General features: G+C 41.9%; 2 protein-coding genes across 14 annotated transcripts; one reads left to right on the forward strand and one right to left on the reverse strand.

The window, feature by feature from the left end:
* The first annotated feature begins 69700 nt into the window (after nucleotides 1-69700).
* SPATA16 (spermatogenesis associated 16) lies at nucleotides 69701-207124 on the forward strand. 6 transcript variants are annotated; one of them, XM_039486929.1, is made up of 11 exons: nucleotides 69701-69756; nucleotides 90112-90751; nucleotides 111772-111917; nucleotides 121194-121283; nucleotides 144444-144528; nucleotides 164622-164769; nucleotides 169134-169280; nucleotides 171058-171174; nucleotides 180401-180543; nucleotides 183846-183926; nucleotides 206783-207124. In XM_039486929.1, the coding sequence occupies exons 2-11, from the start codon at nucleotides 90137-90139 to the stop codon at nucleotides 206903-206905; spliced, it is 1695 nt and encodes a 564-aa protein (XP_039342863.1). In that variant the 5' UTR covers nucleotides 69701-69756; nucleotides 90112-90136; the 3' UTR covers nucleotides 206906-207124. The 6 variants fall into 6 exon arrangements, with proteins under 6 accessions (XP_039342863.1, XP_039342859.1, XP_039342864.1 ...); XM_039486925.1 differs by having other exon boundaries at nucleotides 171058-171170; nucleotides 180379-180543; XM_039486927.1 differs by lacking the exon at nucleotides 69701-69756 and adding an exon at nucleotides 70678-70770 and having other exon boundaries at nucleotides 171058-171170; nucleotides 180379-180543.
* A 27099-nt stretch (nucleotides 207125-234223) lies between these two features.
* ECT2 (epithelial cell transforming 2) lies at nucleotides 234224-279500 on the reverse strand. 8 transcript variants are annotated; one of them, XM_039489166.1, is made up of 28 exons: nucleotides 279338-279498; nucleotides 275492-275612; nucleotides 274735-274893; nucleotides 273596-273675; nucleotides 273404-273496; nucleotides 272119-272301; nucleotides 270100-270189; nucleotides 268838-268945; nucleotides 267208-267281; nucleotides 266924-267054; nucleotides 265581-265696; nucleotides 265312-265374; nucleotides 264549-264771; nucleotides 263603-264400; nucleotides 262061-262197; nucleotides 261273-261392; nucleotides 255980-256048; nucleotides 254412-254522; nucleotides 252912-253008; nucleotides 251661-251742; nucleotides 250647-250725; nucleotides 250292-250411; nucleotides 244963-245101; nucleotides 243051-243205; nucleotides 240613-240720; nucleotides 239907-240053; nucleotides 236878-237198; nucleotides 234224-235519 (listed from the first exon to the last, which is right to left on the reverse strand). In XM_039489166.1, exons 2-27 carry the CDS (start codon nucleotides 275574-275576, stop codon nucleotides 236902-236904), a joined length of 3864 nt encoding a protein of 1287 aa, XP_039345100.1. In that variant the 5' UTR covers nucleotides 275577-275612; nucleotides 279338-279498; the 3' UTR covers nucleotides 234224-235519; nucleotides 236878-236901. The 8 variants fall into 8 exon arrangements, with proteins under 8 accessions (XP_039345100.1, XP_039345103.1, XP_039345102.1 ...); XM_039489169.1 differs by lacking the exon at nucleotides 236878-237198 and having other exon boundaries at nucleotides 279338-279500; XM_039489168.1 differs by lacking the exon at nucleotides 275492-275612 and having other exon boundaries at nucleotides 279338-279499.
* Nucleotides 279501-283625: the final 4125 nt, after the last annotated feature.

Raw genomic sequence — 283625 nt, forward strand, 5'->3', positions numbered from 1 at the left:
GGACACAGCAGAACGGTCCCATCCCCAGTCTGATAGCCTCTGTGCTGTTGAGGAGGATGAAAGTCTGAGGGAACTTATTGCCAGGGGATTTTGTGAAGGCCAAATGTACAACTGGGTTAAAAAAAATAGATAAATTCATGGAGGATAGGTCCAACAATGGCCATTAGCCAAGATGGTCAGGGATGCAACTCCATGCTCTGGGTGTCCCTAATCTCCAACTGCCAGAAGTGGAGACTGGGTCACTCACTAATTGCTCTTTTCTGTTCATTCCCTCTGAAACATCTGGCAATGGCCACTGTCCGAACACCGAATACTGGCCTAGATGGACCCTTAGTCTGACCCAAATGGCCATTTTTTATGTTCTTATGTAGATGATTGACAATGTTCCTTTTTGGACTTGGAATCTATGAATCTGTTTCCTCTGCATTAGTGCTGTAGATCTCTGGAACACACCTGAGCAGCCAAAACTCCTGGCTGGCAGCCAAAGTAACTGAAAGAGCTAAAAATGGCTGCTGGGAACATCATTTGCATTCTCTGGGTTGCATTTGAGCCAGTGCAGAGGTGGTAAAGCTCCTACTTTGCCTTCATTATGCTTATTTTCCCCATTACTCACCAGCACGCACTTTGATAGAGCCAAAGATTTGCTCACATTTCTCTGCACTATACTGAGTCTCTGCACAGGTGCAGAGAAACCCCTAGAACTTTGACTCACCACATCTCTTCTTTCAACAACTGGTAGTATTGAGTCCTGTTTGTTTGTTTGTTTTTTAATGGTAAATAGAAATGTGGACATTGCAAGCTATTTGCTGATATAAACTGAAAGAAAAGGCATCATAATATGCAAAATGAGCGAATACACCAGTGGAGACATATAGATTATGGGCCACAATGTTTATATATACTGTTACAGGTTGACCATAATTTGTATTTAAGTAATGTATCCTACTTCATGAATATTTCATTAAATAGTTCTGTTGTTAACCTAAAAAGAAGTAAAATTTTCCATTTCTCTTAATTATATCCCTTGCCTATTGTTTGTTTGCGGGAGAGAGGGTCTTTGCAAGAAAACTTGCTTTTTCACCATATTTTTCAGACCCATTCTGTGGAGAAGTGACTACGATTCCACTCAATAAGTCTCTTAAACAGCAGCTTTCATAAGCATTCCGGTTTTTTAAAAATATTTTATAATACCTATTAGATGTTTTCTTTCATTTACTGTTGTAAAATAAAAGTGAGAAAAGGTGGGCTGAGATGCCTTTTCTGATCTTTGTATGTACAGGTAAGCAGACAGAAAATGGTTTTTGCCCAGGAAAGGTCTTGTCAGAGATTATTAACAAGGACAGCAGATGCAATGTAATTTATATGAAAATTTCAGGAAGTCCTTGATAAAGTTCCAGAAGGCAGGTCATACATAAATTAACAAGTCAGGGATTTACGGTAACACTTGGAAGTAGATGAAGAACTAATTTAAAAATCTACATGTGCCTCTACAAGTATATCTAATAAAAGGGCTGGGTGCTCCCTTCTGCTCACAGTAACAAAAGGCAGAAGAAGCAGGCAGGCACTGAATGCGGATTCAGAAACAGAGAGGGGGAGCAGAAGGCAAAGCATCATCATGGAATTTTCCCTTTCCACCTGCAGAAACCCCTCCACATGTCCTGGGCTTGACTTTGCTACCTGTACTCACCCTGGTGAGCACTCACACTAGCAAGTAGTCACCATTGAAACTAGTAGGACAACTCACATGAGTAAGCCTTATCAACATGGGCTGGGTCTCCACTGTGGCTGAGGTTTGCCTCTTATCTATGTGTGAGTAGGCCAAGGAGCAGCTGCAATAACCTACATGAAAGTCTTCTCTCAAATCAGCAGAAATGCTGTGAGGAAAGACAGCTGGAATTAATGCCACTAGAAGCACAAACTATACACCCTGGAAGCAGCATTAAATTTCATTCTGCATTGTCCTTTTCCCCACAAAAGTGGGTGCCAATGGCAGTTTTGGGCGGGGGTTGGTCAATGGTGGTACAGACCTCACGGAGAAGTGAGGCTAGTGTAAGAGGAACCTGAGAAGACAGCATATCTCAAAATCACTGGCAATGTGAAAAAGCATTTAAACAGCTAAATGCTACAGTAGTTAAAAGTATAACTTGTAAACCCATTGGAATTTATAGGGAAGTTATATAGTTTTTGAAGAAGCCCTATTTAGGGACAAATTATGAAGTACATTAAGTATGTTATGTACGAAAATAAACAAATAAAAATAAAAATTAGTTGTAGCCTTCAGTGCAGTTCACTTTAACCAGTTCTTACTTATTTACTTTCCATACCCTATCATGGTAGACTATTTCACAAGCCATTTCAATCTCTCCTTTTTTTCTGTTTGCTGCCAGTGTATTCTTCCTGTCATTTCTTCAGTGATTGCCTTGATGAAAGAGCATGTCTCTTTTTGGTCCATGTTGATAACAGTAAATAAGACAGCACAAAGAAGCAGAGTTGTTCAAAATAATTGTCCATCAGGGTGAAATGCAAGTAAACTGCATAAGGCAGAGCAACAGGTCTTTACTCTGTGGGAGTTCGTTTGGGAAAGGGGGAGACACACAATCCATTTCTCCAGCTAGTGGGGAAGGACTATTCCCTCAGCTGAAGTATTTACTGAATGAAGTTCTATGGCCTGTGTGACACAAGATGTCAGAATAGATGATCATAGTGGTCTCTTCTAGTCAGGGGCGGCTCTAGAAAATAGGCTGCCCCAGGCAGCGCGGTGTGCTGCGCCGCCCTTCCTCGGTCCCGCGGCGGGTCCCCTCTCCCTCCGCTCCGGTTGGCTCGGTTGAGCTCCCAGGCAGGGGGCCGGGCGGACGCGACCTGCAGCGCAGGGCATGACTGTGGCTCTCAGCGGAGCGCGGGCGCGGACCTCCCGCGGCACGGGCGCGGCGGGGGGCGGGTCCGGGGCAGGCCCGGCGTCGGCCGCAGCTCGCGCGGCGGAGGTCCAGCCGAGCCGAGCGCGGCGCGCCCCGCCGCGCAGCGCCCCCTGCCGCCCGTCGGCTCGGCCCGTCGCGGCCCCCCAGACCAGCCCACCCCCCTCTCCCGCCCCTTGCCCAGGCCCAGGCACCACCCCCACCTTGCCGGTGCTGGCCCCCCTTCTAGTCTTAAAACCTATAAATTGATGAACACAAGAATAGCTGTGGAGCTACAGCACAGCCCCTTCAGGGTCAGTGACTCTCCTGGCCCATGTAACACCCACAGACCCCGGTTGTCGGTGGGCGGGACTGAATTTGGGACCTCTGGAGCTAAATGCATGAGCCTTTACTGCATGAGCTAAAAGCCACGTGCCCCTTAACTAAGGCTGTAGCAGACTCATTAATCTCTAAGTGGCCTCAGTGCCACTAGAGGGGACAGAGCATCATACCAGAAGGTGTGTGAATTACATACTTCTCCTAGCTGAGGAAGCACGTCCCAAAGACTTCCCAGTTGAAATCCCGGATGAGCCCCCATTTGTAATACTGACAGACCCCTGTGGGTGGTGGGAAGGCTTGAACCTGGCACCTCAATGCATGAGTTAAAAGCCACCTGGCTTTTAACTAAGACTGTAGCAGACTCATTAATCTCTAAGTGGTCTTGGTGCCACTAGAGTGGACAGAGCATCACACCCAGGAGGTGTGTGGGGTTACACCAGTACCCTATGGCCACTGATTTTCCTCCACCCTTGTAACCTGGGTTCCCTACCACTTCCCTCCTTGATGCACTCTAAGCTCCCTTCCATGCCAGCCTACCCATATTGAGAGTAGAGCTCCATACCCTAGCACTTGGCAACCCCTCCCATGCCTGGCCGCTCTCTTCAAACTCATACACCCAACTTATGGCTATCATGAAGTTTTCACTATTGTGGGGAAGCCCTCTCTGGGTGCTCTTGGGAGTAGTGGACTTCCTATTGTGGTTGCTTCTTTTTTAAAACATGAAATTTAAGACATGGTGGTGCTTGAGCTTATCTGTGCCCATGAACCAAGCAACTGCTAATCAGCTGTTGACTCAAAAGTTCAATAAAAAATTAATGTATAATATGTTTTGCCATGAAATTATTGATATAAATACTGTATGTCAAGCATAGTGGATAAAAAAATACAGGTATAGAACATATTACAAAGATTAAATCATACACCCAAGTGAATAAATGATAAATATTAAGACATGCATATTTTGCTTTTAACCTCTCCAACACACATTTTAAAAATGTTTAAACTTGTGGCATTTTCTCACATCAAAGGCAAACTATCACAATTGTGTGATGAGAGAGCAGGCGGAATAGAGGCAGCTTTTCTACAATTCATAATAGCTCTGGGTAGTACAAAACCAGATTCATTAGAGGATCTCAGAGAAAAAACATATAGAATGAAAGAATGAACCTTTTCTAATAAGCAAGTACCTAAACAGGCAGTTGAATAAAAATATGAACCAGGGGAGTTGTTACATATTCTGAAAAGAAATCCATGACAGTTGCATATATATTTCACAATGATGGACAGAAAAATTGCAAGAAAGGACAAGCCTACAAATCAAGTTAAGTATTATTGAATTAGTTGGTGAGCTTGTGGGAAGAAATTAAAAGAAACTCACACCGCTACCATAACCTAGATAGGCCAACAAAGGATGAAACAGGGAGGAGGAAACCTGCAGTGGTTTGAGTACTGGCCTCTTAAACCCAGGGTTCTAAGTTTAATCCTTGAGGGGGCCATTTAGGGAACTGGGATAACAATGTGTTTGGTCTTGCTTTGAGCAGGGGGTTGAACTAGATGATCTCTTGAGCTCCCTTCTAACCCTGATATTCTATGAAATTTTAATTTGTCTGACTTTTTGCTTAAACCAATAGAACTCAAAATTTTATGATTAATTGCCATCTACAAATCTCAGGTGTGAAATTAAGTCCAATATTCTGGTACCTGAAATTGTGACACTGTCAGCAGCCCAGGTCATAGGTGGTCATGCCTAGTGATTGGCACCTGAATGCAAGAGCCAAGGGGCAAGACAGTCAGTCAGGAATCAGAGCTGAAGGTCAGGACTGAAGTCAGAGTCCAAATGCCAAAGCCAAGTATTGAGGCAGAGGCAGAGCTGAGAGTCAGAGCCAGATTACCAGGCGTTAGGAACAGGCTAGAGCAGGATGGGAACAAGGCTGGGTGCAGGACAGGCTCTGGGTTGGAGCTATGGAGGACCAGAGCAAGAACAGGACTTGGAAAGACAAGCACATGGAAGCAAAGTCCACAAGCATGTACACTGAGCAGCCAGCAAGCCAGCTGCTAGGTTTAAGAACCAGTCTGCTGGCTCCCTCAGCCAATCCCTGCCTGGTTTGTTAGGGTGTCAGGAGTACTGAGTGGGTGCAGCTGAGGGCCTTGCTCCTGACAGACACCCCCCTTGTGCAACAATCAGGCCTGCTGCCGGGGGGAGGGGAGGGCAATTGCCCTGGGGCCTGGGTGATTTAAAAGGCCCTGGGGGCCCCTGGCTGCTGCTGCTGGCAGCACAGCGGGGATAAGGCTCGCTCCATGCCACTCCCAGAAGTGGCCAGCACATCCCTGCGGCCCCTGGGAAGGGTATCTCTATGCGCTGGCCCCGCCCCAAGCGCCAACTCCACAGCTCCCATTGGCCGGGAACTGCAGCCAATGGAGCTGTGTGGGCAGTACCTGTGGGCAGAGGCACACGGGGACTCCCTGAGCCCCACCTAGAAGCAGCAGCCAGAGGAATGTGCCAGTTACTTTCGGGAGCTGCCCAAGGTAAGCTCCGAGCCCCTGACCCCCTCCTGCACCCCAACCCCCTGCCCTGGTCTACAGCCTGCACTGCACACCCAAACTCCCTCCCAGAGCCCACACACCGCACCCCTCCCACACCCAAACTCCCTCCCAGAGCCCGACCCTTCACCCTCTCCTGCACCCAAACTCCCTCCCAGAGCCTGATCCCTGAGCCCCTCCCACTCCCCAACCCCCTGCCCCAGCCTGAGTGAGGGGAGAGTGAGCAATGGAGGGAGAGGGGAAGGAGTGAGCAGGGGCAGGGCCTCAGAGAAGGGGTGGGACAGGGGTGTGGCCTCAGAGAAGGGGAAGGGCAGGGGCGGGGCAAGGGTCTTTGGGTTTGCATGATTAGACAGTTGGCAACCCTGCCGGGCAGGCATGTGGAAGCCCTGGCCATGCCGGAAGAGTGTGCCCAGCAGCGCAGCCAGCAGCTCACTGGGCACCAGCCAGCACAGGCACAGCACCGCCCAAATGTCAGGAGCGTCCACGCAGGTGCAGCCGTGCAGGTGCGGCTTGTGTGTGCATGGGAGCCCATTGACTGTTCTGCCCTGGGGCCTGGAATTGCTGTCAGCAGGCCTGGCACCAATCATCTGACTGGTACAAAATCCCTGTTTTTTATCGCATCAAGGCACTGATAATCAAGAAGAAAGAGTATTTTGCTGGAGCTCATGCTTCATTTAATCTTGGGCTGCTCTAAGGAGGCAATCCCATTCCCAAATATTTAAACACATCAGACCTGATCCTGTGGATTCTGTTCAGACAAAACTCTCCCTAACTTCAGTGTGAAGTCAGGTTTTCAGTGAAAGTTTTGTCTGTTTATGGCTAGATTCTGAATTTGGGCACAGCCCTAAGCAAGGAGTGGTGGATAAATTGCTTCATCTACATATGAACATACATAAGAATGTCCCTACTGAGTCAGACCAAAAGTCCATCTAGCCCAGTATCCAGTCTTCTGACAGTGGCCAGTGCCAGGTGCCCCAGAGGGAATGAACAGAACAAGTAATCATAAAGTGATCCATCCCCTGTCCCTCATTCCCAGCCTCTGGCAAACATTTCTGCCCATCCTGGCTAATCGCCATTGATGGACCTATTCTCCATTAAGTTATCTAGTTCTTTTTTGAACCTTGTTATGGTCTTGGCCTTCACAACATCCTCTGGCAAAGAGTCCCAGAGGTTGACTGTGTGTTGTGTGAAGAACTACCGCCTTTTATTTGTTCTACCTGCTGCCTATAAATTTCATTTGGTGACCCCTAGTTCTTGTGTTATGAGAAGTAGTAAACAACACTTCCTTATCTACTTTCTCTACACCAGTCATGATTTTATAGACCTCAATCATATCTCCCTTTAGCCATCTCTTTTCCAAGCTGAAAAGTCCCAGTCTTATTAATCTCTCCTCATACGCATATCTCAGAAGCAATACTTGGAATTATTGTGCATAAGAGATCCACTTCTGAATCCCACCTTCTCTTTTGCTTCCTCCCTGTTCTGGAAGCAGGACTAGTAATTTACTGCTGACATACATCAGTAGTAAATCACTACATTTCTTGCACAGACTCAGCTATTCTGGCTATAATTAGGGGAGGAGAGCTAAGGTTCCTCCCAAATCCTCTGAGGAGGGAGTAATCAGCAGATAACCAGGCTTATTCTTATACACCTGAAACCAAGGGAGTAAGTTGAAGTAAGAACACAAGGCCCAGGAAGCATGTGTAAGGTAGAGTGGTTCTTACACTCTCTTCTATGGGTGTGTAATCTGAGTCACAATCTAGCCTTTAAGGCCAGAGACCAAGTATGTATGAATGAAGCCTAAAACTTCACCTCTTGTGGGATACATATGAACTGTTACTCCTATTTTACTGATACAGACACAGAGGGATTACCATATGTGCTCTTTAAAAGTCAGTGTCTTCACTTTATAGAAGAATTTATACCTTCAAATGGATCCATATGCAGAGTATTATATTTTAATGTAGGGAGCTTCAGTAATGCTGACTTTTTTGAGCCAGCAACCACACATAAACTTGACCAACATCACACAGGAAGTGGCAAAGACAAGAGTATAACCCAGATCCCTGACCTACTGTACTTTGCCTTGGATATTAGACATGGCATCTCACTCTGACCATACCTCAGTTTAAATTTTCCTCTCTCCTTACCCATTCTGGGCTTAACTTTTTGAAACTTATGTCAGGCAATCACATTTTTCATGCAAAGATGGTTAGATTCAAGAATTCAACTGTTTTACAAAGCACACTTGAGGAAAATTGGGAATGGTATCAATGCTACAGATTTTTGCTTCAGAGAAGATTGAGCCTGAGAATCAAATTATCTTGGCTTTTTGTTCTTGCCCTTTTAGTTGGCTATTTTTGATCAAATGAGAAGGACTTCATCTTTCTGCCTAATGACAGGAACCAACTGAAGATTTCTACCATTTCTTGTGTCTCAGATTTAAAAATATAAATGAAACCAAAATAAAGAGCATAAAGGTAGACATTCAGCCCATGATTCATCAACTCAACACAGAGAACCCTTCCATCCCTAGTAGGAGTGCTTCCATCCCTCTCCAAATTGATTTTATTTTTTAAGCTATGGGGTTGGTTTGTCATCTCTCACCATTTTGACAATAATGGAGTTGCTCCTGATTTATATCAGTGTTCATGACAGGAGAATCAGGTGTTATGTCTGCAAGAGATCAAGCTCCAATTGCATATTTACTTTCTATTTTAGTGAAGACTTGGCTCTGGTACATCCAACAGTTTCAGCCATATGGAGGTACACTCTTCTATTATCAAGGGCGGCACCATTTTACAAACATACTATAGTCAATTTGGGGCCCAATACAGAGCATTGTGAGACATGACAATATGCTGTGGACATGACAATTCATCATTAATACTGCCCATCTGGTATCTAGAGGAAGAACATGACTGAAACCAATCATCTGCTTTTTGATTTAAACTGATTTGAGATTAATTTCTCTATATGAGAATGACTAGCAGTGTCAAAAGGGCCTTGTAGAGGGTAATAAGTATTGCACCTCTAAATAAACTTTGATGCAGGAGCAGAGAAAATGGCTCCAACAATCTTAATGCATTGACAGTGAAATAACGAGAATGAAATCCAGACTGAACATCATTCAGTATGTTGTTTAACTCCAAATATTTAAACAGTTGCTTGTAAACTAATTTATTCATTATTTATTATGGATAGGGTTGGAAGCAGTGAGATGGGTCTATAAGTAATAATCCGAGTGGTGTGTGTGTGTCTCTCTCTCTCATATAGTGGGATAATATTTGCTTTCTTCCACTCAAGTGGAACAGTTCCAAGACACAGTGATAAATTGAGCATATAGGTGATAGGGCCTTGGTATTACAGGAGCAGCCAGTTTTAAAATTTTTGGAGACAGTTCAGTAACACTTCCCATCAGAGTCTGCTGCTGCTATTTCCGCATTTGCATAAGCCAGTCTGTCTCACAAACTGCTGCTTATGTTCCTACAGCTTCCCCATGCCATATTCCTTCAGTCTGTTGCAGGTGTGTCCAGGCGAAAATCCTTCAATCTGTTGATGGTATTCCCTCTAGTGTCTGAGGCAGAGTGCTGCTGCTGCTCCTGCAGTTGCCCAGTCCAAGCTATGGGACATATCTTTTTGCTATTTGTTCTGCATTTGCTCAACAAAGCTCTCTGGGAAAAGGGATTGTCTCTTTTCTATGTTTTAACAACACACAACACCAGGGGGCCCCACTGGTGCCTTTGGGAGTTATAATTAGGGCTCTGTGTTTGTCACAGAGGTTGCAGAAGTCACAGATTCCATGACTTCCTGCGACCTCCGTGACTTTGGCAGCTGCCAGTGTGGCTGACCCCAGGGCCCCTGGCTCCGGGCTTGGTCAGCTGCTCAGGTGGCCCTCAGTACAACCACACCGGCTGCTGCTGGCGAGGCCCTGCAGCTTGGGTGGCCCCGCAACCAGCCGCAATGGTTGCTGCTCTGGCGGCCCCGGGTAGCTGGCCCCAGGGACCGCCTGAGCAGCAGCCAATGCAGCTCACCCTGGGGACTGCCTGAGCAGCAGTCCCGTGGCAGCCAGAGCTGCTGCAGCTCGGCAGCTCCCAGTGGTGGTCCCAGGGCAGCCAGAGCAGTGGTTGGCCCTGGGTTTACCACCCTCCTCTGGCGATGGCCGGAGCAGACACTGGCCCCCCTGGGCTTCTTCTCCAGCGGCAGGCCCCCCGGGGCTCCCCGCCACAGCTGGCACTGTAGGCCCCAGGGCTTCACCCCCACAGAATCTGGTGCCATGATCTCCCCCACCCTCGGCAGTCCCCCCCCACCCCCACGATTCAATCAGGGGTATTTATGGCATAAGTCAAGGACAGGTCACGGGCTATGATGTTTTTTAGTTTTGTGATTGATTTCTTTCCCCTGACCTGTCCATGACTTTTACTAAAAATACCAGTGATTAAATCGTACCCTTAATCACAATATAAATATTGACAACAGAAAATAATCTCCTAATTAAATTATTTTTATTCTCTTTATCTGTGTAGGCACAAAGGATCATGAAGTAGACTCACACCACAGCAAGCTCTCCATAAAGGTTTGATTAAGTAAATGATAAGGGCAATATCCTATTTCTTATTTAGGCAAAACTCTTATTGACTCCCATAAATAACAGGTTTGGGCCCACTGTTACTGATAATAATAATATTGCATTCACAGAGAGACACTATGCAATATCATGGGACAATATGGACTTCCTAGAAAGATAATGTCACTGGCTAAGATAATGTATGAAGGTTCAAAATGCTATACAAGGACAAAGTGGAGAGACTGCTCAGTTTTATATTATCACTGGAGTGATGCATCTTATTACCTCCCCTTCTGCACTGTGATAGATCACGTGATGTAAAAAGCAACATCAAAGGAAGATACAGAGATTATGTGGAGTAGAGGAAAAATTCATGAGCTCAACTTTGCATCTGACATTGTTCTGTGGGATACAGACGATGCTGCTATGAAAAAGACCACTACCAATGTCAAACATGAGCCCACCAAAGCAAGATTAAGAATCATCCAAAAGAAAACAAAAGTCACATTTGTTGAAAGAGGAATCTGCAGTGTTGGTGCATATATGATCAGTAGTGAAGAATAGGCATGGTTAATAAGCTTGTATATCTTGGAAGCACAATTAGTACCAATGGCCAGCTCCATGAAGAGGTGAGAGCAAGAACTGGGAAGACAAGTGTGGCAAATATCTGGAAAAATAAGGAGATTCAGACAAGAACTAGGACAAAATTATACAATGTCATTGTGATATCCACATTGTTATATGCTTCTGAAACTTGCAAATGCTAGAAACCCATAACAGGAAACTTAATGAAGTCCATCAGAGATACTTGTGAAGAATACTTGGTGTTTGCTGATGTGTTACGAAGGACTGGCCAGCAGACTGTTGACACGATTTGAGAAAGAAGACTGAAGTGCTTTGGACTGATATGGATGTCAAACAATTCCTAGACAAGACATTGACTGAATACCACCTGGCAGAAGATGGAAAAGAGGAGGACAACAGATGACACATCAGAAAACCATTGAGAGAGATGTTGCTGTCATGGTAACAAGCTATAACAGAGCAAGAAATGTGGCATTAGATAGCGGTGGAAAGACTAGTTTGCCTCATATTACGAGAGCGAAGCATGACAGCATCTAATAATAATCAATATTACTGATAATTCAGACATGACAATATGGAAAGAGCCTAATTCCTCCTGTGTGTTTGTAAAGCACAATGATGCCACAGTCGTAATTGGCTTAGGATGTTTACCGCAATAAACAAACAAACAGAAAAATAGAAAACAAAATCAGTGCTCAAAGGGCAACATAAAGATCTCTTACTCAGACAAAATTGAAGGGTTAAGCCTTTATTGCTTTGGAATAGTCCATACCCTACTAGAATTCTTACACAGATCCTGTCCTGGACTCACATTAGACAGGTGGCATTTGAACAATTTTGGCTTCATAGTGATGGGGGGGTCATGGGAGACAGAAGACAATCTCTTTCTATATCTGGGGTCAGATGGGTAGAAGATGGCCACTCTATTTCCCTTGCCAGCTCTGGATTCATGGGATCTGATTCTCAACTGGTGTAAACTGCCATAGCTCCAGTGACATCAATGCAGCTACACCGATTTACAACAGGTGAGGATCTGGCCTATTGTGGGTTGAGTATCTTGCTGATACCAAGATACCTGCCAGCTGTACCAGAAGGAGGCTGGCAGGGTCACTCAGCTATGGTTATCTTCTACTATTCCACATATGCCAGACATATGCACATCAGCAACCAGACAGAACTAATTGCCTTTGCCCACTTCAGCTGCATCTAATGCTTGAGCAGAAGACATTTGGGTAGCTACATAGCATGAAAATAATAATTTGAATTCAGACATGAATTTGAAGTATACCTATCTCATAGAGCTGGAAGGGACCTTGAAAAGTCATAGAGTCCAGCCCCCTGCCTTCACTAGCAGGATAAGTACTGATATTGCCCCAGATCCCTAAATGGCCCCCTTAAGGATTGAACTCCTCACAACCCTGGGTTTAGCAGGCCAATGGTCAAACCACTGAGCTATTCATTTAAGATATTTTTTATCTGCATTTATGGGATTCTCTATGCAGAATTATTTTATTCTGTTCCTTGATAGCTATATATTATACACTTAAGCAAAGAATTACAGATGGTCACATATTCCTCCTAACATATTTCCATTTCTGTCTGCATAATATCCTTGACAATTGTGTATATTATAGTTCTGTGTTTCTCGCTCCCTGATAAGCAATTTGGTGAAATCTCGTATCAACTGCTGTATCTTAATGAGGCCAGATGCTACACAACCAATGTAAACATTTTGAAATTTAAAGGGGCTAATACTTAAACAGGGAAGACATAATATATCTTCAGGAATCTTGATAATATTGACCACTTAGATGAAAATAATTAGGTAAATTGGTCAGTAACACCAAGCAAAGATATCTAGACAGAAGCACAGTTGAAAATCCATGGGCCTCAAGTACCACTGGCTTTAATGAAAGAAAAATCAACCCCTATTTTTTCCTTATTGTACTTCCCTTTATTCCAAAATGTGGGTTAGTGTCTAAACATATAATCTAGCAGAGAAAAGCTTGAGCCTTAAACTAAACTATTCCTATCAATTACAAAATCCATAATAGTATCATAAATATTGTTGTAGGTATGAGAGAACTGTACAGTTATATTCATATAAATGGTTATTCATCTTTTTGGTCAAATAATACCTGGTGTTTTCCATCTTCAGAGCACTTAACAAATTTTGCTCCATAATGAACAATAATTATTGTATAGCCCATAAATACTACGGAGACCAAATAGCTCCTCCTCCGCTTTCATTTTATCTATACCTGGTAATATAATCACCAGGCACACTATTGTAGTTGGCTGGTATTCTAGGATTATCAGTCTCATGACCAAGATCATTTGATAAACTTGGCATGCATCCTTCTGGCTTAAATATCTCTCATCTGATGAAAAGGGTGACCCTTCTGAAAGCCATGTCTCTTATGCTACTTTATTCCAGTCTATAACTGTAGTATTTTAGACACCCAGGTCTTAAAACAATAAGTAGTAGCCAAACACATGCTTTCTGCTGGGCAAAAAGAATTGCTTCTCTCAGTTCTGTTCATGTCCTTGTATGTAGCTTAAGTATATATATTGCGTTTGCTGTATGAATAAGCACATCCCAACACAGTATTTAATAAATATTCATTCTCATCTGGATCACCAAGAACAGACACTTTTAATCCTCTGAAGACTAAGTGCACTACATAAGTGGGAAACCATAGCTGATCTTAAAGTATGCAGAATGTTAACCTCTACTAATACTCTGAATGGTTAATCCTCAGAAAAGCAGCAAGTGTTCCTGAACACTGGGAAGGACTTTGATGCAAATGCATATGTAAAAACACTGCTAGTATAATAGCAAATTAATTTATGTTAAGATTGGTTCAGAATGTTAAATACTTTTATTGGCGACAAATGATGTTTTTTTCCATTCTCTCAGGGAATAGTTTACATCTGTTGTCAAGTTGTTGCTGAGATACTGTGTTATCCTCGTGCTCATACTGCGATTTATAAAAAAAGGAAAAATTCTTCATGCATTATCCTGGATTGTCTACCTACTCTCTTGTGCTCTTGCACCTATTGTTTACAACAATCAGCCATGGAAAGGTAATGTTTCCATGATTGTATTTATTTATGGGTAGCAATTGAAATAATTATAATTGCTTAATTTAGTGCTGCATAAGGATTGAGTAACTTCACTAAGTGTAAATTGTATTTATTTATTTAGACAAATAATAGTTTTAAAAACACGACTGCAAAAAGCTGTAGGCACCCTGACAATTAATTAGTATTACAACTATATAACAATGACCACCCAGCAGCATTAAAGAAACATACATGGAAAATAAATAAATTCAGCCCACTAGCACCAACAAAGAGTCATGGAAGGTAACAAATGAACTCAAGTATCAGAGGGGTAGCCATGTTAGTCTGGATCTGTAAAAAGCGACAAAGAGTACTCTGGCCCCTTATAGACTAACAGAACTGTACAGTTCTCTCATACCTAAAGTCTGTTAGTCTATAAGGGGCCACAGGACTCTTTGTCGCTTTTTAAATAAACTCAGACTGCTATTAAGCCAAAGTAACAGAAAAACAACTCTTCACCCCACACTATCTCTGAGAATATCACTCAGACATACCACAAACCCTGTAAAAATGATTTTTGCACCATGCCCAGAAAGTCAAATTCAGACTATTTGCAGGAACTAGGGGGAATTTCACATTTTTACTATACAGATGTGTATCCATTACTGCTTTGATTTAATGTTAAAATCAAAACTTGTATATGTAAGAATCATTAGCTGTATATATGATACACTAATTCTTTTTGGCATATATTTACAGTTCCTCAGAAAAACTAGTCATATATATATTTCTGCACAATCATTTGTAATGCACTTGAAATATATACCTGCTAAAAGTAAGCAGAGAGGTAGTTTGTTTTTTTAGGAATATATTACTACAAAAATTACATCTAGGCATACTATAAAATTAGAAAGAAAGGTGGTAGTTCTGAAAGCAGTGATTTTGCTTGATATTTTGGAATTGCAAGCATCTCACAAACTCACATTGTGGTATTCATTATACTTAGTACATGCTCTTAAATCTTGTTCACAGATTGTTCACACCAAACAATCAATGTCATGACTATCTATAATGCCAGTCAGATGAGCCATTTACCCACTAGAAAATGGCTCAACTGGCACCAAATCCTGCAACAGACATCTGCCTTATGTAAGGATAGCAGGATTTGGCCTCAAATAAGGGTCTAGATTCTGGCACTAAGCTAGGAATTACTCTGTAAACTGCACCACCCGAGGAATAGCTCCAAGAGCTGCTGTGATTCAGAGACACACCTCTTCTGAGACTCAGTTCTTCTCCTGCTTCCTCCTTGCTCCTGGGAGACTGCAATTTAAGGTTGATAGAGGCCTTTGCTACACTAGCTACCAGGTAGGGGGAGTCCATTTCCTGCCCCTACCAAACCACCTTCTTTGGAACAGGAGCAAGTGGATGGGTAGCCCTACATAAGTGCACTCAGACCCAAGGTCCAGATACCTGTACATAGGGATGTAACAGAGGGGTGGTTTGCTCCTTCTTACTCCCTTGCCCAGACATGTAGTCCAACTATTTGGTGGCATTGGCTTCCCATCAAACAGTTGTTACAAACTCCAGAACAAACAAACCATCAATGACAGATACCTAACGAGAGCGATCAGGAAAATATTGGATAGATTAATAGAATCCAAGGCCAGAAGGGACCACTGAGATCATCTAGTGTGACCTCCTGTATAACACAGACCACAGAACTTCTGCAAAATAATTCCTGGAGGATATTTTTAGAAAAAATCCAATCTTGATTTAAAAATTGTCAGCGATGGAGAATCTACCACAACCCTTGGTAAATTGTTCCAATGGTTAATTACTCTCACTGTTAAAAAATTGAGTTCTTTGAGGCTATCATTATAAGGCATTTTTCTAATCCTTTAATCATTCACATGGCTCTTCTCTGAACCCTCTCTAATGTATCAACATCACCAGAACTGGACATAGTATTCCAGAAGCAGTTGCACCAATGCCAAATATGGGGATGCAATAACCTCTATACTCCTACTCAAGATCCCCCTGTTTATTCATCCAAGGATCACATTAGTTCTAATGGCCATAGCATCAGACTGGGAACTCACATTCAGCTGATTATCCACCATGAACGCCAAAACTTTTCAGAGTCACTGCTTCCCAGGATAGCGTCCCCTTTGCTGTAAGTATGGCCTACATTCTTTGTTCCTAGATGCATACATTTAGCTGTGTAAAATACCTATTGATTGTTTGTTTGCATCCAGTTTACCAAGCAATCCATATTGCTCTGTCCTCTTCATTATTTTCCACTCCCCCAATTTTTATGTCATCTGCAAACTTGATCAGTGATGATTTTGTTTTCTTCCAGGTCACTGATAAAAATGTTGAATAGTATAAGACCAAGACCCAGTCCCTGTAGGATGTCACTGGAAACACACCTACTCCATGACAATTCTCTGCTTGCAATTGCATTTTGAGACCTATCAATTGAACAGTTTTTCATCCATTTAATGTATGCCAAGTTCATTTTATATTGTTTTTTTTTAATCAAATGTTGTGTGGTATCAAGTGAAACACCTAACAGAGGTTTAAGTATACAACATCAGCGCTATTACCTCTATCAACTAAACTTGTAATCTTACACACAAAAAAAAAGACATCAGGTTAGTTTGACAGAATCTGTTTTCCAGAAATCCATGTTGATTTGCATTAGTTACATTACCCTTCTTCAATTCTTTATTAACTGAGTCCCATATCAGCTGTTTCATTAACTTGCCCTTGATCAAGGTCAGGCTGACAGGCCTATAATTACCAGGGTCATCCTGTTACCCTTTTAAAAATTGGCACAACATTAGCTTTCTTGTCTTCTGGATCTTCTCCAGTGTGCCAAAATTAATTGAAAATCAATATTAATGATTCAGCAAGTTCCTCAGCCAGCTCTTTTTAAATTCTTGGATGCAAGTTATCTGGTTCTGCTGATTTAAAAAGTCTAACATCAGTAGTTGCTGTTTAACATCCTCCAGAGATACTAGTGGAATGGAAAGAGGGTTACCACCACCAAACATGATTTTTTCCCCAAATAAAAGAAGAATATTTATTGAACACTTCTGCCTTTTTGTGCGTTATTACTGATAATTGTACCATTTCCGTCTAGTAATGGGTCGCTACCATTGTCAAAAAAGAGAAGATGAGAGTAAACCATGATGGAATAAATCATACTTGCAATAAAGGATTTTTAAAAATAACTGTGCATTGTTACAGTTCAGGTTCACAGAACTACCTCATGAAACAAAAAAGATAATCCACATATTTCTATCACTAAAATGGACAAATGTTCATATAATATATCTGGATTGTCTGCATCAGCTCATACAATTTAGATTTTATTTTTATATGCAAAGATCTGTAAAACTTATTAAAATAGGTTAAAGAATATCTGAAATATTCCTGAATTGCCCAATTAATCATTATGATGGATGTGAATTATTTTCTTGTATCACTTCACCAGTTTATTCTCTATAAACTATTACTTTGTCAGGTATTTCAAACATCTCTAAAGTAAGCTCAAACAATTTCCTTTTCAATAAAATGGGAATACTAATTCCATAACAGAAGGTGCCATGATATGGAGAGCTACGCTATCTCTAACTCAGTTCAGCTGAGTAGACATGGGACCAGTACCCTTCAACATATTCATAAATGATCTGGAAAAAGGGGTAAACAGTGAGGTGGAAAAATTTGCAGATGATACAAAATTACTGAAGATAGTTAAGTCCAAAGCAGACTTTGAAGAGTTACAAAGGGACTTCACAAAACTGGGACACTGGGCAACAAAATGGCAGATGAAATTCAGTGTTGATAAATGCAAAGTAATGCATGTTGGAAAACATAATCCCAACTATACATATAAAATGATGGGGTCTAAATGCTCAAGAAAGAGATTGTGGAGTCATTGTGGCTAGTTCTCTGAAAACATCCACTCAGTGTGCAGCAGCGGTCAAAAAAGCTAACAATGTTGGGAATCATTAGGAAAGGGATAGATAATAAGACAGAAAATATCACCTCTATATAAATCCATGTATATAGGTTCTAATGGTTTGCCCACATGGTACACCCACGTCTTGAAAACTGTGTTCAGCTGTGGTCACCCCATCTCAAAAAAGATATATTAGAATTGGAAAAGATTCAGAAAAGGGCAACAAAAATGATTAGGGTATGGAACAGCTTCCATATGAGGAGAGATTAATAAAACTGGGACTTTTCAGGTTGGAAAATAGATGACTAAGGGGGGATATGATAGAAGTCTATAAATCATGACTCTTGTGGAGAAAGCAAATAAGGAAGTGTTATTTACTCCTTCTCATAACACAGGAACTAGGGGTCACCAAATGAAATTAATAGGCAGCAGGTTTAAAACAAAAGGAAGTATTTCTTCACACAGTGCACAGTCAGCCTGTGGAACTCTTTGACATAGGATGTTGTGAAGGCCGAAACTATAACCGGGTTCAAAAAAGAACTAGATAAATTCATGGAGGATAGGTCCATCAATGGCTATTAGCCAGGATGGGCAGGAATGGTGTCCCTAGACTCAGTTTGCCAGAAGCTGGGAATGGGGAACAGGGGATGGATTACTTGATGATTACCTGTTCTGCTCATTTCCTGTGAATCGCCTGGCATTGGCCACTGTCGGAAGACAGGATACTGGGCTAGATGGACCTTTGATCTGACTTAGGATGGCCATTCTTATGTTCTTACATTGAATGGGATCAATCATGCTTAAAATTAGGCATGTGGTTAAGTAATGTCCCGAATTGAGGTTCTACAATGGCAAAATGACAATTGGGCCCAATGTCTTTAATGGGTACACACATACAAATTTTACAGCTACAGGAGAAAAAATTGTTTGTTTGTTTGTTTTTAATTTGAAAAGGCTTCTCTGAATCCAAATTGCTAAGTTTGGTCTTGAAACCAAATTTATCAGAAATTTGATTCAGTTCTAAAATATACTATATAGGACCTGAACCAAAGGCTATTGAAGTCAGTAGAAATAATGTAATTAGCTTCAGTGGCCCTTGTATCAGGTACACAGAGATTCTGGTGTTTTAATAATTAAACTTGCAACAGTTAGTTATATGATAACTCCGTCATTGAACAAACCATTAGAACCTATATACAATCTATAAATGTTACTAAATTCACTGGGCTGACTTTACTTTTACTGCTTTGCATTTGAACAAACATGCAACTTAACATGAAATACGTGCCCCAAAACTGGCAAGTTTAGCAAATTTTTGGTGCGAATCACTCAAGTTAAAGCTGCCCATAGATTGTTTTCCTTCTCATTAATAGTCCAACTTTTACAAGTTTTTACAATATTTAAAATAAGGCAAATAGGTAACATGCTAGTTTACAATCTCCTTTTCCTATTTCCCCCCCCCCAATTTCTTATTAAAATTAATATGCAGTAAATCCAAGCCGAAGAGACCAAACATCACAGGTGTTCTTTCATACCGTACAGATTTTTATTGCTCAAATAATTTTTGTTTCTCTATAATGGAAAAAATAGAATATAAATACTGGTGCAATTTACATTTCACTTTCATTGCTTCATTAAACATAACTGCAACTGTGTGAAATGTGAACTAAATAATATGCCATACAAAAGAAGATATTTAATGTAGAGAAATTAATCTGCACTTGTCTTCCATTTGTCTGCCCAGACTGCACATATTCTGATCAGTCTGACCCCTGGGTAACAGTTCTGCAGAAAAAACTCCTTCATTTATTGTAACAATATTAACCATTATGAATTCATTTGGCTTAATGTGAATTTAATATGTACATTTCCATATGAATTCAATGATACTCTAAGATTTATTATTACCCACTTATTGTAAAAATTATTCTATTCCTATATAACCGAGATCATAACAAAAAAGACATTTATATTTTAAAGCTTCACATTTTTTATACCATTTAATTAAGGTGGTGACAATACTTTCTTAATAACCCATTGTTGTCAGAGGTTTAATAGTCAGGCATACACTTGGGGGTGAAAACTGGCATGAAATCCCTAATATGGGACCAAATTTCTTTGATAATTAAAAATAAACTAATTCAGATTTGTATTTGTGGTAGTCCAGCTGCATATTTATACTGCTCCTACAGCCACAGTCAGTATCTGAGTGCCTCCCAAATGTGTATGGGTTTATTCTCTCAATACCCCTGTGAAGTAAGGTAGACCTGAGGCACAAAGACATTGAAAGAGATCAGGCTCAACCCAGACGAGTCAGAAGGAGTTTCTCATAATACATGCTTCCTTCTCTTGTCTCCCCTTCCTCTTTGTGGGGGGTGGGAGGGTATGTTACTTCACCCTGTCTAGGCCAGGTCTGCAGTACAGAATTAGGTCAACGTAAGGCAGCTTACATTGACCTAACTCTGTAAGTGTCTACACTACAGTGCTGCTCCTGCTGATGTAAGTCTCCCACTACACCAACTTAATAACTCCACCTCCACAAGAGGCGTAGCACTTAGATCGACGTAGATAGGGTGACACAGTGTCTGTGTAGATACCGCATTACTTACATCCCCTGTCAGCACCACGCTGAGCTCTCAGTGCCAGGCAGCCAGGCTCCTAGCTGGGAGCTCCACACTGAGCTAAGAATCCAGGCTCTCAACCTGCCTCCCCCCGCACTCCACTGTCCCCCTTAAGTTGGTACAAGCACTTCTGGTGAGGATGCGCACCACCGGCGGAAGGAGGATAATGTTCTGCTCCTATTGAATTAAACTGAAAGTCTGCCTAAAGAAAATATCTCATGTTTTGTCTCATTGTATATATACCTAGCAACAAGCCTTCCACTACTTCTCATTGGCACCTATTGTACAGCATAATAGTAGATCTCACAGATAGGATGCTCTTCGTGATATGCAGCCTAAATTTCCCTTTCTCAACTTCATCACATGCCTTTCTTCTGCGCTAAATAATTTCTGTCCCTTTTTCGTGTCTGATATTTATAGACCTATGTCTCTCTGCCCTCCCAGCAAAGGCTTTGCAGAGATCTTTCTGGTGAGAGCCTCCAGTCCCCCCAGTGGTTCTCTTCTATGAATTCTCACTTGCTTACCAGTATCTTTGTGAACTTAAAACCCAATTCTCTTCTCACCCAAATTTTACACCATTGGAGCCCCATTGATTTCAATGGAGTTATTACTGATTTGCCCCATGTAAGTCAGAGGAGAATTAGACCTTTGGTAGGTCCTGGTATTTCCCTTTTTCTTATGACTCTGATCACCGCTGTAGGTTTCTGTATTTAATTCTTGAATAAGGTTGTGCTTCCAGTCACAGTCAGCACTAAACATTGTGCTCAAAGCTTCAGGACACCATAAAATCTCCTTGAACTCTGTGAAGCCATTAGAGACTGCTTCCCTCCTCCTTTCCCCAGCACCATGCCTCAGGCACTTAGCAAAAATTAGCTCCGGCCCTGATCTTAAAGGTGATCGGCAAAGGACTTGCTGAAAATTAAAAACTTGCTTGAGATCCCAAAGGGACATAAAAGTACACAGCTGTTTTTAAATGGAATTAGCACTGTATTATAATAAAATTGTCAATTACTCCATTCCTGCGCTTGTGGCAGCGAGGGTAGGGAGGATGCGAAGCAGACTTTAAGTCTCCTGTGTTCTCCCCACATTCTGGAACGGGCAGGGGCCTGCCAAATCCCCAGTAAAATTTACAGTAGCTTCAAGGCTGCTCTAATTTACACTCTGCTTTCCATACCCCTACAAGCACTGGAGTAGTTTTGAGGAGGCAGACATTTCCCTGCAGCAGCACAAGGCCACCACCTGTCAGTACAGCCCCCAGAAGGTTCCAACCTAAGTACCTTTCTTTGTACCCACTTAAAAACAAGTAAAAAACCCAGCACTTACTTTGTCCTCATCCGCTCTCTCTTCTGATATGGCTGTAACTGACTGGCTCCCATCCTGCACTGAAGCAGCCTGCAGACTATCTGTGCTTAGATTCCACCATCCTGCTAGACTCCCTAATCTCCCTGCTTTCTCCCCTGCCCGCACCGACTTCTCTCTGTGTGACATCTTCCTAACTCCCTTATTTCACACAAACTCCTCCAATGTATCCTCACTCTCCCCCAAGCAACCTCTCTCCTTCTCCCAAATCACAGACTCTAGCCTACAGGAACCTCCACCCCCATAAACCCCCACAATCTCTGCTCTGCAGGAACCACTCTACTATCCCCCAGTCTCTACCCTGCAGAAATCCCCTCTTCATTCTCTGTTCTCCCTTTCCCCAAGCTCTCCTCATTCTCTCTCCATCTCACTCCCAAGCTCCTGTCTCCGATCCAAACTGCTTCTCTCTCCAGTTTCATTTCCCACCCAACTCCTCCTGCCCAGCAGATCACTAAAGCTAGCAGGGGAGCCCAGGCAAGGAAGGAGCTGAGAAATCTGCAGGCTGGAGCCACAGTTGTGAGCTCTTGTTTGCCCAGCAGGAGGCTGCAGTTGCAGCTTCTTGCTGTAAACTGGAGGCAGGCACACAAGCTGTACAGAGGAAAGAGTGCTGAGCCCTGTTGCACAAAGGAGATTCACTCTCCTCCCTCCCCTTCAAAGCCTGCCAAAAGTTGGGAAGGGGCAATATCCCCCCATCCCCCTCTTATAATTACACCCACAGCCCTTGGAAGCAGAGAAAAGTCACAAAGCAGCAGGCTCTGGCCACATCTCTTCCTGCCCTGGGGTCACACTGGGTAAGTCTGAACTGCAGTTAAACACACACGGCTGGCCCAGGTCAGCAGACTCAGTCTCACAGGGCTGGGGAGGCAGGGCTGTAATATTGTAGTGTAGAGATTCGGACTGGAGCCTGGTCATCTAAACAGCAATTTTACAGTCCCACAGTCCCGTGAGCCCAGGTCAGCTGCCACAGGCCAGCTGCGGGTGTTTAATTGTAGTGTAGGAGTAACCCTTGACAGGCCTCTACTCCAGAGGCTGGGAGCAGGGCCAGCATAGAGCTGTTATTTCAGCACTACGCTGGCTTAGAAGGCCCCCTGTGAAGGAGTATTTCCAGAGGACCATTTTTGCCCCAAGTGGTGTGATGGTGCCTTAGCGTAACTGAGAATTGGGCCTTGAGCTGCAGACTTCCGGTTTTCTCTGCTACAGTGAGTGCCATCACAAGCATAGGCGTGTCTCAGTCAGTCTAAATCCTAACTCCTTCCCTCACAAGTTCCTCAAGATTTTCCCTTTTGAACTGATTTTTCTGCTGCTTGCCCTCAGGAACTGTTCAAACACAACCAGGGCTCCTGGGGTCCTCCTCCCATCACATCATTCCTTTGTTCCCCTTTCCCAAGTACAGTAACTCCTCAGTTATGCATCCAATGAAGTGGGTATTCACCCACGAAAGCTCATGCTCCAATAAGTTTGTTAGTCTATAAGGTGCCGCAGGACTCTTTGCTGCTTCCTCAGTTAAAGTCGTCCCGGTGAACATTGTTTCGTTGTTACGTTGCTGATCAATTACGGAACAAGCTCGTTTAAAGTTGTGCAATGCTCCCTTTTAACGTCGTTTGGCAGCCGTCTGCTTTGTCCACTGCTTGCAGGAAGAGCAGCCCATTGCAGCTAGCTGGTGGGACCTTGGAACCAGGGTGGACCGGCAGCCCCCCATCAGCTCCCTGCTCCCCTAAGTTCCCTGTGCAGCAGCTGCCCAGCAAGCTATGAATTGCCGGCAGTTCAGCTGTCCCTCTCCCCACTGCCCTGTGCTGCTCCTGCCCTCTGCCTTGGAGCTGCTCCCCGAGACTCTTGCTTGCTGTGCGGGGGGGAGGGAAGGAAAAGGGAGGCTGTCAGGGTGTCCCCCTCTGCCCTGCTTCTGCACCCCACTTATCCCATCTTCCATAGATTAGGGGGCACAAATGACAGGGCTCAGGATGAAGCTTGCTAGTAGCAGCTGCGGTCTCAGCAAGCTGATCTAATTAACAAGGCAGTGTACTTAAGAGTAGGGTCAGCGTACTTAAAGGGGAAATGTGCATCTCTCTGTGTCACACATGGTGTGTGTCTCTGTCTCTGTCTGCGATGCTGTCTCCCCTCCCTCCATTCCTGCTGCCTTGTAGAGTGTGAGAGTTAACCCTTGAGGGCTCAGCCAATTGCTAGTTTGTCATTTAGCAGTAAGGCATTCCCTGGGAAATATCCCACCCTCTGACTGCTCCACCTCAACCAATCTTCACAATCATCACTGTGTACCAGTATTAAATCGTTTGTTTAAAACTTAGACTCTGTGTGTGTGTGTGTGTGTATATATATATATATATATATGTATGTATATATGTATGTATATATAGTCTTTTGTCTGGTGAAAAAAATTCCCCGGAACCTAACCCCCTCATTTACATTAATTCTTATGGGAAAATTGGATTTGCTTAACATTGTTTCGCTTAAAGTTGCATTTTTCAGGAACATAACTACAACGTTAAGTGAGGAGTTACTGTATTATTAAAACTGAGTGACTCTTTTCAAATCTTAATCCAACTTAATGGTTTATAACATAACAGGCCTGATTCTCCACAACCTTGCAACCTGTGTAGGTATTTACACCTGTACAAGGTGGGTGTGAAGTCAGCATGGTAGCGTGTTACACCCCAAGCTAACTGCTGCAATTTTTGGAACCTTAGCTGCCTTACAATAAATAAACACAAACCAACTCTGTTTATTTATTTGCCTGTATTTATTATATAAAAATAATGGATTCCTCAATTTAATGGGTAAATGCTTGGGATGAGATTGGTGGGGAGGGACATGGGGTTGGGGACAGTTACAACATTATAAAGCTCATCCATCATATAGCATCACGGGAACTGAGAGGAGGTGTTTGCACTTTGGCTGCCATGGGCTTTGTAGGCCCTGCAGCAACTAGGAATGAGCATGGAAACCATCCCAGTCATAACTCTTTCTGCTCTCAATACATCCCAGTGGAGCTAGTGAACAGAAGCAGCAAACAGGAGTTTTTGCAAGAGTTCTCCAGGTGAAAGAGGAGCAACGACGTCACCCTTGTGGTGAGTTTATTGTCTGTTAGTTTGTTTGTTGTTGTATGCTTCTTTGCTTGCCATGTGCCTGCTTGGTTGAAGTTTATAGTTAGGGTGACCATAAGTTCCATTTTGGTCAGGACAGTCCCTTTTTAAAACCCTGACCCAGACATCCTGATGTTTTTTGGCAAAATTAGGCATTTGTCCCATTTGCTCTTGCCAACTGATGGTCAATTGGCAAGAGCTAACGGGACAAATGCACAGTTTTGCCTAAAGAGGGGGGTACAACCCCTAGTGAGGCATGGAGAAACGGGGTGTGAGTGGCAATGCCAGCCCCACATGGGAGGGAAGGCTCAGAAGAGCAGCTCAGGCTGGGCTGGCCCTGCATGGGTGGGCAGCAAGGGGGCTGGGGTCAGCCCCACGTGCAGGAGGAGGGAGACCTTGGGCTGGCCTCACGTGGGCAGGAGGCAAGGAGGGATCAGGATGGCTCTGAGTGTGGGTGGAGTGGGGCCTTGGGGTGGCCCCAGGGAGTGTCTCATTTTCCCTTTGGGAAAATCTGGTCACCCTATTTATAGTGAAGTCGGTTTGGGGGGCTGTGTGCTGAGCCTGGCCTAGGCAAACCTGAGGGCACATCTACACTGCAATTAGACACCCACAGCTGGGCTAGCTGACTCAGGCTTCCGGGGCTCAGGATAAGGGCTGCTTAACTGTGATGTAGATGTTTGGGCTCAGGCTGCAGGCCGAGCCCTAGGACCGTCTCACCTTGCAGGGTCCTAGAGCCTGGGCTCCAGCCTGAGCCCGAACATCTACACTGCAATTAAACCTTCCGGGGCGCAGCTGGTGCCAGGACAGCTGCGCCGCTGACTGGGAGCCGCCCAAGGTAAACCTGTGCCCAATCACCAAGCCCCAAACCCCTGCCCCGGCTCGGAGCCCCCCCAAACCCAGACCCCCCTCCTGCACCCCAAACCCATCATCCCCAGCCCCACCTCTTAGCCCACACTCCCAGTCCAGAGCCTGTACCCCCTCCTGCACACCAACACCCTGCCACAGCCCGGAGCCCCCTCCTGCACTCTGAACCCCTCATTTCTGGCCCCAACCTGGAGCCCACACACCCAGTTAGAGCTCTCCCCCCTCCAGCACCCCAGTCCCCTGCCCCAGCCCAGTGGAAGTGAGTGAGGTGGGGACGAGCAAGCCATCGAGGGAGGGGGAATGTAGTGATTGGGGGCGGGGCCTCGGGGAAGGGATGGGGCTAGGGTGTTCAGTTTTGTGTGATTAGAAAGTTGGCAACCCTATTTGTGTCCTAGAAAAATTAACCAACACAGCTCAAATTTCAAATATTAAATAGTGACAAAGAACTACTCACAAAGGACTAGATATTGTATTCATCACATTACCCAGTACATTCATTCCTCAAAGCATCCTAGTGACTTCATTGGCTGCTGCTTGTGGAGTAGAATCCTATTCATCATGAACAAGGGGAATACAATCTGACACAAACAACCTGCAGAACAAGCATTATTCTTCGCAATTGTTCAGCAGATAATTTTGAAAAGCAAATACATTTGAGAGATTACTAAACTGCTCTCCAACTAGTCGCAAACAGAAAGTTATTGTCACTATATAGTGCCTGAAAAGCACTTAACAAGACACATAAAAAGTCCATGCACAAAAGAGTTTACAGTCTAAAGTTCCAGCCTGCAATCAGATCCACTAGCAAGAACCCACCAAGGTCAATTGGGCTCCACCTAGGTACAGGGGTCTCCCTGTGTGGATCTAATAGCATTATTAGACCCCATGTCAATGAGACTCTGCCTGGGAATTGGGGCTAAGAAAAATAGATTAATCAAATAGACTACTCATTGAGTATTATTTACCCCGCTCTACGATGAAGTTGTATCCATCTAAATGAGATTACATTATAGACTTTTGTTTATGAATGTTCTTTAACTCTAGTTGAGTTTATATAATGTATTTTTCATATTAGTGGGAAACGGGTCATCCCTTCTTTAATAGTTAATCCGCTGGGTTGAGTGTGGAAGTAAATTTTATACTTTTGCTGCCTGTACTTTTTACCTGGAGCAGAGAACGTTTTATGTATTGGCTTATGCAGGAAAAGTTAATTATTCAGGGAAAGGGAATAGAAACTTTGGGCCAGATCTTCAGTGGATATACGTTAAATCAATGGAACTATTCCAGTTTATCCCCCTGCAGATCTAGCCCTCTTTCTTTCAAATGAAAGAGTGGAATCTATTAAAAGATCATGATAGTACATAACCTCCATCTATTCTGAAAACTTCAATTTTCCCCTGAAATCGACTTGCTCATATTGTGAGACGTCATTATAAAAATGAAGCCTCCAGTGGAATCACAGGTACATTTTTCAGTGAGCTTAAAAGGTGTTTCTAAAGCTGGTGGGTGTCACTTTGCAGAGAACTTTAGCACATTTAAGACACACTTAAATTAGCCTCCCACATCTAAGCTACAAGGTTCCCTAGGTAACCTTGGGGCAGAAGTTCCTCATTTCAGGGTGTTCATTTCCCTGAGATACTATAACAAAGACAATTGCCTCAAGAAATTGCTTTGTGTTCAGATAGCACCCTCTCTTTGTATTATACTCTCACAACTTCAGTTATATTAATGCATTCTTCCTCAAAGTACAAGGGATTGCTACAGATTTCAAGTCGTTCTACAAGACAATAGAGAGTTAAAAGAGCATAGATAGCCAAAAAAATATAATCAAAGCCTTTAGCATACTAAGGAGGAGAGAGCAGGGCAGGCAGATAAAAATCAATGATAAACCCCAGGACACTAGGAGAGCAATTAAAAATAAACAAACAGCAGTTAAAAATAGAATTCAAGCAAAATGTTTTCCTCCAAGGGTTATAAACTTGTGGAGCACCCTACCATGAGCAGCAATAGAAGAGCAAATTCCTTTCTTGTTTTAAGGAAAGTGAGATCTATTCTTTTGCTGGAAAGTAAGCTAACCAGCCAAATGAAGCAGATTAAACACAGCAAACGGGCTGATTTCCATTTTAGGGATTTGTAAGCACTAGACAACTGTTAAGGAAGGAGAATTTGGGAGATTTGGTTGCTGCATGCCCTGGATGTTGCAAAACATGTTAATTCTTACACTGCCTGATTTATTGCAATTAGCTTTTGGCATCACTGAAAACCCTGGTGAGCAGTTTGCTCACTTCTTTTGGCTAACACAGGTTGAAGTGCCTTCTGATTAATTGGCAGTCCCTTCTAAACAAGGGATAACCTAGGCACTTCATCAAGTCACATCTCTTTAACGGATGGTGGAAATTTGTCTTTAATTTTGTCACTTCCCATCCCTGGAAAAATGCAGTGAACACACATGGGTGATTCAAGGATTAATGGGACTGTGGTGGGGTGTGTACATCACACAGGCTCTGAACAGGTTGATGTGGGCCTGAGAGGCCACTTATGTTACCTGGATGCAGCTGGAGTGAGAGGCAGCCTTAATTGATTGTGAATCCCAGCTGGGACTGGAGAAGGCTAGTTAGTATAAAGAGAGGAAGTTTGCTGCAGAAGGAGTTTGAAGGGAAAGAGTTTATGGTCATGGGATTGGGAGAGGAGCTAGAGGGGGGTAATGAGATAGATCTAGGGGTAGAAATAAGCCATAGGATCCTAGTCCTGAAAGAAGGGTCAACCTAGAGAAGTCATGGGGAATGAGATAGGCAGAGAAGGGGCTCTGGGGAATAACAGCAAGGTATGGGACTGCATAGACCTTGCTTGCTGATTATAGGCTCCCTGGGCTGTAACCTGCTATGGTTGACTAGCCTGGGTTTTCCTACCAGTCACTGGTAATGATGGGAGCCTGGAGTTGAGGCCAAAGACCCACCCATGAGGATATTAGTCAGACTTTCTGTTACTCCAGAAGGAGATAACTAAATTGTGACCTGGCTAGAGGGCGGAGTTCCAGGAAGAGTAACCACCAAAGTGACTGTTTTGAAGGGGTGCCGGGGTGACAAGATAGTTGCTAAGCCATGCCTTGCTACATGGAGGTGCTCCAATGATGTTATGACTTCTTACTTGAGGAACTGCATATAATTGTGTGCAAAAGCCGGCATCATACTACACATACAGAAGGGGACAGATTTAGGATTAGCACCTGGTTAATCACCATTAAGCTACTTGGCACTATCTAGGTTTATGCCAACATTGTCTCAGTTAACCAACAGTTATTATCATTCCCTCTCATTAGGCTAAATCAGCTTCCTGGGAGATGTTCCAGTTATCCAGCTGGCCTAATATAATGTGTCCCAGTGAGCTAGAATCCACTGTAATTATGTTTGCTAGGCGTATAGCATCTCTTATCTCAAAGCACTTTCTGCATTTTATTCATTGAGCACTGTGGTACTTCACTAGGCTCTGAAGTGAAGGGTCAGCAGCAACCAACTGGAGCAGAAGATGCTGACAGGGCAAGGGGATGTTTTGTCCAACAACACCACTGCAAACCTCTGCTTTTACGAACTGTGTGATGAGCTCTTCAATACCCATGAGTTTTCAGTCTATTTAAAAAAAAATGCTTGGCCTATGCAGTTTATGATGTTTGAGAATGGGGGTCTGAGCCAAACATGCCTGTATTGAACTGGTTTAGATTGCTAAATGATCTCCTCCAACCTCACAGCCACTACATAAGTGAAGTACAACGTCTTACAAAGATCAGTGAAGATGACAGAAGTGGCTCTGAAGCTAAAATCCAGGATATCCTATGTACATTCCTCTAGACTAAAGGACCATTTTCAGAGGGGTTTTTGGTTTTTTTTGTTTTTTTTTTAACCGGACCCTCTGTTTCCTTAGACATATGCCCATGGATCCTAGTGAGGTCGGAGTCATTCAGGGGATGAGAATAAAGGAGCACATCCCCTGGCTAGCTTAGCTATGCACACAGGCTCAGTGTGACTTTCCATAGCTGCACATTTTATTGAAGTCAGTATGTTCTGGGTCAGGTCCTCAGTTGAGAGAACCCCAGTTCAAAAGGTACTCTGCATATACAGAGTGTTTTCGTCAATGTCTTATGGCTGATCCAATATTCCGCAGGAGATATTTTTGAAAGATTTGATAAGGGCTAGTTCCATGTCAAATGTAAAGTTTCTGCCACAACATATTTTGCCTGTAGAGTTGACCCAAGAAGTTGCATTGTTTTTAACATAATGGAAATTATGTATTTTATTCACTCTCCTTGTATTCTCAAAGGTCAGAACTTTTATGGCCTAAACTTTCCCAAACAAAATTGCCTTAAGACAAGAGATCCAGTCTGGAAAACTTCAGCCTGAAAGGTGAACATTTCAGAAAGATCCAAGCAACTGAAAAATTAGGGGTTAAAAATAAAAACTAAAATGCAGCCTTAGCTACAACGCCATGCCTTACCTTACTATATGGTCCTAGGATTCTGCAGTGCTTGGGACCATACTTTCACTATTCAGGATATATTGAGTTTACTGTTGAGTCTTTCACCTTAACACCCTGAGTTTTTTTGGCCAGCCCCTAACATGGATCAGGATTTAAAATCTCTCTTATCTTTCTATAAAGGACCAAACCAGATGTCCACATTAGAAGAACTGTAGGATGCAGCTATCTGACTCGTCATCCATCAGTCCTTTCCATTTCAGTGGCATAGGTAATTCTTAGCCATTGTTTTAACAATAGAATACTTTAGGTGCTTATAATTGGCACTAATGTTCTCAATGTCCTCTAAAGTCAAAAAGGGATTTTTGATTGTTAAATGAGAATTGTTTAGTTCCAATCTAAACAAAAAACAAAAAAACAGTGATCAAGCAAGAATTGTTAGACTGGACAAATGTAGCTTGGCATAAGATTTCTCAAAGAATAAAATACAATGACCCATACTATTGAGAGCAGGTCCTTGAACTCTATGGGTAGAATTTTCAAAAGCAATCAATGCACAGATTGGCCTAACTCTGTTCACACTGAAGTCAATCCTATATTTTGAAATTGTGTAAATTCAGTGGATTCTCATTCTATTTGAAGGGCATTTTATTATGCTGGAACACAGAGGAAGTAAAAGGTTGAAATTTCTACCCCAATAGTATTAGTTCACCACATATTAGGCATATTTTTAAAAAGGGGAAGAAAACTAAGGATTCTTATTAGAGCTGGTTGAAAAGAGGTAATTATATTTAACCAAAAAGTTGGAAAAACAACAAACATTTTCATTTTGCTCAGTTTTTTTCCACAATATATTTCACTTTCAAGCAAATTTAGCAATGTTTTTTTCAACATTTTGAAAATTAATTTTAGGGGAGGGCAGCAGGAAAAGTACTCTTTTTACTCCCCTTTCCCTCCCCTTTCTCTAGTAGAAAAAAGTTAAAATGTGAGAGAGTGGCATATTTCCAACCAAAAAAAAAGATGAGAAATTGTACATAAACTTTTCATTTTTAACATGTCGAAAGATAACAATTTTTGATTTAAAGCAAAGTATTTGTGAAAAAGATTTTTGTTAAAACTGCCTTCTTGACAGAATTGTTTTGGTTAAAATATTTCCAATATCAAATTATAATACTCCAGAGGTCCCCTTCTTCTCCATAACTTTTGATGGTGTTTCTGTTTATATATAATTTGTATGGCAATTGGAAACCTCTCCCAGGATTTTCTTTATTCTTATACCATTAGCAAAGTTCCTATCTAAAAGGGAATAATGACCTGTGGCTGTTTATACAGCACAAGACTCCCTCTGTTAGGAGTTGTGAACGTGACCCCTGGAGATCAATAGAACTAGTGCCTGGAAGCTAGATCTGTGCTGTTGCTTGTTTTAAAAATCATTGATAAAACTTTAGCATTTGCAAACTTTTTTTCTCAAGTAATAACTAATTTAGTGCTCTACGAGCTGTAGTGACTTGAGGCCAGATCCTGCATTAAGTGCAGTCAATGGCAAAACTCATTGATTTAAGAAATGGTCCCTGACAGGGGTGGCTCTAGACATTTTGCCGCCCCAAGCAGGGCGGCACGCCGCGGGGGGCGCTCTGCCGGTCGCTAGTCCCGTGGCTCCGGTGGACCTCCCGTAGGCATGCCTGTGGAGGGTCCGCTGGTCCCGTGCAGGGGGGCCGCTTTCATTCCAACAACCCAATTCCCCCGCGCGCCTGCGGCCCCCCACCGGCCCCCAAGCCAGTGCCTGCCAGTACCGCTGGGCAGGGGGTTCCCCAGGGGGGGGGGGGGGGGCCTGGGGCCTGGGAGCTCTCTCAGGCCCTTCCCCTCAGGCCCCTTACCACGCTGGCCTGGAGCCCCTGCTGGAGCCAAGGGGGGGGCTCCTGCTGCTTGCCCTGCCCCCCGCCCCCTCCCTTCCCCCCCCCCGCCCCCCCCCCCCCTCTGTGTCTCCCATCCGGGGCCGGTGGTGGTAGCAGGGGAGGCCCAAGAAAAAAATAACCCCAGAATCCTGGGGTAACAGGGGGGGTGGCTGGCGCTCTCTGCTGCTGCCTCCCAGCCCCCCCCCCTGCCGCCGCTCCTGCCTCCTGCCGGCCCCCTAGGAGGCTAGGGGGCAGGGGAGCCTGGCCCCCAGGCTGCCCCCCTTTGGGCCTGCCTGCTGCCCTGGCCTGCTGCTGGGGAGGAGGGAGGAGGGAGGAGGGAGGACCCCTGGGGTGGCCTGTTGCTGCTGCACCCCCCACCCCTGCCTGCCTGCAGCCCCTGCCCCCCTGCCCAGCCCAGCCCGCCCCCCCCCCCGCCCCCTGCCCCCTGCCAGCCCCTCCAGCCCCTGCCCTCAGCCAGTCCCCCTCCTCTCCTCCCCACCTGCTGCCAACCCCTTGCCCCCCCCCCCCCACCCCACCTCCCCCCAGCCCAGCCCACCCCACCCCCCCCCCCTCCCAGCCCTCTCCAGCCCCTCACTCCTGCTGCTGCTGCCTAGCCCCTGCAGCAGTCCCCCTGCCCCCAGCCCTCCTGCCCAGTTCCCCCCTCACAACTGCTTGCCCTGCAGCAACCCCACACACAGGGGCCCCACCCTGAGCACACCTAGGGTGACCAGACAGCAAGGGTACAAAAGGGTGGAACCTAAAAAAAGGAAACAGGTGGGGATCCCAGGGAATCTAAAAAATCCCAAATCGGAATCTACATCTGTAAATCTGGATCTCTGTCACACCCTACCCCAGGGGGGAGGCACTGTGGCACACCACCACTTCAGGGAAATCAGCTTCAGCTCTTTTTTAAACATTTGCTGGTCCGTGGATTCACCGGCCGGGACCAGCGGACCCTCCGCAGGCACGCCTGTGGGATGTCCACCGGAGCCGCAGGACCAGTAGAACCTCCGCAGGGACGCCTGCGGAAGGTCCACCGGAGCTGCCTGCTGCCCTCCCAGCGACCGGCAGAGCGCCCCCCGCAGCATGCCGCCCCAAGCACGCACTTGGCGTGCTGGGGTCTGGAGCCACCCCTGGTCCCTGAGTACTAATGTTAGCCAGATGTTGTTCTTCAGTTTCAAACGCAGTTCTTAACCAGCCAGCATTATCCTTTTCTAAAAAATAACCAGCTACTGTATGAAGTTGCAATTCTGTTATAAAGAAATTGGAATTAGAAAACAAAGCAATATATATATTCCAGTTTTGGAAGTGCAAAGGTATTAGAATATAGATATTCAGGTCTGCCTGTAAAGGCCTATACTTTAAGAACTTAGGGGTATTTTTATCACTTAGCTAGTTATAGAGGTATAAAACAAAGAATCAAAATCATAAGTCCACCTGTGTATGGGCCTTCTATCACTAGGATAGCATGAGGCCTCGTTTTTAGTCTAAGGCCGTTGGCTAAGCAGCGGGGACAGCCATAAGCTGGGAAGCGTAGGGTCACATCCTCACATCCCAAACCAGTCACACTGAAATAAGGTGGCATTCGGCTGTTAGGAAGACTGTCCAGTCCTGATAGTGCCCATCACCGCCAGATAAAGAAACTTGATCTTAAGATGGTTAAAGGAAACTTACTTTGATAGCATCCTGTCCAAGAAATCACTTGTCAATGGTTGTGAAACCCTCATTTCTGTATTGTTTCATATTTATGGCCCCCACTTTTCTATTGTCAATCTGTCTGGTTCTCTAATTGTTTCTGTCTGCTGTTTAATAAATTTTGCTAGGTGTAAGTTAATTAGGGTAGTGGGATATAATTGGTTAGAGAATTATGCTACAATACGTTAGGATTGGTTAGTTAAATTTCAGTAAAATGATTGGTTAAGATGTAGCTGAGAATATTACTATATAAACTGGGGTCAAACAGGAAGTGGAAGGGAAATTGGAATCGTGCTTGCTAAGGGTAGGGGACGGGAACAGGGACACAGGCGAGGCTCTGCGGCATCAGAGCTGGGAAGGGGAACACGGGGTAAATGCTCTGCTGCATCAAAGCTGGAACCGGAACACTGGGGAACAGACTCTATCGGCACACAGAGATAAGCTCGACTGGTGTGAAAGGCTTCAGAATATGCTTGCTTGGAAACTAACCCCAATAAACATCGCATTGTCTGCACTTCGGACTTCTGGTCTTTTGCTGCTTGCTGTCTGCATGACAAGAACCAGGGAAGTAGGAGGGTGAAGGGAAAGCCCTCTAATGCCTACAGTACAGAAAGACATAAGAGTTGTATACCTTCATGCTTCAGGACTTAAGCCAATTCCTAAGTACTATGGATTAGAAGTAAATTTTCCCTGGGACCAAGTTATCCTATAGTTGGGGGAGGGATAGCTCAGTGGTTTGAGTATTGGCCTGCTAAACCCAGGGTTGTGAGTTCAATCCTTGAGGGGGCTACTTAGGGATTGGGGGCAAAAATCAGTACTTAGTCCTGTTAGTGAAGGCAGGGGGCTGGACTCAATGACTTTTCAAGGTCCCTTCCAGTTCTAGGAGATAGGTATATATCCAATTTTTTTTTTAAACCTACTGCAGAATTTCTCACACTTCTTTTGAAACATAAATACTGGCTAGTACTGGAGACAGGAAAATAGTGATCTTATCCAATATGGCAACTCCAGTGTCATCAGAATAATATGTGGCAAAGTTACATCAATCTCGGTGGAATGTTTTTTGAGCTACAAGAACTTACAAAAGAAATTACTTTGTACAATTTGTTTCATACTTATTAAAACAGGATCTAAATTGAGTAAAACTAAATGAATAAAAAGATAGCTTATTCTCACAAAGGGGAAACTTTTCTCATGGAGCTGGAAGAATTGGCTGCTCAAATTCATTAGCAGGAAAGGGAGCTATGCACTTAATTCTTGCATCACACCAATCTGCACATTTTACCCCTGGATGTTTAGGTTATCAGGAAGTGTTCAAACAGAGCTTGAGGGAAATATCAGCATTGCCTACATCTATAAGTGTGCAGCGGATAGTGTCAAAGAAGTTATTTGAATCAACATCACGGAACCAAAAAAGCCTGATTTTAAATCTTAGTATAATATTTTATGTAATCTTTATAACACACTTGTCAAAGTATGTAGAAACACATGTGGGAATTTGGCAACATAAAAAAACTCGAGTAACATTGGGCTATATTAAATTATGCATAGTACAAGAGCAACTGACAGATGGTATTGTAGAGTGTGCTCAGACTGGTATCTATACAATGATCATTAAAATAAATTTGTCTCGATAAATGAGGTTATTCGCAGGTCTGACGCACCTAACTGAAATAAACGTTTATTTTAGGGTTACGTGCAACATGCACAAGTTATTTTAGAGGCTGCATCTGTCAGAATGGGAGTGATGTTCTGCAGAAATAAAGACACTAGTAAAGGGAACTCACAGTAGCATGTAGAGCAGGAAGATATGCGTGTGAAGAGGGAGCGGCTTCAGCACTGCACACAAAGAAACTGTCTCGACAGTGGGGGGGAATGGAAGAGATGAGTAGATAGGTAAACAATATTAGAAATCATTGAAAAATGATTTCAGGAAGTTAAAAGGTCAGATCTGGGGAGCAAATAAATGGCTAAAAAGGAAGCAGCTATGTAGTGTGACAACTAGCTAGCAGGGGAATAATAGTCCCTTGCTATCTGTATCTCCCTTCTGCCCTCATGACTCTGCCCCCTCATTCTAAAGAACATTGGAAAACTGTAAAACTTCTGGGGCATAGGAAGATTGGAACTGCTATAACAGAACAAACCAGTGTCCATCCACTCTGCTATCCACATAGACACTTGCCAGAGGCTTTAAAAAAAAAAGGTGAAATATACCCTGAAATGTGTAATTACCCCTTGGGAAAATGTCTTCTAACCCTGAAGAGTTAGAGGTTGGCTTAAGCCCTGAAGTATGAGGTTTTAGATAGCCTTTCCAAAACTCTTCTTTATCTGTTTAGCATTTACTGCTATAACTGGACCTTTGATTTTGGAGAGAGTCAACTCTCTCTTCGCTTAGCTGTTGAGCTTGAAACTGTACCAACCAGAGCCAAATCCATGGTGGTGTAGGATGGCATCACTAAATCTAGTCTAAATAAAATAAAAGGCTACTGAGCAGAAGCTGGAGCTGCTTGTTTCTTCATGCAGCCACCTCAGTGAGCTTCACATTGTCCCTGCCAGGTCTAGCTCAGGCAGGCAGCTTCTTCAATTTCACATGAAGTTCCTATTTCACCTGCTATGTCTTACTTGTGTCCCATGGCTGCATCCATGACATCTCGAAGCCTGAGTGAGACCTATGTAGGACAGTGTGAAGCTCTGCTGGGATGAGGTGGACAGAACTTCCCTCTTTTGCTTCCCGCACAGCCTACCCCTGTGGATGTGCAAGTGGAAAGGTGGATCTCTTCTTGCAGTCAGTCCACAGGTCTGGATTGGAGAGTGCTGGCATCTTTAAGTAAAAAAAAGCAGGGGGAACCCACTTTATAGTCCAAAGGAATACAGTGAGTGATATTAATGCTCCCATACCAACGATCAGAAAACACCAGAAATACCTCAGACCCAACTACATAAGACACTGCATTTACCAGGGCAGGGAACGCTGAAATTTTACTTACTTTATGGTACTGGATGCTCAAAATTCCATCTGTCCTGCAGAAGATTTCCTGCCCTGCAGGGTGAATTTAACTGAATAGTACTGAGTTCCTGTAAAATAAAGAACAGGAAATGCCATACTTGGTCAGACCAATGGTCCATCTAGTCCACTATCTTTTTTTCAAACAATGGTTAATAAAAACTACTTTGGAGAAAGAAATCCTGAAGCAGGCATCTATACCCTCTTAGAAAATTTCCTTTTAAATCCCAAATGATTATAGCCTGCCTTATGCTCTGAAGTTGTCTTGAAGATTTAGATCCTTTCCAAAGCACTTTATAAAAACATATTTTCTATTATAAGTCTGGATAGTCTTGTTTTCCTATAAATGTTCAATCCTCTTTTAATCCTGCCAAAGCTTTGGTTTCAAAGCTATCTTGTGGCAATGAGTTCCATAGGCTAATTTGGATGTGGTTTGAAAGGTATTTTAATCAGTTTTTAATTTACCACATTTCATTTTCTTGACTGTTCCCATATTCTTGTATTTTGTGTGTGTGAACAGAAATTTCCACTCTATCTTCTCTATGCCATACATTATTTTGTATATTTTTATCATATGTCCCCTTATTCAGCCTCTTCCTGATGTAAAAAAACTTCAGTACTGCAACAGGTTTGTAGTTAACATACGTTACCAATTATTGCCAGGTGAAAGAACACACTGAAGTAATAATCTCAACCTCTGTGTGTGTGCCCCTTTTATGGGTGCTCTTTTATAGCTTTAAACATTTGGCTATAAGGTAAGCATCCAAAATTTCCAAAGCATGTTCCTCTTACAGCCCATCTCCATTTGGGTTTTCATAGCCCATGTACCTTCCAGAGTCTCAAAGAATAACGAAGGATGGGAACTCTTTTCTACTGTAGTTTACACCAGTCTTGTACTTTTTTTGCTCCTGCAAAGGAGCCTTTACTATTTGAAACAGGAAATCAAGTAAGATGGTTCCATCAGCTAAATGAAGTATCTCATTCTGTCCCCTGGCTATATTTTAATTGTTAGCTATTTTATAACAATAATTTCAATGACCCAAAGGAGAGAGGTCTCCATGGTTTCACAGTCAAAGACAAAACTGCAAAATCTAGGACCAGATCCACCTCCGACTCCAATCTCTTTGCACAACTAAACCGTTGAATCAGTTTCCAGCTTACCAGCTCCTCCAATTCTAAAATAGAGGTTCTCCATTGGATTGGCATCGCAGCATCTGCCATGGGCCATTTACAATGGATATCCTCTTAGTGTGACAACCAAGTTCAGGATTTATTAGAGCTGTATCCTTCCCATACTGTTGTACAGCTGTAAACATGGACACTACACCATGCAGACTGGACAAAGCTGGAGGCTTTCCACACAAAATATCAATATCATATACTGGGTATAAAGTAGAATGACTTCATGTGTAATGCAGATGTTTATGGACATTCAGGTCTACAGACTACAGGGGCCATTGTCCGCAAGCAGTTCTTTACACTTTTCGGACATGTCGCAAGGATGCCACAACACATTCCAGCGAACGCTGTTCTCTGGGTGGCTTGTAACATCTGGGATAAAATTCCAGCAACTGAGGGGTGAAGGCGGCCCAGAGGCAGACCCCCTATTACATGGGTTCATCAAGTCTGTTCTGATGTTGGACTCTCAGGCCAGGAAGCCTTTGTGGTTGCGCAGGAACGGACCAAATGGTGAACGATCACTACGGCCGACTGTCTGGGTGAGCACTGAAGAAGAAGAGGAAAAAGGAGAGAGCTTTAAAAAAGACCTTTAGCCTGGTTGATTTGGAGAGGGTATTTGAGTTCCGCCTGTTATGAAGATCGGAGCGAGAGGAAGAGAAGATGGCAAAATATCTGAAATCAAAGCTCAGAGAAGGTATAATGTACATTGGTATCAGGGTAATAATCCCATCTGCACCAGTGAAAACCAATTAAGTGCTAAACTCCTGCCTCCCTCTTGGCTGCCCTCTCACATACATATTTAAAATTTCTTGTTGCACTTGTACATATTGTTGCTGGACCATTCTAATTTATAGTCTAATACTTTTTTAGGTCTTCTGCTGATGCTACTCATTAATATGATATCACCTTTCTCCATCAGCCAAATTAAATTAAAAATCTCCAACAGAGGCTCCCATAGAAATCAATATCTTTGTGCCCTACTGAATTTCTTTTTACAAATTTAAGTAGGGGATTAAGTACAGGATTAATAATGTTGTTAAGATATGAACCATAAAAAGCATGTGTGATGTAGGAAGGATGTAAATGTGATACCCTTTAAATGGAAAGGGGAAATGCCAGTGTACCCCTCCCACACAATAATTCTAGCGACTGATGTGTATTTGTGCAGTCCATTGGTCTCTGGTCACTATGAATCAGTGCCAGCAACAGTGCTTAGCCTACCAGCCATACATCCAGGCTCTTCTCTGTCCCAAGTAAAGCAGTTAGTCTGTGCACATATATAGAGCTATTCATATAAAAACCATAACAATAGCAGTTAACATGAATCTGAGCATTTCATTTTGTCTTTAGAAGCTCCTCAACTACATTATCCCAATTCTGTACAACAAAATAAATAGTGCAAAAAACAAAAATCTAGTAAATGTATCTTCAGACAAGATGATTTCTCCTGATTTAAAGACTCGTACAGCATGTAATGCATTTATTTGCATGAAGAGGGCATTATGCCAGTCAACATCTGTTCTCTCTAGAGTTGGTAATTCTGCCTTCCATAACAAGTAATCAATTCTCCTGAAAACACACAACTATCTCTTTGCTATAGATCCTACATCCTGTCCAACTTCTGTGTGCAAGTTTAGTGAATTACTTCTATAGTTAAAATCTTATTTGGGCAGTGAGGTGCCATTCAAATCTCATTTTTTCCCTCCCGAGATGTGAATGTCATTCCAAGAACTTTGGGCTCACATGTTTGATTACAAAATGTTTAAGGGTCAGATCCTCAGCTGAAATAAATTGGCATAGCTCATTTGAAATCAGCAGATCTATGCTAATTTACACAAGCTCAGGATCAGGCCTTAAGTCTTGGGAGGCATTTAAAACAGATGTGGTTAAAGCATGCAAGTGAACTTAAAGTCATATGTACTTTATAATGATGGATTGAACTACATCAGCTTACAATAAAAAACAAGCTATTTTCCCCACTGGAATACAGAGACATACAGATAATGGTTAAAAATGGATTTTTTTTTCAATTTAAAATGGCTGCAGGAAGAAGGCGCTAGATTTTTAAAGGTATCTAGGCCTCTAAAGATACAGATAGGTGCATAGTGGGATTTTCAGAAGAGTCTTGGTCCTTGAATCCCATTGATTTCAGTGGGAGTTAGGTGTTTATTGCCACAGCTGCTGAGAGGGAAGAAGGGGTGTCTACTGGGAGTCCTTGACTCTTCTATTCTAAGGGTATGTCTGCACTGAAATCAAAACCACCCATGGCTGACTGGAACTGTGGGGCTGTAAAATTGTGGTATAGACATTTGGGCTCCAGCCCAAGCTCTGGGACCCCTTTGAGGGGGTGGAGGGAGTGAATGGTCCCAAATGTCTACACCACAGTTTTACAGCCCCATAGCCCAAGCCCTGAAAACCCATGTCAGGTGATTCAGGCCACTCATGGGTGTTTTTAAATGCAAAGTAGTTATACCCTAATAGATCTCTCTCCCCCAGGGTTCCTTTCCTCTTTGGGGACCAGGGGACAGTACCTTGACTATGCATAAAAAGTTACTTTGAAATGTCTAAAAATGGAGAAAACTGCATTGGGTAGTTCAACATTTTCTATGGAAGGTACCTCTGTTTGTATTTACATCAATACAGATTCTCAAGAGCACTGCGATGTGCCATCCCCCATTTCTGCAAATTATTCATGCAAATAATCTTTGACTGGTTGTGGGCCTGCTTGGGGACATGAACTGTTTTTAGATGCATTTCTTCTCTTGTCAGATTCCTCTTCTCCTTGCTGTATCTGGTGACCACAGGATGATACAGTGCTGCATCATCACGTGATATCAAGTTCTGTCTCAACAGCCACCAAAATGTATGGGTTTCCCTCTCCTGACTTGATCTAATTTAGCCACTGGAAGAAAATAAAACAGCAATGATTCCAGCAAGAGGGATGATGCTAGAGTTGATCCCAAAAGCAGAATGCATTAGTAACCTGATTATTTCCCCATCTGCTAAGAGGTTTATGCCAATACAGAGGAAGAAGCTAAGACAAATAACAACGGTCCGTTTTACAGTTCTTGTTTTGATGGACTTGCTTCTGATAAACAACAATGTTGGGTAAAATTTTCAAAAGCACCTCAGTCATTTGAGAGGCTAAAATTCATTGACTTTAATGCCACTAAGTTATGTAATGCCTTCCCCTCTGTGCATTTTTACACCAGAAGAGAACATTAAGACTGAAGAGATTTGCTGATTAGCTGCCATCTAGAGACCCAAGGAAGCACTGAACCTTTGTTGTGATGTCATGTCATATTTTTGTACCATAGTCAATAGCTCTGCCCTTAAATAAGTCAGAGAGGCTAAGGCAGTAATTGGACTTCACTGGAAATATCCTGGAATCATAGAAATGTAGGGCTGGGAGAGGTTTCAAGAGATGATCAAGGCCAGCCCCTAGTGCTAAAGCAGGACTAAGGCTATCTAAGTGTTTGTCTATGTTCTTAAGTACCTCCAATGATGGGGGGTCCCCAACCTCCCGTGGAGTCCTATTCCAGAGCTTACCTATCCCTATAGTTAGATATTAGGTAAAATTTTCTAACTCAAATACCCCTTGCTGCAAAATAAGCCACTTACTACTAGTTCTACTAAATGTCTTTAGCAGCCCTTAGTCTTCAGGTATGTTATCAGGTCCCCCCACAGTCGTCTTTTCTCAAGACAAAACATGCTCATTTTTTTTAACCTTTCCTCACAGATCAGGTTTTCTAAACCTTTACTCATTTCTGTTGCTCTCATCTGGACTCTCTCCAATTTGTCCACATCTTTCCTAAAGTGTGGTGCCCAGAACTGGACACAGTACTCCAGCTGAGGCCTCACCAGTACCAACAAGAGTGGGACAATTACCATTGTGTTTTACATACCACCCTCCTGTTAACAGACCCCAGAATGATATTCTCCTTTTTTGCATTTGCATCACACTGTTGATTCTCATCCAGTTTGAGATCCACTATGATCCCCAGATCCTTTTCTGCAGTATTACCACCTAGCTAATTATTCCCAGTTTTGTAGCTGTGCATTTGATTTTTTCCCCCTTCCTAAGTAAAGTAATTTGCACAGTTTCTATAAAGAACTATATCGCAATGAGAAATTTCTCCAAGGTCTAACTGCCTATATAGAGCTTGTAACTCTAATAGCACCATCTGTTGACTCTCAGCGTTATTTGGGCAACTATCATGTGCAATAAAACTGCAAATATTAGCAGAAGGACCACCTCTCTTTACTACTAAGTTCAATATTTGCAGCATCCATTTTGTTTGAAATGGTTCCCCAGGACCCTTTATGAGTGAATGGTTGGGATCTCTGCGTTGGCTTCTGTGTAACTTCAGCCACTGACTGAAACAACCATATAACACTTCAGCAAACAGAACAAGAGCACTCAGTGGAAATGCCATGTGCTCTGAATATCCACAGCAGTAGAAATGTCTTAGATTGGTGAGGTCAACCACATGCCCACTTCCTCATCAAGAAATTGCATAACACTGTTTACTGCTTCTTGAAAGGTTTGCGATCCAAATTATAGTTGCTATATTACTGTCAATTGCAGTACACTGTGCCTCACTTTTAGAGACAAACATCTTATTTCTTTGCTGAGGTTATTAGATTTTATGCTTTAAGTTCAAATCCCTCTTTGGTCTCCTAGTTTTCTCTTGAAATCGTTCACATTTTGGACAAGAAGATAGATTTCTTTCCCTTGATATGGTTTTGACTTCTCATATCAGAGGTAGAAGAGTGTGGCATAGTTTCAGGTTATTTGGAGGAGCCAATTGTCTAGGATTAATGTCTCAATCAAGTGGAAGTATAGCTTCAATTTTCTTCTTAAAAGATGCTTCAGATCACATCTTTCTCTTCCCTGGCAAACATTTTACTTATTTTGCAGCCTGCAAAAATTTTGAGTCATGTCTTCTCTCATGCCACCACAGCAGGGACAGATTTGATTGTCAAAACTGCATACAGATTTGTTCCAGAAAGACTTATTGACTGAAGCTGGGTGGCTATTCCTTACTCAAAGAAACAAGAGTAAATTCACATCAGGTAAGGTTCTCCACTTGTTCACATTTTTAACTCAGTATGTTCTTCTATTCAGAAGCTGACACCATTTTTTTTACACCAGTCTTAAAAGAGGCTCCTCTAAGACTGACGTCTACAGGGGTGCTATTAAAGACAAATTTCACCAACCCAGGAACCTGCAGTAACTGTGATACCTTCCTATACTTACAACAACAGGAGATATTACAGTGTGGCAGTTGCCATGAAGTGCCAAATATGGAGGTTTCAATGGTTCTCATTACATGATGCACAGATTGACCAGCAAGGGCTGATTAGGTGAGAAGTGACTTGTGCATCCCCATGCCTCCCAGAGACCAAACTCTGTATTCTTACCTGGTCCAGTTAGAGGAAGCCATGTTCCTTTGTGAAAAATACTGTGTGTCAGTGCCTGATACAGCCTGAAAATGCTACTGAGGTGAAGGAGCAAACAACACACTAACTTCTTATGTGATCCCTAGGCACTCTCCCTCACTTGAGTCAATGTCAAGCTGCTTAGGTAGGACCAAAGAGTTGTAAAAATCATTTTAAAAACCACAAGATTTACTGTGAATATAAATGGCAGAGTTGGGGATGTCAGTCCCCTCAGCCATGGGATTGACTTCTATTTGCATCTTTCGCTAGAGCAGCTGAACACAGGCTAAATGAGAACAATTTATACCTCCCCTTCAACTCCCACAAAGTGCTCTTTCTGTAGCATAAAGTAGTGGCCTCCTTCAGTCCAATACCATTGTCTCTCCATAAATCAGATGGCAGCAGCTGCAGGCACTTGTTACTTTTCTCAGAATCCTAGTGCCTCAAATCCTTAATGCATTTGACTGCCACAGTCTCAGATCTGGATTCTCCAAGTTGTCCTTAAATATAGTACTCCTGCAGCCTTTCTGCCAGCCTAATAAACCAGCTTGTCACTCATCTTTAACCAGACATTTCTACAGTTTAGCTTGTTTTAATTTTAAATATTTTCTTTTGTATTTTGCATGATACATTTAACTTTTTGTTGACTAAACCAAAATGTTCCTGGCTGCCATACTAAAAACAACTCAGTTCAGCAGATGTTGTACCTGTCAGTCTAAGTTTTATGTCTCTCTCTACAAGGATAGAAAATTGGTTTAGTGAGAGTCCCTACTGATCTGCACTTAGGCTTGTAACATCAATGGCTTCAAAGTTTGCACTGACATGCATCAGCCCTACTCTACTATGCCAAATGGTAGGGCAAGACTAAGGTGTGTTTCTCTCCGGTTTTGCTTTAACAGTATTCAGACTGCTGCCATACACTGAGGGTGACATTATGCCAATGTACAGATGAGCATGTTTAGTCCTCAACATGCTCATCTAAACAGCTGGAAAAAGCTGGCATCTGATTAATATCGTGGTGGTGTACACGATAAGTATATATGAAAAATAAAGGAAGTTATTTGTGGATTTGTAAAAATCCATAACATGATAGCTGATAGTTAGAACTGGGAGAGTATAATACCAGCTGAGTTGTCTAAAATATAGTTCTTGTCTTTCTATCATTGAAAACTCCCTCAGGTATTTGATATAATTTTTTATCCACATTCAGTGTCCTGTATGATACTCATATCATCAGGGATTTGCTGTACAGTGAATCTCATATACAGTCCTTGGCAGACATCTGTACTCACAGGGGAATGTAACAAGAGGAATGCTAGCTTTATTTTTGCACTTTCAACGTAATCAATTGATAGGTCCCTAGGGAAATATTGCTCCTTTCTTTTATGAATGGGGGACGTCGGAGAGCAACACCTAATAAAAATAATACCTAGAACTTACACTCCATGTTTTTTATCTTCAAAGTACCTTATAAACAAACATGAATCAAACCTCACCACACTAATGTGAGTTAAGATCGCTAATACAAACATCTGTATTTTACAGATGGGAAATGGAGGCAGAGAGGTCAAGTGATTTGCTCAAAGCACAGTCTCACCAGAGTTCCCACCTGCCAGCACTGTGCTCAGACCATTAGCTGTGCCTCCTACAAACTGATCAAGCCATTGGCACTCCTGAAAAGAATGTTCACAACAAGCTTCTTCTGACTATACATCGGCACCTTAACTTGCTCTTTTGTCAATTAGACTTTCTACAGTGGCCCCAAGAAAACTATTTTCAGTGAGACACTTTTTGGAAAGTATATCTTAAGTAATTGGCTGGCATCTAGGTTTGGGGTGGGGAATGGAGATCAATAGAGTCACCAACTCTTCTAATTCCAGAGGACAATATTAGTGTATTCTAGCAAATTAACCATCTATATCAACAGGAGCTGGGGAATAGAAAGATACTGCCAGGGGCACAGAGATAGCATGGAACCACTACTCAAATTGCCTGGTCCTCCAATGTCTATAAGAGATCCGTGGGGGGTTGTGAGTAGTCCCTCAACATGTTGTGCAAGTGGTAAGACCCATTCCTACAATGAATATCAGGATAAGCCTCCAGAAGGAAAATCTGACAAGGATTCACCCCCTTCCTTTCTTTTGTGAGTTTTCCTGAGGGAAGAAGTAATGAGGCTCCCCGTTATTTTTTTATTATTATTTTCATTCCCAGTACAGCAAAGGAAAGTCCAATTCTAATAGTTTCATTCTGTTCCACGTCCCACAGCCCATTCGCTATCTCTAGCCAATGCTTTTATTTTATGCAGCCCAAAAGTAAATGTAGCATAGTACCTCAAACACCACTGCACTGCCAGCATTTGTGTGAGCTTTCCTGGCTAATTTTATGTAGCTTTTTCTGGACTAGGGTGTAAATCATTAACTAGGCAAGAGCAAGTTAGTCTAAATTTGGAGGAAATGGTCTTATTTCTCATGAGCAAGTATTTGCATTCCCTGTGTGTTCTAGTTCTAGGCATGGCTAATTTTTCCCGGCACATGATGGAGGGATTAAATTGTTGTGTAAGGTGTCAGAATTACCAGGCTTGCTGTACTACTCTCCTTTCTTGGGATCTCACCAAGGGCGTGCCCCCACAGGTGTCAGATCTTAGGCCTTTACCTCTCCTGCAATTTCCCCATTCTTAAATCGGGCCCTGAGTTACAGCCCCCTGGGTAATAAATGGTGTTAATTCAGCAAATCCAACTGGGTTTAGACCCTGCAACAGTTTCTTTTTGGAGCCCGTGAAGCAGTTGATTAAAGTGATTCAAAAACAGCTTCTTCAAAACAAAGTATTAATTTGTTCCTCAGAGTTACATTTTGTTCTAAATGCTTGTAACAGTAAAAGACCTACATTCATGGATGTATACATTATAGTGATATTTGTCTTCCCAGGATATGAGAGAGACAAGGTGGATGAGCTAATATCTTTCATTGGACCAAGATAGGGAGAATAGTATGAAGCCAGCATGTTCCATCGGGAGCTCTTTAGTGACCTGAAAATGAAAAATGAGTCCTATAAAAAAGTGGAAACATGGACAAATTGCTAGAAATGAGTACAAAAGAATAACACAAGCATGTAGGGACAAAATCAGAAAGACTAACACATAAAATACACCTAGCAAGGTATATAAAAAGCTATAAGAAGGTTCTTTAAATATAATAGGAACTTGAGAAACATGAAGGAAAGTGTAGGTCCTCCACATAGCAGGGAAGGAGACCTAATAACTGATTACATCAAGGAGGTTGAGGTGGTTAATGCCTATTTTGCTTCGCTCTTCACTAAGAAGGCTGATGATGACCAGATACTCAGCACAATTAATATTAACAAGAAGGGGGAAAGAATGGAAGTCAAAATAGTGAAAGAACAGGTTAAAGAATACTGTATTTAGATATGTTGGATGTATTCAAGTCAGCAGAACCTGATTAAATTTATCCTAAGTACTTAAGGAACTAGCTGAAGCAACCTTGGAACCATTAGCAATTATCTTTGAGAACTCATGGCTGGACAAGTGAAGTCCCAGAGGCCTGGAGAAGGGCAGACATAACACCTCTCTTTAAAAGGGGGAACACACAAAACATGGGGAATTATAGACCAGTCAGCTTAACTTTCCCTGCTCTGCATGGCTCCCAGAAGCAGTGGCATGTCCCCCCTCCAGCTCCTATGCATAGGGGCAGCCAGGGGTCTCCGCTTGCTGCCCTCACCCCAAGCACTGCCCCCGCAGCTCCCATTGGCTGGGAACCATGGCCAATGGGAGCTGCGGGGGGCAGCATCTGTGGATGGGGCAGCACGCAGAGGGGGATCATGCCACTGCTTCTGGGAGCTGCTTGAGGTAAGCACTGCCCGGAGCCTGCACCCCAACCCCCTCCCATGCCCCAACCCCTTACCCCAACTCTGATCTCCCTCCCACCCTCTGAACCCATTGGTCCCAGCCTGGAGCCCCCTCCCACACTCTGAACTCCTCATTTCTGGACCCACCCCAGAGCCCCCTCCCCCAGCCAGTGCCCTCTCCCACAATTTCATGAGCATTCATGGTCCCAGGGCCAGCTTTAGGAACTGCGGGGCCCGATTCGAATACCTGGCGGCAGTCCAGGTCTTCAGCGGAACTTCAGCGGCGGGGGGTCCTTCACTAGCTCCGGACCCCCCGCTGCCAAAGACCCAGACTGCTGCTGGGTGTGTAAAAAAATTTTAAAAGCGCCTAAGAAGCGGAGCCCTCTTAGGCGCGGGTGAGGGGCCCTCTTAGGCACAGGGCCCAATTCTGGGGAATTGGGGGAATCGGCCTAAAGCGGCCCTGCATGGCCCGCCATACTATTTCCATACCCAGATGTGGCCCTCAGGCCAAAAAGTTTGCCCACTCCTGACCTAGAGGGTGAGAATGTTATAAAGAATAGCCAGCATCAATTTGTTAAGAACAAAACACACCACCAACCTAATTTTCTTCTTTGACAGATTTACTGGTATAGTGGATAGGGGACAAGCAGTAGACATTATATATATAATTGTTTGCAGTAAGGCCTTTGACACAGTCCCGTATGACATTCTCATAGGTTCACAACTGGCTGAAAGGCTATATTCAAAGAGTAGTTATTCATTGTTTACTGTCAGACCGGGAGAGTTTATCTAGTGGAATCTTGAAGTGGTCAGTCCTGAGTCTGGTAGTATTCGATATTCATTAATGACTTAGATAATGGAGTAGAGAATATGTTTATAAAATTTGCAAAAGAGCACCATGCTGGTAAGGGGTGCAAGCACTTTGAAGAGCAGGACTGCCATTCAAAATGACCTTGACAAATTAGAGAGTTGGTCTGAAATCAGCAAGATGAAATTCAATGAAAACAAGTGCAAAGTACTTCACTGGGGAAGTTAAAAAAAAAATCCAAGGCACAACTACAAAATGGGGAATAACTTTGTTGCTGGTAGTACTGCTGGAAAGGATCTGGGGATCATAGTGGATCGCAAATTGAATATGAGTCAACGATGGCTAACCTAATTCAAAAAAGGCTAACATCATTCTTGGGGGGTATTAACGGGAGTGTCGTGTGTAAAACGCCTGAGGTAATTGTCCTGCTCTACTCAGCGCTGGAGAAGCCTTAGCTGGAATACTGTATCCAGTTCTGGGCACCACACTTTAAGAAAGATGTGGATAAATAAGAGAGAGTCTAAAGGAGACAAAAATGAGAAAAGGTTTTGAAAACCTGACCTATGAAGCAAAGTTAAAAAAGAAAATAGGTATGTTTAGTCTTGAGAAAACAAGACTGCCAGGGTACCTGATAACAGTCTTAAAATACATTAAGGACAGTTACAAAAACGGTGGTGATCAATTGTTCTGCACATCCACTAAAGGTAGGGCAAGTAGTAATGGGCTTAATCTGCAGCAAGCTGGATTTAGGTTAGATATTAGGAAGAATATTCTAACTATAGGGGTAGTTAAATTCTAAAATAGGCTTGAAATGTTGTGGAATCCCCATCATTGGTGGTTTCTAAGAACAGGTTGGGCAAACACCTATCGGGGTGGCCTTGGTTTACTTGGTCCTGCCTCAGTGCAGATGGCTGGATTTGATGATCTCTTGAGATCCCTTCTGGCCCTACATGTCTCTGACATTGCTCTAGAATTTTATATTTGATTATATGGGACATAAAATAAGGTGATCAAAAAAGTCTCTTTGGTGGTTCTTGCTTGATTTGCAATATAAAGTGGAGAAAGCCTGGCTTTATAGACTCTAACATATAAAGAGGACTGGAAATCCGATATATAGCCTTTTTGTTGTTGTTGTTGGCTTCAATAAATCTTCATTTTATCTTCTCAGCAGTGCACATCTTTATCTTCCAAACAATGACCACTTCTGAGAGATACTGCAGAGCTGCTGACTGTATTCATCCTCTCTCTCCTCCCCTTCCCTCCTCTCCCCTGCCCCCGCATGAATCCATGTGTGACAGGGGTTGGGCTTACCAGTAGCACTGCCTAGTGATTAGGTCACTGGGCTTCCACTTTGTCCCTATATCCAGTACCTACTGCCGGCAACCATTCCAACACTGTGACAGCTCACCTCTTGGTAGGTGGCTACTCAGCCCCCCTGCTGGGTTTTCAATTCAGTTCACTCCCTTTCAGGGTAACAGAGTTCAAAGAAACATATAGACTTCCACATCCTCACAACAGGGAGGGCTTTAATCTACCCTCTGACCCTGGGAAGTGGCTTGCCCTTGCCTTGGTGCTTTCAGCATCTCTTCCCTGCTCCTTTCTTCCAAGCAGGGGGTTGTGGAAGGGAGGTTTATGCCCCCTCTATAACAAGGGTGGTTGGTAGGACAGGCTGCGGCCTGTCAGGGCAACAAAAGAGTCTCACCCAATAGCACCTTAAGGCTGCCCTCCCTGGGCCACTTCTTACAACCATGCTATAGTCCAAAGTTTGCAGTCTAGAATAGGAACGTGTGTAGGAGGTCAGCTCACCCCATGGCACCTCTTCACAGCCAGGTGTGGCATGCTAGTTCTCCCCCTCTTATGCCTTGGCCCTTTGGTCAGGTCAGATCCAAATCTCTCCCCTTCAGGGGTATTCCATAAACAAAACACAGGGAACCAACACAAATAAACCAGGTTTAGGATGTGGAAGGGGGAAATGCCTCCATCCCAGGGTCTATCAGAAGCAGGTCCTCCCTTCCCTCGGAGAGGTACCTTCAGGCCATTGCTGATGGGAGAAATCCTGTCTTCCTTCAGTCTTTTTCTCAGGAGCTGTACAATAAAAGTCCTTTCTCTTCCCTGGCCTGCCCATAAGTGAGCTGTTCTGGTCCCTTTTAACTCCTATTCATCTGTTGCAGGTGTGGCAACGCAGGGCTACTTGAACTCAAAGCAGCTGCTCAACCTCTTGTTGCCCAGTGTGGGGTTCATAGACCCCATCCCCAGAGGCAATGTTAAAAATTGGATAGCCGTACCTGAATCTTTAAGAAAAAGAAGAAATTTAGCACCATCCAGGTGTAGATTCCATGAGGTATACAGATGCATGCAAGTATGCTGAATTCTAAAGATATATATACAGTTGGCAGCTGATAATGTATAGTTAGATTATCAGTGACTCTTCACTTTGCATCACTTTTTAACTTTCTGGCATGAAAGAACCAGTTCATCACATTACATATTACCATTAGGACCCATTACCACAGCTTGATCTTTCATTAAAGTATCGATATTCCTCCCAACACCTTTTGCTCCAAAATTCCCAATTAAATTATGGCTTTAATTGTCTGCTGTCATTGATGGATAGGTAAAATACATGAACATAGTCTGCAGCAGCAATTGAAAGTACTTGCCTTGATGGTGAATTACAGTGTGGATTTAAATGTTCTTTCTTTAATGCATGAGAAACTGTCATAAATCACTGCTTCGGCAAAGTCCTCTTTTAACAGTGTTTCCTGAACTGTGGTCCCAGAGGGCACTTTCTGGTGGCCTGCAGAAAGCTGGCTGTTCATATAATGTTGGCCATTCATGATTTCCAGCCTCTGTAACTGAATTGTGTGACAGCTAAAATCACAATAAATATCTCCTTAATATTACTGTTCCAGGTAATCAACTGCTATAGTTGTCACAGGGGTGTTATTTCTTTGCCATTAGGCAGGGAGGTGGATCCATGAGACTATTTATTAAAAAGTGGCCCATGCCTTGAAAAAGCTTGAGAACCCTTTCTATTACTCAGCACTGATAAACACTAAAGGTATACATTCAACTTAGTGATTTGATTGTTTTATACTAGATCACAAACTTAAATTGGGCTGGAACAGATTTATGGTTTTGGTTAGGTTAAAATGAGGTCAGCATCTTAAAGGCACTTTTGTGGTATTTATATAGACAAATCATATTATTCTGACCCAGTGAGTTAAATGTAGGCCTGGGTATTTCAATATAAAACACCTGGGTTCAAGAAAAGCCTCAAGACTCTTTCCCCTTTTGAACCACTAAAATGTAGGTAGACTGTGAAGCTGGCAGCTGTTTACTATAAGGTAACCTCCTGCCTGCCAAATAACAGAGCAGCTGTTGGCACCCATTCACTTTCCAGATAGAAAAAGGAATACTGAGTTCATTACAGTCAGAATAGAACTAAAAATGGTAAATTCACCAAATCAGAAAGATGGGAGCTTAAGTGGTACATGTATGTTGTGTTGGCATCCTGCACAGGGGTAAATTTCACCCCAGTGTTTGATTGCAATATAGCTACCAAATTGCAAAAATGATACATACCTGTATTTCTGGTCTGGAAGCATTGCAGGAAATTGTGAGACCTACAGCACCAACTTTTAAAGTGTCTCCCAGAATACTTCTTTCTTGAGATAGTCTCTGTGCTCAGGAAAGATGGCTGGATTTCCTCTTTTGTTACTCTCAGTGGAAAAATCCATTTTCATCTCACTTGTCTTCTTCTTTGAGTTTTTCCTTGTATTCGGGAAAAAACACTGTGTTACTCATAAACACAGATGTATATTACATATGAAAACTAATGTCAATGCCATGTTAAAGTTGAGAAATCAAGGGCAGAAATGTCAATAAGAAATTCCTTCCCTCAACCATCCAGGCCCGTCTCATCCATCCAGCTTACTATATTGGATTATTTGTAAACTCAGCAAAAGGCTGCCACAGCTGCAGAAAGTGGCTTCTCTCTTGCTGCATAGGAGGAGGACAAAGGATTTGGGCAAAATTTCCAAAGCACCTAAGTGGCTTAGGAGCTAAGTCCCACCTTCAACAGTGATTTAAGCACTTAGGCCCATATTTTCAAAGATATTTCAATGCCTAGCTCCCACTGATTTTACTGAGTTAGGGCCCAAAATACCTTTGAGGAGCTGAGTGATAGGAACATAACTCCAATGAAAGTTAGGCTCCTAAATGCCTAAGTCACTTTTGAAAATGGGACTAAGACTCCTAAGCCACTTAGGGTGCTTTTGAAAATTTTACCCAAATTCCATTATTAAGACTGGATGCCAGCATGCCAAAGAATACAATACAATTTCTTCTGCATGAATATTAGGGCTGTCAAGTGATTAAAAAAATTAATCACGATTAATCACACTGTTTATAGAATACTATTTATTTAAATATTTGGATATTTTCTACATTTTAAAATATATTGATTTCATTTATAACTCAGAAGACAAAGTCTACACTGCTCACTTTATATTTATTTTTATTACAAATATTTGCACTGTAAAAAAACAAAAGAAATAGTATTTTTCAACTCACCTAATACAAGTACTGTAGTGCAATCTCTTTATCATGAAAGTTGAACTTATAAATGTAGAATTATATACAAAAAATAATTACATTCAAAAATAAAACAATGTAAAATATTAGAGCCTACAAGTCCACTCAGTCCTATTTCTTGTTCATCTAGTCGTTCAGACAAACAAGTTTGTTTACATTTGCAGGAGATAATGCTGCCTGCTTCTTGTTCACAATGTCACCTAAAAGTGAGAACAGGTATTCTCATGGCACTGTTGTAGTCGGTGTCGCAAGATATTTATATGCCAGATGTGTTAAAGTTTCATATGTCCCTTCGTGCTTCAACCACCATTCCAGAGGACATGCATCCATGCTGATGAGGTTCTGCTCGATAACAATCCAAAGCAATGTGGACTGACACATGATCATTTTCATCATTTGAGTCAGATGCCACCAGCAGAAGGTTGATTTTCTTTTTTGGTGGTTTGGGTTCTGTATTTTCCACTTTGGAGTGTTGCTCTTTTAAGACTTCTGAAAGCATGCTCCACACCTCATCCCTCTCAGATTTTGGAAGGCACTTCAGATTCTTAAACCTTGGGTCGAGTGCTATAGCTTTTTTTAGAAATCTCACATTAGTACCTTCTTTGCGTTTTGTCAAATTTGCAGTGAAAGTGTTCTTAAAATTAACATGTGCTGAGTCATCATCCAAGACTACTGTAACATGAAAAATATGGCAGAAAGCAGGTAAAATAGAGCCGGAGACATACAATTCTCCCCCAAGGAGTTTAGTCACAAATTTAATTAATGCATTTTTTTTAACAAGTGTCATCAGCATGGAAGCATGTCCTCCGGAATGGTGGCCGAAGCACCCAGGGGCATACAAATGTTTAGCATATCTGACATGTAAATACCTTGCAATGCTGGCTACAAAAGTCCATGTGAATGCCTGCTCTCACTTTCTGGTGACATTGTAAATAAGAAGTGAGCAGCATTATCTCCAGTAAATATAAACAAACTTGTTTGTCTTAGCAAATGGCTGAATGAGAAGTAGGACTGAGTGGACTTGTAGGCTCTAAAATTTTGCACTGTTTTGTTTTTGAGTGCAATTATGTAACAAAAAAAATTACATTTGTAAGTTGCACTTTCATGATAAAGAGATTGCACTACAATATTTGTACAAGGTGAACTGAAAAATACTGTTTCTTTTGTTTATCATTTTACAGTGCAAATATTTATAATAAAAATAATAATATAAAGTGAGCAGTGTACACTTTGTATTCCGTGTTGTAAATGAAATCAATATATTTGAAAACGTAGAAAAACATCAAAAATATTTAATAAATTTCAATTGATATTCTATTGTTTAATAATGTGATTAATGCTGCGATTAATTATTTTAAAAAATTGAGTTAATCGTGTGAGTTAACTGCAATTAATCAACAGCCCTAATGAATATACATAGCTCTTTGTAATATAGGTCGTAAGTAATGAAACAATCGTGTATGTTGCCTAGCAGTTTTGGTCAGTGTAGGCTGGTATGCTAATTCTCTAGATTCAACATGGATCAATGGTCCTTTGTTGTGGAATTCTGACCCAAAGAGGACCACTGGAGTCCCCCACTTTAGGGCCACTGCAATTCTCGTTGGTCATTCCTCTTCTGTGTGTTTAAGACTCCTTCACTTTGCTTTTGTATCTTTACTTTCCCTATTTCCCTGCACTAAAGGGATATTGAATCCTTTTCAAATACAGTAGTATGACTGAGAGCTCTTTGGTTCATGGTCTACTAGCTATGGCTGGCTGGCACTTTTTTATTGAGATTTTTCAAATGTTTAGTATTGTTTTTAATAAATGAAAGTGGAATCCCTTATCAACAGATTACATGAAATAAACAAGGCTTTCTTTAATTAATTTATTTAATTTAAATAGATGTGATATATCTTGATCTTAGTGAGACTTTTGACAATGTCTCACATGACCTTCTCATAAGCAAAGTAGGGAAATATAGCCTGGACAAACCTACTAGAACAAGGGTGCACTACTGGATGGAAAACTATACTTGGAGAATAGTTATCAGTGGTTCACAGTTAAGCTGGAAGGGCATATTTAGTAGGGTCCCAGAGGGATCTGTCCAGGATCCAGTTCTATTCAATATCTTCATAAATGATTTGGTTAAGCATAGAGGGTACACTTATAAAGTTTGCAGACAATACCAAGCTGGGAGGGGTTGCAAGTGCTTTGGAGGACAGGATTAGAATTCATGATCTTGACAAACTAGAGAAACACTCAATTCAATAAGGACAAATGCTATATTTTAGGAAGGAATAATCAATTGCACAAATACAAAATGGGAAATGACTCCCAGGAAGTAGTACTGCAGAAAAGGATCGGGGGTGATAGTGGATCACAAACTAAATATGAGTCAACAACATCACTACTGCAAAAAAGCAAACATCATTCTGGGATGTATTAGCAGGATTGTTGTAAGCAAGACATGAGCAGTCATTCTTCCACAAGGAAAGATTTTTTAAAAATGGGTTTGTTTAGTCTGGAGAAGAGAAAACTGAGTGAGGACATGATAGCAGTCTTCAAAAGGTTGTTATAAAGAGGAGAGTGATAAATTGTTCTTCTTAACCACTGAGGACAGGACAAGAAGTAATGGGCTTAAATTGTCACAAGGGAGATTTAGGTTGGACATTAGGAAAAACTTCCTGTCTGTATAGTTAAGCACTGGAACAAATTCCCTAGGGAGGTTGGGGAATCCCTGTCATTGGAGGTTTTTAAGAACAGTTTAGACAAACACATCAGGCATGGTCTGGATAGTGGTTCTCAAAGCCAGTCTGTTGCTTGTTCAGGGAAAGCCCCTGGCAGGCCGGTCCAGTTTGTTTACCTGCCGCATCTGCAGATTCGGCCAATCGCAGCTCCCACTGGCCGCGGTTCGCCACTCCAGGCCAATGGGGGCTGTGGGAAGCGACACGGGCCGAGGGATGTGCTAGCCACCCTTCCCGCAGCCCCCATTGGCCTGGAGCAGCGAACCGTGGCCAGTGGAAGCCACGATCAGCTGAACCTGCGGACATGGCAGGTAAATAAACTGGCCCGGCCCGCCAGGGGCTTTCCCTGAACAAGCGGCGGACTGGCTTTGAGAACTACTGATCTAGATAATACTGACTCCTGCCTCAGTGCAGGGAACTGGACTAGATGACATTCAAGGTCCCTTCTAGTCTTACATGTCTATGATTCTATGACTCTAATCACGAGTCCTTAAGTAGTTAAGAGAGTCTCAGTAAATTCAATGTTCTGAACCATTTTAGCTTTAGTGTGTCCTGAAAAATTGTGTGGAAGTTATTTTATTGGACATCTATGAATTTTTTTTGAACTTTAAAAATACTAAGTTCATTTTCCTCAAACTTGAATACCTTTTTTTTTTTTACCCTGATGAGGACTATAAAACACACTCAATTTGAAGTTCTGTCTTTAGCCATTCTTGGAATTATCCAAGTCCAAATTTAAAAATGGAACATATGTAGCCACTGTCTTTTTTATACTAACTGAATAAATGGCTGAACCAAACCTGATGATTTTTTTTTAATATTGCCTTCAGGCTGAGCTGGATCATGGAAAATTTCAACATAAAAAAGTATATTTTGAGAATGTTATGGGTTGTTGAAAAAGCTGGGCTTCGTCTTAACCTTAACTTTAGCATTTGATATCAAGAACACTATAATAACATCATAATTATGTATAATATCTGAGAATTTTCTGTTCATCCTACTTAAAGATAATGCAGTGTGAGTCAGTAAAAAATTATGAAACCAAATTGCCATTTAAATTCCAAGATATTATTATCTCAGCTTGCACGACCCAGATCTCTCTCTCTAGGCAGTAAGTTTTCATATTTACACAGGGAAAATATATGCAGAATAATTGAACAGCCATTGGTTTAGAGCTGGCCTTCTGGCATTATTATACTGGAGACAGTAAGATTTGGTCAGCCTGTGGTGCTTCACTTCGTCATCTGCTATTTCTCTTACTGATTTTTGGCAGTTTCTCTAAGTGACAAGACTATGGCGGAGGTCTGAATCCAGTGATCTGAGTGGGTGATATCTATCAATCTTGTGCCACACATATGCAATATTGCTAGGCAACGGGAAGCAGCATGACATCTGCATTCTACATTTTCCTCTTGGTGATTTAACTTCTCCTATAATGTATTAACTATGCTGAACTTTCTTTCATATACTTTGGACGGTAACTTTGATCGATGTTATTCTTTGAGCTTAGATTTCTTTCTGTTGGACATCAAATATTGATCCTAGTGAACTGATACATTGTTATTGTAATGGTTACAAGAAGTGGATGTGACACACTGACCCTCCTAATATTGCTGGTAGGTGTTGAAGGTAACTATATGACCAACAAGAAAGTTTCTTCAAGGCTGTCAAAACACAAAAGACCATGAAGAGATAACCAAGGGGGAAGCTGATGTACTTACCTGTTCCTGTTCTTGCTCCCTCTCATCCATCTTCTCTGATCCAGGGGTTAGGATCTTGGGAGACTGAGGTTCAATTCCCTGCTCTGCCAGAGATGTCTTGTGTGAGCTTAGGCAAATCAGGGCATTGCAGAGTGAACTTGAGTTATCTCCAATCATGTTATTTCTATTGAGTTAGCCTAGCTTGAGTGAGAGTGGCCACACTGTGAAACAACACTTGAACCGCTGCGTCCCCACTGGTGCTGAACTCACTCACGCGTGACACTAGAACTTCTGGGGGCACATCCCATGGTTCTTTGTGCTGCAGTAATCTGAGCCACTCTATGAATTTTCCCATTGAATTGTGGGATAACTTGTCTGCCTGTGTCTTTTCAAGGCACACAGGAAGAACTGTGGGAAGGCATTGGAGGACTATTGTCATTCAAGTGGAGCTAGTCTGCATCCACACTGCAGAGAAGTCATGTTAGCAGCTGAGTTGTGCTAGCTTGAGCTTTAACCTAGACCTCTGACATGCCAGTAGGGTTGCCAACTCTGACTGAAGCTATTCTTCAGATTTTTTTATTTTATTTATTTATTTTTGCCAACATGACAATGTCGTTTTCTTAAAATATCCTATTAAAATATCCTGGATTGCTTTCGATAGTCACCAGGAGATCAATGCCAATTCCAGTTGACTCCAGGCCAATCCTGGAGAGTTGGCAATCCTACAGGCCAGCCAGCTTGAGTTAAAAATACCACTACCTTCGAGTTAAGAGTTATCAGTCATGGAGGATAGGTCCATCCAATGTGGACACAAGAACAAATGGATATAAACTGGCCATCAGAAAGTTTAGACTTGAAATTTGATGGTTAGAAACCTTCGTCTGAGGAGTGAAGTTCTGGAACAGTCTTCCAAGGGGAGCAGTGGAGGCAAAAGACATATCTGGCTTCAAGACTAAGCTTGATAAGTTTATGGAGGGGATGATATGATGGGATAGCCTAATTCTGGCAATTAATTAATCTTTGACTATTATCAGTATATATGCCAAATGGCCTGTGATGGGACACTAGATAGGGTGGGATCTGAGTTACTACAGAAAGTTCTTTCCTGGGGGTCTGGCTGGTGAGTCTTGCCCATATGCTCAGGGTTTAGCTGATCGCCATGTTTGGGGTCGGGAAAGAATTTTCCACCAGGGCAGATTGGCAGAGGCCCCAGGGTTTTTTCACCTTCCTCTGCAGCGTGGGGCATGGGTCACATGCTGGAGGATTCTCTGCACCTTGAAGTCTTTAAACCACAAGTTGAAGACTTCAATAGCTCAGACATAGGTCAGGGGGTTGTTACAGGAGTGGTTAGGTGAGTGCTCCCCCAGTCCCTGCCAGCAACTGCTCTGTCTAAGGTGCTACCTTACTGCAGCCTGCTAAGAACACAGTCCTCACTTCTGGGGCTCCCTGCAGCAAACACCCTGCTACTAGCCTGCTTGGCCCTGATTGGCTGCTTCATGCAGCCTCTTTCCAATTGGCTGCTTCCTGCACACTCTCTGTAGGGTGCTTCGAGGACTCTTCCACTGCTCCTTTCTGGAACGGGGTATGGCAGGCCCATAAGGCCTCCATTAACCTCTTCCATTCTGGTGTGAGGTGATCACCCTATTACAGCCAGCGACATCTCAGATTATAACTGTGGTTGAAATGGGTTTCCCACGTTGAAGTTTTCCCATACACAAGATTAACCTCTTTGGGAATTTGAGAAATGTGAGGAACTTCTTTCTCCTTACTTAGGCACCTATCCTCTCCCACTGTCTGCTGTGCAGAGCAGAGAGGAGCAAAATAGAGAGTGGGGCAGAGAGCAAAGGTGGCCAAATAGAATGTTCATCCCACCTCCGCATAGCTGCCCCACTGCAAAAACTCTGCTCAGGCTATGGGTTATTCAGGGGGGGAAATGACAAGAGGGTTGGGACTGGGGAATAGATGCTGTGAGTGGCACATTCTCCCTCCCATGCATATTATAAAATCCAACTGACTCAAGCCCTTGGGACTCTTGCTGTTGGGCTAAAAATAGCAACGTAGACATTCAGGCTCGGGGTAGAGCCCAGGCTGTGAATCACAACAAGAGGAAAGGGTCTTGGAGCCCTAGCTCCAGCCCAAGCTTGGATGGCTATCCTACTATTTTTAATCCCATAGCGCAAGCCCGACAAGCCTGAGTCAGTTGACCCATGCTCTGAGAGTCTGCCATGGGCGTGTTTTGTGCTGTGTAGATGTACCCCCCCACACACATCTTTTCAGCATTGAATCCCACTGGTCCTGTCGAGCTGAAGGAAATACAAGCTGACAACTGCACATAAAAATCTGGATGGGTTTTGGATTAGTTTGTTCCCTGTTGCTGCAAATTTTTATGTGGCATATGAGCCTCAATAAGACCTGGGAAAGCCTGCCATGCTTGCAGACTCCTGCTAGCCATCAAAATGTGAAAATGACTGAGATCCACACAGATCTTTACTGAAAAATGCTTTTGTTTAATCAAAAGTGAAGTTAGGGTCTGCATTAAATGTCAGGATTTTCTAAATTTCTGTTAATAGTTAAGTGAAAAGCATCAAAAGGTCGAGGCTGGGGAATTCATACTCAGGCAGGGATTCAATTAATATAATTTTGGCTGTAATTGCAGTAGGGGTGATATTGGCTTTGGGGACCGATACTTTAATTAGATCCCAATTTAAAAGCTTTGCATGCCTAATTTCATGAGCATTTTTTCCAAAAATAAATATCTTAATTTTACATAGGGTGTTGCTTTATTTTTGCTGAACAAGCAAACACTTGATTACTTTGACATCCTGGCCTTGACTGAGCCCTCAAAATTAGGGTCTCATTGTAAATGAAGATTACTTACTTAATGGCTCTGCATAATCCCACTTATGGGGACTGTGCCAACTGGTGGCACCCAACAATAGAACTTTCTCCAAGCAGTGCCTGTGCACCCGCCTCCTAAGGGATTTTCAAACATTCTGAGGGCAAAGGTATATAAGGGGGCACTACGCACTTTGCCGACTCAGTGTGAGGACTTGAAGCTGGGTCTGTGGGGTTCCAGGCAGGCTGCACTTCCACAGCACCTCGAGGTAGCCTTGGCAGAGCTACTGTCAACGCCTCATACATCCTGGGAGATCAGTCACTGCAGGAAGTGCCACCCAGTGACTGGCAGCTCCTCCCATGACCTCTGATTGACTCTGACCTACTGTTTAACCCTGCAGGGAGAATCAGGAAGTTGTCCATGCAACAAGGTAGATCTCTCACCTGTTGTTGAGATACAGCCTTGTTCCTGGTCCCTACCTCCTTGCCCAGCCCTCTGATTCCTGGCTACTGACTCCAGTTTGACCCCTGATGACAGTTCCTGGCTGCTGATTCTGGCTCGACCCTTGGCTACAATTGCTGGCTACTAATTCTGGCTCGACCCTGAGCTCTAGACCCAGTAGTGGGTGGGCTACTCACTCTGGCTCAACCCCTCAGGCCTGACTGTCTATGGCTCTAACTGCTGGACATGACTGCCCATGCCCTGGTTCCTGACACACTGTTCCTTCTAACCACTCCACCAGATGGAAGTGAACCATTCTGGTCTTTTGGATCCAGAGTTCTCTCTAGTTGTAGTGCTTTGCTATAGTTGTTGTGAGTATAGTTTGAGTATGCAGTCGTGTTTAAGTCTAGTAGAATATAGATAGTTTAAAATAGTTTTGTGAGGCAGTTCTGTATGTTTGAAAGTACCAAAGGGAGCTTAGGAGAGGGTGCACATCCATGCTAACAGACACTGCTTGGAGAAGATTCTACTGTTGGGTGCTGCCAGGAGGCACAGTGGCCATAAGTGGGAATATGCAGAGCCACTCGAAGGAGAATTTTAATATTGGAACTGAACAATCTTAGAATATAGGCTAAGCTTATCTAAAGAAATGAAGCACTTGTATGAAAAAGGGTCAATTAAATTTAAAGTTTGTGAATTTCAAGAAGATTCAAATACAGGTACGTAGCAAACCGCAGACTCGCTGGTGAAGCTCCTCGGCTGGTTGCCTCGGGAATTAGCTCGATTCCCATTTGGAGCACCCCTGGCTGGCCAGAGTCTCTCCTGCCTCAGGGCCCCCATGTCCCTCCCAGACTCCCTTACCTTGGGGTTCTGCCCCCAGCAGTACCCCCACACTCTGGGTCTCACCTCCCAGGGGACCCCCCAACCCTCTAAACCCACCTTGCCTCAGTGGCTACTGCCAGTCATCTAGCCCCCGCTCACCGGGGCAAACTGCAGCCTGTAATGGCCACTCGTCACTGGCAAGGGTGTAGGACCAGCTGCCTCTACCTTCTCCCCAGACTACACCTCTTCAGCCCCAGTACCTCTTTAGACCTTAAGGCCTCAGCCTGGAGAGTTGCCAGGCTGGAGCTCCCCAGCTCTTCTTGTCTTTCCCCAGCACTGCTCTACATCAGGTACCCGCTGCTCCCAGGCAGCTAGGCCCGTCTCCCTCCAAGGCTAGAGAAAGACTCTGACTCACTGCCTCCCTTAGCCCTTCTTATCAGGGCCTGCTGTGGCCTGATTCCCCAATCGGCCTACCTTTTCCCTGCCCCGCAACAGGGCAACTTAAATAGAAATTAAAGCAAATGTTATATAAAGTATATATGGGGGAAATTGTATAAAGCATTCAACTTTCAGTGTTACATAAAGATCTTTAGTGCAATTGACAAGAAACAGTAAATAAAAGTTTACCTGTCTCTGTAAACTGCACTGCAGTAACAACGCAAGTGCTGGTTATATCCTTCTCTCACTTAACACAGGCATAAATCAGGTATAATTCAATTGACGTCAATCGAATTACACCAGAGAAAGTGAGAGGAGAATCAGGTTCACAATTTTTTAACATAACTTCACAGAATCTCACTTCATGTTCCGATAAAGCAGTCTGCCGTGCAGTCAGTAGCAACTGCTTCTTGGATTGATTGCATAATTTAAAATATATACATACTGTGTAGTTATAAAAAAATGCAAAACAAGTTGGCTGTATTTGTGGACACAATGAAGGTCAAATATGTTTTATGGACATTTTTTATTCAAACAGTGATTCAGTGGTCAAACTTTTCACATATAACAACCCTGTAGCAATCTGTAACTAAGCAAAATAATTAAATGTTATAATAACACAATGTCAGAGAATCATAAATACAAGGAAGATGAATTTTATTTGCATCATTTTTGAGAAGATATAAAACAATTATTTTGGCAGAAAAGCAGGAATCTGTATAGAAAATCCTTTGTGTTGTTCCTCTCCCCAAATCTGTGTCTACCTGTCTGTCCATCATTAGTCTTTGTCCATCTGGACCACACATAGCACATTGTGGCTGTTACCTATCACAAACTAATAACAATAATAATAATCTCTCAGGGTCAAATTCTATACCAGTTTACATACCATGCGACCCCATTGTTTGACTTATGAGTCAGGGCAGAACTTCATCCCTCTGTGGGAATTTATATGACTTAGAGTCTTCAGTGGTTCTCACAGTGGCAGATTTTGAGTTAGTGGGGCCCTGTGCGCAGCATCATTTTCGGGGGGCCCCCACTCAGGACCCAGCCAAGAAAAAGAACATTCTCTCTTATCTCCCTCCCTCCCCCCTCCGTTTTTTCATTCTTTTTTTCTTCATCCTCCTCCTATATTATAAGTCAGCGGTTCCCAAACTTGTTCCACCGCTTGTGCAGGGAAAGCCCCTGGCTAGCTGGGCCGGTTTGTGTACCTGCCGCATCCACAGGTTCGGCCGATCGCGGCTCCCAGTGGCCGCGGTTCGCTGCTCCAGGCCAATGGGAGCTGCTGGAAGCGGCGTGGGCTGGGGGATGTCTCAGCAGCCCCTTGGGGGTGGGGGGACAGCGGTTTTCCCCCCCAATTAGGGGCACACAGAGAAGTGCCAGCAGCCGGGGGCCACCAGCCACAGCATGCAGGCAGCCTGCCTGCCTGCCTGAGCCCTTCTGCGCAACTGGCAGGGACTCGGGTGCAGGTTGTCAGATATTTGTCCTGCATTTTGGGGGGGGCCCTGTTGTTGGGGGCCCCCTGCCACCACACAGTTTTTTTTCATAGTGTCAGGGTTCCTTCCCCACTCTGAACTCTAGGGTACAGATGTGGGGACCCACATGAAAGCCCCCTAAGCTTATTCCTACCAGTTTAGGTTAAAACCTGGTACTTTGCCACCACCAAGTGATTTAACAAGAAACAGGGAAAGGACCACTTGGAGTTCCTCTTCCCCCAAGCCCTTACACCCCCTCATTGGTCCTTTAGGTCAGGTGTCAGCCAGGTTACCTGAGCTTCTTAACCCTTTACAGGGAAAAGGATTTTGGTGCCTCTGGCCAGGAGGGATTTTATAGTATTGTGTACAGGAGGGTTGTTACCCTTCCCTTTATAGTTATGACACATGGTAAATCTGCTCCTGGGTTCTCAAACTATGAGTTGGGATCCCAAAATGGTCACAATCCTATTTTAATGGGGTTTCCAGGGCAGGTGTTAGACTTTCTGGGGCTGGGGCTGAAGCCAAAGTCCAAGCCCCCCTGCCCATGGCTAAAGCCAAAGCCTGAGGGCTTTGGCCCTGGGCAGCAGGGCTCAGGTTACAGGCCCCAGCCCTGGGCTGAAACCCTCAAGCTTCAGCTTTGGCCCCCCAGCCTGGGCAGCAGGGCCTGGGCTTGGGTCTCCCCTCCTGGGGTTGTGCAGTAATTTTTGTTGTCAGAAGGGGGGTCGCGGTGCAATGAAGCTTGAGAAATGCTCCTAGACGGTCATAATCCTGCAATTGGCTTCTCTTGTGTGGAGACCTATTGAAACCAAATAGGGCTCTACACTGGCACAAGAGTCTGCACAAGTGGCTCCAACTGCAGGAGTGGGATTGTACAAATAACTAATCAAAATAATATCATAGATTTCTCATGCCTCAAGAAGAGAACAGACCTCAGACACTCCCTGAGTGGGTCCATTTCAGGCCGAATTCCATCCCTGTAAAGTGCCTAGTTCAACTGCTAATAAGATCTTTTGAAGTCATGAGAGTGTTGATGCTACGGGGAGAAGCAGATGCAGGGGTGGGTTAGTGCTGCACAGAAGTAGCAGTATAATGAGGCTGTCCATTCTCTTCGGGGAGCCCCAGTCAAATGAATACATTTCTTGTGATTCTCAGTGTTTTTGATGTCATCACAAACCCTCAGTGGAATACAGCAAGGTGAGGTTACACAATTCCTCTGCTTCTCTTTCTCAGGTTCAGTTCCAAAAAGCAATTTGTTCCTAAAATTTTAACAAACCCTTCTCTCAGCCCAGACTTATTTTGGTCTTTTGAAGATACCAAAACATAAAGGAGCCTGATTCGCCATTGCTTTGTACTTTGCCTCTCATTCACCCCCGGTGCAAAGTGGGTATAGAATGCTGCCAAACAACAGTGATGGCACTTTACACCCACTCTTCCACAGGTGCAAATGACTACACAAAGTGAAAGATGATAGGGAATCAAGCACATGGTTTTGTCAGCAGCTTCAAGTGTTTGATTGCTTAGCTATGGCAGATTTTTATTTAAAGCAAATATTGTCTGTTTTTCAGTGGTTAATCTCACATAGTCATTATGGCAGGGGTGGGCAAACTTTTTGGGCCAAGGGCCACTTCCGGGTGAGGAAATTGTATGCAGTGCTGGGGCAGGGGGTTGGGGTGTGGGAGGCAGTGCGGGGTGTGGGAGGGGGTGCGGTGTGCAGGAAGGGGCTCAGGGCAACGGATTGGGGTGCAGGAAGGGTGTGGGGTTCACGAGGGGGCTCAGGGAAGGGAGTTGGGGTGCAGGAGGGATGCGTGGTGCAGGCAGGGGGCTTAGGGCAGGGAGTTGGGGGGCAGGGTGCAGGAGGGATTCGGGTTCCGACCTGGCGCCGATTACCTAAAGCGGCTCTAGGGTGGCAGTGGCATGCACCGGGGCCAGGGCAGGCTCCCTGCATGGGGGGCGAGGCCTGGAGGCAAGAGCAACACATGGAGCCCCCCCGCGGGGGGCCGCAGTGATGTGGTGCCAGCCGCTTCTGAGAGCGGCGTGGGGCCCGTGGCTCCACAGGGGGCAATCCCATGGGCCGGATCCAAAGCCCTGAGAGGCTGGATCCAGCCCGTGGGCCATAGTTTGCCCACCCCTGCATTATGGGTATGTCTACCCTGCGAGGGGGAGAGTCTCAGATCCCAGGCTCCATCTCAAGCCTGAATGTCTACACTGTAATTTGTAGCTCTGCAGCCTGAGCCCATCGAGCCCAAGTCAATTGATCCAGTCTCTGAGACACGATACTGCACTGCACTGCAGGGTTTTTCACTGCAGTGTAGACATACCCATATTTCCCCTATACATATATGCACACACAGAAAATCTAACAAAAAAAGTGATGAAAAGAATGGTGCAGCTTGATTTTTGTATTCAGATTATTGAATCATTTCAAGTTTCCTGCTTGGAGCAAGATGTTTATTATAGTTCCAGCTGGAATATACATAGCTAATGAGGTCTATTACTAATATACAAACCAGATTTCTTATTACAAGGGGGTTTAGATAGTAAACATTTAATGAGTCCCCAAGTCATTGCTCACTAAAAGCAAAAGATACCAGAGTCTTTGACCAAATTGTCTTTTTTCCCCCTCAAGATGTCCAAAACCATAGCAAGCACATAAATTGAAGGCTATAATGGTTATATCAATATGTCCCTAGTTCTATTCTGAATCGTGAACGTGATCTACGATAAGACCAGCCAAGGTTATCACCAGATGTCCCATACACCAGAGATTGATTCTGGTGTAATTTATTCACCAGAAATTTTTTTCTGTAAGAACTGTCTTCAGCACAAATTCAAGCTTGAGTTCATATACCAGAAAACCTGTTAGATTTCTTAAAGTGTCCTGGAGAGCCTGAAACTCTGCAAACAATGTCTGAAAGAAAATATTTATGAAAACTGCACTTAAACAGCATCAAAGAGACACTGTCAGAGCTGTTATGCTAAAAACCAGACCTATTTGATTCAGAGACTTGTACATGTGTGATACAGCTGGCTCCCTAGAGATTAAGAGCCCACTACTCACAGCTCCATGTATTTATTTATAATTTTTGTTAAAAAAAATTTATAGACAAATATTCTCCCAGTGTAGTGGACTCCATGTTGTGCTAGTGCATGAGAATCCAAAAAGTTAAATTATTTATAAATGCATGAAGTTGGCCAGTCTAATTCCATTGTGTAAATGTGTGAAATGCACAGAGTGAACAGCATAAATGGTAAAAAAATATATATATATATATATTATTCAGTGGAGGTGGATGCCTCGTCCCAGCTCCTCAATCCAATTTAGGCCCCTAACTCCCATTGAGGAGCTGTTCCCAGGTGCCTTATGGGTTTTTTTCAAAAACAACTATCTGAATCTTTAGGCACCAAAACACCTTTGAATATCTGGTCCAAAGTGACTTGCCTTAGGCCATATAGAAAATTGGAGTCAGGGCAGAGGTTCAAACTCAGAACTCTGGCTCCTGCATTTAGTCGATGCTTTTTGTCATATAATATTTATCCTATTTAGCCATCCCTAGTATAAGCAAGCAAGATAATCAAAATTCTTTCTTCATGATACATTGCAGCCATTCCTCTAGTTCCTTATGGCATGTCAGACCAAGGACCTAACACAGTTCTTTGTTGTGGAGAAACGATGCATATCAATTATCATTTACTTTGAAGGTTTGAAGTCCAGTTTCTCAAAAATGGGAAGTAAACCACACAGTCTGATACCAAAACACATGGAACTATGATGAAAATTTAAAAAAAAATGTATTCTGTACTTTGGACCAGTAGTGCACTAGCACTGGGCTCCCCTACTGTGAGCTGAAATCACTGGAATTGCTGAGCTAAGAGCACTGAGCACTGTGCTAACTAGTGGGGGAGCCTGAAGCTATACTGTGGAGCAGAGCAGCTGGAAGAGTGGAGCCGAGCAGTTTCCGAGGACGGCTGGAGCGGATCACAGCTGGTGGACCAGAGCAGCTGGTAGAGCGGAGCAGCTGTGGGACGGGTGGAGCAGCCCACGGAGCAAGCGGAGCTGAGCAGTTGTGGGGACGACTAGTGGAAGCAGAATCCCACGAAGAGGCAGGGCAGTTGGCCCCAAACCACTAAGGTGCCCCTTTCTACCCAGGCTGGGGAGGGGGACCTCTGCAGGTAGACTCTCGAACTCTGGGGCTGCCTGACCCGGGACAGAGACTTTTGGATTGTGGGACTTTTGGGACTGTGGGTGATTTGGGGGGTTGCTGGACTCAAGAGACCAGAGAGAAGGACATGGCCCAATTTCCTTGGGTGGGTCTTTGCTCACGGTTTGATCTATGAACTCTAGCTGAGGTATTTTCCCAATTTAATGCTTGTTGTTTACCTCATGTAATTAAACCTTTTCTGCTACACCAAGACTCTGTGCTTGCAAGAGGGGAAGTATTGCCTCCTTGAGGCGCCCAGGGGTGTGTGTAAGGTTTTCCCAGGTCACTGGGTGGGGGTTCGAGCTGGTTTTGCATTACATTGTAGGGAAGGGACCCATATGTATTGAACCCGGCCCTTACTGCTATTGTTTCGGCCTGGCAGAAGGGTTACATTTACAAATGGTGTAAGGAGTTATGTGAACCTACTAAAAACATATTTTAAACTACGTAACAAAGCAGAACTGACAAACAGGTTTTCTGCCAGACAAAGCATGTCTATTCTCTTACCCTGTCTCTGATGTAAATTAAACAATGCAAGCCCAACCCAATGGGAGCTGCATTAGCATTCCAAGTCAACAGGAGACACACCAGAGAACAAACAACAGGAGAGCACTGTGAAGGTTTTCTGGACTATAAACTGGGGGACACATAAAACATTTTGTTATCCTCACAGAGGAAACGCCTGAAGGGTGTGGTGTGTTCACAAAAGCTTGGATCCTGCTTATGACTGAAAACCAGCAGTTCTGTCAAAGACTGAATCCTTGGGAGAAAATCTACTTTATTAAATAGGAAAGTTAACCATTAATAAGTATAGACCTAGGATTGCATTTTTTATTTAGTTTTCTATGAGTAACCATTTCTATTTCCACTTATCCTTATTATCTCTTTAGACTTAACCTTGACCATTAAGCTTAGGATTGTTTCACTATAAATATATTTCAGTGCTGTAATATAATAAAGTTGCCGGACCTTGAGCTGTGTCAGTCAAGATGTCTCTTGATGGACAGCTTATCTGGTAATTTCTGTGAGTGTCCAGTAACTGGGGCCGGACCCTGCAGAGGGTACTCCAAGGACTCGGGGATTGGTACGTGTCTAGCACTAGCCAGCATGGAGAGGGTGAGGGGTGCAGAAACATGGAAATCAGTGTTTGTGTGGCCAGTGGCTGTTGGTTTAGGGAGCTGAGCTAGAGCAGGCATTAGACAAAACTGCTTAGTGCTAAGGGCAGGTGGAGTGAGGTCCCTCACAGCCCTGGGGAGTGTCACACTTAAGTGGTCCAATACATGGCAGCCCATCTTTTCACTGGAACTGGTCTGAGAAAGTGTATCAGTCTTGTGGTCCATATGCTATTCTGGCTCCCCACCCTGGTACAGAATCCAGCTCAAGGACCTAAACCTAATTCACAAAGCACTCCCTGGGCTAGGGCCTGATTTAGTGACCACCACTCTTTTCACATGCTATCTGGAATCCTTTGATCCGCAAAAGGACAGAGTCCAGGATGAACCCTTCAGGTCTCTGCGAGCATTCTTTGTCAGAGAACGACTTTGGACTGCAGAACCCCCTGCCACCATAGATTAGGTTTAGTCCACGTCCTCCTCCTTTCAGCATACAGTACCAAACATTAGAGCTGGTCAGAAAATTTGGGGGCATGCAGGATATTGCACCGTGTATGGTACCTCCTCAAATCTTCCTTCTGTTTCAGGTATTTTTGTTAACAGAGTCAGGAAAGCAGAGAAACATAGGGAAAGAGCTTGTTATAAGCCTGGCTCAGATCCCTGCAAGCAATTATAGGATGTATAGCATATCACTCCCAACAAACAACTTTTATTGGACTTTAGCTCTCAGTACCCCACCACAGGCCCAGTATTATGAACAAGTAATGTAAATCATTGTTTATGCCTTGCAATATGGTCTGAGGGAGAACACACTAGTTTAGATCTGTATTGATCTGGCAACTTGTTTTCCGGTCATGGGGCCATAACTAGGAATTGGAGGACCTCCGTCAACATGGTGATAGGGCTATAGGTCGTAGTAGGGAGGCTTATGGGTTTCCACCCCACAGAAACCTCTAGCCACCCTGGTCTTCCACTTCCTTCTTGCTGTTTCAGATGCTGCTGCTAGCTGTTTTCCTCTCCAACTGCTCTGTGCTCTGGAGCCCTACCCCCCACAGCGGAGCAGGAGGAATGGATGGAATGTAATGTTTCAAACCCCTCTGGGTTCCACCTGCCACTTAGGGGCCATACCCAGGTTACAGCTAGGGGAGCTGCAGCTACTGCAAAGTAAGTTTCCATGGTTAAAGTGTCCACTCTGGGTGATAATTCATTCAGCTGCAGGGAGAGGATGTTTATATAAGGTTGGGGCAAGCTAACCTCTGATCTTTTCCCTTATGAAGGTTCATTTTACTTTGATTTGGCTGGGGAAAATGACCCGTAGCTCTCCCCTTACCACACAGAGACACACTAAAAGAGAACTAGAGAAGGCTCATATCTGCAGTATAGCAAGCCACACCCTCTTTCTCCTTCCCCACTCACCCAACAAAAGAAAAGGCTTGGGAATGGGAAGCTTCTCTCTCTTTCCAAATCACCTAAATTTGCAGCAATAAAAAGAAACTAAAACTTTCTTCCAAGCTGCCTCCTCTCCTCCCCCACCAAGACCCCAGCCATTCCCTTGTTCCCTTCATTGTCTAAAATCAGGCTCCACCCAGTGCTGCCATCTCCCTGGGCACATCAAGAGGGTTCCCCAAACTCTCTCCTGCACCTGCTCCCATCAGGGTCACTTAAGTAAAAATTACATTTACTAACTTTGAAGGGGTTGGGAGGAATGGGCAGAAGCCTCCTTTCTTTGTCCCCCTTTTTGTTTCTCTCTTGCCTTCTCCTTCCATCTCTCCATCTCCTTCCATCTTCAGTCAATTCTCTCTCTCTCTCTCTTTTCTCTGATTATTGCATTCTCTCTCCCAGGATTTCTCACCCTCATCCCTCCACACTTGGCTGGGTCACCCACTATTCCTCCTTTGAGCCATCCACATTCCTTCTCACTGTCTACCCAACTGCACCGGTGGTTACCTGCATTTCTCTTCCTCACCCTTCTTGCTACCTTAGATCCCCTCGCCAGCCCAGTCTCTCTGTTCCTAGTGCCACTGCTCCATATGCTGAAGCCCAGCAGAGCCAGAGATGTGGATAGAAAGTCTTGTTTCAAACCTCTCTGGGTTCAGCTGGTGCAGGTGCTGCTCAGGGCCACACCCAGGACACAGCTGGAGGAGCTGCTCAGAGGTAGCACCAAAAGCAAGTTTCCTGGTAGGTGGAGTTAATAATTCAGCTGCTTGGTTTGTAACAATCTGGTGCATTTATTGTTCTGTTTGAGACTTTAGGTCTTATTTGTTCTTGTTTGTTGTATCTTCTTTGTGCTGCCTCATTCACCTTTTTACCTCTGACAATAAGGCTTGTAAGTAATGAGGATGTCAGGGGATGGATTCAAACAGGACTAAAACTGATGTTTGTGAGTTTGATTTCTCCGTGTAACCTATTCTGAAATGTTTTTTTGAACAAATGTGCAGTACTGAGGCATTGGATCAAATATCCATATGATGAGCCTTTCTCTACTGCTGCTTTTTAATCTGTTGTCTCATGAGTCCTGTTCATTTGAGTTAGAAGAGGCAGGGACTTTGTCTCTTTATGTGTTCCCTAAATGCTGTATATACTTATGGCACTCTATAAAGATTAATGTTAACATTACTAATTGTAGTTCACCCACACAGATTTAAATGTGTGCAGCATTTAGCATTTCATCAAGGGAATGAGCAATAAACATGCTATTGTAAAAAAATGTTTAACATTTATATTTGGGGGAGGTCAGGTGGGAAGGGAGTGAAGATGTCATACAATCCTATTGATCTGTGAATCTCTCTGCCTGGGCCCACGGGATGGGTAATTCAAGGTGGGTAAATGCTCCTGCTCTGTGCTGAGACCAGTGATGGGATAGCGGGGCAGGGTAAACAAACTTCCCCTGAGGAGGAAGGGTCTGTTCCATCAGGTCTGGCATGTTCCAATTGCAAAACATTGTCTCCTCAAGGACAAAGTTATTGAGCTAGGAAGGGTCCCCACACCCCGACTGGGTTGGGCTGGCTCACCAGCCTTTGGGGAGGAAGTCTTCCTTAGAGAGGAAGAATATGAGTAAGTAGCTGGATGAGGATGCAGAAGACATGAATTCAATCCCATCTCTGCTGCTGACTTTCTCTGTGACCACGAGCAAGACACTTGCATCTCATTGGGTTTCAGTTCCCCTTCAGTAAAATGGGGTTAATAATACTTCCTTTCTCTGTTTTATATATTTGGATTGTAAACTTTTGGGGGTAGAATCTTACTATGTGTATGTACTAGCGCAATGTAGCCCTGATCTCAGCTGGGGCCTCCGTGTGCTACTGGGATGATGATAAATATATTAAGCACACATAATCGCTCTGCACAGAAGTGGATTTAATGACATTAGGCCCCGATCCCACCAGTGGTTCTGCATGGATGTATCCTTGTGCCTGTGCCGATACAAATACAGGATCAGGGCCTCAGCTGGAATTTTGGGAGCTAGGAGAATTCCTGCCACATTTCACTGCTATGGAGAAGAAGAGAAGGAACATGAGACTCCAGGCCAGTGAAAAGAATATATTTTTCAGACATTTTGATTTTTATCTCATTGGGCTTCCTTTTTCTCAGTAAATTTAATAACACGTTCTAAATCTAATATCCAAACCCATGGTTCACCAGTCTGTTTTATAGTTGGGGGAAATATAATCTGCAAATGAAATGAAACTTTTTTCCAGTAAAGTTTAAAGAATGCATGACAACTAATCTTAAAATATTGCCACTTAATGTCAGCTTGTTTACTGAAAAAATACATGATAAAGCCTTTTCGGTAATCACAGCTTGAAACAAAGCAGAGCTTTCTTGGGCTAATGAGTGAAGATACATTTATTCATTTATCGGCTTTTCAATGGCACTCATTATCCTAATACCTTAGTGTTTCACAAGAATTAATAAGTTTATTCTTACAGCACCCTGGTGAAGAAGGGAAACATTATTATCTCTCTGAGGGACAAAGAGACCACGTGAGTTATCCAAAGCTACACAGGAAATCTGCAGCAGAGCTGGGCTAACACAGATTTCCTGGTTATTACTCCAGTCCACAGCCTTAACCACAAAACCATCCTTCCTCATCCAGTATTGCTACTCCTAAGCAATACAAATCATTACCCAAGCTCCAAAAAATCATGAGATTAAAAAAAAATAATACATTTGCAGTCTTTTTCTTTGCCTTCTGGTTTCTGAGCCTTTACGTTGCACTTGGGTCACGTTTGCAAGCTTTTCTTTGCAACCTTGAGGGGTGTTTTTTTTTTCTTTTTTAATGAAAGCTGAGCTTCTCATCGAATCACTGGGGCCTCAGGAAGCACTCAAAATATGGCGAGACTTGCCATAAAATCATCACGGTTATATTATATACTTTTTGTATAAACCATTACATTGCCAAATCTAATTCCTCCTTTATCCTGTCCATACTGCACTTTACTTTTTCTAATGCTTTCAAACTTCTTTTGATTTCATGTGAATTTGGCATGCTTGGGCTGCAGGATGGGGCACACATTATGAAAAATCACCAGTTACACAGAGAGTGGATTTTTTAAAACCATTAACTCTGCTCCCATTGAAGTCTATGAGAATTTTGCTGTTGATTTCAATGAAAGCAGAGTTAAATCAACAACGAGAAAATCCCACCCATATACACTATTTTAAAAGAGTGTGCAGTGGGTACAGTTAAAAAGGTTTTACTGGTTCCAATGGTATTACTCCACTGTAAATATAGGCCCTGATCCTGCAAACACTCATGCACATGCTTAACTTTATGGAAGTCAATGGGCCTACTCACAGTTGTAAAATTCAGCCTGTGTCCGGGTGTTAGTTTTTAACACCATAGGGAATACATGCTTGATATAGTAAAATCTTATCTAACACTTTAACAAAAAATAAAGACTAACTGTGCCCACTCTAATTCAAATATTTATTACAAATCTTTCAAAATGTGCAGTATATAAAAACCCTGTAAGCCTTTGGATCTTGTAGGCTCCTTAGTTCTTCTGTAACTAGGCTACAGAGTAGCACTTAAGCTGCTGTGCCTTTGTTGCTGCTTTGAAAATAATGTAACTGCAGTTGCAGCAGGAATTTAAAGAGAAGCCAGTGTCTGAAGCAAGCTCCACTAAGAATCTCCTGTCTTTGTGCTTAGTTTTCCCCCTCTTTTTTTTTTATTTAATTCCAGCATCCGCTCATATTGTGCTTGTTTCATGGTGGAAATGGCTAAGGGTTGGATTCACAGTGGTTTTAGTTTGGCCTTGCTGCTTAAAACCTTTGCATTTACTGTACCTCTGTAGACACAGCCATTTGGAGGATAGCAAATGATATCTCATTTTTAAAAAATTCTCCCTGTCCAACACTAAAGCAATTTCTTTTAATGCAACATATCAGGAACTGGAAAAAAAAATATGGGCTACATTCTCAGTTACACTAAGACCCCTTCAGACTTTCTGCAGCATAAGGAGCACCACTGTGCAGGGGGTGACCTTGACTGATGCCGAGCTGGCTAATTCTGCTCCTCGATCGTAGCACATGGGGATGGGGGTATGTCAGAGGCAGGGAGGAAGGTGTGGTCAGTGCACTGCATTAGTTGTTCTCTGCTTTACAAGGCCCACAGGGGACCAGAGGAAGCAGAATATAAAATGTAGCAGTAGGGCTCTGAAGAGTCCCAGAACAGAGGCGGCACAAAGGAAACTGCCACCATCCTCACCCTGTTTCTGCCCGTATTGTGACAGATTTTTGTTACCAATCTGCCTGGAGCGTCAGTTGATCAGGCTGACACCACAGGATCGTTGGGGGAGGAGATGATGAAACACATCAAGTGTCTAGATTTTTAAGTTTTATTGATAAAAATAATTAAATAACAGCAGAGAGTGCTGGGAACTCTCCCACGTCACTCAGGGGAAGAAAGAAAGCATTAGAGCCCAAAGCCCTGACCTACTTTTATACTCACACACACTAACCAAAACTGGCCAGGCCTGGGTGTAACGTAAGAAGAAGAGGGAGGAGGGGTGGACAGGAGTGCTGTCCTGGGCCCAGGTTGTCCGGGGAATCCTCTGTAATCTCCAAGTTTCTCCAGCTCTCAGGAAGGTTTTATGTCCTGGGCTCCTGCCAGGGGAGGTTATTCCACTCAGGGACCTCTGCTTCTGGTGCTCTTTGTGCCAGTCCAAACTGGCTTGCTGTGGCCTTCTCGGCTGCCCAAAACACACTGGCTCTGGAGAATTTGTTTTCCCTTCTGTTGGCCTTCACCATCACCACCTCATTCGCTCTGTTTTCGCTGCTATCTTTGCAGCTCTGCTCCACTTAGTTCTCCTCTTCTCACGACTGGGCAGCTGTAGATTTTTTTGTCTGTAGATTTCTCATTGAGCCCATGATCTAGGGCCAGGGCCAGCATCTTACCTTCACACGGAGTTAGTTAAAGTGCCGACTTAACCCGTGCTCTGCTTTTTCTTTCTCCTCTTCTCTCCCCTACCCCCCCCCCCGCCCGCCTTGGTCTCTCGTACTCCTGCAAAGGAATCTTCCATTCCCCACTCACACACCTTTGACCGTCCCCAAAATGCTTTGTGATGCTTGCAACAGTGTTAGCCACATACAATGCTGATTTGCCTTCCCCGGGGACTCCCTGAGGGAGGGGGCCATTGGGGTGTGACACTAGTGCAAGGACCAAGTAACTGAGAATCAGGTCCGATAACTTTCCCTCTTTTCAGAGCATGTTGATATGACGGTGGGGGACTAAACTAAATAATTTTGAACTATGCAACTGAATAAAGCTACATAGGTGACTAGGAACTGACATCAGCTAATCATACCACTCCATCATTCATATCCATCTTATAAAATAAAGCCCTGAGAAGAACACTCATTTTACAGAGCTTTCCAATAAAATGTGATACAAAAAAGCAAAACATCTTCTTAAAAAAGAATAATCCAAGATCAAATTTAAATTGAAAATGGTCTCTTAATTCAGCAGTTTGGGTTTCTGATCATAAATTACCTGTATGTGTATTTCAGGATACACAGCAATGAAAGCACCTGCTCCTTTTTAAACCTGAATTTTGCAGTAGCCAATAGAACAGCTTGGAAGATCTAGAGCAATAAAAGTCATGCTTTGGCAACAACTGTGATACCGTGGTCCCAAATATAGCATTACCATACACTATCAGGTTCTCCTGGCAGTTTTAAAATCATTTGGATACTGAACGAGGGAACCAATGTAATTCCCTCTCAGCTGGTGTAATAGTTTGAGTCACCTTATTGCAAGTTAATATTCAGGTTGCAACATCTTGCACCCATTGGAGCCTTGCAGAATTTTCTCAGGGAGGTTGTAAAATAAAACATTACCGTAGTCTAACTTAAAGGTTACGAAAGCATGGACTACAGCATCAGCATTAGTCTGTGACAGCATTGGCTTTGTTCCAGCAGCAGTCGGTAGAAGATAAAAGCAAGGACTAACCATATATTTAATATGATAAACACAGGCACGAGAGTCCATTGCAACCCCTAAGTTTGTTTATTTTTTAATGGAAGTAGAAGGAACATTTAAATCAGCATTAATGCATACATATAGAAAATGTGTACTTGGTAGGAAGGTTTCCAGTATAAATAGGAAACCTACAATGCCGTTTTATGTCAGCCTGTTCTTTAGATGTGTATGACCAAACCAAGATGACTGCAGTATTCGGTAAAGAGAGAGAAAAGAACTAATGTTCTTGTAACATTCAAGTATCAGAGGGGTAGCCGTGTTAGTCTGGATCTGTAAAAGCAGCAAAGAGTCTTGTGGCACCTTATAGACTAACAGACGTTTTGGAGCATGAGCTTTCATGGGTGAATACCCACTTCGTCAGATGCATCCGACGAAGTGGGTATTCACCCACGAAAGTTCATGCTCCAAAACATCTGTTAGTCTATAAGGTGCCACAAGACTCTTTGCTGCTTGTATCTTTGTAATCTTAAAATAATGCATTGAAGGTAATAGACACTGCTAAAGCAAGAACATGGAGATCAAAAAGTGATCACCATGAAAGCCAATTGTTGAGAGATGAAGAAACTGAATTAAGGTCAGAAATTAGGACCAACCCACTGGTAAAATACCAAATAAGCTTCAAAAATAAGAGAGCTATCTCAGAGACCAACTTGAAGCTTGTGATTGTTCTAGGAGGACACTATAATCCAGCATCAAAAGTTGCAGGCTAATGAAAAAGAATAAAAAAGAAATACTGAACTAAAGTTTGCGAAAAGGGTATAAGTCTTCTTAGTACTTTACCAACGTGACCTCAGTCCTTAAGCAAGATAAATAAAATGTAGAAGGAATTTTTGGGGAGATTCTATCTGCTTTAAAGTTAAGGCTGAGTTTTGCACTTAAAAAGGGGATTCAAATTCCTTATTATGTATAGGAAATATAGCGTACCTTCCCCCAAATTACAGCATTTATTTTATGAGCGCAGAATGAATTTTCTGATAATTTAAAAGTAAATCTGTGTTAAAATTAAATTTTAAATTGGAAGTTTAAAGAATTTAACACCCTGTGTTATATATTGTTATCCCAAATGATATACATAACAGAATGTCACATACTCTTCAAAATTTTTAGGTAGTTAAAACTCATTGAAGTCTCATACATAAGGTATTTTTGAAGATAGTATGTTGTAATTAAGCTAAATTATTATTATAGACCAATATACAGGGCCAAGTCAATAACTCAGGTCACTGTTCAGTGGAGCTACTGTGACTTAAAAAGAGCAGCTCAACCAATCATCATATTTCTCTCCAGCTAATTAGTATACTGCATTTCTTTTGGTTGAGATAAGTCATTGGGGTCAGGGAGAGGAGTCTACACAAATTAATAATTCTCATTGATAGATTTCTTGGCCCTCAACTGTCATTGCTCTTAAAAATTATGTGGCTGCATGTAAGCAAATGAAGGGCCAGATTCGCCAGTACATGCTGGATGGTTTGTGTTGTTTCAGTTGATGCAAAATAGCTATAAATCTGGTGCTCAGATACTACAACAATGAGAGCCACAAAAATCCATGGAAAGAGAGAGAAAAAGAGATAATGCTCTAACTGTTTTGCATTGCTCCATAGTGATGCAAAGCAGCCAGAGGAATCTGGCCCTAAAAATTAAAATATAAAAAGTAATTTAAAAGGTTAATATCATCTGTGATAAACTCATTAAATATCTGAGGGGTAGCCATGTTAGTCTGTATCCACAAAAACAACGAGGAGTCCGGTGGCAGGTTAAAGACTAACAGATTTATTTGGGCATAAGCTTTTGTGGGTTAAAAAACCCACTTCTTCAGATGCATGGAGTGAAAATTACAGATACAGTCATAAATATATTTTGGCACATGAAGAGAAGGGAGAACCAATGTTGAAGGACAATTTAGTTAGGGTGGATGTGGTACACTCCTAATAACTGATGAGGTGTCAATACCAAAAGAGGGAAAATTGCTTTTGTAGTGAGCCAACCACACCCAGTTCAAGCCCAGATTGATGGTGTTAAGTTTGCAAGTGAATTGTAGCTCAGCAGTTTCTCTTTGAAGTCTGTTTTTGAAATTTTTTTGTTGAAGTATGGCTACTTTTAAATCTGTTAGTTAAGCTCATTAAAGATATCAGAACTCTTTAGGTCTCCCATTTTGTATTCACATGCAGCATTTTTAATAATAATAATAAAATAGGAAATTCCTGTGGAAAAACTATTTTATAATGGAGTTAAGGTTGAGAGTATATAATGGTATTTTAAGGGTAAAAAAATTACATCACAAACACAAGCCTAATAACCCCAAGATATTCAGAGTTAAAGTTACTTTTAAATGACATCCAAATTTGTTATGGTAAGGAAATGCACAGCTAAAGCACACAAGCAACTTTAATGATGTCATGTGAGGGAAAATTAAAATCTAATTTCTCATTAAAAGTCAGGTTAATCTAATTTGAGATAAACACAAAAATTATAATTATGATTATTGCATGCTGTTATTACGGGACATAGCTAAGGTTTTTTCCTTTAAATTACTGATGTCCACTGTCAAGCTTATCTCCAGTGTAATGTAGGTTTTCGTTTCTTTTCTTTTTTTGTCAGGGACTATTAAACAAAGTCGACGTTATTCCACACTGCATGGAATGGAATAAGCATATCTTGTGTATTTGCTAGAGGAGCTAGAGCAAGTCAGGAGCTGGGACCTCCTAAGGTCTGGGGAGCTATCTAAATGCTTCATCATTTGTCCAAACCTTTGAAGTCTGCGTAGCTATAGTTTCTATCACTACAGAAATATTGTAGCTAAGATGAAGAGCAAGTAGTGCTTTACCATAAAGATAACAAGGCAAAAAGCAGTGGTGGCCTAAAGAAGGAGCATGAATCTGTAGGACTGATCATAGGACTATTTGCCAGGAACTCCTGTATTCTAGTTGCTCCATGGGCATTGACTTACTGTGTGGCTTTGGGTAAATCACTTATCTACCTCAATTTCCCCACTGGTAAAATGGAAACACTAATATTTAATTTCATACCTAATGAGGAATTCAGCCTGACTGAGGTACTGTGCCACCTCAAGTCCCCTGGTTTTCAACAGGATTGGTGGCTGCACAGCCCCTTGCAGTATTGGTTGGGGCTGCACTGGGGATTAATTAGCTTATATTAGCATAGGGCTTTGAAAATACAGAGCGCTCTATCTGTTCTGCTACTGGGTTGTATTATTCAACCAAACACTGATGTCCCCTTATTATTCTGTGTTATTTTCATCAAGTAGTACTCAGAGGCTTCCGTCAAGATCGGGCACCATTGTGTTTACTGCTGCTGCTTTTAAATCTAATTGCTCTTTGCCACCACTGAATTTAAAGTGAAGTGTAGTTATTGCTGCAGGAAGGAGCAATCATCTTTTTCCATCATCAGGATGACTCTTCCCTTCCCCCCTACAAGCACTTGCAGTCCTCCCTAGCGTATAGCCCATTTAATAAAGCAGTGCATCGGGTCTCGGATTTAGACCTTGCTCTTTAATTGCTATAACAAAAATGAATTATTAGCACAGACGGTTCCACGTGAATAAAAGTCTGTGGTTTTTGAGAATAAACGTCTCCACTTTACCTTGATGTTTATTTTTGATAAATGTCTTGTCATGTCAATGAGGAACCTGAGTCATTTAACCATCACTCATTGGAATGACACCTGAGCCTAGAGATTGTCTTGAAAGTTTCAGCGATTTAAGTCCCTGTCGCACTGCATCCCTTTTCTTTTCATGGCATCAGGAAATTCCAGGTTGTGGGTGTGCATTTGATTACACATGCATGAATGCTTCAGTGCCCTCCCACCACTTATCACTTTGATTCTTATTAGCCAGCCTAACTCAAGCAGAAGAATTCCAATACTGTCTTTAAGGATCACCTGAGCAGAAGCTTCTGGATAAATTGTATTGTTCAGTGAATGCACCCGAAGTTCTGTGCAGCTAACTTGTCAGAAAACAACATAATTCTGTAGACTGAAGTACAAGGATTATGGTTATGACATAGTTTGCTCATGCTTTTCTATGAGGAATGAACTTCTGATACATAGGAATTGATTAGCTCCCAGGAGTCACCAGCTTCCCTCTTCCCAGATTTGTGTACAGGAAACTCCAGGCCAGATCCAAAGCTGGTTAAAAAAAATCTATTGTTGCCAATTTACAGCAGCAATTGAGGATCTGGCCTGACTCTTTAAGATTTCCTAATTGTCACATAGGGACTGGGGCCCGCATGGACCCTTCCTGCAACATTTTCTCAATTGTGGAACAGATTATGCTTTTCAGCATCTGTTGTCTGCTGCTCTGTGTTCCAACCCTTGATTTTGCTCTGCTGTTTTTACTGTTCTTCTTTCCACTTCACTACCTCTGCATGGGACATCAGATACAGTAGTTACAAAGCAATCAAAACAAACAAAAAAAATCCAACCAGTGAAACAGATAAAAAATGAACCTTAGAGTTAACTAAATGTAGTCAGGGAGACCTATGCAGTGAATGAAGATAATATGGGAGGACATTTTGGAAAGAAGAATGCCCATTGGATAGCTGAAACTGGCTTATGTATTCATAGGTGAGGGCAGTTCTGGGGTGGCTTACATTTTCTTCTCTTTCTCAGACCCCTCCTTCTGATTTCCTTTGCATCTTTTCTTCTCCATCCTTCTTTTCTTCTTTCCATGATCGCTCTTCTTGTCTTCTGTCTTCCCTTCTCTCTTCTTTTGCTTGTCTGATTTTGTGATATATACAGCTCATTCCATAAGCCTTTCCCTGTGTCCCAGTGGAAAACTTTTTCCCCAGTTTCTCCATAATTTTGTTATTGATCTTTCAAGTAAACTTATAACCTCCACACAAATATTGTAACTTGGTTTTGTGCCATTCATTATTGGAAGTTCTTTAGCTAACTCTAAAGTAGCACAATATATTTTGTAAAGATTGGACATAATTATTTGAACTGAGCCTATTATTAATCAGACGTTAGTTCTCACTGGTCCTTCTACATATTGTTAGGCTTTTTTATCTTTGATAAAGGGCTGGCTTGAAACTTTAGGCATAACTCAGATCAAAAGATGGTCCATATAAAGCATCAACTCAGGAATAACCCAGAAGACATTATGACTCAGACACTCCTATGAGCCACAATTCTTATCTTGCTCCTTCCTTGCTCTGTGGAGTAGTAATTGCTAACCAATAGCAGCTGGTTCTCTTTATAATCCCTTTTTATATTGTTTTCCTGGCCTTCTACCATAATTAGAAAATATCACAGAACCCACATTCCCAGCCCCAGGGGTAAAAAAAAACCAGGATCTCTGGAGCTCCTAGCCCTACCTTCCCAGCTCCTAGCCATGAGAAAAATCTTCATGATTTAGGATTTCCCTGAGCTTATTTCCCTGTTTGTACCCTACACATGCACCCTTGTTTCTCACACAAAGAACTGGTCTTTTTTATGGACTTCTGGTTTCTCTTCTTTTCTTCCCATATTGGCTGTTAAATCTCTTTTTTATATATTTTTTTAATTTCTATTTTCTCTCCCCCTTCCATCCTGATTTTCCCCCTGTGTATATCTCTGGTCCTGAGATTGTACGGCTCTGCTGCTGCTTTGTTGAACTGCTGGTCCCTTGTGGAAAGGCAAACCAGGCATCAGATCCCACTCAGGCTTTGTGCTGATAGGAAGACATCACCATGCAATGCTGAGATGCCCTTCTTGCTGTCTCTTTTCTTTCTCCCATGGTTAGGCAGTATTTACTCCCTTCTTTTTTGATGAAAGTCTTTTACTAGCAGATAGAGAGAGGAATTCACTTCCACAATCCCTACCATCTTGAATTGAGGAGCTGAAATTGTCACTTATTCCCTTTACCTTTAGCTGGGGAGAGTTTTTAGGTGGTACACCTCTACCCTGATATAACGCGACCTGATATAACACGGGTTCGCATATAGCACGGTAACCCCAGGGCTCCAGCAGCAGGACTCGGGTGGCGCTTTAAAGGGCCCAGGGCTCCAGCTGCTGTGGGGAGCCCCAGGCCCTATAAATCACCACTGGAACCCTGAGCTGTGGCATCGGGGCTCAGCCAGTAATTTAAAGGGCCCAGGCTCCCCGCAGCGGCCGGAGCCTCAGGCTCTTTAAATCACCGCCAGAGCCCTGCCGCTGCTACCCTGATACAATGAGGTATCACCTATGACACGGTAGGGATTTTTGGCTCCCAAGGACCACGTTATATCAGGGTAGAGGTGTATTAAAATGGTATTAACTGTCCCTTTTTTGCAAAAAGAGAAGAAGTTATCTGCTCCAGACAATCTTAGTGTTGTTACTTTTGTTGTGATTGGGTTCAATCCTGTTTTTTTTTAAGACAAAAAAGGTCAAACACATCAAAGGAGACAGAAAAGAATTGCAAAGATAGAAAATGCAGCTTTTGTCACTGCTGCTGACTTGCAACCTTGCTGATGGAGAACTATAGGCACAGCACGTGGTCTGATTGACCACTCCAAGACCTGGCAAATTTGTACCAGCACTGGGCTGTTTAGGGTGGTACTTTTAGCTGCCTCACTGGCCACTGGTTCACAGCAGTGTTGCAAAACATGCAATTTTGGCCAACTACACCAAACAAAAGTCAAAAAGTGAAAGTTAGGAAATAAGGTGCAGAAGGAGAAGAACTTATGAGGGAATGGAACCAGGAAACCACATCTCACATTGCAGGAGCTGTTCAGAATTCAGACAAAGCCAATGGAGGTGGTGATGTCATCATTTCTCTCTCTGGGTCAGGATGCCTTTCCTGGTAAGGAGGATGATGGCCCAACAGTGATATGGTGAATTTGTGAACCATGGGAGAGAGCCCAAAGTACTGGAAATGGGCAAATATACTACCTGTCTGTAAAAAGGGGAATAAGGGCAACCCAGGGAATTACAGACCAATCAGCTTAATTTCTGTACCCAGAAAGATAAAGAAGCAAATAATCAATCAATCAATTTGTAAGCACCAAGAAGATACGCTGATAAATAACAGTTAATATGGATTTGTCAAAAACACATCATATCAAGCCAATCTAATATCCTTCTTTGATAGGATAAGAAGCCTTGTGGATAGGAGAGAAGCAGTAGATGTGATATACCCTGAGGTTCGTAAGGCTTTTGATACTGTTTCAGATGAACTTCTCATAAACAAACTAGATAAAAATAACCTAGACAAACCTACTGTAAGGTGGGTACACAACCGGTTGGAAAAGCATACTCAGAGAGAGTTATCAATGGTTCACAATCAAGCTGGAAGGGCATATCGAGTGGAGTCCCACAAGTATCAGTCCTGGATCTGGTTCTAGTCAATATCTTCATAAATGATTTGGATAATGGCATACAGCAGGGATCAGCAACCTTTGGCACATGGCCCATCAAGGAAATCTGCTTGCGGGCTGGGACAGATTTTTTACCTGCAATGTCTGCAAGTTCAGACGATCGCGGCTCCCACTGGCTGCAGTTCGCTAACACATCCCTCGGCCCACACTGCTTCCCGCAGCCCCCATTGGCCTGGAACAGCGAATGGCGGCCAGTGGGAGCTGCGATCGGCCAAACCTGCAGATACTGCAGGTAAACAAACCGTCCCGGCCTGCCAGTGGATTTCCCTGATGGGCCGCGTGCCAAAGGTTGCCGATCCTTGCGCTATACAAACATATAATAAATGATACTCCAAGCCTCAAAGAGCTATGGGCGACATAGGGCTAACTTTCTGCAGACTAGCCTAAAAAATTACCAGTCCTCATGCCAAGGTTTAGCCGAGAGCACAGTTTTGTTTTTTTACATCCAAGTTAAAATGGTGGTTTATAGAGGAAGTGCTGACAAAACTTCACTGCAGCAGCCTGGACAATGCAGCTGTAATAATGGCAAGTGTGCCCTTATTCCAGCAAGAAAAATGTAAGGAATTCTGATTTTGCACAGAATGAGCTATTACTTATGTCTACCACAAAGAAATAGAGTACCTGGAAAAAAATACATTCAAGTTTTTTTTCCCAAAAAAACCCTAAAAATAAAAAAGATGAGAGGTGACTCAGGCTTTCAAACAATAAAAATAGCAAGATGAAAGAACTAGGTTGCTTCATTGCCTAGAGAAATGGCTAGAATCTTTAGCCATTCTGAAACCTGATTGTGAAAGATTCACTTTTATGGGCTGCTAAGAAGGTGTTGACCTTCGTCATCAATAGACAGCCTAAGCTTTTGTGGTTTTCAGCAGTAAAGGAAGTGATTAAGACGTCATCCTATTGAAATGTCAACTGGGAAAATCTCTAGTTCGAATCTCAGTGTAGCTGTTGTCTGCACACACACACACACACACGGACAAAATATCTGTAAGTTTGACACAGATATATCTTGCTTTATTTTTAAGTGACAAACCTGGTATGGACTGATGAGGATATCTGGAATCTGGTACAATTGCAGTTATGATAGTTGACGTTTAGCTTATAGCCTGTTTGGTGGGGGCGGGGACTTTGGATGTGTTTTGCAACAGTACTATATATTTGCACCCACTTTGGAGAACTGAAACGTAGGTCACTGAACTGTAGGGATGACAATGGTGTAGTGGGTCCCTGAAAAATGGGATTGCTTGCATGCTGTTTGTGATGACTTCTATTCCAGCACTGGTATAAATGTGTAAATAAACAAGTTACAGTTAGAATATATCCAGATGTCATGTCACTGAAGTTTCCTCCACTAGGAAGCTTCTCTGAAAAGCGCCAGAAATGTGTTACTGCTCAGCAGAAGGGCAAAAATATGATAAATCCTCAGAAACAGATGCCATTTCCAAATACAGCTGAGTGACAAAAATTTTAGTTTAAATTTAGCTTAAATTTAGTTTAAATTCTTTAAACTAAGGCCTAACTGAAAAATTAAAACAAAACCAAAAGAAGCCACAGTTCAATTTGAACTAATAACTGAATTTTCTGTTTTTTTCAAACAAAAAAATGAAAACATTTAATTTCAAGTTGAATGAAATGCTTCATAGTTTTCATTTAGCTTTGGGTCATTTGGGATGTTTATTTCGCTATCTTTTTATTTTGCTAATTTTCAGAATAAAAATGCTGTTTTGAAGTGAAAAGTTGAAACACTTTGTTTTGGAAAGGCCAAAATGAAATGTTTCGACATAAAAAAAAAACCCCAAAACTATTTGCAAATTCAACCTGAATTCATTAATAATGTCAATGCTCTGAAAAATGCACTTTTGCGTTAATTTACTATTTGCCCCCTAAAAAATTAGTCCAGCTCTATTTCTGCATTTTTTCTCTCAAGATGGAGGTCAGGATGAATTCTCAGCTTGGATGCCTTGCTCAGTAAGACTGATTTTTTTTTCTGGGAGCTTTTGAAAAGCAAAACAAATACACAGTCAGCCAAGGACTGGATGAGCACAAACATCATCTTTGTACCTTATCCCTCACCCCAAACTGAGCTCTGTGCTCCTCCATAGCTAAGATTCTGTGCTCTAGTCTTGGTTTTTGGAGCTTTCAAAGGGCTGGAAGTATTCTTTCTCAAAATCTCCTCTCCCTGCAGAGTCACTGCCTCTCAAGATTGCTGAGATTCTCAGGGGTGATAACTTTTGATGTGGGTTAAAAGTTTTTCGTGGATGCAGGAAAGGGATCCTTGTCAGTAGCCAGCACAGGAGCATGGAACTCACTGCCAGAAAAACTAAGGACCTGACACAACTCTGGCGTCGATAGGCTTTGCATCACACACACATTCATCCACACCCATGTGCACACAACTTCTCCTCCACTAAAATTCACTACTCTTCCTGCTCTCGAATGAGGGACAGAATATCAAAACAAGAAAAGAAGCAAATGTTCTAACCAATCCAATTTGCCTCTGGCCAAATGGAGAGAAGCATAAAATCGGGTTTCTGAGTTGACTACTCAGATTATTTACATTTTGTTGGTCACATAAATACCATGGGCAGGTACATGAAATAAAAATCTTAATCTGTTTATGTAACATTGGCTCATTTTAATGTCACTGTTGTGGTTTATAGTGACATTTAAATACTGTCCTCTTTAGGAGCTTGAACTTGCAAGATGCTGGGCGTAAGGCCCTGATCCTGGAAAACATATAAGCATGGTCTTACCTCTAGGTACGTGAATAGTCTCATAGTCTTTAATGGGACTACTCATGTGCTTAAAGTTAACCACATGCTTAACTGCTTTGCTAGATTGGGGCCAAACTTCTCATCTGCTTGCAGGATCAGGGCCTGGATGACAAAGTGCAATTCACGTCTCTGTCAGAGCAGCTGGGCCAAATTCATCTTTGGTGTAATTCTGTTTGAGTCAATGCTGAATGTAGCCCACTGTTTCTGTCTGCAGCTGCAGAAAAATAGCACTGTATCATTTCATGTTTGAGAAGGGTTCTTTGTAATTATAAGGGCTAAAAACTTTTTAGTTTAAATTCTGAAGAAACTAATGGGGTCACCTGAGAAGTGATAGAACTTAACAACAGGTGCCATCTAAAGTGCCAGTATGATTTAGCTGTACATGCTGTTTTCATCTGATGACAGATGATAAGAGGGAGTTGAAGGTAGAACCTAACTAGTTACAGAATAAAAAGGCATGAGGAGCAGAACTGGTGCATTGAATGAAGGCTACTAGGTAGGCTACTTTCTCTTAGGAGGGCCTTCTTAACCATTATAAGAGCAGAACAATCAATGAGCTAAAATTAGAAGATTTTAAAGATAACTTATGTGACATAAGATTTCTTCAGTAAAAATAACACATTTTAACATTGAAACCTTTCCATATGAAAGCGGCTGATTCTATTACAAAGAAACCCAACAAAAGCTTTGTTGGGATACCTGGCAGTTCTGTGAATTATCGTATACGTGCAAGAAAGAAGTAACTCCAAAATACATGGAAAGCTGTTCTTGGTTGTGCACCACAAATAAGCTCATTCTTGAGAGTCCACTAAGTAAATTTAGAAGAGCTGCCCTCTGGAAACGATGATGAGTTGCCCCTCTATGTTCACATTGATTCATGATAAGCATTTTAGATTATTTTTGGTTTTAATACAAACCCTTTCTTTCGACAGTTGCCAAAGTTGTGTTTTAGATTGCTTGATACTGTAAGGAACCTAGTTTTGCAGTAAACTGTTCCAAAATAAAGAATGGGCATTTTAACAAAAGTCTTTCGGGAAAATACTTATCTGACAAAGATAATGGTTTTTTAATAGCTTTTTCCTAAAAGTGTCCTTTATTGAGGCAGTGATTAAAGTGTATCCCCGCTGAGTTATAATGTGCTTCCATAGTACAACTTAACATCACGTTAATCAACTCGAACACATAAAAATACAATAGGAGGGGAGGCTGGTGGTGTAGAGCTATCTGATACATGGGGGTCATTTCAGACACCATTCAGAGTGGAAAAATCCCCCACCAGTGATTGCAAAAATATGAGTCTACATTTTTACAAGAAAGGCTCGTGGTCTGCTTTTTTTTATTTTTATTTTTATTTTATTTTTTTGTGCTTGGTTATTTTAAACTTTGCTCATAAGGATGGTTCCTGATGGCACCTATAGCCTGATCCTGCTCCCATCACAGCCACTACGAACACTCCTATTGCACTTGGTTTTTTGAGTTTTTTGGGGACACAGTGGAGTAATTCAGTCATGCTCCATCATATCTCAGTACCATACAGTACAGTAAAATGCTGGACACTTAAGGCAACATTTTTTAAGAAAATTTGAGTGACTTAAGAGTCCTAAGTCCCATTTTCAAAAGTGACTTAGGTCTCATTGAAAGTCAGAGCATGCACAGGAATAAAAATTTGAGACTTCTAGAAGGGCACCTATTGTCTCCCTCCACTTCCTCGGGGGCCGGAATTGCTCATTCTCCTTCCTCAGCCCCAGGGCCAGAGGAGCTCTGTGACACCCCACAGTCCTGGGGCCAGAGGAGCTCACTCTCCCACCTCTGTGGCCCCAGGGCCAGAGGCGCTTGCCCCCCCTTGTGCATGCCCCTGTGAAAATCAATGGGACTCAAGTTCCTAAATCACTTAGAAGCTTTTGAGAATGTCACCCTTCATCTAAAACTGCAGGCAGCATTGCGCAATCACAATTCTAGGTCATTATGCAGGTTTCTTAAAAAAAAAGAAAAATGGTGCATGTTATAAAACAGATAAAATTGATGCCTATTTCAAGGGTAGCTTCCTTCAGCTGCTTGGGGCTGCTGTTCCCAAAGCTTGGTATAAATATGGTCACTTTGGCATCCAGCCGGGATTGTGCTGAGTGTTTTCAGCTCCAACTCAAGCCAATGGGAGTTGTGGGTGCTAGGTGCATCACAGCAGAGAGCCTTTGAAATCCCCTTAAATCAGGCTCTAACATATTGCTTCCCCCATCAACAGTGTTTGTAGAGGCCTGAAAATGCATTTCTGGAGGCAGTTCTTCTAAAGCCGAATTCTCAACCTGGAGGTTGGGAACAGATGTCTGCAGGTTGTGACTATCTTGCTATTCCAATACTGTGAAATAGGAGAGGGGTCCCAGTTAGATCCGAGCTAGATGAGAGGAGGCCTAGGATGATCAGGTGGGTCACAACATGACAAAGGTTTGGAACTCCTGTTTTACACTGGGACTGACAAAAAACATGGTCTCATGTGGCCTACAATGCCTCCACCTGTTTTCTCCGATCACTTTTCTCTTTTTCTTTTTCAAATGCACATTGCTCTAAATAGTGAATCTGATGGATCACTGTGCGATGGTGTCCACAGACATATTTCCGGTGCCTGCAATAAGCCCCATCATACTCAATGGAGACCTTTACCAAAGGTGAAAAAGTTTGCTGTGTGTAATATTTTAAAATCTGTTTTTGCCCAAACAAATCATTGTATCTGTTTTGTAACTATCATTCGTACAATCTGTACTTGTATTTAAGCACTTTAAATATGTAGAAGATTGTTTAACTGTAATGCGAGGTTAGAGGCCAAACCTTTCTGCTTAACAAGCCATTCTGAAAGACAGTCGCCATTAAACCTACCACAATTAAGATTCTTATAATAAATTGAAAAATGAAAAACATTCCTTCTGCCTCCCACACTTCTAGACTGAGTTCAGAAGAGGCAGCTGTGAATGGGGAAAAAAATTGAATCTGAAGTCTATTATGCAAGCTAGCAGTCAGCTTTGTAATACGGTTCAGGCCACCTCTCTCTTTCTGAGAAAAGTAACGCAGAGATGAAGATTGAGCCTGATTCTGCATTCTGTTATGCTGGTTTGATGCCTCTTTAATGCCATCAAAATGGAGTACAGAATTGGACCTTTCGGCTTTTATGTTTTTTAATAGCAATATGTGCCTCAAAACTCAGGGTAACCTGTGGAGTCTCTATACATGAGATGAGCCTGAACCATCAGCCCAGATGTGAATGATCTCAGACTTGGCTCACATTAGGATCCATCTTGGAAATGTGCAGTTAGGACTCCTCTCTAATGCCCTCCATGGTCTGATTTTTGTCAAACATCCCACAGCTCCCATTACCTCAATGCCTGAAAATCAGGTGATGGTTTTCTCTTGAGATGACTTTGGGCAGTCCATGAAAGTGTGCATTGTGGGTCAATCAACCACAGATGATTCCTTCTGAGATGAAGGACCTGACTCTTCCATTCCTGTTGCATCAGAAGCTCCCACTGAAGGGTCTGAGGGCTAAGCCCTAGGACTCTGTATTTACTAATAACAATTTAGGACTAGATTTTGTCACAAAGATACAGCCCAAATTGCAATCTAGTCCTTAGTATTTTTGTTTCCGTGAGCCCTAAATAAGAATCTATGAAAGCTGCAGTTTTTTGCATGTCATCTATGTAAGATACAGAGACACTGATGTCACCATTAAAAAGATACCCTTTGCCAACAGCTGCCAAACAGTATCTGACACCTTATTTATTGCCATATGCACAGAATAACTATGCAGTCTCTGATAAGCTGTGTGCTAACTGCTGGTGAATGTTGACTGGTAATGGTGCCACTTACTTGCATTGCTTACTTTGCAGCAGTTTAGAATTCTAAACCTTTCCACATTTTCTCATAGGACGTTCTGCTTTCTTCAATGAGTCATGGAGTCAGCAAGCAACACAGGTTTGGGGAACATCATAAAAACGGTGTGCCAAAATGAAACCTCCCCAAAAGCAAATGCTAGTAGGGAGCGAACCGTAGCAGCCAACAAACTGAATGATATTCTGGAAGCATTGCAAGAGGTGAAAAAACACCCCGGGGAAACAGCAGTAGAAAATGTAATGGAGAGAATAAAAATGGCAAAGAACGGCAAGGAAAAACAAAGTCATGATTTAGACAGAGCAAGATTTAAACGGAAATTAGAGAGTGAAGAAAAGCCAGCTGTGAAAAAAGAGGCAAGAATGTTAGAGCTTGATAATCAGTTAGCCATAATGCCTCTGCCTCATATTCCTCTGAAAAGTCTAATGGATGTGGAAATAAAGTTGGTCTACATTGATGAGGAGGATATTACATATGAGTTCGTTGGGTCCATGGCGTCTACCAGCACACAATCAACGTGTCGAGATGTTGAAATAGTAGACTCTCTGAGTGCACCTAATTTCAGCTTTCTGCCACAGATTGACAAATGGCTTCAGGTAGCCTTAAAAGATGCCAGCACTTGCTATAGACAAAAGAAGTATGCAGTAGCAGCAGGGCAGTTCAGAACAGCACTTGAGGTATGAGATTAAAATAGTATAGATTAATGGCAGAAAACTATGAAATGCAAGGCTATGATTGCACTGAATGGTTCTGACAACATCATAATGAGCAATGGTCACAAAAGTGTGTTTATGGTTTCATCAGAATCTTGCAATGTATTTTCAGGCCAAATCTGCAAACTAAGGGCTATACATAAATCCTGGGGTTTGTGAGGCATTATAATAAACACAACAAAGTTCAAGTGATTTGTGGTGTTAACTGAACCCTAATGTGCTGTAATATACTGTATGAGGGGGAAAATTTGACTGCTAGGATAAATGCATTGTTGCTCTACAGAGCACAAGGATGGATCAGTGGTTAGGGCACGAGCCACTCCAAAGACTTGGGTTCAATTTCCTACTTTGCCACAATGTGGCCTTGAACAAGTCAGTATCTCTCTCTGTGCTTCCATTCCCCATCTGTACAATGGGGATAAATAGTACTTCCATACTTCATAGGGGTGTTTGTGAGGATAAACACATTAAAGCTCATAAGGTACTCAGATACTGCAGTAATAGGGATCCTGTGAGTACCTAGGATCAATGTTTCTCCTTGTTCATTGCCATTACGATCCATCTTTAACCCCAACTTTTTCCTGTCGCCTTATGAACAGATCTGTGTTGGGCTTATGATTATTATTATTAGAGCTATGCAAACAATAGTTATTTTGATTCAGTGGCCAAATCAAAGAAAAAAAATAATTATGGGTCAAACTCAACACTTTTTCGTTTTTTAACTTAAAATTGAAGCAAATTTCAAACAAACAGTCCTTTAAAATCAAAACACTTTCTTTTGAGAATGTCGACACAAAATGTTTTGATTTTTGGAGAGGAGCAGGGAATTTTTTCTTTGTTTTTCAAGCAAAACAATTCAGTGAATTTGACACAAATCTGTGAAATGTTTCAGTTGACCTGAATCTGCATGTAAAGCTTTAGCTAAAAAAATTCACCCAGCTCTAACTGGGTGTATTTCTTGTGAGGGAATATGACATCAGAGGTAAATAAACCAATTATCATAATTTTTTAATGAAAAATCAAATCTTCGGATGCATATCTGGAAAAAAAAGATATTTTGATTCACATTCCATTCACTGTACCTGGATCAGAACTACAGAAGCAAAGTGAACCTGGATGATCTGAAACCCCCCACCTCTTATGCTCCCATTTACTGTATACTAAAGTTTTCATGTTCATCTGAATCCCTGTTTATCTAAATTACTTTAATGTATCCCATTGTGATATTAGATGATTCACTGCCATTTGTTGCAAATAGAAATGTATACAGACAGACAACTGAGGGCTGATGGACCACAGTGAGTGAGAAGAAAATAATTCTATGTTCCCTTATATCATCCAGGATAATGGGTACAGGTCTGCCTACAAGTAGATGGAGACAGGAGTAAAGCAACGTTTTTGTCACTTGTCCAATAAAAGGAAAGGATCCTGCCCAGTTGTTTTCCTCTTCCCGCAGATATGCCTGTAAATAGTTCTTTCAGTGGCCAGGCAACAGTAGACTTTAGTTATTTATTACTTTTAATTTGATGATTTCCACCCCATTCCTCCAGTCACTTAACTTCTGCTGGGATTAGACAGGCTGTAGAGTGCTTTGCAGGGAAGACTTTGAGTATGTGTGAAGTTGTGGTATTCCTTAGAGCACTCTATGTAACCCCTGGCTGCTATGTGTGGTCCTTTTTCTCCTAATTATCAGGGATCAATCTGCTAGACTGCAGCCCTCTGTGGATATAGCCCAATTTTTCTCGCCAGCTAAGAGACCAGAGCTTCAGCTTCAGTGATGATTGCAAAATCTCAGCTGCTCCAGACACAAAAGAAATAAGATCTTGGCTAAGATTTCCAAAACCGAGAGATGATTTTGATTGACTATTCTTAGTGGCCCAAGCACCTTAAAGGAATCTAATCTTCAGAGGGGGGATGCTCTGCACTTTCTGAAAAATCAGGCTCCCAAAATTAAAGTTCCCAAAATCCCTAGTCACTTTTGAAAATCTTGGCCAAGTTTGTGGGTGAGGTACCATAGTTTCACCAGTGCTATAATAACTTCCTAGATGAATGGAATAAAAGGAGGAATGCCCATGGCTTTAATAAGAATACAGTGAATTCTATTGGAAGAGAAGAAAGAGAAAAATTGTGAAATCTTTAGGAAGCCACAGCATTGCAAAGTTATGCCCAGATTACTTCGGTGCTGCCAGTCTCAGTTAATTATATTGGAAATCCCTTGTATTATAGCCGTGTAATTCAAACTGTGCCAGTAGAAGTCATGGTTCATAATAATCACATAATGGGCAAGGAATTAGACGTAATCAGATTTTAGTTTCCCTGTCGTGTTTCCATAATGCTGCTATAAAACTGACATAATCGCAAAAAAGCACCAGTTTTTTTACATCTTGATCAGATTGATGTGCAGTCTCCCACTCTTGCTCTTGCTCTCTCCTCTTTTAAACAATGAAAGATAACAGAAATTGGATTACAATTGCTGGGAACAGGCTATGATAAACTGTTTGCTTGTGTGCAGAATCAACCTTAATGATGGCATCAGTCTCTCTTAATCATTAGTGATTAGCCTGTTACACTTGTGCCACGCTGCAGCCAAAGGCTGCATCAAAAGAAGTGATATTACAGCGTTTTGAAGGTAGCGTCTCCAGAAGTTCATATAGTTGCCCTATAAAGCTTGAGTGATGGATAAGGCAACAGCCCAAGTTAGTCTTGCCTTGTTTCCCAATAAGTATTGCAAAATCTCACCCATAAGGGACTATTAAGAATTTGGAAGCTAGAAGTTTTACCTAGCCTGATGTTAGGCTCCTAAATCATATTTAGACTCTAAAACAAGTGGTCTGATTTTTAAAAGTGCCTCTTCTCCACCATCCCCCTTAACTTCACTGAACCATCATCTTGGCCATTATCTTTATCAAAAAGTACATAGATTTCTATTTTGGCTTTATGAAGAAGGACAGGAAAAGGTTGATTCTACGCAGAAGTCATTAAAAAATCAAATTATTTTGAGGGTGATGCTTATTGACATCTGGCCTAGCTTTCCGGTTTCTAAGGACTAATCTCAGAGGGACTGATATTTAGACCCTTATTTTAGACACTTTATTGAGCAAATCAAGGTGACTGGAAGTTGTAGTTATTTAACTCATCTCTTGCAAATGTCCACAAAATTTCTCCTTGCTTTATAATTATGTGCAAAAACATAAGTGTATCAGAATAGCCATACTGGGTCAGACCAATGGTCCATCTAGCCCAGTATCCTGTCTTCAACAGTGACCAATGCCAGATGCTTCTGAGGGAATGAACAAAACAGGGCTATTATCATATGACCCATTCCCTGTTGTTCTGTCCTAGCATCCAGCAGTCAGAGACACAAAAAGTATGAGGTTACATCCCTGACAGTCTTGGCTAGTAGCTATTGAGAGACCTAATCACTATAAACGCATGTAATTCTTTTTTTTTTTTGAACCCCATTATAGTTTTGGCCTTTGGCAATGAGTTTCACAAGTTGACTGTGCGTTGTGTGAAGAAATACTTCTTTTTGTTTGTTTTAAATCTGCTCCCTATTAATTTAATTGGTTGACCCCTGCATCCTGTGTGAACGACTAAATAACCCTTCCTTATTTACTTTTTCCACACCATTCATGATTTTAGAGACCTCTATCATATCCCCCCTTAATTGTCTCTTTTCCAAGCTGAACAGTCCCAGTCTTTTTAGTCATATGGAAGCTGTTTCATACTCTTAATCATTTTTGTTGTCCTTTTCTGTACTTTTTCCATTTCTAAAAGGTCTTTTCTGAGATGGGTTACAAGAACTACGTGCAATATTTAAGGTCTGGGTATACCATAGATTTATATGGTGGCATTATGATATTTACTATCTTATTATCTATACCTTTCCTAATGGGTCCTAACATTCAGTTAGCTTTCTTGACTGCTGCTGCACATTGAGCAGATGTTTTCAGAGAACTACCCACATTGACTCTGTGATGGGGCACCTGCCCCACACTGGGCTCTAAGGGGTTAATAGAGCCGAGGGAGGCTGCTCAGGAGGCAGCCAATCAGCGAAGGGCTGAGGGGAGCAGCCAGTTAGGGCCTGGCAGGCCCCTATAAGAAGCGCTGCAGGGCAGAGCAGCTTCAGTTACTCCCTGGGGCTTGAAGCGGGAGAAAGACTGGCTGCCTTGCAGGCTGAAGGCAGCAAGCACCCTGGACAAAGCAGTGCTATAGGCAGAGACCCGGCGAGCAGCTAAACGCAGGGATCTTCAGGCTGAGTCCCAGAGGGAAGGGCAAAGAGGGTGCTGGGACTACAGGGAAGTGGCCCAGGGAAATCTACCAAGGAGTCGGAGGGGGCACAGCAAGCAGCAGCCTTCGACAGGGTGCCCGCCCCCACTCGCCACTGGGAAATGGCAAGACTGCAGTCTCCACAGAGAAAAGTGGTTGGAGAGGGACTGCAGAGACAGCCCCCAGAAGAGGGGAGCACAGTGTGTGGCATAGCCGGAGGGCTGCATCACTGAAGAGGACACTGTGGTCCTTAGCGGGATGTGGGTCCAGGAGCAGAAGAAGTGACAGCACCACCAGAGCAGGGCACACTGGCTGCTAGAGGTAATTCCTGTATCGGCCATGAGGAGGTGAGTCACACCCAGTTACAGACTCCAAGATCTCTTCTTGAGTGGCAACAGAGTCTAAATTATCTATCTCATTTTGTATGTATAGTTCAGATTATGTTTTCCAATGTGCATTAGTCTGTATTTATGAACATTACCTAAGAATGACCATTCTGGGTCAAGAATGGCCATTCTAGGTCAGACCACTGGTCCATCTAACCCTGTATCCTGTCTTCCAACAGTGGCATGCCAGGTGCTTCAGAGGGAATGAACATAGCAGGTAATCATCAAGTGATTCACCCCCCGTTGCCCATTCCCAGCTTCTGGCAACAGAAGCTAGGGACACTTCAGAGCATGATTTTGCATCCCTGACCATCCTGGCTAATAGCCATTGCTGGACCTACCCTCCACAAATTTATCCAGGTCTTTTCTGAACGCTGTTTTAATCTTGGCCTTGACAATATCCTCTGTTAAGGAGTTGTACAGGTTGACTGTGTGTTTTGTGAAGAAATACTTCCTTTTGTTTGTTTTAAACCTGCTGCCTATTAATTTCATTGGGTGACCCTTCGTTCTTGTGTTATGAGAAGGAATAAATAACACTTCCTTATTTACTTTCTCCATTATTTTATAGACCTTGTCATATCTCCCCTTAGTTGTCTCTTTTACAATCTGAAAAGTCCTAGTCCTAATAATCTCTCCTCACATGGAAGCTGTTCCATACCCCTAATAATTTTTGTTGCCCTTTGAATTCCAACTGCCATTTTTTCATCAGTCACCCAGTTATGCAAGATCCCTTTGTAACTCTTCACAGTCTGCTTCAGACTTAACTATTTTGCATAATTTTGTATCATCTATAAATTTGCCATCTCACTGTTTACCCCTTTTTCCATTCATTTATCAATATGTTGAACAGCGCTGGTCCCAGTACAGATCCCTGTGGAACTCCACTACCTACTTCTCTCCATTCTGAAAACTGACCATATATTCCTACCCTTTGTTTCCTGTCTTTTAACCAGTTACCAGTCCATGAGAGGACCTTCCCTCTTATCCCATGACAGCTTTCTTTGATTAAGAGCCTTCGGTGAGGGATTGTCAAAGGCTTTCTGAAAGTCCAAGTACACTATATCCACTTATAAACCTTGTTCTCAAGTTTGTTGATCCCCCTGTTAAAAAATTCTAATAGAGTGGTGAGGCATGATTTCCCTTTACAAAAGACATGCGGACTCTTCCACAACAAATTGTATTCATCTATGTGTCTGGTTATTCTGTTCTTCACTATAGTTTCAACCAGTTTGCCTCGTACTGAAGGTAGACTTACTAGCCTGTAATTGCCAGAATCATATCTGGAGCTTTTTTTTTAAAAAAAATGATATCACATTAGCTATCCCCCAGTCATCTGGTACAAAAGCTGATTTAAGTGATAGGTTACATACCACAGTTAGTAGTTCTGCAATTTCATATTTGAGTTCCTTCAGAACTCTTGGGTGAATACCATCTGGTCCCGGTGACTTATTACTATTTAATTGATCAATTTGTTCCAAAACCACCTCTACTGACACCTGAATCCAGGACACTTACTCAGATTTGTCATCTGAAAAACTGACTCAGGTGTGGGAATCTCCCTTCCATCCTCTGCAGTGAAGAATGCAAAGAATTCATTTAGCTTCTCTGCAATGGCCTTGTCTTCCTTGAGTGCTGCTTTAGCACCTTGATTGTCCAGTGGCCCCACTGATTGCTTAGCAGGCTTCCTGCTTCTGATGTACTTTAAAAAAAATTGCTATTAGTTTTTGTGTCTTTTGCTCATTACTCTTCAGATTCTTTTTTGGCCTGCCTAATTATAGTTTTACCCTTGACTGCCAATAAGTTAATGAACATTATGGTTAAGAGTTTTCATGCATGTGGGCCAGGAAATTCAAACTTATGGTTCCCAAAGCAATTGTCAGTAAGACACTTGGCACCTCAAGTGAGTCTTCAACTGCAAAACAATCACAGATATCATTCAGATTTAAGGAAAGAAATTATTGTTTTATCCTGACATATCATTTATTTATTTTGAGTCTGAGGCACCGATCCAGAAAAAGCATACACCAAGCTTTAAGTGCATGAGCAGTTCCATTGGAGTCAAGTGCTACCATAACACAAACAATCAATAACAATAATATCAGTTATTTTCTTAAAATATCCTTGCACACCTACCTACAGCATCAACACTCTTCTGTCCCTGTTTTAGAGGTGCCTGCACTAGTGACACTATCCTTGTATTTCTCAGAGTACATCCTATGTACTAACCTGATAATATATTTGCACATGTAAATGTTGATTTTGAAAGTCTAACTCTAAAGATGTAACATTTCATTAATCAAGGGAAAATATCTGGAGAAGAGGAAAATTGAATTTCTTGTCTCATTCAGAGACTCTTGTATTAGACCGCATGCTATTGATCACCACAGACACAATAAAAGTGCTGTTATCAAGAGGAGAATAAGTTGCTTTTTACCATTTCTGTACTGTTTATCAGCCATTAAAATAATCAGACAGGATTTTTTGCTGCATTACACTTGATCTGGGGTAGGACAAAATAATGCTTCCTTGGAGATGTCTCATCAATGGAGCTTAAGAACTAAGTGGTTTCTGCCACTAGCAAGGAGAACACCTGAAGAAATTGATGTACTGTCCCTGTATCTTGGCAATATGGTATGTGGAGAGGAAAGCGCTGTAAATTCACCTTAGTTTTTGGCCTCCATCTGTTGGAACAGAAGGAAACATCTGAATTGCTATGATGGGATATGAGAAATAACTCTTCCGCTTTATCAGGTGTAACACCGACAGACCCCCATTGTTGGCGGGCGGGATTTAACCTGGAACCTCTGGAACTTAGTGCGTGAGCCTCTACCACATGAGCTAAAATCTCACGCTCTCTCTCTCTCTCTCTCTCTCTCGTCACCACTAGATGGTACAGAACACCATACCAGGCATGTGGGTTACAAAAGCTCTACAAAACTCAGACTTACATATGTCAAAAAATATCGTTGTAGCCATTTGTTAATAACTTAGCTAGCAAGAAACATGGTGCCTTGGGATGGGGGAGAGAGGGTCAAAAGATCTTATCTTAAATTAATCTTCCCAGCATTGGAAAGTATAAAAATACTTCATAAACATCATGCTGTGTCATACATCTTTTAAAACTTTAAATTTTGCACTCTTGTCCTGAAAATGTTTCTCCCAGTCATTAAACCAAGAAATGAAAGAAGTTAACAATACTCTGTTACTTAAGAGCATAGAAAGAATCCCACAGTATTGCAGTACATACTATATCCAGAGTGGCGTGTGTCTCTGGGATATGAAATTCATCCCACGAGTGAGGTGAAGACCTCAAATAAAGTGTGATTAATTCACAAGAGTGCCATCGTGGTCTTTTTCATGAGCTGGATTATTTCCATATTCCACCGATGGCTATTATGGGCTCTGTGTCTGTGACACTGAAACAAGCATTAGTGTCTTTTTTTTTTTTAAGTGCACTTTCTAATTTTAAATTAACTCTCTGTGTGACTTGCTGTTGCCTTGTGAAACAAGCTATTGGCAGAGACACTATCTCCACCTTCTCAGCAACACCATCCTTGAAGGCCAGATATTTGGGGAGAGAAAATTAAGGTGGTAGGGTACGGTGGACATAATTACAATTAGGCAATCAGATCCAACATAGCCTTCCATCATGTGGCTTATTACATACCTTCTATGCAAATGAGGCACGAAGCAAAGATGAGTATTTCCCAAGCAGCTGCAACACTTACACACAAAACAGAAGGTTAATCTGAAATAGCATGGTCAGATAGTGCCTGCTAGGCACATCTGCCCTGCATGGAGACAATGTAGACCCCTCTGCTGCAGTGGGCGCTTTGGGAGGCATTGAGCACAGTGTCTGCTAGAGCTCTTAGGGCGTGCAGCCACTGCACCATGCTTGGAGATATATAGGATAGATTCTTTTCTGCAGCCAGTAAACTCTTACTAGCTGCTCTGAGGGATAGGAGGCAGCCATTTACTGCCTTCTCCATGTTCCTTCCTGTGCCTTTTGGCATGGCTTGTGTCCCAGGGAGTACACAGGGGACTGCAATTGCAGCTGATTCATGCACAGGCATGAAAGAGAAGAGAGGGCATTTCCATGTGATTTCACCCAGCCCCTCCTCATTGTGCCCCTGAACAAGCCAGCCACAGTCTGACCCTTATGAACTGAAAAATCCCCTGGGCTGAAGCTGGAAATTCAGTCTCTGTACTGTATTGCTTTTCAGAGCTGAATCAGACCCTTAAGTTATTTTATTATCATCGTCATTAAGGCAGCCGGTAGGTACCCCATCCAAGGATCAAGGCCGCATTGCTGCAGAGACAAAGATAGCCCTTGCCCCCGGAGTGCTTAGAATCAAGATGCTGAGCTTACACTCCAGTAGTAAAGTTTTCATCCTCTAGTAACAAAAGCTGTTCCTTAAATGTATATGTTGAATTTAACTTTCTTGAAGAAAAGCCTCATAATCAGCAGTTTTTCTCTCCCTATAGACGATAATTATATTTTTAGGCCTCAAAGCCAAGACATTGATTTTTTCCCCACTGCTACTTATTGTCTTTTATTGCTCTAGAAGATTTTAGATCAGGGATGTGAAATTTACAGATGGATCAAATCTGGTTTGTGGAATGGAGTGGGATTCTGTTATAATGAGCCATTTGGGCATAAACCTCACCTTTTCATCACTGAATTTGAATCTTTCTGTCTTCCAGGCATTTCTAGAGTGCCTATCGCCATGGTAGAGCTAAAATCTGCACAGCTATTTGTCCACAAGAGATCTATCTCGCTCTGCCCGACTCCTTGTTTGAGCTGATGTTACTTACTTGGCTTACACAGTGCTTTTTCCCAAAGAATGCTATGTGTGAATCCATAAAAGAATGTGTTTCCCCCATCAGACTTGTGCAGAAGCAAAATCCCTATTACAGAAGGGTCGGAGCATATTTTGATATCCTTTCAGGGCCAAAGCAGATCAGTCATTTTATAATTAGTTCTAACTGGCATCTTTACATGCTATTAAATTATTTACCTGCAGGTGATGGGCATTCAAAAGCACAAAATATTTTCCTATTTCCTTGGAAACATTAATAAACAAAATAATAATAACTGTAAAAAAAAAGTCACCCTTACCTGTCACTTACAGCTGAAACTCCCACTGCTCTGTATGGGTGACAGGTAAAGGTATCACTACCAGTGAGAAACTAAGATGTGGTCCATATAGTGGACCCTCAGTAGGCATCATACAGAAAAGGAAGGATGGTCCAGTGGTAAGGGTATTTGCCAGAGAGATGGGTTCAATTCCTGGTTGACACAAGCTTCCTGTGTGAACTTGGGCAAGTCTCTTAAAGTTGCTGGACCTCCTGGAAATCAAAATGGGGTACTTGTTCTTCCCTACCTCACAGGAGTGTTGTGAGGATGAATATATTAAAGATTCTGAGGTGCTCAGATTCTATAGTAATGGCAGACAGAGAAGTACCATAGCCAATTTGATAGCAGGTGGTTGTGTTTGAATAGACAGCTTAGAGATCTTGCATGCTGGGGAGCTTCTTTCCTACTTAGTAGGCTGGAACCATCTCTAAACTTTCCTGAATATTGCACAGAAATGCAGTGGGTGGATCCAACAATAAGGAGGCCCCAGATATGGCTTGTGACTAATTTATTTTAACTAATATTTTATTACCTGTATTTATGAGCCATGCAACCCACTTCTGAGCGGGTTTTCGATATGTTCAAAACCATCAATTAGTAGTGATTCACCAACAATTACGAACTGGCAGGCAATTGCTAGATTAGTCACTGTCGCCTCAATAATGTGAAAGGAACCCCAAACCACCAACCCCACCCAATTCTATAGGCCTGAGTTACCTTCTGCCTAAGCCACTGCACAAAGGCCAAGGTCAAAGTGTGAGTCTTGCACTATGTTAGGTACTTTTATGGCCCTATCAACATAGTATCTGAGCACCTCACAGACACTAAGGCAAGTACTTTCACTATATCCCCGTGAGACAGGGAAGTGTAATTGTCCCTACAGTTACAGATGGGGACGTGAAGAGCGAGATTAAGTGACTTGCCCAGGTTCACACAGGAAGTCGTTGACACAGCCAGGAGATGAAGTCAGCTCTGCTTTGGCTCAGTTCAGTGCCTTAAGCATGAGTCCATGCTTCTTCCTAGAATCCATGCTTCTTCCTAGAATCAAGACACTTCCATAGAAAAGCTCCCTGTCACCAGTGTCTGGGAATTTACATGGTGGGACAATTAATTAGAGCACCTGGGCTGGTGGCCACTGTCTGGAAGGTGCATAATAGGATTACACAGGGCACGAGGATTATTATTTAATTTGTGACTGTGGCATTTCATGACTGGAAGCAACAGTGATTGAAAACATGGTGACATTTGGCTTAATTTGTAGGGAGAACTACTATCTGGGCAAGTACGGAGTAAGTCCAAACATCCACAGCGGAGATTAAATAGCACAGGCAGGTGGTGGTAATGGTAGGGGTGTTATGTTATAGTATTTTTTACCTGAAGAGTCTTTAAATTAAATTGCTGCACACTTATACAGACTCCTCTGAGAAGAGAGCTGAAGATGCAGGCTGAAGTGGGCACTCTGCGTTGGTAAGTGTTCATGGACTGATTGGAAGGTAACTTTATCTATGAGGACAGGTTGGAGAAAATGTGTTATTAAAGTACTTTGTTTCCATTTAGAGAGTCACACCAGCACACAAAGACAGCAGACAGTGACAGCTCTTACCAGACCCATTTGTTATTTTACACTCTCCAAGGCTGAACAGGAGTAGGATGAATATAAGTGCTGAAAAGCTGTATAACTGTGAAGCAGACAATGAAAGGCGTAGGTGGGTGTAGACAGGTTCTGGATGCTTTCGGGGAGGGCTTTGGTTTTGCTTGTTGATAATGCAAGTGAGATTGCCAGGTTTCTAATACCGCGTGCTGACAGCAGCATTCAGAGCAAGACTCTCTTTGGAGTTTACCCCACCACACACATTGCTGGAATTGTGGAAGCAAATAACTTCCACAAATGGTTGCTTTTCACCAGTTCTGAAACAATTACTTCTGTTTCTCACCGATGTTGCCTTAAGACTTGGTTTGGTGCACTGAGATGTGTGAACATTTGTATATAGTGGTAGAGTTAAATGCGATTGTGTCTTTGGGTGGGATTTGAATGAAGAGAAGCTGGGGATTGGTGTAGTGAGAGTGGGAGTTGGCTGAGGGCAAGATGGTCAGATTAACAGGAAAGGAACATAAATTGAGTGGCTGCATTTGGGTGGACTGAATGTATCCAAAGACCAGAAGAAAGGAGGCTGCAGGAATCAAGAGAGGAGAGAGAAAAGCTGACGAGGACCCCTTGGTTACAAGCCTGGTTGACAGGATAATGGTGTAGCCAGAAGTAACAGAGAACAGGTGCCGAAATTTGCATTTCCTTGCTCTAGTAGAGTGAATCTGTCCCTTATCTGGGCTAACATATTCACATCTCATGCTGTAGATGTGTGATACTAGATATGGTAGATCAGAAAGTGCCATGAGACATTTGCAAGACAAGATGCTCTATAAATGAGATTTGATTGTATTGCTCAGACCACAATAGCTCCTCTGGAACCATCACGGTATATTGATTCAATAATATATGTTTAATTGCAGAGTTGTGGGTTTTTGCTTCCCTGACCACACTTTTCACCGTGGCAATATTCACATCTGGAGCATATTGTGAAATAATAATTCCTTATGAGGGCCTCATTTTTATAGTACGGCACACAGGTTAATATGATGGTGGATTCATTTCTGTAAAATGGATGACATTTTCTGAAAACTTAGTGTCCTGATTTAACACTTCTGATGTAAATAATTTATGATAACAGCACTAGCTGTGTGTTACAAGTAGGGTAGAACTTTGGACTGAAATTAGGAGACTAGACGGGCATGACTAAGGGGTGGGACTGCTGCAGGGACTGTATGCTTAGCTACTGTAGATGAGAATACTTCATGTCAAGTTTATATATAAATATATATCTATAATATAGTGTAGCAAATGACCACTGTCTTTTAATAGCCAACTAGAAATGAACACAAACTGAAATGTGAGATCTAAGCGTCCCCTGAGTTTTGTGGGCATTTGAAATCTGAATTTTGCAAATGGTCCCCATCTTCATAGGGGCTGAACAAAAGACCCACATTCACATACCCTCAAATTTTGGGGAGCTGGAAATCTGGAGCTGGATTTGAATTTTTTACTTTCAGGCCCACCCTGCAACCAATCCAATCACATACTCTTAACTGTTGAAGTGAGACACACTAAAAGTTGTTTTAGACTCTGGCTGAGAAAAGCACTTACACATGTGGTTCAGGGCCCTTCCTGAATACTGATGCTTTCCTGAATGGGGGCCTTAAGTATCAGAGAGAGTCTTCCAGAGTTTTGCATGTCACAGGTGCACCTAGCTCACTGCCAGCACTATCTAAATAATAGACAATCATATCTCCATCTATACCCTATACAAAACATTCATGGCAGAACAGCTTGTGAAAAGCCTGGCGAATTTAGCTCTTCTTGTGTGACAGCTGCGTACAGTTTTAATAATGAATTAAAATGATATGACCCTTTCAATTCATTGTGCAGAAAGTTATTTACACAAATATCATTAACAATAAAGGCAGAGTTTTTGCATAGATTTCCTGCTCAGTTGACCTAAGCTATAACCCAAGATGCCAATATAATGTTGAACTGAAGAAGGAAAGTTGGGCTTTGACCAATGATATCACTAAGAGCCAGTCCTTTCCTCTTTTTTTTTTCCCCATCCACACTGATTGTTACAGGTTATACTATGCCACTGTTAACTAGTTCTTTATTATACTGCTGTCCTATCATTTTGCTTGGAAAGTGAGGCTGAACAGAATATACTAATAGGTTTCAGAGACTGTATTTATTTATTTATTTGTTTAATTACTTGGGAAAAGATATTTAGTTTCTATGAAGGTTGTGGTGGTCAAGCCATAAACAGCAGTGGATGCTGCCAAGTTTTGAAAGCTATTCCTGGAAGTAGCTTACTGTAAGAGGCAGTTCCTAGGACGAAACTGCAGTGTTAGAACTGTTGGCTGATGGACATGCAGTATGATTCGGTGTTGTTGTAGGCCTGTTGGTCCCAGGATATCAGAGAGACAAGGTGGGCAAGGCAAAATCTTTTATTGAACCAACTTCTGTTGGGGAGAAAGGTGATGTTTCAAGCTTATGCAGAGCTCTTCTCCAACCAGTGGACAAAATTCGGTGATGAATCCTGGTCACGAGCCATGAGGCCTGTTGCACATACACTAAGGAGAAGTAATTCTCATCCTCAAAGGAAACCTGAACAACACTTTCAAAAGACGAGCCTGGGAACTTAAATTCATGACCCTGCTGGACACTAAAAATCATGGACTAGTGGTTTTATTATGTCGGTGTAGCAGGAGAGTTAAATCAGCTGGAAGAGCACTGCAGTGTGCACACTCCATTGTTTTGTCAATGAAATCTGCCTTTTGTTGACAAAACTGTGTAGTGTAGACATGTCCTTAGTTTCCCAGACCTGAAGAAGAGCTCTGTGTAAGCTTGACAGCTTGTCTCGCTCACCAACAGAAGTTGGTCCAATAAAGATATTTACCTCACCCACCTTGTCTCTCCAGCAATATGATAGCACTCCTGAGCACAGTACTTAGTGATGATAGTCTTGTGGTTAAGGCATTGGATTAGGATTTAGGAAATCTCAGTTCAATTTCTTCCTGTCACAAACTTCTTCTGTGACCTTGGCCAAATCTCTTTATTTGCATTCTTGTAGCAGCTAGGGGCCTCAGTCAATATGTGCTAGCCTCTATACATCCAATACATACAGTAAGAGACAGTCTTTGCACTGACGAGTATATAATATAATTAATCTCTGTCTGTTTCCCAGCTCTAAAATAGAGATACTTCCTTTCTCCCACCCTTTGTCTTCTCCATTTACATAGTAAACTCTTTGGCACACACACTGTCTCTTATTATGTGTATGGACAGTGGGCCCACAATTGTGGATGATACCTCTAGAAGCTGTCATACTATACATTAAAATAAATATTGTTCTGCAGCCATTCAGACACTGAGCACTATTGCTGGAAGTACTCTCCCTTCAGTGTACCCTGGGTAAGTATTCTTAGGTAATCTGAGACTATCTCAGTTTAAAAGTAAACCTTCTGAAAGCAAAAATACTGTCTGTCATATGTGCAGGACATAAAGTGATATGTTTCAGCTTTTTATTTTTTTAATCCCAGAATGGCTGTAAAACTTCAACTGTTTAAATTGTTTTCTTCAACTTTATAGCACCTATAAAAATTCTAGACACACAAAGATTTCCACAGACCCAAAATGGCACAAAAATCTTTCGTAAAAAGTACCCCCCAAATTTCCCAGTTCGGCATTAAAAACAAACTGTGCTCTGTAACATAACTGGAAAACAACAACACCTGTGCAAAAGCTAGGAACCTTTCCAAGACTTCCATCTTTTGAATGGTTTTCAAAAGGCTACATGCTTGCTGCAATGAATTGGGGTGGATGACCCAACACAGGTTTCTTCCAACCTTGTTCGTATTAACACAAAAAAGTCTTCCTTACAACGATGGTAATAGCTATTAGCTTATTTAATGTACTGTTCATCTCACTGTCAGGTACTCTAAACATTTCAAATATTCTGTTGTGCATAGACTTTTACTTTTGAGAATAGAGAATGTTCTAATTGCAACACTGTACTTGGGACATTACAGTAGCATGTAGAGGCTCAAATCAAGGTCAGGATCCCATTGTGTTAGCCACTATATAAAAACTTAGGAGACAGTTCCTGCCCTGAAGAACTTACTACATAAATAGACAAGACAGATGAAGTATTGTTACTCCCATTTTGCAAATGGGGAACTGAGGACCAAATTGATTAAAGGAGAGATTGTCATTTATGTCTTTGAAAAATCTCCCCCTTAGGATATATGGCAAGTATATGGTACAGGTAGGAATTGACCCCTTGTGTCCTAGCCCAGTGCCTTAATGACAAAGCCATCCTTCTTGTCTATATCAAAGCTCGTCTGGCAAATCCGTATCTCTTTTAAAGTAGTTTGACAAGGCTCATGCTCCCTTCAAAGACTTTAGAAGGATTATAGCATTGAACATGGTTTTTCAAATCAGCAATAAAATGAAACCTTGAGAAAGACACTGAACTGAAGAATTTCAGTGTTTGGATCCTGAATGATTCCCTCCTTCTCACTATCCTTCAAGAACTTGCAGTCTAGGGAGTAGCCTCAATTCTCCAATTCCCATAAATTTAACAGAGGTCACAGCATGACCTATTCAGCCGAGAAGCATTGCCACTGAGAAACCCAATGATACCTTTACACTCATTGATGTGTGAACATAATTCTCTGAATCTTTTAGCCACACATAATGTGTCTTACCCATAGAAAGACTTCAGCAGATGTATACGGCACCATGAGTAAAGTTACAAGTGATGAATTCTCTGATTTATAACTCTTCCTGGTAACAAGATAATAGAAAATTGTAAGCTTATGGGTGTTGCAGAGTGCACAACTTCTTCCAGCAGAGGCGAGAAGGGAAAGAGAAGATATTCATCACCCCTAAACTAAAGGGACTCTTGGTTGTATGACCCCTGTTGTCTGTTTTGAGACCAGCTCCATATTTTACAATCACACAAAATGAATTTTAAAGAGCGTGGTAGCCTTCTAAGGGTTAAATGTCAGTGATGGTACATGAACCTTCCTGTTTCTAGTGTGTGTATGTGCAAAATAAGATGAGACTATGGAGACACTTGCTTACTGTGCCACCTTTGTTATTTAAAGAGATGTGTTGGTCTGTTTAATGTAGCTTAGCACATTTTTAAAACAATTGATTATTGCATCTAAAACAGAGATTAGCAGCTCACAAATTTTGGAGGGGAGGAAATGGACAGAGAAGAAACCGACATATGCCCAGTCCTCCGTTCCAAGGTTTTTGAGCACAGTAATGTGCACGGTAGGCAATGCAGAATTGTCAAACCTGAACTCGGGTGGGCAAGGCCTTGGGTGTACCATGATCCAGGCAGAAGTTACTCTTCTGAGACAGAACTTGCTTGGGGGCTAGTGCTCTCTTAGGGTCCTATAGATCATTTTCAGTGAGATCTTAGAGTTTAAAGGCACATCTTTGGCAAATCTGAAATCCTAACTCACTATTGCCAACCTCACGAAATCAAAAATCGAGAGTTGGACCCTCAAAAATCAAGCGATGGTCCCAAAATATCATGAGAACTTTTTGGCATAAAGATTAGACTGGATTTTTTCAGTCTGCCTTTTGATTTTTTTTAATCTCCCCCTGCCCATCCCATGTGCGTCTCTCTCTCTCTCTCACACACACACACACACACACACTGTTGTCCTCTGCTGCAGGAGCTGCCCATCCCCCGTCCCCCAGAGCCCCAGTCAGTTCAACCTCCACCCCTTCTGTTCCCCCAGCCTCACTTCTGCTTTTTTAGGGCCCTTTGCCACCCTCCCCCAGGCCTGAGGGGCTGCAGTGGGTCCCCTATCCCTGATGTGGGGGAGCAACTCCAAGGACTCTTCACGCCCACTATCCCTGCCCAGACCGGATGCTGCAGGGGTAAGAGAGAGGAGCAGAGGTGTCATCCTGCTCATATTTCTCACAGGAAGGGAGCAGGGATTAAGAAGCAGAGCCACACTGGACTGCTGGGCTCTCAGGGCACATCTACACTGCAATTAAAAACCTGTGGAACTGAGTCTCTGAGCCTGGGATAGCTGACTTGGGATCACGGGGCTTGGGCTGCAGGGCTGGAAATTGCCAGGGGAGGGGTGGGTCTCAGAGGCCATGCTCCAGCCTGCCCCCAAACATCTACACTGTAATTTTCAGCCCTGCAGCCCAAGCCCTTTGAGCCTGAGTCAACTGACCCAGGCCAGCCACAGCCGTGCTCCAGGTCTTTTATCACCCTGTAGATGTACCCTTTGTTCTCTCCTCCCGCTGTGAGAAGGATGAGCAGAGGGGAGAGACTGTCAGCTTCTGGCAGGGCTGAACTTCATGAGGGGGTGGAGCTTCTCACATCATCGCCAGAGGAGCTACAGCTCCCTCCAAAATCCCATCACTCATGAAAACATCATGAGAGTTTAGCTACCACTAAAGCCATCATTTGTTGTCCCCCTCCCCACCCCCGCATTTGCTTGGGTCCGGTAGCTCCTCCCCTTAGGCTGAGGGGAGGGACCTTTAGCTGTGGGTGGGCTTGTGCCCACCCATCCCCAATTCCCAATAGGTACCACTAAAGCCATCCTCTTAAAGAGATCTGCTCTGGTCAGGAGGAATGACATATTACAATTACACTTCTGTTAAATTATTTTCTCTAAAAACATTGTTTTTCCACTGGATCCACAGTGTGTTTGTGATTTAATTCAGTACCCTCCTCCTATGAATGGTCAACTAATTTATCTTCATTTCAATTTCCCTTTTTATGTGACACTAAAAAGTTATTCCATTGTCATGGTAACATCCTGTTAAATAGAAGGACCTGATGACTATACTCCCATAGCTTGTCTCTGTAAACAAAAACTAACTCTTGTAATTATTGTTTTGTTTCTGATATTTAGATGGCAAGGATTTGTAAACTTGTTCCTTTTTCCTAAATAAATAACAAAGAGAGTTTGTTACCTTGTCTGTAGCTGAGGCAGTTTAGTACCGGTTATATCCAAACCAACTTTTTGTTCTTAAATTCTACCCAGGAGTCTCTGAGCACCCTTGCTAAGCACTGTTCAGTCTTAGGGTACATCTATACTGCAAGCAGAAACTGGCAGCAGTAAGTCTAAGAGCACATACCTATAGCCCTAACAATAGCTGTGTAGATGTTCAGGGTTAGGCTCCAGAGCCCAAGGTCCAGCTTAGGAAGCACGGTGGGCTTCACAGATGGGCTCTGAGACTCGCTACTGCAGGTTTCCTCTTGCAGCGCAGATGTGCCCTTAGCGAGCCGGTAGGCAGACCGATAGGCACCGACTCTCTGGGTGCTCCGGGGCTGGATTATCTCCAGTAGGCTGGAGACGTAGGAGCTTCAAGGCCAGATGAAGAGCTATGAAATATCAACTGTTAATCTCAACAGTTGGCAAAGAAAGCTCCCTCAATGGGAAAATATGTATAACCTGCAACGGGGGATGGAGCAGGATAGCAGGAACAGATCATAAAGGAAGAGCAGGTTATCCTCATCCCCTAAAAGCATAAGGATCTTTATAAAACATTTTTGTTTGCAAGTAGGTATTGAGGTTATCTGTTAACAAGGGAAAGTTAGTGTTCGTGCGATATATTCCCACTTCTCTGCTATTCCTGGCTGTAAGCCATATGACCTGTGTATCCTCAAGTATAGTAAACAGTTGCAGGTATATTTCAACTTGAGGACTGTAACTTTCTGTGGTGAACTATACCATTATTTTCCTAACACGTCTGAGGATGGCAGCTCTTTTTAGTGGTCTATCTGAATGTCTGGTGAGATGGGAGGCCCTTATTGATAACTTATTTTACAAGTCTTATGGTCACCACATATCTAGCACTCTGGATTTTCATTAACAGATTCTACTGTTACCACAGCCTATCTGTTTAACACAGCTGGACCCGTCTCCCATAGGACCAGATTCTAACATCCTTATTAATGTTCAATAGCACCTTAATCCATTTATAATCCCATTAAAACCAACGGGGCTATATGCTGAGGAAGGTGCTGCCCAAGTTGAGCATGGGATCAGAATCAAGTGTAGAAAGATTTCCTTGGCACACAAAGAACAGTCATTGTCTACATCTCTGTTGGTTCTATAATCCTTCTGCGCTTCCCCTGAAGATCTCGAAGTGCTTTGGAAACATTCATTAATTAACCCTCACAGACCCCAGAGAGGTAGGTACCAGGGGCGGCGAAGACCGCCTGACTGCCGGGCTTGGGGCGGTAAAAGCATAGAGCCGTCCCTGGTAGGTACATATCATTATCGCCATTTTACAGACAGGGAAAGTGAAGCACAGAGTGTCCATGAGTGAGTTGCCCAAAGTCAGAAAGTGAGTGTGCTGGAAGCAGAACCAAGAACTGCAAATCCCAGTCCTAGAGCCTAACCTCTGTCCTCCAGGGCTGCCCAGAGGGGGGGGCAATTTGCCCCGGGCCCCACAGGGGCCCCCACAAGAGTTTTTCAGGGGCCCTGGAGCAGGGTCCTTCACTCGTTCTGGGAGCCCCAAAAAACTCTTGCTGGGCCCGGGCCCTGGGAGCTTCTTCTGCTCCAGGTCTTCGGCGGAGGGGGGGCCTTCCGCCCCAGGGCGGAAGGCCCCCCCTGCCGCCGAATTACCCCCGAAGCAAGACCCGCCGCCGAAGTGCCTAGTCTTTGGCGGTAATTCGGCGGCGGGAAGCCCCCACCATGGGTCTTCGGGGCACTTCGGCGGCAGGTCCCAGAGTGGAAAGACCCCCCGCTGCCGAATTTCTGTCGAAGCGGGGCCCCACCACCGCCGAAGACCCCAGACCCCCTGAATCCTTTGGGCAGCCCTGCTGTCCTCATAGAAAGGCCCTGTGGAACTTTATTATAAAATGATTCCCTTTCATAGGCCTTTTAAAAAGCTCATATAATTGAACAGAGAAATATATTTGTGCTTCAGAATTCTGCAAGAGTCCTAAAAACCCACCTATGCATAGGGGATTACTCACTATTAAATTCTATACAATTTTAAAGTAATAGAATAAAACCAAGGATATTGGCTTCATCCCTATTATATTTTATGGGACTTTTCCACAAAGGCAAATAATCTTGCCCATTACTTGGGAACTGGGAAAGACAATTGCCTCCTTATTTCCCTTTGGTTTCCTCCTATTATGTCCTGGGATTTCTTAACTGTAAGTCTGACTATGACAGCCTAGTCTAAAGTCTCCTCTCTTTTGGTATGTAGACATTCATAAATGCTTCCTGACACTGCCTTTGCTTAGGGGGCTGATCCAGAGACTCCCAGTGAATTCAATGCGCTTGGGAGCAGGTTCTTACTTTGTGAAGGGGGAAAACATGGTTATCTTTTTTTTATTTGTGCTTGTTTAGCTTTTAATTTTTTATATGTTGTCTGGAATATCCCTTATATGGAGTATTGCACAATGAAAGGTGACAGTATATTTTATACTACATTCATAGATAGTGTGTATCGATTGTTATTATATTAATATGAATATTTAATGTGAGAGTATGTTTCACTCAGACGTCAACTTTATTCATTCACCAGCTAAGAAATGCATTTACCAGAAGTATATTGCAAATTAGTGAACAATGTTTTTTGTTTTTTTCTATAGCTCTGCAGTAAAGGTGCAGCATTAGGGAAACCCTTCGATGCATCCCCCCAAGATATTTCAAGTATTGCCAGTTTTATTGAAACGAAGCTTGTAACCTGCTACCTAAGGATGAGGAAGCCTGACCTGGCTCTGAATCATTCTCACAGGTAAAAATGAGTATTGATTAATGTGTTACTAGGGCTTGAAGCAGGGAAAAGAAAAGCAAGTATACATTTTGGACTGGAAGGATTTGCAGCAGTTTATTACCCAATCCTATGACAAGAAAAGGGGAATCAATAACTCACCTTGAAAAAAAATCCCACTTGGAATAGACTAAGAGGAATGCTGGGAATTTAGTCATTAAGGCACAGTGATGCTAGAAGGCTCAAATCATTGGAAATGAAATATAATCCCTTTCTACTCGTTATCAGTTCAATGTCAGGCCAGAGGTGACTTGAAATTCTTTCCATCAGATGGTTCTTTGGTGGTCTCAGTCATTGTCCACATCTCAAAGACCAGCACCACAGCTGCAATCTCGGCAGAGAAGCCAGAAATCAAAAAGGCATGAAAATCAAATGTTCCCTTTGACTCTTTGGAGTCAAGATTTTGCCTGGACTCTCCAATCAGTGTTCAGGCACATTAGCAGAAGCTTTCACTGCCACTTTCCATCCTGTACCTGTTCTGTAAACAAAGGATTTCACTCTGTGGCCTGCCAGTCCACCACTTTTCATTATCGTTAAGTACACCTGTACCCCGATATAACGCGACCCGATATAACACGAATTCGGATATAACGTGGTAAAGCAGCGCTCCGGGGGGCGGGACTGCGCATTCCAGTGGATCAAAGCAAGTTCGATATAACACGGTTTCACCTATAACGCGGTAAGATTTTTTGGCTCCCAAGGACAGCGTTATATCGGGGTAGAGGTGTATATCTGAATAAATACTGCAGTTAACGCAGGTTGAGTTTTTCTTACAATTGTCTTAAGTGAATGTAAATGAAGGGAAACTATTGTGAAAGAGACAACTTGATTATATCTAAGAAGAAAGGTATGTTTGTGCCTAATACACTAGAGAAATTGGTGATGGACAATTCATCAGTATTAAAATATGATCCCTGTCATGGTGCTAAACTAGTAATCTGCTACATTAAGGCCAAGTGATGTCAGGGGGAGTTCTGCATGCATATCTACAGTGATTTATGGCTCTAGGTGTTGGTGCCCCCTGAACAACTCTGCTCTGTAAGTGACGTACCACATTTCTTAAAAGATTGTGCAAAGAAAAATACCTAAAGTTTACTTATTTGCCTACTTTTGGAAACATGATCATGGAGATCCCTGCCTCATTCTAAGCACTATCCCCAAGATGCACACCGCAATAAAATGGGAGGCTAACAAATGTGTATAATAAGAATTGGCAAACCTCTTTTGCATGTTGGGGAGGGAAGGATAGCTCAGTCATTTGAGCATTGGCCTGCTAAACCCAGCATTGTGAGCTCAATCCTTGAGGGGGCCACTTAGGGATCTGGGGCAAAATCAGTACTTGGTCCTGCTAGTGAAGGCAGGGGGCTGGACTTGATGACCTTTCAGGGTCCCTTCCAGTTCTATGAGATAGGTGAATCTCCATATATTTATGTTTTAAAAATACTAGGATTGCAAAATATGGCCCTGATTCTGTAGTGGGCCTCATGCTGGGGAACCCCAGTACCTGTCGCACAGCCAGATGGTGGAGCCTTTTTGAATTCCATGGGTGTCTACCCATGTGGTGTCATAGCAGGAGATAGGGGCCATAGCCAGAGTAAATGAAGTTGGATTACGATCTCTGGGTTACTGAAGAAATAAAAGATCTGGTGTTGGGTTGGGGTGTTTTCTGTTCTTTTTTTTTTCTTGCGTCTGATTTTAACAGATATTCTAACTTGCTTCCCTTTTAGTTACTAAAAAGGAGAAATGCAAATCAATAATGACTGAATCCTCAATTTAATTCAATTAATAATGCAGATGAAATAAATCTACACACTGTGCTTGTCAGACTGTGGAGCTGCAGGAGCAGATACAGACAGTACTCCAATATGAAAATATTCTGAGATACTATTAACATAAATACAGAAAATGAAGCATAATCAATATCTGTTTCTCAAAAAGAATAAATAAATAAATTACTCTGAGGACTCGGACTATAAATAGCTCATCACTGCATTGCAATGGTTAGGTAGTAATCATGAATCAAAATTAAAATATTCATTTCTGCGTTTATTTGCATTTGCTAGACTATCTTTATTTAATTTCATGTAAATCTCACAGTTCTTGCATACGCTTTAGAAGCCTTATTAACTAAAAATCCTCACGCATCTTTGTGTGCACACGCTTGCACTCTGACCCAAAGATGCAAAGCTGTTCTTCAAATGTCTGATCCTGCATGCTCTTCTTAACTGGGGTCTGGTCTACACTACAGACATATATTGGTATCACTGTGTTGCTAAGGAGTGACGTAGTTATGCCGACCTTAACCCCCTGTGTATGTCAGTAAGGGTATGTCTGCACTACCCGCCGGATCGGCAGGTAGCGATCAGTTTATCGGGGCTCAATATATCGCGTCTCATCTAGACGTGATATATCGATCCCCGAACGCGCTCCCGTCGACTCCGGAATTCCACCAGAGTGAGCGGCGGTAGCGGAGTCGACAAGGGGAGCCGCGGCCGTCGATCCCGCACCATGAGGACGAGAGGTAAATTGAAATAAGATACTTCGACTTCCGCTATGCTATTCCCGTAGCTGAAGTTGCGTATCTTACATCACCCCTGCCCCCTAGTGTGGACCAGGCCTAAGAAAGCTTCTCCTGCCAACATAGCTAATGCCTCTCAGGGAGGTGGATACGCCAACAGGAGAGCTCTCTCCTGTCAGGTTAGAGTGTCTTCATTAAAGTGCTATAGCAGTGCAGCTGCACCAATGCAGTGTTTTAAGTGTAGACGTGCCCCTAAATATAGCAGTTTTGTCAGTTGTGATGCTGCCTTCCAAGCATATTATATAATATGCTTAAAAGAAGCTTGTACAATGTTACAACTCACTAAACTCCAATGTCTACGTTAAGCGGCGTGTGTTGGTTTAGAGAACAGCTTTCCCACTACCTGAGTGAAAGAGAGACATTCCCATTGTCCTTAGCTTTTGAGCATGTGTTGGAGGTAAAGATGGGCTCTTCCTTACAACTGGAAATAAATCTGCTGGTTATTGTTCTCAGGACTTGAGGCTGCCTTTTTGCACTGAGAGGAGAGGACATCCATTGGATTTTGACCACATGGCAGGCTGACATAAAAGATGCACACTGGGTGATAAAAGGCTATTAGAAACACTCCTAATTCATCACCAGTGTGAATAAATGCATCTGAGTTGACCTAGCCCCGGCGTAGGCAACCTATGGCACGCATGCCAAAAGCGGCACACGAGCTGATTGTCAGTGGCACTCACACTGCCCGGGGCCTGGCCACCGGTTCGGGAGGATCTGCGTTTTAATTTAATTGTAAATGAAGCTTCTTAAACATTTTAAAAACCTTATTTACTTTACATACAACAATAGTTTAGTTATCTATTACAGACTTATAGAAAGAGACCTTCTAAAAACGTTAAAATGTATTACTGGCACGCAAAACCTTAAAGTAGAGTGAATAAATGAAGACTCGGCACACCACTTCTGAAAGGTTGCCGACCCCTGACCTAGCCAAACAGCCACCACAGTAGCTTATTTGACCACTAGCTGTCATAATTAAGTAGCCATCAAGCTGATACCTAACATCCAGTCTAAACCGGTAAAAAATATAGTACTCCAATAAGTAGTGAATCATACAACGTTTACATTCCCTGCAGTTCCTTTGGCCCAGGCGTTATGGCATATACCAGGGTTTAATGATCCTAATAACCCCATATGGCTTGCTGAGAAATTAGATTTTTCCCTTTTGTTGCAGAAGGCAATTTTCAATTACACCAGATGGCAAAACAGCAAAGGTTTAAACTTTACGTCAAGAAACTGACTAGAACCTCGTAATCGTGTTGAGGCCTTATGTCGCTCAACCTGATCTCCAAGGTTGATTTTTATTTTATTTATTTATTTATTTATTTTGGCTCCAATTGAAAGCTGTTTTGAAACAGAACACAATGTTTCAGCTCATCAGTCTCCTCTTTTAAGCCTGTCCTTTAGAGGGTCTGGCCCAACAGAAAAATACAGGAAGCTGCAATCATGTGAAGAAACACAAGTGGCAGTGCAATGGCATGCATGACTATGTAACCAAGAGGAGCTATTATGATTTGGTTTTCTCTGTGCGTCTTTAACATTGAAGAGGGTGGAGATGAGCTGTGATTCAAGGTGGAGGATCTGACAAAGCGAGACAGAAATTCTGCTTTTTCAAGGAGACTTCAGATTTCTGCCTTGCTTTGCTGGTATTCTAAGTGCTGGAGGGGCGCAAGTGTTAGGAAACAGAAAGGAGCTTTGGCCTCACCCTCACATCTGAGATAACTACACAAAGGCCAACAGGAAGTTGTTTTGTTCCCTGCACTGTTTTGTCTTATGACCATAATCTATCCAGCAACACTATGGTTGTGGAGTCCATAAAAGTGCAGATTATAAATCCAGGACATTGCCTGATTCCTTCAGAAATTCAAGTAGGATAGTTCAGCAAATGTAACTATCCAACATGGTCAACTAGTAGGACTTCACACCCAATGTTATTTCAATGAAATGACAGTAAGTCTTCTGATGTTGTAACACAGAAGTACAGAGATGGCCAATCCGTAGGCAAGCAATGGCCTTATGCTCCCCTCCATTAAGCACTGGAAAATAAAAATCACAGAAATTCTGGGTGGAAAAATGAGGTATGTTATGGAGGACCATCTGGAATGAAAAGTTTACTATGCTCTTCTTACCAAAAAGCCACTGGCATCCCCTCAACATATGTCCTTCAAGAAAAGGAATGTGTCAAGCAGGAGACAGCTAGGAGTCAGGGGAAAACCACCCTTTGCGGCATGTTTCCCTCTCTGAAGGGTGTAAATGATGCCTGACAAAGCCAGAATTACTTCTTCCTTGATGAGGGTTGCTGTGGACGGTCTGAGAACTGTGGGGTTTAACCCAGGTTTCCCTTCAGACCCCACACTTTCTGCAGGTATTGCCACCTGCTAATTCTGCATCTCCCTTCTGAAAATTGAATGCAAGGAGGACTTCACCCTCAGCAAACCCATGTCCCTTTTCTACTAAGGTTGCGTCTTCTGTGCCTTTTTAGGTGTTCAGTGGAGGATATGGCCCTTTGTAACACCACTTGCACAATTTATGGGAGGCATATTAATTATGTAATTGTTATGTGATAACTAATTGATAATAAATAGCATGGTGACAGCTTAAGGTAATGCAGTTAGTGGGAATCAAAGGGAGGAAAAAATAACTATAGATGGGAAGAGAGGTTTGCTGATAAAACTGGAAAAGGGAGAGGAATTGAGACCGATGCTGATGACTTGTGGAAGGGAAAGGCCCTAACATATCATATACATCCCTCCAACCCCATGCCCTCACTAACACCCACCCCACAAAAGAAAAAGAATATACAAACTTTCTGGAGAATCCAAATGAGTGGCTTCTAATAACCTTTAGCAAATATAAGGGGTACATTGCAATATACATAATTGATAAGCAATTATTTAATACAAGGCTATTCACTTGAGATGTTCTGAGACATCATAAGCTAGATGCGCTTTAAAAAAAACACCTATCATCCTACAATAGAATTCCCTTCTCTTATGCTGCATTCCGAATATTTCTTTATAATGCAACTACTTTATGAAAAACATTTTCGGTTAACTTTCCCCACCTTTGAACTATATTTTATTTCGAGGGCAGTAGATCAATTACATATTTGTTATCCAATGGGGTTGATCCTGCCCCACACACTCCCATTGACTTTGGGGGTGACTAATGCCCATAGCGTGTATTATTTTGTAGGATTCATTCAAAAAGAAGCTCCTAAAACAGCTTTTCTTCCTTCTTAGGAGAAACACAGTTCATGATTGAAAAGATTAATGCAAAGTCCAACAGGTTTTATGCAGGCTGAATTAAATATCCTCATCCTAGAATTGACAGCCGTTGTAAAGATGTTAGTGAAATTTGGTAGTCAAGAAATTAGTACTTGTACAGTTGGGAAATCAGTCAGCAGTGGATTACATGAACAAGACAGGGAAAGCAGAATCTGTCCACCCATATTAGGACTAGCTCAGGCCCCTGAACTGGATGCTTTGAAACAAGACCTTTCTAAATATCCTTTCATTTAGCAAGGAAGGAGAATGTTCTCCTTGTTCTTCTCCTTCCCCATGAAAGCTCATGCTCCAATACTTCTGTTAGTCTATAAGGTGCCACAGGACTCTGCTGCTTTTACAGATCCAGACTAACATGGCTACCCCTCTGATGATATTTGTTTACTTGTATCTTTCATCTATAGAGACAGCCCCTTGACTTTTTTTTTCTACAAAGACTAACTAAATGCAATGTGCTGGTAGGTAGCAAAGATGTTCCTTTTAATGTTAATCAGATTTTCAGAGCTAAATCCCCACTGCAGTTGAGAAGAGCTGCAATAAAAAGATGTGCATCTCTGGAGAAAAGGAAGAGTGAGGCTGATGTTTTCCAGAGATCAATTTTTATACAGCAACTTGCCTTTCTTGCTGCATCTGGTGTTTTTGGAGCTGGGAAGTCAGCTCAAAGGGGAACTAAAGGTAGAAAACTATGGTCAAATACGTACACCTTTAATTCACGTGCCCTGATAGCTCTGGTGGGAGAAAGCTGATGTCTCCTTTTCTTTTTTTCCCCCTTAGAACTTGAAGAAAAGATAATAGGACAAACCCTGTATTATTTTTAAGGGAAGATGTCAAGATGAAAAAATGAAAATGTCAAAAACCAGGTTGATATACTGTGTTACTTAAAAACTGTTTTGTTGAGAAAAACTGACCAAATGATTTAGAAAAGGCATTTACTGGACAGTCTTTGGATTACACTGCCGCTGAAAAATAAATGAAAATCCGTGTCATGTTTACTTTAGTCTAGTCCCTTTAATGGTGGGGGGGAGAGGGCAGGGGAAAGTCTGGCAAGAACACATGTTTTAATCTTCAGACGTAGGGTTTTTATTTGCAGTGTTTCCAATTAAAACTTCTTTTGCATCTGGATCAAGAAATAGTTGTTTAAAAAATGTTTATTAAAATCCCTTTGTCTTTATGATGTCACTCCCAAAAGCATATCAGTAAAAATTCAATGGAAGCTTTGCACCTAGTGGTGAGTGGTACTTCTCCACACGATACACACACAGATCTTCATGACCCTGTAGTACATCGACTAGGCGCATCTCCTTCACTGCTGGATCTTCCCCACCTCGTTTTCCTTTCAGCACCTGTCATTGTACAGAGGTGAATACCCACTTTGTCGGATGCAAGACTTGTATCCGACTAAGTGGGTATTCACCCACGAAAGCTCATGCTCCAATACATCTGTTAGTCTATAAGGTGCCACAGGATTCTTTGCTGCTTTTACAGATCCAGACTAACACGGCTACCCCTCTGATACTTGTCATTGTACAGAGTCCTCCATGGCTGGAGATGGATACTGGAGCAGGGACTTATTCTCAGAGTTCACAACCTCGCAGGTTCCCACATAGTTGGATGGACCTCCAGTCTGCTCTCATTTCAGGGATCGGCTTCCTGGATTGTTGCTTTTCTTCTCTACCTCTGTTTGTATCATTCATATGACCCTCCCACCCCCAACTCCTGTCTTTGTATTTTACCAAAAGTGGCTTTTCAGATCTGGAGATAGTATTATCCAGGTCATGGGCCAGCTTTACCCACTTTTAAGTTCATCACATGACACGAATTATAATTATTCTACAAAAAAGCTGCTAAACTGTAGTGGTTTGCTGTATCAAACAGCTGTTCTATGTAAATCCACAGAACTTGCCATGCCTGGGAGTGTACACGTCTCTGAAGAAATAACAGCATTCAGCTGAATGATCAAATAATCAAAGGTAGTTTTTAGGTCTCTGCTTATAGCAAGTGAGTGAGATATTTGTTATAGGTTTTAGAGAACGGTATCATATTTTTTCAGTATAGAGTTTATAGATAGAAAGAAGGAGCTGATCTTTTTAAGATTAGGAATGAATCAAGATGAAAAAGGAGAGCTGAAATCTAATTCTTTGAGATTCTGCTACAATTCTGTATTTATTATAAACCTATCAGAGTACATCCTGCCCTAAGTCTTGTAGAAAATGCGTTGCTAACTACCAGGAGATTATTGATTTTTTTTCATTGCTGTTGCTTAGCTCTGGTAGAGCCGATAACTTGAAAAAAAAATCAATGTTGCTATTATCAAGTGTTGACTACAGTTTATAACAGCAACAATCTCCTTTAAAATCTCTTCCTGCAGCACCAGTTATCATTCAGTTTGTTAAAGTGTTAATGCCTTGAGCATACTGATCATTAAATGTCAATAATATTTGAAGTCCTTTGGGATTGCTTTCTGGCTAAACTCGTTTTTGGTGTGCCTTGGAGTCTTTTGAATTTCCAAGTTCTCCAGCATTTGGTTCAGAAAATGTAGTATCTGATGCAATATCTGTCTATCGTTGGTAACAGGGATCAACCTTTTAAAAAGATGAACACTCACCACAGCTAAATTATAACTAATATTTCAAATTACTGAGGGGGATTGGGTGCTGTATTCTAGATCAATCCTTGTACCGCCCTTATGACTGTAGTATCTAAGCCCTTTCTAGTAGTGAAATTGTAATGTCAGCAAAGAAGTAGGATCCAGATTCATCCTGAATCTCTGTCCTCTGCTTACACCAAAAGACATACTGCCTGTCTATTCTAATAGTATAGTGTATACTAGTTTTCCTTACACCTCCTATTGATATAGACCCTGCTTCTGCAACATCCAACCTGAGTGGGACTATCCTTTGTTACAATTTTGGAAACACTCTCACTGGCTTTCAGGATTTTTTTAATTAGTTATGTGTGAATAATTCCTTTAAGATAATAATGTAAGATTATCATCAAACCCAGAAATATAGATGACAGATAACAAAGGAAGTTCTACAATAATATGTGGTATCTTTGCTGATGTTATATGCTAGCTAAATGCAGTATAACGTGCGCTCACCAGGACTTTAATAGCTGTTTCTATAACAATAGGCAAAGCTATAAATGAAATTGCATTTATGATACAAATTTAATAGACATTTTAATAATGCCTGTTCATCCATCTTAGCTGTCAAAGGAGAAAAAGTGATAATTCATTATTGGGTTTGGGGAGATAGATTTTGAATCATGTATAGAAAGTGTGTACAGCATGTGCCTTATTCAGAGTTTGATATTAATGATCTTTTAATAGTGTAACAATTTGAGGTTTAACTTGATCATCTCTTTTACATTTCAAAGGAGCATTATTTTGAACCCAGCCTATTTCCTGAACCATCTTCGTCAAGCTGCTGTATTTAGATGGTTGGAACGATATTCTGAAGCTGCAAGGTATGGTTGGCATTTGTGGATTTTCTACATCTAAAGTTTTCCCTACAGCTCCTTCATTCCAGCTCCCAGTACTACAGACAATTGGGGAAATTATTTCCTACAGCTCATCAGTCCTAGGGACATCATCATGTGTCCATGCTTCATTCTAGTGGTCCATGACTTTGTCAGAACCCCTTCATAGAATCAAATTCATATAATACACAGTGATTGCTCCTCCTTTCTATATTAAAGTTCTACTAGAGGCCTGATACTGCACCATGAAAGTGCATGGCAACTTTGGTTTCACTGAGCATAGGATCAAACCTATAGGAGAGCTCTGATCCTGCTGCCCTTATTCACATGAGTAGTCTCACTGAAGTCAATGGGACTGTTCACGTGAATAAGAACTGCTTGCGGGGGTAAGATCTTGCAAGACTGAGCTTTACTTGTGTGTTTATACTGGAAAACTGTGTAGGTGTTGTGCAGCAGTGGTGCAGCTGCACTGGCGCTACCAAATGGTGGAAACTGTAGTGTCGGCAGGGAGCAAATATTGTTACCACCTGACAGGTTTATATGAAAGAAGTTACCTTCCAGGAGGTGAGTGAGGTTGCTTGGTGTAATGCAAGAAGTAACTATATACCTTTGTTACTGCTTCTACTCAGCACTTATATAGAACCTTTCATTTGAGGAGCATAAAGTGTTTTACAAACCATTAGTGAATTAAGACAGAACAGGCGTGAATTAGGTAAGAGATATAGAACAGTCATGTCACTCACTGCTGAAATCAATCACCTGTGGCATAGAACATGGCAGCTGTTTAATAATGAATGGCAACCCTTACACAACAGTTTAGTATGGGGACGGAAGAATACTTTATCCAATCAAAACTTCAGAGAGAATTTAGGGAGGCCACTTGTAATTATCTCTGGTGAACTTTGCCCAGGAGCTGTGATTAACCCTGTAAAAGTTGTCATGGGATCTTGGCTCACAAGTGATCTGAATCTTGTTTTACATCTCTTTCTAAAGAAAGTACCTCCAACAACACAATGCTCCCTAGCATCTTGCTGGGGTATTGGGTCAGTATTGATTCAGAGCAAATTGCCACCTATGGAATCACCGACACTCAAGGTTCAGAATAGCAGCCGTGTGAGTCTTTATCCACAAAAAGAAAATGAGTACTTGTGGCACCTTAGAGACTGACATCTTACACAGTTTTAAAGGTTGTAGCAGGAGACGACATTATTCCATGACTGGCAAGGAAGCCTGATTAAATCATGTATTTTCAGATCTGTTAATTCTGTTATCCCACCAACAGGCAAGGCGGTTTTACTTGAAACCAGGTAGAAGAATGTATTTTTCACTTCCAGGAGTTGATCTTTCCTAGAAAGTAATGCATAGAAAATGAAACTATCTGAGAGCATAATGTGATCCAAGAAGAAAATAAGGTGCTCAGATATCTAGTAACAAAAAAAAGGTGGTTGGTGTTGCTGCAGATAAGTAATCATTCAACAGGAGTACTGCATCAGCAAGCAGGAAGGAACCGGGTCAGCTTTTTTTCATGTCAGGAAGCTTTCGTGGAACTAGTTGTTTTTAAATGAGATTATTATGTATTTTGCAAAGGAGACATTTCTGACAGATGGAGACCAAGTGGATCCAAATAAGTGACAGTATTATTGTGAGTTTAGCTTAGTTTACCATAGTATTGTAATAACTGTGTGGAGTTTTTGTTCCAGCCTTGTGTTAAACTAAGCTAAGCAGCGGCATCTCTTTGGAGTCAGTGGTATCAGTCTGACCCTGTTAACAAAGTAGAATGCAATCTGTCTGTTACAGATAGACTGCAGTATGCAGGTGTTTAGCCGCAGTTTCTAAAAGTCTAAATATGCTTTTGTTAGCATGAGCTGTCATTTATCTTTGCCTGCTCTATGTATGTGAATGAGGTTAGTGTGTTTCCTTGTGTGATTTTTTCCCTCTTAGTTATTATTATACATATCCAGAACATTGTTATAGGCAGTGGACAATTGTTTTTGGTGGAGGTAGCATATATGTATACAGCAAATGGGCAGGAATAACTCAGCCCACCTGGCAGGTTCTGGGTGCCCAAGATAGAGAACTATTGATCTCTTTGAGGATATAGCAGGCTAAGTTCCCCAGAGCAAATTCTGTTCTCTGTTCCAAATTCAGCGATGATGTGTCAACTGATGTATGTTACACTCCACTGCGTTCAGTTAGACTCCTTCATACTTACTTACACCTATTCCCTCCATATTTAAGAAGTCTGGACTGGTACAGTTGCACACTGAATAGCCAGAAGGTACAAGTTAAAGTTGGATGTGGGGTAATGTAATTTTTACTACCTTTTGGCTCCTCAGTGTAACTGACACCAACTCAGGCTGCCTCAGACATTGGTAGAATGGATATAAGTATGTATGAGGCAACCTGAATGCCAGGGAGTCTAAATCAGCGTGAGCAGTTGAATGTGTATCACTGCCTGCCTCTTCTCTGAATTTGGCTCCATGTGTCTAAACGAGTCCTGTATGTGACTCTAATAGGGTTGCCAATTTTGGTTTGATGTGATGATGCCTCCAGGAATACATGACTAATCTTTCCTTAAAGATTAATCTTTAATTCCTGGAGACACCAGGACAATCCTGGAGGGTTGGCAACAGGGTGACCAGACATCCTGATAAAATAGGGACCATCCCGATATTTGGGTGGTTGTCCCAATATTTGTCCCAATATTTCACTCTGGGTTGGTTTGTTTGTTTTTGTTTTTTTTGTTGTTTTTTTTTGTTCCACTGGCAGCACTCAGCTTTTTTGCTCCACTGGCGGAATCCCCCACCCCCATGTGTCCCAATATTTTCTTCATCTCATCTGGTCACCCTAGTTGGCAACCCAAGACTCTAACAGGCTGCACTTCATGCAGTGTACAGTGTTATGCAGTAGTCCCAAAGGCACTGCTTGATGGATCAGAGCTTTGAAAAATGAGCAATTCTAGAAAGTGGTAGCCACTGACTCTAAGACATACTAAATATTTCAGTAAAAATGTTTCTCCTCCAAAGGTATCTCTGAAATTTGGAGAAATGGATTAGAGGGTGGGGAGAAACTTGAAGTCTGACAAGAAGCATGCTGGATTGCCTGTAAGTGAGAGAGCATCTAGGGAAGTTAATGAGGGCAGTGCCAGAGGCGTTGTCACTAAACACTGCCATTGAGGGATGTGGTAAGGCTGTAGCCATAGAGAATGCATTTCCTGCAGAAATAACTGGGCAAACCAGGGGGCGTAGATATGAAAGCTATCATTCTTTCCTACCTTGCTAATATATGTTACATGTGATCTAACCTCTTCAGCTGGAGCAGGCTTGAGCCTGAGTAATACAAAGTGAAAATCTGCAATGCATAGAAACAGTCAGGCTCCATATTGGGTTTGAAACTTGAAGATCAAAGTCCAGAAGCTTATCTTTGCTTCTTACAATAAAACCATTTTGCTGTCATCTTTTTGCTGCTCAGAATGCTGTACTGCCTGGTTTAATTGCATCATGTTCTGTGAGGCACTTACGATAGTACTTTTTGTAACCAGCTAGAACACTAGTGACTTGGAACTAGCTGTAAAAAAGCAAAAGAAAGTGGATCAGAGCACAGACTCATTCTCCCTATGCCAGAACACCTCATATTCACCCGTGACTCCATACAAGATAGTGCTAAGCAGTGCTGAAGGAGGAAGAAGGTTTAGAATCTTAATAGTCCCAGTATGGATGACTCAGCTGTTTACTGCTTCTTTTTAAAATGGCATTAGATAGTCCCATCCATTGTACAGCAAACCAGACTTGATAGTTCTGAAACTCAGCATTGTGTCTATTACAGGCGCTCTCTCTCTCTCTCTCCTCTCTCTCTCTGCATGAATCTAGTTCCTGGTCTCATTTTATCCAAACCCTCCAAATTTGTACTGTGGGGAAAGGGGTGAATAAATGGTTCTGACTTATCACTTAAAAGGCATATGTTTGAACAGTTTAGTGTTCCTAAGAAGTTTAGTCATTCTGTTCTTAGGAACAGTATATCTTTAAATTTCACTATGGTGCTATCATATAAATATTGATCCTATATTCTCCCAAATCCATTAATTGACTTCCCTCTACACTTACCTGTTTCACGGGCTACTTCCTGTTAAAAAAAATAAATCCTACAAGCTGTTTTTTGCTTTTCAAGAAATGGAGGACGGTCTATTTATCTCTCTACTGATTTTCTTTCAGTTTACAAAAAACAAAGCAAAAACCATTTCTATAAAAATCTGTTGTCATGGAAACCAACTTTGTTCTGGTTGCACTAATGAAAGTCCCGTTGAGGCCGCATGGTTTGCACAATGTTAACAAATCTTGTAGCGAAGGTTATTTTTATACTAGTATCTCAGGCCCTGTGAATTTCTTGGGGTCAAGAGAGAGAGAATGAACTTAAGATAGTATCCTGGGCAGTGCTTCTTTAGTATGCCAGAAAATCATTGCAGCAGAGGAAGATGTAGCCAGTGAAAGAATCTTGATATCAGATACCCAGATACATCCAATGAAGCAAGAATCCTTATGAAGTCTTTTGGGGTGCCATTTATTACTGCTGCTTTCAGGAATGAAGGGCTCAGAGACCAGGGAACTATTTTGCATTTCCTATTCATGGTGGCATAAACCTCAGTGCCAACTCTACTGTAAGCATCATGCATGTGTGATGGCTGCCTCTTGGATGACACACCGGGGATTGAATCTGGGACTTCCAGAACTAAAAGCACAAACTGTTACAGCTTGAGCTAAAAAACCAAGGCTGTGTAACTAGGGGCTGTTTCAATTCCTGTCCTCTGTAGATTGGCACAGAGAAGGGACCTTAACCCACATTCACCAGTGGGTTTGCCATGAATAGTTAGTAAAGGGTTAAAGCATAGTACCTGGTGGGCACCTGACCTGAGGACCAATCAGGGAAGAGAATTTGAAACTCCTAGGAGGGAACTTTTCCCTCTGTTTGGGGTGGGTGTTGTCTTTGGCCGTTTGGAGTTACAAGAGTCTAGATGATTTAATCAAGTCTACCAGCTTCCACCTTTCTGAACTAATTTCTTCTAGTCAAGATAGTGAGTATTAGAAAGATACTTTGTGTCCTTATCTAATAATCCTATGTTTGCAATTCTGTGTGTTTGTTATTGATTATTCTTAATTCTGCTTGTACTGGTTGTACTGAGAAAGAGAGAGGATTCTCTCCAGAGATTGATAAGGTTATACCCTATGAGTGTCCAGCTTGGGCTCATAGAGATTCTGTATTTTCTTTTTATTCTTTAATAAATTCTTTCTTTTCTTTGGACTTGGTTAATTCCTTCTCTTGTGGAAATTCAGGGGAAGGGGAGGGAGGAAGAGACAGTTCCTCCTGGGTTTGATTCAAGCAGTTTGAATCAGGTATCTCTTTCCAGGACTAGGGAAGGGGAGGGGGGAAGTGAGTCCCTCTTTGTGTTGAGTCAAGGATTTGACTCGGTGTATATCTCTCCAAAGTGGCTAGGAGAGAGAGAGAGGGGGGAAGTGGGCTGCTTCCCTGTGTGTAGAGATTCAAGGGGTTTGAATCTGGGTTCCCCAGGGGAAGCTTGGGGGACAGGTAGTGTGTCAGACACTTTAACCTGACTGGTGGCAGCGAAGGAGACCTACCCTAGGATTTTAGGGTGGGGGAATACATGCTGGTCCTCACTTTGAAACCCCCCAGTTTCAAGTGAGGGTGCAGACCAGGACAGGGTTACATAAGGATGGTGCACAAGGCATGCAAGTATCGTTTAGAAGTTTTAATATATAGACTAGGCACAGAACACACCTAGTGAAGGACACCCATGAATATTCTATGCATACATTATCTTTGCATTTCTGTCAGTTGAAGTGCTTGCCATATTTTGGACCAGCCACATCCCTTTTGACTGAAATCACATACTTTGCTGCCTTAATAATGTCTTTTGTCTTAGAAACTCATACCTTATAGCATGCTCTTGTGCACGGGTAGGATCTCATTTGAATGCCCATATTGCATGCCAACTTTGCCCTCCTTGCTACATCCTTGCATAGATAAAATAAAGGAAGAGTGAGACCCACCTTATCCCACATTATTTTGCTCATTTTCCTTCCACCTTGTTTTTTACTGTAGTGCAGACAGATGAAAGCATTTCTTGTTAGTTACAGTCACCGACTTCCTTCCCAGAGCCAGGGGGCAGGGAGACCTCTGCTGGCGAGAATGACAATTTGTGATGTCAGATTTTTCAGTATTGAAGGAAGAAAATGAATCTGGGGGTTTTCTGCAAGCAAGGAATGGAGAGTTTCCACTATGTGTGTGCTATTTCCCCAGAGAAATATTACAAAGGAACACTTCATAAATTGCAGCTAAGAAAGAGGCTTTGACATTTATCAGGATCAGTCAAAGCCCAACGGAAAGTCCATGCAGCTTATTATTTAATTTGACACCAGTATATGTTGTCAGTCTGTATAAAAAAAAAACCCTAGCTGTTATTTCTATGCTCCACTCATTATTCTTTTATCACGCTCAAATGTGTGAGTGTCAAACAATAGTTCATTCAGCTGAAGCCGTGTCAAAAACAGAGGGCAGCTTTAGTTACTAATATTTTTCACTAAAAGTAAACAGCATTATTGATAGTATGGGTTTTGTCTTTATAGAGGGGACATTGGGTGTATCAGAAAAGGGAATACAACCAAACTGAGGAAATATCAGTTATGACTTACAGTGAGTATAGAAACTATTATTCTAAAAGTTACATCAGCTACCTGTTTTTAAGCCATTCATCCCAGTTACTCCATCTTTTCTCAAACAGTTCAGCTGTTAACCTAAACAGGCAGCATGGCTTTCCGTGCCTCTTGAGATTTGCATGACATGCATCTATGCAAACGACTATTTGTTTAATATTGTGTCACAGAGCATCTGAGATCTTGCTGTGCTTAATGACCTGTTTTCCTAAGTGCCTCCTGTCATTTTTCCTTTAAATTTTGTCCTTTCCAAGTACATCTTCTCTGCTTTTTACTCCACATTTGCAAGGTCTTTGTTTCCTTACATAGTAGTTGCCATTTAAAAGGTAGCATTTTTGTAACAAATTATATTAATCTCAATACAATATAGGAAAATATTACTACTTACTACCAAAAGACAGGTTCTTTTAAAAAGGCAACCACTGCACAATAAGAACTACTGACCTGGTGGTTAGTACTTTTTATTGCCCCACTGGAGACTTATTTTTGTTTCCTAGTAATGGTCTCTCACTGCCTAAGCCATCTGGGACTCAGAGTACAACAGAACAGCACGCTCAGCCCTTGAGTGCTTTGTGTTGCTTCTCCACATGATAAAGGTTCACTGTTGGCAGGTTCCTTGGGAGTTCTATCCACTCCTCTGCAGCCAGTAAGATGTTAGCTGCGTCATGAGCCACAGGGCTCCTTTTGCTGCATTTGGTAGCTATTTCCATATCCGTGTACACGCAATCATCAAACCCTGATTGTGCTAATTTCACACCTCTCTCCTTTATTCAAAATTCCAAAAACCAAATTTTGTTTATCTGAAACTCTGATTATCTGGTGGTTTCAGATATCTCCAGAGTCCTTAAAATAATCAGAGTTTCCCTTTATTCGTGACCTGGGGCAGATGTTTAAAGCTGAACTATGCATCCGACGAAGTGGGTATTCACCCACGAAAAGCTCATGCTTCAATACGTCTGTTAGTCTATAAGGTGCCACAGGACTCTTTGCTATTATTTCTTTGTTCACTCTCCGAGTTAGGTAAAAAAGGAACTGCCTCCAACCCTATTCCAATTTTATATATATATATATATGTGTGTGTGTGTGTGTGTGTGTGTGTGTGTGTATATATAATATAATATCTTCTTTCTGTTTTTAAACTCCAGAAAATGTAAGCTGTACCATATCAGAAGAGGATAGTGGTTCACTTAGTCTGATACCTTGCCTCTGAGGGGCAGTATCAGGATATTGGAAAGGAAGGTTATGAAATTAGAGTAACATTAACACCACAAAGACATGGGTTTGTGTATTAGAGACAATCTTGTAGAGCTATTAAAACTGCAAAAGAAGTATAACTATATTTACCATTTGAAGATTGAGAGCCAGCTAACCGACTGTACAATGGGGCCCTGATTTGGCCCTTTAGACACTATTATAGAATCATTAAAACCATAGAAATATAGGACTGGAGGGGATCTTGATAGGTCATTTAGTCCAGTCCCCTGCACTGAGGCAGGACTCAGTATTATTTAGACCATCCCTGACACGTGTTTGTCTAACCTGTTCTTAAAAATCTCCAATGATGGAGATTCCACAACCTCCCTAGGTAATTTGTTCCAGTGTTTAACTACTCTTATAATTAAGTATCAGAGGGGTAGCCGTGTTAGTCTGGATCTGTAAAAGCAACAAAGAATCCTGTGGCACCTTATAGACTAACAGACGTTTTGCAGCATGAGCTTTCGTGGGTGAATACATCAGATGCATCTGAAGAAGTGGGTATTCACCCACGAAAGCTCATGCTGCAAAACGTCTGTTAGTCTATAAGGTGCCACAGGATTCTTATAATTAAGAAGTTTTTCCTAATGTCTAAGCTAAATCTCCCTTGCCACAACTTAAGTCCATTACTTCTTGTCCTGTCCTCAGTGGTTACAGAGAACAATTTATCACCCTCCTCTTTATAACAACTTTTTACATTCTTAAAGACTATTCTCATGTTTCCCCTCAATCTTCTCTTCTCCCCACTAAACACGTTTTCTTTTTCAATCTTTCTTTGTAGGTCATGTTTTGTAGACCTTTAATAATTTTTCTTGCTCTCCTCTGGACTTTCTCCATTTGGTCCACATCTTTCCCAAAGTGTGGTGCCTAGACCTGCACACAACAATATTCCAGTTGAGGCCTCATCAGTGCTGAGGAGAGTGGAAGAATTACTTCTCGTGTCTCGCGTATAACACTCTTGCTAATACAGCCCAGAATGATGTTTACTTTTTTTGCAACAGTATTACCTTTTTAACTCATATTTAGTTTGTGATCCACTATAACCCCCATATCCTTTTCTGCAGTATTTGTTCCTAGGCAATACTTTCCCATTTTGTATTTGTGCAATTAATCATTCCTTCCTAAGTGGAGTACTTTGCATTTGTCCTTGTTGAATTTCATCCTATTTATTTCAGACGGTTTGTCAAGATCATTTTGAATTCTAATCTTATTCTCCAAAGCTCTTGCAACCCCTCCTAACTTGGTATCAGCCACAAACTTTATAGGATATTGAATAGAACCAGATCTAGGACAGATACTTGCTGGGTCTCACTTGATATACTATTCCAGCTTGATTGTGAACCTTTTATAACTACTCTCTGAGTATGCTTTACCAACCAGTTGGGCACCCACCTTATAGTAGGTTCCTCAAAGCTATATTTCCCTAGTTTGTTTTTGAGAAGGTCATGCGAGACAGTATCAAAAGCCTTACTAATGTCAAGATATATCAAATCTTCTGCTTCCTCTCTATCCACAAGGTTTGCTACTCTGTCAAAGAAGGATAGTAGGTTGGTTTGACATGATTTGTTCTTGACTGTTACATATTACCTTATTTTCTTCTAGGTGCTTACAAATTGTTTGCTTGATTATTTGATCCATTACGCTGGTCTACAATTTTTGAGAAGTCGTCTGCTTCAGAGATAAAATGTGCTATTTATTATGTATTTTGATGTGCTGAATTCAAATATGACAATTAAAACAACTGATTGGCTACTGTTTCTAAGATATTTAAGTTTTTACATTTGATGTCTATGTATATTGTGTAGATAGTAGAGTTTTAATCATAAATTGTAATCCTAGGTCTTTTCATGTGTTTACGGTTGCTTTACATGATAATATTTCACCTGTCCTGTTTATGTAACACTTTAAAAATCAGCAAAAGGGTTATATAAATAAAATGTATTATGAAACAAAAGGCAAAAAACTATTATGTACATAGTTTAGTCCTATTCAGTGTCTACTCGGCACTTCTTGGCTTGTCTCTTGTATTCATTAAATGGAGCATCTCTTGTCACTGTCCAGCAATAGTCTGCAAGCATTGATGGGCTCCATTTGCCCTGATAGCGTTTCTCCATTGTTGCAATGTCCTGGTGAAATCGCTCGCCGTGCTCGTCACTCACTGCTCCGCAGTTCGGTGGAAAAAAATCTAGATGACAGTGCAAAAAAATGTATCTTTAGTGACATGTTGCAACCAAGGCTTTTGTATGCCTTGAGGAGGTTTTCCACCAACATCCTGTAGTTGTCTGCCTTGTTGTTTCTGAGAAAATTTATTGCCACTAACTGGAAGGCTTTCCATGCTGTCTTTTCCTTGCCACGCAGTGCATGGTCAAATGCATCATCTCAAAGAAGTTCACAAATCTGAGGACCAACAAAGACATTTTCCTTTATCTTAGCTTCACTTAACCTTGGAAATTTTCCAGGGAGGTACTTGAAAGCTGCTTGCGTTTTGTCAATGGCCTTGACAAAGTTCTTCCTCAGACCAAGCTTGATGTGTAAGGGTGGTAACAAAATCTTCCTTGATTCAACAAGTGGTGGATGCTGAACGCTTTTCCTCCCAGGCTCCAATGACTGTCGGAGTGGCCAATCTTTCTTGATGTAGTGGGAATCTCTTGCACGACTATCCCATTCGCAGAGAAAACAGCTGTACTTTGTGTATCCAGTCTGCAGACCAAGCAAGAGAGCAACAACCTTCAAATCGCCACAAAGCTGCCACTGATGTTGGTCATAGTTTATGCACCTCAAAAGTTGTTTCATGTTGTCATAGGTTTCCTTCATATGGACTGCATGACCAACTGGAATTGATGGCAAAACATTGCCATTATGCAGTAAAACAGCTTTAAGACTCGTCTTCGATGAATCAATGAACAGTCTCCACTCATCTGGATCGTGAACGATGTTGAGGGCTGCCATCACCCCATCGATGTTGTTGCAGGCTACAAGATCATCTTCCATGAAGAAGAATGAGACAAGATCCTTTTGACGGTCACGGAACATGGAAACCCTAACATCACCTGCCAGGAGATTCCACTGCTGTAGTCTGAAGCCCAACAGCTCTGCCTTACTCTTGGGTAGTTCCAAATCCCTGACAAGGTCATTCAGTTCACCTTGTGTTATGAGGTGTGGTTCAGAGAAGGAGGATGGGAGAAAATGTGGGTCCTGTGACACTGATGGTTCAGGACCAGAAGTTTCAACCTCTTCCTCTTCCTCGTCTGACTCAAGTGAGAATGATTCTGGTGCATCAGGAACCGGCAGTCCTTCTCTGTGGGGTACTGGGCGTATAGCTGATGGAATGTTTGGATAATGCACAGTCCACTTTTTCTTCTTTGACACACCTTTCCCAACTGGAGGCACCATGCAGAAGTAACAATTGCTGGTTTGATCTGTTGGCTGTCTCCAAATCATTGGCACTGCAAAAGGCATAGATTTCCTTTTCCTGTTCAACCACTGGCGAAGATTTGTTGCACAAGTGTTGCAGCATATGTGTGGGGCCCACCTCTTGTCCTGATCTCCAATTTTGCAGCCAGAATAAAGGTGATAGGCTTTCTTAACCATAGTGGTTATACTGCGCTTTTGTGATGCAAAAGTCACTTCACCACAAACATAGCAGAAGTTATCTGCACTGTTCACACAAGTACGAGGCATCTCTGCTCACTTTGGCTAAACAGAAATGTGTCCCTTTGCAAAATCAAACACTGACAAATAAGAGAGCACGACACTGTGTGATTTCTAGAGCTGATATAGGGCAATTTGTTCAGCAGAGTGATATAAGCTTCGTTATGATTGCATCATCCATGACTTCTAGGAATAACATGATGCAATTCATATCATGTATGACGCAATGCCAGCTTCAGATTGCATCATTCATTGTTTTGCCTAAAAAGCAAGTACTGTCCAAACCCAGTCATAGATTTATTCATAGATCCAGTCAAAGATGTATTTTAGTCATTTCTGGTTTAAATTGAGATCCCTTCCCTTTATAACTCACTTATCCTCCGCTATTCCCAAGTCAAGGGTCGTATATACTGACCCAATAGCATAACTTGAAAACTAGAGCCAATCAACAATTTTAAGCATCATTTTCATTCTCAGTGACCCAGAATTAGTAAAGTTTGACTACATTTATTTCAGAAGCATTTTGGCTGTAGAGCAGTGTTATCTATCCAGGTACCAAAGTTAAGTTGACTGGTCTAGAATTTCCAGGGTTGTCCTTATTTCCCTTTTCATAGATAGGTACTACATTTGCCTTTTTCCAATTCTCTGGGATCTCTCCCCAACTCTGTGAATTCTCAGAGATAATCACTAATGGCTCAGAGATCTCTTCAGCCAGTTCCTTACGCATTCTAGGATGTATTTCATTAGGTCCCACCTTAAAGACATCTAACTTGTCTGAGTAATTCTTAACTTGTTCTTTTCATATTTTAGCCTCAGATTCTAACTCATTTATACTGATGATCACTATGTTAGTCATCCAATCACTGGTAACTTTTTTGATAGAAATTGAAACAAAAAAGGCATTTAACACTTCAGCCGTTGCTGCGTTTTCTGTTATTGTCTTTCCCTCCTCATTGAGTAGTGGACTTACCCTATCCCGGGTCTTCCTCTTGCTTCTCATGGACTTGTAAAATGTTTTCTTGTTACCTTTAATGTCTGTAACTAGTTTAATCTTGCTTTTTGACTTGGTCTTTCTAATTTGGTCCCTATGTGCTTGTGTTATTTTTTGTATATATTCATCCTTTGTAATTTGACCTAGTTGCCACTTTTTGTATGACTCTTTTTTTGAGTTTCATGTTGTCAAAGATCTCCTGGTTAAGGCAAGGTTGTCTCTTACCATACTTCTTATCCTTCATATGTATTGGGATAGTTTGCTCTTGTGCAACTGCAAACTTTCCTAAACTCTTGTTTTCCCTTAGACTTCCTTCCCGTGGAATCTTGCCTACCAGTTCTCTGAGCTTGTTAAAGTCTGTCTTCTTGAAGTCCATTGTCTTTATTCTGCTGTTTTCCCTCCTACCATTCCCTAGAAGCATGAACTTTATAATTTCATAATCACTTTCACCCAATCTGCCTTCCACTTTCAAATTCTCAACCAGTTCCTCCCTGTTTGTCAGAAATAAATCTAGCACTGCATCTCCCCTAGTTGCTTTCTCCACTTTCTGATGCATTCCAAGAACTTTTGTTGGCTAATTTGTGCCCTGCTGTGTTGTTTTCCCAATGGATGTCTCGGCAGTTGAAATACCCCATCACCACCAAGTTCTATGATTTGGATGGTTTTGTTAGTTGTTCAAAAAAATTATCATCCATCTCTTCTTCCTGGTTAGATGGTCTATAGAAGACACCTACCATGATATCACTCTTGTCTTTTTACCCCTTTTATCCATACCCAGAGACTTCCAACAGGTCTGCCTCCCACTTCTATCTCAACCTCAGTGCAAGTGTATACATCTTTGATATACAAAGCAACACCTCCTCCCTTTTTTCCCTGCCTGTCCTTCCTTAGCAAGCTGTACCTTCTATGCCAATAATCCAGTCCTGTGAATTATCCCACCAATTTTTTTATGCCAGTTGTATAATTGTGTATAATTTTTTTATGCCAGTTGTATAATTGTTGTTGTAATTGTGTTTATGCACCAGTATTTCTAGTCCTTCCTGCTAATTCCTCATACTTCTTGCATTAGTATACAGACATCTAAGATGTCCATTAGATTGCCCCTCTATATTCCCTCTTGTCTCCCCTTTGTCCCTGATATGATTGCCCATGTTCCCTGCAGATTCTGACCTGTTATCTAGCTCTCCATGTTTTGGATTTACCTTTGTGTTTTATCTCTTGCCTCTGTTGAACCTCATTTAAAGCCTACCTCACTGGGTTAGTCCATCTGTATCTGAAGATATTCTGCACCTTCCTTGATAGGTAGACCCCATCTCTGCTCAGCAGTTCTTCTTGGAGCAGCATCCCATGGTGGAGGAAGCTAAAGCCCTTCTGGTGACATCATCCGCATAGCCATGCATTCACCTCCAAGATGTGTCTGTCTCTGCTTGGGCCTACCCTTGACCAGAAGGACACCACCTGAGCCCTCCACTCTTTCATCTTCACTCCCAGGGCACTGTAATCACTTCTGATCTGCTTGCAGTATCATTAGTCCCCACATGGGTGAGCAGCATAGAGGGTCAGATGATCCTTGGCAATCTTTCTGTAATTTCTCATATATGGGCCTCTAGCAGGCAGCACACCTCCTGGGATGCCAGGTCAGTCCAGCAGATGGATGCCTCCTTCTCCCTAAGAAGGGAGTCACCAACCACCACCACCCAATTTCCTCTTGGGAGCGGTGGCCGCGATCCTTCCAGCCTTGGGGGTCAGGAGCAGTGAAAGCTTCCTAAAAGTGGGGGCCACTTCCCCTGAGGCCACTTCCTGCTCCCCGCATGCCACTCCTTCCCCCCGAACTCCTGCTCTCGCACCACCTCTTCTCCCTGAGCTCCCACCCTCACCCCACCCCTTTTCTCTGAGGCCCTGCCCCCCTGCTGCCCCTTGCCCCAAGTCCCCCACCCCTAGCTCTCTCTTCTATACCCCCTCCTCCCTGTTGCTTACCCTTACAGCCAGGAAAAAGTGGTGGAGCCATGGCCCCCTGGTTCCCCCTGTTCCAGCACAACTGTTGGGGGTACATGCCGTCTCCTTCTCCTTCTCCACCTTTGGGGGAGATTCCTTATCCTATTTCTCATGCTATTGTACTAGTAATAATAGATGCTCAGGGCCAGTGGAGATCACTGAGCACACTTCAGGTGGGGAGCAAAACTTACTTTCTGCCACTTACCTGCCTTTTCCACCTTCTCCCAATCCTGGCAGTTCAGGCCAGTTCAACACTTGGCACAATTTAGAACAGCCTGAGGGCTGCTCTAACTTGTACAGAGTTGCGATGGCCCCCTGTGGGCTTTTGTATCAGCAAGGCCACGCTCCCTACTGCTCCTGGCATTTTTCTACATTCGAGGGCCGTAGAGGATGGAACAGAGGTGTCTACATCTCAAGAGAAGAATCCCCCCACGCCTGGGAAATCCTCATCTGATCTTTAAGGCATCCTTAAGTCTTCTCTTAGTTGCCAAAGTGGCACCAAGAGGACCTTAGCAGGTCTGAGGATCTGACTGTGAGTCTTACTATTGCCAGAATTTACAAAGGGAAATGTACATAATGATTTTCCAATAATAATGGTAGATGTTTTTGTCCTTTTTAGAAATTTAACACTTTGGTGCATTCCATAAAATAGTGCATGTTTATCATAATTACCACTTCCAGTTCTCATCACAGACCCCTCATGCTGTTGTGCCTGGTCTGGCCATATGCTTTCTGTTAGAATCAGCTGTACTCATGTATCTGAAACATTCTTTGAATCTTTTAATATGTATCCTTTAAGATTAAGATAGACTTCAGGGTCTGTTGTGGTGTCTTCAGTTCTATGTAAATATCTTATTGTTTTACACCACCAAGTGGCCAGATTGAGCAGATATAGCAAGAATTTTTTAATCTAGATTTACTACCTTAACACATGCTGGGTTTGGGTTTGTTGTGGTAGCCCTTAAAGGGTACAGGTGTTTAACTAGTGACTGCTTTCCACACTTCATTCGGTGGGGAGGGATAGTTCAGTGGGTTGAGCATTGGCCTGCTCTATCCAGGATTGTGAGCTCAATCCTTGAGGGGGCCATTTAGGGATTATTTTGCATGGGGCAAAAATCTGTCTGGGGATTTATCCTGCTTTGAGCAGGCGGTTGGACTAGATGACCTCCTGAGGTCCCTTCCAGCCCTTCTATTTTATGATATAACAAAAGACCTCTCATTCTGGAAGAGCCACTTAAATGTCAAGCCAATTCTTTAACAATTGCTTCTGCAACCTTCCACTCTTGGGTGCATGTGCCATTAGCACCATAGCCATCCTGAAAGCAGTGACCATTGGGGCTGTGTATGCCCCCTTGTGGCAGTGCTCAGAGTGCAAGTTCATGAGAAGCTGCAACCTCAGTAGCTCTCATGTCCTTTACTGTTCATGTGAGGGGCTTCAGAAGCAGCAACTCCTCCCCCTATTCTCTGTCTGGCTTTAGGTGAGTTGTCAGGGGTTTGTGGAGTTGGTTGTAGATTTTGGTAAGTTCAGTCCAAGCTTGACACTGGTACAGACTTCAGACTGGATGGCAAAGGGTAGCACTACATCAGAGCAGATCACCGCAAGGGTAGGAAAAAGCTATGTGCCACCATGTCACTGCACACTGCCTCCTATTCGTTTCTTTCTTCATGGGTAGCTGAAGGAAGAAGTTGCTACTCATTTCTCACTAGGGCAATGGTTCTCAAACTTTTGTACTGGTGACCCCTTTCACATAGCAATCCTCTGTGTGTGACCCCCCCCCCACCTTATAAATTAAAAACATTTTTTTATATTTAACACCATTATAAATGATGGAGGAAAAGCGGGGTTTGGGGTGGAGGCTGACAGCTCACGACCCCCCATGTAATAACCTTGTGACCCCCTGAGGGGTCCTGACCCCCAGTTTGAAAACCCCTACATTAAGGGCAACAAAAGAAATTCTGAAGAGACAGTGAGGGAAAAGACTAATTTCTAATGGGTAAAGAAGGGTAGTCTTTGTGGCGCATTGCTAAAAATAGAGGGTAAGAATGGAAACTGCCCGGCAACATTTTAGTGGTCATTGCTGGTCCTGCTATTAAACTTAGTACCTTCCATCTGAGTTCTCAAACATTTTGGCTATTAATGAATTAAGCCCCCAATACCACTATAATGCAAGAAGTGTTATTTAATTTACAGATGAAGAAGCAAAGGCAGAAACTAAGGCCAATGTTTTCAAACGCAGCCACTAACTTTGGGTTTTTCAGGTTTGGGAATGATATTTCAGAGGTGCTGAGCCCCAGGTACTGCCTCTGACTTCAGCTGGAGTTGTTGGTGTGCAGTTCCTCTGAAATTCAGGCCATATTTTAGGTGTCTCAAGCTGGACATTGTGCTTTTGAAATTTGGGTCTGACGTATTCAGTATCATCCAAGGAAACGATGACAGAGCTGGGACTGGAACCCAGGTCCTAATTCCCAGTCCCATTGCTTTAACCAGAAGACCTAAAAAAAGAAACTGTGAAGAGAAGAGGTTGCTTTCCATGTAGGACTATTCATTGGAAAAGCCTGATTATTTGAACTGACTTTTTAATAAACTGCCGGCAACTACTTGTCTCTTTCAGTCCAGATTATCCATGCACATTTGCTGCCACCTGAGCAATATGAGTAGTTAGGAGTGTATTGATAGCCTTAGAAATTACACGTTTGTACAGGTCTGTATTTTATACCGTGATGCCATGTCACTGGAGGTGTCAGAAACAGGGAGATGATGCCATGAATTGGAGTCATATTACATAGCAGTGTCTTGAAAACACTGTTTATCTGACCATGTAGGGACAGAGGACAAGTACATTCCTTGTGCTCAGGGGAGTGCAGGGACAGGCTAGGCACCTAATTCCCATTGAAATCCAGGGGAGTTAGGCACTTAACTCACTTAGACACTTTTGAAAATCTATCAGCATCTATCAGCCTCTTTAGTCATCTAAATGTACGTGTACTTGAAAATGTAGCCCTTGGAAGCCTAAGACCCACTGGCTTTAAATAACAGCTTGGCTTCTAAGAACCAAGGTTTTTTTTTGAAAATGTTACTTCAGATCCTCTGCTGGTGACCCATATTCACTTCCTTCTCTCTTATCAGCTCTTTCATTAGAGCTGTAACTTTATTTCTGCAGGTTTCAGAGTAGCAGCCGTGTTAGTCTGTATCCGCAAAAAAACAGGAGTACTTGTGGCACCTTAAAGACTAACAAATTTATTTAAGCATGAGCTTTCGTGAGCTACAGCTCACTTCTTCGGATGCATAGAATGGAACACACAGACAGGGGATATTTATACATACAGAGAACATGAAAAGGTGGAAGTATGCATACCAACAGGCAGAGTCTAATCAATTGAGATGAGCTATCGTTAGCAGGAGGAAAAAAACTTTTTGAAGTGATAATTAAGATGGCCCATAGAAGGTGTGAGGAGAACTTAACATAGGGAAATAGAGTCAATTGGTGTAATGACCCAACCATTCCCAGTCTTTGTTTAGGCCACAGTTAATAGTATCTAGTTTGCATATTAATTCAAGTTCAGCAGTTTCTCTTTGGAGTCTGTTTTTGAAGTTTTTTTGTTGCAAAATTGCCACCTTCAAGTCTGTCACTGAGTGGTTAGAGAGGTTGAAGTGTTCTCCCACTGGTTTTTGAATGTTATGATTCCTGATGTCAGATTTGTGTCCATTTATTCTTTTGCGTAGAGACTGTCCGGTTTGGCCAATGTACATGGAGGAAAAAGTTTTTTTCCTCCTGCTAACGATAGCTCATCTCAATTGATTAGACTCTGCCTGTTGGTATGCATACTTCCACCTTTTCATGTTCTCTGTATGTATAAATATCCCCTGTCTGTGTGTTCCATTCTATGCATCCGAAGAAGTGAGCTGTAGCTCACGAAAGCTCATGCTGAAATAAATTTGTTAGTCTTTAAGGTGCCACAAGTACTCCTGTTTTTTTTATTTCTGCAGATGACTCATGATTCCATACCCTTTGCTCTGATTTCTGTCATCATTGCTTTATGTTCGAAAGGATTTCAGCAGAGGGGATAATGCTGTCTTCAAATCTAAGGCAAATTAAGGCAATTTGGGTCCTGGGAAGCTTTCTGGTGGCCTTCTTCTTCCTTTTATAATAAACAAACAAATTGCTGATAATTCTTTACAGAGTTATGAAGGGCTTCCCTTCTGAAAATCTCAGAGAGCATTGCAAACATTAATGAATTAATACAACACCTTTGGGAAGAAGGTATCCTCATTTTGGAAACAGCGATACTAAAACAACGAGGAGTCTGGTGGCACCTTAAAGACTAACAGATTTATCTGGGCATAATTTTCACTCCATGCATCTGAAGAAGTGGGTTTTTACCCACAAAAGCTTATGCACAAATAAATCTGTTAGTCTTTAAGGTGCCACCGGACTCCTCGTTATTTTTATGGATACAGACTAACACAGCTACCCCCTGATACTTGACAGAGATATTAAAGTGATTTTCACAAAGTCATAAAGGAATTTATTGATGACCTGGGGAACAGAACCCAGATTTCCTAACTGTGAGGCTTTTGGTTTAACCACAAGATTGTCGTACGTCTCATTTATGATTTCTGAAGACCTTCTCCAGGGAACAGTTAAAGCATTTAGATGAAATAGTGGCTCTTATGAGTAATCCCATGTGCCAGCTTGATCTTCTAATTTTCCATAGTCGGTTCTTGTAGAGTGTGTGTCTACTATCACCTCTTCTTCTAGTGCTTCCAATATTCCTACCTTTGCAAAATCTACAATGTGCATTAGGCCATTAAAAAATAACCCAAGTCATTAACATTTAGAAATTAGCTACAGTACAAGCAGAGTATCTTTTATATATGTATATTGAATGGGATGGTCAAAATGGCAGGTTGATATAATGCTAAATATGGATTAATACCAGAGACTGTAAAGACTCTAAAGGAGCCATCCATTGTGAGTTAGCCAATTTTACACTTAAAATTAGAGAGAGACTAAAATTTACACAACTCTACATTATACTGAAATATGTATTCTTATTAAGGGTTTATGATGACAATACATATCACGAGAGTGAAGCTCAATGGCTTTATAAATGTCACCTGAACTCCCGTGATAAACAGAGCACTATAACACGCACACCAGATCATGGGGTATCGTTTATTTCCCATTTCCATCTGTGTTTTGGGAAGAGCAGAAAGTACAGGTCCCTTGAAATAGAGGTCCCTTGTGTATAGTAATTGACATTCATTTAAAACAGAGTGAGACACAAACTTCTGTATTAGCAGCAAAGAGTCCTGTGGCACCTTATAGACTAACAGACGTATTGGAGCATGAGCTTTCGTGGGTGATGCATCCGACGAAGTGGGTATTCTCCCACAAAAGCTCATGCTCCAATACGTCTGTTAGTCTATAAGGAGCCACAGGACTCTTTGCTGCTCTAACAGATCCAGAATAACACGGCTACCCCCTCTGATACTTGACAATCTTCTGTATTGCTATTGTAATTTGTATTACAGTGACACCAGAACTGAGTTTGGGCTCCTGTAAAAACACAGAGTAAGAGAAAGTCCCTTCTGCAAAGAGCTTCCATGCTAGAGTTAGGGTAGGTAACAGGTAGGAGAAAGGAAGGATTATTATCCCCATTTTGCTGGTGGGGAACTGAGGCAGAGAGAGACTAAGGGCCAGATTTGTAAAGGTATGTTGGTGCTGAAAGGTGTAGATATGTTCCTAGTGGGATTTATGAAAGTGCCTAAGAAGGGGCAGAAATTTAGCAAAAACTGGAGCACATGCTGTAAACTAAACATGGAGGCATGAAATGTGTACATGGTTAGAATCCTGTTCATAGACATGAGAACAAAATAATGGGGAAGAATAATAGGGAAATGGCATCATTTGAAATACAATGGTGCCTCAAGGCCCCACCATTGGGCTGAGCACGGTACAAAGATGTAGTAAGAAATGGTCCTTGCTGTCTTACAAACTAAATATGCAAGACAGTCAAGTATTATTGTTCCTACTTTACAGACAGGAAGCTGGGTCACAGAGGGATGAGGTGGCTTTAATGTTTGTACTGAATCCACATCTGAGTCCCAGTCCAGTGCGTGAACTACAAAACTACCCCTGAAAACTGTTTGAAGCTGAGGAGGAACAGGCGGTCCATGTCATAGAAATGACAGGTGGATTTAGGGCTACATTTTCAACAGAATGGAGTCACCTGGATGATAGGCTCAGCAAGTGTTGCCTGGAGTGAGAATGGGGAAACAAACTGCTGGCATATACCAACCAACCCACCTGGTCATATTTGGCCCATGGCAGAGCGGCTTGACATCCCCACAGTGACACAGTCATACTGCAGTGGACAGAATGAGGCCGTGATGAGCATGACATTTTGGACTAAGGATTTGCAAAATTTAATCTTTAAAATTGCAGCAGTTGTTGAGTAATAGGTCCGGATGCAATCCCAGCCAGCAAATGTCTGCTTATTTCGGCATTCTCCTAACATAAAGCCAGCTGAATGGATTATAGATCCTATCCATGCACCTTCCCATCTCAGCAAAGCTTAGCAAATGGACACGTCAAACCTGGATAGATAACATTTCTTGGTCTTGGAAAGAATCCATAGCTGCAGATAGCCGGCACAGTTATTAAATAAATCTCTCCTCATCACACATGTGCCTGGTGAGCTGGAACTTGAACTAAAGACTTTCAGCTTTTCTGGCCTTCTTCAGGCCTCGCCACTTGACTTGAAGAAGAACTGCTTTAGTTCATAATGTCTTTCTTTTGGGCTAGACGCTAGAGGGCAGCATCACTCACATACACACATGGTACATTGTAATACTAACTATTGCCTTTACCAGAGCAGGTAGAAATATTACAGACCACCCTGCATATAAATTGTGAACAACAATACAGAATCGTTCTACAAAAGTAGGCAAAATCCTTCCAGACGTCTTGCAGGGTTCATATGTAGCTTCTCCCTTCCTCCTCAGTTACATGCTGGGGGTGAAATCCTGGCCCCGTTAAAGTTAATGAGAGTTTTGCCATTAACTTCACAGTGGCCGTGATTTCACCCTTTGTGTCCACTGTATCAGGGTACAAGAGTACTAACTGTGCTCAGTTAGATGCTGTTCTTTTCAACAGGATGGAGTCACATGGATGATAGGCTCAGCGAGTGTTGCCTGGAGTGAAGATGGGGAAACAAACTCCTGGCATATGCCAACCAACCCATCTGGTCATATTTGTCCCATGTGCTCAGCTAGATGCTGTTCTTTGTCCTACTGAAGTCAATGGTACTTGTGCCAGTGACTTGAATGAGGGCTAGTTAGAGAGCCTTAGAATTAAATCCAGCCCTCAGATGCAAATCCATGGCTTCCACTGAAGTCATCTCTCCCACTGAAGTCAATGGAAGCGGCATGCATACAACTAGAGCAGATTTTGTTCCTAGGTCTATAATACAGTGTCACAATATGCAGCCTTCTAATACTAGGCGTGCTTTGAAATGTTTAGTATTAAATCCTTGTAATTTTTGGTCAGATCTTGTTAAGTACATAATACTATGGTGGAAAACAATCTGAAAGGGTATTACAACAGGATTGGGATTACTCATTGCGATACAGTTAACTGGGGGGAGATTTCAAATTCAATTTACAGTAATGTCAAAGTACAATTAATATATAGGCAGTGATAAGGGAAGCATGCAGATGTACACATTGATAGCACTACATCAACAAATAAACTTTTGGTGCTAGTAATTAGGTACACAAGATTATTATATGTTTAATTGACTAAAGTGACAATTTGGAATTACATCTAGTCACATCTAATTGGATTTGGAATCTCCGGAGGATAGGAAATGGAGAGCAGTTTGGAGAAGCAGCCATAAAAGCAAACTGATTTTCTAAAGTCAATGAAAGCAATGCATTAATATCTGCTTTACAATAGTTTGTAATATCCCCTCAGTCTAATAAGAGTAATGCAATGGTTATAACAAACAGTCTGGATACTAAAGTGTATTCAATTAGATACAAAGATTGCTGATTGGTTTGGTTTTTTTATAGCATAATTCAATCAAAGGTGAACTATGTTTGACTTTGTGGTAGACTGAGATATTCTCAGACTCGCAGTACATCTCAGTGCTGTTCTGGAAGAAATTTAGACTATATTTAATATATTTTAGTCCATAAATGCTTTAAAGCATAATAAGCAGCAGCCAGAATAAAATATTTCTGAGCAGCCATTAAATATCTGAGCACAATATAAATAGAAAAACCATAAAAGGAAAAAATGTAAGGTTGTTTTCTCGCATATAGTTTAGCTACCTAATAAAAATGCTTGCTGTATTCCCAAAATGTGTTTTACTGTTGAGCGATGACTGATAGTTATGTATAACTGTGTGCCCTTTTTATATAAACTTCATATTATATTCATTTTATATTATCTGCTTTAAAAACTTGGTGCTTTTATCTCCCTCCCCTCCCCAACAGTCACGTCTTTATTCTGCTCTTGTCATTAGGAGTGCCATGACTGCTGACTACATGTACTGGCTGTCAGGAGGCAGTGAACAGCATATAAGCAAGCTCATCAAACTGTATTGGCAGGTAAAAATTGATGGTCTAACTAGAAAGGAGGAGCCCATCTCACTATTAGGACCAAAATGAAGGATTAGTGCTTAAAAGACTGCCGACAAAGATAGCTCTGGGGCATATCAATCAGCAGGACACTGTATAGCGCTAACGTATTTATAATTAAGTAGATTTTCTGGGACTAATTTTAAGGGCAGAATTCAAGGTTGTTGTTAACCCTTGGCTCATACTTCAATTTTATGGAGTGCTATAAAATTTAATTCCAGATACTGAGCCTTTTTTAAAAAAAATTGGCTGAGATTGTTTTTCTGATAACTTTTCATACTCTTTGAAATGGAAGGAAAAAAGACCTAACCAGTGGTCTCAGGGAAACAGAGTACAATAAGAAAGACAACTAGTAAGACCTCAATTCTGCAAAGATTAATCACTGCATGTAGTCCTATCAGCTTCGATGAGCCTCATCACTCGAGCAATGATTACTCACTTGAGTAAGGTTTTGTAGGCTCAGGGCCCTGATCTAACAAAGCACTCAAGCACGTGTTTAACTTTAAGCACATGTGTAGCCCCACTAACTGTAATGGGAGTACTGGTATTCTTGGAAGTAATCAAGTAAGTGTTTGCTGGATTGGGACCGAGAGGCTTAGTGCTAGATCACTGGTACTGGTTACATTTCTAGCTTCTGTCTCAAACACACCCACGTTTACACACACACACACACACACATTTATGCTCCGGAAACTCTACTCACTCCAGTAACTGCTTGCGAGTCTCTCCTCCTTCCTGTCTCTTTATTTTTAGGATTGGATTAAGGGGCTAATAGCAGGATCTCCTTATTTTTCTGTTACTTCTTCCCATCCACTCTCCGGGCATTAGTTCCCTACTTCTCTCCTTCCTGTTTGTGCCTTCCCTCCTGATTGCCCAAGCTGGCCCTAAGCACAACCAAAGCACAGTGTAAAGACTGTGTAGCAGCTGGGGTTCCAGCCTTCGGGGGACCCACCTCTCGTGCAACTGCTGCAATTTGAGATGGGGCCTAGTCCACTCTTCTGGCAGTGAGACCCAACAGGAACGAAACAGTTCACCCCCTACCATCAGAGGGTAATTCATGGGCTGTCCCTCCACACGCCGGCCCTTAGAAAGCTCACCTTTGCTTTTGGCCCTATCAGGCATAAAGCTAATCCTTTCCACTGCTTGATCGATATTTGCCCCAGCCGTACCTCCCTATCTGCATGCCCCGTTGTCCATAAGCACGGGCTTCGTGGCCTGGCTCCCAGGATGAGCTAAAAGAGGTTTTATGTCAAGCTACTTTGTCGCTGGTTGAATGGTTAATAAAAATCCATACAATCAACAACGGTTTCATACATTATGCATAAACTTTACCTTATGATAAAATATCGGGGTCTGATTCTGATCCCGCTTACACTGGTGTACACCACATCACAGTTACTCTTTGTTGTATGAAGAGCAAAATTAAAAACACTTCTAATTTACTCCAGTGTAATGAAGATCAGAATCAGGCCCTTTATGTTCCAGTGTCACTCCTGGAGGTCTGCAGGATGAATCTTCCCTTTCCTAAATTGTTAGCTGCATCCTCTGACTTCTTATTTATACACACGAATACATCTCACTCTAGGAGCCACCGTCTCTCAGAACTGTTGAGTGCAAAGCATGTCTAGTTCAGAGTATTACCCATTGGGCTAGCACTTACTGTGCCTGTGAACTTTCAAATGTGAATAGACCAAAGGACCTGTGTGTATTAACCTCTACCTCAGCCCAGGTTCCAGCTCCACTCCCATTCTGTGGGCTTGATTCATGGGCTGGGCACTGGGAAGAGCATTTGCCCCCTAGGTGCTTACTGCATATGCATCAGGAGATCCAGTAAAGTCTCAACTCCCCAAGACCTCACTGGTGGGAACATGCAGTCTTTGCCCTCTCTGTTCCTGTTTCTTTTCTGCCTGTTCTTGGAACTGGAATTTCTTGTCTCCTTTGTTTGCAGAAGATGTGAAATGTCAGTGAAGATCTTTCCATTTGTTTGATCTCTCCAGGTGCTTGATTTTCACTGTGGGGCAGACATTGCTTCACTGGGCAAAGTCACTGGCTTTCAATTTAGTGTCTTTAGCAGGCACTCAGTAACATCTAGGAATGTTCACATACAGGCAGGTAGGGGCCCACTATTGTGCCCATTGAAATCAACAGAAGTATTGGGGCCTGAGAAAGCACTGTATGTTGAAGATGCATGAACAACAACCTTACCTTTTTGAGTTGCTGAATTCTGTGCATTCAGCATTAAGGGTCACTTCAGTGTTAATAGTGCCCATAGCAATGATTATCCAGTATTTTGTGGGGCATGACACCAGAGAGTGACTCGGTAGCATTAACAAGTACTAATCTTTATGTTAATGTTCTCTCTTTATCTCTGGATAAAGCTGAAAATAACTTGTCACGACTGTACATGCTTATGTGCCTTTGTAACCAAAGCAACAGCTATTGATGCACGGTCCTTTTCTTGTTAACCATTCTCCTCCTCTGGAATTCTATAAGGCAGTCTCATGATTTTGAGGGAAAGAAGAGAAGAGGACATACCCAGGACAGGATATCTTGGTGGAGATCATTGAGGCTCTTTACTTTGGTAAAGATTGATTTTTATGCGCGGGGAAACTATCACACTTTAATTCTGATCCAATGGCCAGGCAGAAGGTTTTCAGGATTCTACTGGCTATCTTTGTTTCTTCACTTGGTGATTTTGCTTTGCAATAAGATTCAGGGCCCATCTTATGCCTCTTCCATGGCTCTGAATGTGTCATCACCCTTCTTGAATCTTTCCACTAGCTAGCTTCCTCTTACTGCATAAAATTGAGGCTCTTTATTCATATAGACAAAACTCTTTATTATCATCTTGCCTCAATCAAAATCTCAGCATTTTTTTCTTCTGCCCCTATTCCTGGTGAGTATGTGTTACAGGTCCCTCTCTGTGCTGAGGATCTGTCTGTTACAACCCCAGCTAGAGAACCTTCAGGATCTGTGGCTGTTTGTGCATGGGCCTTTTGGACTTGGCTTTCTACAAACATTTATGTCAGTTCAAGTGGATCGCTCAAACATTTACAGAGAAGAGCAACAAGAATGATTAAAGGTCTTGCGAACATGACCTACGAAGGAAGGCTGAAAGAATTGGGTTTGTTTAGTTTGGAAAAGAGAAGACTGAGAGGGGACATGATAGCAGTTTTCAAGTATCTAAAAGGGTGTCATCAGGAGAAGGGAGAAAACTTGTTCACCTTAGCCTCTAAGGATAGGACAAGAAGCAATGGGCTTAAACTGCAGCAAGGGAGGTTTAGGTTGGACATTAGGAAAAAGTTCCTAACTGTCAGGGTGGTTAAACACTGGAATAAATTGCCTAGGGAGGTTGTGGAATCTCCATTTCTGGAGATATTTAAGAGTAGGTTAGATAAATGTCTATCAGGGATGGTCTAGACAGTATTTGGTCCTGCCATGAGGGCAGGAGACTGGACTCAATGACCTGTCGAGGTCCCTTCCAATCCTAGAGTCTATGAATCTATAAAAAAAGGGGGGCACTAGTGGTAGAAGCAAATTCTTTAAACATTTAAATGGAATTTGTTTTGCTCTGTTCACACAGCGTTCACTGAGACCTCAGCCCTTTTCATGTCAAAAATCTCTGGTGTCATAAACACAAAATAAATAATTTACTGTGTGATGAAGCAACTAGACTCCAATCCTACATGGTCGGAGTACTTCTTGAGTAGAGAGTACTTCAATTCCCATAGAGGTCAACTTCAATTGACATCTTGCAGGATCATGACCCAAGAGAGCAAGGTTAATAGCAAGAAAACTCAGACTATAACCAAAATACCATCAGCAATCTTCATCTGGCTACGGGGGCTACCAGCAGCATGATACACTGGTTCTATAGATGTGTCCTGTAAACAGCACTTCATGGCATGTCAGGTTTTCAGCATGGCAACAAGGAGAATGTTTTGTAATCCTTTTAATGGAATGTTTCACGTGAACTGATAGTTTAGTCTCTTTGCTGGGGTATCATCTTAGTGAGAAAATGTACTTCTCATCAATTCTTGAGGGCACCGTATATTTTGTGGCTAAGCTTGTTGTCATATTTCACTTCAGAAGTGCCCAATCTGGCAATCCATGTTCATGGAAAGTCCATTGACTTCAGCTGGTATTTTGTAAGTGTAAGTACTTCAGGATTGGGCCCATATTTTTGAAACAATGTAGTTAGAGGGAAATATCCAAGTTGCATATACCATAGCAGAACGTATTTTTGCCCTAAGAAGTATTTTTAACTTTTCTCACTGTGGGAAAGGGTAACGTGTTTCTTTACATCTTCTCTCATCACTTATCAGAGGGGTAGCCGTGTTAGTCTGGTTCTGTAGAAGCAGCAAAGAATCCTGTGGCACCTTATAGACTAACAGACGTTTTGCAGCATGAGCTTTCGTGGGTGAATACCCACTTCTTCGGATGCAAGCAGTGGAAATTTCCAGGGGCAGGTGTGTATATATAAGCAAGCAAGAAGCAAGCTAGAGATAACGAGGTTAGATCAATCAGGGAGGATGAGGCCCTGTTCCAGCAGCTGAGGTGTGAAAACCAAGGGAGGAGAAACTGGTTCTGTAATTGGCAAGCCATTCACAGTCTTTGTTTAATCCTAAAATGATGGTGTTAAATTTGCAGATGAACTGGAGCTCAGCAGTTTCTCTTTGAAGTCTGGTCCTAAAGTTTTTTTGCTGTAGGATGGCCACCTTAAAATCTGCTATTGTGTGGCCAGGGAGGTTGAAGTGTTCTCCTACAGGTTTTGTATATTGCCATTCCTAATGTCTGATTTGTGTCCATTTATCCTTTTCCATAGAGACTGTCCAGTTTGTCATTAAATTTGAAATAGTTGTGTGTGAGGATAAAGGCACAGAGCTCAGCAACCAGTTGTGCTGTGGCATCATCAGGGATACTGTTCCTGACAGCTTGTATTCCATCAGTGTGTGAGATGTTTGTGTAGAGAGCCTCTACATCCATGGTGGCTAGGATGGTGTTTTCTGGAAGGTCACCAATGCATTGTAGTTTCCTCAGGAAATCAGTGGTGTCACGGAGATAGCTGGGAGTGCTGGTAACATAGGGTCTGAGTAGAGAGTCCACATATCCAGACAGTCCTTCAGTGAGAGTTCCAATGCTAGAGATGATGGGGCGTCCAGGATTTCCGGGTTTGTGGATCTTGGGTAGTAGACAATATATATCTCCAGATCAGTGGCACCGCTATGGGCACCCGCATGGCCCCACAATATGCCAATATTTTTATGGCCGACCTGGAACAACGCTTCCTCAGCTCCCGTCCACTCACGCCCCTTCTCTACCTACACTACATTGATGACATCTTCATCATCTGGACCCATGGGAAGGAGACTCTGGAAAAATTCCACCATGATTTCAACAGCTTCCACCCCTCCATCAACCTCAGCCTGGACCTAGGAGGTCCACTTCCTAGACACCATGGTGCAAATAAGTGGTGGTCACATTAACACCACCCTATACCGAATACCTACCGACCGCTATGCCTACCTTCATGCCTCCAGCTTCCATCCCGGGCACACCACAAGATCCATTGTCTACAGCCAAGCACTGAGGTACAACCGTATCTGCTCTAACCCCACAGACAGAGACCAACACCTAGAAAATCTCCACCAAGCATTCTCAAGACTACAGTACCCACACGAGGAAATAAGGAAAGAGATCAACAGAGCCAGATGTGTACCCAGAAGCCTCCTACTGCAAGACAAACCCAAGAAAGAAACCAACAGGACTCCACTGGCCATCACATACAGTCCCCAGCTCAAACCCCTCCAACGCATCATCAGGGATCTACAACCCATCCTGGACAATGATCCCACACTTTCACAGGCCTTGGGTGGCAGGCCAGTCCTCGCCCACAGACAACCTGCCAACCTGAAGCATATTCTCACCAACAACTGCACACCGCACCATAGTAACTCTAGCTCAGGAACCAACCCATGCAACAAACCTCGATGCCAACTCTGCCCACATATCTACACCAGCAACACCATCACAGGACCTAACCAGATCAGCCACACCATCACAGGTTCATTCACCTGCACGTCCACCAATGTAATATATGCCATCATATGCCAGCAATGCCCCTCTGCTATGTACATCGGCCAAACTGGACAGTCTCTAAGGAAAAGGATAAATGGACACAAATCAGACATTAGGAATGGCAATATACAAAAACCTGTAGGAGAACACTTCAACCTACCTGGCCACACAATAGCAGATTTTAAGGTGGCCATCCTACAGCAAAAAAACTTTAGGACCAGACTTCAAAGAGAAACTGCTGAGCTCCAGTTCATCTGCAAATTTAACACCATCACCTTAGGATTAAACAAAGACTGTGAATGGCTTGCCAATTACAGAACCAGTTTCTCCTCCCTTGGTTTTCACACCTCAGCTGCTGGAACAGGGCCTCATCCTCCCTGATTGATCTAACCTCGTTATCTCTAGCTTGCTTCTTGCTTGCTTATATATACACACCTGCCCCTGGAAATTTCCACTGCTTGCATCCGAAGAAGTGGGTATTCACCCACGAAAGCTCATGCTGCAAAACGTCTGTTAGTCTATAAGGTGCCACAGGATTCTTTGCTGCTTCTCTCATCACTCTTGCTAATAAAATCTGTAGGCCTATCCAAATTGTATATATGAGACATGGATGTTTTAAAGGATTAATCCCTTTGTGCTTTTAATTTTCCAGTTGAAATTTGGAGTGAAATCATCTTGCATTTCCATTACAAAACCAAAAATGTTTTTGCACACAAAAGAAGGATAGTCGTCTTCTTAAGACATTGGACTGGGACTTAGGAGACCTGGTTGCAATTCCTGACTCTGCCATAGACTTCCTCATCATCTTGAGCAGGTCACTTAAGATCTGATCTACAGCCAGTTAAAGTTATTTCTTCTCTGTCATACTTATTTGGATTATAAGCTCTTTAGGGCAGGAACTGTCCTATTAGTAGGTGCTTCCATCATTATAGTATTTGAGCACCTCCCAACAGTTAATATATTTTTCTTCCCAGTACACCTATGAGGTAAGGAATTTCTATTATTACCATTTTGCAGATGGAGAAACTGAGTCAGAGAGCAACCAAGTGACTTGTGCAAGATCTCACAGGGTAGTTGTGGCAAAGCAGGAATTGAAACTAGGTCTCCATCAGCCTAGGCTACTGTACTAACCACTTGACCATCCTTCCTCACTGAAGAAGTGTTTGTACAACCCCATTGCCGTCAGAATCTTAATCACAGTTGGAGTTTCTGTAATATTTTGTCCCTTTGCTTATGAGATTGCACCAATCACTTGTTCTTGAATTTTTCACGGCTCCATAAAATAGCAGTGAGTTGATATCATGTCTGATGCTATTTTAAAGACGTTTTGTTGCTGTAGTTGTTACTAGTGTCTTCATCCAGGCAGCCTTCTGTATGTATCTAGCCAGGTTATTTTTAAATTATTTTTTCCACACAGTCGTTTCCCTTTATTAATTTTCCTCCCTTCCACATGATTTCTACTTAGTATTATTTTTTTTAATATCAGATAATTAATGGCAGGGTCATTGCTGGTTGAATCATACCAATTTTTTCATACACTGAGAAGTTAACACTTTGAATGTCGCTCTTATTAAAACAAATGGTTTAATTATCTCTAATTTCAGAAGGGATGGATTTATTTAACCAATATTTCAGTTTAAAGTAATGCACAATACATATCTTGGTCATAGTCAGTAGCTATTGAAATCCCAATATAAAGCACAATACAAAACCCAATAAAAATGTTAACCGTTAATGAAGACCCATAAATCATGTTGTAAAAATGAGGTGTAAAAAGAGAGCAATCTGATTGGGTAACAAAAGGTCCATACCATTTTAAAAAATGCAGGAGGGAATAAAAGTAATATGAAAATGCCAGGAGTGGAATCCTGAACTCATACTCTGCTTAGGGGATGGGTTTACTAGAACGCAGAGGGAAGAGAGCTTGAAGATTCACGGGGGAATCTAGACCCATCCAGGAGGCTGCCAAGACAACATCAGGAAAACCCAGCCTCACCTCCCTCCCAGGTTGCAGATCTTCTTCAGGAGTTATGCATCCATTATCCTGTTTCCCCCCATCACTGCATACCACCTTCTCTCTGAAAGGAGATGACGCAATGCCTGTACAGGTCCTAGAAGTATTAACTGCCACATGAGTTTCCACTTGGATATCTGCTCTTATTCTATGGGGGAATACCACACAGAGCTTTAGATGAAGTCTCTTAGAAGGGAGTAAATAGTCGGTAGTTTTCAAAAACATGCCTTCATTCTACAAGTTGCGCTGCCGCTAGATCAGCAGCTCTTCACTTACATAAAATGCGATCAGCCATTGCATTGGCTCAGTCATGTTAGTCAATGCATCTCTGAAACCCAATAACGTCATCCTGTTTGTAGGCAGACCATGTCTGTCTCAGTCTGTCACTGACTGATTAAGCTTCTCATGTTTGGGTCTGGTTCCCAAAGGGCATGGAACTGTGTGCTGGAAAGTAGGACTGATGTCTCCTTCAGTGAGCTTTAGCTTTTTGCATTGCTTTTGTGTCAGCTTCTATTTTTCCTGTTAAGACCACTGGAAAGTTCCAGAAATAAGCATTCCATGTCCCCTTCAAAGGGTATTTCCACTGTGTCACTTCACATTCCCCCATGTTTTGAGACTAGAGGACAAGTGCTACAAATAACACGAGGGTCCAGATTTTCCTGGATGTGAGAGCTGACAGATGTCTTCACCAAATACTCTCCAAATCTACAAGAAGTGATGCCATTTTAGATTTTGGACTGGTGAGGAGCTCATCGAAGAACTAGTTGTAAGGGGACAACCTTGGTTTGAGTGATCATGAGCTAATTCAGTTTAAACTACATGGAAGGATAAACAAAAATAGATCTGCAACTAGGATCCTTGATTTCAAAGGGGAAACTGACTGGACTGAAAACTCCAGGATCTGAATGTGGAAGAAGCTTGGAATTACTTTAAGCCAAACTTGCAGAAACTATCTGAAGCCAGCATCCCAAGTAAGGGGGAAATTTCATAGGTAAGGGTTCCAGACCAAGCTAGACGAGCAAGCATCTCAGACATGTAATTATGAGAAAGCAGAAAGCCTACAAGAAATGGAAGATGGCATGGCTCAGCAAGGAAAGCTACCTCTTGGAGATCAGAAAGTGTAGGGAAAAAAGGGAGAACTTCCAAAAGCCAAGCAGAGTTGGACCTTGCAAGAGAAATTAAAACCAATAGTAAAAGGTTCTACAGCCATATAAATAAAAAGAAAACAAGGAAAGAAGAAGTGGGACTGCTAAACACTGAGGATGAGGTAAAGATAAAAGATAATCTAGGCATGACCCAACACTTAAACAAATACTTTGCCTTGGTTTTTAATAAGGGTAATTAGAAGTGTGGGAGTATATGGAAGTAGAAATGATGTCAAACTCTAACAGTTTAATGGGACTAAATCAGAGGGCCTGGATAATCTCCATTCAAGAACATTAAAGGAACTGGCACATGAAATTGCAAGTCCAATAGCAAGAATTTTTAATGAACCTGTAAACTCAGGAGTTGAACTATGACTGGAGGATTGCCAATGTAGTATCTATTTTTAAGAAAAGGGGGGGAAAGTGATTTCAGAAACCTGTAACTTTAACCTCAATTGAACAAATTTTGAAAGAGAATGTAGTTAAGGACATAGGAGTAAACAGTAATTGGGATAAAATACAACATTGTTTAAAAAGGATAGATCATGCCAGACCAGCCTCTTCTCTTTCTTTGAGAAGATAACTGATTCTTTAGACAAAGGAAATGCAAATATAATCGAACTGGATTTCAGTAAGGCATTTGATAGAGTTCCACATGGGAAATTATTAGTTAAATTTCAGACTATGGGGACTAAGATGAAAACTGAAAGGAACTGGTTCGGTTAGGAGACCAGGTCGTACTGAAAGGTGAACTGTCAGGCTGGAGGGAGAGTACTAGTGAAGTTCCTCAGGGATCAGTCTCAGGACCAATCTTATTTAACATTGACACAAAAAGTGTGTGTGCACTAATAACATTTGCAGCTGACACAAAGTTGGGAGGTATTGCCACTACGAAGCTGACACAAGTTGGGAGGTATTGCCACTACAAAGGAGGACCAGAATATCATATAAGAAGATCTGGATGACCTAGAAATTGGAGTAATAGAAATGGGATGAAATTGAATAGTGCAAGTTCATGCTCTTAGGGACTAACAACAAGAATTTTTGTTATAATCTAGGGACGTATCAGTTGGAAGTGACAGTGAAGGAAAAAGACCTGGATGTGTTGGTTGATCAGAGGATGACTATCAGCCACCAATGTGATGAGGTTGTGAAAAAGGCTAATGTGATCCTAAGATGCATCAGGCGAGATATTTCCAGTAGAGATAGGGAAGTGTTAGTGCCATTATACAAGGCACTTGTAAGACCTCATCTGGAATACTGTGTCCCATGTTTAAGAAAGATTAATTCAAACTGGAACAGGTACAGAAAAGGACTACTAGGATGATCAGATGAATGGAAAACCTACCTTTTGGGAGGAGACTCAAAGAACTTGGCTTGTGTAGCCGAACCAGACAAAGGGTGATGGGTGATAAGATTGCTCTCTGTAAACAAATCAGAGGGATAAATACCAGGGTGGGAGAGGAGTTAATTAAGTTTAGTGCCAATGTTGACACAAGAACAAATTAATATAGACTAGCCATCAACAAGTTTAGGCTTGAAATTAGACAAAGGTTTCTAACCATCAGAGGAGTGAAGTTCTGGAACAGTCTTCCAAGGGGAGCAGTGTGGGTTAAAAACTTAATTGGCTTCAAGACGGAGCTTGATAAGTTTATGGTGGAGATAATAGGATGAAACTGCCTACAATGGCATGTAGCTGATTTGCAGCTGCTAGCAGTAAATATCTCCAATATCTGATAATGGGACACTAGATGGGAAGGGCTCTCAGTTATTACAGAGAATTATTTTCCTGGTGTCTGGCTGTTGGGTTTTGCAGAAATGGTCAGGGTCCAACTGATCGCCATATTTGGGGAAAGGAAGGACTTTTCCCTCAGGTCAGATTGGCCGAGACCCTGGGGCTTTTTTGCCTTCTCTGCAGCATGGGCACAGGTCGCTTGCAGGTTTAAACTAGTGTAAATTGTGGATTCTTTGTAACTTGAAGTCCTAAAATCATGATTTGAGGATAACTCACCCAGAGGTTAGGTTTGCAGGTTTGTCCGATCGTGGCTCCTAGTGGCCACGGTTCGCTGCTCCAGGCCAATGGGAGCTGCTGGAAGCAGCACGGGATGAGGGATGTACAGGCCGCCACTTCCAGCAGCTCCCATTGGCCTGCAGCGGTGAACCACGGCCACTGGGAGCTGTGATCAGCCGAACCTGCGGACGCAACAGGTAAACAAACCAGCCAGGCCCACCAGGGGGTTACCCTGCACAACAACAGCGGAACAAGTTTGGGAACTACTGGACTAGACGATCATGATGGTCACATCTGACCTTAAAATCTATGAGTTTATGAACACATTGAGGAGTCAGTTGGTGACTTCAGACTCCTTTGTGTAGATTTTAGCCTCTAGGTGTGATTGTACACGTACTGAATGATGCTGAGCCTTTGGTTCCACCCATGTGGTATGAGACTGTCCTCTCTTTCTGAGACCAAGCTATTTAAAACTTCTGCAGTTTATACTTCCTTGCCTATATCACTGGAGAAACCTAACAATGGGCAGAGCATTCAAATATCAGCCACCTTCCCAAGGCACCGATGGCAACAAAGGTCCACAACTGTAGGTCTTTTGAGCGGGTGCTAGAAGGAAAGCCTGGTTGTACAGGGACAAAGTCACGTTAAATTCTCCTTTTCAGCTGCTGGAATTCTACTCCTGCTCACTATCAAAACAATCTCTTTGTTTATAAAGAAAGGGTAAACATTTAGCAATGTTGCTTAAAAGCTCGTTGGGCCAACTTCATTATTCTCCACAAATATGCGGAGGCACCAATTCAGTGGACTACCATAGTTTGCATTGGTGTTGCGCCGAATTTCCAAGTGAGTTGGTCTTTGAATTATAGATTTTAGCAACTACTTTCCCCCGTTTAGCCCATTACAAATGTAGCTATGCCTCATTCATTATGCCAGTTAATTCTGTCTCATTGGCTTGATTCTTCCCCCAACCAACAACTAAGAGAAATTCTGAATAAAATTCATCACTGGGACTCCTATCCTGGCGCACAAAGGACAGATTCAGTCCCTCATCCACAGTTGATGTCACTCATGATTTGCTTGCAAACGTGTTACATGAGATATGAGCACTTCCAGTGCCATCATTCCTGCATGGTTCGTGGGATTTGGGGGTGAGCTTTTGTAGACGTGTGTAGATACCTTGCTGATTGCTTTCCCCAACTGGTAGGAATGTATTCAGGGAATTTCAGTAACAGCCTAGACTTCTCCCTTTCCCTGCCACCCACATTTTTTAATGAGTTGTGATCTCTACAGAAGGGTGTAAAGCCTAGATCCTCTTCCTCAAAACATAAAATGACAGTTATGGAAATATCAAATACATCTTGAACAGTAAAGTAACCATCTTAAGCATTTCTGCTTCCACCTTTTAGAACTCAGCAGAATACACAGATGTATTTTTATGCTGCTCTGCAAAGCTGGTTTTAAAAATATACCGCACATAAAAAAAATGGTAGCTACTTAAATACATTAATAACTTAAGAACCTAAATAAGCTGACATTTGATGTGACATACGTTAATGAGGAGGTATTACATGGCAGATAAGCAGAAAGTTCTCATCTACGGTACAATATATGATTTTTCATAGCATAAACAGATTGAGGAAAAGAACATGCTACCTATTTTTCCCTCAGAAAAATGAAAATAACATAAGAAGATCACAGCGATAAGAAGATAGTCATATCGCAGCACTGACAGACTTAGTGCAGAGCTGCCAAATATTCCCTCATATTAGGAAAAATATAGAGGACAGTGTGTAGGTTCCATTGTAGTGTTCCCATATTTCTGAGAAGTGTAACATTCCGGCATCCGAGCAGTAACCATTTGTGGAGGAGGCTCTCAGCTTTGCCCTGCCTGATATCATTACATTCATAAAAATTGTCAATAAAAACATCAATGCATATATGACAGTGGCTGAGCTTGCACTCCAGCCCCACAATAAGGCTCTAGGAAGATGTCTACATTTTTAGCTAACTCTAGATGTCAAGATAATTGGATTTTCCAAATTAAACCTTGATGCACTTTAAGGTTAGGGAGAGTAGCCATGAAAGCTTCTGTCACCATTATGAAGAATTTGCAGCCGTGCTGTAATTTTTCTTCTCCCATTTCTGTTAGGAGAGAGGCAAAATGGCAAAAGCTTCATTAAAGAAAAGTGGTTATATCATCTGCCATGAAAAGTTGGCATAGGAAAGCTTTGTTTCTTGTAAATCTACTTGGGAATTTTATGAGTTCTTGCCAAAATTTTAGAGGTTATTAAAGAGACAATGTAAGATTGTTTTGGCTAAAATTTAAGTTTCATTAAAAGATCTATGAAACCGCTTATTCGTAGACATGGTATAGGGTGTCTCTGATATATTTCCACAGAAGTTGGGTGGTCAGCAATAAACAGGATATGTGGTGTTCCTTCTGTTTAAGGAATATGTATTTAAACCCTTGACCCTGTCTAGACAGAGCTTTTTATTTGGGAATGTTTTTAGTTTAATTTTTTTTAATTGTCATGATAGCAATGTAATCTTAAACATTCCTTTGATAAACCATGGAAATGTTGAACATAAGAACGGCCATACTGGATCAGACCAAAGGTCCAACTAGCCCAGTATCCTGTCTACCAACAGTAGCCAATGCCAGGTGCCCCAGAGGGAATGAACAGAACAGGTAATCATCAAGTGATCCATCCCCTGTCGCTCATTCCCAGCTTCTGGCAAACAAAGGCTAGGAACACCATCCCTGCCCATCCTGGCTAATAGCCATTGATGGACCTATCCTCCATGAATTGATCTAGTTCTTTTTTGAACCCTGTTATAGTCTTGGCCTTCACAACATCCTCTGGCAAGGAGTTCCACAGGTTGACTGTGAATTGTGTGAAGAAATACTTCCTTTTGGTTGTTTTGAATCTGCTGCCTATTAATTTCATTTGGTGACCCCTAGTTCATGTGTTATGAGATGGAGTAAATAACACTTCCTTCGTTACTTTCTCCACACCAGTCATGATTTTATAGACCTCTACCATATTCCCCCTTAGTTGTCTCTTTTCCAAGCTGAAAAGTCGCAGTCTTATTAATCTCTCCTCAAACGGCAGCCGTTTCATACCTCTTTTGGAAAAGAGATAAACCCTCATTCTTCAGGGCATGTCAATCATGGACTATAGGAGGAAAATGTTCCTGTGGGTGAGTTATTTCATATCTTCCTATTAAAGAGTTTCTTGTACCTTCTCTGAAGCAATGGGTACTGGCCACTGTTGGAGACATGATACCAGATTGGAGGGATGGGTCTGATCCAGTATAGCAGTTCCTATGTTTCAATGTGCTGCCGAAGAGGGTACTTTTGATTCTTTGCAATGCTTAACAAGGGCCTGAGTCAATGCCCCCTAAGTGGGAGTCTTTCCATTGACTTCAATGAGCACTACATCAAGCCCTGAATGAGAGAGAATGGAGGCTTGACTTGCTCCAAATCTGGGAGGTCTGGGGAGGCAAATGTTTGAAATGTTTGAAAATCTTTACAATTTTTATAAAGAAAAAAATTGCATTCAGATTCATTGTGTCTATATTCTAACTCTAGGTATAGCCTGGCCATTTTATATATGTTTATACATAAATATAGCAAGCCTGGACCAAAAGACAAGAGATTCCACACTCCTTCCTCTCTCCTTTTTAAAGGAAGTGGGAGCCCACCTGTCTGTGTGGGGACACCGTGCTATGCTGCTGGCACCTTCCTCATCCCAATGCATTGTACATGGTAGGACAACATTAGTCCCAAAGGACTGGAATCCAGTGTGACCTGTAGGGAAGATGTTTATCGTGGTGTTCCCGGAAGTCCCAGATTTCACAATTTTCCATCTTTTTCTCTGAGTTCCTTGGTGTTGTTTCCCCTCACCCACTTTTCTAATCCTACTGGGGTCAAAGAAGTGCTAATGCCATCGTTGAGATGTCCTCAAAAATCGCTTACGTCGGGCATGTGTGAAAATTCAGCCACAGCCTTATATAGCGCATAGGGAGATGTCTCTGCCTATGTACAGGGTGTCCACCTCCATCCTTATGCAGGGGTGTGAAGATTCTGCCACTAGTGGAGTAGATTAGCACCATCCTCTCCCTGCTGCCTCTCTGCAGAGCCCATCAAAAGGCATGAAGGCAGGAAACAGAATGACTTTCCCAATCCTGTTCTCCAGGGTCCCAATCCAAAGTCCAGTGAAATCAATGGAAGTCTTTCCACTAACATGAATGGGTACTGAATGGGCTCTGGGTGCACACGGGAAGGGGAATAACAGTTGCTAGCATCTCATTCTCAGTGCCTAGACATGCCTGTAGATTTCTGTGCTGAAGTCTCCCTGAGCATATGGACTTCAGTGCATAACGACTTCAGCAGAGAAATCTTTAGGGACCCCACTTCATAAAGTTTTCTGTTCCAAAGTTTTTATGCGCTGAAGTTTTTATGTCCTTAAAGATTTTAGCCCATAAAAATCCAAGGGGATAATAAAACAAATAGCAGCTACATGCAGGCTCAGAAGCTGGAGAAAAAAATTACTCTTGGATAATAATAGGACCTTCAGTAGTAGTATTGATCAAAATCTAAGGAACTGTTTTTTCCCCTTTGAGTGATATTTTACCATATTGCACTCTGACCCAGTACCTGTTTGCATACTGCACAGACTGTTTATGGGGACATGGTGGTGTAAAGGTTTTATTGCCATGATTTTGAATTGTTCTCAAGGCTGGTGAAGCCAAAAGTGAGTTATGCAAGTAAGTTCCAATAAAACCTCTACACCGCAGCATGCCCCCATGCATTCCATTTAGACTACATATTAGACAATTGTTTTCTATAGCTTTATGGTTAAATCCTAATAATGGGTGCCCAATATCAGCACAAAAATGCCAACCCGGTTGAGTACTTGTATTAGAACTGTAAGTTGTGCTGATTGTGTGTGTGTGTGTGTGTGTGTGTGTGTGTGTGTGTGTGTGTGTGTGTAAGGGTACGGGACTCACCCCTGCAGCGCCTCCTGCTGGTTTCTCAGGGAATTAGCTCGATTTCCAGCCCAGAGCACCCTTTGCAGGCCAGTGATCCGCCTGTCCTTTGGCCCTGTGTCCCTCTTGGGTGCTGCCCCGCAGCAGTACCTCTACAGTCTGGGTCTCCCCCTCCCAGGGGAACCCCCACCCACTATCCCCACTTCACCTCAGAATAAGGCTACTGCCAGTCATCATCTAGCTCCCGTGCCCTGGGGCTGACTGCAGTATCAGCCTACTCATCACTGGCAAGGTTGGGTTTGGACCTGCTGCCTTTGCCTACCCCAGGGCTGCCCTCTGCAACCCCCAGTACCTGTTGGCCTTATGCTAGGCCGCAGCCTGGGGCTTTCCAGGCTGGAGCTCCCCAGCTCCTCTGCCTTTCCCCAGCCCTGCTCCACTCAGGTACCCGGTCTCTAGCTCCCTGCAGCCAGGCCCTTCTCCCTCTACAGGCAGAGGGAGACTGCCTGGGCCTCTGGCTCACAGCCTTTTATAGGGGTCAGCTGGGCCTGATTGGGGCACGGCCCCAGCTAAGCCTACTTTCCCCCAGTCAGCCCAAGCTTCTTGCCCCAGCCACAGCCCTCTCCTGGACTGTTTTAAGCCCCGAAGGGCAAGAGTGAGTAACCATCACGCTACAGCGTGCAAATAGTTGTGCCTCTGCTTTTTTTAAAAATGTGTCTCTCGGTGCTATTTTTCTTCATCCCTAAAGCCAAGTTTTGCAAGTCCTAGAGTGACAGACAAATTAGAGTTCATAAAACTAACGTACAACATCTGAACGAGCTTTCCTATAAATCGTGGTGTTGCTATTTTAAGGTCTACTATTTTTCAGCTTGCCAGAGCTAGCCATGGCTACTGTAGATATATATCATGTAAATGTTATTATCCCATCTCACAAGAAGGAAACAGTCAGGGTACATCTACACCGCCAAAAAAACCCTTAGCAGCGAGTCACAGAGCCCTGGTCAACGGACTTGGGCTCGCACTGTGGAGCTAAAAATAGCAGTGTAGACATTTGGGCTCAGGCTGGAGCCTTAGCTCCAAGACCCTCCCCACCCACCCCACTGAATTTCAGAGTCTGGGCTCTAGGCCGAACATGAATATATACCTGCTCTTTTTTGGCCCCATTGTTCCAGCCCCTCGAGCCCGAGTCATTTGACCCTGGCTCTGAGACTCACCGTCACGGGTCTTTCTTAGCCGTGTAGACATATCCTTAGTGTCCCTACATCTGGTGGCTCATGGTATACCAGATATTTTAAACCTGTTACTGGTCCAAGACTGAATATTGTCCATTCTGGGCTGCAGAGCAGGGTAATTTTCAATCCTGGCTTTTCCCTACTCCATATTTAGGGTGAAAGAAGGCAGGGTTTTGTTTTGTTTTCCATGTCTCAGAGGTTTGGAATGTTAGAAGTCATCCCAGCAGAGATGGATGAGTGGGCAGAAGGCAAGTGAGTAGGCTAACAGGACTTAGTGAGCCCCAAATGCCACCCTAAATACCCAACCTGAGTATTGTGGCAGGGCCCTGGAGAACTCCTCCAGGGCAAAAGGGAGAGGAGTAGTCTATATGGCCCTTACACCCGCAAACTGGGAGAAACAGACCAGAAGGTCCACTCAGCTGCAGCTCCTTTAAGACTGTGCCTTACCTACCAAGAGTTGTGAGCATGATTACATAGGCGCGTTCTATGGCTTTGGGCCTCCCATTGCATAGGGGTTACAATTCCCTGCATGTATCCCTGGCATCCTGTTTGACTCCCTGCAGAGTGAAACTGCTCCATTTCTGCTGCTGTGAGGGCTGCCCAGGCCAGCAAAGGAGAAGGATGGATTTGGGCCTGAGTGCAGTTAATTTCTTGGGTCCACATTATATTCCGTGGTTGAATCAATTTATTTATGCAGTGGGTATCATTACCATATATATGGTATTATCTTGCTGTTGAGAGCATGCATTTTCTCTGTATAAAGTAGCCTATTTCTGAATTTTGCCTCCTTTTGAAAATGTTTATGAAGAGCAGACCCTCAGACTCTTAACCACATCCACAAACAAGTCATTTGCAAGAAACATTCTACAAAGAGAATAGATCTTTTCACCTGGATCCAGTATTCTGGTATACTAGAAGTAAATTGGTACAATGCATATAAAAGGACCTGCTTATAGCCATTATAGAAAAGGACACAGATATTTAGCTCATGTCCTATTGCACAGGGGCGGCTCCAGGCCCCAGCACGCCAAGCGCGTGCTTGGGGCGGCATGCCGTGGGGGGCGCTCTGTTGGTTGCCGGGAGGACGGCAGGCGGCTCCGGTGGACCTCCCGCAGACATGCCTGCAGAGGGTCCACTGGTCCCGCGGCTTCGGTGGAGCATCCGCTGGCGTGCTGCCGTGCTTGGGGCGGCAAAATTACTAGAGCCACCCCTGCTATTGCAATCTTCCATTCCAGCCTAGCAGAAACAATTGTCTGTTGAGCACGTCGCTCAGATATGCTCATTATTTCCTGGGCAATTTTATATCACTGAGGAATGACGTCAACAACTGAAGTAAGGTCCATTTGGGTTGTCGGTAAAACAGCTCAGTTCAAAGCTCAGTTCAAAAACTGAGATTTTCAGTGATTCACTTCAATATAGGGTGTGAAGCGAGGACTATTCCCTGTTGGAATATGCAGATCTGCCTCTTTATGCTCTTTCTTTGCGATTGTCTCCACTTACCTTGTGTTAGGTGAATGATTACACATAAACAAAGTTACACTGAAGAAATGTTTCAGTGTTCCCAATTTTATTGAAGCTTCGTCGACATTAGGGAAAATGCAACATATGTCTGTAATGGATGCGGCTGAATCAGTGTTGAACATGATTTAACACGACGTGCAAATCAGAATGAACAGTCTGTGTTCAATGCTGTTTCAGAAACTGGTTAAATCCTGCCCTATGCAGGGGCAGTAATAATGCTGAGCAATATTAGTTCTGATCTATGTTGGTAGTTAACCCCAGCTGAGGACCAGTTCAGCTGTGGGGTGGGGTGATCTCATTTTATTCTGGTAGTCCATTTAGGGTGAAATTCACCTCTATTCAGGAGGCCAACATAATGCACCATTTAGCCCTATTTTAAGGGTTTACATGATGCATACACCTTGTACTGGCCCTCTGCACAAGCATGAATTTCACTCTTTATGCATCAGAGGGGTGGCCGTGTTAGTCTGGATCTGTAAAAGCAGCAAAGAGTCCTGTGGCACCTTATAGACTAACAGACGTTTTGGAGCATAAGCTTTCGTGGGTGAATACCCACTTCGTCGGATGCAAACTATGTATAGAATTAATATTTAAGGCCAACATTCCATACAGCCCCAGTACTTGATTCATGCCTACCCAAAGGGTAACGTAAATGTACAGTATTGTTTAACCAGCTCCCAAATAATGAATAAAACTTCAGGTGAAGGACGTGACCTTCAGAGAACATGGAATCAATTTGGTCTTTTTAACTTGCAGATAGTTTACCTAATACTTCTTTACCCATTGAAGACATAGGCTCAGTGCACTGAAAACTGTTTACAAATGGGTTTTTTTTTTTACATTAAATTGATTTTCTGAGCATGAGATAGGCAATGTTTTCTGGGACTAATTTGAATTCCTCTCTAATTAATATTCAAGACCAAAATATGTTATCTTTGCGTGACTGTGCAATTATTAAAGGGAAAAATATCAGCTGTGACGGAAATTATTTTTCTTTCCCTCCCCTATTTTTTTTTAATGGCAGTTCACTTTTTACCAGCACAGTATGTATCATTTCTCTCCCTTTTTTTTAGGCTATGATTGAAGAAGCCATCACCAGGGAGGAATCTTTTTCAGTTATGTACACACCATTTGCAACAAATGCAAAGGTCGACAAAATAGACAAGATGAAGGAAGCTTTTTCTAAAAAGCACCCCAATTATGTGGAGTACATATACACAGGTAAGAGTGGATTTCACATCTTCAAGTGGCATTGGACCTTATTGGACTGCGTGGATTGCGTGTTTGTAGCTGACATTGAGTTTGATTTGTGGGTGGTTGGGGCCTGATCCTGCAAATTCTTATTCTTACATGGGGTGAAATTCACCCCTGAGCAGAGAGCCAACATATGACCTATGTAGCACTTAAGTCCTCAAACACAATGTAAGGGAAAGCTTTGTACTGACAACCTGCACAAGGGTAAATTTTACCCATGATGCCTCGAAGCATCATTCTTTGACTTCCATTATTGCAGCAAAGCTGTTGTTGTACATTGGGCTTTGCAATGTGCTCTGAAGATGGTCAGGCTTGGACTCACCCTAATCTCTGGTAGGGAGTTCCATAGTCAAAAGCGCCCCCTGCTGATGATGCTCTGCCTCTGCCTCTTACTGGTCTCACCCACCGTGGGCACTAATGATTGATCCCAGCAGTCATGAATGGGTAGCCCGGCCTCATTCAGAACCAGGACCTTGAGTAGGACCCAGAAGTGAATGGGGATCCAGTGGAGGGCATCGAGTTTTGGTGTGAACAGGGGAATCTTTTGTGTGACCCTCATTGTCCCCTGCTGGTTGAGTGAGTTAAAGTAGTCTTTTCCTGAGTTGATAAGCACTTAGATCACAGTGAGTAGGGCCTCAGTCCAGAAGGAAAGTGGATGATGGGCTAAGGTATGTCTTGTCATCATTGCTAACTGAGTTACTTGGAGCAGTAGTGACTGTGAGAAGACCCTAAGGCGTCACACTGTGTTGATGACTGAGGATCAGACAGAGGGAGAGGTAAATTTCTCAGCATGTCGAATTGCTTGAGGACATTTGCTCCCATCACAAGAACCCACACTATAGCTGGTGCTTTGTGGGCAGTTCTAGCAGAATGCTCCAGAAGACTGAAATGCTCTTTAATTCCTAGAGGTATTGCCCTGGGTGAGAGCTGAGACTTATTGATTGGGCTATATGGCTATATCGCTTGCTATGACATACCAGCTCTGTGAATAACTACTTCATCCTTCAGGGCAATCAATATGGAACCTTTCAGGAGCACTAAAAGCTTCCTTGATAAAAAAAACAGACAGAGTCTAGTAAGTCCAAGCACTAACAACAAAGTCATGCAAGTACTGTACACAACTAAGCACATTTATTTTGTTCATTTTATGTTTTGTTTTTAAAACGTCACTGTAAAGACAGATCACCTTGATTTTACAAGTTGAAGAACATCCCTATGTGTGTGGTGGTGTTTTTTTAAATAGAGAAAATAGGGACTTGTTATTTGTCACGGAGGTTATAAAGTAGCTGTCTTCTGTTCACGTGCTGATGTGAATTTGTGGAGAACTTCCAGGGAACAAAAGTATTGGCATTCAGAGGAGTATAGAACTCCCTGAACCTGACTGAAAAGGAGACAAACTCAGACCTCACAGAATCCCATCTCCCCCAAACAATATAGAGAGATGGTGGGATTTTCCAAAGTCCGTACGTGACCTAGGAGGACAAGTTGCTTGGAAAGTCAATAGGACTTGTGTGCCTAAATCACATAGGCATTCTGAAAATGTCACCCTTAATTTTTAATTTCTTTCACTACTATATCCAAGGAAAGAAAAAAAAGATAGAGGGGAGGGGAAAGGGAGAGGACCTGGTTATAGACCATTTTAATCAATTATTGTGCGTATAAATAAAACTAATGGACCCAGTGCTGGCCTCAGATGCATGGTTATAACATCCATTAGACTTCAGTGGAGTTACTTCCGTTTGACACTGTGTAACTGAGAGCAGAATTTGGCTCATTGACTTCTCTGGGAATTGTCCTGTGTATCTGAGATCATAATTGAGTCCGTCATGTGCAACTTTTTGTGTAATACAAGTTAAAAAAAAACAGTAACAAATTTAGCATGGCTTGTTTTATTTTGTTTGCTTTTGTGACTGCAATGATGGTGAAGGATGCTGAACTCTCAGCTCTGGAGTTTGCAGCCCGCATATGTTCACAGAACAAGTAAAGCATAGGCAGTGCTGCAGTGCAAGTTTCTCTACCAATATGCCCCATTTTTAACCTCTAAGGCTGAGAACTTAGGACAAGGATGGAAAAATTAACTGTCACTAGATGCTCTGCTGAGGTAGCTGACAAGGGTAACAGCTAGCGCCAACTGTGGCAGTGTTGTTTGTGACTTGTCTATTCAGAACTGGACTGAGACCCCCAAGCCATTTCACTTAGTTCATCAAAGAGCTTTCAGCTAGTAACTGTCATAGTTCAAGGCAATTGCACCTCGTGGACCAGCAAGGACACCCACTCTAGGCTCCTGGCTTGTCAGCCATCACCTCTGAGGTGGAGACTGGCATCTCTCTCTCTCCTGGTCAGCATAGTCCTCTGTCTACACCGTGAGTTCCCCAGCAAGCCAGATGGCCTATACAGCTAGTATCTGCAGGTTGCTTTCTCTCCAGGGGAATTGCCCACTGTTGTAAATTTCCACACAGCCCTTTCTAAGTAGCAGTTATTCTTAAGGTGAAAGCATAACAGAGACAACATACTAAAAAACAATGAAAGAACCTACACACATTCTAATCTTACCAGAGATCACCCCCAACTGCAACAAAATCTCTGGTGGGTGATCAGTCCTTCAAACCCCACCCAGGGCGTTTTCTGTGGTTACAAGTTCATAACAGCTTTCCCTCAGAACAAGAACATAAGTTAGCCTTTCCTTTATACAGCTTGGAACTTAGATATTCAGGGACTGGGGATAGGTAATCAGTCAGATACAATGGTTCTCTCCTCCGAGTGTAGCTTCAAAAGATTGCATCCAAAAGTGAGAATTTGCATTTCCCTCCTGCCAGGTATTTCCTAGGAGACCCATTTAACTTTGTTTGTCCCGAATGTTCCTTCTTGTCTGGCACATTGCTTGCTTCTGTTGAAGCAAATAAAATTTCCCAGGGTTTGGATTGTCCATGACTCTCCCCTAAAGAAGTTACATACAATCCCACAATAATACATAAACTTTGCATTTGTAATACTCTTGACTGCAAAGCTATTTAAATATAATTCAATAAGATCTCCCAAAGATATTGCAGGAAATTGCCATATCTGTCACAGTGACAGTTTTCCATCACTGCCAGATTGGCACAGGTCTGAATTTATGACCTGCAGGTGAGAGGTTCCATACCCCTCATCTCTGGGATTTTAAATGTGAACTAAACCACTTCTATGAAAATACAGTGTGAAATACCAGATCTCTCATTAACTTGTTAGTTAAAATAACCTTAATCATGAATTTCAGTAACATTCATTCATCCAAATCTTGGTTCAAGTTTTGACTTATTGTCAGGATGTATCATACTGAATTTCTCCACAAGTTTTCCTTAGATCCACGGGAAGAAAAGGAGGTATATTTTTAAATTCGAATGCACAATGCAGTCTATTTTAAACTTTTGAATCCATCAGAGGCAGAAAGCTTTTAGACTATAAGCACGGCTTTTAACACCAACAATTGCAAGCCCCTAGCATCCTATTAAGCTACATAAAACTTCAGCAGGTAGGGCTTTATAATTTCTGGCTGTTAACCACCTGCTAAGTAAACTCTGTGTACACAAATGAGATAAAAAGAATGGAATGGTACAACACAAAATTAGATCATTTAAAATATTTGCACACATCCAGAACGTGCATACATTCAGAGTACAGCGTATGAGTAAAACCAGGACTCTACCAAATAGAACACATTCAGAGATCACATCAATGGAACTTGATAGCTACTCTAGCAAAGTTAATGGAGAGCAATTGGCATAACACCGGGAAAGAGGAATATCTAGCTCACTGTATTTTATTTATGTGCTGGTAAGCCGGAGAGCAGTAAATGGGATTCTCTGTTTGTCATTCTCTGACTATATTACTAGGCATCTTAAAAGTAGAGCTGGCTGAAAACATTTTTGTGAACAAAATTTCATCCTGCTTTTTGTGCAGGATGGTGGTGTTTGAGGTTTTTGTTTTTGTTTTGTTAAAATTAAAAATTTCAACAACGAATGTTGAAATATTAAATTTAGGAATTTTTTGATGAGATAGTCAAAAAGTGAGACAAAATTTTCATGAAAATTTTTACCCTTTTTTCAGTTAAATTTTAAATTTCAATGAAAAAACTTAATTAACATTCAGAATTTTAAAAACTACTTACACCTATGCCTTGGCACCAAAAAACATGTTTAAGGGGTTTCTCCGGTCACTTGTTTTGGTGGGTGTTTTAGATTAAATTTGTTTGACTGCAGTACTCTTTTAGCACTTTTTTTTTCAAGAGAGGAGCTAACGTAAACCCTCAAGAAAAAGCAAGGGTGCAAAATGCTATCACTGTCTTGTTCCAGATCCTCATGGACTTCACATCTTACCACAGACAGCAGATTGGGCTTCTTTGCCTCCCCAACAATATTTGTTGACCCTGGGTTTCAAAAACAAAGATGTTGGGAAATTCTTGGAAAAGATATCAAGTAAAAAGCTGCCATCCTTTTCAGGTATGCATTGCTGATTTGCCTAGTAGTTTGAATGCAGTGTGGTTTGTCACCAGTAGGGGCAGAGGACTGGTTGGGGCACGGATCAAGGGACTATGCTAAAGTGCAGGCCACAGTGGGCATGTCTGCTCCGTTATGCAACCAGACAACCACATTGCATGCCCCACTCTACTCCTCCCCACCCTGTCTATGTAGACATTTGTCACTGTGTTTGCCAAATGCCAGTGCAGGCAGATATTCACTATAAATGATTCACTTAGCTGTAGAGAGGAAGGCGGTCTTGTGGTTATGGTGCTACCCTGGGACTTAAGAGATGTGAGTTCAATTCCCTGCTCCTCCAAACTTCCTTAGACAAGTCACTTAATTTCTGCATGCTGCAGTTTCACATGTGTTATTAGCACTGCTCTACCTCACAGAGGTGTAATGAGGATAAATAAATTGTGGGGTGCTCAGATACTCTTAGAAAACTTTAGTTGTCCAAAAAGCACTTGTGTTACCATAATCTTTGGAGACCAGTCATCTCATCTATCTGTGCCTCATTTTCACCATATGGAATGTGAGGCTAAAAATCACTCACCTCACAGAGTGAAAACACTGTTGGAGTGCAAAGTAGTATTACTTATCTATTTGATTATGGTGGTACCTAGAGATTCCAGCTAAGAATGGGGCCCCATCATGGTAAGCACTGTAGAGTAAGAAACAGTCCCTGCCCCAAAGCATTTAACAATCTAATTAGATAAGACAGACAAAAGGATGGGAGGAACAATGTGATGGTTGGCAAAGGTCATGTCAGTGCCATGATTTTTTGTGGGTTGGTTGATTTATTTCTACCTTTTAATTTTTTTTGGAAGGAAGGTTTTGTTGGAAGGGGATTAGCCAAACAGAAACAAAGGAAGGTAGAGAAACCATTGAAGGAAGGGTATAGTGTATAGCAGGTGTGGCCAGACTGTGGCTTGTGAGTGCATGCAGCTCTTTTACAGTTAAAGTGCGGCTCGCAGAGCCCCCCACGCACCGCCGATTCTCCACCTACCAGACTGGATGTGGGGGAGTTTCTGCCCTGCAGTGGGGTGGTGGGACTAGGGGCTTTTGCACCTCACCCCAGCGGGCACCACCCCACAGGGCAGGTTGTGCATGTCTTGCAGTTTTCAAGCTTCTTAGGATTATTGTATGCAGCTCAGCGGGTCAGTAAGATTGGCCACTCCTGGTGTATAGGAATAGGATAATATTCCTTTAAATAGTTTGTAATCCCTGAATGGTGCTCACATATTTTTAGAAGCACAAGAAACCAGCCAGAGCAGCAGTATGTAAGGAGATAGGCCTCGCATCTTTGCATTTATTGAGTAAATGCAGTTATTTGGGACCCAACAGTGCCCCAGTGGCTGTGCAAAGAGCAAAAGATTCAACAGTGGAGAGGAGTAAGGAAAAAAGAGGGAAGAAAGGGAGCATGAAAGGCTGGGGGAGTGAGGCTGAAGTATACACACTGTGAAGGAAGGGGGTTGGATTGAACATCTAACCAGCACAGGGGAGAGAATGACCAGATTGAAAACTGGAATAAAATAAAGCAACCAGGCCTTGGCGACATCATCAGCTTCCAGAGGTCCCTCCTGCAGCTAACTTTCTCTGCTCCTGCCAGCTGAGCATTTGGGTGGCTTTTCCCAGCAATTTCTCACTTCCCCGAGCCCACATTGCTTGCTAAATCCCCTATTGAATACCTTGTATGAAAGGTGCACTGTGCACTGGTATGATCAAAAACAACAAGGTTTACTATTTCATTTCTTAGAACACAGAGCTCCTTTTAGTCCTCTTACAAGAGAAGAATCCGTAAGACACTTGGAGACCGTAGGGAAAAAGATCTTGCCAATAATGGATTTTATCAGAGGCACCAAATTAACTGTGGGTATAGAATCTACTTTATAGAATGCAGTGAATGCAGTATTAGAGGTTTGTGTATAAGTGATGATTAAGATGTGTTTTGTTGATGTCTTTTATTCTGTTGTTTCAGACAGATATTTAAGTGAATCTGTAATTTGATAAACAAGAAAATATTTTTAGTTAGTGGTTCTTTAACGTGTGGCAAACTATGCACGTATGTTTGCAAAGCACTCAGCTGACTTCAACAGGAGCCTGAGCCAGGACGTCTACACTACAATTTTGTAGCCCCACAGCCCAAGTCCTGCAAGTCTGAGGCTATGGCTACACTTGCACTTCAAAGCGCCACCGCGGCAGCGCTTTGAAGCGCTAAGTGTAGTCAAAGCGCCAGCGCTGGGAGAGACCTCTCCCAGTGCTGTCCGTACTCCACCTCCCTGTGGGGAATAACGTACAGCGCTGAGAGCCGCGCTCCCAGCGCTGGGGCTTTGACCACACTGGCGCTTTGCAGCGCCGCAATTTGCAGCGCTGGAGAGGGTGTGTTTTCACACCCTGCTGCAGCGCTGCAAATTTGCAAGTGTAGCCCTGGCCTGAGTCAGCTGATATGGGCCAGCCATGAGTGTTTTATTGTAGTGTAGACATACTCTTAGATTAAATTCCAGTCTAGCCTCTACATCAGGGGTGGGCAAACTACGGCCCGCGGGCCGGATCTGCCCCCCCAGGGCTTTGGATCCTGCCTGCAGGATTGCCTTCTGTGGTACCGTGGGCCCCGTGCCGCTCTCAGAAGCAGCCGGCACCACTTCCCTTCGGCCCCCGGGGAGAGGAGGGGCAGATGGCTCCGTGCATTGCCCTTGCCTCCAGGCACCGCCCCCTCCCCCAGCTCCCATTGGCCAGGAATGGGGAACCACGGCCAATGGGAGCTTCGGGGGAGGAACCTGGAGGCGCGGCAAAGGCAGCGCACGCGGAGCCCTCCGCTTCCCTGCCCCCAGGGGCTGTAGCACTTCCTGGAGCAGAGTGGGGCCGGGGACAAGGCAGGCATGCTGGGAGCCTGCCCTGGCCCCGGGTGCGCGCTGCTGCCATCCCAGAGCCGCTTTCGGTAAGTGGCGCCAGGCCGGAGTCCAAACCCCTCCTGCACCCCTCCCCCCAACTCCCTGCCCTAAGCCCCGCACCTGCACCTTGCACCCCTCCTTCACCCCAGCTCCCTGCCCTGGGCCCTCTCGTACACCCCTCACCCCTCCTCAACCCCAACCCCTGCCCTGAGCCCCCTCCCACAGTCCAAACCCCTCCTGCACCCAACCCCCTGTCCTGAGCCCCCTCATACACCCTGCACCCCTCCTCTGCCCCTGAGCCTCTTCCTGCACACTGCACCCCACACACACCCCACACCCCATCCCGCACCCCAACCCCCTGCCCCGGCCCTGCATACAATTTCCCCACCCAGATGTGGCCCTTGGCCCAAAAAGTTTGCCCACCCTTGCTCTACATAGTGAAGTATGTGAAATTACTTTCAAATCTGATACAGACATATTGTAGATCTATTAGCATATTCCACACCATACTTTTTACTGTAATGTACACAGCTTTTTATCACTTTGGCTTTTGATTAGCACAAAAGGTCAAAAATGAAATTTGCCTGTAGACTAGACTATTTTAAAGCAATTCTTAAATTACATTTTTCCCTAGCAATAACAGTTTTCTAGTTATCTGTGTCTTGGAAAAATCAGAGGCATTTCCTCATCAGGTGTTTTAGCAAATGACAGAATTAATATTCTTACTCTCTGACAGTAGGTAGGAGGTTGACAAAAACTGCTACTTAGCAACCTCTATCAAGTGAAAAACATTAGCTAAAATCTTGGATAATCTATGTCTTCTTCACTCTGACGGTAATAAGTAAACAGACAAAAAAGGACTGATCTCACAAACTCAGTGGGAGTTGAAGTGCTCAGCACCTTGCAGAAATGGACCCTAATAAAACATTTGCTTCTTAGCTCAGTATGAGGAAGGGGAAGGAGTCTCATGGCACAGATCCCAAAGGAAATGTATCTTTTTGTTTTCAGTGTTAGGATGCCTCTTTGAATTCATCTGTCCTTGATCATTCTCTGACTACCCAAATCCCCTTCTAACTGGTGTGCAGGCTGATTTGAAATGGCACCATTTTGAGAAAGTACATTATGTGTTACTGATGTGCTTGTGCATCTTTAGCATAAAAAAATCCTGAAGTCTATTTAGACTCTCCAACTTTGATGTTTCCAAGGATGGAATCCTGGCCCCTTTGAAGTTAATGGCAAAATTCCTATTGACTGCAGTGGGAGCAGGATTTCACCCCAAGTTTTAGAATATAAGAATGGCCACACTGGGTCAGACCAATGGTCCATCTAGTCCAGTATCCTCTCTTCCAACAGTGGTCAATGCCAGATGTTTCCAGGGAACAGAACAGGGCAATCAAGTGATTCATTCTCTGTCGTACAGTCCCAGTTTCTGGCAGTCAGAGGCTTAGGACACCCAGAGCATGGGGTTGCCTCCCTGACCACCTTAGCTAATAGCTATTGATGGTTTTATCCTCCATTCATTTATCTAATTCTTTTTCCAACCCAGTTATACTTTTGCCTTTCACAGCATTCGCTGGTAATGAGTTCCACAGGTTGACTGTACATCATGTGAAGTTTGTTTTAAATGTGCTGCCTATTAATTTCATTGGGTAACCCCTGGTTCCAATTCTAATATATCTTTTTTGAGATGGGGTGACAAGAACTGCACGCAGTATTAAAGGTCTGGATTTATGCAGTGGCATTATATTTGCTGTCTTATTATCTAGCCTTTTTGTAATGGTTCCTAATATTCTGTTTGCTTTTTTGACTGCTGCTGCACATTGAGGGGATGTTTGCAGAGAACTTTCTCTGAAGTATGTAATGTTACCACTTTTCTCTAAGACCTTCATATAAAACCTTAAGGAAAGATACCTGGGTCCAAAACAAGCCATTCTTTGTAGGTAACAAATCTTAGGAACTGTCCCAAAATAAATTGTCAATAGAGGAACTTTTGGAACAAATTGATAAATCAAACAATAATAAGTCCCTAGGACCAGATGGTATTCACCCAAGAGTTCTGGTGGAACTCAAATATGAAATTGCAGAACTACTAACTGTGGTATGTAACCTATTGCTTAAATCAGCCTCTGTACCAGATGACTGGAGGATAGCTAATGTGAAACTAATTTTTAAAAAAGGCTCCAGATGTGATCCTGGCAATTACAGGCCAGGAATCCTAACTTCAGTACCAGGCAAATGTGTTTCTCCATTTCTAGTCTATCCTGGAAATGAATTTGCAGAAACAAGGCTAGATGGTCTATATAGAAAAGTTTCACGTTTGAGATCTTGGTATATGGGATACAAGAGAAAAGATGCAATCAACCAACATAAGAGACAAGATCAGTGGAATATCTGGTAGGGTTATTTGAGCTTATGAGCCAGATACTCAACTGGTGTGAATTGGCATAGCTCCATAGACTTCAATAGAACAATGCCAATTTACAATAGCTATGGATCTAGCCTTTGCTGAGATTATTTTTCTTGCTGAGATGGATACCTGCTGAGGAACCACAAAATAGATGTGGTGATCTCATGCCCCTATTGAAATCAGGGGCAAAATTTCAATTCACTTCAGCAAGACCAGGATTTCACCCATGAAGTTTGATGAGATCTCCCCAAATGCAACTTAACTTTACAAGAAGCAGAATTTTAAGTGGACTGAATAAAATGTATTCATATAGATTCTAAACCAGCAGCCACTTTACCAGGAGGTCATAAGTAGGGGCTTTGCTAGAAGAGAGAAAAACCTGACACAAAACTAATTATCATCGATTTAGAACCAGCAGCTGTCAATCTTGCACAAAAGTATAAAGATTCAGGCATATGTTATTGGCGGGGGAGTGGAGAAACTGTTTTTCTTCCCTTCAGTCTTCTTAGTGCAGAATGATCCTGACAACATAACATCCCTGACCAAAAAATCAGATTACAAAGCAAGCTAGACCTAATATTACAGAGCAAGGTCTATTCTGCTAGCCCTGATTAAAGCTTCATTCAAGGCAATGCAAAAACTGGACACTTCAGTTTGCTTGAAACTATTCCAAGTTTTTCTTGAAGCCAGAATTTAAGTTTCACCTGTTATTTATTTCTCAAAAGCTACACAAAATGTAGTCCCAAGAAGAACAGGCTTTGTAGACCACTCCACTTCAATTACTGATGTTAGTTGCAAAAGCTTCTCCTGAGTTAAAAGAAAACAAGGTCATTTATAGGGGAAAACAAAAACAAAAAAGCTTTGCTTAAATTGAAAAGCCAGAGCTACCCAAAATGCAACCCAAAAGTCTTCTGCAACCCAAAATTCTGTGCAACCCAAAATTCTTCTCCTAGTCATTTTAATGATATTCCTTGGTGGAAACATCTTAGTGCTAAAGCAGAGCTAATTAAACAATAGCAGCTGTCCTAAATATAAATCAATTCCACCACTTCAGATGTGCAGCACAGTAACCTGGAGTTAATTATACAATTCATTCAAGCTTTGCTGTTCGTAAGTCATGGAGTTAATGATAAATATTCGCCGAACATACATTGTGCTCTCAGTTGTGATACTCTTACTTTCATTGAATAGTAGTACCATGCTACCCGCAGAGCCCTACTAAAATCACTGAGACTGTTTGCATAGTCAAGTAAGACTGAGAATGAATAAGGATACCACACCCTAGTAGCAACTTCATCTGATGGTAAAAATTCTTTAAATCTAATCTTCCAGACATTTACACCAGGCTCACGTCTGTGGTATCTAAGTGTCTCCCACTTCCTGCTCCCATGGAAGTCTTTCTTGTTGAGCCAATGGGAGCAGAAGCAAATTTTTACTCTAGGGCCAGATTATGAACCCCTTGGTAAGCAGGTACTCAAACAAATAGTCCCACTGGGCCAGGCTCTGCCATTCTTGTCTATGTTGAATAGAACCTTGCTCCTGGGGTCATCCCATATGTATGGGACAGTGTGCTACATAACGTGACCAAAGGGGGCCCTTAGGTATATACTCCCCTTAATGGGTTCCACAGCAAGACATACAGAAATAAAACACACTTGGGGAACAAATTGCTTTGCTGTCTGTTTTCAGTTCTGTAACAGTGTTTATTATAAGCAGATTCCAGGGTATGTTATCTGGAGAATCCTGAGGGCATTGAAGAACTGTGATGACAGATTTCCAGATTGTTCCAACTCACCATTGGGCTTGTTCGTAAGGCACAGCATCATTCACATGCTAAGCTGATAAAATGGAGATACCATAAAAATGAAGGACAACAGCTTGGGGGGACTGGATTGCAGAAGTTTGCAAAAATGTGTTCCTCGAGGCTGGATGGCTAGACATGCCACTTGCATTTGATGTCAGAGTTCCAGCTTTAAATCTAAGCTGAACAACCACTTTGTTTCTCTTATTCTCTAGGACTCAGCAAGCAAACTTTAATAATTAGTAAAATTATTACTTCTTAAATAGAATCTAGAAAAACAAGAGGGGAAATACCATCTCTCTGATATATCTCAATGTCAGGTGGGACCAGTAATATGCAACCTGAAGTTCTTAAGGACACTTAAGGTTGCCCTGTACGTTACAGGCTCTCCAGCTTCTTTTGCAATAAGACAACGGTCTTGCTTTGCTTTAGGTTTTGTGCTTCAGAGGCCCCTCTCACTGCCCAACTAATGGTGTCAAGCAAGCTCCACCTGGAGTCGGCTGGTTTGCTGTTGGGTTGGTCCTCTTCATTGGCGATAACCTTTCAAGGACTTACAGAGGGATCCCAGAGCTGGTGTTCAGGAACCACATCCTTAGATGTTCCTATCCTTCCAGCGGATCCGCCAAGATTCCACTACTTTTTCTGTGGACAGGCAAATTCCACCTGTCTAAATTCAGGGGGAACTCTTGTGAGATTTCTCTTTTAGCTGTGGGTTTTCTCTGGGGAGGGGACAATCTGGCCCAGAGTAACTTTGGCCCTTGGCTTCAATGAGACGATACATGTGAGTGAGGGCTGCAGGACAAGGCCCAACAATTGTTAATTTTACTTTTCATTAATTCTGTGTGAGACCTGGATGATGTATGTCTGTGCACATCTGGAAGGGAAAAGCGTTGTGATTTGTCTGCCAATTAATGTTTTAGTCCCTTATCGCATTCCTATCAAAGATGCATTTTCAACCCTTCTGATGAATTTGTTGGTTACATCACAGTCCTATTTCTTAGACATTAAACTCTTCCCTCTATTAAATAGGCCAATTCTTTTCCCCTAAAGCCTCCATTTAAGATTGCTATTTACTTAACCTTCACTGTACCTGTAGAGGCAGTTTCAGCTTCATCCATGGCCATGATATTTCTGATATTTTTACTGCAGCTTAGTAGCCTCTTGAACTCCACTCTAGTTCATGTAATTCTCATCATGTGGTTCATATCCCTGTGAACTCTTTTTCAAGCCAGAAGCAGTTATTTACGCTCTCTTTCTTCATTTTTCATTGTCACTGAAACACAACCCCTGACAATGTTCAACCTGTTATAATTCCTTTAAAAATATCCTGCTGTCAGTTATTTATTTATTTACCTCTGGCCTACTGTAAACATCAATAACATTGCTATGGCCATAAAGCACGAGCTGGCTCAGGCACCAAATCTGGGTTTATAGCTCCATGATGTGTGCCCATCTTTTTTTGGCAAATCAAGATGACAAAGAGCGGTTTCCTTTCCTTTTTTTTCCCCCTTTACTTTTATAAAAATTGGAGAAGCACTCTTCCCCCTTCCTCGGCCCCAAGACAGCATGATTCAGCCAGATGAAGAAGCATTTTAACATCTTCTTCAGTTGATGAGTCAATACACTAATTTCTTTTCATTTATATGGGGGTGGGAGCTCAGGAATCCAGAAAACAACGTTCTGCTGCAACTAAAAATGTGATTTGACTTGTTTTCAATTGTTACATGTTGATAAATTCCCTCTCAAGCTCTCATTAATTAATTGTTCTTCTTTATTTTAATGAATATATATCTGTATTGCTGCAATGATACAAACCTTTTCCTTGACTTTTCATTCTAATTATTCTAATTCATATCTTGGGGACATAGAAAGCCTGTAGAACAGGGCTTTTCTCACGACAAAAATGATGACAAGGCTGAGGGATGGAATCTCCTCTACCCACCATAAGAATCTAATCTAAAGTTCATTGAAGCAAATGGGACTTAAGTACCTTCCTGAAGTTAAGCAGATGCTTAAGTGGTTTGCTGAATAGGGATGGACTTCAGTACATGTTTAAATGTTTTGCTGAGCTGTATCCTAAATGACCATAATATCTGTGCATGGGGAGGAGTAACAAACATGGCTTGCTACATCCCCTATACAGGGATTTGGTTCAGTGAGCCCACACAGTGGATGCACCCACGGGTAACTCTCTGCAACAGTCCTCCTATCTACCAGGGGCTGCGTTGACCTGCTGAGATTACCTTCTTTGTGGTGCATAAAGGATAGCATCGTTTCTCTTGCATGGGATCTCCTGTGGTTTCTTCTGTAGTGCTGTAGTTTTATGAGTAGGAGTTAAGGCAATGACTTCCCTGGAGAGATGAAGGGATTATTTACTTGTACTTATATAACTGCCCATCTTTCTTTTACGGTTAGGCTTGAAGACCCTGATTTCTAACTGGGACTCCATTCCTTCCCCCATAGCAGAGGTCAAAAATTATGAGCAAAATTAATTACATCAACAATTGCTCACTTTTAGGAACCTAGTTATTAGAACTGGTCAAAAATGAAAAAAAAACCAAACATTAAAAATGTCAAAGTTGTTTCCATTTCACAGATTTTGAAAGGGACCCTTTTTTATTTTTTTCAAAAAAAAAATGTGACATTTTGAAAGAACACATCAAAAATTATATCAAAACCGTTATTAGGATTTTTATAGAAATGTTCCATTTACTGAAAATCCAAGTTTTTGATAACAATTGCAATAACCATTTGATGACTTTTTAAATTAAAATGTCAATTAAAAATATCTCAAACTTTTGTGAAAATCCAAGAGTTAAAAGTCAAGATTTTTGCCAAAAAAACCCTCATTTCATTCAAAAAATTTCCACCAGCCCATTAACTGATTGGACCCATAAATAACATAGCTAGGTATCTAGCTGGAGGCAACCACACATGCAGTTTTGCAACTACAGTATCTGTGATTGTGGGGAAAAAAGATCTGCCAAAATTATTAGAAGCTGTCTTGAAAATCTAGTCCAACATTTTAAATTTCAGGCTCTTAAATAAGTGGGATGATTTTCAGGGATGCTGAGCGCACACAGCTCCTGCTGAACTTGTATATCCTTCTAGTCACTGATAGTTTGCTTTTGTAAAACCTGTTGAGGAGTTTTCAGTGAGAAAGCTGTGTACCCTTCAAAAAGAGGGTAATGAAGATATTAGCTCCCCTATACAAACCCCTTGTCCCACCTTCCTCAAGAAAATACTTGAATATGCTCTACAGATCTGATTTTCAAACAAATATTAGGCATGTAGGGTGATTTTCAAAAGTACTGAAGTAGATGAGGTGCCTTGGGAGCTAGGCACCAAGGCACTTTTGAAAATCCCACTAGGCATCTATGTAGATCTTTGGGCACTTTTTAAAATCTAAGGCCCTAATCCTGCAACCACTTGGGCATGTGCTATAAGCACATGACTAGGCTACTCATGTGCTGAAAGTTAGCCATTGCCTAAGTGCCTACAGGATCAGACTCCGACTCTGCAGCTTTCTGGTGTTTAAGATCAGGTTTGAAAGCTGTGGATTTTCTTTGCCTGTGAACATGTGGTAGATTTATGCGTTACATGGTTTCCTCAACCTCGTCACTGAAACATGAAAAGCACAAAAGCCAAACAATATTTTAACAAAGAGGATTATGGAAAAGCCTTTTCTAAGTGATGACAATAAAAATTACATTAATATCGGATATCTGCAGTCTCCCCCTTCCTATCTGTTTTAAGCTATGTATTTATTTTTCTAGTACTACTAGAGAGATTATGTAAAGGATGTCTTTTTTCTATATAAGAGTTTAGAAAACATTATCTTAAAGGTGCTGTATGCCTCTTTGGTTACAGTATTGCCAGCATGAATATACATGATGATAAACCCTGACATAAGTCTCAGGAGAGAAGTAGGTTTTCTGTGGCTCTCTTCTAACCCATTTGCTTTTGCTGAGAGGATAGGAGAGTTTCTCTGCATGTTCAGGTGTGATAGAGAAGTTGCAGTATGCCAGCCTCCTCAGTCGGTTGCAGCGAGTCAAGGAACAGTCTCAAGTGATTAATCAAGCGATGGCTGAGCTAGCAACCATTCCTTATCTACAGGACATCAGTCAGCAGGATGCTGAATTGGTAAGTATTTATTTTTAATCCTTGTTTTGGCTTTTATAGGCAGTGCGCCAAGAGGGGAAAAAAACATTGCAGTGCTATTTGTAGTGGAAGTCCATTTTTAATGTGCAGAGAACTTGAAATCGTTTTGAAATACTCACTGCAGCATTTTGTCAGAGGAGGGGCTAAGCACCTGGAAGAATCACTTCTATGCAACCCATCTGAATCATTTACACTTGCATTTTTAAAATGTGTTCCCTTCCTCTCACCCTCAGAAAATAATCCTAGAAAATGATTGCAGTTATTTAGACTGTGATGAATTTAAAACATCTAGCACCGTAGCTGGATGAAACAAAAGAGGCAGAATGGTCTAGTGGTTGGAGCACCAGAGTGGGACTCAGAAGTTTTCTATTCCTGGCTCTGTCACAGAATTGCTGTGTGACTTTGGGCAAATCACTTTGCCCTTCTGAGCTTCAGTTTCTTTGTGTGCAAAATGAGGATATTAACACTCACAGGGGTGTTGTGAAGCTGAATTCATTAATGTTTTTAACCGACTTCGATATCCACAAATGGAAAGTGTTATAGAAGTGCAAACGTTGTCAATATTGTATAGGATAAAGGTTGTTTTATTAAACCACCTGCGTGTTTTAAACATTGAATTCCTCTTATTCAGGCAAAACAAATCTCTCATGATTTGACTGAATGAGGATTACAAGATCCTCACTCCCTCCATTTATTTTTTATCAGACTTTGATGATCCAAATCCTGGTTTACCGAAGCTCTTGGATTTCCTAAGGCCAATCCCCAAGGTTTGACTGCAGTCCTCCAAAGCTCCTAAGCTCTGCAGTATTGAAGCTTCTCAGAGTAGCTTGCCATAGAGAAGCTGACCAAGTGCCTATGGCTGAGGGAAGTAGTCACCAGCTTTTGAAGTCTGTGCTCAAGATAAGGGGAAACCACATTACAGAGCAAATGGTTTATTAAAAGTCACCATCCTTTTGGCAAGGGTTTTCTGGAATTAGAACCCTATGTCCCCATGCTTTAAGGCTGACTAGAGGAATATCTTGAGTTACTGATACATTTATCAGCACAGACTTTCTCCAGAGTGCTATATTTTATTATATCACAGCTAAGAAACATAGTATTAAAATGTTGCCTAAATCTACTTACAACACCTTTTCTCCAGCTGTGAGCTTCCTGGGAACCTTTTTTGAAGCTAGGTTCCAGGAAACCTCAGGAAAACAAGGACAGGGAAAAACTATTCTTTTCTTTTTTGCATAGGACTTTGCAGAACCAGAGCCCATTACTGAATATGCAATCATGAATATTAAACATTCAATAGGAAATTCCTTGTTTGCCAAGCTCGAAATACAGATGATTTAAAAGGAGAGAAAAATTAACAAGCTGTCCTGTCCATAGTATTAAAATGTACTTAAGATTGTCTTCATTTCCCAGTGGGTCTTTGCCCTCTCATCTTCTCCAGGATTCTGTCTGACTGCATTTTTTAAACTGTTTACATTAAAGGACACTCAAATTCCTTAGGGCTTGAATGTTATAGCAAAGTTTGGGTATCTCTCAGTTAGGGCACAATTCTGCAGTTACCCCTGCCCAGTGTCCCAGTTATTTCAATGGAAAGCTACCGGGGAGAGACTGGACATGCAGGAGTAACTGTTTGTAGGATTGGGCTCTCCGAGCCTGATACAGTATCCGTTCAAGTCAATAGAAAAAATCCCACTGATTTCAATGGGCACTGGATTGCATCCTTAATGAGTGTGCACTCTGTGGTGGTTTTGCTTAGTCTTTAATTCCCTTTTATAGCTGTATGACTAGATTTTTGATGTCTTTCCATCAAGAATATAATAGGCCAAATCCTGTTCTCATTTGCACCTATGTAAGTTAATGGAGATACTCTAGATTTACACTGGTGCAATTGAAATTAGACTTCCGCCCATTTAAGGCTAGTTTCAGATTTACTGGTTGGAAAATGCTAAATCTGCCATAGGTTTGTTATTATGTACAGTATAAGCAGCATAAAGGGGAAAAAAACAGCAGTGTGCCATTTCCACTGATACAGTGAAGGTCTCGGAGGCATTTCAGATATAAACTCCTTTTTGTAATTACTAAACCACATAAATTCACAGAGTCCTAAAATATGGCAGAGAGAACCTCAGCTCAGGATTTTTAAAATTATTGTTAATTTATAAAATCTGTGGGGGAAGAGGAGACTTCAGTTAATCTGAGCTGTTGATACAAACAACAATCAATAAAGACCTTCCAGAGGTTTTGTGGTTTCACATTTGCATCCCCATCAGTCAAAGACCAAAGCTGTCTGAAAAATGGAACTCCACTCTCATGAAAAACTTTGCTTTTTTGAAAAACTGTCCATTTTAAAAGGGATAAAATATCAAAAATATTAAATTTTTCATGAGAAGGAATTTCCAGAAAACTTTTGTTTCTGGAGAACCAAAACAGAATTTTTCAGCTTGCCGGCTGCATTCTTGGCTAATGAGAGGTTTCTTGCACCTTTCTCTGAAGCATCTGGTGCTGGCCACTGCAGAAAATAGGACTAGGTGAAGTGTGGGTCTGATCCAGTCTGGCAATTCCTATATTATTATGTTATTTAAATGCAGTTGAAAATGTATTTTTGAAAATGTTTGAGAGGAGGACCCCAAAAGAGGCAATGCCATAGCCACAGTGAATTTTGAGCCTAGCCTCTAGCACTGAATACTGGTTATCAAGCACTTATCAATACATACTTTTTATGGTTTACAGTAGAAATAGGCTGCCTTGTTCTTTATGCTCTGTTATGCTGAATGATGGGAAGGCTTTGTCAAAGAAAAGGATAGTAAAACAGGTAAATGAGATACATGCTTTGAGATACAATAAAAACATCTCAGCTTTAGAATTGTCCTCTAGTGAGGTTTTTACATGCTGTCTTAAATTACGATACATTAGCCTTGGAAGAAAACACACACACAAATTCTTGTAATACATAGAATATCTTGGAGACTTAAATAATAAAATATAGAACCTTTATTCTTTACAACCCAAAAGTGACTTTAAAAAATATAAACATTTACTACATTAAAACCTATAGGCGTAAGTACAAATTTTCCAGTGGAATTTTCCCCATTGTTAAGTATTTTATATCCAGAATAATACAGAGTAATGGCTGAAGTGACGATGAGGTGGTGATGCTCATTGTGTGAAAGATGAGTAATAAAATCATCACTGTACAAATGAATTTTTAATTGGGTTTTAATCTGTGTATTTAGGGAAGTTATTTCTGTGTGAATTCCACACTGATAATTTTTATCTTGGTGCCACAGCTGCAGTTGCTAATGGCAGATGCCATGGACACCCTTGAAGGAAGAAGTGATAAAGAACGTGTGTGGAATAAAATTCAGAAGGTAAAACTTGCAGCTGAAGACAGCAGAATACTCTGCTTCTCAGGGAGTGAATGTCTATCTTGGGGCACATTTGTTCCGATGGTAAAAATGAAAGTTGGTGCTATTGTTGGCCCAACCCTTTGTCTTGGCGCTTGTTAGTGCACAGACAGTTAGCCCCAAATAAGTGTTTGTTTTTGCCTTAATACTCTCATATGTTCAGCCTTTGACAGCGTTAACAGTTTCACATGATCATCATCTGGGGAAACGGTTTGAATCGCTTCATTTTGATGATTATTATACTTACCTTCATTCTCCCCCTTTTTGGGATATTGTTTTAACTGTTTTTCATTTTGGGTAGAATTCAGCCCAGATCAGAGAACACACATTAGACTCTGTGTGCAATTTACATCTCACTTAAACCCCACTGAAAAGCTTAAGTGAGGCTTAGGTGGTGTGAGGCTTACAGGGTGTGTAGCGCCTTTCTTGGGACCTCTGCGTTTGGTCAATATCACCCTTAAGGGACTTAAGAAGGGGTTAAATGGTACCTAGGGTCTTGTGCTGACTGCCAGCACTGGGATGAATTTGACCCTATATAATAAATAATGGCCCCCCTGTGAAAAAATAAGGATATCTTATATTGACACAAAGCCTTTCACCCCAAAGCACTTTACAATTGTACACATACAGCACTGGTTAAATACAGCCACCTCTGAGAAAGGGGATGATAGCACAGGCAAGGGGAAATTTTGCTTAAGGTTCAAAGCATTGCTCTGTTACAGATTGTCATGGGATCTTCAGTGTCCCAGCCGGACAGATGGGACTTCAGTTTTAAAGATCCCATCTAAATACCCATGCATAGCAAATTGCATCTCTCTTGGAAAAATGAAGGGCAGATTACTTGAATTTGAATACTGCCAGGACCTGAACTTGTGGTTCCAGGGAATTGAGAAGCTAGATTCTGGTCTCAGTCACATCAGTGCAAACTCTAACCCTAAATCCATTGACTCAATGTAGCGTGTACTCCAGAGTTACACAGGTGTAACTGAGACAAGAACATGTCCCTAGTTATTTCAGAATGCTGACGTGCTTCTATATGTGTGCAAAGAATGCGGAGGAATTTGGGCATTGAGAGTTCCATGCTCTCTCAACCCAGCAGAGCTATAGTGGTTTGTGATATCACCAGAATCCCCCAGTAGCCATCATTCCATGCCATTAAATACAGTTTGTTTATTTCCTTATATTCCAGTGATCTGAGTCTGCTTTTGAAATTTCAAAATTTTTAAACAAACAAAAATATTTCTAACTTAAACCAAACACGACAGATGTTTCCAACTGTTCAAATAAATGCTGCCAGAGAAATGTAGAGGGATTTAGTCACTTTCAGAATCAATTATTACAACTGAAGCCAACTGGGTTCAAATTCCCAGAATATGTTGTATCTGAATGCAGTGTTAACAAGAAATAATTCATTATCTAGATGTCAGATCAGTGGCTCATGGTGACTTTTTCAAAGTACAGAATTGTTTGATCATTGGGGTTTTTTCAAATGTTTTTCAAAAATACCTAGAGTAATAAAGAGATGTCTTTTTGCCATATTTTATTAGAAATATGAAGTGATTAAATAAATGCTATAATATTCACAAAATCTCTGCTCTGCAGCTGGTATATCTTATGATTATCTCACATCTGCCCACAGATCCCATGAGATATTTGTAATGCTTATACTAATGTTTCCTTTCATAAATAATAACTAAACATTGATATAAAATTTAAAAAGAAATACAAATGGCTAGTTGAATGTCCACAAAGATCCGACCGCCTTATGCCTCATTTACAATTACCCCTCCCCCTTAGTTAAAAGGGCCAATATCTAGTCTCAGATACAACTTCCATGGACAGCAGTGGGAGAGGTGGGTTCATATCTGCTAGCAGAATTTGGTGCTTTAAGGTTATATCTTTGTATAATTAAGTGTCTCCCAAAGAGTTCCAATTTGAGCCACAAGCCTGTGGAATTGTTCTGACTTAGGTACACAGCACCATGTTAAACAAATATTATGTTTGTAACATCAAGCACTCAAAAGTAGGAAATACCAAAATTAAGGTTGATTGGGCAACGTTATTATTGGTATTATGACACTGACTTTAATTACATGATCACACACATTGGCACCCAGTCCCAGTCTTGCCCCCAGGCTCCTCATTCTAATCTATTCCCTCTGACCCCTCTCCCTTCCACCCTCCCTCCCTCCCTGCCCCATGGGTCCAGCTCTTCCCTGTGCAGTTATTTGGCTTTCTCCTCTTCTTCCATGCTGCCAGCCTGCCACCAGAGGGACCACTGAGAGCACAAGAGAAACAGTCTCCCCCTGCTCTGGATTCTGGTGCCCAGTGTGACCATCTCAGTGATCTGTAGCAACCAGGAGCAGCAATTGCAAACAAAGGATAAATGGACACAAATCAGACATTAGGAATGGCAATATACAAAAACCTGTAGAACACTTCAACCTCCCTGGCCACACAATAGCAGATCTTAAGGTGGCCATCCTGCAGCAAACAACTTCAGGACCAGACTTCAAAGAGAAACTGCTGAGCTTCAGTTCATCTGCAAATTTGACACCATCAGCTCAGGATTAAACAAAGACTGTGAATGGCTTGCCAACTACAGAACCAGTTTCTCCTCCCTTGGTTTTCACACCTCAACTGCTAGAACAGGGCCTCATCCTCCCTGATTGATCTAACCTCGTTATCTCTAGCTTGCTTCTTGCTTGCATATATATACCTGCCCCTGGAAATTTCCACTACTTGCATCCAATGAAGTGGGTATTCACCCATGAAAGCTCATGCTCCAAAACGTCTGTTAGTCTATAAGGTGCCACAGGATTCTTTGCTGCTTTTACAGATCCAGACTAACATGGCTACCCCTCTGATAATTGCAAACAATTGCATTATATGACCATCCAGTCAACATTAAGCAGTATGTCTTTCATACAATATGCCAGGGCCACCCAGAGGATTCAGGGGGCCTGGGGCAAAGCAATTTCGGGGGCCCCTTCCATAAAAAAAAGTTGCAATACTATAGAATACTATATTCTCATGGGGGTCCCTGCAGATCCTGGGGCAAATTGCCCCACTTGCGCCTCTCTTCCCCACCCCCCACCCCGGGCAGCCCTGCAGTATGCAAGTGCAAGCTTCAGTTTACATAATTTTTGCTGTCCATTCTATTTCCATGTTGTTATATCTCTCTTCTAATTGGTTTATTATCCCTGAGCACGCACTGATCATACATGCTGACCAGGCCTTTCACCCCTTGCTCAGTGTAAGGACTCTCCTGTTTTTTCACAATGTGGGAACTTTTTGGTAGTAAATTTTGTGCACTCATGCTGATAACTTCCTCTTATCTATGAAACATCCTCCAAGTCAGTACATTCCGTGAACAAAACATCACCTTTGTCCTATACAACACTATTAACAAAGTTCTCATAAGGACATATTAGCAAGGCAAACACGCATGTCAAAGACTAGGCCAGAGGTGGACAACCTGAGCCTGAGAAGGAGCCAGAATTTACCAATGTACATTGCCAAAGAGCCACAGTAATATGTCAGCAGCCCCCATGAGCTTCCCCCACACCCCGGGCCCAGCATCTCCCACCCACCGGCAGCCCCACGGATCAGCACCTCCCCGTCCCTCCCCGCATCTCCCGATCAGCTATTTTGTGGCATGCAGGAGGCTCAGAGTGGGAGGAGTGAGGGCATGGCAGGATCAGGGGAGGGGGCGTGAAGGGGTGGACTGGGGGTAGGGCCTGTGTCAGAGCCAGGGGTTGAGCAGTGAGCACCCCCACCCGCGCCCGGCACATTGGAAAGTTGACACCTGTAGCTCCAGCCGCGGAGTCGGTGCCTATACAAGGAGCCACATATTAACTTCTGAAGAGCCACATGTGGCTCTGGAGCCACAGTCTGGCCACCCCTGGACTAGGCCATAGCCAGTAAGCTTAGTGTAAGTATTACCCTGGCCTGTTTAACCTCATTCACTATACGTATCCCATGCTTATGACATTTCCAACACGCTATGAGGGAATGGCATGTGCTCAGTGCAGATGAGCCCTTTGGAGAATTTAGCTGCCAAAGTCTTAACAAGTCTCTACTGAGCATGTGAGAACTGAGATTTTTTCAAAGGCTTATAACAGCCAAATATTCATGAGGGTGGCAAAAGGCATATGCCTGACACAAAGGGCATCTGCTGCCAAATTTCACGTTCCTGCTCCAAAACATGGGCGCAGTAGAGCGTCTCAATGAAACAATTATATTAATTTTGTTAACATGGCATATTTTTCCCTAATCTAATTCTCGGAAACAGTTAAATTATTTTCACTAAAACTTTCCAGATAAATTCAGTAAAGAGCAGCCACCCAGCATAGCAAACTTCTGCCTGAATGGTTAAAGTTTGGTTAAGTTATAAGCAACTGAAAAAAGTCTTATAGTGAAATGTGTTGGGCAAACACGTATAGACAGCACTATTTGCTCTGCCTATAATACAGAGGCACCATATAAATGTATTCTAGAATAGTGAAATTTGAAAAAACTATATGTAGGAGAGAGTTTTTTTTCAGAAATGAACACCTAAAGTAAGGAGTCTAATCTGTATTTGGGCACCTGGTTAAATAAACTGATTATCAAAAGTGTGGAGCAACCCCACAGTTCACAATGACTTCAGTAGAAGCTTCTGGGTTCTCAGCATTGTTGAAAATCAGGCCACTTATCTAGGCACCTAAATACTGACTTAAGGCCTAATCGAATGCCCACTGAAATTAATGGAAGGATTCCCAGACACTTCAACAAGTGCTGGATCATGCTTGAAGTATCCTAACTTTAGACATTCATTTTTGAAAATCTTGGCCAGGGTATTTTTCTCCCTTGTATTGTAACCTTAACATGAACCAGTTCAACCGTTAAAACTGAACAGCATATTCTATGGTTGGGAATAGAGCTGTGCAAAATTCAGAATTTCCATTCTGTGGGAAATGCCAACATTGCAAAATTTGTTTTTGTTCTGAATTGTAACAAAAACAAACAAAATGAGAAATTTCCCACAAAACAGAATTTTTGAAACACTTCTGTTCCAGTCAATCAAAATGTTTCATTTTTATATGATTGAAACATTTTGTTCTGATTTTGACTTGTATTTTATAGTAGATTATAATTTAATAGAAAATTGAATTCATTTCTAAACAAAAGATCAAAATGTTCCATTCATATAAGGTTGAAATGTTCTGTTTTGACTTTATCGAAACATATTTTATTTGGTTTTTTTTTCCTAAATCAAATTTAATTAAAATCGACATGTTCACATGGAAAGTTTCAATTTCAATGAAACATCATTTTCTGACAGAAAAATCCTTCTGTTGGGAACTTTTTGACCAGCTCTAGTTAGGAATGTTAAACAGCCTTAATACATAGCTGAGGAGAAGGATTACATCAGATGATGAAGAGCTGGATGGAGGTTGTACATAGAATACAGTTTGTAATCCATATGTGCAAAGACTTTTTGGAGAGATTCAAATTGCTCAGCCATCACATGACTGATTATGTGGCTTTATGCAGTTACAAGTTAGTTAGTTGCCTTTATTGCCATTGAATTAATTTACATGTTCTGAAATAAGCAGGAGTTCATAGTGGAGCTTGTGCAATCAGTTATAAATGCAAAGCTCTTAAAAAATCTGATAGCCAGATTGCCACCACTGAAGTTTGGCTTTTCATAGAATCATAGAACTGGAAGGGACCTCAAAAGGTCATCTAATCCAGTCCTCTGCACTCAAGGCAGGACTAAAAGTATTATCTAGGCCATCCCTGACAGGTGTTTGTCTAACCTGCGCTTAAAAATCCCCAATGATGGAGATTCTACCACCTCCCTAGGCAATTTATTCCAGTGCTTAACCACCCTCACAGTTAGGAAGTTTTTCCTAATGTCCAATCTAAACCTCCCTTGCTGCAATTTAAGCTCATTGCTTCTTGTCCTATCCTCAGAGGTTAAGAAGAACAATTTTTCTCCCTCCTCCTTGTAACAACCTTTTATGTCCTTGAAAACTGTTATCATGTTCCCTCTCAGTCTTCTCTTCTCCAGACTAAACAAACCCAATTTTTTCAATCTTCCCTCATAGGTCATGTTTTCTAGACCTTTAATCATTTTTGTTGCTCTTCTCTGGACTTTCTCCAATTTGTCCACATCTCTCCTGAAATGCAATAGAAGCAGCAGTTGTACCTAACCAAAACACTCAAAATTATCCTCTGAAGCAGTGGAATTATAGCTGTGCTTATTTTCCAAATGGTTAAAGGGTCTGTCCGAATTCCTTTTGCAAACAGCTATTTTCAGGATTTTATACTTTAAGTCAACCATAAAAATTCATTCAGGCTGAAACTTGATATACAAGGACCCTCCAAACGCATTTCTTTTCTTTCTGCGATAGTAGAGAGGGCTTATCAAATTAGTTTCAAATTATTCTGGCCATTTTTAAACTATAAGAGTGACAAAAAAAAGTAGACTTTGGTGGAGGCAGATGTTTTATGGGATTCTGCTCTCATCCAGTTCATTGATGGCGTTGACTTTTTTCATTAAATGTTCTGACTGAATTTAGCATTCAGGTTCATTGTTATTTTAAAGTATTAAAAACAAAGCAAAAATGGCTGAGTAATTTTGCTGATAAAAGCAAATGGCTATGTAAAGAGTCTGTCTTTCTCACTATTAATGGGACATGGAGACTTTCACCTGTAGGCCCCTGCATAAAATTTGGCCAACGTCCCAAGTTGTTGAAATTATTGCTACCTGACAGCAGTTTGAGTTGGAGGCAATCTCAGTCCGTTTCCTGGTGAACAGGTGTCCGACCACAGAATGCTCACTAATCACTGACACTGGTAGTCTCAGCAGACAGGCCAAGAAATTAGTTACACAGGAGCTGAAATTCACTTCCCTTCACCCTCAACCCAAAATCCAAGTACCTGTGATTTGTGCAGGGAAGCGAATGTTGCAGGTGGCAGGTATAAAAATCTCTTCCATGTCCATCTGTCTCCACACCTGCCCCCAAGCTAGAATAGAGGCTGAGACCTCTGCAGATCCCTTCCAGTGCAGGTTGTGGCCACTGGATCCATGTAATCAAGGACCCACTGGACATGCTTCTGTCCAGTCCCAGGCCAGTTTCCATGTTCCCGTGTGGGGCTGACATAGACCCTAGTTCCACCATGTGTAGATGGTATAGAGTTCTCCTGCATCCCTATTATGCTGCTGTTCACCCTCCATGCAGTGAACCCATGGCACTGGCAGTTCACAGTGAAGAGTTTCTGTGCTATATATTGCTAGATACATTTAACCCACAGAGACCTACCTTTCCTCTCACCCATCAGGGTAATCTCTCCAAGTCAGCATTCAAGTACATTGACTGAGCAGTGTTGAAGAACTTGCACTGTCACTGTCTGGTCTGTGCATATATTTTGAAATGATCTTCTATCTACCTGCCAGGGCCTTGTGTCAGGGTACTGTATCTGATGCAGTCCCTACACTGCCATAGGTGTTAGTGATGTCATTAAATATTGCAAGGAAACACAGACTCGTGGACTCAGGACCTTTCGGGTAATTGAGGGAGGAATTGATTTTCAGTCATTTCAATATAAGACCAAGTGCATTAATAAAATATCTTTGACTTCCCTCTCTCTTTTCTACAGTTTTAAGAAACTTCCATCTTAAACTTGCCAGAGCCTACAAATCATAACTTTTGGGGTTACAATAGAAAAGTTTTGTCATGTGTTCAAGGCACTGGGCCAGGACTGTAGCCTGATCTATGGTTTATGTATTCATTATATTGATTGCTTAATACCCAGTTATTACTTTGCGGTTTGACAAGTTCTTATCTCAGGATCAGGCCCAGTATTATCAAAATTACTGTTCAGTTGGGAACGCCAATGTGCATGGTTGCAGCACTCACAATTTAGGAACCTTTCTATATTTACAATAGTTTATTAATACATTTAGCAAAACACTCTATTCCCACCCAGTTCCCCAAAATTTAAGGGTGACCATTGGGCCGTTTATCTGGGCCAATCTTCATAGCCTCAACCCTTATCCTAACTGCTGAATCCAATGTCTTATAGGAGACAGGCCTGTAGGTTCCTTGCATAACTGCTAACTAAAATAAAAGCTAAAGCTAGCTCTATGGGCTACCAGACTCAGGAGTCTTATAATCAATTCCCCGCTCTGCCAAAGCTAACCTGTGCAATATTGGTCGATCACTTAATTGCTCTGTGCCTTAGTTCCGCCCTGCTGTACTATAAATAAATAAATAAATAAATGGCATAGCAATACTTCCCTCCCTTGTGAGAAGAAATTCATTCATATTTGTGAGGTACCCAGATACTAGAGTAACTGAGGGAGCCTGTAAGTGGATAAACAGACATATTAGAACCTACCAACTGGTAACTTCCACATCAAAAGGAAGGTACAATAATGCAGCAGGGCCCAACACGGATCATTTTAATCTTCATATGTAATAATGCAAATCTTTCCCTCTCCTCCTTTCAGTTCCCTGGGAATTCAGACAGCTTGTGATTTAATAGGGTCCTTTTAACATCTTTTGAACAACTGAACAATAGACACAAGTTGACAAATAGACTTCTCTGAACTGCCACATGTGAGACACTTCATAAAGCCTTAACATCTGAGTTTACCTCAAGGGCATCACATATTTTGCAATGTAGCTAAGTTATGGCCGCCATTTGCTGAGCTCAGTGGAATGACTATTTCATAAATCTGACAGCAGAGCAAACACGTAAGAATGAATAAAAGAACAGATGTAACTAACATAAGGATAAATGTATGGGAAAAGCTGTACTAATGTATGTGAATATGAAACAGAGTAAAATTAGGCTATATTTTTGCAAGGCAAACAGACTGCTGGGTAGCTGATCTTTGCTTCCAGTACCTATGCCTTTTTCAGCAGCAACAGGCCACTGTTTGATGAACCCCTCTATTTCACTGACATTCCCTCTTAATTGAAAATTAAACCATGGCAAGGCGGAACAGACGAGACAGTCTTCAGGTCAAGAGTAGGAAACAACAAGGGACACTCTTGGTATCTTGATGGGAGAATAGTACTGGATTCCGGATACTACTATACTTACTTGGTATAAATGATGTTGGAAAGTAGAAGTGGGGAAAAAAATGTATGGTAATCTAATCCACTGCCCATTGTTCACATGCAATCTGCTCTGCAATGCTGTATTCTTTTAAAGTCCCTGTTCCTAGGTTATCAGGCTTTCAGTGCATTGTAGCAGGAGTTTGCTCAGGTTTTTATAAGCTAGTAGAACAGGGGTAAGCAACCTATAGCATGTGTGCCAAAGGCGGCACGTGAGTTGATTTTCAGTGGCACTCACACTGCCTGGGTCCTGGCCACCAGTCCGGGGGACTCTGCATTTTAATTTAATTTTAAATGAAGCTTCTTAAACAGTTTTAAAACCTTATTTACTTTACATACAACAATAGTTTAGTTATATATTACAGACTTATAGAAAGAAACCTTCTAAAAACATTAAAATGTATTACTGGCACACAAAACCTTAAATCAGAGTGAATAAATGAAGACTCGGCACAGCACTTCTGAAAGGTTGCCAACCCCTGTAGTAGAAGATAAATGGGTCCTCCTGTACCACTCCATTTCTGGATGTGTCCTGTTTCAAATGGAACCTCCACTGAAACGCCATTCTACTCTGACTGAGTAAAGAAGACAAGGATGGTTACAAAAAGGTGTGTGAATTTGACAGGAAAAACAATGGGAATCTAATGGAGAGATTCTCAAAGAGAAACGGGATGTGGACAACACCAAAAAAAGGAAGATGGTTTTAGTAGCATCAGTTTGGCTGGGCTGAGCGCGAGTGAGATGATTAGCAGAGAATCCAGGGAGCAGAAGGCTGGTGATGATGGGAGATGACCAAACATGGGCTTAATGCTAGGGGAGGAAGAGGCAGCATTTAAATACACTGTAGCTGATGGGGTTTGTGACAGCTTGTTGAGAGAAGGGCAGGGGGAGGGAGGTCTGACTATGACAAGGAAGTTTTGAACCTGGTGCCAGGGAGCACAGTGGAATTTTCAAAGGAGTTGCAGAAGTAGAAAATGAGACTCTGTACTGCTGAGTCTCTGCTGATGCAGGATGGGAGTGTTGGAAAGACAAGCAAAGAATTAAACTGGTAAATTCAACAGCATTGTTGTGACAGTAAAAACATGTCGCCGTCTTCACTTGTATACCTGTATAACCAGTGATGGTTATAGAATTTTTGGAGTTTTCAAAACTTCCTGCCTGTAAATCAATCACTGCCTTTGAAATGTAACCCCTTTGGTTCTCTCTCATATACAGAATAGGCAGAAGTGAGGAAATGGCAAGAATGCAGTGCTCACAATGTTATTTGAGTATTTTTATGAATTTGCTGCTCATTTGCCCCACCAGCTATGCAGAAAAAGAGGCCAAGCATCTAACACAGGGGTCGGCAACCTTTCAGAAGTGGTGTGCCGAGTCTTCATTTATTCACTCTGATGTAAGTTTTCGCATGCCAGTAATACATTTTAACATTTTTAAAAGGTCTCTTCTATAAGTCTGTAATATAGAACTAAACTATTGTTGTATGTAAAGTAAATAAAGTTTTTTAAATGTTTAAGAAGCTTCATTTAAAATTGAATTAAAATGCAGAGCCCCCCTGGACCAGTGGCCAGGACCAGGGCAGTGTGAGTGCCACTGAAAATCAGCTCGCGTGCCGCCTTCGGCACCCGTGCCATAGGTTGCCTACCCCTGATCTAACATCATGTTAGACTGAGAAATAACATCAACTACTGACCTTTTATGTGCCTCCAAGTTGCTGATAGGCCAATAATAAAAACCAAACATATCAGCTGTTACTACTGGGGAGCAGAGCGAATGACTGCCCTGTTGCTACAAGTGACTTTTAATATCACTAGTTCCTAATTAATAGAAATGTGGCCTGTTCCACTATGCATGATGCAGAAAGAGACTGTTCAGGGGAAGAATTTTAAATAATGGTGAAAAATATAGCAATATAGTAGTATTTGAAACCTTAAAAAACTCCCCTGATTGCGGTCACCAATTCAGTTCCTTTTCCAGTAGGTCACAGGGCACAAGGCATTAAATATTGGAACTAGGCAAAATATTTTGACCAAAAATTGCCGATTCGAGTTGAGTTGCACATTTTGTAAATTCATGTTGAGTTCACCAAATTGTTTTGGTTGGAAAAAAAATACCCCCAAAAATCTGAAAAGAATCAAAATCTTTCATTCTGACATTTTCAAAACAACATGTTTCATTTCTTCTATTTGAAACAACTTTTCATTTTGAAATGTCCTTCAATTATTTTTTAAAAAAATTTAAAAACATCAAAATGAAACATTTCATTCAACCCAAAATATTTTCACCAACTTCTCAGTTCATTGAAAATTAATTTTTTTTGTTTGTTCATGTCCAGTCTATTTGAAATTAATTTTCTTTTTCAGAACTGTTAGCAAACAGTCAAATCAGTTATTTTCACAGCTCTGTTGAAAATCCCATTGCACTTTCCCTATAACTAGGGATTGGCACTGGTATTTTGGGCTAATGTTTCCTCAGTGCTTACTGTCATGAAGAGTCCTGTGCATAAATTCCATGCTTAGCTGCTGCCCTACACAACAGAGGTGGCATCCTTTGCCCAGTCGGATATGCATATGGAACCCAATCCTGCAAATTCTTACTACCGAGCATTATGCTTACTACTATGAGAAATACCATGAGTCATCAAGACTACTTGTAATAGTAAGCAGTATGCTTGATAGGGAGTGTTTGCAAGATAGTTTGTGAAGTGAAATTGGATTGTTCAAGCTGTCAGGCACTTAGTAAATGTAATCTATCATTATTATTATTATTCACACTCTCATTGCGAAACAGTCCTCTTCCCCCACCTACTTTTAGCACCAAATTAATGCTAACATGCCAACCGTCCTGTTTCCTATCAGTGCATACTGAACCGTTTTTTCAGTGATTCACTAATTCAGTCCTTTAAGAAGGAAATGTGTGACAGAGCTGTCTGTCACTTAACATGCCTCTTTCATTAAAGAATGGCAATGCAGATGAACCAGATGTGTGCAAAATAGAAAAGAGAAACATTGTATTTATCTTTTGCATCAGCATCCAAAATTGGGGCCATTTCTGGAAGTAGGTACAAGGCACGAATTGCACAATCTTTTAGACAAAGTTGTCAAACAATTGTAGATAAGTGCTTTGGATCTGGACACAGTAGTTATAAGTATTGTGTATGTCACAATGCAGGGCAACTGCACCTGTATTCCCCCTAAGTGGTCAGCAAGGCACCTACACTTAGGGTCCTGGCTCTTCAATCATCACCTCTCCTGGGTTTTTCCAAGCTGCACCTTTTCCTGTCTGCACTGTGAGTTCTCAGCAAGTCAGGCTACCTAAGCAGGCCTGCTTTGCTTTCTTCTCATAAGAACATGAGGACGGCCACACAGGGTCAGACCAAAGGTCCCTCTAGTCCAGAATCCTGTCTTCTGACAGTGGCCAAAGCAGGTGCCCCAGAGGGACTGAACAGAAGAGGTAATCATCAAGTGATCCATCCCCTTTCACCCATTCCCAGCTTCTGGCATTGATGGACCTATCCTCCATGAATTTATCTGGTTCTTTTTTGAACCCTGTTATAGTGTTGGCCTTCACAACATCCTCTGGCAAGGCAGCCCCTCAGAGGCTATAAATAAACTACCATACAGCTTTTTCCTAAGCAAGCACATTAATTGTTAAGGTGAAAGCATTACAGAGAAAACATATCTAAAACACACATGCTAATAAGCTCACCAGGGATCACCCCAACTCCAGTAGGGGCTTTTATAGGAGTTAGTCCTAATTGCACCACGTGCAATTTTCTATGGTTACAAGTTCATCACACCTTTTTCCCAGAACAAGAACATTATGAATCTATAACTCACTCTTTTAGTTTGGACCTCTGATCTTGTCCTTGCATAACAGGTGATCAGCAGACACAGGTCCCCTCCTCAGGACAAATCTTCAAAAAGCTGAGTTCTTGCATAACTAGAGAAATACATTTGCATTTACTTCCCCTTAGAGATTTCCTGGGAAACTTACTAAACTTTAAAAGTTAATTCTTGTCTGGTACATTGTTTCAAATAGTTCTTTGGAAGCTCATAGAACTCCCAGGGTTTACATTAGTCATGTCACCCCCACCAAGAGACATTGCATACAATCCAACAGTGATACATAAACATTTGCATTTTTAATACAATGAACTCCTAAGATACTTAAATTTAATTCAGTAAGGTAACTTAATTCAGAAAGGTTTCATTTAATTCAGTAAGGTTTATTGTAATTCAATAAGGTTTGTCCAGGACATTGCAGCATATGGCCATATCTGTCATAGTGCGTTACTGTGCTGTCCCCAAAAAAGAGCATTCTTGTTGCAGCTGTGCGTCTCAAACATGCACAGCCAGATGTACTAACAGCAAGGAAAATCATGCATTTCTATGGCCAGAGTTTCTCCCAGGTAACGAGCACCCTTCGCTCCCAGAACCTGTGCAAACCAGATCACTTACTTTTTAAATAAAATCTGCAAAGATTTCTGCTCATCACTTTTACTGGCTAATCCTCTCAGCTCTTACTCCTGTGCTTCATATATAAACCTCACTAGCCTCTCTCTAAGACCTCTTTCTATAGAGTTTTACTGTCTATCTTCATTACACTGAGGTGCTGTAGAAGCTGGATAAGCCTGAATGTAAAATAAAGGTATGAAGGAGGAAGATGTTGAGATGATGTTTAAAGGCAGCATATTGCCTCCTAATACCAATAGTTCCTAACGAATAGAAATAAATACAAACGTTTTAAGATTTATTTTGCCAGTACATGTAATTTATGGCTCTTAGATAAGATTTTCAAGAGTAGACGCACCACTTAGGGTTAGAGTTCTAAAGGCAGTTAAGCACCTAGAGATGCAGAAAGATGCCGCGGCACTTTTGAAAATCGCATTAGATACCTAAGTCCCATTGCTATCAGTGAGAGTGAGGCCCTATGAGGTACTTTTGAAAATGCCATCTTTGAAATTATATCTTTAAAGATCTGGCCCCACCAGGGGCCTAAGTCCCATTGGTTTGTTCAATGGCATTTAGGCACCTGGGAAACTGGGACATAGGCCCCTGAGTGACTTAGGTGCTTTTGAAAACTTTGCCATGGCTTGTTACATATCTAGCTAATTTTTCTCCAAATAAAGTAAATACTTTTCCTCTGTTGGTTTGCCCTCATGGAATATTGCCTCCTGCATCTTCTGCTTTTGTAAAGCCTTTGATCTGCTTTAGCAGCTAGCATGGCGGATGGTAGATATTCCTGCTCATATCTGTGAAGTCATGCTGCCCTTTTAAAAGGTAGGTGTGCATTCTGACAATTTTGTGACCAAAACTGCTTTCCTGAGTACTGGATGAATCAATATCTTCCTGGTGATTGTTTGGCAATCATAGAACCAGAGGGTTAGAAGGGACCACAAGGGCCATCTCGTCTAACCCTCTGCCAAGATGAAGGCTTTGTTGGGTCTAAACCATCCAAGCCAGATGGCTATCCAGCCTCCTTTTGTAAACCTCCAGTGAAGGAGCTTCCACAACCTCCTTAGGCAGTCTGCATCATTGGCCTCCTGTTCTTACCGTGAAGAAGTTTCTCCTGATATTTAATCTAAATCTGCTGTGATGTAGTTTGAACCCACTGCCTCTTGGCCTGCCCTTTCTGGCAAGAGAGAACAACTTTTCTCTATCCTTTTTATAGCAGACTTTCAAGTATCTGAAGACAGCTATCATGTTCCCCCTTAATCTCCTCTTTTCCAAACTAAACCTACCCAGTTCCTTCAACCTTTGCTCCTATGGCTTGCAGTCCATCCATTCAAACTTTGTCACTCGCCTGTGGATCCTTTCCAGTGTTGTTGCATCCTTTCTATACATTGGTGACCAGAACTGGACACAGCTGAGGCCTAACCAGCGCTGAGTAGAGCGGTACTATCAGCGCCTGTGAATTGCATGCTATGCCTCTGTTAAGGCAACCTAAAATTGCATTTGCTTTTTTTGCAGTAGCATCACATGTTGAGGTTGTGATCCACCACAACACCCAGATCCTTCTCAGCAGTGCTGTTGCCAAGACAGTTATCCCCCATTCTGTATTTGTGCATTTGGTTTTTCTTAGCTATATGTAGCACCTTACATTTGTCTTTGTTGAATTTCCTTGTGTTATCTATTGCCCAGTTCTCCAATTTAGCAAGATCCCATCCTCCAAAGTGTTTGCAACCCCACCCCTAGCTTTATGTCATCTGCAGATTTCATGAGTATGCTCACTATTCCTACATCCAGTCATTAATAAAGATGTTAAATAACACCAGACCCAGAACAGACCACTATGGAGCCCCCACTTGAGACCTCCTTCCAATCTAACATCATTCCATTAATAGCTACTCTTTGCTTGTGGTTGTTTAACTAATTATGTATTTACTTAATGGTAGTTCCACCGAGCCCGTATTTCTCCAGCTTACTTATCAGACTCTCATGTGGGACTGTGTCAAAAGCTTTGCTAAAGTCCAGATATATTATGTCTAGCGCATTCCCGCATCCACCAAACCCGTTACCTTGTCAAAGAAGAAAATCTCTGATCATCGATGTCTGTTCTTCAGGGCAAGCCCTCTGCAGCAATTATATGTAACAGTGACAAATTTAGTGACATCTGTGACTCATCAGGACTTGGATGAAAACAACCTGGACTATGAATTATAGCTATATAATACATCTTGGGCCTTATCATCCTGTTTGGTGCATGTTGTGTGTTTAAGGAAAACTATGCAAAGTGTCCTCGTCCCAGTGAAGAATAGCACCATGTGCATAAAAACTCAGTGCAGTTGGGCTCTCTTTGAGAATACTAGTGATGTATATGTGAAGCAAGCATTACCAGAAAAGGAGAAAGTAGTCTTTCAAAAAGAAACATGGCCAGGCTGAAAGAGCCTGTGTCACATGGTGTCCCTTTCCCTGCTCCAGTGAAGTTGCATATCAAAAGCACACGAGAGACTTAGGATGTCTCTGGCAGCTCCACGCCCAGTTACTGTGTGCTCATGGGACCATGGAGTTAAAAGGATGAGTGGGTACTGAGTGTAGGCAGCCACATGAGACACCAGGAGAGTCTGGCAGTAGTAATAAGGGCACCATGGCCAAACAGATGCAACGTCCCTCTTATGGTCCCCACAGATAAGTCAGCATAATAACTGGAATTATCCACCTGCTAATAGTATTCAAGACACAGGGAGTGACTGTAACAGGGACTATACAGGTCTCTCACATACAGGAGGGAGACCTATATAGTGGCCCTTGGTGGCTAGGTGTAGATATCCAAAACTAGCCATCTGGCCATTACAAGGTACAAGTAAGGTGGGCACAGCTGGCCCATATGCAGCCAATTATATCTCCTCTCTCTAAGCAAACAAGCTGCCCCCAGAGAATAGACTTAAACCAGGGACCAACAGAGTGATGTGCCGAGGATCCATTACAACTCCCTACGGAGGGCACTTTCCCAGCTGATGAGCAACATTGACAGTTGTCTCCTGCGTTGCCATTCACTATCACTGACCCACCTTACCCCTCCCTGCTGGCGAGCCTCAAGCTATTTGCAGGATATTATTGGTAAAATAGGTAGGGTCAGGACTGAAAATACCTTTATTCACTTCAAACAAGCATATATTGTTCCTTATCTTTGTATGGAGTTCTATTTAATGTCACTTTCAAGAATGCAATAAAATGTTTCTGAATCAAACTCCCAGCTAAAGTAAAAACCATATATTCTTCTTGACTGACAAGAACTTCTGCAGTTCAGTCTTCAAATAAATCATGTTCTGTTATCAAAGTGCCCCATATTGGCATTGCAGCCTGGCATTAACTATATTAAATAAATGTGCTGAAAGTATTTAACCATTTACAATTTCTGCACACTTTTGTACAATAATGTAACAGCATTTTAGTTAAATATGAGCTGTTTGCCTTTGTAGTTAAATGAACCATAGACCATCACCTTTTCTATTGGGAATTCAGAATGAACATATAGTGCAGAGTAATTGATTTGTAGCCCGTCCAGTCATTTAGAGTGCATTAATTATACCTTTCATCTTTTTCAAGATGTGTGAGAATGGAAGTGCCTTTATGTGTGGCCCTGAAAAAAGACAGGCATGGAGCTTCCATCATTCCATTTATGTTCATTTTATTAAAAAAAAAAAGGGGGGGTGAGAAAAAGGAAATCCTTCAGGTACATGGTTGTGTCTCAGCGAAAGTGAGAAGAGAAGGTACTTTCTGATCAGTGGAACGCCAGGCCTGTGGATTACTGGTTTGATGGCACAGCCTGTCCTGTACCTAGCTTTGAAGTTTTCCCCATCCTTTTCACTGTCAGTGCCATTTAGGTGCCACCTGCCTGGTTGTTAACAGCCCTGACCAGTTTTTGTGCTGCTCGGTTTTGTCACGTGGTACCAATGTTCACTGTAAGCTCTGTGCATGCAGAGCTGCACGGTGACCTTGTAACTACCGTGCGGGTCACCTGGCTGGGAATGTGGCCAGCATCCAGGTCCCGCTCTGCGGGCCAGGTCCTCCACCTACCAAAACTAGGGTGACTCCTCTCTGCACTGGGGACTGGGAAGCAGGACAGAACCGAGGCTTGCCAACAGGGAGAGGGTAAGAAGTAGGGTGAGGACTGCAGGTGGCCAGTGGCTGGTTATGCTGCATCTCAAAGGTGGCAACTATAATCAACTCAAATGTCCAAAATAAGAAGTTCACAGCATTACGGGTGGGCAAATTAGCCTTTAACTTCCCATGTCCCATTTACTGTTTTCTGTCCATAATGCGACATGTACTTGCAGTTTATCATTTGGTCACTAGCTGTCTCAGTATGAAGTACAAAGTTCCATATAGGGTGTGGGCTCTGGTAAACAAGGGAAACAAAACTCAACCTCAAGTTGGGTGGAAGCCTCTTTGCAACTTTTTTTCTTTAATAAAGACCTCCTCCTGAAGGACTCTGATTCCCTATATCCTGGCACTCACAGTCCCTTTGCAGTATAATTTTGCCACATTCTCACAGTCCTACTTCCCATTTTTAAAAACCTCCCCAACTCTGGATCCATTCTTTATTTCTTCTGTATCTCTTTCACCCTCTCTTCTTCGCTCAGATTATCAGTCCATCTGTATTTTCTACCTCTTTGTCTTTTCTTTTTCTCTTTTCCTCGGTTTGGCCTCTGTTGCTTTTCGATATATCAATAAATTCCCCAGGACCTTATATATTGCTGCCATTGTATTCCTTCATGCAGAATTATAGACCAGCATCTGAGGGTACATCCACAAAGCAACTAGACCCCCGTGGCTGGCCCATGCCATCCAATTCAGGCTGCAGGGCTATTTCATTGCTGTGTTGATGTCTGGGCTCTGCCTGGAGCCGGGTTCTAGGCCCCAATGAGGTGAGAGGGTCCCAGAGCTTTGTTCCAGCCCAAGCCGGGAAGTCTACATAGCAATGAAACAGCTCCACAGCCCGAGCCTGACTCAGCTGGCACAGACAAGCCACAGGTTTTTCTTGGCTGTGTAGAAATACCCTAAGAAGGAACTTACATGTAAAACCAGCAGAACTCCATTGACTTCCTTAGTAGAAACTCCTTATGGCTACAAAGAAAAGTGTATACATGTGAATCTCTCAGAAACTGATGCTGTTGTCTTCCTGAGGCTGCAAACAACATAAGTTAAATTAGTTGTGAGATGGGCATAGACTTCCTTGTACATCTCAATAAGGTATTAGCTATGAAACTTAATTAGGACAATTGACATGCAACATTGTAATAGCTAACATATGTATTCCAGGATCCCAAACTGCCTCTCGTGCCTTTCTCAATATCAAATGCCCCAGCTTTCCACTATCCAGCTACCAAGACCTCCAACTTCTACACCTGACAACTTCTCAAGTGTGTTGTCAGACTCTGAAGCACAAGAGAAAATTTACGGGTGGCATAAAATAAATTGAATTTAATATCAAGTTAAATAACACAAGAAATATGGCAAAGAGTTCTGTGGCACCTTATAGACCGTTGTGAATACCCACTTCATCAATATTCACCCACGAAAGCTCATGCTCCAATACGTTTGTTAATCTATAAGGTGCCACAGAACTCTTTGCCGCTTTTACAGATCCTGACTAACACAGCTACCCCTCTGATATTTGACAAGAAATACACTGCACTATTAGTTAATATTTCATTCCATAAAAAACCTCGATTTTTATATTTAACCAGAGCCGCCACAGCACTTGCAGTCTGCCATGCAGCTGTACTGCAAAATGGAGGGAATTTTACTGCAGAATTTAGGTCTAGCTTGCTACAAAGTATATATGCCCATAAACCATATGCCCCTGTTTCTTCCATCTCTCCCCTCGTTCCTTTGTTTTCCCTTCTGCAATGTCTTTCCCCTGTTTCCTCTGTCTATTGGGACCTGTCTGTAGTGATCCAGTGAGAAGAAACAGAGCCAAGTGCAACCTGCGATTAGGAACTGAAAGGGAAGAGCTGCGAGCCACCTCAGTGATAGGGCCATTCCTGTCACGGGCCCAAATAACATGAGTATAGGCGGCATTCTGCTGTTTGGAAGCTTATCCAGAGTAGAAATGGTTTCTGCTGCCACTGTACGGCTGAGAGGCAGGTATGGTGGGAACACCTGCCTGCAGAGTGTGGGGAGGTACAGTTCGTGGAAGCAACACAGCAGAGCACAGGTCGCAATACAAGTTGTCTGGTCAGTCAATGAAAATGGGCCTCCTGGACTCTCAGGTCGCCAAGCACGTCGGAATGTGCACCCTAGCACAGGGCCATCCAAGACACTGTACATTTGGACGCATGGGTTAAGTACATCTCTTGCAAACAGGGAAGGCATTAAGGGACATCACTGTTCGGGCACCCATGGTGTCAAAGGCTTCTTGTATAGGACAATCCTAATTGGCCCAGTCCAGGCATTGACTTCACGGTGGAACGTGCAGCATCTCTGTAAAGTGGACAGCGGGTTTTTTTCCCCTGCTATGGAAGCTGAAAGGCTGATTCAGTGGGCATAGGACCAGGCCTGAAATGAGTCACACAAGAGTCACTAACATAATTGAGTAGTGTCAGGTCTATGACCAAATCCTGCAGGTCTTGACTTCAGTGGTAGTGTTGCCTGAGTAAGGACTGAAGGACTTTGTGCTATCGCTGCAGGATTTGCCCTTGTCAGTAGTAGGCTATCAGCAATTGTCACAGTTTGGCTATAATTATTTCTAACATTTTCTCTACAGCAGCCATGAAACGCCCGCTCTGTGACAGTAACCTCTTTCGTGCCACCTTCTGACGATAGCCCTTCAACGTGACAGCCATATGCTCCATTTACAATGCCTCCAATTTACCTTTTGAAATGACATGTGCAATCTAAGAACCATGAATAAGCACTGCTGAAAGGTGCCGCCACCTAACTGCCATTCTAAACTAGCCCACACCGCCTGTCATGCTGTCAAAGGAATGTATTTTCTGCGTGTTCGTGTGCTAATTTAAATCTTGCTCCGGCTCACGGCCGTACATTTTAATTGTAAGTCAGCTATGATTTGAATGCCATCACTGCTGTGCAAATAACATCATCCGCTCATCCTCTGTGGTAGTAGCACAGCCGTTATATAAGCAACTGTTAGTCCTCCACCCCTTGCTATGCCATTTTGGGGGCAGGGCTCTTGCTTTGAGAGGTGTGTTATAAATACAAAATGCATCTAATAGTAGACACATTGTGATTTGATCTGTGAAAATAAACCAGGGATTTCTGGGGACATTATAAACCATGGACTCAGTGCTGCACTGGTTTATTATGTCTCAAGACCCGAGAGGAGAAACCCCTCATCACCACCACTCCCCATAGCCTGTTTTGAACAAGGTTGAGGAAATGCTGGCATGAGGGGGAAACAATGGAAGCCACGCCCCCAAGGTGTTTGCTTGGCCGAAATAAGAGTGATTTCGTTAACGTCAAGGGAAAAAATGAAGTTGCCTTTTAATCTAACCTTGGGTGAGAGGCTGGTCTTGCAGATAAAGCATGGGACTGTGGAAGTCAAGTCCCATCTCTGCCGCACCGTCCTATGGGATATTGGGTAGGCCATTTCAGACCTAGGAGCCATTGGTGGGTGGCGGGGGACTTTTTTAAAATGGGGATAATAATGTTTCCATTCACACACCCTTTGTCTCTTTAGGCTGGTCTGTTATGACACTGTAAGCTCTTCGGGGCAGAAACCATCACGCGCTCGCTTGCTACAGTCCTGGCGGGCGCCTGTAGATGCTACTGTGCCAGAGCGCTCAGCCACACGTGGGTGAAACTCCACCACTGAACGCGAACCAGGTTTCCTAGGCTAGCTGGGAAAATATACCCGTGCCGGAGTTTCAAGTGGCTCTCTAGCAAGGTGCTGGCTATAAGTGCCCCACTGAAAAGCTGTACGCTGCAGGGGTGGTGGTGCTCCAAAAGTCAGAGGCTGTACTGAGGGCCTTCTACAGCAAAAGCCTCAGAGGGGCAGTGTAGGAAAAACCCTGAGTCACTGTGCATGACCTGCATGAGCTTTACATGCACCGACCACCATGCCCCCCCGCCCACATATGCGTACGCACCAGGCACAACCAGGGCGGAGTGGAGCTGCTTGGAGCCGGAGATCAGGAGCTCAGTAACAGCCGCTGCCTCACTGATATTGGAGGCATGTGCAAGCAGAACCTGGCCCCAATCTGTGAGTGTAGTAGTAAGCCACGCTCGGCTTAGTTTGTAGTCTGCTGTTCTGTTATGACACAAGCAATGCTCCACTGAATGTGAGTCAGGCTGATAGATTAAGCCTTTTTTTTTTTTAAGTATGCTTCTTAGAATGCAATTGGAAGCTTGCTTCTTTAGATGCTTATAGAAATAGGGCACTATGAAATGAGTTTGTATGTAATTAAATGCAAACTCATCAAAATCGTGTTCCCCTTATGAGAATGCTGCCCATTTCAGAGCATGCAATGGAGCTGAATAAACCTAACCGATGGGTATGGAGAACCATATAAATACGTCTGCGTCAGTATTTACAGAACACCTGTACACAGCCGCATTTTGTGTATGCTGTTTTAGATTGTTTTAAAGCTGGTGTTGACAGGAAAAAAGTGCGTGTATCTGAATGTGCCATTTATTAGAATAATTTTGATTTTATTCTAGGGGGAGACTGATGGTATCGTCAGGAATTATTGTTTTGCATCCTTTAGTCTTTTACTATCCTCTGGTGAATGATATTTCATGGGAAAATGTATTTATTCAGAACTTCATTTAGATTTAATAGAAAAATGACTCTTGCCATGGCAATGTGGACTACTCATTTTTCTCCCTGTGCTGACTTTCAGCATATAAATGCCAGCCGCCTCTATTCTCTTTTGTCATTCTTTCCTTATCAGAAAAATTTGCTTGAGATTAATTTCCTCATCATGCCTTCTTTTAGAGGGACTGTTTTTCAATGCCATTAAAAGACAGGGCTGTGATAAATTCCTATTTCCAATGTGCAGAACCCAGTGAAAGAGTCTATTCCACATCCGTAAAGGAATGCAATCCCCGTGGAAAAGAACAAAACAATACTTAGATACAGTTACACCAACCATTTCTTTGGGAACACTGTTCATTCCATAAAGCAATTTTTTTATTTAAAAAAAAAATTTTGAGAGAGAGACCAAACCTAGGTGATAAGAAGCTTTTTGTGTTTATTTGCAGGGAGAAACAGACCTTTGACATTTATTTCTATTTGCAGGTTGGAATAATTGAAGACTTCTTATATCACTTGGAAGACAGCTTCTTAAAGACCAAAAAGCTGAGAACGGCCAGGAGGCAGAAAATGAAAATGAAGAGGCTTCAAAGTGTACAGCAGCCCTAGTCTCTGGGGAAATATGATACTATCCCCTCCTCCTCCCTCAGCCCTCCAAGACATGTCGAGGACGGCAGCAAGGACATTAATACTGTGGAAGTTTTGACAGTTGGGACAACAAAGGCCTGCCTTCAAATTAATGAGGTGTCCCCTCACGATGGCTCATCCTTAGCAAGGAGCTCCTGCACTTCATTAGTCTCAACTGGCAGGAATAAATGTTTGCAGGAAGCTTGGCTTGAGAGAGTCTTATTCAAAATTGTGTTTTTATTTAAAGATGGTGGAGAAAGCGCCATTGCTGCATCTTTCCCACTTTCTCCTTTTAGTAGAGAATAAAGGCGAGTGGGTTTTATCCCACACACGCACACACACACACACACCCCTGCATGAAGTCCAGTTGACGTATAGTAAGGCCAGCAAGCTTTACACTTACAGGCCCACGTGCTACAAAGGTGGCCTAGAAACAGGGGGAAATCTCCTGTTTCAGGTGCCCAGTGTCAGGGTCCTGGTTTGCAGAAGTGCTAAGCATCCAATTGAAAATCCATTTGAAATTAATGGCTGCCATGAGCCTCAGAAAACAGACTCGAGGGTGCAGATTTTTTAAGGTATTTAGGCGTTGCTCTGCTCAGCATTACAAGACCAGAGGCCCAGGTCCTCCTGGATTCCAGCAGGGCAGGAGTTAGGCACCTAAATACTTTTGAGAAGCTGGGCCTTAAGTACCTAAGTCACGTTTGAAAATGGGCCTTAGCTATCTAAGGCCACGTCTACACTAGGTGTGATTTACTGGCGTAGCATTCCTGATGTAGCCCAGCACTGCTAGAGCAGCCACAGCCACACCAGCAAAGCTGCGCTTTTACCAGCATGGCTTATTTTATTTCACTCCTCTCTGAAGGAAACAAGCTATCATGGTACGATCACAGTTTTGCCAATATAACTGGCTACATTAGTGGCTTTTGCTGGCAGAGCAATATTGGTCAGGGCTCACACCTCTTCTCATGCCTGTCTGACACTTGCTGCAGGCTGTAGTGTAGACACAGCGTAAGTCACTTAGGGCTATACCCATGAAGCGCTTTAGGTACCTAATTGCCACTTTAGCTCCCTAAGTCCAAAAATTTAGATCTTTGAAACCCTGCTTAGCTGCCACCTAGCCACATTTCCTAAGTGCCGATGTGAGCACTGGTAACGTTCCCTAGGTGTCAAAATTTCTGCCAGTCCCCATTTGCAAAGCCACCTGATACTGCTGAGCCGCTACGCGCCTAAGCCCCAGTCACAAACTAGGCTCCATTCAACTAGGTGGTCCCCTGCCTAATTGCTCGGGGGCCCGATCCAACAGGTGTTCTCACAGCACACCAAATTCACTTTGTACTGCCCTCCCTTTGTACCGAATAGCCCAATGGTTAGCGCGCTCACCCACACACACACTCTACCTGAGCTGGCTCAGATCACTGTCTAGATGAGTGCCCTAACCCCTGGGTTGTGGGGTATTCTGGAGTAGTCGCACGCTCGCTCCGTTAAAACTGTTCCACTGTCTATAAAATTCTTAAATATTGATTAGGCCGGAGAGAAGACAGCACACTCACTCAGGAGGTCTGGGTTCCGGAGTCCCCATGCATTGTATAGGGAGCCTGGGTGCCTAATTTTTGGCTGAGGATTCCCTGGGGGTGGCAGGACACCATAAAAATTATGTGAGAGCTGCGACACCTGAGTCCCTTTGTGAATGCTCAGGGGCCTACATACCTTTGAGGAGTTGAGCCTAAGACGCTTTTGAAAATTTTATCCCAAGGCTTTTCAGATGAAATCCTGGCTCCATGGACGTCAGTGGCAAAACTCCTATTGCCTTCCATGGGAGTCAATACTTCACCATTGGGTTTGCTCCCTTACTGCTTTTCCATTCCCTTCAGATGCTTGTGACAGTCTTGCCAGGCCCTTGTAGAAAGCATTGGCTCACAGAGAGGAGTGAGATTTACACAAACTGAAGAACCTTACATCAAAATGCTAGTAAAACCGTGCTAGTCACAGCAGGATAAATGCTTGATATATACAACCATGATTCAAAGAAATGGTCTAGCAGAATGAAAATGTGATCAACTGCTAGCTACATAATCTGCGCTACCTAGGCCTATTTTAGACTCATGGGACACAGCTATAAAGGCTTATTTTACTATGGCAGCAGGGTTATTGTACAACAGGATAGATTTTTGTCAGCTGGAATTTTATGACACGTGATGGCAATCATCCATTTTTGATGAGCAGTCGCAGGGTAAAATGGAAAGCTAGCTCTCCAAGGACCAGAAAGTTACAAGCTAATCACATCCTATTTTGGTAAAGTGTCAGGATGACAGGAAATTTGGTGTAAATTGGTGTAACTGATCGCTCTGTTTATTCTGCAGCATGGAATACAAACACAAATATTTCTACCTAGTATGGTGTAAAGCACAACGTGCAATGAAAACAGATGATTACACAAAATCTAAAGCTTGGGGCAAGGGAGACATGTTATTGATGCTATAGAAAACAGTTTCCTGTTCAGTATTAGAAATCTGATTGCGCTGGTATGGTGCCGACCACAGACCCGCTGTGAGAGACCTAGTGTGGGGTGTGCAGCGATGTGGGGGAGGGGCAAGATGTGGCAGCTTACTTTCAGGCGCAGATGTTTGATGTCCAGATGGGAAGAAGGACTGCTCTACATTTTGCACTCAGGTTGATCTGTAGAGTACCATTGCTAGAGGCCATGGCTCGTGCCCTGCAGGATGCCTTGTGCTATAACAATTATCACACAGGGAAAGAAGTCTGTGGGACAATGCAAATAAAATGTGAAAAACGGCTCACCTCGGCCATGGAGAAAGAGGCGGGGTGGCCCATAAAAACGTTCTTACATACCCCACTAGTGTGTCCAAGACTGTATGTGAGTTATAGTTGTGTGTAACTACTGTTGTCTTTACCCTACACAGTGAAGTCTCTGCAGCAGCAGTATTTTGCGCATTACTTTCCCAGGCGCTTTGGAACTCCTTGAGTATAAGAGGCTCTCTACACAACATAGTCCATTCTGGGAATGCAGGATTGTCCCTAACAAATCAGCCCTGGCCTAGTCAGTGTGGTATCCTGCCTGTCCTGTTACAAGACCCAGTCACTGATATTTCAGAAAACAGTGGAAAGAACCAGCGAATGCACCTGATCAATTACTCAGTGGCATACCCTGGGAAAATCACTTATGCCTGCAGCAGCCAACATAGCTGCTAAAGGATGAGATTAAACTGCACCTGCCTCACCATGCATAACTACAAATGTAAATTCTAGCCACACCACTTGATGCTGTCATCTCCTGTGCTGCGGCACTGCATCTGGTGATTACCTACTCGGTGTCTTTCATTATTTTCAAACTTATCTGCTCTTACGAACTTCTTGTCCTCCTGTTTGGAGCCGGCATAAAAACTCTCCAGTATGTGGGTGCAATGGGAGTTTCGGCCATGTAAGCGCGGGCACATTTGGGACTTTTCTCACAGGCTTCCAATTTTAGGTTATTTGTGTTGGAAGGGCTATTTCCTGAATAAATAATGGTTATTGTCCTACTGTATCGCTTTCTCCTGTGTCATGAAAATGACTGACCTATTGACAACTGGGTTCGCTGGCCTCAAGCAGCTCATGTCAGTTAAAACTGCTCAATGAAAAAAAAAATTGCACCAATTTCAAAAATTGATATAAAGATCCAAGCCCTCTAACAGTGCCTGCTGTCTTTTTTCTTGCTGCTGAAGTTAGAGCCTGTATATGAAGACCAACATTTCTGCTCTAAACACTGGGCACGTTTTTTAATCCCTTTCAGGTACTAGGTAAATTATTATTAACCTTAATCATGAACCAAAACTATCGCTAGCAATGCAATCTGCCCATCAGTTCAACGTTAACAAAGCATTTGCCATAGTAAACTTTTAGACATTGCTAATTTATAGTCTTTCCATTTGGCAAGCTGCTGGGGTATTGCACAAACACTTTAAACTACAGGACAGGATCACTGCAAACAGCAGAAGAATGATAATCCAGTGGTTAACGTACAGCCCTGGGACTCAAGAAGGCTGGGATACGTTCCTGGCTCTGCTACTGACTGACTTTGGGCAAATCACTTAATCTCCATGCCTCGGTTTCCAATCTGTAAAACGGGCATAATACATTTCGCCCACCTTTAATCTGTGATGTCTATTTAGCCTGTAAACTCTTCAGGCCAAGGACAGTCCCCTACCATGTATTTGCACAGTGGCTGGCCCTGTAGCCACAAGCTCAGTTGGGACTTCTAGGTATTATTATATTACAACCATATTAACACCATAAAATAAACAGCATTTTAGAGGGTTAAAAACATCAAAAAATCCACGCCAATCGCGAGCTTCTAAAATGCTATAGAGAAATGAAGTGACTTTCCTACAGCAAGGCGGTGGCAGAGACTGGAAAAGAGCCCAGCAGTATACAATGATTACACACCAATGTAAGTCATAGGTGCTGCTATATTAAGAATAGGATCTTGTGGGCCACCTAAAGCTTGGGCTGATCACCTAACTTTAATTTTAAAATAGGGCAACGGTAGGTTACAGTCTTACACAGTCCTATTTTAACTACAGTCATTGTCAGGAGCACACATCACATTGGGCCATTTTTTGTTCTTACTGCAATCCATCATGATGAGATCTGAGATTCAGTTTCAGAATAGTCCATGAAAGATAATAATACACTGTATTACTTTGACCTTTTCAGTTTGCTTTGTAATGTGATTGGCCAGCCAGTCCTATTCTCGCCTGTTAACCACTTCATTAACCTGGGAGGAAAAGGTGGAATGGACAGACAATTAGCCTGCAGAATATTAAAAAGGTTAACATTAAATTTCACAGTCTTGGCTTTCCTCAGTTGCAATGGGTATTAACATCCTGATATCTTGTTTCTCTTTCAGAGTCTGCCATGAAAATAAGAAATGACACAAGATGAACCTAACCTTATTCTCATTCCAGCTTTAAAACTGTAATCATGTAATTCTCCTCAGACGTCACTTCTAGCGGACATTAGTTTATGCAAGAATAAACATGGTGTGATGTTTGCTACTCTCCCCTCCCTCCGCTCTGATTGAATGTTCTTTGTATTAAAGCAGTCAATTTGTCTGTCCCTCACTTGAAGTTGGTCCTTCCTGAGTAAATGGAATATTGAAGAAGATAAAAAGCTTTTTCTATAGAGATAGTTTTTTATCTTCTCCTTCTTCAATGTTCCTGCTACTCAATAATATTGCAGTCCCCAGCGAAAGGTCATTTACCACACAGCTGTACCTGAGTCATTGCAGTTATGTCTAGCTCACTGTGTGTTGTCAGGTGCTGATTTTTTTTCACTTCAATTTTCAGCATTACTGTGAGGTTGATGAATACTATTATCCCCATTTTTACAGGTGGAGAAACTGAGGCACAGAGAGATGGTCACAAGTCACCTAAAAGACTAACAAATTTATTTTAGCATGAGCTTTCGTGAGCTACAGCTCACTTCTTCGGATCCGAAGAAGTGAGCTGTAGCTCACGAAAGCTCATGCTAAAATAAATTTGTTAGTCTTTAAGGTGCCACAAGTACTCCTGTTCTTTTTGCGGTTACAGACTAACACGGCTGCTACTCTGAAATAGGCACCTACCTTTACTAGGTGACTTAACTCCCATTTGTGCTTTTAAAAAGCTCAATTTACAGGCATGTCTACACTGCAGCAAGCAGCAACCCTCCCAGCTCACGTAGCCTCATGCTATCAGGGCTCACACTGGAACACTAAGAATGCCAGCATGGATGTGGAGCACCAGCAGAGGTCAACTCAACCACCCCAACTCAAGTCCACCTAACCCCATGGGTTCAGGCTCATGTGACAAGCCCAAACATCTGCCAGTGTCGCAACGTGCACAGAGCTATTTTATCACACTAGCTTGAGCCCCACAAGTGAAAATCTGTCAGCCTGAGCTGGAAGGCTCACTCCCAGCCGCAATTTAGGTGTACCCTATGTTTCTCACCCAAGGTCACACAGTGCATGAGGAACAGAACAGAGTAAGCACCTGCTGTAACCACCAGAACGTGGAAAGCCTGATTGATGGTAAGAGCAGATGACTTGACTGTTTTATAGAGAGAGTTGATATGAACATCACTGTGCATCAAGATTTTATATGCACCATATAGGCACACAGTCCACCTGGCTAATGTCTATTATGATGATGTTCTTCCTTTTCTTTGTGCACATACATTGTCTTTGGCTGGTAGCTTCAGGCTGGTTTGGGTATTAAGTTTTACAGCAAAAGTGAGAATTAGGCTGAATGTTGTGAATAGTGGCTAATCTTTACATTAATGTATTGTGAGGAGCAGAAAACCATATTAAACCAATGAAAGGAATACTCATACTCTTTTTGCAGTTTTTTTCCCCTACAGTACCAATGGGTCAACTATTACAATGTAAACAACTGATAATGACTAGAGACAAACGCATCATAGACCTCTCAGTGTTCTGTATAAATAACAAGACAGAGATAACCATTATTGATGAGGGATCAGAAAGGTCATAATCTCATTTGTATTATTCTTGAAGGTTATTACACATCCAGTTAACAAACTGAATAATAACTAAGGTGAAAATGAAATGGCCGAGTTCATGTAAATATGCAGTTCTCCACTTGGAATAAAGGGTGAAATCCTGGCCCCATTGAAGTCAATGGGCATCTGTGGGACTAAAATGTCATTCAAAGCCTGAACAAATGGCATTGACAAATATACTGCACTGCAGAAGCAGGCTTGTATTAGTTAAGAAACAACACAAGAAGGAACGTAAACATTCCAGATACTCCTTATTCTGGCCACTTGCCTTTAACTACCTCTGGCCACAATCCTGCAATACAATTTGATCTGCACATGCAGCGCACTAGGTCTGTGCAAACCCCATTCAATAAAATGTGATTCTGGTTGGGCTAAGAAAGTCCACCACCATGGATCAGGGCCCAGGCACTGCACCGATCACTTACTGTACCTGATGCATAAAAGAAGATATGGTTCTTGCACCTACAGCACACACACTATGAAGGGCAAACATAAAGCAACGCTATAAGGTGGGATTTTTTGATGTGGCCAGGGTTGGCCGACTTCTGGCAGTTTGACATTAAGCATCTGCTTTTCTGATTTATTTTTTTTTAATTAATTGAGAGTAAGCGGCGGCTGAACAATGCATTGCTGCAAACATGCAGTCATAGCTGGAATTTTGTAATGTATTAATTAAACTGTTCTGCCATGAATTTTCTTTATAGAGAAGACGCAGCCCAGCGTGATTTATTTTTAATTAATTTTTTACACGAAAGCTACTTCAGGAAGCAATGTGGTCTCTAGTTTAAGAAAGTGATTTTTTTGAAATGTTTTTATCTGAAAACTTTTTCTAAGTTCACTCACTGCTGAGTTGAAGGAATCACTGTGATACCACTGGTATCCATCTCTCCAGCTATTTTATTTGTGTTCCGGGGCAGGTAGCCTCTCTACACAGAAGGAAGAAAGCTGAACAATGTTCAGTATCTCAATTGCATTGTGTGTCTGAACTGGCTAACTTAGGCCCTGATCCTAATGACACTGAAATCAAGTCAAAACACCCATTAACTTCAATAGGAAAAATACTGAGTCCTTAGATGCTGAGGACCAAATTGTACCATCTTTGAGCAAAACTCCTGTTGTAGTCAATGGGAGTTTTGCTTAATTAAGGAATATGGAATTTGGCTGTGAGCACTTTGGGGTATGGCTTGTGTTATCCTTTGTATTAAATACAGGACCAAATATATTGATAACACCCATATAGAATAATAAAAGTGTGTGTGAGAGAGAGAACTTGCCCAGGACTGAATGTGTGTGAGAGATCATATCTCCCTCTAGTGATTGCAGCATACAAATTATACAAGGCCTAATATTAATAAATAAGCATGAAGGGTTCATAGCTTGCCACTCATAGGCATCATTTACTAACGTGTGTCTCTTATTTTTCATATCAAATGAAGATGCAAAGGATCTTTTTTTAAAAAATCCAGTGTCAGGAAATTCACCACCAGAGGTTCATTCTTGTTCTTTGAGTAGTGTCCTATGGGTGCTCTACTTGAGGTAGACATGCACCTCTAGAGTCCTCAATCAGAGATTTTCAGTTAACCGTGTCCCCTGTATGCACCCTATACCTTCTTCTGCCAGATAGCGAAGTTATAAAGGGTGGCACGGGTAAATCACCTCAGTTCCTTCTCAACCATCTTAGCCAGAGATGGAACCCTAGCGTGTCGCCCTTGTGTGTGCCTTGGCTTTTTTAATATTTCTATAGTGGTTGAGATAGTTGCTATGATGTTGTTTAATTAAAATATAATCATTCATATCAATATTGCTACCACTGCTATATAACTGCAATGAATCTTATAAAGAGTGCAACACTTGGCCAGAAAGGGTTATGCCTCCTGCAGAATAATTAACCCAGAGGCAGCCTGTAGAGTTATGTTAAAAATGGTAATTAAGGCCATTCAATGCTAAATACGCTAGAACTTTGAAATGCAAACCTATGTGTTAGAAGTGATACTAATTGCATATGCGTACTCATAAATGTCAGCCATGTAAACAGGCAGTTCCTGTTTGTCACTATAGCTATGGATTCAAAAGATCAAAAGGGAATTCATTTAGATTAATCTTGGGTGAAATAATGTCATTGTCTATATGTCTGTTTGAAGTTTGTGATAGACTGCCTAATGAATAAATTGCCCTGTGTTAATTTGTATAACTAATTCTGGTAGTGTTTAAGAAGCAGAAGGTTACGTCAAAAACCTATTGTTTACTTGGGAATATATGGTCAAGAGGCTGATAGAAAATGGTATAAAAGACCATTGGTTCCTGATTCTGTTATCTCAGATCTGCTTAAGCTTCATCAGGGGAAGTTTGAGTCGCAAGATGAGATCCCAGTTAAACTGGTACACCCTGGATATGATATTGGACATTGGACTATAACCTATGGACTAAAGTCTAAAATAACTCTTTGCAACTACAGAAATTACCATCGCTGCTATAACTCTGAACCTCAAGAATTGAACTCATGTCTGTATGCATATTGATTTTTTAACCATACTGTCTCTTATTTTTAAATAAATTTTAGTTTAGTTAAGAATTGGCTATAAGCGGGTATTTGGGTAAGATCTTGAATATCCATTCATCTGGGAGGTAATGTGCTGATCCTTTGGGATTGGTAGAACCTTTTCTTTTATATGATGAATAAGATTTTCATTAATCTTCATCATATCTGACTTGGGTAACTAGGTGGAGGCCTGAGGCTGGGTTACTTTTAAGGGAACTGTGTTTTGGACTTCTGAGTAACCAGTAAGGTATAACAGAAGCTGTTCAGTGCTGGCTTGGTAAATCTAAGTATTGAAATATCCACCAGCTTTGAGGATTGAGTGTCACATTCTTTGCAGTTCATCCTAATTGAGTGACCTCAGCTGGCTCTCCCTGGGACCCCAGTCACAGTTGCACTTGTTAGTGTAGTTACAGTTAGGTAGATAAGTGAGAGGATTGTTTTACACCTCTCTTTCCCCTTGGGAAAACTTATTCTTTCCTGGCTTGCCAGGTTTCAAACACTGTCTCTCCTGCCTAAAGGCTATACCAGTGAGTGATGGCCTCTTTAACTGTGTCTATCACGTGTGCGAGCCTCACATCTCCAAGTAGTGAAACTTCTGCCTGGTTCTCAAGTCAGGGCAAGGAAAAACAGGAAGATTAAATGCAGGCTGCTAACAATGGAATGTTTCCTTCAGCCAACTTGAGACAGGTCAGGAGACTCTCTCCCCTCCGCACCTCTGTCTCCAGACAGATCTAGAGCAACTTCCCCAAAGAAAGGGAAGGCTTCCAAAAAGAAGAGAATGGACTCTGACCTTAAAAAGCCAGCTATGAAAAAGTACAGGTCCCCCACAAAATCTACTGTCCTTCAAGCCTCAACTTCTTGCTTCTTGTCCTATCTTCAGAGGTTAAGGAGAACAATTTTTCTCCCTCCTCCTTGTAACAACCTTTTATGTATTTGAAAACTTATGTCCCCATTCAGTCTTCTCTTCTCCAGATTAAACAAACCCAATTTTTCAATATTCCCTCATAGATCACGTTTTCTAGACCTTTAATCATTTTTGTTGCTCTTCTCTGGACTTTCCCCAATTTGTCCACATCTTTCCTGAAATGTGGCGTGCAGAACTGGCACAATACGCCATTTGAGGCCTAATCAGCATGGAGTAGAGTTTAAGAATTACTTCTTGTGTATTGCCTACAGCACTCCTGCCAATACATCCCAGAATGCTGTTCATTTTTTTGCACCAGTGTTACACTGTTGACTCATATTTACTGTGATCCACTATGACCCCCCAGATCCCTTTCTGCAGTACCCCTTCCTAACATTCATTTCCCATTTTGTATGCATGTAATTGATTGTTCCTTCCTAAGTGGAGTACTTTGCATTTGTACTTATTGAATTTCATCCTATTTATTTCAGGCCATTTCTCCAGTTTGTTCAGATCATTTTGACTTTTAATCCTGTCCTCCAAAGCACTTGCAACTCTTCCTAGTTTGGTATTGTCTGCAAACTTTATAAGTATACTCTCTGTGCCATTATCTAAATCACTGGTGAAGATATTGAACAGAACCGGACCCAGAACTAATCCTTGCAGGACCCCACTTGATGTGCCCTTCCACTTTGACTGTGAACAACTGATTACTCTCTGCCATGGTTTTCCAACCAGTTATGCACCCACCTTATAGTACCTCCATCTAGATTGTATTTCCCTAGTTTGTTCATGAGAGGGTCACGTAAGACTGTATCAAAAGCCTTACTAAAGTCAAGATATACCACGTCTTCCACTTCTCCCCATCCACAAAACTTGATCCCCATTCAAAAAAAAAAAACTATTAGGTTGGTTTGACACAAGTTGTTCTTGACAAATCCATGCTGACTGTTACTTATCACCCTATTATCTTCTGTGTGTCTGCAAATTGATTGTTTACATTATTTGCTCCATTATCTTTCCAGGTCCTGAAGGTAAGCTGACTTCTCCTCCAGTACTGGCAGGGCTGTCAAGTCCCTGAGCATGAAGGAGAGAGACAGCTCCACAGAGCCTCAGTATCTTCTATCATCAAGGATGGCACTTGGGACTCACGCCATTGAGTTAGCCCAGCTGTCAGTACCCAGGCATGTGGCACCCTAACCACTGAGCAAGCAATGGCGCCAGACACCATCAGTGTATACTTTAGTATGCCAACTATCGGCAATGCTGTCACCTTCCAGGATCATGGCCTTGGCTTTGGTACCAACCCCATTTCAGTACCACAGGAGTTCAGATATACCAAGGACCTCTCAATAACAGCTGGATGGGAGTTCACATTCATTGCGGGCACAGAGTATCTCTCAGTACCAAGACCCAGATCTCTGGACTACCATCCTCTGGTACTGCAGGACTCTTTCTGCAGGTGCTCCTCCTTTGGCTGAGATGGAAGAGGATGAAGGAGACTTCCAACTGGTCCTCTATTTGTGTTCAGATTTCTCCCACATATCCCTTCAGGAATCCATTATCTGAATCACAGAGAAGACAGGATACTAGGATCTTAGTTTCCATTTGCCGTTCTCTGTCAATAAAGCCATGACAAAGCAATTTTCCAAAGGATGAGCTGGTGCAACAGATGCTATGTTTTATCTCCACATCAAGATTGGCAGCTACTGAGGTAAGGGAAATGCTCAATGTTTTCCAGGGGTTCACCACTGATGATTTGTGGGAGAAGGGGGGACAACTTGTGCTTACGCAGGCTGATGAAGCCCCTTAGTCTTCCCAATGTTGAGGGAAGACTATGATTGGCACTTGAGGAAAGATCTAGGGTGGATTGCAAGTCAGCCTCACTGTGTGAGAGGATAGCACAGTCATTAGCACCCTGAAGTCCTAGTGACTTTAGTTTTAGAATAAAGATACCACGGGTTGAAGAGTTGGTTGTCCATGTGATACTCAATCCCAATTCCAAAGGAAAGGTGGTCACAAATAAGAATCAAAATCACGGCAAGATAGATAGAAAAAAGGGTTGGGGCAATAACACAGCTCTGCTTCACGCCAGTATAGATAGTGAACAGGTCCATCTCCAATTCATTACAGAGGACGGTGTTGGTCACCCCATCATGAAGTAGCCAGAGAACACGGATGAACTTCAATGGACAACTGAACCTAGACAGTACCTTCCATAACACTTCACAATTAAGGGAATCAAAAGGCCTTAGTTATATCAATAAATGACAAACAACGGCTGGTGTTGTTCTCTACACTTCTCTTGAAGCTCTTGTGTAACAAACATGTCGGTGACACCCCAAGACGGTCTGAAACCACATCAGGAGGAGTTCCAGACCATTATTCACATGACATGCTGAATTGATTGGATACTCCACTCACTGCCATTAGGATTGGTTTATTCAGAACAATGAGGAAATCCTAGCTCTTATTCAGCTGAAGAGAAGTGCATTTTGTACTTGGCAAAATGAACCCTCTAACCAGCAAAAATGAGAGACTTATCATCAGCTTAAAGGTGTAGTTCAAAGGAGGTTGTGTGACATCAAGAATCACTGGTGGCAAGAAAAGGCCATAGAGATCCAGAGCTTCACTAATCAACATGATGAGAAGTTTTTTTCAAGCAACAAAAGTCATCTATGGGCCAAGTTCAAATGGCACAACTCCTCTGCAATCCCAGGACAGCTCTACCCTTCTTAAGGACAATGTAGCCCACAAACAACATTGGAAGGAGCATCTTGAGACTCTGCTAAATGGCGAATCTGAAGTCTCAGCTGCCACCATCAAGTCCATTCTTCAGCATTCAATAATAGAACATCTTGATGCCCCCCCCATCTTCTGAAGAAGTTTGGCTTGCCATCACTCAGCCTAGAAACAAGGCGCCAGGCCCAGATGGCATCTCCTTGGAGGTCTTCAAAGCTGGTGGCATAGCACTTATGCAAAAACTTCATCAACTTCTTGTTAGAATTTGGAATAATGAGGAAATTCCACCCTACTTAAAGAATGTCAATATTGTGACCATTTTTAAGACAGAGGACAAGTCAATGTGCAGGAATTATTGAGGATTGCCCTCCTCTCCATTGCCAAGATCCTTGCTCGCATTCTTTTGAACCATCTCCTCCCTCTTGCCGAAGATGTTCTTTACACCCCAGGGACCTCAGTGGAGTTGCACAGCTGTAAATGAGGCCTGAATTTGGACGACTGGCTAAAGACTGTTTCACTCTTTTTTTTTAAATGATGGAGAGAGGCTGACATAAAATTATATGGATTATTATGAAACATTTTAATATGCTTGTATGTAGGAAATATATATATTTTCTGTATATCAGAAATATTTGATATGCAGATATAACCCACTAGGTTAATAAAATTTGAAATCTGAACCACAGGTAAAGAAATTACTTAGATGTTGCTTGGAACAAATGCAACAGCTTTATTTTTACAGCACCTTTCAAAAAAACCTGTTGCATTTAACTTCAGTCGAGGATGACCTTATGTAAATCAGATCAACCTATTCATATTTGGCACAAGAGGCTGAACCCCGTTTTATTCTATTTCATGTGTTAAGATTCTGTACTGTACCTTTTTGGATTAATGAAACAAATCTCTAAACTATGCAATCTGAGTCCATCTACTTTATGTTTCTCTGTAGCACTCATCATTCTCATGTTTAAACACTAAATCAGCAGTATAATTTAATTCTTACTTTGGATGAAGGATGTCCCCTCTACATACCACCGCTTAGAATCTTACATTTGTAATTGGCATTGACTAAGTCCTTTTATTGTCTCAGATTAATACGGACTCCCCCCGCCCGGGTTACGCAAACCTGATTTACGCAAATCTGCACTTACAGAAAACGTTCCGCAAGCTAGACATAGTTTTTTTGTTTTGTTTTTTTGCGTAATGGTCAAGTATACATTTCTGATTTACGCAAAATTCGAATTATGCAAGACGTTCCGGAATGGAATGCTTGTGTAAATTGGGGAGCGTCTGTAATAAAAATGGTCTCTGTTTTTTTAAAAAGTGAAGAACTAGATTCAGATGGGGATATTCCTGATATTCATGTGTCTTATCATGCTTTATCTTTTTTCTTCTAGTACACCTTGCTTGGGTTTTTTCCCTTTCTTTAGATTAACACCAAAAGGGACCATTATGATTATTTGAATGCCAAGAACTCTAACACTATACTTTTTTATAAATGCGAGCTGAAATAATGTCTTGTTCTCCTTTACCTTGGCTTTATGGCAATATCTCTTGTGGACTTCCGTGTTCATAGGTTGAGCTATTCACTACTTTGTTGACACACTCACAGAAGCGTAACAGATTAGGAAAGCAAAATTTTCCTTTAGAGATGCTGTGCCAATTTTCCCCTTTAATGAACGTTTGTCTAAGTTGTTTGCAATTCTATTTTAATTACAGTTTCAATTAGTAAAACTGCCACCACTGAAGTAAGGCTTTCTGGTCTGTAACTCCCTGGATTACCTTTAGCACCCTTTTTAAAGGTAAATCCTGTAAGATTTGCTTCCCTCCAATCCTGCAGCATAATGGCCAATTTTAATGAGACCGGGTTGTGAATTTAATTCTGGAGTAATATTTTTAATATTACCAGACATTTTTTGTGAAGTGTTATAGCTATTAGTCCCCCAACTCTCTATGATGCTCTCTGGTCCCATCTAATGCTTGATGACAACCACCTCAAAAAGCTCCCACCTTCTACCTCATTCTTTGTCTAGATTGCTATCATTAAAGTATGTCCCTCTGGCAGGGATCAAATTAAATTCCGAAAGCGTGTTGAATAAAACAGACAAACGGAGGAGTACGAAAATCCATTCCTGCATTTGTTCTGGTGTCTGGGGGCGACCTAGTGGGTGCCAGGGGTGGTGAATGAACTGTCCCATTTTACAGATAAAGGCTGAAGATCTCATTGTTCTTCATATTCAGTGAATGACGGGTAAGGTGATCCATAAGAGATTGAGTGTGCCGGGAACCACGCTGAGTCATTATACTGCCTTTAACCGTCTCCCTCCAAAGTCTCCTTTATAAGTGAGATGATAGATTTAGAAAATAGAATTACTATTTATCTGCCACTTACGTTAAAACCACCTTGAGAAATTTCATTTCACACAGGGATAAAGAGCGTCAGGTTTTACATAACCAACAAATGAGCACAGAGAAAGCGTTTTGCTAAGATCCAGAGTGTCACTTTTCAAGGGGTATAAACTGGAGGTGCAGAAAACTGAATTCTACCATTTAATTAGCAATCAGCAATGATCTGTCAGTCATAGCTACTGTAATTCGTGAACTGTTAAGTCAAAGCAAAATGGCAAGTAATTAGACTGTATCCATTAGAGCTTTGCTAGCACTCACTCATACAGCTAGAGTTTTAATCTGAGGAAGAAATGGATGTGTGAAACTCCTTAATATATTCAGCTTTTTAATTAGCAATCAGTGCTGATTTGTCAGCCATACCGACTGTAATGCACAAACCATTGAAACACAGAGAAAAGACACATTTTGGAAATCAATTATGCTTATATTTACATTCCCTCCAGGCTGAGACGCTGCAGAAACGACCGAAATGCTATCTTTGCCATCACAGAGTAGCAGAAAGCATGTAGGAACTTGCAATCCAATATAGGCAATAAATCACTTACTGTTTAGGTAAAGATAGAGAATCTGAATATTCATGAGGGCAGTGATGCTGAGGTAGTTAGTATCTCCCAACAGTGGGAAATACACACCACCATTTTTAACTGTACACAAAACAAATCCTCCAAGAGCACAGGTAACAGGATTTAGATTCTAGTCAATCCCAATTTAGAAGAATCTCTCAACAGATCAATACTGTGCTCAGCAGGCTGTGCTTTTATGGGAGGAAAGGAGGGAAATGAGCACCACAAACCACCTTCCAAGACCTCAGATAGAAGCAAAATTTCCTCCAGCCCACAAAAGTATACTGCAACCTCGCCCCTGAGCCCACTAATTCCAGCCTGAGCATTTGCCAGGGATCGTGAATTGGGGAAAGTGTATGAATTACTAAAAGACTGACACATGATATTACTTCCCCAAAAGGGGGACACGTTTCATCCACAGTGCTCCCAGCTCCCCCAGAACAAAGGGTTCACATATCACTGGCATTAGGTCAAAAGGCAGACCCTGCCCCATCCCAGCTGACAAAATACCTTTTTACATTATTAGCCATCCAGTGATTCTGAAAGACTACAAATTTCAGTTATGGCTTCACCACCACCATCAACTCTGTCTCTGTAGCACAACCATTGTTCCTTTTACCCACTTTACCCTACCCCACTTCCATTTCTACTCCAGTTCACATACCCCTACTTATTGCTATTGATCACTTTGTTGAGTGGGAGAAGACAAGTGAAAAACGGTGAATTTTTTCACAAAAATAAATCAATGCTCATGAAAATATTTTGAAAAATTTCAAAACAGATCTAATGATCAACTAGACCATTCCAATCCAGCATCTACAGGCCACTGGTCTTGTCTCTGCACTCCTACTGGTTAGCACACTCTCTGCAGAAACCCATATCTTATCTCTTAGTTCACATATGTACTCCACATATATAAAGCCTCCTGTATTTCCTATCTATGCTAAAAATATGAGAATATCTCACATCTTATATCCTTCACAAATGTATCATCAGCCTCCTGTTTCTTCACCATAGGTCCTGTTCCCCTCTTTATACAATAAAAAAAACAAAAATAAAAACAAAAAAAAACCCACCTCTGTCATTATTCCTACGTTTTTAGAGGTGACTGCATCAATTGTGGTTATACATAACCCTTATCTGAACGTTTCCAAGCTTAATTAATTACTGCTATGATCAGACAATTAAAGGCACTAAAAGAGCACAAAACGAACAGGCTTTTGCACGCACAGTGGATAATTGTGTACTTAACTAATTTGCACAAACAAATGTTCGGTTGTGTTTACATGTGGGCTGTAATTGTATTCTGTGGCAACTGAAAATCCAGCCCTTAATTGCTCTAATGTTCCTATCTAAAAATGACTTCTTTGCCATTTAATTTGTTTTTGTGGCATTCTGATTGCCCTTTTGGCTTCTATCAGTGGTCGAGGAGAGCAGTTTTCTGACGCTGAGCTTAAAACCAGTCTCACGGCAAAGAACTTGACTTCAGTTTACTTCACCACTCCAACAGCTGCTGTGTCGAGCTGGCCAACATATCTAGCTCTGAACAGCTTTTCTTGTCTGTTTAAAAAAAAAAAAGTCACTCGAGCTGGCCCTTATTTTGTCTTCAGCTGATGTCTGGCTTCTAGATGTAAACATCAGTTTCAAAAATAGTAGCAAGAAAACAGTGTGAAATAGCTGCTATTTTATTGTAAAATACAGGTCAAGCAATCCTCTCTGCACCAGACTCAAAAACAGGTGCACTCAGGCAGTTCCAATCTCTCCACTTTTTCTCTTCAAACAAAGCATTGTGAAAGATGAATCATCTTAGTCCATAAATGCTTTAATAGCTTGCAGTGAAAGTATGTTTATTTCAAACGGTGAGGTATGAATTCTAAATAGGGATAGGTTTATGGCTGGCTGCGACCTTTGAGCTCTCCGATCTGATGTAAGGAAGCGTGCTTTTGCAATTCAGGCACTGGACGGGGACTCAGGAGGAAAGGGTTCAAGTCGAGCTGCCGCCCAGACTTCCCGGATGACCTTGTGCATGTCACTTCCTTTTCCTGTGCAATAATCTTCCATGTTTTGTCTGTCTTGGCTATTGACAATGGAAGCTTTTGAGGGCATTTATCACAGAAGAGGTCCTTGGGAACTACTGTAACTTTTATTATAAATCTCTTTAGCTTAAGCATGGCCATGGCATTCTGTTATGTATTAACTATGATCTACAGTAATGATATCTCTAAACCAGGGTGAGGCAGTTAGCAAAAGGGACTTGAAAGAGAGGTACATACTCACGTACATACTCACGGCTGGTACCCAAAATTGTTGAAGGCGTGGAGAACATTCACCTTGACAGTAGCTACGTAACTACTTAGTGGTGCAGATTGTAAGGGCATGGCTACACTTGCGAGTTAGAGCGCATTAAAGCAGCCCTGTGTGCTCTAACTCACGACGCGTCCACACTGGCAAGGCACATAGAGTGCACTGATTCCGCGGCTGGAGCGATCCTGGTACTCCTCCTTCGTGAGAGGCATAATGCTTGGTGTGCCATGGCTGGAGCGCCGCAGCACCAGCGTGGATGCCCTGGCCTGTTAATGTGCTCTGATTGGCCTCCAGAAGTGTCCCACAATACCTGTTCTAGCCACTGTGGACATCACTTTGAACTCTACTGCCCTGCCCTCAGGTGACCAACCGTCAGACCAGCCCTTCAATTCTCTGGGAATTTTGAAAATCCCCTTCCTGTTTGCTCAGCCAGGCGTAGAGTGCTCTCAGCGAATCTTTGCAGGTGACCATGTCTCCACGCGCCAGGGATCCCCAGTATGAAGCAATGGCAAGTTGCTGGAACTCATCAGTGTTTGCGGGGAGGAAACTGTCCTGTCCCAGCTGAGCTCCAGCCGTAGGAATTATGATACCTTCGGGCAGATCTCAAGGGCCATGATGGAAAGGGGCCATTGCCAGGATGCGCTGCAGTGCAGGGTTAAAGTGAAGGAGCTGCGGCATGCCAACCGCAAAGCCCGCGAGGGAAACCGCCGCTCCAGCGCTGCCCCCACGACCTGCCGTTTCTACAAAGAGCTGGATGCGATACTTGGGGGCAACCCCACCTCCACTCCAAGGACCACAATCGACACTTCAGAGCCCAGCTTAACAAGGCAGGAAGAGGAGGAGGAAAGCAGGAGCGAGGGTACTGAGGAGGAGGAAGACACCTCAGCATCCCTAGATGCATGCAGCCAGCTGTTCTCAAGCCAGGAGGAAGGTAGCCAGTCGCGGCGGCCGGTGCTTGGGGAAGGACAAACACCAGAGGAGGTTCCCGGTAAGCAGCTTTTATTTTGGGAAGGACGTTATTCGGTGCATGCTCTTGGGGCAAGGAGAGTTAGGGCTGAATGCATGCGTAGATGCAGAATAGGGAGTTGATGTGCTCTCTCACATTGCGGTAATTGGCCTCAGTGATCTCTTCAAAGGTCTCAGCCAGAAGCTGTGTAAAGCGCTTGTGTAAGTTCCTTGGGATGCTACTGTATTCCTTGTCCCAGTCAGGCTAACATGTCCACACAACTGTGCTGTGAGGGGCTGGGGGAACCATTGCTGCACACAGGCAAGCTGCACATGGGCCAGGGTGGAAGACGCACTGTAGTAGAAGACCCTCCCTTGCTTCCCAGGTCACCCTCAGCAGCGAGATATCTTCCAGGACAAACTCCTGTGGAAAATGTGAGGACAATGTTCAGTATAGGGGCCCCCTGCAGCTGTTGGCTCTCCCCCAGGCACAGAAACCCAGAGGACAGTACAGCCGTGAAACTATCAGTCCCCCTCGACCCTGTGCTTACTCACCATTTTGGGGCTCCTGTGGGTTATGTGCACTCGCTTTGGGACAGGCAAATTATGCTATCGTTAGACTGTGCTTGTCTTTAAGTATGGGAGAATCATTGCTCTGACTGGTGTGAACAATGCTGCCTCTGTTAAGTGTTGCATTTTGCCTTTACAGATGCAACCTTGAGATCTCAGCCATCCGTGTTATCACCGGACAATAGACTCCAGAGAATTAGGAAGAGGCCACTTAAAAGCAAAGAAGACATGCTGCATGAAGTCATGCAGTATTCCCTTAATGAAAATCAAAAAGCACAGGAGTGGAGGGGAAGTGAAAGGAGGATCCGCCAGCAGAACGCAGAACGCCGGCAACAAAGCGTGGGGCGCCAGCAGCAAAGCACGGAGCGGCTGATAAGCATTATAGAGCGCCAAGCGGACTCGATCCGGGCGCTTGTAGCCATGCAGGTGAAGCACTACCGCGCCCTCCCCTCCCCCGCAGCCCTTGTCCCCAAACTCTTTTCTTGTGCCCCCATGTCACCTCCAACCCACTTTCCCCATCATCCGAGTTCTTATCACCACACGCTGCCAACAACACCTGTAGCTTCACCACCCAGCCTGCAAACTACGACCCTTAGCCACTGTACTCTACCCCCATCACCACGCATTTTAGTCAGCCTGAAGTGCAGCACTCATTGCACAGCACTCCAGACAGGAAGACTGAGTATGAGAAAAGGACATACGCAAATCTGTGATTGAACCGTTCCCCACCCCACTCTCTTGCCCTTTCTGTTTCCCAAGCAGTTGTGTTTCTTTACAATAAATGAATTTTATTTCAAATAAATGTCTTTTTTGGCTTTGAAAACATTCATTATTATTGCATTAAGTAAAAGATACCTTAGCCCAGGAAAGCAACAGGCACTGCAAGTCAGTGTAGCAAGCACAGATTCCTACTAACATTGGAACTACTGCACATCACTCCCGTGCAAGGCACCAAACATTACTGAAGGCTTTCAGCCTCAAATTGCTCCCTAATCTTTGCAGCCCCTAATAGCCCTGCTCTCTGGCTGTTCAAAATCAGTCTCCAGGTGTTAAACCTCTGAAGTCCATGTCTGAGTGAAGCTTTCACCCTTCCCTTCACAAATGTTATGGAGGGTACAGCACGCAGATATAACCACGGGGATGTTGTCATCGGCCAGGTCCAGCTTCCCATACAGACAGCTCCAGCGGCCCTTTAAACAGCCAAAAGCACACTCCACAGTCATTCTGCACCAACTCAGCCTGTTGTTGAACTGCTCCTTGCTGCCATCGAGGCTCCCTGTGTAGGGTTTCATGAGCCACGGCATTAAAGGGTAAGAGAGGTTTCCAAGGATCACAATGGGCATTTCTACTTCCCCTACGGTGATCTTCTGGTCTGGGGAAAAAGTCCCGGCTTGCAGCTTCCTGAACAGGCCTGTGTTCCAAAAGATGCGTGTGTCATGCACCTTTCTGGGCTAGCCTGCGTTAATGTCAATGAAACACCCACGGTGATCCACAAGCACCAGGAGAACCATCGAGAAATACCCCTTCCGATTAAAGTATTCGGAGGCTAGGTGGCCTGGTGCCAGAATTGGAATATGCGTCCCATCTATTGTCCCTCCGCAGTTAGGGAAACGCATTTGTGCAAAGCCAGCCACAACGTCATGCATGTTACCCAGAGTCACGGTTCTTCTGAGCAGAATGTGATTAATGGCCCTGCAAACTTGCATCAACATGATTCCAACGGTCAACTTTCCCACTCCAAACTGGTTAGCAACCAATCAGTAGCTGTCTGGAGTTGCCAGCTTCCAGATTGCAATAGCCACCTGCTTCTCCACCGGCAGGGCAGCTCTCAATCTCGTGTCCTTGCACTGCAGGATGGGGGCGAGCTCCTCACACAGTCCCATGAAAGTGACTTTTCTCATCCGAAAGTTCTGCAGCCACTGCTCGTCATCCCAGATTTGCAGGACGATGTGATCCCACCACTCAGTGCTTGTTTCCTGAGTCCAAAAGTGGCATTCCACAGTGGTGAGCATGTCCGTGAATGCCACAAGCAATCTCGTGTCATATGTGTTACGTGAGTCGATATCATGGTCGGACTCCTCACAGTCAGTTTGCAGCTTAAGGAGTAACTCGACTGCCTAATGTGACATGCTGGTGAGACCCATCAGCGTATTCCTCAGCACTCCAGGATCCATTCCCGCAGACCGACAGGGAAGACAGAGCGCACAGTACAAAAATGTTGAAAGATGGTGCCAAATGTGGACAGAAGCACAGGGATTGCTAGGATGCGAAGCGATGCATCAAACGGCATTGGGACAGGACCCAGAATGCCTCGCACCCCCTTCCCACAAGCCACAGCGCCAGAATGGGAAGAAGTGCTCAGTGGGACAGCAGCCCAGAATGCACCACTCCCAGTGCCGCTGCAAGTGCCACAAATGTGGCCATGCCAGTGCGCTGGCAGCTGACAGTGTGGACACACTGCAGCACTTTCCCTGCTGCGCTCTCTGAGGGCTGGTTTAACTCACAGCACTCTACATCTGCGAGTGCAGCCATGCCCTGAGTGTGAGATGGACAGCAGTGCAGGGTTCCATGGAACGTTATGTCCCCACCTAAACTAATCTGAGTAGGAATCCTTTCCTGGGGAGATCGTTATTACCTTTTCATTTCCTGGTTTGAGACAATAGATGAAGGTCGATGCTCCTCTACGCTGTCACAAAAATCCAAATCCTAGTCCCCTTGAATCAGTGGCAAAATGACTGCAAGCTGCAGCAGGAGCAGGAATTACCCCAAAGAGATAAGATTTCTTCTAGTTACAGTTATTTTCCAATAACTGCCAGTACAAGTCATCGTAATCTCCTATTCTTTAAGAGCTTCTAATTTTGTACATCCACTGACAAGATGGATTGCTGAGTTTATGGAACAAGTGCTTTATTTTCTATAAGTCATCTTCAGATTGCTTTCACTTAGGGAGAGGCTGAATATTCACTGGGCTGTTCTTTTGCCAAGTCACAAGTGAAAGTAAGCAGGCTTTAAAGAAGTGCCTGCTGCTACTGTTCTTTCCACACTGACCCCCGGCCCCTCGAAAAGTTGGAGAGGGCATTCCTGTAGACTACGTTGGCTGAAATCTGGTGATTTTTTTAAACCACATTTGAAGAGAAAAAAAGTTTACAAATTACCAGGGAACAGCCAGATTATTTGTAATATGGGGGTGCACCTAAGAACCTCAGGCCTGGACCCCTTTGTACCAGGGACTGAACACAAATAGGTTGTAAGCTCTTTGAGACAGGAACAAAAGTAATATAAAGATAAAGCACTATCAAATATCCTGTGTTCTACAGCAGTGGTTTTCAACCATTTTTCATTTGTGGACCCCTGAAAAATTTCAAATAGAGATGCAGACTCCTTTGGAAATCTTAGTCTGCAGACCCCAGGGCATCCATGGCCCACCGGTTGAAAACCACCATTTTACAGGATACCTTACATCTAAGAGACTAAACTATTATTTATTTATGGAGAGAAGGTAGCAGCAGTGACGCTACAAGCCCTAAGATGTTAGTCTACACTTACAACGCTATAGTGTAGTCACTACCTCTGCCAGAGAGTGGGATTCTCTCAGGAGCAGAGTCCACTTCCCCTAGAGGCAGTAGCAACCCAGCACTATCTACACGGGGATGCTGTTTAACTGTGCAGCTCAAGGGTGTGGATTTTTCACACCCCTGAGAGTTAAACTGACCAGGTCTTTGCTACAGTAGTTTAAGATTCTTTCCAGTGGGAGCTACCCCTTTCATCCATTCTTTCATTCCTCCAACGAGTCAGTGAACAGAGCTCCATCTGGAACCGAGGCCAAGTGGTTGTGAAGGGTTACTGGTTCTGTGAACGATGGCTTTTTCCAGTCCTGCCCATTCTACTATGGGCAAATGGGTGTTGATAGTTCTTGGGTGCATTCAATTTTGGTCCCCTCACACTATTTCCCAAATGGTTTCCCCTAGCTCAGTTAGTCACACACAAGGTGTGCATTGATCAAACTGCACGATTTACTGGGTGTTAGGACAGTTTGACCTGTTCTCTGTCAGGAGCAGGGACAGGGTTGACTGAAAAGCTAGGTAGTATCATTTATTGATGACTATTGCTTCTATTATGATGTTAGTCCCTTTGAATGTCCTCCTAACGCTCCCTGTTCATTATCTGACAGTACTGCACTGTTTGTTACACCCACTTGTTACATTGGATTATAAAATCTTTGGTCAGGAAATGTTTTTTTCCTGTGGTCGTATGATGCCTATCACAATGGAATTTGGATCTCGAACTATTACCTGACACAAATAGTCACCCATTAGTGGGTGAAACATTGAGAAACATTGGGAAACACTGAGTTTAGTGAAACAGCAGAGCCATACTAACCTACAAGACTAATGCAGTTTGCCAGTTATACTATTCACCCGTTGTGGAACTGCATAAGTCTCTAGTATTTTAACCCATCTTTTTTTTATTATTATTAAAGAAAAAGCGTTCCCTCCTCCGATTTCCCCATTCTAGCTCTCTTAGGGGCAATACTAAAGCAGAATAAGGGCTTTTGACACTAGCCTGAGATTTATAATGGCAGGTGCTCTTAGCAATTCAGGGAACAAACATGCCCTGAATTAATTGCTGCTCAAGTCTGTCACTACAATGCAGTCACAAAGCAGCACACGATGCCACTGAGTGCAGTCTCTGCACTTTAGCACCTCATTTGACTAGGGAGGTCTCAGCCCTTGTGCAGACCTGCTGCAAAACCTCTAATTGCTAAATTCAGCCCTGCCATCTATGGCAGATTTGCCTAGTTACATAGAAAGGCACTTCTCCTCCCTGCCCTCCCCCCCCAAAAGTGGTTTTGGTGGAGGAGGACCAGGGATGTTATCTCCACTCTCACCCTTCCTCTTAATAGAAACTTTGGCCTGTTGACGTGAACAGAACTAGAGCCTCCATTTGAAAACACTGAAGAGATTTAAATTTGTAATTAAATGTCTAGGAAAAAGTCTTTTTTGGGAATGGGTATGTCAGTAACAGGACTCTTCCCCGCTGCCCAGCAACAATAGTTACAAGATGATTGTCTGCACCTGGTCTACTCTGGCACTTATATCAGTGGTAGCAGTAAAACACTGAAAGTGAGGAATTAAGCATGTGCCCATTTCCCAAGCTACCTGAGGGCAGATGATGTTGGTTCTGGCCCTTTGCCACACAAAGTACACAATTTAGCTCTATGCAGGAGCTCTGGGGTATCCATTTGACCTTTTACAACACAATTTATAAAATCCAGTTATGGCTGCACCACCCAGGTGCACTGGCCATTAAGTGAAATGACATTGTTTGAAAGCACACCAGTGGATCCTTGCCTTGCTGATGAAGAAAGATTAAGTATAAAAGTCCAAAATATTTTTTTAAGTGGCAAAATAGAATGAAATGAACCAGTGTGCTAAAGTCCAAAAATGTGATGTGATATCTTCATGAGTGAAGACTTGTAGGTAAACAAACTGGAGTACCTAGGCTGTAATTCTAATTTTGTACTCATAAGTTCAACTTTCCCTTCTTGCCAGCTTTTCCATGTTGGTGTATAAGTAGTACAGAAGGTGACTGGACAGTATTAAGTAGAATTTGCAAGCCTTGATTTGCAACTACAGTTTAACACTAAACTAGGTCTTAGGTAACACTAACCAGCAGCCTCATTTCTACAATGGTACTGTTTAATTCCTAGTTGTTAAATTTGGAATTTTCAAAAACAAGCTTCCCTTCCACCCCCTACTTGATGGGGGGGGGAGGGTGGCATGGCGCAAATCCATTTGTTTCGTGAACATTATACATATATTTTTTTGGTTGTGTGAATGGCAGAACTAACTGAGCTAGTCAGCATGCCTTTGCTTTATTTCCATTGGTACACTGGAACCCTATTGATTACACTCCGTTTGGGGCTTCTCACATAAAAGTCTAAGAGTCATGTCATCACAGCTGAGAAATATAGTTGACAATGTTGATAGCAGCATTTGTTATAACCACATACAGAATAGAGCTACAACTATACAATACAAAGCTGTAATTCCATCAAGGCATTCTTGTGACAAATTGTATTAGAACACAGCTATCTCTCACCCAGAAAGATCTACACAAGTGTTGTGTGACCTTGTCTCTTGATTGGTCTTTGTGACAATGGTAGACCAGGTGCCAGCTCTCACCAGGGCTTTAGGCACCAGATGAGAACAGACAAATTAATAACTGGAAACCAGACCAGCTCACCTGTACATTAGTCTTATTCAAGAGATGTGTTAGACTCGTAAGGATGCATTTAGTCTCTATAAAAAATGATTGTATGCATAAATCTTATTTAGAATGTCTGAATCTCATGCTATAAAAGGTAATACTTAAGTTTTGTTCTATAGCTGTGAAAATGCCTGCTCTGAATTTATGAACCCAGGCAGGAGGAATGGTTCCCCACTCATCAAGGACTATCAAGACTAAATGGGCCATCATGCAACACCATGATACAAAGACTGGGTTGATGGTCCTCTTACACCCGAGAAGGTGCTATGTGCAAGAAAGCTCATCCCATCACCTTGAATTTTGGAAGAAGGAAATAAAAATAGCCGATAAACAATTTTTATCCTCCTTGCTGTTTGGATTTTCACAGGGCTGGAGTGAGGAAACAAAAGCAGAGATTCCCCAGTCAACCTGGTTTAGCCTTAAAAGGCATTCAATGCTGACAATTACATCTGTCGCTTTTTGGAACCATAGACGAACTCATTTGTATAAATAAATATATTGCCTTCTTTAAACCGTAAATAACTTATTTTTCTTAGTGAATAAATCCTTAGTTAGTTTACTATAGGACTGGCTACAAGCATTGCCTTCAGTGAGACATCTATGGTACAAATTAACATGGGGTAAGTGACTGGTCTCTTGGGATTGGGATCAACCTGAATATTTTGAGATCGTTAGGGTAAGATTAGTTTATCACTAAGTCCAACTTGTCTGGGTGGTAAGACAGACTGGAGTGCCCAAGGGGACTGTCTAGGACTCCATGGTAAGATAATTATAGTGCTTCAGGAGTTCACATTTGTTACTGGTTTGATGAAATCTAATTTTAGAACATGCAACCAGTTTAGGATGTCTACCATGTTTTTTGACAGTCTGCCCTGAGGTTGGCACTCATGGTGATGAACCATTCCAGACAGCATGACACCCTTATACTGCTTTGTCCTGTGTTAGTTTTAAGTGAAATCAAGGGCCCAATACAACAAGGGACTTAAGTGAATGGGGTAAAAGTGCTCAGGACCTAGCAAGAGAAAGCTCACTGTTTGGAATGTTGCAGTTTACTGGAAAGTTAAAGCATTATATTTCTGGTATCAGTAATGTAGTGTAGGCAGTAATTAGCTTATGATGAAATACACTGAACGATTCTTCCTTAATTTAGACTGTAATATGTATATCCATCCTACTGCTAGCTTTCAGAGCATGTTTCTGTACTTTAGGAATTTGCCTCTTGGAAGATAACACTACTTTTTCCTTCAAACACAGGAACCCAAAGATAGTCATATTGTCAGAAAACATGCAACAATAAATGATAGAACAGTATCCACAGTAGTAAATCCTCAGGAATTTCACAGGAACCTTGTTGGGTATATGTATATATTTAGTGGGCTGCCACTATATTACTATGATTCACTATACAAGCTTCTAGACTAGCTCCTGATGCAATAATGCTCTTGACAGACTCATTGGACTTTTCTGAACAATCTGTTTAGTATAATAGTAAGCAATGTTGTTTTAAACAGTTTATTTACATGATTTATATTGGCAAAAAAAAACTATCTTAAAAATACAGAAGTAACAGGCCATCTGACATCTTCAAAAAGCAGCACTAATTACATATAACAGAAAAAAAGTAGCATTTTGTGGTTAAAGGGAATCTTAGAGTTGGAAATGCCACACATGACACACAGGCAATTAGTTCAAAGTTATTAAAAAAGTGCAGAAATATACACAGTTGGACAATTCCTGAGACGGTGTTGGATAATACAGAATGAAAACGTGATTAATTTAAAATGTACAGCTTGCAAAGAAAAAATACAAAAAGACTAAATATAGCAAAGATGTAGAAAAAGGTTTTGGAAATTATACACCAAAAACCTGCAAGTAAAAATATTAGTGTTAGAATTGAAACCAGGTCCACAATTTCAGCTTCGCACTGGAGAAGCCTGTGCATGAATAAGCTCTCTCTATATAAAGTAATTAAACAAGGTTCTGGAGACGGTTCTAAAAATAGCCTCAACTCAAAGGCTATAAATACAATTTAAGTACAGTGATGTTTTTCCTTGGACTTCCACATCCAAAAAGTGTTAGTTTTAATTTGCTATCAGATCAAGTTACTTTTGGTGGCTAAGCCAGTTACAGGATTTGGATGTATTGGATTAGAAAAGGATGCATAGAAAATATGAAGGACCATATGCAGTAGGTACATTCATGCACCAACAAGCTAGATCTTCTAGAATATCTAGAAAAAGCAGCTGTATAACAGGCCAACTGTCGTACTTTAAAGGGCATATCTTAAACTATTTCAGTGTAGTCAATAGTCCATGATTAACTTTTAAGATGAGTACAGAGCCAATTGATGAAGTTAAGCAACCTCTTCTAGATTAACTGAATATCATCATCCAGTGGATGACTCAAGTAAGAGACTTCTTAATTTCAGCATTTGACACCAAAACAGTTTATTGCATAAAGGAGACAGTTTGTTGAAAGAAAGTAAGTGTTTACATTACGTTTCTAAGCCTAGATCAAGTTTTTCACTTGTTTGGTTGACTAGGTGATCTTCTTCAGTACTAGTCAAAGAGTCCCTACCAGTTAGCAAGATGTTAGGTAACTAAGTGACAATGACTAAAGTACCATTAATGTCAGTAATAGGTCATCTGAACAGCCAGTTGCTTGTCAGTCATTACAGCATAGTAGTTCATTTTAAGCCTACTTCATATCAAGTGGGTTGTTGATCGACTTAAGGTATGACTCCTCTTTGCAAACATTGAGGGAAGGCTGACCAAGGAAGGAGAAGGGATACCCTGGTAGGGGGGAAAAAAAATTGTTAATATGATCAAGGTATCAGTCTCCGTGTTGTAGTCATACCTCTCAACATTTCAAGACTCACAATAAGAGGGACACAGGGAGTCCAGTTTCTTCAGTAGAGGTAGTCTGCTAACCCCTTATTTTAAGGATTGGCATTTTCAAGTTTTGGATAACAAACTTGGTGGGTAAGAAACATGGTTAAGTTCATTATAGAAAATGAAGATTTTCCCCATAACAAGACTGTTGAGAGGTATGCACAGAACTAGGAGACCTTCTGAAGAGTTCTCTTAATAAAGCAAACATATCTAACCCACATCCTCGTGCAGTTCATGCTTTTACAACAGTGTAGTATCTCCTTCCAAGTTTTGAAACACAGAACATGTTATAAACACAGTTTGCTATATTAGCAAATCTTGAAGGATTGAGATGAACTTCCCCTAGCTACATAATCACTTAAACTTGTTCTGCTCTTACCATATTTTCAAGATTCCTCAAAAACTACTCATTTGACCCTAACAGATACTTTGGTATAAAAAAAAAAAGCCACAAAAATTGTAACTTACTTTTGATAGTTTATTACTGAATAGTCTTAGCCTATGTCTGTCTGTATATGATTGCAAGCTAGACAAAAGGCTTGCTATTCTGATGTTGTGAACAAGTCTCAGCAAAACTGATCAGTGGATTTTAAGGTGATCTGCAGGCTTAACAGTTTGTTGCTAAGCAAAAGTTGAAATAAAATTAATATAAGAATAGTTGTAAGAGCTGCTTTAAGAGCTAAAAAAATTTCTTTACAACCTCAGAAGAAGTTTAATTTCACTTGAAGTGATAGTACTATAGTTGTGCTTTAGTTGTTGACCTAGAAGAGAAATATGTTCTTATGGAGGTATTTAGCAGAGGATGACAATTGCAAAACACACTGTTTAAGACTCATGAAAGTCTCAACAGTTGTACTCTAGAAGTCTTCCATATTTACAAATCAGAGGCAATAGACTACACGCTGAATCCAGAATTTCATCTGTCAAATTTTGACTTCAGCATGAAGACTCGCCCATATTTACATTTAATGTGTAAATATAAAGAGGCACTTCAATGCCATCATAGGGCAAACATGGTTAAAAACTTGGAAAGAAATCCAAAACCCCTCGAGACCAGTGATGTCAATTCCATTTCCAAAGAATTTAAAATTCCCCATTTCAAACCCAACTAGTTAACAGAAGAAATATTACGTAGCCTAATGGGAGCCAAGATGTGCACCAAGATAGACCAAGGAAAACCCAGCACCCGTTAGAAACATTTGACAGATTCTTTAATCTTTTAGTAGTTGTGTAAATAGGAGAATCTTTAGGAAGCTCACTTTATGCAACGTGGGCATTAAAGATCAAAGTTTGACGACAGAACTGTTCTCAACACCACTCTGGTCATCTCCTACATCACAAGTGGTAGTAATGACAGGAATGGGACAAGGTCTGGCCAACGAGTGGCCATTTAAGCTTTCAGGGCTGGAAGGAGTTTTTCCTTCTCTGGCATGTGAAGGATGGCTAGTTGGAGAGCCAGGACAGAGCACAGGTCGAGACCTGGAACTTTGAGAGCTCCCATCAACAGAATTGGAGCGCTGAACACTAACGACATGTTTGACAGATCCATTTAGGCTGTATGTTGAAGAGGAACGAGCAATCTACAAATAGGAAGCGGGGAGTGAAGAGTTAGTGCAGACACTGCATAAATTCACTGGTTACTCTTTTATTGTGCCTTATTTCCAATGTCATTTCTCTTTAAGTTAAAAAAAAAATTGTACATACTGATGGCCAGGATATTATCTGGACAAAACATTTCATCTAAACAATTCCTTTGAACCCCTTTGTAAGAAGCTTAGAGGGCTCTTATGTTCTGCAAATTTTAAAACTTACTCAATATCTTCAACAGATTAATTTTGCAGGAACAGCAGTGAGATCATGCCATAGCACTTTAAACAGGTTCAATAATGCATACAAGCAAGATCAGTACTCTTTCTGCAATAGTTTGCTTCTAGGGGAGATTGTATTAATGGTCTTAAATTGAAGTAATGATAAATTCACAAGTCATTTTCCCCATCCAAAACGATGCTCTTCGGTACACATTATCAGTGCTATTGTGCATTAGGCCATTGAAATGCCTACATGAAGTGCTGCTTTGACCGGGTATCCCAGGTGTCTATATCATCTGTCACAGCAATATACAAAACAAAATTTCAGACAACTGAATCAACTTTTTTTATAAAGTGTTATATGTAACTTTAAGAGCTAGGATCCAGAATACAATCCCATGGAGGGGAATTAGAGGGCTGCCCACTGGAACTAAAAATCACCGGGGTAATTATTGCAAATCCCTAGGCAAGTAGCAAGTCTGGAGTAGCTTTACCTCCTGGGGGCAGTTGCATATGCTAATTTAACTTTATACTGTTTTCTGTTTTGTTAGTCAGGGTCTCAAAGTGATCACCCTAACATAGTGGGGGAAAAGTCACTGTCACCTGATCAGTGACACTGACCAAGAAGGCCAAATCCTGAAGGACTTGGAGAAATGAAAGATGGGTGACTATCTGGTAAGCTAAGACTAGCATGTGAGCGGTTTTTAAGATATGTTCTCTTGATCTGAACAAACTCTTTGCTTTGACACAGTCACTGCCCCAGAGAGCAAGCAGAACTGCAGGTGCTCAGACATGATGGGATAATCAGTGAATTGAAGGAGGAATTACATTCCAGATCTAGACAAAGAGTTGCAGGACTCCACCTAGAGTGTGGGTGTCCTCAAGGAGGCCACAAAGGGGTGAGAGATGCAGTTACCTTGAAAACTGTGAAAATTGCTATTCAGTCCCACCCAAATGCAACACTTGATTTCATAACTGATTTAGCTGCAGGTTGGATTATTTTTAGCCACAGCTCCCCTTTTCCTAAACACGGGATGGATGCCATGCTGTCAACTTATATGTTTGGTAGTTTACTATTTGGAAGAGCATCAAGAGATTTTGAATTCATCTTGATAATGCACAGAAAATAAAGGGATTCAACCAATCTCTTGTCGTTCTGCTGACATGTTTAAGGGTAATGCTCAACTATATAAGGACATAGGAGGTAGAGAAAATGCATGACTGGAATGTAACTATTTTTATGAGAGATACAAACTGTACCAGAATGAGGATAGCCAGAGATACAATAGCAAGAGGGGAGGAGGAATAAAAATTAAATCTGTAAGTGATTTTTTTGGGAAGGGGGATGCTCACAGCATAAGTCCAACTTCTAATTAATGGGAGATAGGATGCAACTATCCCTGTGGGCAATTTATTCCTTAGTTACCTTCTGCTGAGCTTTTACCAGTTTCCGCTGAAGCAGCCATTTCTGGCTACTGTTAGACACAGGATACTGCACTAGGTGGACCACTGATCTGATTCAGAATGTTAGTTCATATGCTCCCTTCCTTAACTCAAGCAGCAGAGTGAAGCAATATTTTGATTGGGTTGATTATCAGTGGGCCATTAGCGTGCATATTATACTTTATTACCCTTATTCCACAGGGGATACCCTGAAAGGCAACTATAGGAGAAGAACACAATGAGAGTTACAAGGGAAATTTTCAACAAGTTACAGATCTAAGAGCAGGCGTTATAAACATTACATTTTGAGTGAATTGTGTTTACTTTATATTCAGTCCCACCAAGTCCCATCTGTTATACTCAATTGTGTGTCTACTGCTATAATTCTTAAACTACAGCAGAGAAAAGAGTAGCAGTACGTGTTTATTTTAGACACTGAAGACTGAGATCCTCTCCCCTCCCCAAATCTCTGACACACTGAGTATCCTTTCCAGGGAGCGGGGGGGGTTGGGCTGTAGTTTCTTGACTCTCCACCCCCATTTAGAGTCCATGAGGATAGAAATTGATGAGGTAAGACAGCACAGAATGTCTGTTTTTATGGGAAATTTACCCATTCAAAAGTTACACGAACCAATTGTATACTTTGTCCTAGGATAGCTTCAGAAATGATTTCATTTCAAGTTGTGCTAGGAGTTTCTCATCTTGCCATGAGAGGGCACGTTCACTCTTAAAAGGTGGTCACTTTTTGGAATCTGCATAGTGTATTCTCGCTCCTTGTTTCCCATGGTACAGCAGATTTTTCTGCATTTTACAGACTAATAGGACATCTTAAGTGACTTTACTCAGACCAGAATATAAAAGGAGTTTTTTTTTTTTTTTTTTAAAGTACCGGTATAGACAAGTGTTGCATATACATTGTGGACCTTGTTTAATAAGAGGTTGCCATGTAAGAACACGTTCTGTGCACCAACATTAATACAGTCAGCTTTATCAGAGTTAAGGTTACGCCATTTAGACTGTACAGCCAAGTCACTTACTGCTAATGAGGATGTACTGGTCAGGCGGCTGCCCAAGTATCTCTCACTAGCTGAGCAGGGACTCCTTCCTTCTACTGTGTTGTGTGCCATTAAAGCCCTTCGAAGAGCTCTCTTTGGTGTTTTGGAGAAAGAGAATGCTCTTGTAACCTGCAGAGTTTGACAAGAGTTGTTACATACATTAAGTCTTAGCATGAGATCACTAGCATCTAACATGCATTCACAATGTAATTCCACAGCAAATCAAAACAGTCTAGAGACCGTGTCCTACAGTGCTTTCTATACACCATCTTAGAGGTCTGTTTTAGAAGTCAACCTGTGCATGCTCTCTTTTCACTCCCTGCCCCTTCAGCTGAATACTACATGTGGTCTGGACACCCTGAATTGAATTAGCACAGACTCTTCATTTTACATAGCTCACAGAACAGTCACATTGCAACTCTGCAGCACAACTGATCTCGTGGAATTTCTTTTAATGTATAAAAAGTAAAGACAAATTTTTTGGATGCATTTACAATGCTGCAATTAAAAACAAAAACCCCAATTTCATTTTCTCCTCCTAATCAGTTTACATATATAGAACTTTGGCAGCATTGGCAGAAATACCAACATAAATTTCTTGACTACACTAGCACTAGTAGGTTTTGGTGTGACTAAGAAGATCCACATATCAGGTAATTACTTAGCAAGTAGGGAATTAAACACTTACCTTTTTTGATGTTTTCTTTATTGCCCTGGATGCCCTACTCAACGTACTGTCCACATCTTTCGTATTTATGTCAATTGAATCAGGATCAGTAGTGTAAATAAGGTTTTCCTACAGACATGCATAACTATAAGAACAGGTGCACAAATCCACCAGGATTTTTCCAACACATCATCTTTGAGTACACTCAAAAATTTGAGTTTAATCTTCTAAAATCTAATTATTTATCAATTCCTGTTTGAAGATCCCTAAATTTCACTGGAGAAGGGATAGCAAATGTAGCAGCTGTACTTAATCTTGCAGCTGCTATTTGGATTTACTCAATTTACTGAAGCTAGCTACTAGAACAGTCTCTTGTGGGAGACCTTAGCCTCATTTTCAAAATGAGGGTAGATCAAAGCAAACCAAGGAAATCAAATCTGAAATTGTTAAAAAGCCAGGCCTGATGCAAAGGGGTACACACATTTGAACTGTAAATGTAGTGGAGTCTTGGCAAGGCAAGACACTCCACTATTCTAAATGGACAGAATGGGTAGTCTTCAAAAGATACAGTCTTCTAGTTAAGACTGATACCACCTTTGGCCTATGTTTGGTAAAAAGTGCTTCAGAAGCTCTCAAGCTCCTCCAGAGAATAGAAATTAACATTACTGGAATGATACAAAATGTAGAATATTCAGTTACATAATTAAGAGCAGTGCCCTAGTGCATGGGATAGGATGAAGCTTTAAGTATTTTTATAGTTTTACTTGCCAGTTTTAGAAGAGTCACTGACATCCCAATAAATTTTTTATATTCTGTGTTCTGAAACTCCAGTAGCATCACCGGAATCTTTAGATTAGACTATTCATGTGAGGGATAAGGAATTGATCTTTTGTGAAGTCTGAGGAAAGCTGCCCAGAGAAGACTATACACACACAGTTAAGTTGCAAGAACAGCTTATGACAGCGTTGTTCACTGCAGTGCTACTACGCAGAGCTGGAGTTAAAGCCTTTACTGCCACCATGTGGCAGACTTGTAAATACCTACTTCATTTATGAGAACACATAGGCATACTTATACAACGTCACAGACTTTTCAGAAAGGGTACAGATGGAGAAGAGAATCAAGTTTTTGACCCCGTAAAGTGCAAAAAGATTCCAGTGCTATTTGGTATTCAAATCAAGCTAAAGATGGGGGCACATTCAGGGTGGAAATGTGTTGCTTTAAAGTGTGATGGGGCTGCTGCCTTTAAGTAGACACCAATGTATATTACCACTTTGAGGACTGGACAATCTTTCTATGCAGGCAAGGTGTGTTTCAGAATGTCGTATTCCACACTGGAAATAGTGAGGGGTCAAGTGCTTTTCTATTGTACTGTAATGTGACAGAACATTAGTAACAGATTATGATACCCCTTATACTTATTAGAATTGAGTGGCAACAAAGACAATTAAAAGGAACTGACAGAGGGGTGGCTGGCCCACCTAGCAAAAGTGTCAGATACTTCTCTCAGGATAAAATATCTTTTACTGTGGGGGAAAGGAGGAGGAAGGAGGAAGGGGATTAAAATACTCCTGCTCCAGAAGTTTATCCATTCAAAGTGAGCCAGTGGATCAGAAATAGTACACACATTCTGAACCAGTGTCCTCATGGAAAGGCAAGACTCATTTAAAGGTTTGGGGGTTTTTTTAGCCTTAAAGAAACAACCTCAAATATTTAACAGACTATATGGTGAAAATAAGTAGCATGTTGAACACAGACATCAAACTCAAACCAGCTGTTCACTCCAGAGTGTGTGCGTGCGCGCACACACACACACAGCTGGAAGGTCCCTGCCTTGTTATTTTCGTGCTGTATTTCAAAGTTAGTAATTTTTTTATTTTTGGCTTCTAGCGTGGAAATACACACTGGAAATGCTTAAAGGGGTGCCGGGAGAAGGCTGACACCTTAGAACATTCCAGTTTGTGATGAAAGATGCTTTAGGGCTCTATGCCTCACTGAGATGAAAGCATTTCATACCTCTGTTCTATCAGGCTGTCTATAAGGACCAACGAACTAAGGGATTATACACAGTCAATTTCTACAGCTTAATGAAAATGCCTGTTAGAAATGCTACAACAGTGCAGAGAGAACTGCGCTGGCCTGGCTTACACTGGTGAAAGACCCAAAAGATAATTCAGTATAGACATGCCCTATTGTATGTATACTAGACCTTGGACTGTTATCACAACCATAAAAATTAGTAGTTTTATCTAAAAAAATGCTTAAGTTCTGTAGAAGCTAATGGTTAAGGAGTAGGCCTCAGCAGCCCTCTTAATCACCAGAGAAGTTTTATTCTGTTAGCTTGTGGATATGCCAAGGCCTCGTTTCTTCCTGTTATCACAAGGAAGCAGTCACTTATGTATCTAAAAGACATTTGCAATGAACTATTTTCACTGGTAACCTAGTACTAGAGAACTTACAGCATCTGCTTTACAAATTGTGTTCGCTACATGCCGACACAGCATCTTCAGCCAATCCTCTTTAGGAGGCTCCTCAGTCGTCATCTGAAAACTGAACAACAAGTTGTTCTGTTCTGTTGGTGGCCGCACAACCAAGGCAAAAGCTTTGTGGCAGTCTACAATTGAAGACAAAAACATCCAGTTCACACTGTTCCAGAGGACAGTCAACCGTTATACAATTCTGAAAAAACAAAACAGATTTTAAGCAAGTAATCTTAGCTACTTTTAAGTAGCAGTCTGGTTCAAGTTAAAGATTATTAGGGTATGTCTACACTGCAATTAGACACCTGTGGTTGGCCTGTGCCAGCTGATTCAGGCTAGCGGTTCTTGGTTAAGAGGCTATTTAATTGCACTGTAGACATTCGAGCTCTGGCTGAGAGGTGGAAGGGTCCCAAAGACTGGGCTCTAGCCCAAGCCTGAACATCTACACTGCAATTAAAACAGCCCTTTAGCTTGAGCTCCACTAGCTAGAGCCAGCTAGCACGAGCTAGCTGTGGGTGTCTAATTGAAAAGTAGATATAGCCGTAGAGGCAGCATGGTCTAATGGATAGGGAAATGGCAGTAACAAAGCTTGGATTCTCTTCTCAGTACTGCAACTTTGGGCAGGTCCAGTTTCTTCACCTGCAAACCAGAGGGAAGTGATGCCTGCCCTATTTTGCAGAGCACTTTGAGAAGCAACATTGATGCTTCTATTTATTCTATTATGGAGGAAGTTTGACCATTTGAAGTATACCAGTTTCTAACAAGTCTGTTTAGTCAATTACCTCTTAAAGAATATTGACATTAAACCCAGTCTATGCTGGACAAGTGACCCATTGTTGACAACCAACAGGGGCAGCTGAACCAGCGCTGAACACAATTAAGTGGCAAGTGTAGACAGAATGTGCTCAGCACTACTTCAGAAACGTGAGCTAGAACTTGGTCGGAAGAGTTCAGCTATCCTATTGTCACCAATGGATCATTTTTCTAGTGTGAAGAAGCCCAGAGGCTAAAATTCATTGTCAGTCTACTCTGGTGTCTCGTCCATCAAATAATTAGGCTACAGTAAAAACAAGCACCCTCCATTAATACCAGTTTAAAAAAAGTGACTGCAGTTAAATCTAAAGTTACAGTTAGACTGTATGAGGCTACCTGCTTACTAGATAGATGGCCTCTTCCTACTTCTTACTCAGAAGAGTTGCCTTAAAACTCTGAAAACATACAAACTCAGTAAGATCTGCTGACGAGCTCTACAGAACACCAGGCAAAAGAAGTTTGATCGCTTGAAGTGAAACATTATTGTATTTTAATTTCTAACTAGAGAATGTTTACAACAAATTACAAGCTTCTGAATACAGATTTATGATGGCATTGCTGCTACAACATTAAATAATGTGGTATGAACTGTTGCCACTGTGAAACATTAACCTAACCGTGACCAAGTGGTAACATGAGTTAAGTTAAGCCTTTGTCCTCAGGTAGCAGGGATAGCTCCTTGAGTGCCATCACCACATTTTAAAATGAAGATTTGTATTTGTGGAAACAGCAATGGGCCAAGCAACCAAAAAAACCCCACACAGCAGAACAAGGGCTGCGTTTAAAAGATCTGTAGGCTTATTTTTTTATTGCAGGTTCACAGTGCCATTCAGCTGGCTCTTGTCAATATGGCCTTTAGTGGTTATTTCAAGATCATTGGCCAGCAGGTAAACAATCTTTAAATAAAAAACTTGTTGCTTTGCAGTTTCAAGCCAGAACATTAGCATTTGTAGCTGTCAGTTGGAGTGTAATCACATAATTAGTTCTCAGAATATATTATAGAACATTGAAGAGTGTATATCTTCCCCTCCACTCCCCCACTGGGTTTATTAGCTATAACACCATTCCAAGCACAGACCTTCTGTCTCCCTGATGTCTAGCACTTTCTTGATCTGCGAGAGAGGCATGAGAACAATGTGTTTGAGAGATGCTGGGGGCCTGGTCTGGCCATGGGGGCTCTTGAAAGCACTGATAACTTTGTGCCGTTTCCTTGCAATCTGTAAGAAGAGTATGAGGTAATAAGTTTAAATCTTACAATTAAAACAATCATTAAAAATCAAAGCTTAAAGCTTAGTGAGAGAGAACAGATGAATTCTTCATCTAGTAACCAGGTCCAACATATGGATTTATACTTCTGAAAAAAGACGTACAGCTTCTCTTCAAGTAGAAGAACTAGAATTATTTTCTTTAAAAGAGGAGGCATGTTCCTTGAAAGGCTATGACATTTCCTCTCATCTGGTTCCCCTCGCTTGTCAGCATACTCTTGTATGCACCTAGCCATAGAGCAAATCCTAAAAACAGCAGATCAATGTTCAAATAGGGATGCCACATGATAGTTGTAGCTCAGTCCAAGATTTGGATTTCCACAGCACTTGGCCTAGCTTAGAAAAAATCTCTGCAATCAGAGGGTGACTTAAAGCAGTTTTATCTACAAATGTGATAAGGTTGGTTTTACTTAAGTGAGACAAGCTACTGAAAAACATGGCGAGCTCAAAGCAACGAGGGCCACAGTATTGGATGGTGGATGGGCTAGGAGTTCCCAGGAGATCATTTGGCAGCTGTTTGCTTTAGGTTAGTAATTTTTAAATGTCCAACTGCTCTTTTCCATGTAGCCACGCACTATTTGCTGCTGGAAAGAAGGGGAATTTGGGGATAAGTTGTTCATAAGTAGTCTAAAGTAGGGAGAGAGTTTCAGCATGGCCCATTGCAAGCCATCTTTTGACCTCACATGCCTCTCCAATACCATCCATGTTTAAAGAAGTACTTTTCTCTTTTACCTTCAAGCTTAGAGTGTGCTGTGTTTTTCTGACACCTCAGATACCTAATTCACCAGGAGTCAGTTCATGATTCTGTTCTTACACTCATAAAACTAGAACAATCTTCTCTGTACTCTGTCTGCTGCATTTTGATAATTACTTCCTCTTCCATGTGCTTTCTTCAGCGATTAACTGTTTTTGCCCCCCTGAAGATTCTGTCACTGGATCCCTTATTCCCTTGGTTTACTTCCAGATCTCTCTCCCTTGAGTCACTCAGATTCCAAGGGAAAAGTTCACACAGCAATTTTTTACTCTTTGAGGACTGGAGAGTATTCTGCAATCCACCAAAAGCTATATAGGTTTTTATACTATATTTATTGTAGCCTGCTCCTTGCTCAGCAGCAGGAGATACTTTAGAAATGCCATGAAATGTTCTTTCATCAGAAAGGCACAATACTGCAGACCACCCCGGAATTCCAGATTCCTACTGGTCTGGTGACTGAAAAACCAAAAAAAAGCCATGGAGCCTGGGGCTGTTGCACAGGAAAGGAATCCACTGGTCAAGAAATGAGTGTGGTACTTCAGCTTAATTAATTATTTAAGCTAAGACACTTGCTACAGTGTGTGTACAATGAAGCCTACAAAATCATGGTCTCCCAGCTTGCTTGCAGGATTTCTATGAAGTTTGGTGCAGTACTAGTCCACTTTAGATTCCTCCTCTCCTCCAATGACAGTGTATGTATTAGCAATTTACCTTTTTAAAAAGGTAAAAATAGTCCTCACTAGAGCCAAAACTGAACTAGATTTTCTGATGAAATCCTGCAAGATTTTACACAGATGAAAAATTCCTTATTTATTACTATTACCCCAATTCACGTGATCTTACATTGAAGTAAGGAGGAGGAAGGGAACTTTGGAAAGTTGATTTCTAGGCATGCCTTAGAACAGGCAATTCTAGAAACTCCTTGGGGGTAGAAAATGGACCACCCATCAAAAAAATCACAACGCACGTTTATCTGTGTATTTTGTGAAATTCCATTTTGAGACAATATTGTAAAAATGTGTATTTTCATGGTCCATCTACAATTCATGAACCTCCAAAGTAATCCTTTCTTGCTGCCCTCCCAAACACATTGTATCCCATCCTGGCACTCAAAGAAGCTGAGATTCCTTTGGGGTCCATTCTGCTTCTGCAGTTTTATTTAGTTCATAACAATCTCTCATGACAGAATTTTATATATATATATGTGGGTTTAAGTGCATTATATCACCAAGACCTCTAATAAAGCCATCTAGCACAGACTGCAGAAGTGATTTTCTGTCTACTATTTCATAAAATCAATAGCTGGCAAAACCATGACCCCAAACCTTAGGAAGTATTCTGTGTACCAGTCTGATAAATATCACAGTTCCTCAAGCATTTTTTGGGAGACCTATGTTGACGTTTGCCTTTATTAGTGCTGAAAGTGAACAGTTTTCCTCCATCAAGAGCTAGTGAAACAAGGCAGCAAGTTCCTTTCCCAAATATAAGACACATGAAAAGGTTAAAGACAACTGTATTGACTGGTACAGGGATTACTTGCAGCAGGTTGCCACAGCTCACAACACAGTGAGGATGAGGCACAAAGGGACAACAGACCCCTCATTTCTCTGAGTTGAGTTAGGTGGCTGTGCAAAAGGAGCAGAAAAATCTATTTTCTGTGGCAGTCTGTTGGCATACATGACAATGCACAAGGTGATGTTCCATGGGGAATTCTCACAACAGTCAATGGGTGCCAACATCTGGAAACTCTAGGGTTGTTTATTCAGAATCAGGGAAGAGGTTGAGTACAGAACAGGCATAGCACAGCTAAAGTTGGGCTTACTGGACTTAAGGGCTACACAAAAACAAAAACGGAGCGCTTCTGGGAGATGTGGGACTCCCCCAGGCAATAGACACACTTGGATCATCCATTGTCACTGGTATAGCCTCCCTGAAGGAGATTACATTTGAAAACTTGGCAAACCAGGCATACCCCACCAGAAAAGGACAAGTCTCCAAGGGAAGAAAGAAGGAAAGCAATTCTCACACCTAAACGAACATTAACAACCACCCTAAATTAACTATGACAGAAAAAAGGGGACAAAGAAAGGCCTTGTATGCGCTAGGCAGACAGTGTAGTGTTCCATCTCAGGCCGAGGCAGAAGTGAAGGAACTGAGGATGGTTTGCCATGCACTCCTATATAGCCTTGATGTTTGCCACAAGATTTCAAAGGGCACGTATGTGGGCTGAATGGATACTGCTACCTAGAAATCTTCAATCAAGGGCTCAAGGGCAGGTCTACATTATGGGGGAAAATCGATATAAGATACGCAACTTCAGCTACGTGAATAACGTAGCTGAAGTCGAAGTATCTGATATCGAATTACTTACCGTCCTCACAGCGCGGGATCGACATCCGTGGCTCCCCATGTCGACTTTGCTACCGCCGTTCGCGTTGGTGGAGTTACGGAGTTGACATGAGCGCGTTCGGGGATCGATATATCGCGTCTAGATGAGACGCGATATATCGATCCCCGAGAAATCGATTGCTACCCACCGATACGGCAGGTAGTGAAGACGTACCCCAAGAGGTGTATGTGTATCTGAAATGGAGCACTCACAGGTGCTCCACTACTCAAAGAACAGTGCTTCCCCAAAAGGGGCAGCGGTTGCCAGATAGTAGCAGAGATCACTTCTGAGTAGGTGATATCAGGTTGGGGGGGAAGATGAGAGCCATCATTTAAGCACCAAGTGTGCAGAAAACACATCACAATTTTTATGATTCTTATGTCCTTTTTTATGAGAGCAGTATCTTGGGAATCCCTTGCTCAAACAACCTCCAACGTGGACCACTAACCCTAACCCAGACACCAATGATACATGGCAGTTTAAAGACAATTCATGTACACATTTATTTTAGAGCCCTTGGAAAATAGCAACTGTTAAACAGCAAGCCAGTCTTTGCTTTAATGAGAATGGTGTTCCTGCCCCAGTACAGTTACAATGCTGCAAGTGGGCATATTTACATATAGTCTCATATGGTAGCATAGACTAGAATGAATTGAAGTGGATCCTGCTTACAAGAGCCCACTACCCCACCAAGACTGTTGTAGTTTTAGGAATTTACACTAGGCCCTGCGTCCGTTGGTTAATGCTCAGTCATTTTCTAAAGGAAAGAAAAGGAAAAAAAACAACAAAGTTTTGTCAAAGCCAATTTAACTTGCCCTTCTTTTGGCAGAGTGGTGCTTCTCTGGGCCAAAGTAGCTCAGCTTTCTTTTGTCATTAAATGATATAATAAGCTATCTTGTCTGTAGTGGCGTGACACTAGTCCAAGGTGTTAAACTCCCTTGCGGTCTTTCTTTGGGCAGCGAGTTTTAAAATTCCTTAATGAAAGTCTCTGAACGAGTCAGTCACAGTAGTAGAGTGTTCTTTACAACCTCAGTCTCTTCACTTAAGCCTCCAGAGCACAATTAGGCTCCCCAACCACCACATCTTCATTCCCCCCCCTTCCCCCCCAACAGCAATTACTATTTATACTGCTTGTGTGGACACTTTAGACTAAACAAAAATGTGTACATAAACAGATATCTACCTGATAGAGACCCATTATTTACTGATATTAGATACCAATAAGCCCCAGAAAAACCAATGTGCTGCTAAGCCAGTATCTCCAGCACTTCCAGTAGTGCCAGTGGCTGAAACAAGCACCAAAGGCCTGATTCACTACAAGCTGAAAATAACACACTCTCTCTCTCATTATAATACACATACACACACACGTAACTACTGAAATCCAGGTTATCAATCCAATCCCAAGCATGCTAAGGTTTATCGTCATCTATTTCTTAGAGGAAAATGGATGTTGACAAGTAAAATGCTCAAACTTGCTGTATTTTAAAAGCTTTGAGAGATGCAAGCAACATTCACCCATTCAGGCGAACATTATCTTTATGTACTGCATTTACTTGTGAAAAATTGAGTGATTTATCGGAAGACATAAGCCAGAAAAAAATAACTAAGTTAAACTCATTCCATTTATGTCACTAGTTTAATTTTTGTTCCAGAGAACTGTGTCCTGTGGAAGAGCAACAGATACTGGAAGCACCATCCTTCTATTGTAGTGGACAGTATTATTCCATATGCTGCTGCAACATAATGCCTTTCGCTGCCAATATGTAGTCAGTTCATTAAGGATATAAGACATTACCAACTTGTCAGTACAGTCTCATCAATATTGCCTGTTTCTTGGCACTACTGTAAACAGTTTAAATGTTCAGTTTGCCCTTTCGGTTTTAGTATTTCTTCACAGGGTTTCAGTATTTAGGATAACTTGCTTATTTATACTAAAGTTTGAGTTACAAAGCATTCTGCAATGCCTCAGTTCAGTGAGGATTTTCGACAGCCTTACCTCTAGACAGTCATTAAACAGAAAGAGCGTGACCTGTTCTCCTCTGTCACAGAGGTCATCGCCAAGTGCAACCGTTTCCAATCGCTGAACTAAGCTTCGGTGAGACGACAAGAGATTGGCCTAAATGGTAGAAATGAGCAGCTCATTAGACATTAAAGAGCCGGACTACCATTCACTCAACTCAATACTGGAAATTGAGTTTTATAGTGAGTGACCTTTTAACCTTTGATGATGTTGAATGTACATTCAACCACAACAGTTATACAGAGGTAATCGGGTTATGCAGAATTTTGACAAGGGCTAAGTTAGTTGGTTAGTCATTCTACAGGTCGAGAGCTTGAGGGAAGTAACTTACTGGACATCCATCAACTTCATACACAACATCAAAGATCAGTCTTTGTGCTTCAGTTTTTCTTTTGTCTTCATTAATGTGTCTGAGGAAAGCATGTTTAATACTGATAAACCAACAATAAGAACAGATCACCACTAAATTTAAAAGGCACAAAAGTGAAGCTGGACATATAGAGATATTTGTTCCCACAGCCATACCAATGTATACAGTAACTGACAGTTCAAATTTAAAAACACACCACACACACACCAATCACCACACATAGTCATTTAAGTGAACTGCTTTTCCGTGTGTGATGCATTAAATATATGTACATCTAGTTCTGGAACAATGAATTTACACATGTTAGCAGAAACCAGTGAACTGCTCAGCAACTATGAACAGACAAGCAGAAGCTGATTTTCAAACGTGTCAAGTACTTGCCATTTTTGTTCTGTCCTTAGAATTAAATGCAATGCTCACTTGGAGATTTGGGCACATGTAAGTGAACTGTTGCTAGTTAGAGTTCATGAATAATTTTTTGTATTGGACAAATATAGCATTAGTCTAATGTTGAATATCTTTCCTCACTAGGGTACATCCTATACCTGCAAGATTCTTATAACTTAAAACTTCAAGATTGAGAATACTTACATTACTACACAGTTACATAACACACACACACCCCGAAAGGGACCCTCTACCAGTAGTTTATGTCCTTCCAATAGTGTTCATTTGAGTCAAGATAATGGCTCAGTCAAGGGTGAGTGAGTGAGTGAAGATCTCCTTTACATTGGCTAAGAGTGGCATAAGGGAGCTCTAAAACCGCTAGATCCAACCTGGGCCAAGACAGAGGAATTCCTCAGACAAGCATAGCAAAAGATAGCTATGAGGCTATTTTTGGAGGATTCCCTTAAAAGCTCTTACACAGAGGTAGGAGGAATGTTGAGGAGGTTGGGGGTGCCACATCATTGCTGATATTTGCAAGATACATCAGTAAGACCCAAGAGAATATTTCATATTAAAAGCATCACTTACGTCATCACTTCCTTTAATGATTCAATGGCTCTCTCTAGCATGCCTTTGTCTGGGTTGTCTTCTGCTGTATGTTTCTTAAGGTCTGCAGAAGAAAAAATGTTAAACAAGTGCTGCAATAAATCATTTAACTTTTGCTTTATAATTCCCATGATAGGAAGACCTCTTACTTTTCATTGTTAAGTTAATGCAGCCTCATGCCCAACACAATAAAGCAACTTGTTAGTGAATTTTCTGCTGAAATCAATCACGCACATTGATGGGTGTTTTCAATCACCTTCATGCTCAGCTACACTCATTCAATAAGTATGAGTCACATGTGGATGTGAAACAGCACTGGGCACATGTTCAATTTGCATATACAGTTACCACAATATCTAGCCATTTAACAAGCCATTTGTATGTATTTTTGTACACCCATGTTTATATGTTTGGACAAAGTAGTCACCTGCACTCCAGTCTCAGCAACAAATATTGGGTTCTTCCCTTAACATACCGTGTTTGTGAAGGAACACAAGATTGAAATCTAGTCAATTAAGAAAAGTTGAAAACTTTCAAAAGTACTGTCCTGTCTTGAAGTCCACTGCCAGTTTTTATGCTTTTACAAATCACTCTCTTGAGTTTCTTTTAACTTATCTTCTCCCTTTTTTGGAGGCAGGGTGTTGGTTTTATGGGTTGAAAGATTCATAAAGACAGTCATATATAGAAGAAATTACAAAACTTGTTACACATAAGTTTCTGTCACAGGCACAAAGTAAAACAAAACAATGTCTGTTTGAGAGGTCTTAGGTTCTACTTATAGCACTGCTAGCTAGTAGATTTAAGATGAGAGGGATGTTTAAACTAGAGTGCCTTTAAGGGCATCCCAAAGTACATCACTCAGGAGTACATAATGACTGTTATGACAGGTAGCCCTGAAATGACTACAGAAAGTAGTTCATGCTATGACACTGAAGTGTTTCCAATAATTTTAGCATACAGGTTGTGGCTTTGGGAGCTGAAATATATTCAGATTTAGAACATATATCCCATTTCCACAGAGTACAGGCTTGCCTATACCTGTATGCTGAAGTCAAGCATATGACCAACTGAATCTACTGAAATACACACCACACAATCTGGCTCTTGGCTTTACCAACTATGATTGGAACATTAGATGAATTAGGACCTTTATTTCAAACAGCAACCACCACTTTTCATTTACTGCCCAATAAGCCAGGTGGCTGACCCAAACACTGTGCCAAAAAAAATTACCATTTAGAAGTAAAGCAACACTAGGTAACCGTTGAACTGGTCGAATGAGTAGTTCAGCCAAGCTTTGACGGCCACACTCTGGTTTAGCTTGGTTTATCTATAAAGGAGGAAATAATTGCATTTTACACTAGAGCAACATGCAGGCTTTTCTGCTTGAGAACTCTAACATGGAATTTAAGAAAGAAAAAAAAGTTCTTAAGAGTAGCAGATTCTCAGTTACATTCCTGAGATATGAAACTATAATTTAAGTTAGTATGTTAAAAAGTATTTTCAATTCTCTTACCACTTGCATAGTTTATGCAAAAAAACCAAACAAAAAAAAACACCCACAACCAATATTAAAGAGAAACTATAAATACAAGTTGAGAGCATGTGTGAAAGTTCCGGACTACTGCAACACTCCTGGGTGCTCATTCAACACCATTTACACAGCTTTTGTTAAAACTAGGTCTAAAGACTATTTTTAAAACAACGATTACCTAGATTTGTGTGTAAGCAAGTTATCACTCCACTAAAGAGTCTAAAAGGAACCCTTCGCCCCCACTCCCAACCCCTTTGCTTCTATATTAAAGATCCCCTAGTAATACCACCCCTCCCTCAGGCAGTCTGAAAGGTGGGCACAGTAGTATCCAAGTGCAATCCTATCCACCCCCCATCAGGTTTATAGTATGTGTTAAGTCTGTCAATTTTGCTATCCAATTCAATTCTTATCCATCACTCAATCAGCAACAGAAACCAGTTCTTAGTATTCCACATACAGGCCTGAAACACGACTGTCTAGGAATCAAGGAAATCAAGACTTTCAGATACCAGAATTTGACCACCTTCTGAATAACCACTTCCCAAGAAAGACAAGTTATAAAAGGGCAGTAGCTGACAAAATCCTGACTGTTGTAACTACTGAACAGGCTCAAAAATATTTTGAATGAATGCGGCTCTCTGACCTCCCTTATCAAAGCATTAACATGGTCTACCAGTTGACCCCATGTCTTCCATCTTATTTTTAATAGCCATGAAGAGCCAACTTGTAGTTAGAAACCCCAACCTCCTACCACACTGGAAGTAGCCAAAACTCCACCAAGGAGAATTAAATCTCTGTTTTAGTCCAGAAAAATAGGTTGCTCAGCTAATAAGAAACAAGATACCCTCAATTGTTTTCAAGAACTTAATCCCACAGTGATATTAACACTTTCTGGAGGTGCTGATGATTCTTATATTTTAAATATAACAGCTTGGTTTCAGACAGACTGTTACCCTGGAGACACTAATGTCACATACTGGTTGCAAAATGCCACCTCTCTATAAAGGTTTGAAGAATTACTGAGGATTATAGTGCCTAAACCTCCCATCCTACCCCATGCCCAAAGTTTACAGTTCTACAGTATTTTTCCTTCCCCTAACTGAAATCTGGAGTTTTTAGTGGTATTGAACTTGAATCTCAGTAATATATTCAAAAAAAAAAAAAAGAGTTGCTGAAAATAAAGTTCAGTGCATAAATACCTTTAGGAAAGCATGAAACCGTGGCTTCTGTTTTTCACATTTCATAATAGTTTCTTTGCTCATTTCAAAGAAGTTCACAAAAGGAGGGTATGTTTTCAACAAGTCTTTTGACTGAAAAGAATATTGCAAAATGCTTTAAGTGTAGACCTTAGGCAAACAAGCAAGCAGTCTTTATGTACACTTTATTACAATAGTAACAAAACAAATTTAAGACTGTAATGGCTAGTTATGGCTTTAAGATGTGTCCTGCATACTACCGAAGCAATTTATAAGTTTGTATTAAGCCAGTTTTATGTGCCACAAAATAGACTGCAGACTACATCTTTTATGCTTAAAGATATTGTTATCTGCATTGTGGCACACAGCATGTGGTTGGGACTTGGGCCAAAGTTAAGCTAGTTGCCCCACGTTAAGCTCCTAAACAAAGGAGGACCCGTTTTCAGGTGCAATGTTCCCCAAAATACCACTACATCAATGGATTTATTTTTTTTGGGTGCTCAGCAACTCTAAGCAGAAGCCTGATCATTTATTAAACTAATTTTGGACAGCCAGCTTTGAAAGCTTTAGCCATTTTCCACTCTGGACTTCTGAGGGTCTCACTGTTTAGACTACCACCTTCCTTGAAGCTTGAAAGTAGAACCCCTTTTCCTTCACTGATTTTCTTCCTCATCCTACAGAGGAAATCATAGGGTTGCCTGTAATTTTATCTTGGGCTAAGATGTGTGAAAGTGACAGTTGAAAATAGAATCATAAAATATCAGGGTTGGAAGGGACCTCAGGAGGTCTAGTCCAACCCCCTGCTCAAAGCAGGACCAGTCCCCCAATTTTTATTTTTTGCCCCAGATCCCTAAATGGCCCCCTCAAGGATTGAGCTCACAACCCTGGGTTTAGCAGGCTAGTGCTCAAACCACTGAGCTATCCCTCCCCGCAATCTGGCCACAGTAGGGCAAATGAAGCCTATTATTGTCAATAGCCAGGGAGATCACTGGACAGCTGTATTCCGATTATGATTCCTAGAATTGCATTTGTCCTTACCTTCTTGCACATTCATTACTGAGGGATAGGAAATCCTGGCCTGACTAAAATAACTAACCTTCTGAGTTGATTTAAATTTATTCTTTCTTCAACCACCCTCTCCCCTCCCCCATGCATCTTTTCAGTAGGAATGAAGTGGTAGTAATAAAGTACAACCACACTATTACAAAACTGACAGGCTGTTTTCTTGGTGCTCCCACTTTATTCAAACAGCAGTGGAATACCAGAGGTTACAGGAAAATCTCTAACATTTCAAACCTGGTTTCTAGAGTTTGGATAAATGTCCGTACAAAGATTTTTGGAGCTCAGCCCAACATTACAATACAAGAAAAAAGTCTGTAGTTCGATGTGATTTACTGCATGAGCTTCCTTACTGTGTCATTATTTAAATTGACAACTGAGGATTTATCCTGGATACACTAATGAGAAATATGTACAGAGCAGTTTTCATCCAAAAGATTAGTGGTGTTCCTCAATGCATTTTAGATTACATTAGTAAGAACTAGCTTACAGCCACTGTAAAAATAACTTACATATTTAAGAATGACATCACCAATACTTTTGCTTTCAGCCCAGTTTATCATAAGGTCTTCAAGGTCTTCCTGGAATATAAACAAATAAGTGTATTAGGAAGACAATAAGCAGCCTGATTTAAAAGAGCTATGTATCTAAATTGTACAGCTTTGGAAGTTTGCAGTTAGTATTTACACATTTCTTTACTCAGGGCCTGACATTGTGTGGCAATTGCCATGGAATCCAACACTTGCTATAGAACTGTGTCCAGATTCTAAGCTTACATACCATACAAAAACACACATATGCTTCATATTCATCACTGTGAAACAGCTTTCCAAACATCTAAATGTAAGTCAATACAAAGTTATCTTCCAGTTTGCAAATAGCCAGACGTGAGCGTTCTTGCATTCTCAAATGGGATGTTAATTCCCAATGATGGTAATTAGGGAAAGGGTGTGTGAGAGAATGAAAACCCTTTGTAAGACAAACTGTATCACTTAGATGTCCACTTTCCTCTTCTGCCTCCAACCCTGATAGCGATAACAGAACCTGTGAAGTGTGAGAGACAATCCAGACCAGTGAGGGGCTGTGTCACCCTTGCCCTGCAATCTGAAGTGCCTTGCAATACCCTACTGTCCTAGCTCCCAACCTGGACCACTAACGAACAGCTTGCCAGCGAGCAGGTCGCTCCCAGATGTGTTTGTGTAACTGTAGCCTATCAGTCACACACTGCGTTGGTTATACTACAGGGTGACCCCAACATATACCTAGTCCTGGATTTCCCCCCAGAAGTGTATTGCTCAGCCCTGTCATGGACGGTGCAAATATATTAGTCCATTAAGGGAATAACGTACAACTACTTGCCAGCTTAAATGGAGTTACCCAGACACTTTGGCTTAAAAAACACACTGGATTAGATAAAACCAATAAGGTAAGTTTATGAACTACAAAGAGATGGATTTTAAGTGATTATAAGCAATGAGGCATAATAGTGAGAAAAGTTTACAAGAAAAATAAAGATAAAATGCTTTCTAATGCCCAACTTAATCTAGATTAGATTCAAGCAAAGTTTCTCACCACAGGCTTCCAGCAGGATTACTGACCAATCTCAAGGTCAGGGCCCCTCCCCCAGAGTCCAACAGCGGCTCCTTGTGTCTTCTCACGTGCAAAGAGTGAAAGGGGCAGGAGAGAGAGAAGTCTCTTGGGGCGTTTGCCCTCCTTTTTATAGTTTCGGTCCCCCTTTGAAAAGCATTTCCAGCTGAGAACCAGGAGACACAACCTGTGTGGAAGGATGTTCCCTGCTGGGTTCTCTCACCTGTCTGAGCTTCCTTTGTTTCCCTCCCCGTGACGTTGTCTAATTAAAATATAATTATGCAAGCCATTGTTGCTACCGCTGCTATATAATTACAGCAAAACATATATAAAATATAACTAATGGCCAGAAAGGGTTAAGCACATTGCAGGCTGAATGACCCAGAGCCCACCTTTAAAGTCATGTTAGAAAGGTGTCCAAATGGTAATTAGAGTAATTCTGGTAGATGGGCTAGAACTTTGAAATGAAAACTTATTTGTTAGAAGTGATACTAATCGTGTGTACTCAGAAAAGTTAGCCACGTAAACAGCCAGCTCCTGTCTGTCACTATAAACTATTAATACAGAGATCAAAAAACAATATTATGTTTAGATGAATCTTGGATGAAGTAATGTCATTGTCTATGTGTCTCTGAAGTTTGTGATAGACTGCCTAATGAATAAATTGCTCTATGTTAATTTGTGTAATTAGTTACTGGTGGTGTTTAGAAAGCAGAAGGTTACATCAAAGCCTATTGTTTACCCAGGACTATATGGTCAAGTGGCTGTTAGAAAACTGTATGAAACTGTTTGGTCTTGAGTCTGTCATCTCAGATCTGCTTTAGGTTTCATGCAGGGGAAGTCTAAGCCACAAGGTCAGAGACCCCAGTTCTAACAGGATCACCCTGAAATACAAACATTGGACTATAACCTAAGGACTATTTGCAACTACAAAGCTCACCATGTCAGCTATGTATCTGAACCTCAAAAAAAATTGAACTTGTGTCTGTATGCATATTGATCTTTTAGCCATACTCTTGCTTTTTTCTTTTTTAATAAATTTTAGTTTAGTTAATAAAAATTGGCTACAAGTAAGTATTTGCATAAGATCTGGAATATTCAATAACCTGGGAGGTAAAATGTCCAATCCTTTGGGATCGATAGAACTTTTTTATATGATTAAATAAGATTTTCAGACATCTGCATCATATTTAACTTGGATACAAGGATGGAGGCCTGAGGCTGGGTTACTTCAAGGGAACTATGTTGTTGGCTTCTGGGCAACCAGTGAGATATTAAAGAAGCTGTTTTATGCTGGCTTGGTAAATCTAAGTATTGAAAATATCCACCAGCTTTGGGGGATTACCTGCCCCATTCTCTGCAGTGCACCCTAATTGAGTGACCTCAGCTGGCCCGCATTGAGATCTCGGTCACACTTCCCTTCCCCATTTCTGCTTGGTGACACTATTGCTTAAATACATATTAAGAGACGCATACAGACCTGTATTGGACAAAGGAGTGTATGACCTGTTTGGTGCCACACGCATCTGAACATCTACTTTTATTATACAGGTGGACGTTTATAACTTTACTTATAATGCTGCCACACACATTTTACCAGGATATTACTGATAAGCAAGTTGTGAGGTATCATTTGAAAACTCCTAACGCATACCTTGTACAAAGATCACTACTACTGTGTGTAGGGTGTGAATACAGGGGTACATTCTATCACAGTATGTCTAACACATTGCAATTCTTCCTCAGACAGTGGATATGACAAATGGAGAAACTACTGGACCTGACATATGTAAAATAGAGAAGTGAGAAACAACTTCAATGGGAGAGTCCAAAGGTGTTTCATTTCTGCCACAAAACAACCCTCTCTGGTGGGAGAGCTAAGGATAAAAAACTAGCAGTGGGTTTTTTTGTATCCCCTTAGGGGAAAGAGAAGGATTCTTGCCTCTTGCTGACCCAACGGCTGACTCGGCCCTGACTGCTGGTTCTGCAATGATCTTCATAGATCTTAGGTGGGGATTTTACCCTGAACTAGAATCTTAGGCTAATTTAGGATTCTCTGATCCAAAGCCAAAGGGTTTCCTGCATGCAATTTGGCCCTACTAACAGGAACCTTATCTCTCAGTCTCTTATGCAAAATTCTCTAGCAGCAGTGCACACGCACTTTAGTGGAATACATGTCTGCATCGACTTGAAGAAGAACCTAGACTTTACTGCTGAAGAATAAAAACTGTTCCTTAACTAATTAAACTTAAATTACCACAACTAACACTACAACTAAACAGTAAAGCTAAAGTTACAGCTAGATAAACCACTAAGTTCTTCTCAAGAGAAAGATCCAGGTTGGAAGGAACCGAGGTGGAAGAGGATGCCAAATCCCCTTTCATAGTCTCATGCTCAGAATGGTCAGGAACACAGAGGGGAAGCATAGGACAAACACATGAGCAGTCTATCAGGCACTGTTGAGAAGGTTCCACCATTTGAATTGAACCCACACCAGTGCATCCCGCAAGTAGGAATATGCAGAGGATACAAACTGAATTAATTTCAAAATAGCAAGGCTATAATAGTGATTCTATTTACTTTCATAGTTATTCCATTAAAAAGCTCAATGTTTTAAAAAGTTTAAAACAAAAACCTATCAACTGCACCAGAGCACCACAGAAACCTTGCCCATGTTGCCAACTTCAGTTCCAGCAGGTCACACACTACACAGGTTTATACTCATTGACTGATGTCAGAGCTAGGAGTGTGTTTGCACTCAGGTGCACCCTGAGCAGTGAAATGGACCTGCATACACTTCAAGCACTGCTGTTTCTACAGTGCTCCATGTGGCAGCTAGGATTGTTTGATCCTAGGCCTTTGCACTTACAGCCTGTGCCATGGGCTAGTCACTTGAGTGTCTTGTTCCTATGCTGCTCTTCCTTTTCACCATGACTAAGAAAACAGAGGGAAGAGGCAATTGTCCTTCACCTCCTCCACCTTAAGCTGAGTACCATCTACTTGCAGGTGTATGTTGTGGGCCACCCAGTTAATGCAATGGTAACTATGCCCCAAAATACAATATCATTTCTAAGATTATTAAAAATTAATTTGAGAAGGAAGCAAGCAGTCTGAAATCCTCCATTCCAGACTATTCAAACATGAATCAGGACTGAAAGTCCAAAGCAACCAAAAAAAATAGCATCTTGCAATTGCATACTAAGTTTTTTCTAAAACTATAAAAGCAAAACTTTCTTCACTTGATTGAAATTTGTATCTCGTTTCATCAGGAGATTCAATGTTATGGCTCCTTGATATGCCATATTGCAGCAAATAGCTTATAGTCTAATTTAGACAGCAACCTGCATATCAAGTGTCCAAACTAAGAGTAGAGACTGAGTGATGCAGACTATATTTCACCCCAAACTTCCGTTCATGCCTCAGTTTCAGGCTAAAGTCTTTAGAGATAGAAGTTTACACCAAGATTTTCAAAACAATTGATTGTTTTGAGTGTGTGGCCAACTCAAGGCACCTTTTAAAGGGGACTGATTTTCACAAAGTGATGAATGCTCACCCACCTGAACAGTCAGGTCCCTTTAAGGAATCTACTGTTGGACACCAAAAACTTGAGGAACCTTTTTAAAAACAAACACACACACACACCCCTCTCTAGTTAAGTGTCTTGGCTCTTTACTCCAATGGGAATTGCTGAGTGCTCAACACTTCAGAAAGTTAGCCTAATGTTAGACTATTTTTGAGAATGTGGCCCCAGGTCAAAGTCCAAAAAATAAGTAAAATAAAAAAAATCCACAGCTGCAGAGCTCTCTCTGTGGAAGCAGCTATTGAGATAGAAATGGAACAAGCCAGCTTGTGGAATGGAGTGATCTGAATGAAGAGTTTCTACAATATCTACTGCAGAATGTTCTGAAGTCTTCTACATTCATCCTACAAGTCCTGCCTCCTTATATGTACAGGGCCTTTGATCCTTCAGGATCCTAAGATATTTTAGCCTTGCACATCATTCACAGTCCTGAAATAGAGCCAACTCAAGATGAAATGTGGCAGCCAGTCATTCTGAAACAGACAGCATTATACAACACAAGCAAGTTAAGAATACCGCCTCCAATTGAGGGCAACAGATGTCTATTGTTAAGGTGTACACAATAGATAGTAACTCAAGTTGGAAAATAACTGGATGGCCTGGAGGAAAAAATATGAGATAAGCATGACAAAACTAGCCTTTATTTTAGTGTGCACATCAAGGATGTCTGGAATGCTGCCAAATATGGTCTTAATTTCCTCTTGTGCAAGGATGGGTCCCCCAAGCTGCCCTTCTTTTTCCAATGGAACTTGAAATAACTGAAAGAGTAAACAGACATTTAATGGATTCGGCTTTCATCTTTGAGATAATGTACACACACATTAACCACTCCATTAAACTTGAAAGAGTGGTGTGAAGGAAAGATTAGCAATGTTTCATTTCCTGGTCATGTTTTCTATAACCACAAAGTTGACAAGAGGAACTCCTTATCCGCACACTTTACTGGAGTGTATTGTATTATGCCGCACGTTAAGTACTGGGTATGAGGGTACAAGCATTAAATTCATCCATTACCAAGGCCATTCAATTCTGTAACCACCACATTAGAAAAGTACGGTAAAGGCTTGTGCTACAGTAACATGTCTAATTGAATAATCATATTTGAGCTCATTCTTAAGTGTATGATCAGCCACTGCAAAGGAAATGAACTCAGTGGCATTCAGTATTTTAATCAAGTCTGGCTTTGTGTAGGTTCTCTTTTTTTTTTTATTATTAAAGCATGCTGAACAAATTCCTTTTCTTTTTTCTGGAGTCTTATACTTCTCTCTCCAGCTCTTCACTAGAGTAGGTTTTTTAATTAAGTTAAGAAAAGGGGAGTTTTTAATAAATACTAAGTGTTTTGAGATCCTCTAAAGAGGAGGCTGTATCAAACTGAAAATTAAACAGTGAGACTCATCTAGATACAGTAACAAATCTACTAACTTACCTGAATAATTGTTGTCAGAATATCTACGTAGTTACTTTCCGTCTGATATAGTTCCTTTGCAACCTGCCATCTTGCAGACTGCTTTGCAGGCAGAGGAGTTGAATTTTTGGAAGGCTTTGAACATGATTTTGGCGTTTCTGATGAAAAGGAAAGAGACAGACTATTTAGAATTGTGTTAAAATCTTCTGGACGGATTCTCAAGATTATCAGAAAGAGATACCAGCTGCTTTTGTTAAAGGTACCCCCTTTAATATCAAAAAGGAGTAGAAGGGCCATATTATCTTTTTTGATGCAAGAACATTTGTTCCATTAACAGGAGACTGCTTTTAACTTTGTCTCCACTAGCACATTTGTTGGTAAAACTTTTATCAGTCAGGAGTGTGGGGGAGGAAAAAACCCCACCCTTGACCAACATAAGTTTCACCAACAAAAGTGCCGGTGTGGACAGGGCTATGTCGGAGGGAGACGCTCTCCTACCAATATAGGTTCTGCTGCTAGTTAGGGTTGATTTAATTATGCCAGCAGGAGACCTTACAGTGGCACAGCTGCAGCAGTACAGCTGTGCCGTTGTAAGGGTTGTACTGTAGACATAGCCTTAGCCCAGGGATCGGCAACCTTTAGCACATGGCCCACTAGGGTAAGCCCCCTAGCGGGCTGGGCTGGTTTGTTTACCTGCCGCGTCCGCAGGTTCGGCCGATCGCGGCTCCCACTGGCCGCGGTTCACCGCTCCAGGCCAATGGGGGCTGCGGAAACTGATGGCCAGCACATCCCTCGGCCAGCACTGCTTCCCACAGCCCTCATTGGCCTGGAGCGGCAAACCGCGGCCAGTGGGAGCCACGATTGGCCGAACCTGAGGATGCGGCAGGTAAACAAGCCAGCCCAGCCCACCAAGGGGTTTACCCTAGTGGGCTGCATACCAAAGGTTGCCGATCCCTGCATTAGCCCAAACTCAAATTCCTACTATGACTGTCAAGTGCCCTAGGACAGTGACATTACACTATGGATAATATCCATAAAGCTATGAAAAGTACGATGATCAATTTTTAAAAACTTACAATTTTATAGCCTATAGGATTAGTTCTCAAAACGGTGCACCACTCCAGTGGTTCAGAGAGCTGCCTGTTCATATGACGGTACCTCTCTATTTCTACCTGCTGAATGCTATTTTAAAAAAAGGTGCAAGTATTTTCCCCATTGTTACCTTTCCGTGTAAGCATGTGTCATGAGATAAGCAATTAAAACAATTAAAAGGTAGGTGGTGTATAAGACTAAAGATACAGTCCACATTATGCAAAGCCTGAAAACCTCTATCCTATAGGAGAGAATCCTGAGGAACTAGTTGTGCAGCTGGTGGTGTTCTGAATGCAGACTCAGAGTGATTTGGGATATTCTGTACATTCTGAAGGCTGACATAGTCACATCCCAAGTAGATGATGTACATTTAATAAATCAACACTGCTTAGAGGGGAAGTTTATGCCTGATTTTTCTGAATTTGTACTGATCAACTTCAACATTGTTGTGCCTACAGCAAGTACTCTTACCTGTTATCAGAGCAGCACTGGTATCACTGTAACTGGCTTTTGATTTTGAATCAGAAGGTGGTTCAGAGTCTCCTACTAAAATATTAGTCTCCTCTATCAAAGATGTTTCATTTATAAAGCTACACTGGTCCTTGCTGTCCTTTCCCTGATGACTATGCCCATAAGTTACTTGCTGGACATAATCACAGGTGTTCATACAGGTCAGGTCATTCATAGTTACATCTGTAGCATTTCCAGATCTCGCTCTTGTACGCTGGAATTGGGATTTATTTTGGAGTCCAAGTTCTAGGAGTTGACTAATTGTGGATTTTGCAATTTGCTCTTTGCCACAAGAACCATATGTAGAGATATTAGTTTCTGTGTTAGTTAATTGGTCAACATAAGTTAAGCAAGTTGGTTCTTCACAATCTTGTGGCATGTTTGATATGTTATTTGTCCCTACAAGACGTTGACATGAGGCAAAAGTATCTTTCAAGGCTTCAAGATAAGTCGGCCTTACAATGATCTCTTTGCTTTCCTTTGGAAAAAGAATCTTTTTCTGGAGATTTGATACTGTCCCTTTTCCAAGTTTGCTATTGCCTAGGTTTCCAGATGACTTAATGCTAGCTACCTTGTTTGTTTGCTGGAGACTTTCAACAGGATTCACACACTGCTTTGGAGTAACATTATCTGGAGGTTTATATTTGGTAAATGTGTATTTTTTCCTCATTTTCCTCCATGTTTGACTACTACTACTGACATGACGGCAGCTGGCCTGGCCTCTACCTGGGTCTGAGCACCTCACTCCTATTCTGCTCCCTGTATAATTTGAAAGTGAGAAAGCCTGTAGTTAACTTGTCAGAACTGTAGCATAGAAAAAAAAAATTTGCTACTTCTGTAATTTTCAAAGAAAAAAACATTGCTTTAAGCACTGGTCAGCTTGGTTAAACCTTTCTTTCAACTATACCTCCATTGGTAATGCTGGACTCTGGTGTGTTAGAAATATCCAGTAAAGACCCCATAGAAAGGGAATGCTCAGCTGATGGGCGTTTCCGAGGAGGGAATGGTGACATGTCAGTTTCTCTGGTGAGCTGTGCAAGGGTCTCTCTCAAGCGACGTCTCTTGCGATTGCTATTTGGGGTATTCAGAGAAAGTTGTGACACTGACTTTTTGAGTTCAGGACTCTCTGGCTGTAATTAGATATGAAAATTCAGTTACTGCCTCCAACTCGATTCTGTAGAGACTACAGAAAAGATAAAGATTATATACAGACTTCACAAGACAGTTGCCCCCATTTCACTGTATGGTCAAACAAAATAATTGAAAGTTCTACACAGCAAACGTTAATCGTTTAAGATACTATAGTCCCTTAGGTTATTAAACAGGATTTTTATTGAAAAAGGCTAATATGTATGTTTTTCCAGTTTTAAAAATTCTGTACTGCATAACTGCAAGACCACCACGAAGTGACCACTAAGCAAGCAAAGTCCAAGTAAATCACATGTTTAAGTTTTAGTCTGAATACTTCAAGACAATTTAGGAATTTTAGAAATATACTATCATCATGAGTTATCAGCATCCAAATTAAGCCCTAATCCTGCAAATACTTAAATTACATGCTTAACTTTATCAGTTTCAGTGGACGATTCACAGTAATCAAGTTAAGTATTTGCAGGATGTGGGCTTTCAGAGTCAACATATTACACTACTACTACTAAAGGTCAACATACCTTTTCAAATAAGTACATGGATTCTCCAGCTCTGGCATCCATCTGAATGCTTCCCCAGAACCACTATATGAGGAAAAGAAAGAGTCTTCTATAACTTGTTTCAAAAACTTGATACAAGTTTTTGACCTGTGGTATTCAATATCACTGACATGTCTGAAAAAAATCCTCAAAATATAACTGTTAATTCAGAGTATACATTATATACCGGTGCTTACATATTGAATGATTTAAAAAATACTTTAGTACTAATAATTTCTGTGTACACTAACCTCTTGCTTTACAACATAAAGTTTTTTTGGAGGCTCAAATGGGAGATCTTTTACTGTATTTTCTTCAACAACCAGATGTGTGCACCTGTCATCACTAACTGGCAAGTACTGCCCACCTAGAGTAAGAAAATAAATCAAATTAACTGAAGAATTCGGCATCTCAGGTTTTGGTAAGAGATGATTTCATAGTAGTACCAAAGTTGGCGTAGAGTAATAAAGAAGGGGAGAAGATGCAAGATGAAGGGGGAGTTGGTCAGCAAATTGAGACAGCTTCATCCTGGGCACCCCCAGCACAAAGATAGTACCAGCAGACATTCTCTTGCAGTACAACTTCAGGGGACAGCTTCAATAAGCCAAGGTGCACTATTTATGTAGTGTGAATATAGCCCTTCCCAGAGTTCACAATTTCTGTTAGGGTGAAAGTTTAAAAAGATAGGCTAGAGATCTCTTACTCTCCTGGAGCTCAGGGCCACCAGGGATTATTTTTTAAAAATAGTTTGGAGAACATCCCTGAGGTTTGAGAACGAGACTCCCATAAAGACATTGCTCCTAAAGAGCATGCCAGAAATAGCTTGCCTAGACACAGCCATCACAAATTGGAAGCTGTGTACATTGTAAAGCTAGCTGTACCATATGGGCTACAAGGACACTGAAAGAGAGAGACTCCTTGTCTCTGTCTTGATAAAGGCTCAGTTGTATAATGTTTCCATAATACATTCTATAGAATATGAAAAACTTTAGGCGCAAGATGCTATATATACACATAGCACTGTAAGAACAGACCTTAAACCAACTGAGTCAGCCAAGTATTCTCATTACATTGTATTACACTATGGAAGGGAAACAAATATTTGGCCATAAGTTCTATACAAGTGATTTATTTTCTTGCAAATATATTATAATAAAATTTGAGTGTACTACATGCTTCAAGTAACACTTGAACAGATATTTGCATAATGCAACTTTGAGTCAGAAGAAGCTAAGCATACACATAGCATATTTTTCTAACCAACTTCCCAAAAAGTTAAATCTTGACCATTAGATGTGGAGGAGGGAAAGAGAGGGAAAAAATTGTAGTAAAAGCCACAGTTTTGAAAATACAGCATGGCAGGGGGGAAAAAAAATAAACAAACAAAAACAAACCAACCTCGCTTTGGTATGAAAAGTTTGGTTTTGCTACATGATTTATGCCCCATGAGATCTAAAGTTAAACGTAGCTTTTTAATGGAAGACCTGTTCAAACCTCCCTGCTTGCAAAGAATCAGCATTTTAGTTTTAGACAGATTTAAGATAAAAACGCATTGCCTATAAATTCCATTGCAAATGTGGTCATTAACAATAACCTTGCATTTTTGTCATTTCTTCCATGTTAATTCTCTCTTCATCGGAAAATCCAAGGAAACTTAACATGCAGTCCTGGAATGGGGGAACCTTGAACTCATTTCTGAATTCCTCATCAGCCGCACAGAAGTCACTTAAAAATAAATATTCATTAAAACAAGTTGTATATTTACAGTTACTCTTTACTATATAGAAGCTTGCTTTAGTATCATGGAAAAAGTCTAAATTGAGTGTGTGTGGCTGGGGGTGGTTTTGGGGAGAGTGGTGAGGGGAAGGGAACACTTACATTTCATTCCTTCTCTCCCAAGCCTTGTAAATCCATTCGGCTTTCACAATAGGAGTTCCCAGACTCACAGCAAGCTAGAAGAAAAAGAAAGTCATTAGCCATGACAAGTGACCTCTCCATTTAAGTTTTTTCCAAACCTAGAGAAAGATTCCTGGCAACATTTCTGATTTGGAAAATAGGTATTGTAAAAAGGATAAAGTTACTCCTCTGAGAAACAGAATCCCAGAAATGTAGGGCTGGAGGGACCTTGAGCGGTCATCTAGTCCATCCACACACACCTGAGGCAGACCATCCCTGATAGATGTTTGTCTAAACTGTTCTTTCAAAACCTCCAGTGAGGCTGACCACCAGGAGAGACTGAATCCAGACTGAAGGCAGAGCACTGCTGCTATGGTAGGGGTTGAAGCCAAAGATATCATGGAGGTTCATTAAAGACCAAATCGGATCGTTTTTTACCCATTTTATTCCGACACTTCTTCCCACCCTCAGAACATCCAGCAGGACATAATTTAGGGTCCCTCCCTTCCTCCCCCAAACACAATTGTCATTGCTTTTATTGCAAGGACTACCAAAATGCAACTGTGCCAAATCAAATATAGAAATCCCAATAAAGATTCAGAGTTTATAGCTTAGTGTATTAGCTATATATACAGTAAACTTGCGTCCAGACAGCAAAGCATTCCCTTGTAATTATTAACATACTGACCAAAACAGGAGGATGGCTGTTTTAGTATAGAAGAATGAGACTACGAAGGCTTATTGCCTTCTATTGACAAGGTCCTTCTATTGACCTAAAAAGATGAAATGTTATGTATTAGCTATACAATTTTGATTTCCACTTTGTGGAAATGCGTTAGTGTATTACATAAGTTTCCAGCAGCAGTTGCAGCCAATACTGGTCAAGTTACACAGCACACAACACAGAATACAGTCAGCACTTAAAGACATTTGAAAAATAAAAGGCACCCTTAATGTTCTGTATTATACCAACATGAGTTCCTGATACTTCTCAAAGTATAGAGTACATCTACACATCAATAAAATAAAAAACCTGTGGCACCTCGTCATAGAGCCCGGGGGTCAATTGACTCAGGCTCGTGGGGCTCAAAACAGTGTAGACTTTGTGACACAATCCCACAAAGGGGATGGATCTCAACCCGAAGCTCTACGCAGCAATTTTTAGCCCTGCAGCCCAAGTCAGCTGACCACGGCCAGCTGCAGCTGTGCCACTGGTCTTTTATTGTAGCGTAGGCATACCCATAGAAGCATAACAAACTGGTAAGTGCTCTGAAACCTCAACTGCAGTGGTCTCAGTTAACTTAATGTTAAGTACTTCACAAAAGACAAAATGCTTATTTTCAGAGGTTGTATTTGTCTGTAACAAAAGCCTTTAGACAAAAGGTTTTTTTTTAAAAACAGGCTGTTTCTTGATTCTAACAGCTAAACAATTACCACCCGTTGTTTTTAAAAGCTTGACATCAGAGGTAAAGATATTCTGAAATCTTTAATCCTTTGTACTTAGCCCATTTTCTTCATTACAAAAGTGCATCTACTCCAAGTTAAAATAGAAGGTCTGATTTGAAGGGGTCAATCTACATTGAGAGCCTTTTTGAAGTGCAAACTCACGTACTCTGAATTTGTCTCCTTGCGTAGAATTAGCCACCAGATGTGTAACTTTTGAACTGAAGTCCCTTCGAATAATTCCACCCATATGATGAACCAAGGTCACCAGCTTAACCTGAAGAGCAAGAGTCAGGAAATAAGAGACTCATACACTTTTTGAAACTTACAGCTGTTAAAGAAGGGACAAAGACAAGAGTTATATACCATACAAGTTACAGCAGAACTAAACTTAAAGCAAAGCTTTTACATGTTCATTTAACCTGTACTGGTGGAGTCATTTTTAAAATGAGACATGGTTGGCAAGCCATAAATGCTACCTGCCTTAGAAATATTTAACGTATATCAAATGTATTTTAAGGAAACATCCAAGCCACCATTGCTGTTTTCACAGCTATACAGTTAGCAGTTCATAATGCTTCACAATCATCTCACCCCATCAAAGTCAAAATTTACCTAGCAGCCCATAAAGCCACCAAACGAGATGACTCCCAACATATCACGGCCCACTGTCATGCTGCCAGTTCTGTCTTTGGATTCTGGGCTATTAAAACATAGAAATGAAGGCTAACATACTTGGCTGGGGGGAAGGGGCCGGGGGACACCCCAGGAGTTTAGAACAAATGAATGGACTGCTCAATTTGAGTCTGGCAGGACATCAGAGTTAACTCCTAGCTCTTGGAAGATGGTCTTGGCTCTGTGCTTCACGCAGTTGCCAGCATCTCCAGCAGTACGGTTTGCCTTGATGATATGCCAGAACACTGATTTAGTAGTGGCTTATATGATAGCAAGACACCAAGTGAACTATCAGTTACTTCTTGTAATATCAAAGTTTCCCATTTGACTACTGATCAGGAACGATGCTGCTTAGCTGTAGTTCTGACAAGATTACGGTACATGGTAGTGACACTCTAAATGCTCTGAACAGGATATCCAAGTTTTATTTGAGTGCACTCAAGAGCATGTACATGATCCAACACAAGTGACAGGTCAAATTCTTAGGTGATCAACTCAATGCTGCCTAAGGGTCCAATCCTGCTCCCATGCAAGTCAGAGAGTCCCACTGTCTTCAACAGGAGCAGGAGAGTCTCTTGAGTAGACCTTAGAATCCTAAATCTATACTCAAGAATACAAGCTTTAGTCACTATTAGTGACTAAAATGTACATTGTACACTAGGGGTGATGTAACAGAAAACTACCTTGAACATAGTTACATGTAGATTAATCAGTTCAAGAAAGGGGAGGGGACATGGGTGTAAGACAAAATCTTACTAGTTCTTCTTTCTTCCTGAATCCTGTAAAGCACAGCACCAGATTCAACATACTTGCACAGTACAATGGACGACATGAGAAAGGTAGAGGCTGAAATCAGATAATGATTAATTAGAGTAGTCAGAACCACAAGCTATTTAAAAAAAGTTAAACAAAAAACTTAGACAGTAGCTCTACAGGATTTTAACTTTGTTAAAATGCACTGATACCGACTGGATACCAATTAACAAGACTCACTGTTTTCTGGTATGTCTTGAAATAGGAACTGCCAGTATTTTGGTGAAATGATTGAAGTATCTCTGTATCCTGTGCTGTAAACTAGTTACAACTGTAACTTTATCATAGGTGTCCCTATGTTTCCTATAAGATCATATTATACACTATTGTCCTGCAACAGAGCATTACCACCCCCCAACTGTTGGTATCTTCTTCTGCACCATATAGCAACCATGTTGAACAGAAGTCCCTGGCACTAAAGCGGTCTTTACTCACTCAGTGCAGCATTCCAATGCAGAGAAGCATTTCAGATAATTTATTAATTTCAAGTAAGTGTTAGTAATTAGCATCTGTATTTCCTTAAACCTCTTCCTGGTACAAAATAGTATTTGTGCACTTCTCCTGTCTGTCAGAAATCCTACTTTGAATATTCTTTAGTCAACATCAGACGTTTAAAGGCGATTAGAACACGATTGTAAAATACTTTCCATCTATGCCGGATACTCATTCTTGGGTGGTTCAAATGGTACTTAACATAGGCATCACTACTAGCAGATTTTTTTTTTTAAATAAATACAAAGTTATTTAGAGTTAATTCAACTGGACTCCTCAGGACTTTAATTCCTAGTAGCTTTCCCTTTCTCAGAATAACCTGCAAATAGCAGTATGAGAGGGAGGGGTTCATGTTGTTGCCAAGACTCTTGAAAGTGTTAAAGAAAAGGAAGCAACATACTTAAACAAAAACAAAAAACTCTCACACACCACACACTATACATTACATTAATGCCTTGTCTACACTAGAAAGGTTATACTGCTTTAACCATTCTAGGTGCTACAAGTAATAATGCACTGGTATAGTTAAAACAGTACAATCCCTCTAGTGTGGATTCACTTATACTTAAACTGGCATAAGAGATGCGTATAACTATTCCTGTACATGAAAAGGAATAAACTATATGGTATAAGGCACTTTTATACCAGCTTAACTGCATCTACACCAGGACTTTTACTGGGGTGACTATTTTCATTAAAAACTTCACACCACTAACCAAACCAAATATAGACCAGGTCTAATATCTTTCCAGAGAAATGCTGGAAAAAGTATCCCATGGGGTGGGGAAGAGAAGTACACTTCTACCCCAATATAATGTGACCTGATATAACACAAATTCAGATATAACGTGGTAAAGCAGTGCTCAGGGGCGGGGGGGGAGGGGGAGCTGCACACTCCGGTGCATCATAGCAAGTTCGATATAACGCGGTTTCACCTATAACATGGTAAGATTTTTTGGCTCCTGAGGTCAGCGTTATATTGAGGTAGAGGTGTAATTTGTGAACATAACTGACAGGCTTGAGCTACTTCTGCACATTGACTTGGTAATTGCAGGCCACTCACACTGCATTTATGGCCTACTTTTCAGAAGTGCTGAGCAACAACAAATCCCATGTCAAGTTAGTTAGAGCCAAGGGTGCTTACTATTTTTTTTTTTAAAAAGGCCATTTAAGTGTGTGGTGAAACACTGACATGTGAATGACCAGAATTCTGCCCTGAGAGAGACTGATACAGCTTTCAGCAATTCCCCCAGTTCAGAAGAATTTAGAGATTCAGAATAGCTATGCCATCACAATACAAGATCTTCATCTATGTAAATAAGGAAAGTTATATTGCAATTTAAATGAAATGTCTACCACAGGAAGAATGTAGTCACACTCCTTATGTTAGTATTATTGACAACACATGTAAATGTCCATCTAAAAATAAAAGTAAAAGAAAAGGTCATTTGCTTTCACCTGAATACTTACCTCTCCTTTTTGAGCACAATGAAGTACTATTGGAGGTCCAAGAACACGACAGTCAAACTTGCACAAGTTCTCCAAGATGGAATCTTGAAAGTCTGCTACAACGAAGACTGTCTCAAATTCTGGAGACTCAGAATCCCCAAACTCTTCCACCGATTCCATCTTTATATAGGGCACTTTAATTTCCTTTATTTTAATATTGTGTGAAAAAATTAAAGTGTCATTCATGCAACATTCATTTACTACGCATGTCATTCTTAGATTTTTATCTTGAAGTGTTAAAGAAATTTAGTATCAAAGACAACTTTACAGCTTTCACCAGTGTTCCAAAAAGTTACATATTCTGTTTAATGATATACAAAGAGAGGTGATTTTTGTATTTCTAGCACTGAACTTGTGATGATCTAGGTTTCTAAAACGATTTTAGATTCTGAACTTAAGGAATTGTTTAAGAGTCCAAAGTATTTGTTTTACCTCTCTTTAGGGTATTTCCTCAGTCTTTGTGGGTCACACTGACAATATAAGAAGAGCATAAGATCAAATAACATCTTGTTACATTAACTCAATTGGATTCAGTTTTCTGTTGTACAACAACAATTGTATCTTTTCCTTCAGGGCATCTGAATGTAGTTATGTATTTCGGACTAAACGTTTGTATTTTGGACTAATGTATGTGTCACTAAAAATAGCAATTTAAAGTTGTAACTGCAGGCCAAGAGATTCCATAAAGTAATGTTTTATGCTGTACGAAATTAGACTTTATATTTCAGAAGGTTTAACTACAGGCTGCTCTGAATCTGGAGGCTTTAGGTCCAAACTCTATTTTCTAGAATCCTTCACATTAAGAAAACAACAATCCTTACAGAATTGTTCATGCAACAATCTTAAATTGCAGCTTTCACTGTTGAATCAGGAAAGCCATTTAACTGATTATGAAGCGAGTTCATAGCAGAAACTTACAAAAGTCTAAGTGTGCATATGGCACAGAAGCGTGCATTTGGCATTACATATATCTGAGAGTTCCATATGCAAGTACGGAACACATTAAATACACCAAATATGTTAGTCCAGGGATTCAGTACAGACATTTAAGCAAATTGCACGGTTTCAAATTTGATACAAGTTTCTACTCAACTAGCTTCAAACTATACCATAGGGAACATTGTTTATTGTGCCTTCAATCACACCCAAATATCAGAAATCATGAAGGTTAAGTGTTTGTGCACTCCAGTCCCAGTGAAGTGCAACATGCTGCATGCAATCATATATGCATAGATGCCTGACATACCATATGAATTATACTTTTTATTAGTTTTTCTTCCGATTTACCAGGACTAGTTTCCTTTATCTTTATAACTGGGACTTCCATTATCTTAACGGTCTGTGGAAGAGGAGAACTTCGGTATGAGATTACATTACTTACATGAAGTTTGTCAAAACAATGTCATTATGATGACTGCTTTATGTTCAAGCCACATACCTCCAAGGCTTTCAAGAGTTCCTCGTGTTTCCCAGCTTCCTGAACTAAAACCACTCTGGTTTCAATCTGAGGCATTTCCTCTGTTCAGGGGGGAAAAAATTGCAATATTCATAACCAATAGAAAAACAAAGCCATAATGTAGGGAAACATGCTAACTACACTGCATCTGAAGAAGTGGGTATTTCTGATACATGCTAACTACACTGGTATCTTGCCAAGATCCATAGTCCTCTCTCAAAAAAGTATTTACAAAGAATATTTCAACTCTGAAGACTGGATGCTGCCTCAACAAGATTCTTCTTTAAGCCAAGCTTGCAGCTGATGGATTACACAGTGCATCAGTCACAGAAATGTAGGTTTGGAAGGAACCTCAAGAGGTCATCTAGTTCAGCCCTACATGCTGCGGCAGGATTAAGTAAACCTAGACCATCACTGACAAGTGTTGGTCTAACCTGTTCTTAAAACCCTCCAATGACAGGGATTCCACAGCCTCCCCTGGAAGCCTATTCTAGTGCTTAACTATCATCCCTACATTTTAGATATTACCAAAAAACAAACAAACAAACACATCCTATTTAAATCTCCTTTGCTACAGATTAATCCTATTACTTCTTGCCTCTAGACAAAGTTGCAGCCATGCCACAAAGATAACCTAACGAATTTGGGACATACAAATGCACATCTGTGAACAATTAATAGCATGTGCAACACCAGTTTACTCAACCTTTCCCATCGAAGGTGACCACTGATAAACACCTTTCAGGGATGGTCTAGTCTAGATAATACTTAGTCCTGTCTCAGTGCAGGGTACTGGACGAGATGAACTACTGAGGTCCCTTCTAGTCCTACATTTCTATGATTCTATGACTGACACTTTTTAGCAACAGATGGGTACTGAACAGACAGGCCTGTAATCAAAGGACAAAATACATCATTCCTTTGATTAACAAAGGATTGGGGTTTTTTTGAACCTTTATTGTCTAGTTTAGGTCAACAGCCTCAGTAGCAAGAAAATTTACTATAGTTTGGTGAATTCACAAAAAGTTAAAGTAGTGGCATGAATTTACCCAGGCATTTTGTCTTCCAAGAAACAATATTCAAACAAATGTGACAGTATTGAAAAAGGCTTTTCCTGTTACCTTCAACATCTGAAGCCAATCCAATAAATATATTCTCCTTGGAAGTTTCTATAATTTTTGAATCAAGAACAGAAGAATCTCCCAAAAGACTCCTTCCGGTGTCAGTCACTAGCATACTGCTGTCAGTCATGATCAAGTCTGTGTTTTTCTCTTCAGCAGCTGCAAAATAAGTACCCAAAATAAGTTTAATCTGAAGAGTACATATTAAAAAAAGTCCGTAAAAAGTCCTGTGGAAAGGTAGATAAGTTAGTTTTAGACTTCTAAATATTAAAACTACTAACAAATCCCACTTATATGAGTAGTATCCTCTGAGCCTAGAACTGTTTTAAGAGTCACAGAGTTTATACAAACAAACAATCACAGAAATAGTTTTTACAGGTAATTCACAGTATTCTATTTTTGAGGAAAACTACATGAAGACAGAGCATTTTGATAGCTAGGGATATGGGAGTAAAAAGCCCAGTGTTCCCTTAAAAAAAAAAAAGAGTCAGGTTTAAGGATTTATTTTGATCCAGGATCTCAAGAAATTGCTTGCTTACTCCAGATAGGAATTTTGTTAAACATGATCTGAAAGAGGTTCAGGAAGCTGGATTAACCGTGTTATTTGCATTTAATTTCAGAGAAGTTCACACTAAAAAGAGATGGCTTTGCATACATTTTCCAAAGGTGAAAGTTTGAAGAAAGAAGATTGTGGTAACAGGCCAACCCACTAGACCTCAGATTTCCCACAAGCTTTGACCAGATTTGTCTAGCTTACTGTTGGAGTTCCTCAGGCCTGTCTTGCTGGGTAATTTCTGTGATGCAGTCCTTATCACAGACAGAGAAAAAGGGTTCCTTGCCATCACCGGAAAGCCTCATGGAGGCACCAAGTGCATTATCTACATACAGAATTATAAAGTATTATAAAAAAGTACTAATAAACTACTCAGTGCAGCATTTAAATATAAAATTCTTCAGTTATCTGACATGGAGGTGTGGAATCAGTGAATTTTCAGGACGCCAACAGGCAAAGCTGCAACATAAATTTCCCAGTGCTAGATAGTAAACTTTCATCCTGTGAAAACAGTACAGAGTAGACTGTTGAACATTAGTACCCATTCACAGAGTTCACTGTCCCACACTAAGGGATCCTTTGACTCCTTGTCCGCACACTGTTTCTCCATCTTCTGAGAAGCTGCTTGAACAATTGTGAATTTCAGAAAAGGAGCTATCCCTGTCTCAGGTCCCTTCAAACTCCCACCAGACTAAGGAATTGACTAGAGAGCCAGGTCCACTTACCTGAAGCATCAATTCAGTTGGCCAGGATTTTTCTGACTAGGAAGAACCATGTTTTTGTAAGTAGGTTTGGAAATATGTAATTTCTGTGATCCATCATGCTGCTTAAAGTATTTGAACAGTGGTTTGAGGAAACGTGAAACAGTATGAAAAAAGTTTAAGATACCATGGTATAGGTACTATATAAAATCAAGGAGAAAGTGCTAAGTATACTTTTTGCAGATATTCTCTCTTTCTTATGCTCCCAAATGTACTACGCTTTTATTATTTTAAGGAAAGACATCTGCAACATGGATAACCATACAATTCACTGTGCTCAAAAGGGATAAATATTTTTGCTTACAATGTGAACTGATGTTTTTTCTTAAAACACAAACAAAACTTGTAAAATACAATGCCCTTTTAAAATAGTTGTCTTTGAAGTCAAGTTAAAACACTGCATGGGGGGAGAGGACACAGAAATTCCAGGAATGTGGCATCTGAGCTAGGAGTGCAATGCCTAATCAATTAAGTAACAAAGACCAACATTATTTTACAGACAACAAGGTTGATCTTGCATTATATACTGACATAGGCCAGGTCTACCCTACAGACCTATAGTCTGTATAGCTACATCACTCAAGGGAGTGAAAAACGCCACACCCTCGAGTAATGCACTTATACCGACCTAAGTCCACATGTAGATAGCGCTAAGTCAATGAGAGACCTTCTCTCACCAACATACCTATGACCTCTCGGGGAGGTGGATTAACTACACTGGTGGGAGAGTTCTCCCATTGGTGTAGGAGTGTCTTTACTAAAGACTGGTGCTGATGCACTGGTCTGGCACTGTATGTGCAGAAAAGCCTTTAGGGTAAAGAATTGCCATACTGGGTCAGACCAATGGATCTAGCCCAGTATCCTATCTCTGACAGCAGCCAGTAACAGAGCTTCAGGGAGCCAAGTACAGAACAGGACAGTTGGAGTGATCAACCAGTCTTCCCCTCCCAGCTTCTGACAGTCAGAGGTTTAGGGCCTGGGGTTGCATCTCTGACCATCTTGGCTAATAGATATTGATGGACCTATCCTCCATTAGCCCATCTAGTTCTTTTTTGAACTCAGTTATACTTTTGGTCATCACAGCATCTCATGGCAATGAGTTCCAAAGGTTAATTGTGCATTGTCTGAAAAAGTATCTCCCTTTCTCTGTATTAAACCTGCTGCCTATTAATATCATTGGGTGACCCCCGATTTTTGTATTGTGGGAAAGAGTAAATAACACTTCTCTATTCACGTTTTCCCCCACCGGTCACAATTTTATAGCCTTCTATCATATCTCTACCCCCAGTCGTCTCTTTTCCAAGATTGACACCCATAATCCTTTTAGTCTCTCCTCATAAGGAAGCCATTCCATACCTGTGATCATCTTTGTTACCCCTTCTCTGAACCTTTTCCACTTCCATTATATCAATTTTGAGATGGGGTGACCAAAACGGGACACAGCATTCAAGGTGTGGGAGCAACATAGATTTATATAGTGGCATTATAATATTTGTCTCATTTTCTATCCCTTTCTTAATAGTGCCCAACATTCTCTTAGCCTTTTTGACAACTACTGTGCACTGAGCAAAAGTTTTCAGGGAATAATCCACAATGACTCCAAGATCTCTTTCTTGAATGGTAACAGGTAAATTCAGACCACACCATTATATATGGGTCGTTGGGATTATTTTTTCCAACAAGCATTATTCTGAATGTATCAGTGTTGAATGTCATCTGCCATTTTGTTGTCCAGTCACCCAGTTTTGAGAGATCCCCCTGCAACTCTTCAGAATCAGCCTTGGACTTACTTATCTGCAACTTTACCAATTTACTGTTCACTCCCTTTTCCAGATCATTAGTGAATATACTGAATGGCACAGATCCCAGTACAGATCCCTGGAAAACCTCACTGTTTGCCACTCTTCATTGTGAAATCTGACCATTTATTCCTACCCTTTGTTTCCTATCTTTTAGACAGTTACTGATCCATGAGAGGACCTTCTCTGTTATCCCATAGCTACCTAGCTTGCTTAAAAACCTTTGATGAGGGACTGTCAAAAGCTTTCTGAAAATCCAAATACACTTTAAGAACCGGACCACCCTTATCCACATGTTTATTAACACCCACAAAGAACACAAATAGACTGAGGCCTGACTTCCCTTTACAAAAGCCCTGTTGACTTTTCCCCAACAAATCACGTTTATCTATGTGTCTGATAATTCTGCTCTTTACTATAGTTCTTGTAAATAGCCAGGAGAAGGGATGCCCTCCACAGTTCAGAAGGACCCTATTCTTGCACAGAGGTCCTAAATATTTTACAAACATTAAGTTCCCCAGACATACCACGGTATGGTAGGCAAGAATTACACAAGTTAAACAAAATATCAAGTAAAGAGGAGGATGTGATGTATCAGAATATCAAGTAAAGAGGAGTTAGAAATGCAGAACAAAAGTCTATTAAAGCAGTATTTAAAACAATGGGGGAGGGGGGGTGGCAACCTGCCATTAATGGTCACATGGAGTCCTGTTACATGCATACAAGTGTAAACATTCAAAAATGCATGCCAGTACAAGTAGCAGGGTCTTTGTCCGCTTAATAAAAAAGCTACACACTGTGCATCCCCATTTGAAAGAGCTCTCTTTTCTGTATAATTTTTGCAGTCATTTATATTTAAAAAAGTCTCATTTTATGTTTTAAAACATCCCTGAAATACTGGGCAAAAGATAACAGGAGTGTTTATTTAAAGTTACAAAAAAATAAAGCTGCCCACATGCAGAAAACTGTTTACATATATACACACACACACTCCGCCCACCCCCAACAATTACTCTTGTTAAAAAGGACACTTAATGTTACTGTAACAAAGGTGCTCCCCCAAACGGTCTTAATGCGGGGTATTGGGCAGCACTTTCTGTAGCCCCCAGGGCACTGGGCAGTGTCCCCGCTGGCGGGGCGCTTTCCCGGAGCGCTGGGGGGCAGAGGAGCTCTGTTTCAGGGTGGCGCTGTACAGCCTCCCGCCGGGCAGGGAGGCCTCCCGCCCGCAGGTGCAGCGCCCGCCAGGGGCTGCGCTCAGGGCGCGTGGCGAAAGCCGATCGCGTCCCGTTACGGCCCCTGGGAGTTACTCGCTCGGAAGGGCGGTAACGAACGATCAAAACCCGCTCGCCGGGCCGGCGCCGAGCGCAGGGGACAGGGGCCGTCGGGAGCAGGCTGCGCAGTGCGCGGCCCGGGCTCAGCCCTCGCCCGGCCCGGCCCCGCCGTAGCCCCCCCCTTCCTTCTCCGCTCGCACCGCCCGGCCCGCTCCTCACCGTCAAACCCGCAACCGGCACACTCTCTCCAGCACCATGAGCGGCCGCCGCCGACCCCAATTCAAAAAGCGAGCCGCCGCTGTAAGCGAGCCGCCCATTGGTTGCCAGGCGGCGCCGGCGCAGGCGTCCCTATGAAAGCCGGTTTCCCATTGGCCCTGCGCGGGATTGGCATCACGAGGTCCCGCCCTCCCTCACTTCGCTCTTTGAAAAGGGCTTGTCCTGGCTTCGGTCATTGGGTGTTGCCCGTGCTGCTCGTTGCAAAGCGATCTCCCATTGGCCGATCGGGATTCCCTCATCCCTAGGTGTGTGAATGAAAGGGAGGCATTCTGCATGCCTCTCGCCCAAACAGGTTACAGGGACTGAGCTCACCTGGGTTCTGATTGGCTGTTGGCGGTTTTCAAATGAGTCTAACGGCAAGACAGAGAGAGAGAGAGAGACCCGGATGTAGCTGCAGTTGCCTGGCCTCGCGCCTGAAGGGCCGCAAGGGGGACTCGGCAGGTTGGGCAGCGGGACAAGGCTGCTCTCCAGGCCGGCGTCTTAGGAGCCCCTCCCTGCTCCCCGGACCTCTGCCCGGCACCGCCCATCGCCACTGCAGCTACTGGCCACTGTGCAATGGGCCCGGCGCTGCTGCCCCCCGCGCGGCCGCTGCCGAGCCCTGCAGGTCCTGGCACCCCGCTAAGACATGAAGTCATAGCGGTGCCAGGTGACAGTAAGCGGGTACCTTCCGGCTCGGCCCGCCGGGACACAGCCAACCATAGCGGCAGGGGGCAGCTTCCCCAGGCCAGCGAGTTAAAGCAGTGGCTGGAGCCCGGGGCCCTTTAATTAGTCACCAGAGCCCCACTGCCAGAGCCCTGGGCTAACAGCGGCGGCCCGGGGGATCCAGCAGTGATTAAAGGGCCTGGGGCTCCGCTGCAGTGGCTGGAGTCCGGGGCCCTTTAATTAGTCACCAGAGCCCCACTGCCGGAGCCCTGGGGTAACAGCGGCGGCCTGGGGGATCCAGCAGTGGTTAAAGGGCCTGGGGCTCCGCTGTGGTAGCGGTGGCCGGAGCCCGGGGCCCTTTAAATAGTCACCAGAGCCCCACTGCCAGAGCCCTAGGGTAACAGTGGCAGCGCAGGGCTCTGGTGGTGATTTAAAGGGCCTGGGGCTCCCGGCCACCACTGCATGGAGTTTTTACTCATGAAAGCTTATGCTCAAATAAATCTGTTAGTCTTTAAGGTGCCACTGGACTCCTCATACTGTATCCACAAAAACTATAACACGGCTGCCCCGCTGATACTTTTTACTGACTCCGTTTTGTAGCCATTTAAGATTTATGGTAAAATACGTATTTTCCCAGATGTATCTAGCTCAGCCCAGCTAGAAGGAAAACAACTTCGATTCATTAGAATTTGTAGTCTCAGTGAGCTCTCAGTTAAGCTTTCCGAGCTGGCAAACTGGAGCCACCTCTCCGCATGTCTCCTGAGGCAGTACTTCTAAAATGCTCCCTAGAAATGTCACCTTAATAGTAATAACAAGAAAAGCAATGTGTCATTGACCATGCAGGTCTGCATGTTCTTAAGCAGAGTCACATAATCTTACTGCTAGCTCGCCCTTCTCACCTCATTTCCTCCCTACCTTTTTTTTTAGCACCTTAGTCACATCATATTTAAATCTGTTTCTTTAAGCCAAAGATCCTGTTTGTCTAATTGTTCAGTAAACCGCCTACGCCACCTTTGGGCATGATAAAAATAATTATAAATAATTACTTTGGGCACCAAAAATACTGACACGTTAATAACATTTAATAAGCTTTGCCTTAGGGATGTTAAAAGGTATTTTATGATTTTGATGAAGAGGAGCTTCTGAATAATCAAATAAAAAGAAGGAAAGATGAGTTGATTAATGTGAATGGCTCAGGTGAGAGTCAGCTGACTCAACTGTATTAAAACTGATATAAAACTAACCAAATCTAATGCTTTCCTCTTCTTTTTATTTGTCTCTAATATTAAACCTTTGTGATCTGGAAAGGAATATTTTTGTATGTACTCATCATCTTATGAAAGGCCCAATTTAGTAAATTCTGACTGTCAATTTAAAAGGAATCTGACTGATGTCCTAATTATTATATTCATTCATTCATTCATGCCCGTCACCCCAGTCGGGATATGGGCCGCCAACAACAGATCTCCAGAGTCCTCTATCCTGGGCCATTTGCTCTAACTGGTTCCAGGTATAGCCCATTTTTGTGCAATCAGCCTGAAGGTCGCGTCGCCAGGTGTTTCTTGACTTCCGGGTTTCAGCTCCATACAGTAGGACTGCTTAGACAACATGAAGCCTACTCCCTGTGTATGAGGTGCGTCGCTCTCTTCATGTCCGGAATACAGCAACAGCTCTCCTGTCAACAGTCGCCTCTGTCCAGCTTGTGTCCATCTTGTCTCACTAATACCAAGTAGGGTCAGGTTGTTGCTCCTCATCTCTACTGCAACCTGCGCCGTCTTTCCTGACTCGTACATGATCCTCACGTTCCATGTGCCGATGATAATCCTTCTGGTTGCAAGAAGGGTGATCGGCTTAGTGGCTTCCTCGCGGCTTTCACCACCCAGCATCATGCGTCTTCGAGTTGAAGACCCTTCTTTTTCCAGGGTAAAAGCCGCTGTTATCTCTATTGTTGGCGTTTCTGTAGCAATTTGATTTTTTACGGGGTGGGGTTGCTAGCCCCACGCCCAACCCTCCTCCTTTATCCTGACTTGGGACAGGCAGATGGCCCCAAAGGACCGCTCTGGTGGAGTTTAATTATTATATGCCAAAATTAAACGTTTTGATAGTTTTCATCCTTTTTATATTAGAGATTCTTACTACTCTAGGTTTATTGAGGACTAAGGACCTGATCCAAAGCCCACTGAAGTCAGTGTGAGTCTTTCCTTTGACTTCAGTGGGCTTTGGGTCAGATCCTAAGGGCCAAAGGAAAGGGGACACTGCTTGTGATAGTAGGGATTGCTCATGCAAGTAAGGGCTTGCAGGCATATGTCCCATGTAAGTAGGGATTACTTAGATAGATGGTCTCAGTTTTGGCACTCCAAATAATCAGTCATTTATTTCACACAATAATTGCAACACTTGTGCTTGTAATTGCCTGCTGTTCATCAAAAATCAAAAGCATTGCAGTGCTTGTTACTGTTTATACTCTCAAAACCATCTTGAGACCTGATCCTGCAGTTCTGAATCAGGTAAAACCTCATTGATCCTCAATTCCTTTCAACCAGATCCTGCAAGGTGCCAAACACCTCCTGTTACATTCGTGTCCCTTGTTACTTCACATATCCAGCAAAGTTCCTCTGGGCAGCATCCAGTGGCTCCTTAGACACTTTCGCAGTGTCCAGGGTTCTCTGCTAATGTCCACTTCTGGAATCCTGATTTTGAACCTTTGACTTGTACCCACTTCCTGGTCTAAAAATTGCTGCCTAATCTTTAGAACTTTAAAACAGCTGCACAGAATACTCGGCCAATTTGTAAAGAAAGCAGAGATATAGTCAAAATGGATCAAATTCACCCCTGTGCCTAAAGCTAGAGCAAGGCTTAGGCACCACTATTTTAAAGGCATAAGTGGTACAGAAGCTCTCAGCAGAGAGGTGAATTTTTCCCATTCTATGCATGTGAAAAGCAGTTAGTGCACGTGTATATTAGCCAGATATTATATTTGAAAAACAAGTGTTACAATATCAAAAACTGCAAGGCTGTATTGATAAACTACCATGGAACCTGAATTAAACCACCATTCAGCGGACTGACAAAAAGTGGCCCATCTTTAGGTAATCATTTAAGAAAGGTGGCTAAGAATTTTGCTTGATAAACTGAATAGAATCATATAACAGATTAGATCAGAATGATTTGATACCAACAATTATATTATTTTATTGTTTCTAAAACACTTGAAATCCATAACTTAAATACTTCTATATTAATGAACCCATTGAAATACAAATACTTTTCACTGTGATTTTCAGCAAATAAAATGTCACTGGCAGCTGAAACTTTGCCATCCTGCAACAAAGACAGCTGACTCCATTTCTGCCATTTAACTGGGAGATACCTTCACAGAGGATCATTTCTGGGCTTGGATCTAAGGGGAATGATATGGCCATTGTATCTGACTACTGTTTGGCATTTCAACATAAAAACTAGAAGCAACAAATGGAAAAATGCAAAGTGCAGAATCTCTTGGTCATGAACTTTGCCCCAGATTCTGCACTTCCACATATGCATAACTTAATGTGTGTGTTTGCAGAGTCCAGCCCTTTGTGCATATATA

The sequence above is a fragment of the Mauremys reevesii genome, linkage group 9 (genome assembly GCF_016161935.1).
Source record: "Mauremys reevesii isolate NIE-2019 linkage group 9, ASM1616193v1, whole genome shotgun sequence".
Classification (NCBI taxonomy): domain Eukaryota; kingdom Metazoa; phylum Chordata; order Testudines; family Geoemydidae; genus Mauremys; species Mauremys reevesii.

Coding starts and splice junctions, on each gene's coding strand:
- SPATA16 (XM_039486925.1), top strand. CDS start 90,137: ATGGAGTCAGCAAGCAACACAGGTTTGGGGAACATCATAAAAACGGTG. Junction 90,752..111,771: donor AGTTCAGAACAGCACTTGAG/GTATGAGATTAA, acceptor TTTTTTCTATAG/CTCTGCAGTAAAGGTGCAGC. Junction 169,281..171,057: donor AAAGCTGCCATCCTTTTCAG/GTATGCATTGCT, acceptor TTCATTTCTTAG/AACACAGAGCTCCTTTTAGT.
- ECT2 (XM_039489166.1), bottom strand. CDS start 275,576: ATGGCAAGGAACCCTTTTTCTCTGTCTGTGATAAGGACTGCATCACAG. Junction 272,302..273,403: donor TAAAAAGTATAATTCATATG/GTATGTCAGGCA, acceptor ATTAAAATAAAG/GAAATTAAAGTGCCCTATAT. Junction 261,393..262,060: donor TTCTGACAACAATTATTCAG/GTAAGTTAGTAG, acceptor TTACTCTTTCAG/TTATTTCAAGTTCCATTGGA.